Source organism: Strigops habroptila, chromosome 6 (genome assembly GCF_004027225.2).
Source record: "Strigops habroptila isolate Jane chromosome 6, bStrHab1.2.pri, whole genome shotgun sequence".
Classification (NCBI taxonomy): Eukaryota; Metazoa; Chordata; class Aves; order Psittaciformes; family Psittacidae; genus Strigops; species Strigops habroptila.
This window is the reverse complement of record NC_044282.2, coordinates 44,371,156-44,598,687: the sequence shown is the minus strand read 5'-3', so window position 1 is coordinate 44,598,687 and position 227,532 is coordinate 44,371,156. Positions and strand designations below refer to the sequence as shown.

At 39.9% G+C, this 227,532-nt stretch overlaps 4 protein-coding genes and 1 long non-coding RNA gene across 12 annotated transcripts in view; 4 read left to right on the top strand and 1 right to left on the bottom strand.

The window, feature by feature from the left end:
* Positions 1–5,127: 5,127 nt before the first annotated feature.
* Positions 5,128–13,010, top strand: RNASEH1 (ribonuclease H1). 3 transcript variants are annotated; one of them, XM_030490931.2, is made up of 8 exons: positions 5,128–5,365; positions 5,470–5,594; positions 6,744–6,938; positions 7,521–7,620; positions 8,115–8,169; positions 9,282–9,366; positions 10,402–10,526; positions 12,223–13,010. In XM_030490931.2, the coding sequence occupies exons 1-8, from the start codon at positions 5,262–5,264 to the stop codon at positions 12,307–12,309; spliced, it is 876 nt and encodes a 291-aa protein (XP_030346791.1). In that variant the 5' UTR covers positions 5,128–5,261; the 3' UTR covers positions 12,310–13,010. The 3 variants fall into 3 exon arrangements, with proteins under 3 accessions (XP_030346791.1, XP_030346792.1, XP_030346790.1); XM_030490930.1 differs by having other exon boundaries at positions 5,213–5,365; positions 6,741–6,938; XM_030490932.1 differs by lacking the exon at positions 6,744–6,938 and having other exon boundaries at positions 5,148–5,365.
* Positions 13,011–14,768: 1,758 nt separating this feature from the next.
* Positions 14,769–20,705, top strand: ADI1 (acireductone dioxygenase 1). The gene is made up of 4 exons (XM_030490933.1): positions 14,769–15,221; positions 15,610–15,729; positions 17,316–17,495; positions 19,215–20,705. The coding sequence occupies exons 1-4, from the start codon at positions 15,102–15,104 to the stop codon at positions 19,335–19,337; spliced, it is 543 nt and encodes a 180-aa protein (XP_030346793.1). The 5' UTR covers positions 14,769–15,101; the 3' UTR covers positions 19,338–20,705.
* Positions 20,706–29,617: 8,912 nt separating this feature from the next.
* On the bottom strand, positions 29,618–90,629 carry TRAPPC12 (trafficking protein particle complex 12). 2 transcript variants are annotated; one of them, XM_030490922.1, is made up of 12 exons: positions 90,501–90,605; positions 88,685–89,901; positions 84,404–84,520; positions 68,302–68,415; positions 67,351–67,489; positions 55,310–55,422; positions 48,647–48,719; positions 44,897–44,970; positions 37,445–37,543; positions 32,212–32,312; positions 31,330–31,417; positions 29,622–29,964 (listed from the first exon to the last, which is right to left on the bottom strand). In XM_030490922.1, the coding sequence occupies exons 2-12, from the start codon at positions 89,894–89,896 to the stop codon at positions 29,722–29,724; spliced, it is 2,373 nt and encodes a 790-aa protein (XP_030346782.1). In that variant the 5' UTR covers positions 89,897–89,901; positions 90,501–90,605; the 3' UTR covers positions 29,622–29,721. The 2 variants fall into 2 exon arrangements, with proteins under 2 accessions (XP_030346783.1, XP_030346782.1); XM_030490923.1 differs by lacking the exons at positions 44,897–44,970; positions 48,647–48,719 and having other exon boundaries at positions 29,618–29,964; positions 90,501–90,629.
* EIPR1 (EARP complex and GARP complex interacting protein 1) lies at positions 90,565–204,714 on the top strand. 5 transcript variants are annotated; one of them, XM_030490928.1, is made up of 11 exons: positions 90,565–90,695; positions 99,910–99,993; positions 105,851–105,983; positions 130,542–130,698; positions 145,405–145,504; positions 154,682–154,818; positions 157,696–157,863; positions 159,114–159,281; positions 159,367–159,390; positions 202,294–202,390; positions 204,268–204,714. In XM_030490928.1, the coding sequence occupies exons 1-10, from the start codon at positions 90,654–90,656 to the stop codon at positions 202,367–202,369; spliced, it is 1,089 nt and encodes a 362-aa protein (XP_030346788.1). In that variant the 5' UTR covers positions 90,565–90,653; the 3' UTR covers positions 202,370–202,390; positions 204,268–204,714. The 5 variants fall into 5 exon arrangements, with proteins under 5 accessions (XP_030346788.1, XP_030346789.1, XP_030346785.1 ...); XM_030490929.1 differs by lacking the exon at positions 159,367–159,390 and having other exon boundaries at positions 204,268–204,287; XM_030490925.1 differs by lacking the exons at positions 202,294–202,390; positions 204,268–204,714 and adding an exon at positions 170,001–172,446.
* A 20,198-nt stretch (positions 204,715–224,912) lies between these two features.
* Positions 224,913–227,532, top strand: part of LOC115610014 — a 13,093-nt gene continuing 10,473 nt past the window's right edge. Inside the window, exon 1 of the long non-coding RNA XR_003992076.1 lies at positions 224,913–224,923. This is a non-coding gene — a long non-coding RNA (uncharacterized LOC115610014). The remainder of the gene's footprint in view (positions 224,924–227,532) is intronic.

Sequence of the window (227,532 nt, the reverse complement as noted above, 5' to 3'; positions counted from 1 at the left end):
AGGATGTCGGGCTTGGCAGTGCGGCACAGCTCGGTTTGCTCCAGCGGCGGCAGGGCCAGTAGGCGCAGCGTCCGCCTGCCTCTTGCAAAGCCCCTTCACCCGCATCAAGTGCTGTGCAAAACAGCACCAGCCGCCAGCTGTAAAAGAAGTAGGATAGTGCGTGGTTTTTTTCTTCCCCTCCCTGTTTCTTCTCTCCGCATTAGTTGTGTTGTCCTGTTGTAAACAAAAAACTGACAAGGACGCTCCCCCTCCAACCTGAGCAACCTTAGCATCTGCTGAAGGCAGCCCATCATGTTTTCAAACATTTGTAGGCTTTTTGCTATATTTATGATAGTCAGAAAAGCAGATGTTTCAGTTCGCGTTTTTCTCCCAAGTCATTCTTCTTCCCTTGCGTGAATTAAACGAATGGGGAAAACTGCCCAGCTCATGCTGATGGCCAGGATTAGTATTTATAGAGATTTGAAATTACCTACACAACAGTGATGAGGATCTGATTGAAGAGTAAAGAAAGATGACACATAATCACCTCAGCGGTCCAGTAGTCCACATGCAGTTTCTATTGTGAAAGCATGCACGAGAAGGAGAAGGAGTAGGTGGTATGCAGATGGATCAAAATTGGACTGTTCAGAGTACTAATGAAGAAATAAAGATGCAGCGTGACTGTCTATAGCTGCCCATCTTCATGCTATTTGTACTGCTGAACAGATCAGGATGCTAAATCAGAGAAAAGAGAGGTGTAGAGAGATGTTTCCTTTCTGACACCAACTGTGTATTAGGGGAAGATGCTGTGTTGAGATCTATGTCGGTTTTACCCAATCAATAATGCCTGGTACCCAAAGCAGCTGACAGAGTTTCAAGAATCACTGTGGGCATGTGATCTTTAAAAGTTATGTCATTATAAAGCAGTATAATGAATAAGGTTCTTATGCTGCGCAGACTCGGAATGGATGGGGTGAAAAAGTGTAAAGAATTAGTCAGGTGTGTTACAAAAGTATCCCAAGAGCAGCAGCACAATGTCTCATGATGCTATGAATAACACCATTAAATATAATAAGTGGAAGAAACAGAGACAGAAGGCAAGACTTGTCAGGGTCAGAGCTACCTCTAGAACTGGCAGCTCACTTTGCTGAAAGACGCTTGGATAACCATACCAAAGTTTCAAAGCTCACGGGTGGGCTGTTCCACTAAGGGTCAGCTGAAGACTGCGATGATGCCAGGGGGTTGCTACTTTGCAGCTTCACTGACACATAGTTTTACGCTGAAGTACAAGCAGGTTTTTTGTTCTGCAAGATCTCAGTTGTGAGAAGGAAGATAAAACAGATCCTTTTCCTGTCTTACGTTTTCAATCAAGCTAATGCGATAGCAATATAACTTACACTTGCAGCGTATGCTAGATAAAATGACTACCTAGTGGCCTACCTACCTAAAAGCTCAGTTTTAAATAGGAAATGCTTGATTCAGGTCACATCAAATTTGGCTTTAAAAGCTTATGTGGGGAACCACATTGTGGTTAAACATATTACAAGCTAAAATATTTATCAAATAAGATTAAAATGCTTAGCTAATGTGTACAATACATGTATTAATGTGGGGCAAAGTAGTCAGATAATGTTTACAGTGAGTTTAAGTAAGAATGCCCTACAGACACATGCCCTTACTTAAGTGATGAGTGTATTTTGTGTACATATATTAAGTCCTGGGATTTTTTCTGCAGGCTGTCTGTTATAAATACAGAAATGGCTGCCAAGAATATATGTTAATAAATGAATAAACAAGTTTTGGTTGGGGGGGGGGGCAGGAACAGAGGACCTCTTATAAGCTGAATAAGGGGGACAGTAAAACACAGCTGAATTTATGGTGCAGTGTGGTGAGAGTAATGCTCACTACCAGGCCATGCATGGCTCAGCAACCACTCTCACTCAGCATGGTGTCACCATGTTTCCACCAAAACAGGGGGACTTAATCTCCTTTCTTTTCCCTTAGCCACTCATTTCAAATATCTCAGCACTCATGGAAGCTTTGATATGGCAAAAATTGGCTAGATTTGTATATCCCATCAGCCTATTCTACGGTGGCTACACAGAGTTGCCGTGTGTAACTGTGGCATTGATTATAAGTGCTAAATCATTTATGAAACCCATTTAAAGTCCTATCCATGCATATATTTACATTCTGTATTCAGATGAGGAGAGCTCATCTGGAGCCTTCCATCTTTGCAGGGAGGGACTAAAGGGTCACTTCTTGAGTCTTTGCACTCACTTCACAAAAATGTGAATTACAGAGCCTGAAACATCCTTTCTGCCCTGGGCTGACTGAATAACCCCACGAGTCCACTAGTGCTACAGCAACCAGACAACAAGCACCATGAAGCAAGCACAGGTATCGCTTAGCCTAGTGGTGCTAAATGCCACAGTAGTGAAAATGCCAGCTGTCATGTGAGAAAAGGGATCCACCTCTCTTGCCACTGCAACACAACAGCAAGGAAAAACCAGCAACAGAGGTGCAGCAGTAAAGGTAGGGTTGACTGGCTATATACAGCCTCAGTTTTACCAACCAAGAGAAAAAGCAATGAAAGTTATGTGTATGGTACTCAGTGGAATTAAAATTTTTTGGGTTTTTTTTTTTTTTTTTTTTTTTTTTTTTTTTTTTTGTTTTAATCTGAGCTCTGCATGTTGGTCATGACAGCAGGAGAGTTACTGTTCAGTCCTGGCATGTAAATTGGATGTCTGAATCTGTTCAACCAGAGAACTAATGAGTGTAACAGACGTTTTTTTCCTTCCCTATCACTTACTGCTCATTGGTCCATTCAGTATGTGTTGCCCAAAGACGACTAAGAGTAATATAAGCATGTAAACCTGTAAGGAATAAGAAATCCATCTGCTATAGAAAACCATAATTAAAAGAAAAGCTAACCAAGAGGAATAAAATAAAAATATCACAGGCAGTGAAAAGCCTGAAAGTCTCACTGGAAACCTTTACAGGGATAATTAATGTAAATAATCTTGATCTGAGAAAATCAGGTGTAAGCATTTTTTAAGTAAGAGCAATCTGAATTGTCATTAACATGTTGGAAGAAATAAGAAAAATGCAGTAATTGTATTCTGATACAATGCTAACCAAATTGTTTCTGTATTCCCCCAAGGCCTGTCACATGCATAAGCTCTTTGTTTTACTTTTGGGTTCATTTAAAGAGAGGTGTAATCCAGCTGATACGCACAGTGATGTTGAACCCATTTGCTGTTTTTGCAATGGAAGACAAAATTAATGTCAGTGTTTCACATTCTCGGCATTTTACTAGGCCACCCCTGTAAATCTGAATAGAAGGCTCTACAGCTCTGGCATCTTGAGGTTGGCTTTGTCTCAATACAACCATAGTAGAGTTACAAGAGAAATCCAGCAGTTGAAAATATCAGCATGTATGTGTTGGGCAGATTCTGAAGGCAGTTGTACCAGTGCCCCCATCTTTTGTTCTTTGATCTCAACAGCAGCTCAGCTGAGGCACTGGGTTTGGCACATACCTGGACCCCCCAGCTTTGGTCCCCAAGCACGACACTCCTGATACAAGGATGCGTGACAGCAGGTTGCAGCTGACAACAGTCTGAACTTCAATCTGCTTGGACAAGCTGGTTCTTGTTACTTCAGAGGCCACCATAGTACGGGGCTCTGCTGGAACACACTTACCAGGAACCCTTAATTTAAATAGTGGGATGAGAACTAGTTTAATGACCTTCATCAGCTCTAGACTTTTGAATGTACTAAATACGTTGACGCTCATGCCATCTTTCAGTGGCAGTCCTTCCTGGAGTGCTTGTCAAGCTGAGAAGGACAAGGGGGCCTGTGCAGCAGGTTGCAGGGTACATTCACTCCCAGGTGGTGCAGTCATCATTCTAATGACTCATTAGAGGCCACGAGGCCACAAGGCCACTGTAGCTGGTCACAGGATCGGGACCATTATTTGGGCTGGCACAGGAGAACTTCGGCTGAGGGCACCTGTGAGAATTTGTTTGTCTTTTAATAACGCGTGCTTTCAGAATGAGGAGTTTGTGTAAACTGCTATGATCTCATACATCTCATGTGTCCCCCCAAAAACCAAAAGCTGATTTAGATGGCTTTTAAAATACAATTATTACAGTGGTGGTGTCTCAGAATGAGGGTTCTTCACCCTGTGTGCAGAGAGCTGATTAATGCATATAGTCAAATACAAAGATTTTGTCACGTAGACAAAATATTTGTTTAATTCGTGTCTGTATAGAGATGGGTACTAGCTGGTAACTCCACAAAGCTAGCACACCCTCAGTCTGCCAGCTGTCCACTTTTTATACAGTTTTAACAGTGAAAGTCAGTTCTTTTTGTATGCGTTAACAGTCTGTATCTACAATCACTGGCTCTTACATTCTCCCATCTCTGTTTAAAGTCACAGTACGTATTTCACTACACATGTTCTATGAGTAAGGGTCTCTGTGGGCAAGGGTCTCTTATCTCCGGGAGTTTGATTTTTAGTATTGTAATGAAACAAGTTCCTTTAGGAACGCAGTTATCCTCTGTTTTGCTAGGCTTTTCAAAATTACTTCTGCCTTCCTAATCTTTCTGAAGTTAGTTGTTACTCTTAGATTTACTTGTGTCACTTAGATAGATGTTACTCTTAGGTAGATTTAGATTAGATATTAGAAAAAAATTCTTCACTGTGAAGGTGCTGAGGCACTGGCACAGGTTGCCCACAGGAGTTGTGGCTGCCCCATCCCTGGCAGTGTTCAAGGCCAGGTTGGACAGGGCTTAGACCAACCTGGCCTAGTGGAAGGTGTCCCTGCCCATGGCAGGGGGTTGGAACTGGGTGGTCTTTAAGTCCCTTTCCAAACCAAACCATTCTATGATTCTTCTTCTGATCCAGATGCTTCATTTATCAGACTTTCATCACTCCTCAAGGACTGTGAGCTTGTAAGGAAACACTGTTTTTCCTTGCTACATGCAATTCTAAACTCAAGATTTTCAAGCTTTCACACACATAGTCCTTTACAAAACCCTAACTTCCTCACTGCCGGGTAACAGTGGGAAGACAAACCCCAAGCGCAGGTGTTTGCCAATAGTTTTGGCCTCTCTCGCGGCTCGTAGGGAAGCCCTCCTCGTGGCCTCGCTCCCGTTACCCCAGCGGCCGCCACGCATGCGCAGGCAGAGGCGGGTGCGCGGTGGCAGCGCGGCGGGGAGTGGCGGTGTGTGGTGGCCGGGGGCGGGCCCAGGGGTCCGGATGGCGGCGGGGCCGCGCCATGTTGCGGTGGCTTGTGGCGGTGCTCAGTCACTCCTGTTTTGTTTCCAAGGACATGTTCTACGCGGTGCGCAAGGGCCGGCGGACGGGAGTCTACCGCACCTGGTAAGGGCCGCGGCAGCGCGGGGAGCCGCCGCTGGGCTGGCGTCACCCCCATCCCGCCCTCGCCCTCGGGCCGGCCTCAGCCCCATGCCCTCCCTGTGTTGCAGGGCGGAGTGTCAGGAGCAAGTGAACAAGTTCCCCTCCGCTAGTTTCAAGAAGTTCGCCACCGAGAAGGACGCCTGGGCCTTCGTGCGCTCCGGCCTCCCGGGGCACCAGCAGCCCGAGCCGGCAGGTAGCTCGGCCTCCCCTCGCGTCTCCTCCGTCCGCGGGGGAAGGGCGGCCCGGCGGGGGTGGAGGGAGGAAGGAGGGCGGGAGGAAGGCTGGCTCGACCTGTCTGGCTTGTGCATGGCATCGCTGTAAACAGTGCTACACGTGGGCAGCAGCTCCTGCTTATCTTCCGGTGGACGCCTGGTACCTGGTGGAGTGCCGTGGTGGCCCTGCCCTCTGGACACAGCGATGGATGTGTCTGTGCAGTGGAAGGAATTCTGTGGGTGCTTGTGTCTTCTGTAGGTGCTTGTACGTTGGTTGTGCTGTGTCTGTTTTAAGGGTGGCTATGTGTGTGTTTTCAGTTTGATCAAGGATCAAGAACGATGTATACTATAAAATGTTTTGCATAGTAGCTTGCGGTGGTGTAAATTAACAGGCTAGCATTACGTGATAGTGACTGTTGTTTTTAGAAGCAGGTTTTTCAAATAAGATTTGATATTGTAAGCATGCCCAGGCAGCCAAGAAGGCCAGTGGCATCCTGGCCTGTATCAGAAACAGTGTGGCCAGCAAGGCCAGGGTAGTGATTGCCGCCCCTGTACTGGACACTGGTGAGGCTGCACTTCAAATACTGTGTTCGGTTCTGGGCCCCTCACTGCAAGAAAGACATTGAGCTGTTGCAGTGGGTCCAGAGAAGGGCAATAAAGCTGGTGAAGGGCCTGGAGCACAAGTCTTATGAGGAACGGCTGAGGGACCTAGGGTTGTTTAGTCTGGAGAAGAGAAGACTCAGGGGGACCTTATTGCTCTCTACAACTATCTGAAAGGAGATTGTAGTGAGGTGGGGATCGGTCTCTTCTCCCAAGTAACAAGTGATAGGACAAGAGGTAACGGCCTCAAGCTGCACCGGGGGAGGTTTAAATTGGATATTAGGAAGAACTTCTTCACCAAAAGTCAGGTATTGGAACAGGCTGCCCAGGGAAGTGGTGGAATCACCGTCCCTGGAAGTGTTCAGAAACCATGTAGATGAGGCCCTCAGTGACATGGTTTAGTGATGACCTTGGCAGTCCTGGGGTAATGGTTGGACTTGATGATCTTAGAGGTCTTTTCCAACCTAGTTGATTCTATCTAGTTAAACTTCTTCTCTCTCATATTTTTTTTTTTTTTTTTTTTTTGGAAGGGGCACATGGTCCTCCAGCTGTAACATGGGAAAATGGTAGCCAGAGAGAGGAACCAGAAATAAATGCTTTGTGTTGCAATACGTGCAAAAGGCCGTATGAACAGTCTGCAGGTGAAGAACACATTGCAAAGCGTGTAAAACATGATGAAGTATACTCAGAACCAGCAGTCAGTGAAGATAAATTTTCATATATGGGTGAGGTCTTTCATTATTTCTGTAATTCTTTTCATTTCTTTGCCCTCTTTCATAAGTAACAGGTGTAGTTATTAGACAGCCTTTAGGAAGGTTTGTGTATGGCAGCATCAGGCCCAGCCTAACATTGTTTCTTTTTAAGATGGAAAATGTGAGCCATGATATATTTGTTCACGTTGTCTTTCACTGTAATTTTAACTGGCTTTAACTGGTATCAACATAGAGCTTAATGTGATCGTCATGTGTGTCTGGATTACAGATTGTGTTTAAATATAATGATGTAGCTGGGAAGTTTTAAAGTTGATTGGAGAAGACAGGAACTGTGATGAAAATATGGAAGTTGGGGCAGAAGTGCTTCTTGAGGCTGACTAATTTGACACCAGTCAAATTAGGGGTGTGAAGCTGTGGTGGGACTTCTGGTGCTCTGCATCGCTAACTTACATTGCTTCTGTAGTGAACCTTTTGAAGGGCTCTGTGGGAGGGAAGTTCTGGGGATTAACCTGCTGGCAGACATTTCTTTTTGCTTAAAGAGTCTGTGCCCTTGAAGGAGTTCTTGAGCTTCTGCTTTTGGTAATTACTTTGCAGGTGACTTTGCAGTCGTTTATACAGATGGTTGTTGCTCAGGTAATGGACGTAGCAGGGCACGTGCTGGAATAGGTGTCTACTGGGGGCCGGGCCACCCTTTGTAAGTAGCTGGATGGATTTATTCTTTTTTCTTTTGTTCTTTTTTCTTTTCTTTTTTTTTTTTTTTTAATATATTGCCGTTGGTTTGGATGTAATTTACAATACCAGCCTCCTTTTGAATATGAAACCCTGCTCTTGAGACTCATAATGACAGTGCTGTGAGACAAGTGAGTTACTGAGGGGAAAAGAGAAACCAGCTTCTTTGGGAGGTGAGAATGTAGGGAAAATCAACTTGAAAAAATATTTTTAGGAACTGGAGCTATAACTCACGTAATGCAGAAAGTTTTAAAATAGGTGTAGGTGTGCACAGAAGATGACAAATTTAGCTGCAGATTGGAAGTTAGAGCTAGGTGGAAGTTAGAGCTAGGATATCTATTCATCCTTCTTTATAAAATGAAAGGTAGCTGTCTTGTATAATGGGCACACATTATAAAAATAAATACACCATTCTGAAATTTGGGGGTAACTAATCTACTCTTCATTCCTTGGACACAGAAATACCAGTGAAAGACTTCCTGGACGGCAGACTAATCAAAGAGCAGAAATACATGTAAGTAGTAAATGTCCTAAAATGCTTCTGTGTGTTAGACCACAGTAGCACACTCGTGACTGTTTCAACTCTGGCCTTCAGAAACAGTTACGAAGCTATGAGGGAAGTACACAAAATATGAGGAGTTATGACTTGAAACAAATAATTCTTTTTGAGTTTTATTGATCTTCATTGTATTTTGAATGAGGTAATTCACCTTGAGAATCCCCAAACACCATCAGGACAAGCACAGCTATTTAAAACAGCCTGGCACTTGGAAAGCCTGGTTCTCAAATCTGTATTGTATCCTTTGCATTTTTAATCTCAGACCCTGGGGTGAGTAGTGGTTAAGAGTTGAATCTCTTCCCCTTCGTTGTCAGACCAGCCCCATCAGCATCCAGTAGACCTGGCTTCCCAATGAGAGTCCCATGGTCTAAATAACCAAACCCCTGTCTGTGGCACTGCCAATACAATAGTCTCAAGAGTATTGTATTCCTTAGACAAATATCACAAACAGTTCTAGGCTCTCAGGAGTAACTTTTGTTACTTATGAAGTAAACTTTGTTCGCAACGGCAGATTTAGTCTTCCCTTCTCGCCTCATCTTAATTCTGGTATTGGTGCTATCTCGCACTGTGTGTTTGGAGATGAACTGAAATGAAGAATTGATCTGCTTAAAAATGACAGGAAGTTCATTTTAGTGAGGGACAAGCAAAGGTGATGGTTGTGTGCCAGGGATCAAACTTGTCACTAAAGATCTTTTCAGCTCTACATCCAAACCCAGCCACTTTTCCCTCTTACTATATTTCAGAGCACCAAAAATACCCCTACCCAAAACCCACAAAACCCCCCAAAGCTTTTAGGGGTTCCAGTCTGTTGGAACTGGTATGAATCCTTCCTCCTTGCCAGTAAAGCTTCAGAGGATACCTGTTTGCCTGCTTCAGTAACTGGTCATCAGCATGCATAATTTTGGGAACCTCTGCTCTAAAGTTTGTTGATGCTCATTGATGGAGAGATTGCAGTAATATTCTTTGTAGTTCTGTGTTAGCGTCAGGTATTTTGCTGGTATTTTAATTTTAATTGCATGTGTTCAAAGTCCTGGTCTGAACTGTGATTCTGTTGAAATGTTCTTAAGGCAGCCTGCAAAGCAATAGAGCAAGCAAAGAGTCAAAACATCAAGAAACTAATTATCTACACTGATAGCAAGTTCACTATTAATGGTAAGTTAATGATGTTAGTTTTCCTGATTCTTGAAGATAGGCTGCATGCTGGTTTATTACATAAGGGCCACAGAATATGGGCCTGGGAAGAGGGATATAGGGAAGAGAATGTATAACTTATTTCAACACTGAGGACTGCTTGGGGAAAAAGTTCAGAATATTGCAGGCATCACCTGCTAACTGCATGAAATACAAGCAGAGGCGAAGTGCCTGTTACAGTAAAGACTGATAGAAGTAACTACAGGATTATTGTCTTGAGGCATTCAGTATGACACAAAGCCTGGAAGAAATGTCGTTCGTGTATACTCTATTAAGGATGTACTCGGGAAAGTACTTGGAAGTTGGTGTAGTAACCCTGTAGGTGTTTTGTTTTGCTTGGATTGGAGAGGCTGTGTTCATACACACTTGTGAAGTCCATTCAAGTTTCTTTGCTTTTTACATGTAGACTACACTTCCAGACTTTCAGGCTTTATCTATCTCCTTATTTAAGGAGTTATAGTAAATTTTCTGGCCAGCAAGGGAGAGCCAGAATGTTAAATATTGTTCTGTAGAAATCTGCTTGTATGGTCCTTCTCTGAAGGATTCTGTTTGGTGTGCAGAAGCCATAAGACAAGCGGCCATCTATTTTTCCTCTATGCATGTGTCTCCTCAATTTCTCAGAACAAATAAAACAATAGATTTGTTCTAGCTTACTGTACCATCAGGCAATCCTTAGCTTCAGTTTACTGAAGTTCATGTTGTAATTTTGTGTGTAATGCATACATAGGATTGTAGTGTTTAAATACCTGTTAGGGAAAACATGTTCTGGTAATTCATGTACTAATGGAAAAATGCAATCCTGAAAGACAATGGTAGAGAACCAGACAAAGAATATCTTCTATCTCCAGTGTCTTTGCATGAGACTTTGTACAGAGTTAAAAGGCTCTTTGCTCCAACTTAGAATCGTAGAATGGTTTGGGTTGGAAAAGACCTTTAAGATCATCATCATGCTGGCTTCTTTAATAGCATTTTCGTGGTAATGCCCCCTTTACATAGGTATTACGAGCTGGGTTGACAGCTGGAAAACAAATGGCTGGAGGACAAGTTCAGGAAGAAGTGTAATAAATAAAGAAGATTTTGAAAGACTTGCTAATTTATCAAAAGACATAGAAATTCAGTGGGTAAGCACCTGATTTCTTCTTATTAATGACATCTTAAACATGCTTCTTGTAAAAACTGACAAGTATGACTGTAAGAGTTTTATAGAGCATAATATTGTACATCCATAAAACCATAAATACAGAGAAGCTGCTGGTTTTATTTAAAGCAAATAAGCAAGATAACTAGGCTCTTGGAACCAGGATTTCATTTATTAAAATGCATGTTTGTATTTGTTTTCTGTCTCTTGTTGCTACTTAGATGCCTGCAATAATTACTTTTAGTTCATTAGTACTGTTAGTAGATGAGTTTTCTGTTCCTGGAAACCTAAGCTTAAAACACAACTGTCTTTGAGTCATAGCTGAATTTGTGGGTTTTCTTTTCAGCACTCTGAAGTTGCTGGTTCATTGGTGTAACTCAATCACATGGGTGTCTTTAAACTGAGAAAACTAAGAGATTATAATCCCAAGTAAACTAACTCTAGTTCTTTGTACCGTAACTGTGTTTTTTCCATGAAAACTGGGCATAGAAAGGTCTTTAAAATACCCATTGTTAAGTTTAAAATTGTTTTGCTTCCCAGTAAAGAAGTAAAAACAACAGGAATACAGGTATTCCTGATAAAACATTTTTCTGTGACCTCAGCACTAAACATTGTAGAGGATATCTACCCTCCCCTCCTTCTAAATTTTACTCTAATTCTGGTATAAGCCTACTGATTCTAGAACTAAATCTCTTTACCATTGACTTTTTGGCTGCTAATGGTATATTTATTGGGCTTCTGTCTTGACTCTGTAGAAAACAGGATGAATTAGATCTTTAATGTGCACTTTTCCTGTGAGAAATATGTTAGAGAGATTCTTTCACTCGTGTTGGTCTGTGTTCCAGAGCTGGTGACTCCAAGTAAAGGCTGACTAGAATTTTATATAATTACTCCTATTGTCTGTTGAGAAGAAAGTGTAAAAATTTAAAACTAAAAGCGAAGTTCAGCTGTCCTTCGAGTATTTTACATAAAAAAAAAAAAAGTAGTATTGCTTTGTGCACACTTCTAACAGCTGAGCCAAAACTTGGTAAGACTTCTGTTTTGGGAAGAGTAATGTATGTATATACTTTATCATGGTAACCCCCCTGCTCCAGCATGTGGTACTGCATGGGCTGCAGGTGGATATCTGCTCCATCATGGACCTCCATGGGCTCCACCCTTACCTCTGACAAGGATAGACTTAGGGTTGAAAGTGTTTTCAGTTCCTAATTGAAGGATGGGCAGTTACAACACCTGAAAATTGAGTGATTCTTTTCTGTTCCTGTATCTGAAGCAAGTGCCATAACCACCAAAGCTGCTAGTGGCATAGGGGTCTCTGGCTTTCTGGGAAAAGGTTAACATGGTTTAAGCACTGAATGCAGATAGGTTTTTCTCTCTTCTCTGGAAGTGGGAATTTTGAGTGGGAGCTGTTGTCTGCATTTCTTAAAGGCTAGGTAGTCCTTATAGGCAGTTCACTACTTCCCAGAAGGATGACTTTCACAGTTTGGCAAGACTTTCCTAGAGGAAGGGAGACTGTACATTCCTGAGGAGAACATGTCAGGACTAAATGTGAGGAGAGGGCCTCTATGGAGGTGCTGCTGAACTGTGAGTCGAAGTGTGTGGACTGATCAAATTCTATGTATGTACTTTTTTTCTTGCTTTCTTGCATATCTAACACTCCTGTACTTTTGTTCTAACAGATGCATATTCCTGGTCATGCTGGCTTCCAAGGAAATGAAGAAGCTGATAGACTAGCAAGAGAAGGAGCTAGTAAACAGTGGTCCTGATGTACAGAGACTAGAGACTGTCACAGTGGGAGGGAAAGGACCAGCATCACAGTGACTACTTGAATGGCTGCAGTTGTTTCAGAGTTGAACTTCAAAGTATACTTTCTGGCCTGAAGTATTAAACATGTACCAACTTCAGTGGAGAAAACCGTCACATTTTCTTTTATAGCATTTGTTTTACAATCAAGTTTTTGTATTTTTTTGTTTAATCTGATGATAAAAAGCACTTGCTTTTACCTCATCTTACTGAAGGGCCTCAGTCAGTAGTTTTAACTGTCTTGTAGATTTCTGAAGTCACCTTAAAGACAGACTTCAGAAGGAGTATTAAGTCTTTATCTTGTGTTCTGTATTTTTCCCTTAGCAAAATAAATTAATTTTTTGTACAGAGGTATATATTAACAACCCAAAATAGTTGGGGGAGGGGCACTTTGGTGAGAGGTCAGTGACCTAACACAGAGATCTCTGTTGATATGCTTTGAAATTCTGCCAGTAGCAGGTGGGCTTGTAACACTCACCTGTGCCACACAGCATCATCAGCTACAGCACCTGAGGTTTCTTTATAATGTTACTGACTCTGCAATGCAGCATGAACAAAGTAAAAAGCCAGGTCGTTAGAGAACTTGAATGGTGAATTTTTACAGTTCTCTCTTGCTGCTTAATGTCCAAGCTCTTTGTTTCTGACCTCCTATTTCCATTAAGTATTTTTTATGCATACTGGTTCACATTAGCATTGTTGGTTTCCTCTTCAATGTTGTCCCAAAGGTAATAAATAATTGGCCATTTTACCTGAGATGGAACTAGAAGATGATCAGCTTCTCCAGATCTTCCAGATGTCAGGTGTTTGACTTCATTTTTTCCAGTCAATGATGAGATTAATGGAATGGCTAATGTGCACTTGAATTAGAGAATAATTACCAGTGATCAACACAGTTTTATTTTCTATGCATATACATGGGAAGAGCAAGCAGGTTTGGTATGTTACCTTTGTCAACTTCTTTGTAAGGTACCTTTATACCATTGAACAATAGGGCTTCAGCTGGAGGTCACTGATTTTATTTTTGTATTTGTTGATACAGAATGGTGGAGCTGCTGAAACTTGATTTCTCAGTAGTTCTCATGCAGTATAATATCTTTACTGAGGCAAAGTATAAGCTCTTATGTATTTAGAGTCACGTGAATTGTGATAGAATGAAGAAACTGGCTGGCTAGTGGTTAATAGATGAGTGTGGGTTTTAGATTTATTTTCTCTCATCCAAAACTTCACAGTAAAGGTCATATAGGGCGAAGGTAGTCCACTGATTAGATCTTCCCCTCTGCCTCTTGTATATATGCATACAGTTTTCCATCTCTTCGTTTATTTTAGAAGTTTGGCTTGAAGGAAAACACACCATCAACCCTGATCAGATCTCTGGTTGAGAGATCACAGTGTGACCAACAACATACTGAAGGCATGACATCTAATCATCTGCCTATCAATACATCTCCAGTTAAACAGAGAGATCCTATTTACTGTGTGGAAATCTCTAGGTTTTGGAGCAGCAGCTTTGGAAAATAAGTACAGATAATGGTGGGTAAATCATAGCATCTGTGTAATACTGAATTTAAGCAACTTCATTACCTGAATCTAATAGGTAGATTATAATGGGAGATCTAATAGGAAAGAGTTTTAGGTTAATTTGATACCAATGTTCATTCTTGCTGTGGAAATGCAGGACAAAACAAAGGTAAGAAGAAAGTTACAGGATTAAGGCTGATAAAAGGATGGAAAGCAAATAATACTTCTCAGTGGGACTTAACTTGAGGATCTGCAGAGAATGGTGGCTGTTCAAGTCATTCAGGGCATTTAGTGCCATGACATCCAGTGGGTAAGCATTGAACTTCTGGCTAAATTTGTCTGTGCTTCTAAAAATATAGACAATACCAGCATTGGACCAGCTTACCTGTCATGTTACGGAGCTTAAATTTTATCCTGAATTGATAACCAGTAGTGCTTATACATGGATCCTGTACATTAAAGGAACCTGATACCAGTTCTAAGAATCTGAGAAATACTGGTTAAGATATTTTGGTAAGTATAAGTCTCTTTTTTATGAGGAAAAGTATTTAAGGAGGGATAGTTTCAGTTGTTTCTCATCCTTGCATCGTGTTTAGCTGGTGTTGGTTTATTTGCCAGGTAGAACTGCAGAACTATGCAGGCTGGAGGAGGCCAGAGAGCACTGCTGGAGTGTGTGTTGTCCAGCCCAGCTCTAGCAGCTCCACGCCGAGCAGCTCGCTCAGGATGTGAATATCTCCATGGATGGAGACATGAGCTTTCTGGGCAGAATGCATCTTACCACTGTTTCTCCCCTGCCGCTCCTCAGTTCATTTTTTACTTTTCCATACTGGGGGGTTGCAGTGCAGGTCCTCGTTGAGGCTGAGACCTATTGTTAAGCTCAGTCAGAATACTACTGCCAGGGCGGGCTGGATGTAAACAGAGTTGCTGATGAACCTGTGTTATAACCAGCATGTTACCCAGAGGGCTTGTGCGGGTGAGAAGCCCCGTACCCGGGCAGATCTCCCTCATGGAGGCCTCTCCTCACCTCTGCTGTTGAGCGTAGGGCCGTGCACTAAAATGAAAGCCGTGTCTGCCGCACAACGCTCTCGTTCGGCGTATTTGAGTTGCCCTTTACGGCAATGCCCATAGGCTGGCAGTGCGGGGCTGCTCCCGGACCCTGCGCCGGCCCAGCCGGGGCGGGCCGCTCGCGCCCAGCCCAGCTCGGCCCGGCGGAGCGGAGCGGAGCGCCGGCGGCGGGATGGTGGAGGCCTGGTACATGGACGAGTCCTCGGAGGACCAGCGGGCGCCCCACCGGCTGTGGCCCAACCGCGCCGTCAGCCTGGAGCAGCTGCGGCGCCTCGGCGTGGTCTACCGCAAAGTCAGTGAGGGCGTATGGCGGTGGCGGGGCCGCGCGGGCCTGGCAAGGCCCGGCGCTGGCGGGGCCTCGGGCGGCCTGGAGGAGGCGGTGCCTGAGGCTCGGCCACGGAGAGCGGCAGCCGGTACCGGCCGCATCCGTGCCTGCGGCGCTGCCGAGGCCGGGAAAGGGGGAGGCGGCAGGCGCTGCCCAGCAGTGTCTGTGGGGGGCTAGAGGGGGGACACTCGGTGCAGGTGCCTCTGCCGAAGCTGGCGCAGCCTGTGTACCCATGGCGGCCAACTCGGCTTCACCTGGCGCTCCTGGGGCTCGGGCTTTTCCACGTTAGTGCCCTGAATTGTGCTTTGTGTCTGAGTGCCCGCTCCCGCCGTTTTTTCCCTTGCCTGTTTTTTAGTTGGATGCTGATAACTATGAGACTGATCCACGTCTGAAGGAGATCCGGAGAGCAGAAAACTATTCTTGGATGGATATAATAACCATACACAAAGACAAGCTTCCAAACTATGAGGAAAAGGTACGCGAGTCTTTGCGTTCGGTGGGGATTTGCGCCCTGCCGCCGGCCGCTAGAGTGTGCAGCCGGCTTCTTCACACCTGCGCAGCCCCGGGCAGCGGCGCAGGGTGAGATCTCCAGTGTCAAACACATCCTGTGCTGAAGTCCTTCACGTTAAAATAGCAGCGCTGGTCTGATTTAAAAAATAGCAGATGAGTTTTGCTTCTGTAGATTGCCTTCAAAGATTTCAAGATAGTTTCCCTCACTGTGTCATTTTGAAACTAAGATTCCTACCTGCGGAGCCCTGCCAATGTTGGCCTATCCTCAGAGAGCCTCCCAGGATGAAGGCAGGTGGTTGCCAGCTGGGCATGGGCTTTGAAGGCTCACACATCCTAATGGCTGCTTGCAAAACATGTCTTTTCAAAATGAATGCTAACCATATGGAACCAGAGGGATGCATTCCCTGTACAAGAAGATTTTTTTACCTTGGGAAACTGGTACTTTGGCTGCTTCTCGACAGCTGAATGCCAATGGTGCCAGGCTCTTGTGTGAGCCTCCTAGAAGGAGCTTCCTCCTCCAAGCCTCTGGGTGTTGGTGTGCTGCTCTGACCTGAGGACGGCAACCCAGTGTCACTTCCATATTTTCATTATATTTCCATTTACCAGTCTGTTTTAAGTTTGGTTTTAAATTGATGACAAGATGATTAGGTAGTGACTTAGGTTGCCTGGACAGGCTCTAGCTGACACAAAATGGGCCATTACTGACAGGGCATATGGACTTTTGCTCCTCTTGCAGCGCTGGATTGGTACTGGCTCAGGGACACTGTCACTAGCATGGCTAAACAGCATCCAGACCGGAGCAGGTCATGGTATCTGGTGATCACACTGCTCTCCATGCACTAACCCGCTCAGGTCGCTGTTAATTGAACATTTAAAGCACGGTTTTGTTCAGTGCTGTGAAATGTACAAAGAATTCGCCACTCCAGATACAAAGAATTCATCATTCCAGAAACAAGCAGAATGTTGCTGCTGTTGCCTGAGGGGAGAGAGCCTGGAGCTGGGGCTCGCTGTGTGGGGCAGGCACAACATGCTGCTTACATCAGATTGCTGTATGTGGCCAAGTTTGGCAATAACTGCATTTTCACATACAGCTGTAGTAGCTTGTGGGGCTGATTCAGCCCTACAACAGTGTAAAAAAGGGGGGATAACCTGTAGCTCTATTTTATTTTTGCATGTTGGGAAAGAAAAAGCACAAAATGATCAAAATGAACAAGTGTGAGGACCAAATCCTGCAGTGGGAAATTTTACCCATCTCTCTCTCTCAAATGGGTGTGAGCTTTACTGTTATTCAGCGACTGGTTATGTGCAGCTATAGCTGCTGTTTCTTGTCAGAGAAATTCCTGTGTTGCAAAGGGAATGTAGCACCTTGCTTAGAAGTATCCTGAGACAGGGTCTAGCTGGCTGGATTCGCCCTTTTAACCACTACGGTCTCATCTGTTAATCACTGTGCAGTTACCCTTTGAAAGCCTTTGCTGCTTTGTTACATGTTTCTACTAGATTTCTTTACAGTTTTATTGTGTTCAGCAGTTTTAAGACACTTGCTATTCCTAGATAAAAACGTTTTATGAGGAACATTTACACCTAGACGATGAAATTCGCTACATCTTAGATGGATCTGGCTACTTTGATGTTCGAGACAAGGATGACAAATGGATCCGGATTTCCATGGAGAAAGGAGACATGATAACCCTCCCTGCTGGCATATATCACCGATTTACACTGGATGAGAATGTATGTTGTTACAGATTACTGTAAATTTTGATGACAAATCCATGTGAGTAGATACCACATTAGTAACTACATGCCCTGAGACTTGCAGTTCATTAGCAAAACATATTAAATATGAAGTAGGAATATGAAAAATACTAAATAATTCACAGCATCTGAACCTTTCATCTCCAGATCACAAATACAGCTTCCTCTCGTCAGCTGTAACTGCAAGTCATTGCCACGTGATATCCGTAGCATATCTTATGTGACAGCAGCGTAAGAGCCAAACCTGCGGCTGTCCCTCTCCCAGTCGCCCCTGCTATCAGTTGAGGTGGAGATGGTACAGATGGATCCTTCTGTGTTGCCTTGTGTATCTTCATGGGGATAGACAGAGCATATCTGTGTCCAGCAGTGGTGTTTTGATAAGTACTAAATTCACCTTCAGGGAAAGAAAGATTTAAGTGTCCACTACTCGCAGCTAGCGTGTGCTAGGCTGGATGCTGGCTTCACAGGAGGTGACCTGCTTTCAAAGGGTATTTTTGGCAATGGGACTGTGAGAGTGGCACATGGAGTCCTGATCTGTGTGTCTGCCCCTGCGGGCTTTTACAAATATGTTTGTAACTGCAGCTTTATCCCTGGAAAATGTGTGCTGTCTCCTGTGTGGCAAAATCCCATCTCTGGCGTAGTCTTGAGAGTGGTATAATTTTAAATCAGCCATCCAGACAGCAGTTATCATATATGTAAAGAAAGGAGAAGCTGCTTTGGTGAAAAAACTGGCTTTTCATGTCTGCATTTTCTGCTCCACAGTGAATCAGCTACAGCTGCTAGTTTAAGGCTTCTCCTTTATGTAGACAAAATGTCAGAGGTTATAGGTTGAATGCAGAAGTCTTAAATGTTTGTCCACTTCAGGAAATTCAGCCCAGAAGTGGCTTCAAAGTAAATTCTTTAGGTGCTGCTGGACCCTTGCATTTTGCAGCTAAGTTCTTTGGGTACCTAACTTTATTCTTGACATTGCTGAGCACCTGGGTGCAAGATAAGTGCTTAGCAGTGTTGACAAAGTAGGTAGGGTCTAAATCTACAGCGTAGTGAACAGGAGAGGAGAGTTCTCCATAAATCAGTGGTCGGAGCGCTTCTGTAGGACATAAAATCCCGTTTTCTGCTGCCACAGCTGTGCCTTGCACCTGGCGTATTTTTGGTTAGCTGGTGGCAGGGGCTGTTGCTTTTCCTATTGGAATCCGGAGACTTTTCACTTCCCGAAGCATTATTTTTCAGCTAGTTTATGCATTCCCCATTCAGCTTTTATGGCTCTCATTTTGAAGCTTCTGGTATTCCTCAAAAGCATTGAGTATCCATCTTGGGTATTCTGATCGCTGTTGTTTAACTAAGCAAGTAGGATTTAGATGCTGCATTGCTCAGTGTTGTGGATCCAGTGCAAAAGATTTGCATAAGACAGCAGGTTTAGGGTTGTTTTTGTTTTTTTTGAAACAGGGAGAAATAGCATCGCTGTCTGACCTGGAGGCACATGTGACACAGTGTATCACTGCATAGGTGCAAAATCTCCCAGGGCAGTAGCTGGGAGCAGAACAGCGCTGGAGTTGTATAGTTTTCTGGAACATGTGAAACTTTCAGTTCGTCTTGAGATGGTTTCAAAAATTTCTATAGAATTGCAAATGAAACATTAACTTCAGAACAAAGATCCCATGGAAAGGAGCTCTTAAATTACTTCTTGTTCTTTGACAGAACTACATCAAGGCAATGAGGTTGTTTGTTGGAGAACCCGTCTGGACACCATACAACAGGCCAGCTGATGATTTTCCTGCTCGGAAAGCATATATGAAGTTTTTGGCTGAAGAAGCACAGTAACAGTGTCCGAGACCTGACAGGGGAAGAGCCTGAAGCCCTGTCAGAATAAATGTGACCGGTGGCTCTTCACTGATTATACTTCTACTTACTTATACAATTGGAATCACACAATTATAGAAAAAAATCAGATTGAAAGGTCATTGGAGGTTATCAAGTCCAACCCCCTCAAAGTACCAGGCCGACTTTAAAGCTAGACCAAGCTCAAGACCATGAGGTTTGGAAACCTCCAGTGATGGAGGTTCCACAGCCTGTCTGGGCACCCATTCCAGTGCTTAGCTGCTGTTGTGGGCGAGCATTTGTTCTTTGTGGCCAACTCCCTGGTCGCCCTTTGCAACTGTTGTCTCTGGCTCTTTCATGGAATGCTTGAGAAGAGTCTGACTCTTGTCTTCTCCACAGTCCCTTCTCCAGTGGGAAACTAGTTAGGTTTCCTCTAAGCCTTCTCTTCTCCAGGCTTGACAAACCAGTGTCCTTAGCTGACCATTTTTCTGTCAAGGAAGATGTTCAACACATTCTGCCCTAGCTTTGACTACAGAGGAGTATCATTTGTAACCACCTGACAGTTAGGCTTGAACCACTGACCATTTTGATCCAGAATCTAATGGTCCAGAGTTTTTTCATCCGCCTTGTAGTTCATACCCTCAGTCTAGCTACAAGGCTACTGTGGGACATGCTGTGGAAAGCCTTGCTGTGGTCAATCTGAATGACATCTGCTGCTTCCCTTCTGCCATAGCACCAGCCGTTGCCTCTCAGGTGGCAGTCAGGATGGGCCACCAGAATGTGCCCTTGGTAAATGGGCGCTGGCTGGTTGCTCCCCATCACCTGCTGTTTCATGTACCTGGACCAGCTTCTGTAACAGCTTATACAGTAATTTTCCTGGGGACTGAAGTGAGGCTGTCCAGACTGTAGTTCCACAGATCTTTCTCCCCTTTTTGAAGATGGCTGTATCAGTTGCCTTCTTCCACTCAAAAAGGTTTTCCTGATCTCTGTGACCTTTCAAGGATGCAGTGGCCTCAGTGACCTTAGGTAGTTGCATTTACAATTGCTCAGGAATCCATTTTCTAACCTTTTCTTTTTTTTTTTTTTTTCCCTTGATATCTCTGCCAGGTAGAATTGGGAGAGGTGGGCTACATTAATATTCATTCTGCTCTGAATCCATGCTAATGAACTACATAGGATTCTGGTTTTAATTAAAGAAAATAAAGCCTGCTTCATTCTTGTCTAAAAATGCTCATAAGAGGCATTTGCATAATTGGCATTTTAGTATGCAGCTTCCCAAGTTCTGCCTTGGTACATAAAGCTGTGGCTTTCTCTCAGCACAATGTAGCAATTGGCTCTTGTGAGTGATTAATAAAATTACTTTGTCTTGGATATGGGGTTTTTTTGCTTGTATGGTTTTGGGTGTTTGTTTGGTTGGTTTTTTCTTGTGCTGACTTTAAGGACGCATTGAACAATGGTGGAACTGTAATTCCTAATCAGCTTTTATTCCTTGTGCTGCTATTGACTTGTTCTGTAACATGGGACACTGTGTGCCTCAGTTTCTTTAGCTGTAGGATGGAGAAGAGCAGACTTACACATGCTGGTCTGGTTCTCAGTAAATGCCGTGCCGTCACACAGGACGTGCAGCTCCTCAGCAATGGGCACTGAAGCATTTTGGTATGAATTTGCTCTTTACAGTGATGAATTACTTTATAATGACAAAGTACTGCTTGCACCAGCTCTCCATGGGTGACAGGAGCACAGGCTCTGTGCTGGCTGTAGACTGTGTGCCCATTTCAGCCAGATACAATACAAGCTCCTGCCTTGCAGTTTCCTGAATAAACATGATTCTAGAAAGAAGTTGAAACCTGGGCTTACATGAATTTTCCTAACGTAGCAGACATTAGGAAAGAAGGAAATTAGGTTGAAAGCTGAACTGTCCCAGTGTTCCTCCCTATGGGTGTGCACGCACCCGGTCTGCAGCAGGCAACAATGTTTTCTCACTCTGTGGCAGTGTTACTTTTAACCTTTTCTAGGTGCTGGAAGTGTTTCTGAAAACAAAGTTGCAATATTGAAGTGAAATTATACTAATTTTTATCTTTACAGTTGGAAAAGGTGGATAAAAAAGGCACATGTTTCCTGCCTGAGGGTCTCTGATTGCAACCCAGACAAGCTGCAGGGACACAGCTGCCCCTTCGTCCTGCCAGTGGAGGCTCAATCTGTGGGACAGGGGGCAGGCACAATCCACACTTGCAAAATGCAAGCCCTGTTCAACCTGTGCTGGGTTTCGTGCAGTGATAAGCCTGGCTGAAATATCAGTGTTGCTAGCAAATAGGACGTTTGACTGTAGTCAGCCACACATCAGGTGGGCTTGCACAGGCGCTGTGCTGTGTCATGTGCCTCATCGGTTCAGGGATTTGTGTGCCACTTGTCTGGAAGGAGCACTTGAGTGTCCTCTTGTGCAGCACACTGCGGCATCCTGGTCCCAGGATAAACTTTGGGGATTTTTCAAGGTACAGCTACAGGAATAAATGACAGTTACTGCCTGCAGCAAGTTTTATTCCTTTGACTTATATGCCACAGAAAATTGTGTTTTCGAATGTAAAGTACAATGACTGCTTCCTCCTGATGCTGCTATCAGTCCCTGGTATCCAATCTAATTCATCTTTCTCCTGCTTTTGGATGTTTAGGGTTCTTTTTAAACAGAAGTCAACATGAGACTGTTCATTCCTCCTGTGAGCCTTTCAATTTTGTTCTCTCTCTCTGCAAAAGGAGAATTGGAGGCAGTAGCGTGGGCTCTCAGGAGCCCCTGTTTACAGCACAGCCAGCCCATAACAGACTGGAGGGCGACTGGGATGAAAGAGCAGGTTACACACTCTCCTCAGGAGAGATTTGCAGTTTGGAGGCAGTGATGAGGGATGGACAGTAAAGTGGCTGCTCACAGCAATTGCTTTCGGCAGCTCGCTGATGTAGGATGTGACCTGGGAAGCAGGACTGAGCCACCTTGTTTTGTTGCTTCTCTGGAGGGATATATATGCCAGGTACAGCTCCCATCTCCTGGCTGTCAAGGATAACTCACGATCACCCTGCTGAAGATCGTTCATCATTTTCACAGCACAATGCATTCTGCTGCAAGGAGGTGGTGAGGGCTGTGGGGGTCTTGCTGTCAATGCTTTTGAGTCCATACCCTTTAGTGCTATAGGTGTCTTTGAAAGAGTAAAAGCTTTGCTCTCTGAAGGTGGGGGTTTTTTGTCAGCCAAGAAAAAAACAATTTGGGGCTGGTATAAAGATTCCACACCTGTGAAGAGATTACATGGGAGATTACACTGGGAGGAAACAGCTGGGCAGAGAAAAGCATTAATATTAATAGAAAATGCTCCAGAGAGTGGAGAGAAGGAAGAGAGAACATGCCGTTCCTGCAGATGAAAAACACAGTTTATTTTCATGGTGATTTTATGTGTTTGGGGTTTTCTTTTCTTTTTTTCCCCCACATATTGAAAAGTGCAAAGTGAAATGGATTTTTGGTCCAAACCCATGAGTGTTTTACTGCAGCTAGTGGAAAATCTTGGTGCATTGATGTAGTATGAAAATTTATGTAAGAGGTTCCAGCAATATCATGTTGGCAGCATTGACTCTGGCAAGTGGAATATTTCAACACCTCCAGGATTAGAGATTAAAAAAAAAATGGTAGGAAAAGTGGTACAGAATTGAGGGGTTTGAAGACAGCTTTTTTGGTACCTATGCATTATTTTCCACATTAATCCAAGCTTTTCCCATGTGGCGTATATCCCAATTTCTCAGAGCTTTTCTGTGAATGGACTCAAGGCAAACTGTGGATGGTCAGTGTGATTTTTAATAAATTAGGTGGGCAAACATGTAGCTGCAAGGTCTCTGATGCTGCCCTCCCTTCTTATATGTCCTGCTGTAAGTGTCTTTGGCTGGATATATTGATGCAAAGACATTTCACAGCCAGTTGGTAGTTAACTGGTAACATCCACACCAGGCACTTAGGGGTGCCTACAAAGGGGTGAAGGGAAATGCTGCTGTGAGGGGTGTCTAGCCACAGGCTGCCCAAAGCAGGGGCTGTGCTGCTTCCCAGCAGCTGCAGGAGCTGGCAGCTGCCTGCCCTGGTTGCTGAACTTGACAGATACAAGATCTTCATGCTCTCAGAGCATCGGGTCCCACTGGCAGAATAGGCACTCGCCTGCCTGGTTCCCGACCCCAGGATCTGGCTTGAACCTAGGAGCTTATGAGAAGTGACAGTTTTCTGACAAAGGCCATCATTTAATATCAGCTGGCAGACACCAAGGCACGTAAAGCCTGAGGTGGCAGCTGAGCACTGCTTTGAAGAGTATCCCTAGTAGCCAAATAATGGATTTAGATATTTGGCCAGGCAGAGGCTGTTGGCCTGACCTGTGCTATGCTCGATAATTACATCATCTGTCTAGGAGTCTTCCCTGTGAAAATGATAGAGATTCTCAGATTCTCTTCTCTCTTCCCAAAATGAGGTCACTGCCAGTTGTCTTCTATTTCTTGAAGCCAAATAAAGTTATCAACTCATTGTGGGATGAATTAGTGTTACAATTTAAATATTGCTGTCTCAGAGATCCAGACTTGATCTGATTTGCTGCATTCATTGTGACTTTACAGCCTGATTCCCAAAACATTTTGGGTGTTTGCAAAAAGATGCTCTGCTATACCTGCAATTTGAAAACCTACTTTTCATGCGACTGAGTCACTAGCTCACGTTTTCTAATAACTGTATAAATACCCAGATGAGACAGAGAAGCAACTCCAAACCCCCAAAATCCTGGGTGAAGATTCAGCAGTCAAAGGGCTGTGGATCTCTCTCAGTGCTGGCTTCCCTTGCTGCAGTTCTCTCTGGGATTCCTGTGCTAATTTTTAAAAGTGCCCCTTCATTGCTTCTGTGCTGCTTCTCAGGGTACGGATTAATCACTATTGTGCCTGTCAATGAGCTGCATTGGCTGGCAGAAAATTGGGCTAGGTATGCTCCAGGATTGCCTCTGGCCACAGACACAGCCTAGAGCAGCCAAACTGAGCTCTGGGCGCTGGTTTCCCCTGTGATCAGAAGCATTTGAGCCCGGAGACTGTGATTTGGGTCCACCCTCAGGCTGCTTTTCTTTTTTTCCCAAATGATTCAGGCAACTTAAAGCTGACCCGCTATTCATGGAAAGAGCCATGAAGCTGTTCTGGGTGATGCTGTGACAAGGGACACTGAGTGGTGTCTGGGTTATGCATGGGCAGCAGCTGGGGCTGGGGCTCAGTAGTTCTGCCGCCTGCCACTGGAGTGTGTGCCAGCACCTGAAGTAGTTGCTCACACCTTGCACTGGATTTTTTACTAAACAGCTCTAGTAATTCTATTCTGCATCCTTTCACTTCAATATTTTGAGTTTAGCACTGACAGTTTTGACATTTCTTCAAAGCCAAGAAGAAATGTATTTCTCTTTTCTCCCTCCTTCCTTCCTTCCCTCCCTGCGTCAAACAGGGAACATCCAATTTTTTCTCTCTTTGTGGGTTAATTATAAGCCATTGTTGCTGGCTTTCAGTTGGATTCATTTTAGTGACTCTCATACATAAAACACCTGCAAATGGGTGTCCAAATCTAGGACAGGATCAGGTGCTGACCCAGAACAGCTTGGAAAGGTGGCACCTGGGTCCTCCCTAAAGCCAGGATTGTGACCATCTCACACACCCCTTGAAGATGAGATTCTCCACATTTGTGATTCTGAAGCTGACTGAGAGAACTAAGTGGGAAAGCAGCTTCCCATTATCATTGCCTCCAAGTTAGTGTTGGAGCTCGTTTTCATTCTGTGCTACTGAGCTGCCGTTCAAATGCTAAAAACTGTGCAGGTTCCTACACTGTGAAGTACCTCACTGGTAAAACACTTTTTCCCCCAATGTTTGATTAAATGGGTAGAAAGCAGGGGTGGATGTCCAGGTTCCTTAGAACTTGTATTATAGGTATGGGCTGATGGATAAAATTCACCTCATACTAATAGCTCTAGTTCCCTTGGCCTCTGCCCAGGACAGCAGCAATGTAGGTTGCTAGCAGCTCTGGCTGCTGTGGTTCTACCTATCTGGAACACATTTAAACCTGTATTTGATGCTTCAGGCCTGTTTTCACACATTTCTTGATGGCAAGTTTAAGCAGAGAGGAAATGTATATTTCTCACCAGCTAAATACCATGGGAGATGGGAGTACCACACGTCTTGCAATCTCCATTTGGATGGCTGCAATGCATGTGGTGGATTTAGCGCATCACCTGGCACACAAGTAAGACAACGCAACCTAGCTATGGACGTGGACTGCATCCCTTACTCCCCTCTCCAATCTGACTTGCAAAACACCTGCAGCAAAGACTTTGGAGAAGGATTGCCTGCCTGCCTACCACCTCGCAGGCCACTGCAGTGCAGCAAACCTGGCAGCCTACCCAGACAGCGGGTAATTCTCAGCACATCCTTGGCTTGAAGACTTCATCCTCAGGATGAAGATGAATCTGAAGAGGGTGTGTGCTGGCTTGGCGAGTTTCTGCACCGGGTCAGTGAGCTCAGCCAGCTCTTGCTGACACAAAGGACAAGGTAGGTGGAGGAGCGATCGTTTCCAGGACACTAGCTGAAGGTCCAGTGTGGAGTCTCAGGCACGTCTGCACATGCCTCCTGGGGAACATTTAACGGGTCCAGTCCAGAAACTGAGGCGCTGGGAAAATGTAAATGACCAGCTGGTGAGGGGATGCCATTATCACCTGAACAGCAGTTGAGTGCTAGAAATGGCAGAGAGCTGCTGAAGTCCTTTTGAGGATCAGGGTCTCTGTGCATAATGTAATTATCCGAATGTCTGAAGTACAGCTTCTTTGCTCCTCTTTTAATAGAAGAGGAAATTTAAATGCAAAACTTCTGTTCAGGCACATTAAGCTTTAAGACTTGAATACAACAATCAGCTCATTCAGGCTATACTTCCACAGCTTTTCTCACTTAGCCAGACGACACATGCATGCTGTGTTTTAGAACTGAGCTCTGCCCTCATTTACACCAGGAACCCTCATTAAATTCAGCTGAATTCATTGAATTTAACGGGATTGCCTGGTGTAATTAATGTTTTGAGGACGAATTTTGTCCTTAGCTTTAATGCTAACACCATATACAGCATTCAGATGTGCAACTGGCTGAATATAGGAAAGTCAAACTCTTCACTTGTACGTATGTTAAATCCAAACCAGAAAGTGACACTGACACTTCTTTCTTGCATTTTATAAACAGTTAACAATTTGCATACATCCAGCAGTGATAATATGCCTTTGCATTTAAATTTTAATTATTCTGCAAGTCTACCAGGATGTCACTTGTTTAATGGCTCACTGAGCTTAGAGGTCACCCAGTCCAAGTCTCCTCTACGGGTGTTTTTATCCAAGTTAAAAGCTTCTACTAACAAGAGCACAGCAAACATACCGATGTGAGACCTATGCAGTAATACATATGAATTAGAATTTAGAGAAACTTGGAGAACAGGGGATTACGTTTTCAGAGTGTTTCTTTTTTAATGGTTATTTGACTGACTGGGATCATAAATTTTTATTCTCTGCTGCTCAGAACACAGGCTGCCATTTACACGTGCAGTGAGTATAAGGCACTACTGAACTAAAAAAGGAAGCATTTTACTCCTTGATTATAAAGCGGCAAGTGGCTTCAGCTTGAAGCTGGATGATGATGGATCATACTACTTCCATTCAGAATTGGAAAAGACAAATCAAGCTTCCTGAAAGTGTAGATGATAGTATAGCAATCTAACTCAAGACCCGACCTTCAGCTAACTGCATGGGAATCTCTGTTGTATTAATTTACATATCATTGTAAATTCTAACTGGAGTCACAGAATCACAGACTGGTTTGGGTTGTAAGGGACCTTAAAGATCATCTAGTTCCAAGCCCCTGCCACGGGCAGGGACACCTTCCACTAGACCAGGTTGCTCCAAGCCCCGTCCAACCTGGCCTTGAACACTGTCAGGGATGGGGCAGCCACAGCTTCTCTGGGCAATCTGTGCCAGCGCCTCACCACCCTCACAGTAAAGAATTTCTTTCTAGTATCTAATCTAAATTTCCCCTCTGCCAGTTTTAAAGCCATTCCCCTTTGCCCTGTCACTACATGCCCTGGTAAATTGTTCAATGCTCTCAAAATCTTTGAAAACAGTGGTGGTTACATACCAGGATTTCTTTCTATCTGTCTCCCCATGCCCAAGAACAGTGACCTTCAGATTACTTGTAATGAGAACAGCACGTAGCATACCAGATCAGATTAATAGTTGTGACAAACTGAAAACTACAGTGATTTCCACTCAGTTATAGCAATGTAAACTTGAGAATTTGTCCAATTACTGTTAAACCTTGTCATAGCAGTATTTAAAACAAATGTAAAACCTCATAAAGAGCAATGCAGAAGTAACCACTTTTATTTCACTGTATTTTAATACTCACTGAAGATATGTAAACAGTGTTTAAACCCAGCTGAAGTAGGTGCTCCAGAATTTACATTTTTGAGTTCAGTAGTGGTACCTTAGGACAAGCCTACCCAAGTTCTGCACAAGTTTAATTCAGATCTAGCTGTGGAATTAGAAGCCAAGCCAGTAACAGGAATACCAACTGGTTTGACTTTTTCCAGTTGATTGGTACATAACTAGCTGTTGCTTCAGTGTAAAAGCATGACCCGTAAACCATATATATCCTGTGAAAATGGGACAAACTCTGTGTGTGTATAAGCTGTAGGTTTATGTCTTTCGAGGTGACTGGTGGTTTTTAGGCATCCTAATTTTTTTGCATGTCCAGCTTGCACTAGTTTTCAAAGGACCTGGTTTTTTGAAGACAGCTGTTTGGCCCCTGTACAGTATCTCCAGTTGGACAAACATAAGACCAAGTTATTAGTTATTTAAAAATACAGGTGGGGGTATTTAAAGACAGTGAGAATTAACTGATGGATGTGGTATAAAAGATGTAATAACACAGTAACAGAATTGTCCCATGGCAGTGGTTTATGACAAGAAGCTACTCCAATTGTTAAACATTAAGTCTCAAGATAATAACCCCCCCCCAATGAACAGATGTATATATTCATGTACAAGGAATGGGAGTATCTGGATTGAATCTACAACACAGCTGAATGCAGAAATGTGGGCAGAGATGTGAAATTCACTGATACTGCAGCGGTACTGTGATTCCAAAAACCTGTGTTCCAAGGGATGCCAGAATCACTCTATGCTGGCACTGTCCTATCAGCGGTAACTTCCTTGTGTCCTGCTCTGCATCACCCCATTTGCTTCCACTCTGTGTGGCCTAACCCTTAGATACCTCTGCCTCAGCCTCTCCATCCTCTTCCCTGGGAAATACTTTCTGCACTGGGTTTTCACTTGGTAAGAGGAGAAATGGTAAGAACTTCTTTCTTGGTAAGAACCGAAACGGGCTGCATACCTGCTCCACCGAACTGGCAGTGCTCCTTTCCCTGCCCAGCAGGATGCCAGAGTGGAGCAGTTATGCCTGTCTGCACCAAGAGGAATCCGCAGCCTCTAGGGTAGGCAGGAGGAAGACAGTACAGTAAGAGCTGAAGTACACATGCACAAGTTACAGGGTCCTTAGTACAACCTTGTGGCATCTGCTGTTGAGAGTCAAGTGGAGATGTTGGACAGAGAGTGGGAGAGGAAAAAAGTACTGAAGCAAGCATTACTTTGGGATAGAAAAATCCCCCACTCCCACTCGCAGCTTTCCATAATGCTTTAATCTGAAAGATTTGAAAGCTCACAATACCGAGAAAGTACAGGGAGCCCACTTAGTATCATTCAGATGATACAGTCGCTCATATTGTGGGAAATTCATACTGTGGGGGACTGGGTGATTCCCTCACATGCCATCTGGACGTGGCGTGATGATTATCAGGAAACCTCTGCTAAGAGCAGTGGACATACAAAGGTGTAATACTCAACAGTCTGATGGGGCAAAATGAGACACATGCAGTAAGAGCAAGTGAAAAGAAGTGCAGTCAGAATTTCACTTCTATAATACACATACTGATACTCTGTCAGTAACTCTTAGCTAATGAAATTAGCTCATGTGATTTTCTAATTACTGAAAAACCTTAACAACCGCCAACACAATATAAGGTCAAACTCATTTTTTCTTATAAAAAGAATCTGAGTAGTTGACTTGTACATAAGACTTGTAGGGATGAAGCTGGCTCTGGGTCAGCACAGTCTTCACAATGACAGGACTGTCAGAGACAACAAACTCAGTAGTAATGCCACTGAATACTCATAATTGAATAGATTTTATTTCACATTTACACATTAGCAAGAGTATATACAATTTAAAAAATCAGCCTTGCTGGAAAAAATTAGTTGGAAATGATCTACCCTAACTTGAGACACTGAGTATTAAAGCTATCGCCCTCTTTGACAGCTACAGCCTCTAAAAGTGCCTGCTTCTTCTGCATACTGCGGGATGACTCCAGTTCATACATTGTTGTCAGGTTGAAGAGCACACTCTCGTGTAGGTAGTGTTTAGGGTCCTGCTGAACCATTCCTTCCAACTGCCGGAGAGAATCCTTCAGTTTTCCCAGATAAAGAAGACAAACGGCAGCATTGTTATTAGCCTAGAGAAAAAATACATTGTAAATAAATAAATAAGAGTGTGTGTGTGTGTGTGTATGTATGTATTTACAAATGATGAGAGAGAAGGAAAAAAAGAAGTCTAGTGTCTGGAGTTACAACAGATTTACTATGTGGTAAGAATTACTGTTTTGTGTGTGTGTGTGCAAAAGTAACTAAAATACATTATCAATCATACAATCCAATCCTTCTCTTCTGCTTGTTCTCAAGACTTATCCCATGCCAATAGGACCTGCTGACTTTTAAGAGTTCAAACTCTAAAAGACAGAGTCTAAAATGAAATATAAATAGGACAGGACATTAGTCAGTTAATTTTGAAAGTCAACTGAAATGGATTTCAGGAACTGCATGAGCCTCTGCACACTGTCATTTTCATACTTTTTTTTAATGACTTCACTATATCTTCACAAGTGTTTTTTTTTCTCTCTGGCTTACATATAGGAAGGAATTATCACAAAGGCATCTATAACTGATTTCAAGTAAATTCAGCAGATAGGGCAGTCTAAATACATCATAAATGACCAAGTCAGGCTCCACTTTCTTTAATATACAAAACATGTTTTATGAGTTACCAAAAGATTCCAACAATACAGTCATATAAGGTCTTTAGCAGCAGAAACATTGTCACTTTCTGGAAGCTGCAGATAAGGGAAGTACACAGCCTTTAAAAAAAATCACCTTTTTCTCTCCCTTTAGGAAACCTTAGTGCTCTTGTGCGAGTTACAATACGTACTATTTTACAGCCTGAGAAATGATGCAATTCATGTGCTGCCTAAACTCAGTCCCCTCAGCCCTTAAAGGGCCTTGGGCCAAGCTACTGGCGGTTAGCTGTCTCACTTAGGAACACTCTTACATGACCATGCACTGAAAGCTGCCGAATGTAGAAAACACAGAAGTAAATAAAGAGCCCTTCTTTGATCTCCTCTTGTGATGGGAATCCAAGGCTCTGATAAGCAACATGTTAAAAATGTCATGTTTAAAATTACAATATCCCTTCAATGTTGTGTGAAATCAAGTTAATCTGATATACGTTGGCAGCTGCCATTTCTTTTCCTGGCATGCATGTCTATGCTAAAAACAGTGAATGCAAAAAGAAGCGCTTTTACGAAGATCCCACTAAACCTAATGCCTCGTGATCTTTACATGCATGTCTAAGTATTCATGCCCTTCATATAGACTGGTTCTTCACTTCCCATCCCATTTTGTACCTTATGTATACTAAAAACCCTTCGGCACACATGCCACATCCAAAGCTCTGAGCATACTCCGGGTACTAATTAAATCCACACATAAAGCATTATGAGAATAATTGAGGTGTTCATTATAAATGTAACAATTTGGAGATTTACCACAGCATTTGATGAGTCGATCCTTAAAATCTCTGTGAAAAACCGATGAGCTTCTGCAAAATTATTCTGACCAAGGTGGAGAAACGCTCTGGAAAGTAAGTGACATATGAATGAGTTCTCCTCAAAAACCCAAGGTGATAATCTGTTTTAAAAAGAATGGACACCATTTTTTATTTTCCTTCTTATAGATGTGAGAGTTTCTGACATTTGCTCTTCACGGTATAATTACAACCAGCAAGGAGACACTGATTTACAGACAAATGGAATGACAACTTGGATCATTTGGCTATTATATATTCTGCCTACCAAAGCAACTGTCTTCACTGTGTTTTTGTTAATTTAAATGCAGATACTCTCTTCCTGGAATTATTTCTCTTCATGAAATTAGCCATGCTATGTAATTTTCAGAGCACTTTTGAATAGTATTTTCTAAATATATTAAGCCAGTGTGCTAACCATTACAAATTGGGTCCCCCATCATGCAGTTTGATTTACTACAATGTATTCCAGCATTTGAAACTACCAGGCAGTAACTTTACCATCAGATCTGATTGTAGGATAAGGGCTCAAAATAGCTTCTCCTCTCCTAAGAGTTATTTATGCAAATGTATATTGAAAAAGCAGAGTGAAAATATGCAATGCCTGGAAGAATGAGAAAAAGCTTTGTAAAATCAACTGAAGGATCACAATTTCAATCCAGGATAATATGTCTGTAGCAAGTGATACAGATCTCCTGGGCCTAAATGCCATTCAGTCTCACTTATGACAGATGTAGTTACATAAAAGAGAGAAAGAGAACAGGACTGTCTCAAGGGTAGTTTAATGTTCACAATGCATACTTTGCAAAACTGTATTTTAAATTTTCATTTAGCTATTATCTACCTGTTCATTAAAACCATAACTTGGCTCTGTAGTCCGTCCAATTTGTGAGTCACTTTCTCAACGTCTTGAAAATATTTTTCTGCAGCTTTTATGTCTCCAATCTAGACAGTAAAATCACAAGAAAGTTACCACAATCAGAAGAAAAGACATCCAGCCTGATTATATCTTTTACAAAATATAAGAATGAGAAAACATATCAAAGTCTATTATATAGTCGTATGGCACCAAGCTGATTGGGTAACGTCTGGTACCAAACAAGGCATTTGAAGAACCACATTAAGGTCATGAAAAAAGAACACCAGAAGTTTTATCTAAGGCAGTGTTTCCCAGCTGTGGGCTGTGGAGCATTCATGGACTGTATGGAAGGGGTGCCCCACTTCCTCATTTAGCTCTTTTGTTGTAATTGACTCCAGAGTTCCTAAAATTAGCTGAAAATGAGAAAAGGTCAGAATTACTTCCAGGGAGAATGGGTGTTACTCTGCAGGAAGCAAAGACAGACCCTGCCCACAGGCAGAAGCTGTCAAAAAGGCAAGAGAACTGGAATACAGCAGCCTGATACCTGGTGAAGGACCCGTACTCAGTTAAGCCACAGCTTATGGGTCATAGCCAGGGGCCACAGGATGACCTCAGAGCATCACACCAAAACATGCTGCAAAACAACCCCAGTGCAATGGGCCACTGAGGGTACTGGGAAGACAGTCCACTTGCAGATTAAAAAATACTGGAGCATGGATTATGCAGGCTGAAGGAATGAGGGATCTGAAAACTGGCATAAAGAGTAACAGATTTCATGGGGGACAGGGAAGGGGATTCCTAGAAAACAAGGGATATTTCACCTAAGTGTATGTCACATACATTGCTATTTGAGATGAAAAAGCCCTCAACACGAACATGTGAAGAAGGCCCTTTGGTAAATAAGTTAGCAATATATGTTCCATAAAAAGATATACTCCTACTTTTGGCATGGTTTCACAATGCACTGCCAAATTTTGGGCTGGAGAGATGGAAAGAGAAGAAAACTTACTACTGGGTAAAATACATCTATCAAAAGAAGTAAAACTAGTCTAGTTCAGGAGCATAAAGCCATGGAAACCAGGCAGCCCTCAGTGGGGAGATTCAAGGGGTTCTTAAGCGATCACCTATTTAAGAACAGGACATTACCAAAAACGTTTGTGACAAATGTGTTAAAAGTGTCCTTAAAGCTCTCAGACGGTGAATTCCAGCCTCCCTAGGAAACTTATTCCAGAGTTCTTAAGTTACCTTAGTATTGGAAAATACACCCTAAGTCTATCTTGTTGCACTAATTCTAGAATGAGAATCAATTTTCAATTTCTTACAGTTAATGCTTTCTGGATTCTCTCATCACTCTTGCTGTTCTCTGAACTCTTTCCTGTTACTTCACATCCTCCCAAGTGCCCGCATAAGAGGTCATGACACTCCAACTGATCTCTCGCCACCAGTGAGAATGGAAGAATTACTTCACATTTCACATTTGAATATGAAGTTTGCTTTTATGCCACAGTATTGTGGAGTCTGGTTTGTTTACTCATGTGTAGTTTGCTTACCCTTAGGCTGATTCCTTTCCACAGAACAGTGCCTTCTTGTTCTTTCTCATTTTGCATTTGTGTATTGCTCCCAGTCTTTGGTAGTATTTTGCCTTTTCTATTTGAATCACAGCCAATTTAACATTTCAGTTTCTCAACTTGTCAACATTATTTTGCATTCTGATCCCGCCCTTCATAGTGTCTGTACCACTTGTACATTTTACAAGCATGCTTCTAATTTCATCATATGAGCACCTAACCAAAAATACAAACACTGCAACCCCTAAAGAGAACCTTGTGGAAAAGATCATGCAGCAAGTCCTTCTAGTCTACCAGTAAATGACTTTCCAAGTACACTTTTCAGACTCAGCGAACATCCATCTTAAGGTTTCATCTAGATTTTTTCCCAATTTGCTTATGTATCATAGCAGCAGTGATTGCACTCAAAGATGCAACTGTCCATCTACCAAAGCATTTATGGAATACCCATTAATAATCTATCTAATGAAAGAGATGCATTTCTCCCAGATGTTACAAAAATGACTCAACCAAACCAAACATTATTAATTCTAAAAGCTTATACTGTTATATAGCTTATACTGTTATACAGTTATAATGACAAAGAATACAATTTCTCTATATAAATACCACTAATGGTGTAAGCCACCAAGATAATAAACTACATTTAACTAAAGGATAATGCTGGCACAAGTGTAACTGAATCTGACCTTGAATATTTTTAGCCTGGAAATTAGAAGGAAGCCCCTAACCATGAGATTAATCAATTTCTAAAGCCAGCTACCAGTTTGCTCCACTGGGAGCTTGATGAGTCCAAATCTAATACGCTTTGAGACTAATCACAACTTATTTGTGATCACGAAGGGTTCTAATTTCTTAGCAGTACCTTGTATCTTCTCAGCAAACATGCCAAACTTTCAATTCTCAGTTATCCCACTGAGAGGAAACAGTTTACTTTTTTTTTTTTTTGGGCGGGGACAGAATATTTAGAAGAAAGAATTTCTCTTAATTAGTCATTAAAATGTTAAAGTTTAAAGTGGTCTTCATCACTTAATTTTATTTAACTTAGTTCAGCAAACTTGACTTCAGTATCTAATAATAATTATTGCTTTGAATAAAAATGAAAATTCCTCTGTTAATCTCAAATAATCATAGCTTCCAACAAGGAACCTCCAAAATAGTATGCACTTAAGTTTGTTGTTTGTCTGGAAACCAAGATGATTCTTCTTAAGTACTGCTAGGATTTATCTATTGCTTTTAACTCTGTTTTGCAGCAGTCTATTGCAGAGGCTAAGGTCAGGCAGCTTTCCACTTTCTAAATTCTTTAATGTTGTTATTTAAATGGCAATTTTGGATAGGTCAGCCAGCAAGCAGAGTTTATTAGTAGCACACAACATAATCCTAGAGACTACAATGTGTTCACTGTTCCCCTATTTCATGTGAATTTCTGTTTTATAGGTCGGGTGATTGCTGACAGAATTACAGTGCTGCTGAGAATTTCTCTGCAATAGCCTCTGTGTTTTCCTGCATTCTCCACTTCTCTTATCCTCATTTCCCACGTACGTTAAGGCACCAGCTAAAGGCCATGCTTCAGATCTAGGCCTCTTTATGCCCCATTACATGTGAAGATGAAGACATGGTGCCTTAACCTAGTATGCTCAATTTAATGAAGAAAAAATAAACCACACAAAACAAGGTTTTGTATGTTGGAAAAAAGTTTACCTTTTTATTTCTATTAAACTTCTGACTTACTTACACTTCTACATTATTACTTTGTTTCATGTGTGATGTCTATTGTCAAACAGTATCTGTGACTGATAAGCAGCTATAGTCTGGCTCCCTTATTCGCCTCTTGGATAATGTTTAAAGTTAACAGAACAGTCTGAGCTTATTTGGGAATCACTACGTGGTTTTGAGAAGCTGTGACATTTGAATACCAGAACACTGCCTTCCCATTTACTTGAAAGACTTCCTTTTTTCCACAGAGTGCCTCGTCAACAATGCACACATATCACAGTGATCTTACCAAAATGATGGTGCCCAGGCCTGCAACACGTTTATCTTTCTTTAATTTGAACTTCCTGGTTTTGTTTACCTGCACACTGCTTATTTCTTTTATACATCAAACTCTTGCATCTGTTGCAACAGTACCCTCCAGACAGAGCTGAAGATTTTGTCACAAAAAGAAAACCAATGAGCCAAACAATAAAGATTTATCTCCTTAAGGTGCTAGAAGAAAGTAAACATTTGAATTGAAAAGTGATGCTTTTTATTAGCTACTATCTAGGATCAGATGAAAGTCTCAAGGGCTCCTCATACTCTCTTTTGCTATGTCCAGTTCTGACAGTAAAACCACTAAGTACGAAAGGCCGTTTCACAGCCAACACTGCAGACGTCAGCAACTCCAAATGACTGTACAGAGTCTGCAAATGCTGCTTTTGAAATTGGACAGACACAGTTAGTAGATGCTTTCCGCCTGAGAATGAACTTTATCCTATAGCAAACAGAGCTACTAACAGACGGGAGTGACAGGAGGGCAGACACTCTCATCAGCAACGCAGTACCAGTAACGTACCCAGTCATTTCCCAGTAAGACAAGACCTATTAATAACTTGTATTTCCAATAGTATTATGCATCTTTACAGTACCATTCTTTAATAAGCATAATTACTAGGTTGCCTATTTAGGTAATAATTAATGCACACAGCCAGTATCACAAAATTGCTCTATAGTGGTGGAGATCCACTTTAAACCAGAGACTTTTAATGACAAACATGTCTACCACACTGTGAAAACATGTTCCTGCTGAGAACCGAAAATCCATAACTGAGTTTTAATGACATTCTATGACTTCCAGCAAGCAATATTAATGATTGAATTATCTATCATGAATAAATTATTCTATTTCAATATGATTTTATAACACAAATGCCACAAATATGATTGTTTGTAAACTCAGATTTATAATAAATAGTAAGGCGAAGTAGATAAAAAAGGAAAAGTTTGAAATATCAATATGAGAAACATGAAAGAACTGAGAAGAACTCATGAAATACTACAAATTAAAACAATCAGATACTAATAATTTAGATGCATTGTATTCTGATAAAGAAGAAAGTACTGCTGTACTTACATCTTTTTTACTTATTACCATAAGTACATAGCTACATGGATATTTACTATACTTGTGCAGTCCTGTTTTTGCTTTTAATGTGCCCTCCCCTGTCTCCTCAGGGATATAACCTGGACAAAAGAAGGAAACTCTCAAATTTTTGCTAGATGATGACAGCAGTTACACAGTGTGACTGAGAGCTGCATGTAGTTTGAGGCAGTGAGAAACGAGATTTTTAGTGAAATTCTGGCTCACTGAAGTCAATGGGAGCTTTAACATTAGTTTCAGGGAAAGCAGAATGTTGCCCTTTGATTAAACTATTAGCATTATTTTCTACAGCACGTTCTTTGTCCACTAATGTACTTCTAATATTACAGGTGCTTTATATTTCCTAACTTTCTCTAGTATCACATGGTAGAAGTATTTTTTTTGTTCTGGCCACTGCCTCTACAATTTGATACATACCCTGTAAAACAGTTCTAGTTTTAAATGCAACACTTATTCACTACATAACTGTCAACAGCAATACTACCCAGCAGATTTAGAAAAAAATGCATACCTGAAGGAAAATCCTTCCAATTCCACTCAACAGCTGAGGCTCTTGCTGTGGGTAATATTTGATGACGGTGTGATAAGCATCTACAGCAAGCACATAGTCCTAAGGGGTGAAAAGAACAGGACCAGGTATTTAAGCTCAGCATTCTTCAGCCTTTATGCCTCCTTCTTTTTATAGACATATTCAAACAGAATTAAAGCAATTGCAACTTGTCAGTGGAATAGAATTTCTACTTATCATTGCAGGCGGTAGGAGCTGACTATATTGGCCTTTTCTCAGTTATACTAGAACTGCAAACACAGGGGATCTTTTTTTTTTTCCCCAACTGGATCATATTCTCTTTGTAGTTAAATGCCAAGAACAACAAATCTGAATATTTACTCTTCATCTTAGATTATGATGATTTAGGATGAAAGACTCTGACTTTCATCCTTACATTTAGGATGAAAGTCAAAAGCCTTCTGTGTGACTGGGGTCTCATGTTTCAAGTATATGTATAATTTACATGGTTTAGCAAACTATGTTCCAAAGCTTTGGGAACTGCTTGTGCACATGCTCTTAACTTCTGAAAAATATAATTGACACAAGCTGCAATTCATGCACATTTTCAGATGACAAACCAGCCACTACCGCCACGGGAAACGAGACCTTTTCTATCCTTTCACCCAAATCCTCTTCCCTTCTATCATACAGAGTAAAAGGAAAAGGAGTAGGTAATCTAAATAGAAAACTGATTTGGGCTGAAACTAAGTGAGGAGTGGGCTGGTTCTGAACTCCAGAAAGCTTTGCAAGTGACCCTTCCTCTGCCAATACCTGCATAAAAACCGTGCTGGCAAGTGGCTGTGCTGAGACCTGCCCGCTCCAGGTGCAGTGCAACAGCATCCTCCAGATAATGAGAAGTAACAGAAGATTAAACAAGCTCATGGCCCCAGTTCCCACATAAAAGAAATGTCCATGACACTGGTTACTGCAGTGCAGTTCTTTCATGGTTAAATCACAGTAATTCAATGATCTGGGCAGTAAATGACTCTAAGAGCTTAGATACATGGTCTTTGGCAGGCATACATGAAAAACTGTGCTGTACTAATTTGGTGCTTCCTGACAGTCCTGCCCTTCAACGTAATACAAGAATTTGTGGTGGGTGTCAAGAAGCAAAAGACAACAAAGAACAATTTTTCATAACTGCACAGACATCTTGGGGTACTCTCTATCCTACCATTTTTCTTGGTCAAATTATAGTACTCATTTAACTTGTCCCTGATGTGATCACAGCTACTGTAAAAGGTAAAGGTACTTTTTCTTCATCTCATGAAGTCTGAGGAGGCAATGTGCCCTAGGTGTAGCGAATTTCATTTCCTGAGGTCGCGCCTAAAACGGCTGAACCCTTTTTTAGCAGGGCCTGTTGCGATAGGAAAAGGGGTAATGGTTTTAAACTAAAAGAGGGTAGACTTAGAATAGATATAAGGAAGAAACTTTCTACAGTGACAGTGATGAAACACTGGCACAGGTTGCCCAGAGAGGTGGTAGATGCCCCACCGCTGGCAACATTCAAGGCCAGGCTGGATGTGGTTCTGAGCAACCTGATCTAGTTGAAGATGTCCCTGCTCACTGCAGGCAGGTTGGACTAGATGATCTTTGAAGGTCCCTTCCAACCCGAACCATTCTATGACTACTTGACCCATGCACCAGGGTCAACATACGAATTGTTTCATACACACAAAAAATCAAAAGAAGTCTTGGAGTCTAATCTGTATATGAGAGAAATTACATGTCGTATACTACTAGAGGCTGACTTAAACAGTCCAAGATGTACTCTGTGTGACCTTTACTTGCAAACATGTATACTGAGTGTTCACAGTTAACATTTCATTCCATTTCTAGTGTGCCATCCATGTTTGTGATTATTATTGCTAATGGAAAAAGTTCAGAGCAAAGACAAAAGGCCATATACTTAGATACTGATTTATTTAGCATCCAGAACTCAAAAGTGATGAAATTTGTTAATAAAGTTTTTCATAAATGTATGATTTATGAAAAGCTCAATTTTTACTGTAACAGCTCTCAGTAAAGGACTTCATTGATTATGGAGTCCCAAATGTCAGGTAGGCATAAAAACCTTAGAATACGGACCCTCTGATCTGGCTCCTTAAAGGAGCCATGCTTGTATTAGCTATTAATTTCTGCAAGAGCATCATTAATAAAATCTGAATGATTGTCCATGACTGAATTTCATCCCTTCCTATTATATAAAATTATAGCTTTTATGCTCAGTGTCTTCCATTCCCATGGATTCCCATGGCAGCATTAAAGCTGCCCCTCACCCAGTGCTCAGTCTCCTGCATGCTCTGAGGCTTAGGCTACACAACACAAGGGATGAGGACTTTACAATCACATCCCCAAACTGATGTAGAACAAATCCCAGGAGATCATGCGGTTAAGCTGATAGAAAAGCGCTTCTGTCAGCTTACAGTTTAGCATGAATTGACTGCAGAAAAGTTTCGGCCAGACGCAGCTGCACGAGTGGGCACTGTTTGCACAATTACACCACCACAGGCTCCCTAGGGTAGGTAGTAGCCAGCCTCGGCAGGAACAAGCACCCCAGTAATGTCCTAGGAGGCCCAAGCTGTGGGAGCTTCACGGACTTGGCCTTATCAGGCAAAGAAACCCTCCTCCCCTTTTGAATTCCCTGTCAAGTGATTGTACATCACCATGCATTATAACTAAGAATACAGGAACATTCACACCTCCTAAAATGTTACAGTAGAGGTGAAGCATTAAGAGTTCATGCACTGTATATAGTGTGGATACAGCATCCTGTTTCCATAGGACAGAACATAGTGTCTGTGCTTATCTACCTCATGCCTTGGAGCACCTATCACAGAAATGGAACTCATACGTTCCAGGATATGACAAGAGACTAAGTTACATCTGTCCAAAGCAACCCCTAAGCACAGGCAAGGATGGCCAGAGGATGAAACTGTAAAACATTATCGCAATATCCAGGCTCACTTCTAAATACAACCTCATTTTGCAGTTCCTCCAGGATCCTATGGTGAGTTTTATATGCATTTCCTCCTCCGCTCCACTATTACGGAAGCTATAGTACTTCTAGAGTATGTCATACAGAACGACACTATTCCATGGTAAGTTATAAAAGCATCTTATCTGAAAGTTCCTTCTGAAGGAGCATACTGTAAAGTACACGAGATTTGGTCTCAGTTACTAAAGACTGTTTTAATTTTCATCTTTGCTAATGTGACATGGAACAAGAACTGTCTGAGAGAATGATAAACAGGTGCCCTCCCAGAGGGGTAAAGTCTTGGTTGATCCAAGTTGTGGTTGTGAGGAGTAAGACATATTAAGCACTGCCAGTAAAAAAACCCAATGACTACAGTTTGTGATCTGAATACTTAAAGGTGGGGCTGATGCACTGTCATAGTCTTTCATTTCCAAAGATTATGAGCCTTCAGATTTTCCACACTTTCATGAAAAAATGACTGAAGTTACACAATTCAGTATATGAATGAGATTTGGCCTCTTTGTTATAGAATTGCTTTATAATTCAGTATCTGTATTATTATGAAATTTGGAGCTAACATTAAATATACTAATCCAAAGTAGTTCTAGTAAGCCATTGGATCTACTTGCACAAAAATGGTAAGTGGGGTTTGGTTTTCATTTAATGCACTGCAGTACAACTGTACTTCCCTTCATGCGTTATACATTTTCATGTTTCCCTTACTATCACCTTAAGTACTTAAAATATTAATTATGAGATATTTAGAAATAAGCATAAATGACCATCACGTGCAAATGCTAAGAGAAGGTTCAATAAACCCTAGAGTAAAAATCAGCTTTATTTATACCAAGTACATAGTTCACAGATACTATATTTTTGGAAGAGAGGACTGGGATAACTTATCCAACTTCTCTATCTAGTGCACTTGTGGAAGGGTTATGAAAGCAGATATTTACAGTGTTATGAATCCAAAGAGCAGTACTGCAGCACAGTTAGGCAAAAGACGTGATGATTCATGCAGTCTTTCTCCTTTAAATCACAGAAGTCCTTCATCATCAGTCCCTTGCGTCACTAATACAAGCTGTTACCTCCTTTGTGCAGTTTTAATTGTATTAGACCTAAATTAAAATAAATTCTAATTCTTTTGTTTTTATGAAAGGCAAGTTCTGAAAAAGTTAAGACAACACTGAAAAAAAAAATAAAAATCCAAAAAGTGCAAAATGTGCCTTTAATTAAGGTTAATTTAATTATAGTTAATTGGTTACCTCCAGAACAGTATACCCCTCCTTCTCAATAATTTAATGAGATGTTTGGCTATGAAGCTAATGAGGCCATATTTAAAAGACAAAAATCATTGTGGTACATAAACAGAATTCCTTGAGTCAGATAAGTAATGCAGAAGAGATATGACAGGAAATAAACCTAATTAGAGTTGAGGATGACTGAAGTAGATTTAAATAGTTATAGGCCCAACAGCTAATCAAAGTGTTTGGGTTTTATTTTTATTTTCAAGAGTCAATCCTAACAAGATTGCTCCCTATTAAATACTTCTGAAGTTTTCTGGCCGAAGAAAGAGGTTAGCAAAAGTAAGATAATAAGTTTTTCTTTTTTTATAATGATGTTACATAGTTTCAGTTTAATAATTGATTATTATTAATCTACTAATAGCACAAGCTATTTCATTCAACTAATAGTATTTGGGGTTCAAAGATGACCATATTGCAATATTGCAAAAGTTCACTAGATGGCAATAGATGGCGCTGACTTGCAGAATGAAACCCGTGGTGGTTTTTTTCCTTCTTCCTAAATTACATACACTTGAGATACTTGAATAAAAACAAATGCAGTTTTTAAAGTGTATTACACAATAGACAAAAAAAGTGGAACTGGCCAATTAATATAACTGTTCATTGGAGAATTAACAGAAGTGTGTTTAAAAATTATTTGCAGAAATAGTTTTACACTGAGTACTCTAGAAAGTGGAGAAGATGGTTATGGCATTGCTGCATGTTAGAATGGTCTTAAAAGTATTAAATCTATAAACAACCCATATAATTATCTCACAAAGGATCTGTCACATAAGTGGAAAAAGTAACTTCACATACTACTGTGATTTTAACTGCAACATGACTATGTGTCCTGACTTCAGCTGTAAGAGTTATTTTTTCTCCTTCTTAGTAGCTGATGCAGTGCTGTGTTCTTGACTTTAGTCTGAGAACAGTGCTGATAGCAACAACTAGAACATCGGTGTGTTAAGTAGTGCTTACTCCAATCAAGGACTTTTCAGTCTCTCATGCTCTGCCAGTGAGAAGGGGCACAAGAAGCCAGCAGGAAGCAGAGACAGGACACCTGACCCAAACTAGCCAAAGGGGTATTCCATACCACAGCACATCAGGCCAAGTGTGTAAACTGGGGGGAAGTCACCCGGAAGGGCAGATCACTGCTTGGGTCAGGCTGGGTATTGGTCAGTGGGCGGTGAGCAATTGTATTTTGTATCGTTCGTGTTTATTCATTTTTTCCCTTTCCCCTTTTACGTTTATATTCTCTCTCCTTGCTATTTCCCTCATCATTATTATTGGTGGTAGTAGTTGTATATAATACTTTAGTTATTGGATTGTTCTTAACCCATGGGGTTTACATTCTTTCGATTCTCCTCCCCATCCTGCCCAGAGAGGGGTGGAAGGTGGAGGGGGTGAACAAGCGGCTGCATAGTTCTGAGTTACCCGCTGGGCTTAAACCATGACACAATGTTTGGAAAATCTTTCTTAAAAACTTTACTACTCCAGATAGGGATATTTCTGAAAACTGAGACACTTGCAACTACCCCACAGCCAATGCACTGAAATACAAATTTCAGATGGAAGTAATCATGCTTTAATATGCAGTTGTGGGTCACCTGGAAGTTACTGTTTAACCATAAATTTCTAACTTAACAGCTGCTTGATAGGCCCTAAATACAACTGGCCTTAAGAAGTATCTGAGCTGCAGTATTTCTGGAGTACCATTTCCAAAACAGTGATAATCAGTATTCACAAATATTCTTCTATTACTAGGAGAAAATAGCACTAATGGGACCAAACCAGAAAAAGAGAACTGTGCATGCATGCGGATTTGTGTGTACACGAGAAGAAAAACACTGAAAGTGTTAAAAACAATTCAAAGCCAAAGGTAAAGTTCTTGGGGAAAAAAAAAAATTACCAGTATTTTCTTACTTCTATCTTCTATTTTGGGATGGAAACACATGCTTTTCTGCACTTGTTTTTTTGAAAAAGAAAGTTCCTTAAAAAATGAGCCTATGTCAAGTACCTACTTCAAAACATAAACGCTTACTAGTTCTTAAAAATAACTCCTGGTTTAATGGACAATTATTCCTATTCCAGACAGAAATGTTTTCATCACAATATCATTATGATGTTTTCTATAATTCATATAGAAATATTCACATATTTCTGTTTTCTATAATTCTTATAAAAAGGATATTCCATTTCATGCAAAGCAGTATTTGGGTAACTGGATCTCTTCTAAACAGTGCATGCTTTTTGAGGTATTGTATTAGTAAGAATGGAGCCACATTTGGGAAGAAGCTCAGTAAAAATCAGAGGGTCAGATCTGGCATGACCTTGGGCAATCAAAGAGCAAGGAGCAAGGACTGCAGATTTTGGCCTGTGAAGATTATACTGCTGACAGCTTTGCTCCGAGGCAGTTGCTGCTAATTGATTTGTGAAACACAGTTAAGCAGTTTACTGCAAGAATGGTGCTATCCCTGTTTCTCTGACCATGAGGTAAACAGCAGTTGTTTTATTTCTGCTTCCTGAATACAAGGAGAAGCTAAGAGTGTTGCACCAAATGCAGGACGATTGGTTGAAAAAGTAGGAAGGTATCAATGGAAAAAACCACAACAGTGGAAGCTAGTTACTTTTGCTTTTATTCCTTTCTCCTTCGCCTCTACCCTCTAGTGAGGATTTAAACTTGAAAGAAGGTACCTTACAATTGAGATAGGTTGACAAGGGAGGATGCATTTAGATGTTCTGGATCTTCATCATATACAAAGGCTACAGTATTATTAATCCTGAAAACAGAGCAACACTCCTAGTGCACAGTTTGAAAAAGACAGAGCACATAATTGCTTTTAATTACAGCATTTAGTTAAGTGTTTGAAAAATTCAATTTAAAAATGCAAATTCTGTATTGTTATTGCATGTTCTCTAGGATGATTTGGGGAGAAATAAGTACAGATATGTTCCCTAAGAACATTACTGCAAATAGTTATCTATTAAATAAGACATTATTAAGTCTAATTAATTCTTCACTAAGCAAAACCTTCACATACGGTCAGGTAGTCTTCCCTTACCTATGCACCAGTAATTTTCTTGCAGTTTCTCTGACAATCTATTCTGCAATATACGGTACCTCTGCAGTTGCTGCCACCCACGTACCTTCATCATTAGCAGACAGTTTGCCATGGAGTACATCACCCGGCCCAGACGTGACCTCCACAGCTGAACAGAGGCTGCAAAATAAGAGCAGCTTGTGAATTTGCACAAATAAATTAGAGGTTCTTTCTTGCCATCAATTATTGGTGCTATGAATTACAATTTCGAAAGATCCCCCTCGTTAACACCGCTGGGTTTTCGCCTTGGATTTGTAATTCTCGGTCACCCTGCACTATCAGATAGAAAATTCTTCATCTCTCCGAGGGAACTGCTCAAGCGGCCCTGAGTACCATACACAATGCAACAATGCAGAGCAATAGACAGCTCAGCTTTGAGCTCAGGCCAAATATTAAACACCAAAAGAAGCCACACATTTTCCAATATCAGAACAAAAGGTGCATGAAAAGATCCAAGTGATAATGAGCATCGGTTTAAAAACATGTAATCTACTGCATTAAATGTGGTAAAATCAAAAATCAAACACAGCTAAAATGCCATTTCAAAGCCAAACCATGCAGGGTGAGAACTGTCTGAGTCTGGGACTGTTTGTGCTTGCCTCTGGCTTACAGAAATGCTGGAAAAAATCTGCCAAGCCTGTCTGCTTTCCCCATGCTCCTGGAGCTTGCAGGCATTAAAAGCTGCAGCAGCAGATTTCCCTCTCCTGCTTTGCAGACAGACTCCTGAGGTTGGAAGAAAATGGTTCACACAGCCGCTTATTTTCTCTTGCTTTACAGTACCATAGATCAATGCTAGAAATATTCCTCTAATCCTCAAAAATAAACATCAGGGGTATTCATTTAGTTCATTTGGAAAATAAATGTATCTCAGTCAATCAGCTGTCAAGGTCACTGTAACGATTTGAAAGGAGGGGGGGAAGGGAGAAGAGACTATTTCAATGAGATTGTGATAACTGAGACCACTCATTTGTATCAATAATGTAGTCTCTGCTGAAAGCATGGCAGGTCACACAGATAATTCTTTCAGCACACATAAATGCCATTACAAATAATAGGAGAGCTTGGTGAAATGTCTTCCTAAAAACTCCTTCAATCCTCTTCAAAAACAAAACAAAAAAAACCCCATGAATACTCCAAAATTATCTTTACCAAATGAGGGGCACAATGTGGGGCCCAAGACTGGACCCAGTATTTCATCCACCGTATCTTAAAATCATTCATTACTCCTAGCTTCTGTTTTAGAAATTCCTCCTTGACCACATATCATTACTGCTATTAATGGAGAGGATGCTGTAAACCATGAGCAGATATTTTATGACTTATTTCTGTTTTTCTTTCCTTGTGTGCGTGTAAAACCAGGACGTAATTACTCTCCTTTATTATTTCACTTATATTAATACATCTCCTTTTGGCATGTCCTGATTGTGGTAACCATATTCAGCTTTTTAGGACTTAGGTGAAAACAAATTAGATGTGGATTCCTGCAGTGGAGACATTTCCCATCAACAATGGAATAGCATCGGCTATGGTTCTCAGAAAGGACTGCAAGGCATATGGACCAGATGCCTTCAGTCTGTGCAATGAACTAAACATGAACCTGGCCTGGAAATTCTGTACCCCTGTGGGATGAGGCTTCTCAGCACTGGCAGAAAAGCACTGGCAGAAAAGGGGTTAAAGAAAACCTGCAAAACAATAAACAAATCAAAAACTCAACAGCAGATCACTGTATGTTACTGAGATGCCTGAAACCCACTGCGCACGTCCAGGCAGCTGTGCTTCCACTCCAAGCGTTTGTTTTTCCTTGTTATATATCAAGGACTCCACATTGCCATTCATTTAAATAGGAGCTCCGGGCACAGGAAAGCTGCAAAACCAGCATCCTATAGAATGTGTTGCCAGGCAAGTGGTGCAATGCTAAATCTCTGCCCATTGAAAAACTGGCAAATGAGGTGCTCTGTTCCAGACTAGAGGAGATGTACATGGTAAGCCAATTGGTATGGCACCTTCTTACACTAGCAATAAGGAAATTACAGGCTAAGCATAATCTCCATAATGAATTAAGGCTGTCTTCACATAAAGTTAATACAGTTTCTTTCAGCTACTCTCACATGAAAAAAACCAAATCCATTATCAGCCTCCTGGAGCTTCAAATGCAGCAAAGAAGCGGACAGGGAGCAGACCTGGCTGACCTCCACAGACAACAGCAGTCAACAGTCTCTGCAAAGGTCCCATGGGCTTTTTGGCAGCCTTAAACCTACAGGCAGCTGCACAGTAGACATACAAAGATCCCTCCAAATTTTCAGCAGCACTGTCCCTTGGTAACTACTAGCTGCTGCTTTTCTAACTATGCCTCCTCCTGAGCTCATTGCAGCTCTAAAGCAGCAGCAGAGAGGAAAAGCAAGGAGCCAGAAACTCAGAAGCGAGGCAGACTGCAGGACACAGGATTATGACACAACTAGGAAAAAGTCCTTGGACCTTAAAGGGGGATCAGTGTCTTGGTTTTAAAGGAGCAAAAAGGAAAAGAATGTGGTGATAATAAGGAGAGAAGTAATAGAAAGGGGATAACAGGGAAAAGTAAGCAGGAGAACAGAGGCAAGAAGAATAGTAGATACAAAGCAAAAAGAACAGAAACTCCTGGAGCATGTAGATAAATCTTTAGTATCAGATTACTTCTCTTTTTCCTAACCCTTTTGAGAAGAGTAATAAATGTATTCATTTGACTATATTGCAAATTATGTCTTTGTGGTATACGCTGCTCACATGTGTGTTCATTTGGGGTTTTTTTTAGGACATATATAGATTAGTGTAGCAAGTCAAGTACAATAAGACATTAAAGCTGCTTTACATCCAGTCAGTTTGAAGACCAGGCAGGAAGAGTTCAGAGAGGCCTGCACCATTCCATATAGACACTGTTTTAGGGAATTGTTTGTTATTAATTTTTTAACTCTGCAAACAACTCTACTTGGCCTCTTGTTATCTCAGAGCCAGACTTTTGCTTCCCACAGGCTCTAGGTGAATGTTATCCTAGAAAGAAGTTGGTAATATTCCTTAGACTGTTAGCTGAAGCTGAAAGGGTTTTGTTTTCTTGGTGTGATGTTTTTAACTTGCTAGGTAGGCAGCATGAGTGGTTCATATAACCCAGAATGTCACTTCTTGTCCAATTTTTTATACAGGAATGTATTCGCTACTGTTGAAGCTAAATGCCTAAGAACAGAGAAAAAACATAGTTGCATGTAAAATAATGAAAACGACAACACAGATTTGTATCATCTCTTATTCTAAAAAGCGTCTTAGATGTTTCAAGGGTCTAAGTATCGTGCAGCTAGTGAGACTCAGCCATCTATGTAGCAGCATCCTAAGCCAGCGTAGCCCTTGTATAATGACAGTTCAATTTAAAAAAAAAAAACAACAAAAAAACAACCCAAAAATAAAACAGTGATTTCAGACATGAGGATCGAGAGGAGCCAGCCAGCCAAGGCTTACGATAAAACATCTATCTAACTGTGACATCAACACACTTATATATTCATCCCTAAAGGATAGCAGCCATGTTCTTTGTTTCTTCTAAGTTGAAAAAAAAGTTGATTTACTGCATCAGTTTGATGAAGGGCAAAATTGTGAAATTAATTCCAGCAAATAAAAGTACAAGGTGTATCATTTGAGAGGCTGAGTAGGCTATGAGATTCCAAAAATACTGTTTTAACAACTCTAGGTCAGTCTTGTGAAAACTTCTGGCATACTTAGGCAAGCAATAAAAACATATTGCCTGTGAAAAAAATGTTTTAAGGATACCTACCTTGTCTGTTCTCCTGTGTAATGTTAGTCATACTTCCATCTTCAGCTAAGCCTTGTTCCAAATTTTCTAGTATCTGCAGTAAATTTTTTTAAGTAACCAACATGAGTTTAAACAGCACTATACATTTAATGCAAATTATCTACAACTGACAGTCTATATCTAAACCAATTCAGGCAGGAATGCTTCACCTATGTACAGTTCAAAATTACTATTACGATAGCTAGATCAACTGCACAAAGTAAGAAAGCCATTGTACAGGAGAAGGATGTCAGAGTTCAGGTTTATGATACTCACAGAACATTGAATGTCAGCACACTCTAGGGACATGCACATTTTGTTAAGCAAAACATGAAACGTGCTTCACCAGAGAATGAATGTTAATGTCCACAAAGAAAGTCAATCTGATTTTTTATTAGAAAGCCACTGCTGCTTGATTCCCCCACCCTAAGCAGAGGCTCTAGTTTAATCCTTCTGTCCTTAATGAAGAACTCCTCTTAGTTCTTACTGCAATTTCCTTCTCAAAGCTTGGGTTTTATTGCTTCTTTTTATCTAGTATAGATTTTAAATCGTGCAAATTGTTGAGTGAACAAAACAGTTGTTTTATTGGAAAAATGAAAGTGTATACTTAATGAAGCTTGTGTCTTAAGCACTTTAAAATCTGTATGCAAGATTCCATTTGAAATGCAAGTTGACTTTCCTTTTTTTAATCCCATTACAATTTCTCCAAATTTGTTTTCTGATTCCCACAGATCACCCCAGTTTTCCTGTTACAGATTTATAACTTTGGTTGTAGAACAATGCTTGAGATATCCTTGAAAAAACATGTTAAGGCCACTTGCTCTTTCATCAGCCGCTGTGGTTAGCCGATGAGGGAAACAAAAGGCACTGCCTTTTCCGGGCACTGCGTACACTTCCAAATACAGAGCTCTCAGCTTCTGTCAGTATAAGAAGTAATTGTTTTTTCTTACACCAGCAAAGCATTCCAGTTGTGCTCAGTGCTTTGTAAGCAAACACTTAGAAACAACACAGGAAAACCTCCAAAGACAGGCAGAATTAATCTGGGCTCAGCCAGCCATGTTGGTGCCTTTTACAGCCAATGAAGAGCAATTGGTACCTCCAGGAAGCCAGTTCATGTCACCTATTTTAGACATCTTAAGGTGGAAGGAATTGCTCTACAAGATACCAAGCTCTTGTCACAGATGACAGTGAAAGCATGAAGTTAGGTGCCAGAAATTTAGCTACAAGGAACTTAAGAACAAGGAGAGACACATGATGAAATGACAGCAGTTACCACATGCCAGCTGAGCCAGGGTAATTTTCCCAGTAAGAATTGTTAGCCCATGGCAAATACAAGGCAATATGATTTAGTGTGAACCTTGCTCGCACAGGGCTAGGCTACGTTGCCTTACCTCAGATTTTTAGAGGCTATAAGTGTACACCAGTAGATAGTGCAGCTTAGTTGATAGGTGGCAATTTATAAGATCGCAGTGGCACACACCTGCAAGACTGAATCTCAGTCCCACTTTCAAAAGCAGTGTAGCCACTTTTAAATCACTTAGAAACCAAAGCACTACATTTCAGTGTTAAATGCTTAGTATACAATGAGTCACCTTGTCAGAGAAAAAAAAACATTCTGCTCTCCCACAAACCAAAACCACCTTATTGTCTGTTTCCTGTCCAGTCTAAAACCCATGATCTTCCCCTGGAAAACCATTTCTCTTCCACGGGAAAACATCTTGTGATCACTTCTCATTCTCAGTAAGGCTTGAAGCTCTTACTCTTGAAATGGTCTAAACGAATGAGGAACCTTCATCAAAAGACATGCTGTACTATTTAAAAAGACAATGTGTTTATCTGAAAACATGCTCACTAACATCAAAAAAGAAAGAATCAGATATTAGCATACAATTAGAGTATGTTAACCATTCTGTGACATTACTTGGATATATCTAGCCATCACCTCAAGCTCAACGTAATTAAAACAGAACTCGGTGCTGATTCAAGGCTAATTGTTCTATTCCCTAGGTTCATCTCCTCTTGCCCTTCCTAAGTATACAAACACCATCTACAGTTTTTCAGCATTTGGGCATTTCCCCAGTTTTCCAAGTATTGTTTAACAATAACATTAACGATTCAAGTAGCTCCTCAGTGTAAGCTATCTGGGTTAGTTGACACGAAATAAGTAATTTTAGCAAATTCCCTCATCCTACTTTTCTACAGATGGTAAACTCTTTATTCTAGCAATATCAAATGGGATAGCACTAAACATCCTTGTTTCAATTATAAAGAGAAATTATTGAACACTTCTACCATTTACTTTAAGCATTGGTTTAATGTGCAACCTAGGCTTTTTCTTGTTTTGAATATTGGAAGTACACACTCATTAGTTTCACCGGCTAGTATTACTTCACCGAGTCTTCTGTTTCATTCCCTATCAATCACCTGTATGCTGTAATTACTAACCTATGCATACCACCATTTTCTCTCCTAGTTTTCTATCCTTATGTATCTCTCTTCAATGCTTTACTTCTTCTTCCACAGCTTTTCACCAACATTAGCTTCTTACTCAAAACAACCCTTTCTGGTGCTTCTGGAATTGTGGCTTTTTGGGTACTAAGACTGGTGCAGGATCATCATTTCTACAAGCTCATCAAACAAGGCATCAGGACAAACACCCCCTAGACTGAAGTAATGTATAAGAAACAGAATACTTAAGTGACCTTAGTAACTGAGCCAGAACTGGAAGTTGAGTAAAAATTAAAACCCAAACGAATCAGTAGCTAAGACACTCAAAATTTCATCAATTTGTAAGTAAAACAGAACTCCAGGAGATATCAAGAGTGTCTATGGAAGGGCCAGGGAAGAACATAACTACTCACGAAGGAGAGTAGTGGAAATACACAGGGAATGGCTGATAGAGAAATGGCACAAAGTACTTTAGAAGTTTAGCAGAGGTAACTCTTGCAGAGGCTTTTTTAAGAAGCAAGAGTGTTAACCCACTTGCCACTGCATCACCCAGCTGATAAAATTGCCCAGTATGGCTCTGTCACTTGAAGGGTAAGGGTTAAAAAGGGCAATAGCTGCACTATGAGATATGTGAATTTCCAGGAGCTTTCCCTCACTCTAAGCATGAACAAGCAGGAGTTCAGATTAAGCCTGACTGTTGTTCTTTCCATATTTGGTCTCCAGGTAGGCATTTATTGGCATGTCCTCAGCATTATGAACACTAAAGTGATCATGGCTATGTTTTTAAATGAATACTATAAAAGAACAAACCATTTTGTGATTTAAATTACTATTGTTTACTCTTACTGATTGGCTGTTTGAAGACCATTTATTTCAAGGCAAACTTATATGGGCAACAATTCATGGTGGCAATTCATGTTGGGAAGACCAGCAATAACACAGAGAGAGTAACAATTTCACTGGATTCCTCCCCCAAGCTGTAATATGTATTTGGCACTACAGGTTTTTTCTTTCCCAAATGTTGTACCTATGGACAGAGATGTAAAATATCCAACCAGATCTTGATTACAAATTTGCAGGAATACTGAAAAAGGTAAAACTATTATTGCCTATACAGGAAAAAGGAAAATCATGTTTTTGCACTCAACCATCAATCCTGCTTCAGGTACCAGAAATATGTAAGTAGATGGAGGCTGAAGAGAATGAGTTGCCAAAATAGGGACAAAATAAATATGGTTAGATCTTTAAGTCAAATGGCTAATCCAAAGCTGACAAGTGTCTGTAGAATGCATACAACAAAAAGCGAGAGGGAAATTTACCAGGTTAAAAGGAAGTATCAGACAGGAGAAAAAAACCCCACAACAACATTGAGGAAGAGAAATGAAATAGAAAGACAAATTTTCTTACGATAAGAATGCATTAGCATTAGTCTCATACAGCCTCCCAGGGGACATGGCCTCAGCTCCATAGGCTGGCTCATTAAAAACTAGAAAACAACCTTGCGTTGCAGAGAGACAGACTAGGTGAGCTAATAGGTCTTTTCTCTCTTCCAGCTTCCATGACTCCAAGATCATCTCATTTACATAATGACTATTCCTATGTCCTTCTGTAAACACGGATGACCAAAGATTATTTTTCCACTTTTTAAAATAAGGAAGTAAAACACTAGAGGCTTCTGGTTGAAAGCTCCTTAATTAATTCTGTTATAACCCCAATGGTTCCCAAGTGTCATATACAAATATTAAGACTAATGAGTGTAGATCCTTTATGTTATTTTCTTGGTTATGCCATGGGTTTTCATAAGTATTCTAAACTTCATTCTTGAACATTCCAGGTGAAATTGAGATTATTAGACAAATAGCATTCTATACAAAAATCAAAACATAGCTAAACAATGTTTTTTGTCGGCCAACCCTAACCCCAAATGGTTAAATTATCACCAATTTACAACTGTCTTTTAAAACATATTTATCTTTACAGGCTGTCCTTTTTCACATTCTAGTTTCTACAGTTGTCTTTGAGTTGCTCCAAAAGACCATGTATTTAATTGAATGCAAAAAATGAAGTAATTTACAATGAGGTGTCTAGAATAACGGATCAGAAATATTCCTTTGAGAAGGATGGTATGTTTTATTTGTTCGCTTCTAGTTTTCTATGTACTGTACTTTAAAAAGGAGCATACATCAGCACAGACAATGGCTTGCCCTGGCTACTGGATCCTGGCTCTAGTGGAACCTGTCAGAAGCAAAGGGAGCTGGTTCTCTTTCTGACCACAACTGAACACACTAACCTAGGAGAAACTTTGTAAACTCAAACACAGGAAGGCAGAGAGAAAGAGACGGCATTCTGTGAACCGACAGCAAGTGCACAGAACAGGGCACTCCTGGGAAGAGCTAGTGGGAGACATTCAGCCAGCCTCAAAGAAGCTTTCCACAAGGGCACCAGGGATCACACAGATTTTGTAGCTACCCAGGCCACTAGCAGTTGATGGAGTGAGAACATGAGTAAACAGACCTGTTCAACAACTCACCAGGCAGGGAAATATGTATATATTAATTTGTAAATCTCCTTTTTTTCTATTTCATCCTCTCCAGTACATACAATTTCCCTTATTTCAACAAGTAATCAGCCTAGTTTGTGTTAAAAAAAAAAAATGAAATCTTGTATTATAGTTTAAAAACTTCCCTAGCGCACTGGGTATGTTCTAAGGTTATGCACTTAAGGAAAAGAGTGCAGACGCAGCCACCTCAAGGTTGCATACGACTTGAAGCTCTTGTAAAGGGGAATGGGGCAGTTAATTTCCTCTTTTTTCATTCCTTTATCTAAGTTCCAGTTAAGTTTATGTAATCTAGTGGCACGTGCATGACTAAAGGGAGACAATGCAGCACTTTTTAACAGACTGCATAAAACCAAGATATGAAACGGCTGATCTGCTGCAGACCAGGGCAGGCAAATGTCAATAGAAGCACTGTGAAACCCTGCAACAGAGGAGTATGGCATTTCCTAGAATTAAAAAGTTACTTCAAGTTGAGGCAAAAGAAGTTACGTCAATATGAAGGCAAAGGCTGGAGAGAACAATCTGCCAGTAATATTACTAGATGGTCATGAATAGGTAACGACATTCGTAAAATGCTAAGAAGTAGCACTTCTTGGCCAAATTAGATACATCTCTACTGTTTCCAAATCACTCCTTTCCAACTCTATGAAAAATGCCACGCTCATCTCTTATTACCTAAACCTTTAATCTTTTCCCCCTTATAATACGAAGAGCTGTTTTCTTTTCTTACTATAAACATTTGGTTATCCTAGTAACTACTGTGCTAGAAGCAAGTTGATTTTAGATATGTAAGGCCATTACAGCTATACAATTGTCAATTATCAAATCTCTTTACTTCTGTTATCCAAGTTACCTTCAGGAGCAAACACATGACAATTGCAAGGAATACTGAAAATAAAAATAAATCATGTATTTATCTTTCTGGTTTTGAACTTTCAAGTGTTACAGATAAAACAATAATGCTGCATTTCTTTTAGAATTTACCACATCGTAACACTCATAGCCACTGTTGCATTTGACAACTTGGGAAAGATTTCCGAAACAAACATTTAAGTGTGAATGCTTAACAGACAGGGTATTGGGTTTAGTGGATAAGATGAGTGATCATAACACCATCACTTCAATTTCAGCACCGACAAAGCCCATATTATAATTCACATCATAATTTTGTATTATAGCACTTGATAAAACAAAAAAAACCAAACCTGCAAAACAAACCTCAGCAGGTTGTATTTATATTTCCAAATGACTGCTGTTTCCAAACCCAGCTATTCAGGCTATTTCTGAAGATCAAGATCATTAACAACTGTGTTTTGAGCTAGCTGGATGCAACTAAGTGAGGAAATGAAGCTCTCTCACTTGCCCTTACACCACCTGCTTACTGTCCTCCATGCTTTGCCTGGCAAAAGCACGAAAGCAAGAGAACTGTGTTGTCCAATGTTCTACTCATTTTAGTCAGAGCTACCACAGAAAAGAGACTATATCCTAAAACTGAAGAGACAATTACTTCTATTAGTGAGCTCCTTATTTGTATCAAGATGGCATAAAAATGACATTGTTGAAAGTTAATGTTCTTTATCAGGACAAAAAAATATATTTCTTAAACATTAAGAAATGTTAGTGCATAGAGAAGCTGTTACCTTGGTGCAGATTATCTTCATACTATGCAGTCTGTCAAGTGATTCCTGAGGATTACCTAGGTACTGAGGAAGTTCGGCATGTAAAATTCGCAGGGAGAAAGGAACCATGGAACCTAGAAACATCATTAATTTTATTAAATGTGTTTGCTATAATGATCAATTTGTGATTTGCCTACATTACACAAGATATTTTGGTGTATATAACACAAAGTTCATTTAATCTTCATATCTTTTTATTCTCCTAATGAAAGATGTGGAAGATAAAAAAAGCAGCAAACCTTTTCTCAGGTATTATGTGACGTATTGTAAAATGTTTTCAACAGGTAGACACACATGTAACCACGACCAAGGCGGCAAGAAAAAGGTGCACCTAATTCAAATTTTCAAAACTAAGTTGTGCACAGAAGTACAATGTTTCATTAAAGATTTTTATAAACTAATTAAAATGAAGGATTAAAACAATGGAAGTTTACTCAGGTTGCATCTACATCACTCCTAACTTTTATAATTCTGCATATTTCACAAGCAATGCAGAAGAAATAAGATTAAATTACTGGCCTTAAAAGCATGCTTGCGAAAAAGTTATATAACCAGGGCATGTAAAACCACATCTACGTAACCCATTTCCATATAAAGCTGATATGAAGGGCCCCTCTACTACAAAAGAAAAAAAAAAACCAAAACAGAAACCAACATGAGTCAAAAGAAATAAAACATAAAAACAGTACAATGAAGGACAAATAATACTATTATAATAGACATACGAAATATAACAATATATCAAGTCCCCTGGGAACTTAAAACATATTACAAAATATTTTGTTTCTTTTTTCTACAAATGTCATAGGTTTGTGTAAAGGTCTGAGTCCGTTCTGCTGTGCAGAGACCATTCCATTGCTCTAACGATGACTTTTAGTCTGAGTTTTACTTCATTAATGTTAGCTCTTCCACAAAGAGTTACTAAATTACTCCATACTGTGAGACTTACTCTTCATAAAGATGATGTATTTTTTGTATCTTCTGGTTTATTGAAAACATCAAAGAACAGGTAAAGAATTTTAAGCAGTATTTGGGGAGAAAAAAATTTCTTCTTTTTCAAGTTAGTTTACTTCTATCTTTAGTACAGTATTTACCAAAGACCAAACCCTCTAAGTTTATGACCATCTGGGCTGACTTCAAGAGCAGTTTCAGGAGCTTTAGGGAATCCTAGTGTGTGCAACGCCTTGTTTTCAGATTAACTGCATATCTTGATAGACAGACAATACTACTGAATATAAAACTAAATGCTACTATCAAAAACAAATCAGAGGTAGCATAATGGGGAAATAGGCCTTGCTACAGTCTCAATATTTCAACATATTTGCTTACTTCAGACATATTCTAAGGGGATTTCCCTCTCAAGTCACGTCTTAGAATGGTTAGAATTGAAGAGACCTTAAAGATCATCTAGTTTCAATCCCCCTGCCACTGGCAGGGACACCTTCCACTAGACCAGGTTGCTCAAAACCCCATTCAACCTGGCCTCTTGCCTCATCTTTTCTCAAAAATAGGACTCAGAAGCTTTTTAGAAAGATTTCTGCACCTGTTTTTAACAGGCTTGCACATCAAAGACGTAAATGCTATATACAGTGAGTCACTGCTTCTAGACATTTTTTAAAGGTTGACAAAATTTTAATCACAGAACTCACTAATTAAGACCTACAGAGTAAGCCACTTATATCTACATAAATTCTCTTTTGCCACTGCAAACTGTTCCCCATGGCTTATATGACTGCTGTGCTCCTGTAACAGATGCACAGAAGGGTTTCATGCACCATCATATATGGAACAGGGATTAAGAAAACAAATCTGCCTTTGAAAATCTAATAAGAGAAGTATAAAAGGTTACTTGACCAGTAACAAAAGATGTAAAATGTTTTATGTATGTATCTTGACACATGTTAGGTATGTACCTAGTAGGACACAAGTGAAGATGCACGGTCAGATCATGGGGGGTGAACAACAATGAAAAGGAAGGTGCAAATAATATAAGCGTAATTCCATGTCACACCACCACAGAAAAATTGCTTTGTAGACACACTGCGAACTTGCATCTGGTTCCACCTCTATGACCCCTCTGGCGCCCAAGTTCTAACTCCACCTTCTATCGGTAATCTTGCGAAACAAATTAAGCAGTGCCTAAAATCAGACAGTTTAGTACTGTTCTTTTGAAGAACGTAGCCTTAATTTACTGCTAACACATGAACCACGCACCTACTGCTACACTCTACAGGATTTCTAAGACAAAGGTAAAAAAAGGAAAAGTTTTGTTCATAAGCAAAGCTTTGGAAAATCTGAAATATAGAACAAAAGTAATCTAAAGTTTTAGCAGCATTTTTGGTTAATGACTGTGTTGTAATATTTTCAACTCTGAACAAGCTTGTATCATCACATTCTCTTGTAAAATGCAGCAAAAGGTCAACTCAATAAATACTCATACCGAGAATCTGAACTGGTAACAGAACAGCTCAGTGTACAGATAGACGGGTATTTAATGGAGCACAGATGAAACGTCTTACATTATCAATTTTAATTAAATTGTTTTGTAAAACGCTTTTGGGGACTGCATATTTTGTAAAGTATTGATCTTACATATTGCTGAATGAAGCCACATTATTATGATCCATTTGAGGGGAAGGAATAACCCATTACCAATCTATATTGTCAGAAGCAGTATCAGAGGATGTCAGAATGATGAATGCAACTGAAGGCTAACTGAGGCTCCATCAGAATCTGATTTATTTGCTATCACAACTAAGACCTTACTTGTAAGACATTCAGAACTGTATTACTTCAAAAGGTACTTTATTAATGTATTATTTCTCAACCACTCAGTATTTCCTTCATACCATGTGACCAAAATGCATTCCAGTGTGATCCTGAGTAAGTACATCAAGTGTGATGGCAGATCTCTCACACAAAAACAGAAGAAAGCTGGCCCACGGTGTAAGGGTAGTCAGTGTAGTGACTTTTCAAACCAGATTTATATTACTGTTTCACACAGAAGGATCTAAAACTCCAGCATCTGTTTCCTCTCTTTCTTTTTGAAACTCATGACATAACTAGTATCCTGCAAGAAATTTTACTGTTAAGCATCCAGCATATCCATCCATTAAATCTCTGTTACTTGCTGCTTATTAAACAGGCTGCTAACTTTATTTAAAATCTCAGAAACACCAACTATTTCTGCCTTCTTCCTCAGTTTCCATGTAATCCTTCTGAATAGCAGAAGTTTTTTGTTAAGAAAGCACGAAATGGTACACATGCTCTCACACAAACGTGGTAACTGATGAAAATGGAAGAGAAAAGAAACAAGTTTTTACCACTGGTAAGGCTGTCTTACCACTCCATGTAAACAGTATTTTGTAACAAGTCAAATCAGATGAGCAAATTGCTCATAAGAAACCTGCAGCACTTATCCAAGCCACTCATCCAAACATATTCCTTAAATACTGGTTTTAAAAAAAAGAAAGAAACTTTGTGATTTTTGGTTAAGTACATTTTCCCAGAAGTAAACTTTTTAGTTAAGCGTTATGAGGTATGGATAATATATCTAATTCAGTTCCTACATTAATAAACTGATTTTCTGGTGCTACTTAAAGTGCTAATACAATTTACGTAACACTTCTCTGGAAAAAATACATGGTAGTAATAGAAAACACATGTAAAGATACCTGTTCACCAAAATATTAACCCCTGGTTAACAGTGTGTAAAAATTAACAACACCACACCCCCCACGCCCCCCAAGTTCTCTATTACTGTATTGTCTCCAGCATCCAAAATCCAAATCTATAATTTTCTCAATCTAAGAAAACGGAACAATGATCTTTGAATTTTTCTGACACACAATTTGTCAAGAAAGAGCCTGAGAGAAGCAAAAGCAAGTTACCAAAAATCTTTTCACAGGGTGGATGGTTATGAAACTTCTTTCTCAGAGGACTCAGCAAGGTGACCTGCGTACCATGGTGGAAGAGAACACTGTGAGCATAATGGGTTGGAAATGTGGCCCTGCAGAGAACTTCATGGGGTGAATGGGAGACGAAAAAGGCAAAGGCAAACCATAATATGAGTCTTGCGAGTCTTCAAAGCTACATCAATTCAGAGATAAAAAAGATAAAAATAAAGCGAATTACAGAAAGCGTTTGGAACAGTTAACTCTGAGCTCACAAAGAATTTTGCTCTGAAAAACAGGACATGCATTTGTTGTTCTGCGACATCACAGTATCACGTTGTATCAGAGGCACATCACTCAGCATTTTTCGGCCGAAAGAAGAACAGTGCAGAGGAGCCCATCCCTGTTGCTAAAAAATATATGACAGGAAAAGAAATAGCACACAAATTTACAAAAGCACAGCTTCCGCTCTGTCTTGCAAGACAGAAGTTTAGCCTTCTGATAAGTATTCCTTAGCGTTTTCACATGAAGATGGTGACAAATGAAAAGAGTTGAGATCTAAAAAAAGGTGTGTCTGAGATTTTAGAAAACTCTGTAATTTTCATTTTACACTGTCTAGGTTAAGAAGAAAACAATTGGGAAGAGGTAAACAACATTTGTTGATGACTCCAGTAAATCAATAATAATAGTGTTATGAAGGTCTGAAAGGCAGGTTGTAGAATTCACAGTACACGATTTCATTAAAAAGCAGATTAACAGCAGGAATAAAAAAACCTATACTTGCCTCAATAAACAGAGTTACGCTGGGGAGGGGGGGGGGGGGTAAACAACAAACTCCCCAAACCCAAGAAAATAAGACTGACTACATGAACACTAAGCTGTAACAGAGATATATGTGCTGCTGTTTAGACTGAGAATGACATTATATTGTCTGAAAGGTTTCACCTAATTTCTTATTATTAGGCCACATATTTAAGACACACAGTGTAACACACATTTCTTTGTAACAGGTTCCTACACAAGCAGGCATGTAAATTCCTGTGATATACCACTATATAAACACTGGATTTTGGCATGTGCTCTCCTTGGCAAAACTGTTTGGAATCAAACCTATGTCCTCCATTATATTTCACTCAGTACTGAATTTAACAAGGCAACACGTCAAGGAAATGTTTTAAACAAGCACCATATCCTGTAATTAAAATGTTTACTTAAAAGCACAGGAGAATGGATTTTGCTCTCTACCTCATATTTAGATTTCTAAAGATGCAATGCCCCCTGACACAGCAAACCCACGTCAACTAAGCTTAGATGATTTCAATAAAAGGCAGTACCCTACAATTACTGTTCTGTATTGAAATTTTAAGTTAAATAAGTCTTATGCTAGCTTGATATTTTACAGTTGACCTCTGTTGCTCCTCTTTAGAGGTTTCATAATAATGTTATTTATAAAAAAATCATAATGAAAAAATGTTTTAATTTTAAGACAATTCTTTTCTTAGCTATCACTTCTAAATACATGGAGAATTTTTTCCAAAGAATATGACTTCTGATTGTCACTTTGGCATGAATTAATCTCATTCATATATATATTATCAGCATACAAAAGACAAAACTAAAAGGTGAAAAAGGCTTGCTGAAAGGAAAATGCATCCTCTGAAAGCATGGGAACAGATGGAATAGATAGTAAGATCAGGTAGAATTTTCTAAGACCATAGATTTCAGTTTCTATATCTTTATGAACAGCTGCACATTTTCATAACTGTCATAACATAAACATCACCTCATGTCAATCAAATTCAAACTGCAGCCCTCATCTGCAGCCCTTTTAGAGCAGAAGAAAGAGAATTCCAATGGCCAGCCATTTTATCTTTGTATTTTCTTGTTGCAAAATCAGTAACCAGAAATGCTTTCTGATCTGCCTTCTAGAGCTTATTCAACAAATCTCAAATACCAAAAAGCAGCAGCAGGGCAAATTATTATTTACTGAAAATATAAAGTGGGATCTTATAGCAGTAAAAAAACCGAAGACAGAGAAACAAACCCTTCCTTCACTGGGTAAAAGAAAAATATAGAAAATCCAGTTTCAGAAAGATATTCTGCTCTATACATGCATATACACACAGGGATGTATATCCTTGCATTTATATGCACATACACACTCTTACATACTTCTGCAAAAGTGTACTTGTACAATTTATAAGGAGATTTTTAAAAGTGATGGTTCAGTAGTAGCTTTGATTCTGAATCTTGCTGTCAATTAAAAGTACACTTAAAAAAAATCCAGATTTGACAGACCAGTTTCCAAGCTTTTGTTTATTACTTTCATTCCAGAGAGACTGAAGAAGAGGTAGGAGCCTGAATGTTTGTAATCATTGAAAGAAAAGGTTTTGAAAATTTTACCTGAAATTGCATGTTTCTATATACTTCACAATTTAATTGCATGTGACCTAAGAACATAGATACTATGAATCAAGATCTGGTTTTGAAAGGTTTCAAAATTTCAGTAACCTGGAGTTACTTGCACTGAAGCAAGGAAAACATAAGAGAAAGAATACAGAAAAACCCTGCAACAACTGCCATACCATAAAGACATCACCCCAAATCTTACCTACTGGTAACTGTAGTTAGGCAGAATTTAGAAGTGAGCTACTTGCTCACGTTTAAGAAATACTACATAAAGCTGGTACTGTCTAGAGCAGACTACATAGCCTTGGGAAAGAAGGGACAATTAATTATTTTAGCAGCACTCTATCCCCTTAAAATTATACATACATTTCTTAAGACTAAAATATCTATATGAGTTAGGAAAAAATTGTATTTGCAAGTCTGACAACCCTGAGTAGCCAACTGGAACTGCAACACTTAACTGATATTTATTCAAGTCGTATTAGCTGATTCCATAGGTAGAAGGTAGCTCTGAAGCAACAGAACAGATAGCAAATTTAAAGAGACAACAGAGGTACAGAGTACTGTAAATAGTAATTAGCAAACCAGTTCCTCTAGAGGCTTTAATATCCTTTTTACTGTCCACATAAGCTTGAATGAAGAACTCTTCCAAGCAACTGTCAAGACTGAAGCAGTCTCATGTGGGGCTGTAAGTTCAGGCACAGCAGTATTTGTGCTAACATATGAGAAAACCAGTACCACATATTATAGAACCATAGAATGATTCAGGTTGGAAAGAAGACCATCTATTTTCATCCCCCTGCCACAGGCAGGGACACCTCCCACTAGACCAGGTTGCTCAAAGCCCCATCCAATCTGGCCTTGAGCACTTCCAGGGACGGGGCATCCATAACTTCTCTGGGCAACTGGTTCCAGTGCCTCACCACCCTCAAACAATGATTAGGATATAACAATGATTGAAGTCTTTGATTTTTTTTCTTCTGTTTTCCTGCAAAATTTATGAACAGATAGGAGCTCTCTATATGCTACAATTTCTTTAGTCTATGCATTTCTTCTTTCTGTTTTTACCTTGATTATTCCCTTTTGCCTCCCCCCACGCAACTATTTTTCTTTTTTCCCCACACCACTTCCCATCCTGCCACAGTTCTCCCACTAACCAAAAGTTGATGAGGATGAAAAAAACCAAAGGGCATTTCATTTATAGCATCATCCAAAATAACGCTGAGAAAACAGGAAAGGAAGGTTCAGCAAGGCTGCCTCCTACTAGCATAGACAAATAGAAGAAAAGAAAGGAATGGCCAAGCATAGCTGTAGAAGAACCACTATGTTTACTATGAAAGCATATAGGAGAATTTCCCCAATCCATGCCTGTCCTCCTTATGGCATAGGCTGATATTTAAAAGCAGGACCAAGCTTCAGTGAGCAGGTAGACCCTGGAGCTGTACCCAGTCCTCTGCACTACACACAGTCCAGATATGCCTTCTGTGGGTATTTGAGAAAAATTCTGGATGAGTGCTTTCACAGTAAGCACAGCGTCTCTGTGTCAGCAGACATATGACAAGTTTCCTATTACACCTTTTTGCTATTTTATAAGCTTATTCAATGTGACAATAGTAATAGTAATTTATTATATTTCACCTTAGACATCAGCACTGAAAGCCTGTTTACAACATGAGTTTCAATGACAGTAACAGACCACATAAGACAGGATTGCTTCAGGGGGATCTGAATTTCAAAACTGAATATATGAAATAAATTAAGAGCACCGCTTGAGTAAATAAGGGCACACAAAAAATAAAATCTCACACATCCGACTATTTTTTGTACCATTTTTTTCATGTATTTCTGCTAAAACTTCTAACTACAATGGATATTAACAAAGTCGTAAAAGTAATACAGACCTGGTGAAATATGCTAAAACAATAATTGTGATGTCTAGACTTGCACTACTTTGAGAGAAATAGATGGGTTTTATATATTTTATATATATATATTTAACTGTCACTATCCAACTGAAAGTGTCAGCCTATTGTAACACAGTAATGTATCCCTGGGGTCACAATAGAGCCACACTTTAAAAAACCCAACACTTGTGCTACTTGATGGGAAGGTGTACAGTATGAAATCAGTTTCTAGAGCACATACAACTAAATATTTAACAATATGTTCCTTATTTAGGCACTTGCCACCAGACAACAGAAGACTGATTTCATGGTAGAAAAATACAGATGACGCTGTATCACCATGAGGAAAATGAAAAGGGGAAAGGGAAAAAAAAAACCCCACCCCCTCCCTACACATATAAACCTCTGGTCAGGGGAATAAAAGTCCTATTTTCACTTGTACACAGTTTTGTTTTGGGTTTTTTTTCCCCTTTGTAATTCAAAATAAATTATTGTCAATTATTGCAGCTTTAGAACACTGATTTTGGTAGCATTAACTTTTCTATAACTTATTGGTCTATTAACCAGAAACAAGACCAAATTATCTCATAAAAGAATGAAATAGCATTTTAATGTTCCATTTTAATTGTTGGCTCTCACTCTTTCAGAAACACATCAGCATTACCAACAGAAAGGACACCTCAGGTTAGCCAATCTCTCACGAGAGAGTGTATGAAGCATCATGAGGAACACAGAAACAAAGAATATGAATAGAAGTGTAAATATACAGACAGAATCTCAAAAAAAAAAAAAAAAAAAATCCTGATATCCATTAGTCATGAGAATGATGACAAAAATCCAGACTTATATACCTCACAGTACAACGGAGATGTGCAGGAAGCAATTTCCTGACCTAAGTACAGACCTACCAGAAGACAAAAAATGGTATATAAAAATCAGACTTCGCTCGCAGATGAATTTAGAAAAAATAAATGTGTAACAATAATATAAAGATTTCACTAGAAAATGAGAATTGTATGCTGTGCCCCATATGAAACAGGAACGATCAAAGAGGAACTTACAGGCTGATAGAAGGATCCCAGCAGATTCCACCCCCCAGATAGTGCATACTACAAGCAATGGAGATGACTGAAGAAAGAGACCATAGAAATCAGGAAAGGAAGACTTCAGAAAGATTAGAACTTACAGCCATGAAGATGACAACACTAGTGGGACCCTTGCACAGCATGGCTGCAAACGCCATACAAAATCTTAGGATGAAACATTAGTAGCGTTGCTGGGAGAGAAACAGCCTTGGGAGAGCTTCAGACTAAAATTAAGATGACCGTGTTGGCCACGTTAAGATAAATTAATGGACAAACCATCTTCCACTCCTATACATTTACTTGGACTTTAAATTCTTTGAGGTATATTTGTCAAAGATTAATGGATGAGGGACTATCCTCACCGCTGCTCAGGTATATATGCTTTCCTTCAAGCATAAAAAACACAGAAAACTTTCTAATTCATTACATTTCTTATTATGAATATTTTGAATACAAAGAAATTATGCAAAATATTAGATGTTTTACAATTAATGTGTACATTACTTATATCTACACTGTCATTTATTAAATTGATTTTTAAGTGCTTACTCTGTTTATATACCACGGATCAAAATTAAAGTGTTGAAACAGAACTGTTCCTTTTATGCTTGTTACACCACAAAATGATATGTAAAATTACCAAACAGCAGTGGATTGTGCATTCATACTAATACAATCAAAATACATGAATGATTTATATCTATTTTATTATTAAAATTAGCTGGTTAAGGATGCATGTATACTAAATTCCTTTATCCATAATCCAGCACTGCGTAATTTAATGCTAGCCAGAAGAGAATTGCTTGTTCTTTCCCACATCCCTGCAAAGAAGCATATCTCTCTCTCCTTGAAACTACATAAGGTTTGATAGCTATTCCTACATCTTCATCACACTGTATTTCTATCAGATAAATACAACCAGCAGGTCAGCTCCATGCAACCTTGATCATATTTTCCTTACAGATCATCAGATTATGATTCCACTTGGTATGTTCAACAGTTAAAAACGAACTGAGGCATATAATGATGAAATAGAGTATTTTCCTTATGCTCACCTTTTTACCATAGATACCTTCATAATTTGTACGAAACAGCTGCACTGGTCAACTGGTTGCTACAAAGACAGTTTGGATCCAAAGCTCAGTCACAGGATGGGAGCCTGCAACAGCTGGCTTGACTGCCCAGAACCATTGCTACCTATATGCTCTGTGGCACGAGGAAATGCCTCAAACACTGACATGACCTGTGAGCATTTTTTTGCTTAGGCACAATAATTTGTTTTTAACACTGAAAAAGATGTGGAAATATGCATATGGCCTGGGGAAGACTACTTCTCCTGAGCAGCACTGTATCATGTGCACAGCTGCCGAAAGATAACCAGATCCAAAGAGCTGCCCAACCTGATGACCAAAACCTTTCTTGCTCTTAAAAATAACATAGTTCCTTCTCAGTGGATTGAATATATTCAAGACAAAACAGGAAATTTTTGCCTGTGATTGCCTGGAAGATGGCAAGTAAAGTCAGAAGGACTTGTTCTAGGCAGTTCATATTAGCCTTGTTGGCTATAACTGATCTCCATCACTAAACAGATGAAAGTGTCTTCTGCAAAAGATCCTGATCATTCTTGACACCAACTTCCTTTCCTCAGCAACCTCAAAATCTCAGTATCTTTCTAGGTTACTCCTCTGAGACTTCCAGCATCTTGTGTAACATAGACTGCATTTTTGCAGAGAGCAGCGCTGCCTATTACAACTGTTACAATTTTATTATACATTGTGGTTCAAATATGAAAGCCAAAGAACAGTACAATCACTCGATGATGTACTTGCATCAGAGTATTTTATTTCTATATAACAGATTTAGAAAAAATAGATTTTTAAAATAGCCTTAACAGGTGTGACACTGCTCTTAGAAAGAGCAACTTCTCAAATCCAGACTCCTGGAGGACTAGAATACCCTGGGTAGTGGAACTATGTGGTTAACCTATAGGCTATTTGGAGCAGTGGGAAGTAGTGCATTTGTAACTCAAGACAAACTGCTTATAAAGAATTGTGGCTGGTGGTATCTTTTTTTCCTCTTCAGCAATGGGATATATAGTAAATTACTGGTTTTTATTTAGTGTCAATTACTAAGCAAACAATATTACATTTAACCAGTAATTTTTATTAAGGAAAATTATTAAATTAGCTCTACTTTTTTGTACATCCTACAATCCAGGAAAGAAGAAAATAACACCTGCATTAGCATGTGCATGGACACATGAATGCTAAAAATAGCATACTGATAGTACCTGGATGAATATAAGAGGAAAAGCTTACATATTCTGTTTCCACAAACTCTCTCATCACCTTTCACAACTTGCTTCTGGCTAAAATGAACTATTCAAGTTTGGCTTTTTTTTTTTTAAATCACAATACCCTAAGAAACAAACTAGTTTATTATATTTATTTGTTAAAAACATTCCTCTTTCAAATCAATGCTGTATCAGCATCATGAAATACATTGCCTACCTATACTGTGATGGAATAATTTTACGCCTTATTGTTACTTCTTATCGCTACCTTCATAACACAAACAACACTTTAACATAGTAATCAATCATTTTCTTCTGGAGAACCAAAACTCACGAATGCTTTAGAATTAAAAAAAAACCTTAACCTATTATTTTATAATGACTGGCAGAAAGAAAAAGCAAAAATCAAGTATCTTACCTTTTCGTCCAGGGTATACATGAGGGTAATACTCATAATAAAGGTCAGGCTGGTCTAAATTTCCAAATGGTTCAAATTCCATTTCTGCATTTTGGAATAGATTCAGTTTTACCAGCAGTGCTAGTCTCACAAACCACAGCTAAAAATTAATACATATGAAAAGAAGGAAAAGACAAGTTCTGTTATTAGCTTCAACAACAAGCTAATCAAATACAACTTCAACTTTCTAATTTTTTCTGATAAAGTTGAGTAAAGAGTGTCTGTGTCACTAACTGATAAGAATCAGGAGCATATTTACATGCTGTCATTGAATGCTTTTCATAAGATTATTAAAACAAAACACAGAGGACTGATACTTTAATTGTTTGTAAAGGTATTGAGATTTTGAAGTTTAAAAACTAGCTTACTTCAAAATTAGAACATCTAAGTTGAATTAGCATGTACGAATTATCAAACCGGTTTTTAATCGTTTTTCCAATTTTATGCAATTCTTAAAATCTGTTATGATTTTGGTGGAATTCCATGAGCTTCATACTTACTAGGGCCAGAACCAAGCACTGTCATCGGGCCACATTTTGTTCAGTAAAACGCTTGCACGCTTTCACGAACCTTTACTAATTTATTATTTTCTTATCATCACAAAACATACTTCTAACATTTGAAATCTTACTACAATGTTCACAGTCTAGATAGTGTCCATGAACTTTAGCACGAGTCTTCCAAAATAGCAAAGCATATTTCTCTTTTCTAGTGTGACTACCTTTAAAAAGTGTCTACTTTTTTATGTGAAGACCTACTTTATATAAGCAAACAGAAATAGTGACTTATTAAAATACTTTAATAAGCTCAGGTTTTGGGTAAAAATTACAAAAAGAAGTTTGATCATGTTAAAAAAATATGTTAATGTGAATATTGATGAAAAAAATGACAAGGGTGTATCTTTAAACGTACCTGTAAAGAATCTGTTGTATGGTTAGTAGGCAGTCCACTTTTTTTATAGCCTTGACCATGGGCAGTTAGAAGCCTCCCACACAAGTCAACTGCTGCCCTCCAGTTTTTACTGCTCTGGGAAGAAGAAAAGTGTAAGTAGCAAAATCATAAAGTCCCTAAAATGCACAACTGCTTATTTTGCCCAAAGCAACTACATGTTCCCATCAGTAATAACAACAAGGTCAGGAGAACTGGCCGGTGAGAAGCAGAATGTCATTTGTCAAAGCTGCACATCTAATTAGGCAGAAAGGGAAATCGAGCATTAATATTATCAGATCGCTAAAACAAAAGGATATGCACAACACCATATGGAATTCTAAACTTAAAGCTACATCATGTTTGCTAATATACTTGAGTACACTGTAATATTCAAAATTTTGTTTTCTCCTCAAAACAATAAAAATTGCTGGCCATATTTCAATAATCACATCCAAGTTCTTCTACTGTTATAAAGTATTTAATGCCTATTCCTACCTCACTGACTTCAGTATTTCAGATTATAACCCCTAGTACAGTTTATTTAATGAAAATAGACTTTGCTAACATTGCCCAGAACACAGAATTCCTACTAATTAAGATCAAAGAACAAGAAACAATATAATGCAGCAACCAATAAAAACAGAACAACAGCAATTGTTTTACCTATAAAATGTACTGAATTTCCATTGCATGGCTAACTTCAAATATTCTTTAACACATTTTTTTAATTCATTAAAAAACCCCAACATTCCTAGTTAAACAAGTCAAACTACCTTGTCATATTGTCATTCTACTAATGTTTCTGCCTTGAATACGCTAATACAGCCACGTATATAGCTAACACTACCAAAAACTTCAAACACAGACTGATGTTTCTCAGGTTTTAAGCCATCATACTTCTCTATCTCACAGAAGAGTTTTTCAAGAGACATGTATGCAGCCGGTCATTACAAAACAAATGTATCTTTTTCCTGAAAGTAATATTTTTTCATACAGTTTCTTAAATACATTTTAAAAAATGATAAACGTTATGATAAAAGAAAACTGTCATGTTGTCTGGCAAAACGTAAAGGAATAGAATGTATTTGTATATGCCTGCAAAGTTCAGGTACTCATCTTGAACTGGCATTTTATTAAATTCCCTCCAGTGTTTAGAGTTTAGAAAACTTGTCAATGCAGCAACCAACTACATAAAAAAAAACCCCAGTGGTAACAGCTGAAGTTTTCATACTCTTTAGCCCCCATTTTGAGATCACCATGCACTACCTACCTCATCTCTCTCCCCTGCATTGTCAAATCCCAGATAAAAATTTAAGATTCACCTGGAAATGCAGAAGTCAGCTGCCAGCAAGTCCACAAAGCAGCATAGCAGCTTCTGAGATGTCTATGCTCTTATGGAAGAGCAGGAATTGATAATGCATTTATAACATCCTTCAACATATAGCTGCATCAACTTAGAAAAGCAGAAAGACACTGACATGGTTTATGTGAAATTTATTCCTCTTCTGCAGTGACAAATTAATTTCTTATTATCCTTACTACAGAAGCGTACATGGACTCTAAGACCAACTTTTCCTCCCAAGTGAGAGTTAGGATCCAGAAATAATAATGGAACATTTGTGACAAACTTAGATGCTACAGTTTTTTAAATTCCCTTTCAGTCATGGACAGAAAATATTTTTCCTTTATAGAACAAGACTGGCAGGAGAAGCAAGTCTGATAGTCATCGTAAAAACAGTCTTTGCTGGAAAATGAAACATAGTATTCATCATTATTTCAAAATTAGAGATGCCTGCTGGTCACTGAGCATAATTCTCTGTGGAAACTTAATAGAAGGCTGCTGGCAGTATAACTTAATTTGAAATTAGCAGGACACATTACTGTCTCTGGCAAATTGTACCAGACTTACAGTTGCCAGAGTTGCCAGCCCACCAGAAATCTTTACCCCGTTATCTCAAACACTCCACAAATCCTTGCAGGTCAGTCACGTTCACAATTCCTGTGGTCTACAGCTGCACAGTCTAAACAACCCAGGCCCCTTGTTCCTGAAAGTAATAGGGATGAATTTTGTTTGTAAGTCGTAAGTAGAGGTTCAAAGTAAATATGGATACTGCAGCTTCAGATATAGCATCAAAAATACTGAAGAATATTCTCAAAGAATAAAATAATTCTGTGATGATCAGGACATGGTCATCCAGCTGCAATTGTGTGAAACATTATTTTTTCCTAAAGAAAATAGTCTCAAGGAAATATTAGTGCCAAAAAGCTCACTAATACCATATCAGCCTGGCAGAAGAGAACTTCTCTCCACACATGACATTGGCAAGTTTTTTTTTTCCACGGAAAGTAGAAAGCTGTTCTTTTAATGAAGCCACCAGCTTGTGCGACTTCTGTGGTTTTTGCACACTACTAGCCCAGATGATTAACTTGTGAAGGGATTTTTTTTTTTTAGTCCATATAACATAACTCAAAATTAAAAAACCAAAACCCAAAGAAAAAACCCCAAACGTTTCAGGACACACACTAAAGCTAGGACAAGCAGATAAGCCGATGTGTTGCACTCAATAGACGATGTGTTGCATTATTCCTTGCAGAACTACTCTGTTTTTCACAAAATCAGAAGAGGTCCCACGGGAGTTTTACATACAGATGGGGAAACTGCATAGTAAACCAGGTTTCAAGTAAAAAGGATTTCTGGTTTTCTTTAAGAACGACAGAACCAGCCCAATATATTTTCATCTTTTGATTGAACTTCTTCAGCTGAGATTTGAATACAATGACTCTAGGTTTAAATCAGAAATGTAGACAGTATTTCCAGGATTTTGTCAGACTATTATCCCATAGAAGCAGGAACTAAAATTTAACGTAGCTTGAGGTGATAAGACTTGTGTGACACAAAGTACAAAGCCCCTCCCCTCCTTTATTTTTCCTCTTTCTAGTGACAGCTTACCTTGCATGCAAATCTGACATGCCTTTTTTGAAACAACTATAGTACATTTACTGTCTTACTGCTGCTTTTGATTTGACCTCCAACCTAATCAAATACTGTATCTGCAGCTTTAAGAGCCAAAAATTACAGCATAAGGTGATCAACTCTCAACTCCTCATTTTACTGACTTACATTCCACCATTTTCAAAAGAAGAACCTGAATAAGGCTATTGTGATCTCCTTTTATTAAAAGCAATAAAAGAAAACAGCCTAAAATCATCTGAAATTGAGTTAACAATTAGTTACAAATTCTGATAAGTTCACATTTAAAGATCTGGCAATGCTTCTAGTCCATTTGGTCAAAGTAAGTAACTGAGATATTCAGTACATCCCAATGCCTTCAAGTAAGCTTATTTTCTACAAAAAGAGATGAATGGAAGGAATGGGAGGTAGTAGAAAAGAATTCTAGTGACTAAAAATAGAATGGTATTAGTTCAACTACAAGAACAGCACTGAAGATGTTGTATTGTTTAGATTCAGAAATGAAGTGTCGTGGTTTGAGCCCAGCTGGTAACTCAGAACCACACAGCCGCTCGCTCACTCCCCCCCCCCCCTTCTTCCTCCCCCCCGCTCCCGGAGGGATGGGGAGGAGAATGGGAAGAATGCAACTCCCACGGGTTGAGATAAGAGCAGTCCCGCAACTAAGGTATAACACAAAACCACTACTGCTACCACCAATGATAATAACGATTAGTGAAATAACAAGGGGAGAGGATACAATTGCTCACCACCCGCCGACCGATACCCAGCCCGACCCGAGCAGTGATCTGGGCCTTCCGGGTAACTCCCCCCGGTTTATATACTGGGCATGACGTGCTGTGGTATGGAATACCCCTTTGGCTAGTTTGGGTCAGGTGTCCTGTCTCTGCTTCCTCCCGGCTTCCCCTCCTCCCTGGCAAAGCATGAGACTGAGAAAGTCCTTGGTTGGAATAAACATTACTTAGCAACAACTAAAAACATCGGTGTTATCAGCGTTGTTCCCAGGCTGAAAGTTAAAAAACACAGCACTGCACCAGCTACTAAGAAGGAGAAAAATGACTGCTGCAGCTGAACCCAGGACAGTATCCACCCCTTATTCCATACCATTCACGTCATGCTCAGATCCCACATCTCTCAGCACACCATCACCCCTGTCCCATATATACACATATATATATACACCCACACCCACACACAGAGAAAGATATCGTTCCCTAGTCCATGGACCAATCCCTGTAAAATTGCTGAACTCATCCAGTCCATGATGTCAGGTTCCATCTCTTGTAATAGTCTTTCAGGGCAGGAGGGACGGTACATAGTGTTGGGTTGTTGCCTGCTGATGATACCGCCAAACTCATCTGGTCACTGCTGAGCTTGTCTGGTTTCCTCAAAATTCATTCTTTGTTGAGGTGATGATCGGAGGGAAGTCAGGGTCAATGGCTGGTGACCTGAAGATATCTAGCTGGTGGGCTATAAAAGTGTTATAGAGCAGGCAACAGCGTACAATTGAGTTCATTGGCTGTTTTCCCCCAAAATCAAATCCCCTTGAGGTACACATCGGACTTCCCCATCTTCCCGCATTACCCACCAAGTATATCCAGGTCCCTGAGCAAAAGCAACCCCACGAGTGGGTTTGCCTTTACCTGAAGCAGGAATAACCCAGACTGTCTTCCCCAACAAATTCTTTATGTGCACCACAGGAACTTTATCCCCCTCTACAGTACGTAAAAGTTCTGATTGGGCTGGGCCAGCCCTGTTGGCAGATCCCCTACTGTTGACCAACCAGGTGGCTTTTGGTAAATGTGTATCCCAGTGTTTGAAAGTCCCACCACCCATTGCTCTCAGTGTAGTTTTTAACAGCCCATTGTACCGTTCGATTTTCCCAGAGGCTGGTGCATGGTAGGGGATGTGGTATACCCACTCAATGCCATGCTCTTTGGCCCAAGTGTCTATGAGGTTGTTCCGGAAATGAGTCCCATTGTCTGACTCAATTCTCTCTGGGGTGCCGTGTCGCCACAAGACTTGTTTCTCAAGGCCCAGGATAGTGTTCCGGGCAGTGGCATGGGACACAGCGTATGTTTCCAGCCAGCCGGTGGTTGCTTCCACCATGGTAAGCACATAGCGCTTGCCCTGGCGGGTTGGTGGGAGTGTGATATAGTCAATCTGCCAGGCCTCCCCATATTTGTACTTCAGCCATCGTCCTCCATACCAGAGAGGCTTTAACCGCTTGGCTTGCTTAATTGCAGCACATGTTTCACATTCGTGAATAACCTGGGCAATAGTGTCCATCGTTAAGTCCACCCCTCGATCACGAGCCCATCTATATGTTGCATCTCTGCCTTGATGGCCTGAGGTGTCATGGGCCCACCGGGCTAAAAATAATTCACCCTTATGTTGCCAATCCAAGTCCATCTGAGCCACTTTAATCTTAGCAGCTTTATCCACTTGCTGGTTATTCTGGTGTTCCTCAGTGGCCCGACTCTTGGGTACATGAGCATCTACGTGGCGTACCTTCACCACCAGGTTCTGCACCCGAGCAGCGATATCTTGCCACAATGCAGCAGCCCAGATGGGTTTACTTCTGCGTTGCCAGTTGCTCTGCTTCCATTGCTGCAACCACCCCCACAGGGCATTTGCCACCATCCATGAGTCAGTATAGAGATAAAGTACTGGCCATTTTTCTCGTTCAGCAATGTCCAAGGCCAGCTGGATGGCTTTCACCTCTGCAAACTGACTCGATTCACCCTCTCCCTCAGCAGTTTCTGCAACTTGTCTCAGGGGACTCCACACAGCTGCCTTCCATCTCCGATGCTTTCCCACAATACGGCAGGACCCATCAGTAAACAAGGCATATTGCTTTTCACTCTCTGACAGTTCATTATATGGTGGGGCCTCTTCAGCACGCATCACCTCCTCTTCTGGTGACATCCCAAAATCTTTGCCCTCTGGCCAGTCCGTGATGACTTCTAGAATTCCTGGACGACTGGGATTTCCTATTCGAGCTCGTTGTGTAATTAGTGCGGCCCACTTACTCCATGTAGCATCAGTTGCATGATGTGTAGAGGAGACCCTGCCTTTGAACATCCAGCCCAGCACAGGCAACCGGGGTGCCAGGAGGAGCTGCGCTTCAGTTCCAATCACTTCTGAGGCAGCTCGAACCCCTTCATAGGCTGCCAGTATCTCTTTTTCAGTGGGAGTGTAGCTGGCCTCGGATCCTTTATATCCCCGACTCCAAAAGCCAAGGGGTCGACCTCGAGTCTCCCCTGGAGCTTTCTGCCAGAGGCTCCAGGTAGGACCATTCTCCCCAGCTGCGGTATAGAGCACATTTTTCACATCTGGCCCGGCCCGGACTGGTCCAAGGGCTACTGCATGAACTATTTCTCGTTTACTTTGTTCAAAGGCTTGTTGTTGCTCAGGGCCCCATTTGAAATCATTCTTCTTCCGGGTCACGTGGTAGAGAGGGCTTACAATCAGACTGTAATTTGGGATGTGCATTCTCCAGAACCCCACAACACCTAAGAAAGCTTGTGTTTCTTTCTTGTTAGTTGGTGGAGACATTGCTGTTATCTTGTTGATCACATCTGTGGGGATCTGGCGGCGTCCATCTTGCCATTTTATTCCCAAAAATTGAATCTCCTGTGCAGGTCCCTTGACCTTATTCCGTTTTATGGCAAAACCGGCCTTCAGCAGGATTTGGATTATTTTCCTCCCTTTCTCAAAAACTTCTTCCGCTGTATCACCCCACACGATGATGTCATCAATGTATTGCAGGTGTTCTGGAGCTTGCCCCTGTTCCAGTGCAGTCTGGATCAATCCATGGCAGATGGTAGGGCTGTGTTTCCACCCCTGGGGCAGTCGGTTCCAAGTGTACTGGACGCCCCTCCAAGTGAAAGCAAACTGTGGCCTGCATTCTGCTGCCAAAGGGATTGAGAAAAATGCATTGGCAATGTCAATTGTGGCATACCACTTGGCTGCCTTTGACTCCAGTTCATACTGAAGTTCTAACATGTCCGGTACGGCAGCACTCAATGGTGGTGTGACTTCGTTCAGGCCACGATAGTCTACTGTTAATCTCCACCCTCCATTAGACTTTTGCACTGGCCATATGGGGCTATTAAAGGGTGAGCGGGTCCTGCTGATCACTCCTTGGCTCTCCAGTCTGCGGATCAGCTTATGGATGGGAATCAAGGAGTCTCGGTTGGTGCGATATTGCCGCCGGTGCACTGTTGTGGTCGCAATTGGCACTTGTTGTTCTTCGACCTTCAGCAACCCCACAACAGAAGGATCCTCTGAGAGACCGGGTAAGGTGGACAGCTGCTTAATTTCCTCTGTCTCCAAGGCAGCGATACCAAAAGCCCATCTATACCCTTTTGGGTCTTTGAAATACCCTCTCCTGAGATAGTCTATACCAAGGATGCACGGAGCCCCTGGACCAGTTACAATGGGGTGCTTTTGCCACTTCCTCCCAGTCAGGCTGATTTCAGCTTCCAGCATAGTTAACGCTTGGGATCCTCCTGTCACTCCAGAAATAGAAATGGGTTTCACCCCTTGATACCTTGATGGCATCAGAGTACACTGTGCACCGGTATCTACTAGAGCCTTATACTTCTGTGGGACTGATGTGCCAGGCCATCTGATCCACACAGTCCAGTAAACCCGATTATCCCTCTCCTCCACCTGGCTGGAGGCAGGGCCCCTCTAATAGTGATCACAAAATTCTCCACTTCTGTCTTGTAGAAAGGGATTAGTATTCCTTATCACAGGAGCTGGAGTAAAATCAGCTCTTTCGCTCCATCTGGGAAACTGCTCGCCAGAGACTGGAGCAGCAGCTTTCCTGGGAGGATCATCCTTGACCATTGTTCTCCTCTTCAGTTCACGCACCCGTTGCTCCAGAGCTGAAGTAGGTTTTCCATCCCACTTTCTCATGTCTTCTCCATGATCCCGCAGGTAAAACCATAGGGTGGCCCGTGGCGTGTACCTCGTATATTTTCTTTCTCGAGCAGTAGGGCGCCTTCTGTTGATAGCTGAGACATGGGTTGGTACGCGTGGGGAGCTGGATAGATCGGATAAATCGTCTCTCCATTGTTTGAACTCCTGGGACAGTTTTTCCACAGCTGAAATGATGGAAGGGGTGAGATTGTCTTCGAACTCTCGGAGTTGACGAATCAGGCAATCCACTGTTGGTGATACTCCGTCATTCCAGGTCATCGATGCCAATGTGTGGGCATATGATGATGGCGCACTCCGTGTAAGTTTCCGCCACATGGGTCGTGTACATTCGACTTCATCTGGGTCTACGGATGTGTTCCTGGAATCCGGCCTACGATAGATCATCTCTATAATGGCTGATTCCCTCAGGGACTGGATGCCTTTCTCTATCGTGGTCCAGTTGGCTGAGCGATTCGTAATATCGTCTTTGTAGGGAAACCTTTCCTTCACAGCTGCCAGGAGCCGCCTCCAAAGACTGAGGGCTCGCTTCTCTCTTGCAATCGCTTTGTCAATTCCTCCTTCCTTAGCAAGTGATCCCAGCTGCTTGGCTTCCCTACCTTCTAGTTCATGACCGTCGGCCCCATTGTCCCAGCACCGGAGCAACCAGGTGACAATGTGCTCCCCTGGAAGACGGGTGAAATCTTTTCGCATATTCCGTAGTTCGGTTGAGGTCCGGGGTCGAGAAGTGACCTCTTCTTCTTCTTCCTCTTCCTCTGACCCATGTAGTAGTAACTCTTGTTCAGGTGCTGTTGCATATAGTAATGGCACTGGGTCTTCATCTTTCTTCGCTTCGCGGGTTGCTCTTTGTGCCTTTCGTTTGCTTTTGCTTACAGGGGCAACAGACATTGTCACGAACTGGCCATTTGGTTTAGCTGCAGTGTTTGTCACTGTGGTTGGAGTGGCTGCAGTGTCTGCCACTAGGATTGGAGTGGTTGCAATGTCTATTGCTGGGGTTGGTGCAGCTGTTGTGCTTGGGAGTTGAGTAACACCAACAGCTGCATTATCTGTTGCTGTCGGGGTTTGAGTAGCTACTGTGCTTGTCACTGGGGTTGGTGTAGCTGCAGTGCTTGGAGTAGCCATATTGTCTGTTGCTGTCGGGGTTTGAATAGCTACTGTGCATGTCACTGGGGTTGGTGTAGCTGTGGTGCTTGGAGTAGCTATATTGTCTGTTGCTGTCGGGGTTTGAGTAGCTACTGTGCTTGTCACTGGGGTTGGTGTGGCTGCGGTGCTTGGAGTAGCCACATTGTCTGTTGCTGTCGGGGTTTGAGTAGCTGTTGTGCTTGTCACTGGGGTTGGTGTAACTGCTGTATTTGAAGTTGGAGTAGTTGCGTTGTCTGTTGTGGTCAGGGTTTGAGTAGCTGTTGTGCTTGTCACTGGGGTTGATGTAGCTGCTGTACTTGGAGTAGCTGTGTTGACTGTTGTGGTCAGGGTCTGAGTAGCTGCTGTGCTTGTAGTTGGCATAGCTGCGTTGTCTGTTGCTTTGCCATCAGATCCAGAGACATTTTTTTCCCTTTGAAGGTGCTGGATAGTGTTGAGCAGGGCTCTGTAGGCATAGGCCAAGCCCCAGCACGTTGCCAAAATTTGTCCCTCTCTGGTATAACCAGGACGACAGCACACCTCGTTTAAGTGTTTTACTAGTTTTTCCGGATGTTGCACTTGTTCAGTGGTGAAGTTCCAAAGCACTGGAGGGGCCCACTGGCCTAGGTACTTGCCCATACTATCCCACACACCCTGCCACTCATAACTGTCCAGCCTCAGGGAAAATCTCCTGGTGGTCCTCCTATATCGTCGTCTAACCCTAGACCAGATTCGAACCTGATACTGCTGAATTTTTGACATTAAACGAAATAGGATGTTCCTACGACGGGATGGCCGTGGGTAAAACACACTCCGTATGTTTGCCAACATGCTGATCCCCAGCACAATCAGCAGGCAGGTTTCAAGGGTACTCAAAGGCCATCTAAAACCTTCAGAACTCTCAATTGCTGTTGCAAATAGGCTGGTGGGGGAACGGGGGGTGAAAGAGAATGCTTCCTTCGTAAGTTTACCCCCCGAGGAGAAAAAAAAAGATATGCAATTGCTAAAATATTTCATTATATACCTCCCAATGTATAGTGGTGATGGCCACGCTGGAAGCACAAACCAGACCAGTTTCATGATCAATGAGTCTATTGTATTACAAGTCATTACCATGAAGTACAGTGAAACAAGAACCTTAGCCCAGGCCCCCCAGCCGATAAACGCTAAAACAGCAAATAGTGGCTGTAAGTAAGGTACAACATGCTGAAACTCTGAGATCAAGCGCAACACGTCTGAGAGCCAAATAATCACCATTGTGACGAGTAGTAACAATGAATGCTTATCACAAATATGATTAAACACACTCTGGTCAGATCTGTCGTTATCTCAACCTTTCGTGCCCCACGTTGGGCGCCAAAAAGAACTGTCGTGGTTTGAGCCCAGCTGGTAACTCAGAACCACACAGCCGCTCGCTCACTCCCCCCCCCCCTTCTTCCTCCCCCCCGCTCCCGGAGGGATGGGGAGGAGAATGGGAAGAATGCAACTCCCACGGGTTGAGATAAGAGCAGTCCCGCAACTAAGGTATAACACAAAACCACTACTGCTACCACCAATGATAATAACGATTAGTGAAATAACAAGGGGAGAGGATACAATTGCTCACCACCCGCCGACCGATACCCAGCCCGACCCGAGCAGTGATCTGGGCCTTCCGGGTAACTCCCCCCGGTTTATATACTGGGCATGACGTGCTGTGGTATGGAATACCCCTTTGGCTAGTTTGGGTCAGGTGTCCTGTCTCTGCTTCCTCCCGGCTTCCCCTCCTCCCTGGCAAAGCATGAGACTGAGAAAGTCCTTGGTCGGAATAAACATTACTTAGCAACAACTAAAAACATCAGTGTTATCAGCGTTGTTCCCAGGCTGAAAGTTAAAAAACACAGCACTGCACCAGCTACTAAGCAGGAGAAAAATGACTGCTATAGCTGAACCCAGGACATGAAGAAAAGTTCCAACTGAGTAAAATGACCCAATACAAGCTAAATTGTAGCTGGCTGGAAAAACATATTTTACATTTCTTCCTTTTCTAATAAAGTGTCATAAGAACTTTGATTATCACAGTTTGCAATATATCTGAAAGACTGCGTTATTGTTCTATTGTGAAGATACTCACTGATTTGGACTGAAAAAAATATTACCGAATAGCTGAACACCAGTGTCTCACACACATAACTGTTTCTTGGAAGCCTCCTTATGCTCCAATTTTGCTTGTTTTTTGGGTTTTTTTTAGAATCATAAAATTGGATCTTAGACATGTGATTGCAGAAATGTTCGTATTTATCTTTTGTGTAAAATACTGCATGTTGTTTTCCCGAATGGAAGCAGTGAAACTCAGGTGATGCAACAAATATGGCTAACACCCAGGTGGAATTCTTCTATCAAGCAAAGAGAGTCATGCAGACTGGATGTCTACAGAAAACATGTTTAGTGAAAAGGGAACTCACCTGATACATGGAGACAATTTATAACTTTATTCAGTCTCTCAGAAAAACAATTTTGACTCAGAGGTAAGCTGCTGCAATTTTACCCAATAAATTGATGCTTTTTAGTGTAGAAATGCAACCTCTCCCGCAAGCCCTCAGTTACTGTTTGTGCTACATATGTCTCCCATCTCCTCTCAGATCGGCTTCAAAAATGTTGAAAATTACTCACTGATTTAGAAATAAAGCCCCCTTCCCCAGTTTTTAAGAATAATTTTGTAACACTAAAGTGAATATATATGCCCTACCACTGCATCCAAGTTTGTTGTATTTGAAAATATATGTAACAGCACAGCATTAATCATGTGCAAAAGTAACAGTATATGATTTTTTTTTTTTTAAATAGACTTAAAGGGAGTCATTAACTCTACATGTAACACCATTAAAGTGATTAAAATGTCCTCCTCCACTAGCTATGACATTTTTCTCCCCTGTAAATTACATTGGTAGAGCACTTCTACATCAGTTAAGAAAATGTAGTTAGTAACCCTTTCCTGGTCTAGTAGCTTGATGAAATGATTGCGTACTTAGGGCAAACACTGTGTATTTATAGTGGCAAGATCCAGTAGTCTTTTTTTAGGTATGGTATTATCAAAGACATAATTTTCCCATAGCTGCAAACACCTTATGAGTCAAAATATCAGAAATGCCTCTAGTGAGAAATACTGTGCTATTTGTTCAAATTAAAAACCATTAACCTAAAATATGGAATAATTGGAACCAACTTAATTGCAGCTCGCACCTTGTATGTATAATTTTTATTTGCTGCTGTAAAACAAAGCAACGCTGTGAAGACAAGCTCTTGCTTACATTTATTTGCTCTAGAGGTAGATGCATGTTCCTATACTAGACTAATAAAATTTTTCAGAAACTGACAACTCAGATTTTCTGTTTTCAGTTGAAAAAAAGTAAGCATTTAGCTTCTACAGATGTGTAACTCTATTTACAAGTTATCATCTCTATGATAAGCACACAGATTTATAGAATTACTTTGCTGGACCACTCTAGCACTCCCATATTCTTTAAAAGCCTCAAAGTTGTAAAACTAGTTCTACTGCACAATCTCTGCACCACTACCCTACCAGTACAGCATTTACAATTCACTGTTACCCATTCCACAGCAGAAACTTACAATGTGAAAACACAGATGTTCAATAAACCATCTAGCTATCCTCGGGTTACTGCTACAAACCTCACTCAAATCAACTAGCCCAAATTCATGCTGAACAAACAATTTTGTTAGCCAAGTTTAACACAGAGTTCAGTTCCTGGTGAATAACTATTTGTCTTAGAAATGATGCTGCTGTTGGTTGTCTCATCAGAAAAGCTGCACATTTGGAAGTTCAGCTTATTACCGTCCTGATACCATTTGGTTTTTGACAACTAATTGTGATTAAGGAAACTTTTGCAGACTGTTTGCACTACAATCCCCCAAAAAGGACTTCTGTCTCCAACATTCTTTGCTTAAAGCACTAACTTCATCTTATCCACTGTCAGTTAAACCACAGCACGCACAGAATTGTTTTTTAATTTGTACAAGTAAATGTTTTTTACTGGAACTTTTATAAGGAAGATGAGAAGTTACTACTCAAGGATGTACACTGGAATAAATTTAAGATATTATTTTGCGACCCTGGTGAACTAGTATCTGCGTTTTTAGTTTTAATCTAGGAAGTATTGTCAATATATGTAAGGATCACATCACCAAACAGGGATCAGATGACTTATAATATCAGAATAATAGAAAAGGTAAACCACACTCATTAACAGGGTAAGCCATGTAACTTACAACAGAATGTGTTGAGTTCTGGACAGTAATAATACAAAAGATGTTAGCTTCCATTGGAAGAGATTCTGAGAAGAGCTCTTAGGATGATTATGAAGACATCCATGATGAGATGACTAGAGAAGAGTTATTTTTGCCTTTAAAAACAAAATCTGAAAAGTGGAAATGTCTCTGCTGTCTACCCACACAAAGTACGAGCAGAGAGGAAGCAAATACTAAGAAAAGAAAATGACTTAAAAAGCAACATGAGATCAAAACGCTTAAACGGTTGTAAACAACTTTATCTTTGATTAGAAAAAAGATTTTGAGAGAGGACTGATGAGAATTTCTCTGATTAACCACCAAAGGAATGAAGTTCTGGAATAGCCTTTGAAAGTAGTAGCAATGTAACTGTATTTGTTAAAACAGCCAAATAAAGTAACAGATGCTATTACACAATAGAATAGAGAAGCTCCAGAGTTGCAGCTGAAGAGCTGTGGCATGAAGATTTGGGATACTGATGAGTGACTGAGCATACTTTTCCTATTCACATAGGATTAAACCAGTAACTAGATATAAATGTAGCAGTTTTCTCTGGACTAGAAAGGCTTGGAATACCTTTTGTTGGGGTTTTTTACGTTTCAGCTGTCACTGGTGTCTTCCAACAGCATATGATAGTTCTTGAGACTTTCAGATGGGATCTCAGATTTACACATCTAATTTAGATCTGATTGGTAACTGTACTGATTAGGTCTTCTTTGCCTTAACAGTTCAGACATCACCTCACATGCAAACACCTAAATAATAGGTATCAATCTGAAGCCTATCCTAGTTCTATGCATTTCTCTTCTGTGCTGTGGACCTATTTGAAACAGACTCTTAAGTTGCTGTCCATCACTGCAAGGGATTGAATTGGGTGACTGAAATTCTCTCCTTAATACTCATGTTCATGTGTAGTTCACATGGGTACCAAACAGCTAAGGAAAAAAAATAAAATTTTAGCTTAATGGAAATTGCACAGCAATATTGCTAACTTTCACCAGTTTTTATTTTACCAGATGTTAATATTGCCTATAAATGGTCCTCTGCATGAAAAGACACATTCACTGAACATATTTGGTCAGGAATTCACTCATAAAGAAAGTAAAATCAGTGGCTGCTAGCAGAGCACTTACTATATGTCATTCTGGCCTACTGTGTATGTAAAAAGCACACATCTTTTTAATTAATATCATCTAGCATTGGATTTTAATATTTCTAAGTCTGAAATACCTTTTAAGACTTTTGCCCATCAGAAATAAATTTTCCACATTAAGGATTTCACAAAAAAACAGCAATGTCTGCAAAGGAAAAAATACTCCAAAACTTATTCTAATAATAAAAAGAAATAGTTCTGCAAACCCCCTGAGATATAGTTATATTGCATACTCAAGAATAACCAGCAGCTAATGACTAGAAGCCTTGAAAACTGACAAACATCCTGACATCTAGCTGAGTGGCTGCAATTTTATAAAAAACCCAAACCGCTTCTAATAAGACAAATTAAAAAAAAAAAAAAATAAAAATCTGCTACATGCTACAGGTAGCAAAAAAAATTTGACAGCTGCAGATTGCCTTCTATCTTTGCTTTGATTCTAGAAGCCTTAACATTGCTCCTCTGGAGCTTAAGAGCACACTCAAAGCTAAAACAGCATCAGTGGTAGCGCTGTATTTAAGATGATCTGTAGCGTAGAAGAACATTTGGCATGGACACAGCTACAAGGCTGAACAGAAAAACATTTTCCATACATCAAAACTCCTCTTCTGGAAGAGAGAAATGAAGTGCAGCAAAAGGCTTTTCCTACTTTGACACTGATAGAGACAAGACTTCTTTCTTATCAAGATTTTTTTCCCCTCCAAACTCTCAAAGTAAGCAAAACATTGAGATGAATAGAAAGATATCTATCCTCACAATGGAGATCACAAGCTGTTCTTTCAGGTTTGTTTTCTAAAATTACCTCTGAATTTCTTTAACAGCGCTTAGGGACCACCTAGAGTTTTTGTAACATGACAAAAAAGTCTCCTTTGGAGCTTGTTATATAACACGAATTAAAAAGATGTTAAATACACAATACGGACTGTCATCTATTTTTTCAAAAACAAGATGAGCCTAAAATATTTAGACATTTCAACAGGTTAAGTAAGGCTCAGTCATGTAATAGTTGTTCCAAACAGGAACACAATGGTTGAAATAACACGACAAGGTTCACAAGGCTGCTACATGCAATGATTTCCAGGTCCGAAATATTTACATTAAGGATAGGTTTTTACCTTAGAGAAAATTAAATTTTCATTTGGAAGTAATTTAGTTTAGTTTTCCTGTACTAAAGTGAAAAATTAAGGCTGCTGAAATTGTCACATCAGCTTTGCTTGCCATTTACAATGACTGGTATGTCTTATCTTTTGTAAAACACTAAGGTGAAAACATATGCAGATAAATAAAAAAGTGATTAAAATCTGTTTTGCAACCATTTACATTACATAAAAATTAACAGCTGATAAAATTCACAGTAACTCAAAATTACTTTTTCCTCTAACTTCTGCATATGAAGAAAAAAATATTTACTATGGCATTTAAAACCAAATATTTAAATCCCAGTGTCATTTCCACTAAAAACTGCTGTACTTTGGCTAGTACTTTTGCAGGATCATGAATAGACTGATATGTAGGGCTTTTTCAGTTTCCTCTCACAGTCAGTAGGTCCCAATTACCTTGAGGGAAGCTGGGTATTTAACAGATATTGAATTATGAAGACTGTTACTTACAATTAGCTGTTTCAAGCCTACAAATGACTGTTCTACGGAGTTGGCATTTAAAACTTGTCTCTTCACTGCAGCTTGCTCCCCCAAGAAGCGAAGCATTAAGTCTTTTACCGCATCTCCCTTGGTGTTCATGGAACAGAAAAAGGAGAAACATAACAAGACACTTTTAAACATTATTTTAGCAAAATAAAATGTTGAATTAAAGCTGAGCAATATAGTTCTTTCCCCTTGAGAAATGCTTATTTTCCAGTACTTTTAGTGTGAAATGAATATAAATGTGTATATGTTTACAGCATTTTAACGAAAACTTTTAGATTTACTCCACATTATTTGCTATATTCTTTTTTTCAATGTTTAGATTTCTGTTAGCATAGCAACATTCAGGCTTATTTGCTTCTCATTATTATCCTTCAAAGATCTGACAAAATACTCCTCAAAGATGTAAAAATCAGTAAGTTTTATGTGTTTTCAAATGGATATTAATGTTGAAAGGTGTAACCTACTGATGGAAGATAAGCGCGCATATGATCAGCCTTAAGTAGCCACAGAAAAACTTTAAGAGACCATAAACCCAGGAGAACAGCAACCCTTTAACAAATATGCTTAATTTCAAAAGAATTAACTGCAGGAATCATCGGAGATTGTAACCTCAGAGAAATCGGGTTATCTGAGCTCAGTAACTTCAGACTTGAGACTAGTTGAGACAGATGTTTGAACAGATTTCTAAAGATAGACAAGATTAATTCTAGATTTTATGATATGAAGCAGCTAAGAGGAAGAGCATCCAAATCCAGGTTCTATTTCCAGCTTTGCTAGCAACAAACTGAGTAACTGATATGACACCCCCTGTGCCTCAATTTCCCTTTCTAATCTTTGTTCAATCATTATCTTCTGTGCCTTCCCATCTGTTGGCTGACATCCTTATAGTTCTGTGTACTAGAGATTTTCAACAGATAATAAAGAAATTCAAGCTGAATGTCAAGCAGCTACTGAAAAACTGTGGACAACACACTGAAAATCATGCTACTGTCTGCACACTCTTCAGGCACCATATCTGCCAATACAGAGTGTAGGACAGGGTAAGGGGGTGTGTGTCCCCTGTTCTTGCTGGGACTGTACACGTTACCATATACAAGAGAATCCCTTATGGTGTTAGAAGTTACCACATGCCAAAAGCAGGTAACAGAAATTACTTCTCCAAGATTTTTCCCAATCTTATGTTTTTATGCATTTTTAATTTAGAAAATAAATAGGAAAATGTATTATTAAAAATATTAACATTAATAGACAAACTTTAGATCATTATTACTTTTGTAAGCCAAAAGGTCCTCTTCCTTTTAGCTACCACTCACCAGAGAGAACCTCTGCACTCCTCACCATTCCTCCTCTCTGCAATTTGTTTTAATTCCATGATGTCTTTTCAGACCAGTGGTAACTAGAACAGCATGCAACATTTAACATGGTAAAGCAGAAAGTGAGTATGCAAAAATATAAGCATATAATGGAATATTTGCAAAGATCCCTCTAAAGAAACACAAAAACATTCACATGAAGAACTGAGGTAGGAAGCTGTTAGCACAGAGAGCAGGAAGCAAGCCACACAGCCTTTTGCCTAAAACAAGGTGAGCTACATAAAATACAGTACAGCTTAGCAATGATAAAGATAATTGATATTAAATGTTCGTACTTTCTCCAGGGACAGTGTTGGGAAATATGTTTGTATTTTCTGTCTGGTTTCTTGAGGAATGCGACTGCACCTACTGTTTCATTACATTGAAAATTTTTACCTCTACTGCTGTCACTTATTCTATGAATAAAAAAAATTTCCATCTTTTGAACAGAAGAGTCTGAAGGATTAAGAAAAGACAGCATGTGCAAAATGACATGAATACAAAAGAATTTTTAATTCCCTCCCCCCCAGTACTTTGGAGGAGGAAACATTACAAATGAATGCAATGAAACAAAGGACATAATGACAGCAGACAGTAACTGATGAAGAAAGGCATAATGGAAAGAGCATAGAAAGCAGTACTCCAACTTGTTTCCACGCTCAGGGAGCATAGGTAGAGATAAGCTGTACCATATGCAATTCAAGATAGTTTAAAAAAGAATGTTTCTTGAATGATCAGCAAAAGGTAGCACACAGCTGAAACCGAGTACATTTAGTATTTTTCTTAGTGTGATTTATTCACTTTTAAGACAAGACACTTGTAATAGGAACAAACACTTTCTGAGTGAGCAGGGGAATAAAAACCACTGAGCTCTTCAACATGTCACACAAAATTTCAATCCTTCCCTGAAGCATGCTTAGAGTTCACATGAAATGCACTTTTCAACTAACGTCTTTGTCTACCCCATGCCACCTGGTTTAACATCCTGCATTAACGTTTGGCATTAGCAAACCATTCAGACCATTGTTGGAAGCTGATTTAACATTGAAAACAAGCCTCCCACAATGTTTTAGTTGACACTTCAAGTACTCTACAATTATAGTTTCACTTAAATACACAATTTGCAGTACTAGAAGCATAATGAACAATGAACTAAAGCACAATGATACCAAACCAGGGGTTGTCAGGTCAGTCAAGGCATGTACTCAGGCCACTGAAAAGCAGTAACTGGAAGTGAGTAAAGTTGGATAAACATAAAGCACTTCAAAACTTGTCCCTGCTGACATGCCTACGGGACTGCTTATAAATTATAATCAACGAAGAAGGCAGCAGGAATGCCCTTTAATTCCACTGATGGTTTTACATCAGGTCTTACTGCAGAAATATGGCAATGTCCATCACATGGACATTGCCATAATGTCTTCTTTTCAATTAGGTACTAAATGGTAGATTTGCATATATGCACATGCCCAGATTCAGGGAAATCATCAGCATAACCAAGTCTTTAATCCTTGACTGGACTGAGGAAGGTGGGAAAGAACTACTGTAAAAAAACGAGGCCTGCAATAGGAGGCCCTCATCCTTGGGGCCTGGCAGAAGGAATCCTTCCTGCTGTCCATCCCATTAGCTGTCAGGAGAGATAAGCTACACACTCTTGAACTACTCCTCAAGGTCCAAGGGAATTTTGGGGAAGGTGGGAAGGAGTGGAGGAAGAATAGATTCCTATTACAATGTTTTCTTTCACTGGGCTAATTATTCGGCTCTGTGACGACAAAGAAATTTTTTAAGATCACGCTAACCCAAGAAGTAGCAGCAGCATGGCATATGTCTAAAACTGGTATCATTTATTGCTTGTGACAGAAGCCTAAGATTTGTCAGATAACTCAGCTACAAATCTGGACCTGATTCACTTCAGAAACTTTCCTGATAGTTCCTGCAGATGGGGAAATTACTGCAGACTGCTCTCTGCTTGTATTTGACTATTGACTGATAATCTTTGCTATGCTACAATTAAGGATTAAAGCATGCAACCCATCAACACCACCTCTTCAGACAACAACTGTATTATCCAGAGACATAAGACATGAAGGAATAGGATTAGCCTATTTCACAAAGAAAATTCCATTACGATACTTAGCCTTGGCTGAGCAGCCAGGATGAAATAGCTTCAAGAGAAATACTGAATAGATCCAACTGAAATTTCTCAAAATTCTGGAAAAAAAACCACCCCACTTTATGCCTTCTCACCAGTTGGGAACTCTGACAGAAGAGAAAGAAATGAGTTTCCACTACTATGTTTTTTTCCTTCGTGATGTCATCTGGAGTTTTCCCTTTACTTGGGGGTTATCCTTTCCCAGTAGCTTGCTCCAGCACTTAATCTTTCTTACAGCTTACACCTTTCCACTGCTTAGGGAAGATACAAGTGATGTAATTTCAGTCAGTGTTAACATTATAGAGAGCACTTGGAACATCAGTGAAAAATGTTATTTCCCACTTGGTTGCAACAGCGAATTCCACAAGCAAACAAAGCTGCCTGCTTTCAGACTTTGTAGTACTGCATACTGATTTTATATATATTCCAAATTTGAACATTATCTTACTAATTAGGAGGACCAGAAAAAAACTATTTAAAAATACAACCAGCTTTGGATGCTACGGAAACTGTCAACACTGGTTTTCAATGCATCCAACAAATTTCACTATGAATAAATCAGATCCGGTTTTAGCCCCTTCATGTATGAGTAGGCAGCAACATTGAATTTTCTAATAAGGACTGAAGCAATACACACAAGGTTACCATCAGTAACAATATGAAGCCCTGATATACAGATTATTGGATAGTTCTTATATTTCTAAAATACAATAATACACTAAGATATCGTAACAATCTTACCTGAATATTATCAAATTTTAATCCAGGCATGGTGAGATTTTCTTTGTCTATGAACACGGTGCTGTACTGTTGTGTGGCAACTGAAATTAGAACATTTCTGGTTTCCTCACTAGGAAGCCAAGCATCATTTCTTCTATCTAGTTCACTCATATTTAACGCTGTGGCAAACGGGTCATCACTGCCAGCAAAAACAGCTTGGATTTGTGAGAATGGCTTGGGGGACTGAGCGGTTTCTAGAGATGACAGAGGACCACCTGCTTCGGGTCTCCTGTTTCGCACAGAGAAAGTAGGGTTAGATGAAGCACAGGTACTGTCTCCACCATTAGAAAGAGAGGATATTTGATCTGGAACTGAAGAGTTTGCATTGGGATTACTAACAGAAATAAAATTGGATGTGGTAAATGAATCAAAAAAATCAGAAGCTAACGTATTAGTGTTAACAGTATCGCCAAAAAACTTGCTTAGACTAGGACTTGGTTGAACCACCTGTGGATTAGACTTCACTGGAGTCTCAATTATGCTGCTAAAACTGGGAGATTTTACCATCTGAGGCTCAAAGCCGTCAGGTAGGAACAACTGTGGCTGGTTATTAACATTGTTTGCTTGGCTGAAGATGGTACACACAGGGATAGGCTCAGCCTCAGAAGATGGTTTGCTGCTACTGGGTGATGATATCTGGTCCTCAGGTTTGCTTTCATCAGTATTATTTGGTTTTGTTTCAACAGGAACATTGTTTTCCAACTTTGGTTCCTCCTTCACTGCTTCCTGAATTGATTCTTCCTTTAAAGAGGCCTGATCATCTGTTCCAATCTCAGAGATGTCTTTGGGGGTTTCTTCATGTTCAGTTTCACTCTCATTACTTAAAAACTCTTCTTTATCCACTTCTGCTTGAGTTTTTTGATTATCTTTAGCTTCCATTTGTTCTACAATCTCCTGGAGACAACCAAGTTCACCTGTGTCATCTTCACTGTTGTTTGGAGAATCTGAAATAATGACACTCTCCATCATCTGTTCATTAAGTTTATCCACAAAATTATTTGAGTCTTCTGACACAGTTTCATTCCCTTCAGACTCAAATTCATCCCCACCAAGATCAATTGTTTCCTCGTGAAAGAGAATTTCTTCCTGAGTTTTCTGTTGAACTATGTTTCTGCTGTCATCTTGATCTGGGGTGCTCTTTGCATCCTTAGGATCACTCTCTTTATTCTCCATGGTAGCTGAAGAGGGGGAAATGCCCACCAAAACACAGGTTAGTTTTACTACTCGGGTCTTGCTCACGTGCCACCTGAAACTCCAAAGTATCATGCAAATACTTAAATTCCTACTTTAAAAATACAGTAATTTCACTAATTGACATCTACCTACAGAATAAATTAATTCTGAAACAGGCTTCCTCTTTATCCTTTCTGCAAGTCGCACAGATATTGCGATTGAAGCTCAAATGCCTCCCACAAAACGGAATCTGCTTTTCCGCTGGCACAGACTGGCTCGGTGCCCATGCACGAAGAGGAAAGGGGGGGCTTACGGCTGTCACCAGGGCAGGTGCCGAGCCCGGGCCAGCCGCGCAGGACGCGGAGCAGGAGCAGCACCGCTGCCTCTGCCCGCCCCGCAGCCCCAGCTCCCGGAGCCCAACCCCGACACCGCGGGCCCCCGGCCCCGACCGCCCCGCGCTGGGGTGGACGCGGCCTCCACCGCAGCCTCCGTCCACGTAGGCCCCGCCGCCCTCCCTTGGGGCTGGGGTGCCAAGGCTACCTCAGCGCCCGCCCGTCCCTCCGCCACCCCTAGGCCCGCATAGGCGCCCCGGGCCTCCCCTCACCTCCGCGCCGCGGCGGCAACACCCCCGCTCCGCCGCCGCGCCTGAGCCGCGGGCCGCAGTGCGCCTGCGCCACAGCACCTCCCGGAAGCGGCGGGCAGCGCCGAGGGTCATAAAGCCTGTGGGCAGCAGGGTGTGCCGCGCCGTTGGGCCGTGATGGAGGACGATGCGCCCGTGATCTACGGACTGGAGTTCCAGGTGGGTGCGGGGGGAGACTGAAGGAGGGGGGCAGGTGTCGGTCCTACCTCTGGTAAGGCGGTGGCTGCAGGCTGGGTGTGTGCAGCGGGGCGGGGGAGTGCCGGGGCGGGCGGTGGGGCCCGCCTAGGGGGATGACCGGCGTCCCCTCGCCCCCCCTGAGGCGGTGCCGGTGGCATCTCTGGCTTTTGGTGGTTCTTAGAACCTGCCCGTCGCGTTGGGGGTTTTAAAGGTGGCAGAGCAGCGGACAGGAGTTGGTCCCTACTCCAAAACTTGCTGTTTCTAGGGCGAGGGCGCCAGTGTGGGTGCAGGGGCTGAGGGCCAGGGGGCTTCCTTCACAGCCGTGTCCAGCCTGGCTGGGGGGCTCCTGCTCTGTCACCAGCCCCTGGTCTGCCTCTGGAGGAGTGTTTGGCTCTGGGTTGTAGGAAAATAGCAGTAGTCTCAATGACGTTCTTGTACTTGTTTATTCCTTTTCAGAAATACTAATAATAACAACAAAATGCTGTTGTGAGGCAAGGGCATGAAACTGTTTCTGATAAGTTGCCAGTTTTGGTTGGTTATACTCAACTGTAACGCTACTTGATGTCTGTGGGATCTCTTGCTGTGTGTTCCATTTCTGTGCATGTGTCCCATTGGACAAATTTGTCCATCATGTTGCTGTTCATGGTTATAAGCAAAGGGGACTGTCAAACTTAAGAACTTACTGATCATCTTCACGGAGGAACACAGGTCTGATGTTTAATGAAGTTTCTACAAGTTCTGGGAAAACAAACAGCTTGGTAGCTGGGGGGTTGAGAGGAACCCTAATTTATGATTCCCACAATAAGGGTTTTACTTAGCTGTTACATGTTCTCTTTGGCAACAGCTGGCTTATCATTGTTGTCGTTATAGCAGAATAGGAGGCGCTGTGTTTCTTCTGCAGCTCACAGAGCCATGTTGTCATTCTGCAGTAGATGTACTAATAAAAATATATACATATGCACTTATTTTTTTGTTAGGCACCTTTACCAAAGTGCTCGTAGAAAGTAATACATGGAGGTTCTTTGTACCAGGTTTGTGTGTCCTTGCTACTGAGTTGTGTGCTTTGTAATCCTGACTGTACCAATAGATCGCCTTAGAAAATAGTATATTTGTTTGGATTTCCTGTTGTATAGGAGCTAGTGTGTAATTTTCACTTGTATTAAATGTTGAAGCTACTGAAGTCTGATAATATGCTATTGTTTTGTGATTGGCTAGAGATGGCTGTAACTCAGACTTCAAACTTAAAATATCTTTTGCAGAATAGAATATATATCTTGTACTTAATAAAACTCATAGCTTCCTTCTAGTAGGTCATATATAATAAGTCTTCCAGAAATTTTGGAAAGCTAGCCTATGTGTTGTCTGGGACCTTCATTGACCTGTGTCCCCCACCACCTCAAATCATACATCTCCTTCAGACCTCTTTTTGCAAAGCAACTGGGCTGTCTGGTGGGAGGATAAAGCAAAAGGACTCAGAAAGTGGGTTTAATCAGAAGGAATTGCAGTTAATACAGATCACTTAGAGAGAAAGTAGGGAAAGAAAAGGTGGTTTACGCCTAATTCGGAAAAGAAGCATTGTGGTGAAGATTCTATTCTTGATCTCCATTAACTGCCAGCGTGGCTTTCAACCAAATTGCATGTCGGTGCTTTCTGAAAAAGGCTCTGATGGAAAGACTTAATCCTAAAACTGGTCTGGCTTTTCCAGCTTGAATCTCCAGGCCTAATAAGAAAATTAATTTTTTTTAGGCCTGGTTTCTTCTCTGTTGCTAGACCATAATGGCTAGCTGCATCAGCACAACTACTGCTTCTTTCCAGTGTGTGTCAGAAGTACTGTGACTGAAAGCATCTCTTCAGATGAATTTTTCAGCCCAGTTTGAAGAATTTTGTTATGTTTTTTTCTTTATTTTTTTGGTTTGTTTTGTCATTATTTCCAAACTTTACTTCAGCTCTATGATGAGTTTATTCAAAGTTGAGATTTATAAAGTATTTAAAAGGAATGATCTTCTTGCTCTTGTTATAAATAAAAATTGCATGTCACAAAACCATGGCATCTAGAAGCTGCATGAGGGATTGCAGACTAAGAAGTTACATGATGGGACAACTGGCTGGATAGATGAGGGGAGAACAGTGGGTGTTGTCTACCTGGACTTCAGCAAGGCTTTGGACACTGTCTCCCATGACATCCTCATGGGCAAGCTCAGGAAGTGCAGAGTCCTGCACCTGGTGGGGAATAACCGCCTGCGCCTGTGTAGGCTGGGACCAACCTTCTGGAAAGTAGCTCTGCGGAGAGGGACCTGGGGGTCTTGGTGGGCAACAAGTTGTCCATGAGCTAGCAATGTGCCCTTGTGGCCAAGAAGGCCAATGGTATCCTTGGCTGTGTTAGGAAGAGTGTTGCCAACAGGTGGAGGAGGTGATCCTCTCTCTCTACTCAGCCCTGGTGAGGCCTCAGCTGGAGTACTGTATCCAGTTCTGGGCTCCCCAGTATAACAGGAGTAAGTCCAGCAAAGGGCTAGAATGGTTAAGGTCTGGAGCATCTCTCTTGTGAGGAAAGGCTGAGGGAGCTGCTCCTGTTCAGCCTAGAAAAGAGAAGGCTTGGGGGGAATCTGGTCAATGGGTAGAAGTATCTGAAGGGAGGGTGTCAAAAGGATTGGGGCCAGGCTCTTCTCGGTGGTGCCAGGCAGTAGGATGAGAAGCAATGGGTATAAACTAAAACAAAGGAAGTTCCACCTGAACATGAGGAAGAACTTCCTTACTGTGAGGGTGACTAAGCATTAGAATAAGTTGCTCAGAGACATTGTGGAGTCTCCTTCCCTGGAGATATTCAAGACCCGTCTGGACCCAATCCTAAGTAATGTGCTCAAGGTGACTCTGCTTGAGCAGGGATGTTGGATTAGATGATCTCCAGTGGTCCCTTCCAGCCTCAACCATTCTGTGATTTGGCCACTGCTGGAGAAAATGAAAGGCATATCTGCACAACCACATCTCATCCAATGCGGCCAAGTTTATAAGGACATAAAGCTGATTCCTCCTAGGGTCCTATCCACCAATTAACTTTAAATTGTTTCTGCACAATTTCTATTCATTTTTATATGCAAAATGTGCTTTGATGTATCCAGATAATTAAGATAACTTAGAATAATTAACAAATACACATTTCTCTCTCTTTTTTTTTTTTTTTTTTTTTAAATCCAGTTTTCATCAAAAAAGGCTTAGTGGATCAGGGTTGTCTTGCATAGAACCACCACATCACTCACAGTTCTGGCATGTGAGAATGGAAATGAAAGATACAAATCGTGAGCCCTTCTACAACTGTGTATAATTACTTAGCATGTGTAACTGCTGTGCAAGGAGTTTTACAAGTAACAGTGAGAAACAGTTTTGTTTTTCAAGGGTGCAGCCGAACATCTTAACAGCAAAACAAGATTAAAACTAGGGATGAATTCAGTTTTCTGTATGATTAGTTAAATTTTTGACCTGATTAGTTCCTCCTGTTTTGCTAGATGGCTGCAGCTTTTTCTTTTTGTGCTGTTTAGAACATTTGTATAACCCCAAGAATGCCATTTTTGGGAATAGTTCTTTGTTTTGGTTTGGTTTTTGTTTTGTAGGGTTTTTTTGTTTTTTTTTTCTTGTCTCTTGAATTTGTGAGTTATATGAACATTGTACAGACATAAAAAATATGTGTGAATTTTAGGGGGGATAATTCTTTTTGTGACTTTTTAATTTTAAAAGACAATAACCCACCATAATTGTTCTGATCATCCAACTGTAGTGAAAATGAGAAAATTGCAGAGGGGTGGTGAGTGAAAATGTGAGATGCTGCTTGAACTTAGGAGTGAGTGATGTGACTGTGGCTCGTGATGGTGAATATGGGGCAACAGCAGTAGCTGCAGAACATTTCAATACTGAAAGGTTATTCTTTTAAAAGGAATCTTGGTAGACTTCACCAATATCCTGAATTATGGAATGTGGTAAATGGGGTTCCAGGGGTATTGCTAAGTGCCATTTTTTGTCAGTGAAGTTATGTGCTTCTTACTTGTCCAATGTAGAGCTGACCTATGTTTATTATCTAACCCGGACTACCAGGTATGTTTACCCTGCGTTGAATAGGCTTTCATTTTCAGTGATTTGCAGTTTTCCCCATCCTATTCTTTGAGTGTTTAAATAGTGATGTTTTGGGTAGGTGAATAAGCACTACTGAATGTCTCAAAATTCCTTAGTTTAAGGTTGACTGGGTGATGCTGATATACCTGGAAACGAGCTGTGTGGAGGGGTGCTTTCTGGAACAGGTATTTGGCTCAGTTGCAATGCCAACTGTGATTCTTTTGGGGACAGCCTATATCTTGCTTGTTTAAAAGCCTGCAGAAGCTAGCCAGCATCATGCAGGGAGGGAGGAGTAACATTGCTTGTGCCAGAGGGTGGTAATTATGGAGCATATGTTTGGCACCTTTGATGGGTTTTAGGGATACCACAGTACTGAGCTGAATTTCAGCATGCTGGATATTCCTACTGCATGTTACATGTCAAAAGTATGTAGACTTGCAAGGGAGACCCATAATGAGGCGGAGGGAAGGACAGTAGAAGGCCTGCTGCTGACAGCAGGGCCCTACTACATGAGGGCAACTCCAGCTGCACCCTGAGATGGGGTATAGCTGAAGCAGTCTTAAGAAAAGTGCTCTAATGCTTTATCAGAGTTCTTGTACTGTGGTGTGGTCCTGTTGTGTTTCTTGGATAAGCAATACTTGGCCCATATTGTATTGTCAGTTAGTTAACAGGTTTTATGAGTCTGAACAGAGACTATTGATTTTTAGGACTTTCTTGCCCCTTTTCAAGAGTAAGGTGAAACTTTATTTCCGTAAAGCCAAATGTGACTTCTTAGTATGAGATTCTTAAAGCAGTACAAAATACCAACTGAAATAGATTGGTCAGAGGTCTTATACAATGTGTGTATATGTATAATGTGAGTGTGTATTGAGAATAACTCAATTGACCTGCCTTTTATGGAGCAGAAGGTAGGCGTAGATTTATTAGGAGTATAAAAAGGGGACTTTTTAGGGAGATGTATGTCAGTTGACAGTACCCAGGGAAATGTGTGTTGCCTTTCAGGCTCAGCTGTGTTCCCAATATGGGAGTAGAGCAGGAGGTTAGCTTATAACTTCTGTTGGCAGCGCTGTTCTCTTCTCTGGGAGAGCTTTTGTGGTCTCTCGTGGGATGAGAGGGAATGTGGGACTGAACAGAATGTAGATAATTTTGATACAGCTGTAGAGATTTATTGATACAGCTTCAGAGGATTTCTTCTTAAAATTGAATCAGTTCAAGAAACTGCATGGTAGTGTCTTAGTGAAATTCCTAGTTTTTGTCACAGTCCTCTTTCTTTTCAAAGATTACTAGACTCATGAGTGCCAATCCTGTATATTTTAATCCAGGCCGAGCGTCTATTCTCTCACTTGTTTTCCTATCTTCCTCTCTCTTCAGCACCCTTTTTGAGGGTGGGATTTCAGTTGGGATGACTTCTTTTGGAATTTCAGTCTAACATACTGTTAGGTTTAAAGTTTTATTAGGAGAACAGGAGTAGATAAGTGGCAAAACTCTCTTACGTAATCCCCCAAAGATCTTCAAATGCATGAAGTGCATTAGGTGAAAACTGTATCTTTTAGGACCCTAAAGCAATTAGCAAGATATTACTAATATTAGGTATGGTATAGACTAATGACAATATAAAGATACAGTTATGTGAACTCAAAGGAACTATTAAAAGATGATTGTTTACCGTTGCAGTTTGTGATAAATGAATGGGATTTCTAAGGATAATTGTGCTATGTAAGGCTTTGTGCGAGTGTTCCTTTTGTTGCTGGGGGGGTTTATGGTATCTGTCAGTCTTTGGGATAGGGTCAGAGCACTAAATACATCAGTGGTGGGAATTCTTGTGCTGTGAAAGACTTGGAGAAAACATCTGTCTGAGAGCACCGAAGGTCACCTGGGCATGTGTGCTGCCAGCCTCTTCACTGGTAGAGTCACTGCAGCTTATTACAGTCAATGACAGGTGGTCTCCTACTGTGGTGGGAGAAGCAAGGCTGTCCTACCTAAGTAAAATCAAAGTGTACCTACTTGAAAATTGAAACTATGCCAGAAGGCAAAAATAGTATTCATGACATGAGCACTCTGGGCCTTCTCTGGGCTGGGGGAGAACTTGTATTTTGCCTCCAGAATGAGGCATCACCAAAGTAGCAGTATACTATTTCTGGTTTTCAGCATAAGCAGATGGTCAGATAACTTTAAATTCAGATCTGGGGACTGCAAGGCAAATACTGCATCCTTCACATTTTGTATTGTAAGTTCACTGCTTGTTACTACAAATTGATTGTATGAATTTCAAATGATACATGGGTTGCAGAAATTCTTTGGATTGTGTTAAATGTAGTACAAATATTCAGATGCTAGGGTCAGCGTATGGTTTTTTGTTCTTTTTTTTTTTTTTTTTTAATCATGCTTTTTGAAAGCAGCATGATAAGACCTACTCAAAAGGTTTTAAAAGGGGTGAACTCCCCATTTATTTCTTTATTTTATTGAAAAGCCTGGAGGTCTCTTCTGTTTGACTTCAACAAAAGCAGCTTGCCTGATTGAAAGATAAGCAGCTGTTTGTTTATGTCTAGTGTTTTCTTCAAAATAATTGAAAGCAGATCTGAAATGAAAAGGAGCTCTTGCCAAAGATCTGTAAATTCTGTTCAAGACAAAATAAAAGCTTTTTGCAGTCGTCTTGGTGGACTTCAGTTGTTTCTGTCAGTCGGAAACACTGTCTAGACTTGATGAAGGTAAGTGCTGCATAAATAGGACAGTACAAACAAATCCGAACGGATTCACGCTCATCTCTGATCTTCATTTGGGTATGTTTTGAACTAAATCATGTTCTCTAGTCCCTTTTTTTCTATATAAATGTTATCCTATTAGCCTATATTTAATAAGCTCATTTTGTTTTTTAACTTTACGTATACTCAATCTTAAGTAAAATATTAGATTGTCTAAATCACGCATTTCAAAAGCAACATAAGAAATATCCACTCTATAGGAGTTCAGGTCTTATTCTGAAAAATGAATTGGTTCTTATTGTTACTGCCAGGAAAAGGCTTAGATTGCTTTGCCTTATTTAAGAAAAATCAAATCTCTTCAAGCTGCTATTCTAGAATTAACTGTTCCAAATCTATGTATTGTGATACATTGTATTTCAAATATTCCCTTCCAAGCTTCTAGGCATCTTTCTGATATTAATATAAAAATAAGTTTCAAACGGGACTATATTGAAGCTAAATGTTCCTGAATCCAGAATGTAATCATTAGCTGGCTGCACAATGGGATGGCAGTAAGAAACGCCATTCAACAGACCTGAATCCTTCTGAAGTATTTGCTTGCAATACAGGCTTTAGTGCCTGAAGAGATGTGAACTACTTTATGTCAAATAGGATGTGAATTGCAAAGTCTTGTTTTCTCTGTTTTGACAAAAAATTCACATTGAACAATAACATCAGGGCATCTTTTGCATGGGGAAGTGGTGGATATTCCTCACAGTTTAGTTATGGTTACTAAGAGTGCCTTTGAGTGTTAAGTTACCTCCCAATTACTCAAAATTAGCTAAAAGAATCCCTACTAATGACTAGTGCAAACTAGCAATTGTGGTTTTAGTTCAAGCTATACTTTATTTCTCAATGTCTTCTATGGCCCTTAACTGTTATATTTTTTTTCTTCCAAGACTGGTTGGTACAAGTTGAAAAAGCAAGGTAAAGAGTCTAGTGTTCTCATTAGCATCATATGACATCATAATAAGATTATGATAAAATTTTCATAGGTAAATAATAGATTATTTCTCCTGTCATTCAGACAGTTCTTATATCCAGTGGTCTGCAGAGGCAAGGAAGGGGTTTGCTTTTTAACTTCCTTCTAAACTTGGTGGTTAGTGGTGAGAAAAAGAATTAATTTTTATGCAGGCATCTTTAGTCTGAATGGTGTGAAAACTTCTGTGAGAACAGCCTCTTTCTTGGGTACTGCAGCAAACATATTTAAGAACTGTCCACTGTTCTGTGGAGTTTTTTCAGTTGATAAAGGAGAATTAGTTTGGAAGTACTACTATAATATGGCAATAATTAAACTGGAGGGAAGGAATGCCATCCAGTGGGACCCTGACAGGCTTGAGAGGTGGGCCTGTGCTAAGCTCATGAAGTTCAACAAGGCTAAGTGCAAGGTCCTACACGCGGGTCAGGGCAATCCCAAGCACAGCTACAGGCTGGGCAGAGGATGGATTGAGACCAGGTCTGAGGTGTTACTTGATGAAAAGTTCAACCAGCCAGCGGTGTGCATTTGCAGCCCAGAAAGCCAACCGCGTAGTGGGCTGCATCAAAAGGAGTGTGGTCAGCAGATCGAGGGAGGTGATTCTCCCCCTCTACTCTTGTGAGATCCAACCTGGAGTACTTTGTTCAGCTCTGGGGCCTACAACATAAGAAGAATGTGGACCTTCTTGAGTGAGTCCAGAGGAGGGCCTGAAATTGCTCAGAGGGCTGGAGCACCTCTCCTATGAAGACAGGTTGAGAGAATTGGGCTTGTTCAGCCTGGAGAAGGGAAGGCTTTAGCAGCCTTCTAGTACCTACAGGGGGCCTACAAGAAAGCTGGAGAGGGACTTTGTAGAAGGGCATGTAGTGACAGGACAAAGGGGAATGGCTTTAAACTGACACTGGGTAGATTTAGATTAGACATTAGGAAGAAATTCTTTTCTATGAGGGTGGTGAGGTGCTGGCACAGATTGCCCAGAGAAGCTGTGGCTGCCGCATCCCTGGCAGTGTTCCAGGCCAGGTTGGATGTGGCTTTGGGCAACTTGGTGTAGTGTGAGGTGTCCCTGCTCATGGTAGGGGGTTTGGAACTAGATGATCTTTAAGGTTCCTTCCAACCCAAACAGTTCTATGAATGTTGAATATTACCACTGTTATAATGAAGGCTAGTAGTGCATTTAGCACCTGTATGTTCCATGCACCTCACAAATGTGAGAAACTGCACAAAAAACGTATTAACCAAAATAGATGTAAAGGGCAGGAAGGTCTGCAGATTGTAAGAATGTAATGTTTTGCATGATGATTGATATATAAGCTTCAAGATTTTTTCTGAAATTAATGGATTGTATTAATTGGACTTTTCTAATGGCTTTCTTCTTCCCTAGGCACGAGCTTTAACACCTCAGACAGCAGAAACGGATGCAATAAGATTTTTGGTTGGAACACAGTCTCTTAGATATGATAACCAGGTAATTTTTCTGTCAAATGTCAGTTGTAATGTTTTTTCTTCCCTTTTTTTTTTTTTGACATAGTTCTAATATCATTCCTCTTTCTTCCCCCTCTCACCTTCCCCATTGAATTTCAATGTTAAGTTATAGTCAAGTTGAGACTTCTATAAATAAAATATGAAGATATTGGTAAGAAATATAAGTGAATGAAATATGTGTGTATTTTTCTGAAAATTAAATGACTCTTCTAAATTGTCTGACTAAATCAGATTGGTTTAGTAAAGAAACTGCCATATTTTTGTTAATTTAAATCTGTAGATTCTCTGGAGCTATCTTTATATCACGGAAGAGATACAAAGTAAAACAAAAGTCTGTAAGCCTTGATTGCCTGTAATGGGACCCCTGGTATGTGCACAGTTCTGTGTATGTGAAGCTTCATAAACTGTATTTTTCATTATTAATTACGGGCAATCAACTATGTCCTTTCTGATCATAAGTTTAACAATAAGATAAAATATGAGTGACTTTTGTGGCACAGTTTCTGTTAGGCTGTTTGCTCTGCAGTTAAGAGTACAATACTTCTAATTGTACAGCAATTTTAATTTTTGTGACTAAATTTCAGTAAATGCCTTCATACAGAAGGAAGATCTTGAGGCCACAAGAATTAGAAAGCTGTATTGAGTGCAGGTGACAAGGCTTTGGTAGCAGGTGTGCTGCAGTGGTGGCCTCTATGAGAAGAGGCCAGGGACTGCCCATGCCAAACATGGCTGGTTCTGGGGAACCTGCTGTAGAACACAGCTGAGCCAGTCAGCCTGGTGGCACCTTTGTGAAAACAAAAAAGGAAGAAATGCTGGAAGGAAAGAGGAGGAGGGAACAAAGACTGAAAACAGCAGAAGGACTATACGGTGGAGCAGGTATCCACTGCAGCCTGTGGAACACCTGCGTCAGAGCAGGTAGGTGTTCCTGAAGGAACTTACTGACCATAACCACCCCACACTCTTCTGCACTGCTTTCAGGGGGTTGGAGCAGTCTGGAGTGAAGTCGAACCTGGGAAAGGCAGGAAAGAAGGTGTTGGTTTAAGGGTTTTCTGTCCCACTACCAAATTAGTAATTACATTTTCATTTTAATTGGCAATAAATTAATTAATTTACCTAAATCAAGTCTGGTTTGTGTACAACAGTAATTGGTAAGCGATCTCCCTGGTTTTAGCTTGGCTCATGTGCTTTCTCCTTCCTGTTCTTTTTCTCCCCCGTCCTGCTTATGGGGAGCAAGTGGCTGGGCGGGAGCCAAGGCTAACACCCACCACAGAAGCCTCTAGAATGGATACAGTCACCTACTCTTCTGAAGCTGTCAGTAATGGACTGCACAAAACAAATTTGGAACTATATGTATCTCTGCAAGATGTGACCTGTCAATTCCCAATGAGGTTTTGAGTTTGTTGCTCGATGATACCAGATGAGGCTCAAGGAAAAAGTATTCAGAGGCCTAAGGGGATGGAGTATTCAGTTTCTTTACATTTCGGGTAGTACTTGTAAGACCAGTAACAAAAGAAGAGGCAGACAAACTTAGCTACAAATAAATATACACAATTACATTTGTACTGTGTCAGATGTTCTTCAGACATTTGGTTATAAGGTGGTTTCTACTGTGATTTCTATGTGTGTGGTTTTTGGGTTTTTTTTTTTATTTGTTTACTTCTTGGTTCGGCTAATTAAATCTTGATACAAACTTATATTTGGAGAATGAGTCTCACTTACTAGTTGATATCCAGCAGATCTTCAATAATTTAAGTGTTCTGATTTAGGTAAGTTGATTGGACATATACTAAGTATTTTGAAAATATTTACACATATTTTAACTTTGAGTATGGTTTGCTTTTTCTAATGAATAACGTTAATAGAAATGCAGGACACTTCCAGGTGTATTAACAAATGTTTAGAGGTTATTGGCCTTTAGCTGTGCCTCAGGCCATCAGCTCCTCTCAGCTAGCTGATAATCCCCAGGAAGTGCTCTAGGCCTCAAGTCATTGTTGCTTAATTCAGCACTAAGTTCTCTAGATTTGCTCAAAAACTTTTTTAGTTACCTGACCTAACTTATGAGCTGGCTCGTAACTTCTAGTGCTTGACCAAGTGTACTGTGAGAGTTTTCTTATGCAGTGCCATCATGTGCAGAATATTTCTTCCCTTCCAGTCACAGACAAGTGTAGTGCAGTAGTAGAGCAGTAGTTGTACATGGTAACTTCTGTACATGGTAGCTGGCATGGTAACTTCTGCCTCACTGAGGTTTATTGCTGTATGAAGCAATTTAGGCATTTGCAAGAGATCTGGTGAAAATATTTTCCTATTAACACTGGTATTTCAAAAGAAAGGAAAATGTTTATACAATTTTATATTTTGTCAATATTTGAGATACTGAAAGTGTGTAGTACTTGTCACTTGGTCCTCATAACTCCCTGGAAATTGCTTAAGTAGTTTCTGTTTGCACGGTGTTCTACACAGTGCCTTTTTGGAACTTTTGTCCTCAGTCCTTTTATTGTTAAACTATGGCTTTTTATACTGTTCTTAGTTTGATGCATTTACTGAATGCTTTGGAAACATAAAGGCAGTATATGTCACTTACTGTTTTCCCACCTCTCATTCTCAGATGTCTCCAAGTTATTTTCAGTCTTGTGTTTTAGAACCTAACATAGTTATTTTCATGGTTTACCTTAATGCACAGGCACAAATTTACATTTACCTTAATATAGATACAGAACAGGGCATTGGCCACACTAAAACAATTCCTCAGTCTCTGCTGCCCATGAATGCTTGCTGAAAGAAAATAATTTATGGAGACTGCATAAGTGAAGAAAAAGGAACACTTTGTGTTGAAATCGGTTAGTTTTAGTCTCTCTTTCTTAGCAGTTCGTAATTCCTCCAGATTTTGAGGAGAGCTAAATAGGCTTTCCTCAATACTTAGACTTATGTTCAGTGGAAATCTTCCCCAGTGTAATTAGATCGGATTGTTAACTCATTTGTTTATTTACTGGTGATAAAACCAGTCACTTCAAAGAGGTGTTTCCACAAGATTCATGTATCATTAACTATTATACTACAGTCACGTTGAGAAAGTTCTCACACTTACTGTTTCTTATATCCACACCCATGGCATCCATATGCTGTACCAACTAATCCATGGTAAAGCTAATTTTTACACTCCATCAGGAAAAGTTAGAAAGATCATGATTCAAGAACTGAAGGAGAACATAGTGCAGAACTGAAGTTTATCCAGTTCTGTCAGGCAGTTATTACAGGTGAATATTCCTTTCTGCAAGTATTTGTCTTCATGGTATCACACCAGTAGAGTATTTAGTACTAGTATATTTTCTGTGAAAATTCTTTTGTCTTTAGTATTTAGCGAAGTCACTGTTCCATTTGATAAATACAATTTATTATGTATTCAAATGGACATGATGAAGATCCTTAGTAGAAAAACATCGGGGAACTTTTGCAGTTCTTTGTGTTAAGCTGGTCAGCTTTTTTCCAGTAGGCTGTGTTTGGCATAGCTGTGAAGAATGTAATTTTTCAACTCAAAAGGGTATAAACAATACCAAGCATAAGAATTAAATTTCAAATTTCCTGCAAGTCTCAATTTGGACATCTGATTGGTTAACTGTGCGTTGCAGTACCTATCCGTGATGTCAACTGAAGCAGAAATGTAACAGCAGGGGAGTAATTGGTTATCTGTGCCTTCGTGGCGCTTTAGATGGGGTAGTAAGAGTACTCCCTTAGCTTATGTCCTGAGCGACTCTCTTAACCTGGTTAGTGTAGGTGGAGAATGTGTGTGACTTGTAAATGTGACTTAGATTTGTGATTCACCTTCAGGGGCTTAAGCTGAGCTGCTACAGGACACTTTGTTCACTCCAGCAGAAGGTTGCCTTTCTCCCCCCTTTTCCCTGACATATCTTTGCCTAGTTCGCACTGTTTCTCTGTTAAATACCTGCTTCAGTAAATTGAGATATCCCCTCCTCTCTGTTATGCGAAAGCCAATTATTACTATTTTGCTGTGTAAAAATAACAGCAGGAGTTACTCTTCTTGCTGTCTGTTAAAATTGTTTTATCTTAGAATTGTGAATATGTTGCTATTGTTTGCCTTCCAGTTCATGCTTGTAAAGTAGCTGTTTGACTTGCCAACTGTTTGAGTTGCAAGTTTGTTCGCAACATCAAAATGTATCTGATAAGAGCAGCATAGAAAGTTGAATAGATGGTGTCTTTCAGTTTTTATAAAAAGAACCCCAAAACCCTAAAACCAAAAACCAGGGATGAGGTTAAACTGATCTCTAATGAAAGGAGTAAGAGCTTTTTGTATAGACAAACTCTTGAATTGTGATACAGGGAATAGATCAGAGAGGGGATGTACAGAATACCAAAATAAAGTGAAATAGTAGATAAATCTAGGTGATGTTACTCCGGAGAGGTTTGAAACACAGGAGGGTCAGTCTTTGAGTTGGACAGGAAGATTGATAGGCAGCTGTTGGGGTTTATGGATAGTGTCCTGATTCCTGGGTGGATTTCTAGTTCAGGGCAACAAATGAAGTCTGGAAAGAAAGCTTGCTAATCACATACAGAAGTGCTTATATGCCTTTGATTACAGAATGGAAGAACAATATAAGGTGATGAGGATCTAGCATTATATTTCAAGGATGAGGTCCTGGGTTCAGCTGTAGGAGCTACTGATGACAGTGTTTGGATGAGAAAGAAAAGGTAACATGTAAGCTCAGTCCTTAAAAAAAAAAAAAAACCAAACAAACAACCCAACAAAGTAGTATGTAATATTACCAATTTAGGCTTAAGTTGAGACCTGTTTAGCAGCTTTTGTATTTTAAGAATATTTTATATATTATTATTTAGCTAAGATTTTTGCAGTGATTCAGTAGGCTTAGTTCAGTCATTAAGATAGGATGTCTCATTTTTTTATTTTCTTTTCATTATTCACCCAACTTTGCTGATGAATTTTTAATGAGGATACAGTTCTCTAAAAACCATGAGTCTTCTAGAATTTATTTGTCCACTGTTGAGCTTGGTGGAATTAGTCCCATGGGTAAAGTTACTTGTGTATGTTGTGCTAGGCTGGAATCTTTCTCAATTTCTTCTGTTTCTGAGGCAACTATAGAAAAACAACTAAGTAAAAATCAGGAGGAAAAATGAAAATAATGTAGACCTATTAAAGAAACAAAACAAAAACCCAAACAAAAATCAAAATCACAAAAAGCAAACCTAGCTGTATGTCTCTTAAAACCCATACCTATATATTTAAACATTATTGGTTTTCTTCATCTTTCAGTTCAATGTTTCTATTTTTCCATATAGTACAAAAAGTATTACATATTTATATGTTGGTACAGATATGTGATTGCTGAAGTGAACTCTCAAAAAGTTTCTTGCTGAGTTGACAGTGTTTGTTTCAAGTGAGAGTTCTTTCCCTCTCTCCTTTCTTCATAGGTTGTTAGAATTTGATGATTTGGGTATAGAATTGGTGAAGACATTTAGACTAAGGATTGCAATGTTGTTATTTCTCTTTATTGCTGTAAGTGTTGAATTGCAATACAAGTGGCTTATTTACTATTAGCCATAAAATGAGAAATCACCTTCGAGCTTTAAGTTGCAAAATTGAGAACAAACACAGTATTTCCTTGAAACAGGGAAATTGCTTGTGTTTTTTCTAGAGAAGTTAATCCTGCATGAAATCAATGATATACGAAATTGTTAGTATAACAATTAATTAAAGTAGATATCTGTTATAAAATTCTCATTAAATTGTTCTGTGCAGTCATCGTGTATAATTAAGACCCACAGGAAAACATTTGAAACCCTAATGTTCTCTTTTATTGTATTTGCAGATTCACATCATAGATTTTGATGATGAAAATAACATTATAAACAAAAATGTTCTCCTTCATCAAGTGGGTGAAATTTGGCACATTAGTACCAGTCCTGCAGATAAAGGTGTACTAGCAACCTGCTACAATAAAAGTAAGTCCTCTCTAACTGTATATAACTCATTTAAGTATTTTGATATTTTTGAATGTGCAAAGTTTGACTATCTAGCTGTGTATAAACACTTTAACTTGGAATTATCAACACAGGCATTTTTCAAAAGATCTGCTGTACCTTCGCTTATACCTCTTTTGTCTCGTATCCTGAGGGTCATCTTGGTTAGAAGTCTACTTTGGCGTTCATGTCAAGCAAAGCAGCAAAACCAAAAAGTGTGGCTTGTCTGATTATGTGAAGAATGGCAAATAAAATATATTTCTGTTATTTTAGGCATCATTCTTTTTATTGTTTTATATGCTTTGCTTTTGAAAGTGGAAGTAAATGTCTTTCAAAACAACATCATGCCAACATAGAATCATAGAATAGTAAGGGTTGGAAAGGACCTTGGGATCATCTAGTTCCAACCCCCCTGCCATGGGCAGGGACAACACGCACTAGACCATGTCACCCAAGACTGTCCAGCCTGGCTTTGAACACCGCCAGGGATCAAGCTCTGTTTAAAATGGCGGGTGAAGTTTGTGTATAATGTCATTTGTCATATGTTAAATGTAGATATGCCCATAGAGAACTATAAATTCTTATCTATATATCTCACCAAAACCAGTAGGAATGCTGCTTCTGTAACCTAATGCTAAGTGCACAGCTGTTGAGATTAAGGATTGCTCTGCGTTTCCTGGGTGAAGATTTTCTGTCATGAGGCTTGGAAAATCCGCTTGCATCGTTTGATAAAGGAAGTCTTTTTCTCTCTGGTGAGCAAGAAATCTGTGCTTTCAATTGGAGTAAATACTATTTCTTCTAGTAAATATTAGTCCATTCTTTCATGGAAATACAGTCCAAGAATATAAGAATTGAGGTAGAGAGTTTCAGGCTTTGTGCATCTGCGGGCAGCTGTAGAGATGTCAATTCCCGCTGCTCAACCTTGTGGCTATGTTAGAAGGTTCCAGGATTGCTTGGTTCTCCTAGTTCTTTTTGATTGAAATAAAAGTGCTAGAATGCGAATTTCACAAATCTTACGTGACTCTTCTAAGGACAGTTATAGAAGATAAGTAAAGTAATAAAGAGGTCTTTCTGTTTTCTAAACTGAGAACGATTGCAGGCATTTTGACTAAGAGCACTGACATGGTATTAGCCTGTTTTATTACTTGTTGATCTCTGGTTGACTTACTGGACATAACTTCCTCCCCTTGCCAATGATCCACAGAGAAAATGTGAAAGCAGTTATCAGGCCTGAAATTCTGAAGTTGTCTTTGATTTTTCTGGCTAGTTTCAGAGGAGAATCTGAGAAAGTTGTCTGAAGCCTCCTTTGGAGAAAACCAGAACAAGTTTCTAAGTTTCTTTCTCGAGTGTTTCTTAGTTAATCACATTTTTTTCTTAAAGAATGTTATGCTGCACAGAATAGTGTGAAATATTTTTAAAAATGTATGTATCTCTCTTTCCCTATGTAACTGAATGGCAAGATGATATGAAATAGCTTATCAAGTCTACTATTTCATGTAATGTACCGTTTAATGTTAATCAGTCTTACTTTATTCTACTTGTATCTATTTTAGAGTTCAAGTATTGTTCTAGAAAGTATGGTGGAAACAAAACTTAAATACAGGCCTTTTTGAGAAAAGAGTATAAAATTATGTTCTTTATAGCACGTTATAGCAATTTCTTATAGCAATATGCATATTAATTGAAAATCCTCTTTGGGAGAGAGCTTATTGAGATTGCTAGAATTGAGCTTCTATCCAAACACTCTAAATTTCTGTGAGATTTCTGACTTCCATTATTGGACCTATTAATTCATATGCATGTTTCCTATTCTAGCTGCTTTGTGTTCTAGATTTAGTTTACCTAGTTTCTGAACATTAAGCTTTATTGTTTATACTTCATGCATCTTCATTTAGAAACATCATCCATAAACTTGCTGCGGAAAACAAGATCTGGTTCTTAAATGATTATTGATGACTCTAATTAGAAATGTATAGAACAGAAAGCACACAGCATGGAGTTCTAATAATAAGGTATACTGAGTTTAGCAGACAACTTATTTCAAGTAGTAATGCAACTGAATTAAGCAATCGAAACCTTTAAAATGCCTTTTTATGTATTGTATTTGTGTTATTTTAAAGACTCTTAACTATTTTCCTCATTGAAGTACTAGTCAAATGAGATGATGCTGTCAGGAAGAGTCATAGGTACTGTCAACAGCTTTCGTGTCTGAGCGCTGTACTTCTGGCAGAGGGCTGAAGCACCTCTCCTATGAAGACAGGTTGAGAGAGTTCTCAGCCTGGAGAACAGAAAGCTTCAGGGAGATCTTCTAGCAGCCTTCCAGTACCTGAATGGGGCTACAAGAAAGCTGGAGAGGGACAAGGGCGTGTAGTGATAGGAAAAGGGCAAATGGATTTAAACTGTCAAAGGGGAGATTAAGATTAGATGTTAGGAAGAAACTTTCATTGTGAAGGTGATGAAACACTGGCACAGGTTGCCCCAAGAAGTTGTGGCGGCCCCATCCGTGGCAGTGTTCAAGGTTGGATGGAGCTGTGAGTGATCTGGTCTAGTGGAAGGTGTCCCTGCCCATTGGCAGGGGGGTTAGAACTAGACGATCTTTAAGGTCTCTTCCACTGATATATGTATATACAGTAGCTGCTTCCAAAGTCATAGTTATGAGGCTTTTTTCCCCCTCGAATCTTGCAGGTAGGAAACCTCCTTCAACAGAAGTGATGCTAACATAGAAACAATCTGTCCTTGTCACCCTCTGGGGGATTTACAGTTGGTTTTTTTTATTTTTGCAGGTCAAATAAGAGTTAGTTCCATTTTACATATAGCCTGTTGGAATATCTACTATTTACTGGTATATTGATTCTTCAATCTCTTTTAAATTTTTATGCTTTCAGGAAAAGTAACTTCCTTAAAAAGTAAGATAAGGTGGCTTAGATAACTTTCTTGATCTCAAGAAGTCACAGAGAAATTTAAATCCTTGCTGAATATGCAGATTGAGAACTATATTCTCTGAACAATTAATAAAGTTAATTTAAATGCTGCTCTGTATTCTTTTGTTCAAGATATTTTACCAGGGTATCGTTATATAAGTTGGTTTTAAAAAGGAAGAAGCTTCTTTTCTCTCAAGTCAAACCCAAGGAGAACTCCTTTTCTTGTTAGCATCAGTATTTACTACTTTGATTTCTAATTTTGACATTGCGTCATTAATAAAGCCTTGTATCTTTTAATTCTGAATGATGATATTGACTAGAATCATACTTGTTCTAATAGCATTGGAACAAATACATCTTTGGATATCAACCAGAAATTCCATTTTGCAGGCCATTTTGTCTTTATAGTAAGACAAAAGTGTACAACTATCTTTCCCCCCTTCCCCATACGTACACATTGATAATACTGTTTTAGAAAAATCACATAATTGCAATGAGAGAAATTATTCTACTCAGTTCCTGTCTCAGTTACAGTGGTCTCTCCTCCCACCAATGATGGATATATCTCTCAGAGAATTTTATTCTGTTCATCCTGATGTTATAGGAAAATGATTTTATTATCAAGTGGTAGGCTTACTCATTATGTGTAATCTTGCCTAACTTCTAGCAAAGATCAGAAATCTGTTACGCTGGAGACACACTGCTTGCCTATACTATGCATTTCTAACATACTCAGTGATACTGTATGCTAGAAATGTAATAAGAACATTCCTGTGTAACTTTCATTGCTAATAGACAAGATGTGTAGTTGGTAGATCCAGTAATTTATTAGAGGTGGTGTTTTTCTGCTTTTTTGTTATTTGCCACCTTTGCCATTAAAAATTGCTTGTCTTGTATTCAAATAGTAGTCAGGCTGTAGCCAAAGAATAAGGTTGCTACTGACAGCTTTAAAGTAGGTAAAAAAAAGAGGAAAAAATTAGTTTGGTAGTCTTCTAACTGTAGATTGTTAAAGTTCAGTATGGTACAGATTAGGTTTAAAAGATAAAGCTGAAAGGATGGATTGCTGAGAGAAGAGTACAAGGTGCAGAGTTTCTGATGATGATAAAAGTGGCAATAAACTAGAGTGCTACGGTTGCATTTTGATTGGTTAATGTTTACTTTGCATCCACTTATTTGACTCTGATACTTATCAATATCTTAAAGTTATGTTCAGCAAAGCAGAAATCAAATCATTTGCTTCACAGGGGCCCAGAATTAAAATGAAGCATGCTGGATTTAGTGGAAAATCCCTGTCAGAATAATTCTAGGAGTTTTGTACCATCCTTCTTTTTTTGCTATTCTGACTATCTGTAGTCAGTTAACTATTCATTTTTTACCTTTTTTTTTTTTTAATTAAAAGGTGAAAGGAGTGACACTTTTTTAAAAAAGTGAGTAAGAAAGGTGACAAAGTAATTAAGGAGATTATAGTGTCTTAGTAGAAATGTACTTTTAAATATCAGAGAAAAATAATGATGGGGTGAGGGTCAAGAATGTACCCTTCAAATAATGATACAAACCAATGAGAATAATGGTACACTAAATATAATAATAAGTTTATAAATGAAGATAAATGGGTGCTCAAATGTGCAAGAAGTTGGTAGCCATCCAAGAACTCTGTTCCCTCACTAAGGGGAAAATCATTTCACATGTGTATTACTGCTTAAAGTTTGAAAGAAGTCTTCCTTTGCTATTCAAAAGAGCATCCTAGCCTATGCTAGGATAAATTTTTCATGTGATAAGATGAAATGTCAAAACCCTGTAGATCATGCTAGAGCAGAGTCACTTGAGAACTAAAGCCCTAAACCCTGTTGGAATATGATCTGTATACAATCACAGCTGAAGTTTCAGGCTGCAAGAGGAGAAATAGGAAAGCCATTTGAATGGACTTCTGATAGTGTTCTGAGGCAGGGAGAAATAGTAACACTCAACAGACTAGAGTGTGTCTAATACAGTTCTTGTATGTAAAGTAGGTGATGAAAGTCTCAGCTGTAGGGCTGTCTGAAAAATGTGGGATCCCTGGGTTAACATGAACTTGGAGAATGATGAATTTCCCTCTTTGTCAGTCCAGTTTATAACACACTCTTGTCAGGTGTTTGAAAGATTTACCAGTTAGGTGGATGCATAGTGACAGGTAAAGATTGTATGTATGTTTTGAGAGTGTGTGTGTGCCTAGCCATATGCTTTGTTTCTCACAGAATTTCATTTTAATCTGCTCTTCTGCTTATACACCTCTCCCCTTCTTTCATCCACCATTTTAGGATACTGTTAAAATGGAGGTGGACTATTTTCTAAGGGGATAGTAAATTTCATTAAAAGAATACGGGCTGCAGAGGGATTTTTCTGTAGGCCATTTGAAGAGTTTTGCAGCCGTGCCAGTTTGCCAGCAATGGATGGCTTCTTCCTAAAGGACTTGGGTCTGGTCTCTGCACAGTAGAATATTCAGTAAAGAGTGAATGTTCATGGTGATGTTTGGAAAAAAACTATCATTCTAAAATATTTTTTCTGTAAATATAAAGGGAACTCTTAATCTGATAGTTTGTACTTTATTCTTGACAGAACCTGAATATAGCTTTCATTATATCCTATAAGCTAGAGCAAAACCTAAGATTTATGCATTGCTCTGAGATCCTGATGAATGTCAGTGAGAAACTAGTGGTTTGTTTAAATTTGAATACTATATAATAGCTAGTTACTTGTCTAGTTACTGCATTTTGGTAGATGTTTTACAGATGCTTAGAAGAGATGGCAAAATTGTTTGAGAAGTCAAGGGGTAAGGCAAACTGGTGGGTTTAGATGGAGTGATGAGGAGATACAGGGGAGGAAATAGAGAAATGATTCAACTTGAAAATTCTGCATTAGTAGAAAATAGTTTGCTTGCTGAACCTCTAATTTGATCTAGTACCTATCTTCATTACTGTAAAGGTGAGGTTTTGGGAAGTGATTTGTAAGCAGCTGCTTAGCTGTGTCTCCTCCGAGCAGGGGAAGGATGTGCTGGGGGAAGGCAAAAGTAAATGACTGTATCTCAAGAGCATAATTGCAGGCAATGCGAGTGTACAATGTGTACTGCAATGGCAGTGTACATTAACTAATGTTAATGGGGAAAATGCTTTCTGAAAAGCAAAGTGAAGAAATGAAGGAAATAGTATAATTGGAAAAATGAGGAGATCCTGAAGGAAGGAGATCTCAAAACCAAATAAGGGATATGTCACTTAAAGGACATGCATATTGCTGCAACCACTTGTGAGAAAGCAAGAAGGTATAAGGTGGTATGTAGCCTTTGGGTAATCAGTTCTGTGGAAGGCTGTAGAAAAGTTAGTGGTAAGCCATGGCTCTGAGGTGTTAGCATTTTGTACGTGTTTTCTGTAGTGTCTGTCAATAGAAAAAAATATTGTGATTAAATGTCTGTCTGTTCTGGTTTTTGATCAGTGCTTTCTGTTTTGCATTTTGTTTCTTCATCTGTGGCAACTTCCCCTACTTCCCGGAGGCCTTATGTTCTTCCTTTCCATGCCATTTACTGAAATGATCAGTGAAATAATTAGTTAATTCTTAACTTGTTTCTACCTTTAATTTTGATGCTGCTATAAGATGAACAGTAGTCTGGAGACTTAAACTTCTCTTTTATTGTTTTGAACTATGCTGGCAAACTAAACAAAATGTTTATGCTGATTGTTTATGCAATTGTGAATTGGGTTGCAAGGGTATTCTCACAGCCATGAGAGTACCTTTATGTAATTGAAAACTTGAAAATCAGAATGTGACATAGTGGGCCACAAAAAGTAACAGCATTAAAGTCTGATGTTTGGGATGATTTACTTTAATGATGTCAAGCAGGGTAGGAGTAGGTGTAGAAATTGTCTGTGTGTGAGCTATATCAACACTGAAAATGATTTAAGAAGAGAACAACCCATACCTGCTAGCTTGTGGGGGATAAAACCTGCTGACTGTGGGGGATAAAACCTGCTGACTGTAAAAATCTTAATATTAAATAATCAAGTTATGGTATTAGACAACTGGCTGCTCTTCTTTTTTTATAATGGTATTTTTTTGCTGGAAATTGTAACCCATAAAATAAAATAAATAGTCTTGGGATATTATCTCTCTACAACTACCTGAAAGGAGGTTGTAGTGAAGTGGGGGTCGGTCTCTTCTCCCAAGTAACAAATGAAAAGACAAGAGGTAATGGCCTTAAGCTGTGCCAGGAGAGGCGTAGATTGGATATTAGGAAAAATTTCATCATACGAGGGGGTGATCAGGTATTGGAACAGGCTGCCCAGGGAAGTGGTGGAATCACCGTCCCTGGAAGTGTTCAAAAACTGTTTAGATGAGGCCCTCAGTGACAGGGTTTAGTGGTGGCCTTGGCAGTCCTGGGGTAATGGTTGGACTTGATGATTTTGAAGGTCTTTTCCAACCTAGCTGATTCTATGATTCTGCGATTAGACTAATATTTTAAGGTTATATATATATTCCAGTAATGTGAACAGGGCCACAGCATTCACCTAGGGACTGACTTTCAGTAATGTCTACTATTAAAGCGTTCAGATGCTCTGTGAGCAGTTTTGGTGTGGGCCACCTAGCACTTTCAGGCAATGATGCCCAAGATAGTCCAAGAACATTGTGAGTAGTTGGAGTGCAGTCTCCTCCTTTCAGCTTACCCTGTAAAAAAAAAAAAAAAAATCGAGCTTAGCTGTGCTCGTGGCCTCAGAGCTGTGGAAATGTACCTGACTTTGAGTTGCCAAAAAATAAAATCTCTGTCATGGTTCTCCATTACAGATTGTTATACAATACACAGGTTGCTCATTTTGGAGAATGTATTGCAGGGGAACATGCAAGTACTTGAGAAATTAGAGAAAAGGCATGGTATAGATACATATGAAACAAATTAAGATGTGAAGAATATGGTCAAGAATTTCTGTTCTGCTGATCTCCATAGTCTGGTGGTTCTGTTGTGCAGCTTATTCTACAAAATTAAGATAATTTAGAGATAATTTGGTCCTTCTAGAGAAGAGGATGTTTTGGAACAGTTACCCTTTTTGTATAGCATTTATACAGTGTCTAGTTCCATAGGATGGTTGTGTTGTGATTAGGATTGCTAGGTATTGGGCAGGTGTGTCTTAAGGAATGCTGATGAATTAAAAAGAAAGCTTCACACTTGTCAATTTGAAGTGAATGTTTAGTTACTGGGTATTAGATGCACACATTCATTGAGGCAAAAATCTGTGTCTAACGATGGTAATAGTCTAATTTATCCCAGCTCTTGCTTCCGAAGAGGGTACTTCCCACCCCCCCCCTTTCCCCCCCAACTGTTTTCAAATACTAAACCCTCAATTAGATTTGGGACCAAAGGTCTCTGCCAGTAGCGTAATTTCTGAGTTTATAGAGAGGTTCTGAGTAATCTGAGGTTTAACAAATGTTCATGCTTTGACTAATTAAAAGGGCATAAGTAAAACTCTTAAATAATGTCAGTAAATTTTATAGAATGTACTGAAGAATTGTTTTAGGACTTGCTTGTGATTCTTTCACCTGTACTTGAATGATGCTCAGCAGAACTTTTTGTTTTTAAAAAACAGCTGGCATCTTCTCTTGTTCTTGATGACATTGGGAACCATAGGCAGTCCTGAGCAAAGATGCTGGTGTCACGTGCTGTCTGATTCTTCTGTCATCCTTGAAATGTGTGAATTCAGTCTCACTGAGAACAATCAAAAAATGGCAACTGTTTTGAAGGAAGGCAGTTTTTCACAGAATACTTTATCCTGTACTGCTTGGAGAAGAACACTCATCAGCTTTTTCTCTTAGGGTTTTCTTCTTTAAAATTCCTGCAGGATCAGAGGGCGAAAGGCAGGTTATGTGCAACAATACATGGAAATGCAAGGTCAAAAAGAAAGAAGTGAATATGCATTTGCCATAGTTGTGGGTTTTTGTTGGTGGTTTTTTTTTTTTTTTTTTTTTAAGATGGCAGTCACAGATCCTAAAATCATTTGGAAGAATACTTACCACCTTGTTCTAAGGGTGTCTTGTTCACGAAGGAAATACTTAAACAATGTACAAAGAAATGTATTAGTAGGAAATGCAGCCCTAAAATGTTTGAATGTCCATTGATATCTGGTTAACCTTAACTGCTGGTGGAAATGCACCATCAGGTGAAGGCAAAATGAACATTTAAATAGTTTAATTTGTATGCTTTAGCTGAAACTGCATTTACTGCTGTACTAACATGACTAACAGAACCATCTTACCAAGCATTCAACTTAAGGCTTTTATTCCTAGCTTTCCCCACGTTGCATTTGTAATATGTGTTCTAGCTGTATTTGTTACAATTTACTGATAGAATGTGATACCTTTGACAGTTAGATGAATTCTTACTAATGAAAGGAAAATGAAATTTAAGAGCAAGATCTCTATCAAGTGTAATAATCTTGAGATTTTTATATTTTTTAATTTAATTCAGGTTGTTAGCACTGCAATAAAAATAGCCTAGCTGTGAAGTGACTGCCTAATGACAGCAGCGCTCTTAAAGTTGGTTAGAAACCTTTCCCAGACCACTTTGAAATTAAATATTAACAAATAATTTTCTAGGTTGCTGTCATCTCTGTGTGCTTGCCCCTGCTTCTCTGAGGAATTCAATTTCTTGTTCAAATCCATTGGAATATATGTGGAAACAGATTTATTTTCCCAGTGCAAATGTGGTTCACAACTCCTACAAAAATAGGTTCTGCACTTCCATTACATGTAGGGACAAACAAAGCCACCAGAGGGCGAAAGAAAGTGCGAATGGAGAAAGCTGTTACCCGCAGCTTCACACATGCAGACAGGCAAGTGTGCGAGCACACATCTTGGTTTTCTGTTTTCTCTATCAAACAGGACAGATGCCACTGTGCAGTAGATATGAAGACTCGGTATAATTAGATTGGGTTTGTATATCCAAAACAGAGGCATACAAACACAAATCTGATGTTTAATTTTGAAAAGGAAAATAAAGTTTACATTTAAAATCTGTTAATTTAAAACATTAATTCTGCTGTGAGTTATGGCTGTCTGGTGCACTGCATTTATCGCACAGTAAACTTGTGTATTAAAAAAAACTTCCTGCAGAGAAAATTCATCAGTAAGAGTATCGGAAATAATGCTGCTGGTGATGCTTTCAATTGCTTAGTATTGAAGCCAGCAGATGACACTGACTTCACTGGTTTCACTTTCCTTTTCTGTAGTGAAAACATCCATGTAGGGAAATCATTGGTACAGCCATGTGACATGGTACAATCATTAAATCAGGGAAGGAATTTGAATGCATCTCTAAATCTTCTCCAGTGTTCTTCTCAGCAGTAGTGGTGAGATGTACAGAAGAAAGTTTATTCCCATAGTTCGAGTGGAGAAATAAATGTGCTTGGTGTTCTCCTTATGTTCTTCGTAGCTTATACCTGTTATTTTTCTAGGAATTCTAGCTGAAATGATTGATGATCTGATCTATATGGTGGAAAACCACTACAGAAGTGGTGAATGGCTTGAGAAATTGGCCCATGTTAACTGCTGTTCAAGTCTGTGCTATAAGCTTATATGTAAGACTGCTGTAGGAGTCAGCCAGTGTGTAAAAGCAGACACACAGGGAAAAATGTAAGAACTGGGGGAGCATACATAATATAATTAACTTGAAGCGCAGATGCTTGTTATCCCTTGATTTAGGATTTCATCTTTATTCGACAGCCGTTACCCTGATAATTGTAACGTTTGTGCTGTGAAACAAAATAGAACTACTGTCAGAAAGAAGAGGGAGGAGAGAAAATGACTGAAATTGAAGTATTACAGGATGGTCATGATATTGAAAAGAGTGCTTCTAAAATACAGAAAGTGGATAAAATGCTTCTGAATTAGAACTGTCACTGGGAGAGGATCTTGAATTACCAGGCTGCTCTGTCCTTCGGCATTAGGAGGTTTCTTTCTCCTCCCCCACTTTTTTTTTCCTTTTAGCTCAGAACAAGATAAAAGGTTTTCCTTCTTCAAATTCAAATAGCTTTTTAACTCAAAATTTTCAAATATTGAACTGAACTAGTATAATAAACTGAAAGAAAATGTTTCTTTCTCCATCTCCAGTCAATGCTATTGTTTCAGTAAATAACGTTTTTCAGATACACATAAGCTCTTTCTAGTATGTGTTTAGGCATTCTTGTCCAGCTAGCTTGTTAAATAAGTTAAACTTAGGAGCTTGCTTTTCTCTGGTTTGTATTAGACTTCAGAGGTATTCCCAAATCATGCAAGCGAAATCAAGTATACTATACAAGTTCCTTCCAGTAAACATTAAGACATCTTGTGATCTCATCCTTCATGCATTCCATTTTCTGTGCCTGATTTAGGCAGAAAATAATAGCAGAAAGATAGCCTGATTTAGCTTCCCCTTATCCCATCTTCCTTGAAAAGCTGGAGAGACTGAAGGAGTGTCACTTACTTGGCAGACTCTTAAGAGAACTTTACTGGATCCCCTTTCTCTCCAGGACCATCTTCCATGGTATTCTTCCAGCGCTGTTCCCTGATCAGACCAAAGTCTGATCCCCTGAAGCCCAGGGTGATGTGTGATTCTGCTATCTGCCTTGTTCCTTCATGTCAGGGATCAAGATGAACTCCTCCATCTCATGATCTTTGTAGCCTAGGCTTCCCCTCAGTCTTTGTATCTCTGACCAGTTCTTTGATATTTGTAACTCTGAGGTACAGCAGAACACCTTCCCATTGTCTCATTGATCGCTGGTGTTGGCAGTCATTAATGTACTTGGAAATCGCCTGTATCCTGCTGCATTTCCTCTCCAGTAGACACTGAGGTGGTTAAAGTCTTACATGAGGACTGACACCTATGAATATGAAGCTCCTTCTTCTTGTCTGAAGGTTGTATTATCCTTTGCTTCATCCTTCCCGTAGCAGACACCAACTTCAATGTTGCCACATTGCTCTACCTTCTAATCTTAAACCATAAGCTCTCAGCTGGCCCTCATCCCTCCACAGAGCTCCATGCACTCTAGTTGCTGTCGTTCATTAAGTTCAATTCTCCCTTCTCACCTTCTTGATCTGTCCCTCTTAAAAAGCCATGCCTCTTTAATTCCAATCAGATTGCACACCCCAATAGATTCTGCATTTGGAATAAACATAAAATGTATTTGTTCAGTACTAGGAAAGAAATTGTATCCCTTCCTGAGCTGAAGATTTGACTGTGGAATAGCTTAGGGCTTAAAAAAAGCCCAGCAAGTCTTTTGGGGCTTTGTTTTTATTTGGTTATATTTTAACTTTTTCTTCTTAGATTACAAGCTTTTTAGGGAGGAGTTATGTGTCTTGTCTTTCTCCACTTGAGTTTGATTACGAAAAACCCTATGGGTTTATCTCCTATGAGGACTTCTGAGCTGTAAACAGATGAGGAGAACTGCATAGTCATTAGCAAATGACTAGCAACACCATGTATTGTTTGAATGCTCCAAGTTGAGAAAACTGCTATTTAGCATAGGGCAATATTCTTTTTCTTTCTGTGGACTTCCTGGATGTGCTAGCTGAGATGTCAGGTAGGTGGATTTCAGCTAAAAAAAACCCAACCCAAACACATAAGTAATGTATTTTTCTTGTATTATTAAAACTAGGTTTCTTATTGTAGCATTTGTAACTGACTTCATGAATAGAAAATCAAATGATACTGTATCTAACTACTAATTGTTTATAATTATTTTCGTCCATTAATTACTCGTGCTTGATGTGTGAGCACATCTGAAAGTTAGCTACCCAAATTGGGTAGGTATTGTAAAAATACAAACAGATTATGCCTCTGAGATCTAAGCTCTGAATCACAAGTTATTGCTGGAAGAAAGCTTGTGTGTTTCTATAGTGGCCACCCATCTGGCTTTCTATTGAGGGAAAGTGTGAAGTGGAGACTCTGAAAGGTCGGTATAAGGGGTGGTGAACCTACCTGTTCCAATCAAGGTAGTGGCTAGAGCTTGGTCCAGCAAGCTTGAGGCAGCTACACAGACTGCTTGTGTTGGATATAGTGATATCTGTCCTGTTTGAAGTAGATTTCCATGAACTGTGAAGTTGTTGTATTTGTCTTTGGAACTCCTGTGGAGTAGAATGGGGATGTTAAAGGTTATTAAGATAGACCACTGAATGTGCAACTGTCTACTAAGGTGCCTGATTTAATAGGGGGGATAAGTGGATTGCAGTTCCCATTAACTTGCTAGAGAATAGTGTTTTAGTACCTTATGAAACATTTGGTGGGAACCTTAGTGTATTGCTGTCATCTAACCCTGCTTAACTGACAGCTGCCATGGCTCTGTTGGTGTGTGCCTCCATGTGACTCCTGCTTTCTCTTTGCCCTTTTTTGCGTGTGTAAAAGTATCAGTGTTCATACAATCATGGAATAGTTTGGGTTGGAGGAAATCTTAAAGATCATCTAATTCCAACACCTTCCATTAAACCAGATTGTTCAAAGCTCCATCCAACCTTGCCTTGAGCATTTCCAGGGCTGGGACATCTCAAGGCAACCTGCGCCAGAGTCTCACCACCCTCACAGGGAATACTTTCTTTCTAGTATCTGATCTAAATCTACCCTCTTGCAGTTTAAAGCCATTCCTCCTTGTCCTGTCACTACATGCCCTGGTAAAAAGTCCCTCTCCAGCTTTCTTGCAGGCCCCCTTTAGGTACTGGAAGGCTGCTAGAAGGTCTCTCCTCTCTCTCATTCAGGCTGAAGAAGCCAAATTCTCTCCAGCCCTCATGAGGACCAGGGCTTGTGAACATGAGGCCATTCCTATCTGTATAGAGGGCCTCATCCACCTACTCTTCCAGGCCAGGTGGCTTGTACCAGACCCCCACTATAATGTCACATGTCCCTGACCTCCCTTTAATCCTGACCCCTAAGCTCTTGGTCAGCTCCTCATCCATCCGCAACCAGAGTGCTACGCACTGCAGCTGGTCATCAACATAGAGGGTGATATCCCCATCCTCGTCTCCCCTTTGTGTCCTTCCCGAAGAGCCTGTATCCTTCCATTCCAACACTCCAGTCATAGGAGCCATCCCACCACATCTCTTGTGATGCCAGTTAGGTCATAGCTCCGCAGGTGTATGCATGTCTGTAACTTGTTTATTCCCCAACATTGATAATGGTGTTCAGCTTCGCTGGCCTTAGTGATGATGGAAGCTACCATGTAAATATGGTTCATTAACTTTTATTGGTGTGTTGTGCAGTTCTCCTCAGCACAGGGTTAAATCTCACAATGCTTTTTATATGACCAGCTGATACCTAGTTGATTTTATGGCTCCCACTCTTGCAGATACAGTGTGCTGGTGGTGACAATAGCAGGAAGATTATCACAAACAAAGGAAAGCATGTAGTTAGTCCTAGTTTCTCTATTCTTCCCTACGTTGTTGAAATACCTAGAGAGATATATCTGAGGTATCAAACAAGCCGTAAGTCATCGTTGTGACTTATGAGATTTGGTCATGTGAAGTGTCAGAAAGAAAGCATGCCTATTTGTGCTGCTGAGCAGCTTTTACAGTGTTGCAGCCAGGTTCTGCCTGAAGAGCAAAGTTCAGCTCATCAATATAGCGATGGCTGCAATTCTTCACTTGGGCTGTCCTCATACGGCAGAGTTCCAGAAATGCAGTCAGTAAATTTTGAGCTCCCTCAAATAGATGTATATCTGCAGAGCATACCCCCCCCCCCCCCCCCCCCAAAAAAGAAAGGTATGTGCTGGAACATTGTCTCAAGTCACCTGTGGATAGCATAAGAAACATCAGACCATTAAAAAAAAAAAAGTGCAATTTATGCCTTCTCCAATATTCCAGCCTGCTGACTGCCTGCTCTCTGTGGGTTCTGTGTCCTGTTTCCATACAACGCGATGGGTTTACCTCTCTTTCCATGTCATACCCCACACCTTCGCGCATGCTTAAATCGTTCTCTCTGCATTACTGTCCAGTATGTGAGATTTTTAAAACCTCCTTAGACATCTGTTTACACAATGCAAACATGGGAGCCTGTTGTCTAGAGACCTAAGTCCCTCTCCGCAGTGTACTGGTGTGCAGTAAACGTAAACTTACCATCACCTGTGGTCTACATGGTAATGAGAAGGCTGTGATTTATGCAGTGTTTTCCACAGGTTGGAATAATGGGACAACAGCAAAGTATGGCAGATGTCCTGTGTATGAATGTCTGGACTGTTGCATGTTACTGTTTTTCTAATAATTATTTCTACTTTCAGCTCCACTTGAAAACATACTTCTATTAGGCTACAGAGTGAGCTGCTGTGTTATGTTCCGCCCTGTTTCCATGTTTGTATTTTTCAAAAATCAAAGGCTGTCTTTTGGTAGCTAAAATGTGCATCTAAGTGATGGAAAGAAAAATTAAACTGCCTCCAACTCTTTATTCCTACATATATCTCACCCCATGTATTTCAGAAAAATGTAAAATCAAAGACTTCAGAGGCTTTTAGCACAAAAGATGAAATTCTTAACCCAGAAAAAGAATGGTGTGTTATTCTCCCTCCTTCCCCCCCTCTTTTGCTGTGAAGGACATATTGTCGATTAAGTAGAATATGGTTTGTCTTTTTATGAATTGACTAAAAAGGCTACAAGGTTGTTATTTTTTGGAAAGATAAAAGATGGACACTTGAATCATTTGGTTTTTATTTCTTCATTTTATTAAACTAGGAGAGGATGTTTACATTGATTAATAAGGAAGAGCGATAACTCTGTTTGTCAATGGAAAGAAAGAGGCTTCTGAACGCTAGCTGCTTGTTCCTGTCATACTGAGAGCATTAATGGGCACCAGCTGGGCTGTAGCTATAGCAGCTTCACCACTTCAGCCTTGCACAGCAAGAGCTGCTGTGGCAGTGCTGCAGAAGGGCCTCCTGTGCAGATTTAGGAAGTATACACTTCAGTTGTTGTTCCCTGGGCAACAGAATAGCTGCAGCCAGCTGGCTTTGCACCACCTGAGCTGATCAAAGAGCAAAACCTGTCAGGCACTGATACTTCAGCTCCTTCAGCTTCGGTGTGAATGTCTGCAGGCAGTGATGTAGGAAGCATTGTCATTCAGGTTTCAAGGTTAAATACAGGGGAATGAAGTAGAATGACAGCAGAAAGTAAAATGAAAACATGGTTCCTGTAGATACCACCATATGATGTGTATAGCTATTGATTTAAGAAAATAAATTTGAAAATACTGAATTACTAATGTACATACAAAATGTGTTTAGAAATTATTCGAAAAGCAAATAGGAGACAAGCAATAACCGGCTGGAATTTTGGGAGAAGGAAAAACAATCAAGGGGGATTTATCACACGTGTTTAGTTCAGAAAAATCATAATGAAAGACTGAACAGAACAATTAATGCTTTGTAAAATTATATAATTAGGGAGAGCTGGGCAGAGCAGGATCTGGTCTGCCTTGGGCGACTGCTGTAAGCTTCTGACAGCACAAGACTGCAGTTGCTCTGTATGTCAGAGCATGCTTCAGTGGTGTGATAGGTTTTATTCAGCAAGTGGCGCCAGAAGAATGAAAGGTGGATGATTGAACAGCAGTGAGCTGTAATGCTGGCTGATGTGGACCTGTTTAATTGGGATCAAAATCCACTTGAGTCTGCTGGATGGGGGTGGGAGGAGCAGGTGGTAGTATTTCTTATGTGTCCATTTAACTCTGTTCTTACACTTTTCTCTTTATGGCAACACCTACTAAAAACTTAGCTTAAGAGAAGGGTTAACTTCTTAAGATCCTGTTTTAAACTTTGTTATCAAATAATAAAGATTGACTTGTTTTTAATCACTCATCATTTTCCTTTATTTTTTCTAACATGTCTGTTTGCTGCCTGTAAAAGATACTAACTTCACTTTTGAAGAAATGACTCCAGTGGGTGAACTGGTAGCAGGCAGCACGGATAAGTGATAGTACTTACTGACTTCTGCCGATTTCTGGGTGTGCCTCAATCCACACCTGAAAGAGGAAGGCAAATGGAGCCAATGGGTGGGTTTCTGTGTGTACTCAGACCTCTTCTTTGTTGAAACTGCGGAGTATTGATTAGCATCTGTACTTCCGGTGAGGATTTGTTTTTTATACTCCATATATATCTTTTGGGTTTTCTATTTAATATTTTAGTAACACATGTCTCCACTTTCAGGTGGGCTGTTTTTTTTTTGCCTTTTTTTCTTTTGTGTATGTTAAGACTCAAACCATGAAGCCGTTAAGTAGGATAGTTTCTTTCTGCAGCTTCCTTTAAAAAAACATATTTGGGGAGGGAGAATTTTCTTAAAGGGATTCAGTGTAAGAAAACGATGAAATTACTGGGTTCTCTTCAATTAGAAAATCACTTATAGCTCCAACATAGCAAATATGGCTTTTTGTTCTCAAGAATATAAAACCAAATAGAGGTCTAAGTGAGAACAGTTAGTCACTACAATGACAAACTAGACTGCATCTTTCTCATGCATCTGTTCTGATTTATTGCACCAGTTTTCCAGATTTCAATTGGTTTCTTAGTATGTTTACTGGGATTGCATGTAATGTCCTTTTTAAAGCTATTACAGTTTATTTTCTTTAATAAGTATCGTTCAAAGAGTTTGTATAAATATGATTGCTCAGTTGAGTTCTTTGTAGTTTTGCAGTCTGTGGCATTTTCTTAAGGAATCTTTGCGATAACTCTGAATGACTTAAAAGTTTAGGTTCTTCTCCCTAAATCCGGAAATGTGATGGAGCTCACTTCTCTCATTATGTGAGTCTCTAACTGTAGGAATTGCTGCAGCAAAATCAAGGGTTGTGTGAAGTGCATAGACAATCCCTTCTACCTTAAAAATCTTCAAATTCATAAACAAACAAAAAGTAACTTACCAGAAGGGCAGGAGTGACTTTTTGTCCGGAGCAAATGCATTCCATCTGGAATCAGCAGTCTGTGTTCTTATAGCCACGTTTTTCTTTTTGCACCTAATCCCAAAATGATTGTGTAGTTGTTAAGGAATGTGTGCTGGCTACTGCGTTCCACCAGCAACAGTACAGTGAATTGATCTATTGTGTGTGACGTAACTCTATAAAGGAGTAACGAGTACTTGTAGTTAATGTTATGTATGTGTTTCTTTTCAAACTCTCATTAATAACTTCCTGTTAATGTTTACTTTTTGAGCAGGTTTTTTTTTTCCAGGCTTATTCCTTTCTCAGAGGTGACTAAGTTGGAGCAGCTCTCCAAGGGGTACAGTGTTTGGAGGAAGATAAACGGGATGCTTCACTTGTCTGCAACTTTTACTTTTTTTCAGTGTTGGAACAGCTGGTAGTAGAAAGCTGAAAATTGTCATGGAAATAGCCCTCATTGAGAAGCTCTTTTGAGTGCTGCAGTGAAAATTGGTATTGATTTGACCAAGTTGTGACCCTTTGCAAATTGCACGCTCTTCATGCAGAGAGTTTTCTCACTTGCTTGACTTGTAAAGTAGGCGTCTAAAGACAGCCTCATGCTCTGTAGCCATGGTTATCTCTCTTAGGCTTTGTCTGAACTCACCAAAGTTTGTTTCCTGTGGTTGGTTACTGCACCCTCATTCCTGCCAGCATCATGTGTAGTTCCCTCCTAACTTTGTGCTGTCAAAATGTGGGGTTATTTGCTTATTTCTTGAATTCTGGTTTGCTTGTTTGTAAACCTGGATCATTTCAACAGAACCAGGTAGATGAAACTGTACAATCATTGTAGCAGATGGTATTCTCTATCCAGGAGACAGTATTGATGAACTTGGGAAACGGTGCTTAAAAGGGAGTTGTTGCAGTTGGAATAGTACATCTAGCTCTCTACATCTAGATGTGATTTTGTATGTATATGTGCAGTAGAGTGATGTGAAGAGAGTAAAAGATGGGAAAATCTGGAGTTTCTCTTTGCCTGTAGCTATTCTAGGTAAGCAATGGCACTACAGAGGTGGTAGTGAAATTACTTAGTAATACTGGATTTTAAAATTGTGATATCACTGGGGAAATAAGGCTATACAGGTAACTCCAGAAATACCATACACTGCTAGCGAGCTTGTCATATAGCCATGAGCAGCTTGTTGTGGGATTTGGATTTCTATGCAGTGAGAGTTATCTTGTGTCTATGGATACGTGTAGATTCATTGTTAGTGGTTACTTGATTAAGAAGAATTGTGACACGCAGAAAAGCTCTACTTCACAAGTCTAAGAGTGACACATTCACTCAGCAGTAGCATTTGCTTTCTCTTTTACCAGGGAGAAAATGGTATATTTTAAAAAAATCGTTATATAAAGGGAAATTAAGCCTTCCTTAAGGCTAGCCATATCTAAAATTACTTCTATGGGAGGCCACGGCAATTCCACTTTGATTTCACACATCGGGGAATTAATAAAGTGTCAGAACTTTAGATAACTACATAAAAAGTGAAAGAAGAAATTAATACCGCTCTGAATCAAGTCTCTGTTTTACAGATTTCAGCCATGTATCTAATTCTGGAATTCATCCAAAAATTAAAATTAGAATCTGAACATTTGTGATGCACGTACAGTTGTTCATGATGGATGGTCATTCAGCTGCTGGAAAGCAGTCTGTCATTTTCTGTGAGCATCTTCAAAACCAGCTGAAAGCAGAGAATAATGTCTGTGCTGAGTGTTAAGGAGTTGTATGTGTTGGCTTTTAGTATTGTCCCTTTCTGATGCCCAGTGAATTTTATCCTTCACCACTAGTCTTGATGAAGTGAAACAGGCATGGACTGGCACAAAATTCTGCATGTGAATTTCTGTGCCAGCCTGTACGTCAGACCTCACTGAGCATTTCTGAATTAAAAATAGGTAGGTATTTTTTAATTTCTGTATCTGTAAATGTGGGCAGAAGAAAGTAACTAATTCCACAATTTGAGAAAGAATGACTACTGTGCTGTTGGGATCCCTAGTAAGTTTGATAGGTATCCTTAGTTTTAGAATTGTATTTTAAAGATATGTTCTAATATACAAGACTTAGAGCAATCTTTCTAGTGATAAAAATTTAATATAAAAAAATGATTGCTTACCATACTACATAATAACAGCCATTAATACAGAAATCTGTGGTCAAATTACGTTTGAAAAAGCTAAGCTTCTCTTGCATTCTCGAAGAGCAAATGGCATCAGATACACATCATATCAGAGCAGCTGAACAGCTTTCCAGAGAGGACACAATATGTTGAACTCTAAGAAATGGCACAGATAGGTCTGCAAAATCTGGAAATCTGATAACTTGTTTTCACTACTGCAGCAAATCTCATCTGCCTGGAGTATCAAGGTACATTTCAATCTTGCTCCTTAGGAGCATCTGTAGTAATAATTTGAAAACAAATGCAGAACCTATGTAGAATTGCTGTTCACATTAAAAATTCAAGCAGATTCATTTCATTGCTGGCTTTTGACGATTTTCAAAATGCCTAAGTATTATAGGAGCCTCAGTGACATCAAGTTTCAGGGGGATTTCAATGTGAATATATGATATAAAAGGGCTATAATCTTACTGGCATCATGGAGATATGGGATGGCTCCTGTGACTGGAGTATTGGAATGGAAGGATACAGGCTCTTCAGGAAGGAACACAGGGGAGTTGAGGATGCGGTGTCACCTTCCGTGTTAATGACAAGCTGGAGTGGATGGGGGTGGATGAGGAGCTGACCCAAGAGTCAGGATCTACCAGCCTGATATCTGTTAGAGAAAAAACACAGCAGGGTGTAAGCTATACATGAGGTTTTGGGAATGCATGGATGATAAATTCCTTCGAGTGTTTGAAGATCCAGTGAGGAGAAGTGCTTGTTCTCACCAGCAAGGAGCGGCTGGTGGGGAATGTGAAGCTCAAGGGTAGCCTTGGCTGCAATGATCATGAAATGGTGAAGTTCAAGATCCTTAGGGTGGTGAGGAGGATGCACAGGAAGCTCACTACCCTGGACTTCGGGAGAGCAGACTTTGGCCTCTTCAGGGATCTGCTTGATAGAGTACCATGGGATAAAGCCCTGGAGGGAAGAGGGAAACAGTCTGGTGGAAGTTGTCCCTACCTATTGCAGGGGGATTTGAACTAGGTGATCTTTAGGGTCCTTTCCAACTCAGACTGTTCTAAGATTCTGACATACGCATTTGTTTTTTCCCTTTGGCCTCGCTCAATCTTCAAGCCAGTGCTTGTTTAATTGTTTTAGGGTCTTCAATCTGGAAAACTGATCGTGCAAGAAACTGAACTTTTTTAAAAAGTTACGTCATAGGAACACACCAGCAGAATTTCAAAATGTTGCAGTTTTACAAAGTTAAAATGGCGTTTCTAGGCAGTATTAAGACACGTGCTTCTCTGCTGAGAGAAAAGATGGCTTGAGCATGTGTTTCTCTTCACCTGCCCCCATCTAAAACCTTTGTTGCACAAAGGTATAATCCTTAGCATTTCAATCTTTTTATGGAATATAAATTTGCTGTTGCACTTCAGTCTTTGTTTTTCAGTCTTCACTCAACTGATTTGGCATAAGCACAAGTAATTTATTGTTTGTTAAGGGTAAGAATCCATCGTAATATATGTAATACGATGTGTTACATATATTAATATGTAATAATTCTTCTTCTGTGTAACTATTCTTCTTCTGTTGCCTAAGAACAGACAAGGAGAGCTGCAGTCATGCAGAGGGTATTGCAGAGGGTATTACAGAGGTTTGTTTCCCTTTCCTTTCTGTTACTTGAAAGAAAGTTAAACTTGCCCATTGTGTATTTGCAAGTTCTTTGCATTGTGGGTATGTATATGATAGCTTCCCACTGCTTCCTGAGTAGATGCAGGGCAAAGAAGTGTTCATACACTCAGTCCATATTTTAGCAACTGCAGTATTTGATATAATTTTGGGAGCATGTGAACATCTTCCACTGGCAGCAAAAGTTGAAACTGCATGAATATGCTGTAGTCCAAGGAATGTCAGTTTGTCAAAAAGAATATGGAGTGGGAGGTGATCATGCAAGTTGTAGTGCCCCTTTCACAATTATCAGAGAATTTTAAGGGAAAAAACCAACCAATGAACCAAAAAAAAACCCGTGGAGCAACACAGCAGATTTTTGTAACTGAAATGTTACAACTCTGAACTGAATCCGAACAAAGATAATGCAACATCAGTGTCAGATATTGCTGTTAGTGTCTCACGTAAGAGTGGAAAGGGCCTCTTGGTTTCTGTGTTCAGATACCTGCTGTGTAAGGTATCCGTCATAATCTCATTATACTTAAATATATTCTAGTAAGAGTAACTTTAACTATTGTTCCCTTTTGATATAATTTAAAATCAGTCTAATTTCTTTTTTAAAATCTCTCCGCATAAAAATTTCTATTCATTAGCCAGCTAGTAAATGAAAAAGTAGACTTTACAAGTAATAGTTAATTCAGTTGATTTTTAAATTGTCATGCATTGTACTGTAAGTTTTCAGCATCTATTTCTAGCTACCGATTTCTAGCTAGTTTGCACCTTGTAGATTAAATTTCAACTTAAAAAAAAAAGTAATCAGGAGGTCATATTTATTAGGCAGTTCTTGGACAAGATTACATGTATCGGTGTATTCAAAAGTGTGGTGTGGGAGCTACTTCTCCTAAAATCTCAGCTTTCTGAACGTTGAACTTCATGACATTTCAAGGCTGTCTTAAGACTTGTGGTGCTGTGCTGAGAGGAAGGATGGCTTGAGAAACATGTAGTTTGTTTTCCACTATTTGCTTTTGTGATTCTCCACATAGATCTTGTTATTAGTAGAAAAGCTAATGCTTTATATGTATGATACAGACCTTTTGGTAATCATAATCTACCAGAAACTTCCCTGTGGTGTTCTTTAATGTTCTGTCACATACTGAGTATTGAGGCAGAACACTGGATAGATCTTACCTTCTTTAACTATATTGCACTTTCATTTTAGTTTATTTATTATTTGTATGGTGTATAAAGCATGCTGCACATTGCTTTGCCCTTCGCTAAAGAAAGGCAGCCATTTGGTGTTGCTTCCTTCTCTTTGTTCAGTGGCATATAGATTTAATGTAAAGGATTTGCCTCAAATGATTTGGAAATAGCTGTTTAGTTAGCATGCACTACAATTAGTAAAAGTTCAGTTAAATGTTAAGAAGTGAGGGACTATCCATCATCTTTAGATGCATGGTCTCCTGATACTGTAGTCAAGTTGTATATGGCAAATTACTGTAGAACAGTTATGTGCATCATACATATATTTTACATTTAACACAGTCTACCAAATACCCAGTGCTTTTGTGTTCTGAATTCTGTGCTTGAATTTGAAGTCCACCTCCTACCCCTGTTTCTTTCTCACAGAAATGGCCTTTATCTCTTACTGGTTTGACCTAACTACCTATGATTTTTATTTCATTTGGCTACTTTTTAAACATGTGTACATTCTTGCATTTTGGGGTTATTTACTACCCATCAGTTGCTTTTTGTCCTATTCTCTATTGTTTGGGTGCTTTTTTTGCATATAGAATATCCAGATTGACAACCTTTATGATAAAGACGTTTTTAGCCCTGTTAATATCATTTTAGCCAAAGGCGGCCTTTTTCAGAGTTACTGTCCTTCCTCTTAAAAACACTCTCATTAAAATTGTTCCTGTTTCCTTTCAACTGATGTAAGTTGGTCATGTCTGCTCATGGCTCTGTAATCAGCCACTCGGCACTAAAATCAGCTAAAATGTACTTGGAGACAGAGCTGTGAGAGAAAGGCATGTGAAATGACCTAAGAACAGAAAACATGCCGTTCATTGCTGCTTGTCCTCTGGACTTCGTGTTTAACACATCCTCCAGCAGGTAGTTGCTCCCCCTGCTTTTGCTTAGCGTAGCTGTGGCTGGTTTCTTTGTTCCTGCTGTAGTGGGTAGTACTGACCTATTCATCTTCTGCAAACCCTGGACCAGCGGCTGGAACAACATGAACATATGCAGTGCTGCTCTGGTCTCCTCCCATTTTGCACTGCTACAAATTGCTATACTGGGTGATGGGCAATGCCATATGTGCATAGACCATATGGTATTTTCTTCTCAATCTACAGTTGGCTTGTTCATCATACATTGTAAAATTTTGCTATATGTGTGTAAGTTCAGTTTTTCTTTTGGAAGCTGCTTTTATGCACTAGCATTAGAGATGTGTACTTACATGGAAAACTTAATTTTGCGCTAAACAATTATTGGTAGTAAAGGATATGACATAATGCTGTAGATTCAATTGAAGATAGCTGTGAAAAGATAAAAATGAAAATGATGTCTAAATCCTTATTGTTAACGAATCAAGCAATGTAACTTGTTAGTCATTTCTAGTAACGTCAATATGGGAAATGACGCTTGGAAAACTTGCCTCCCAAAAAATTACGTTTTCATGAGCACTGAATTTTGCCTTTAAACAGGGAAAGCACACTAAATGTGTGCTAATTATGAGTTTTGCAGTGAGTTGACTAACCTGAGGTCTGTGTCCGTATCCACATTCTACATTCTTTGAATTCATCTGAGTATAATATTTTTAAATGTTTTAAACAGCAGATGTGCATTGCTTATAGATTTGTGTAAATGTTGATGCACTGTATACAAAATATGTCTCCCATACAATGATCTGTTGACATTATTCTCTGTTGCTTAGCTTCAGACAGTAAAGTCATGACATGTGCTGCTGTTTGGAGGATGCCGAAGGAATTGGAATCAGGCAGTCATGAATCCCCTGATGATTCATCAAGCAACACTCAAACCCTGGAGCTACTCTGTCACCTTGACAACACAGCCCATGGCAATATGGCCTGGTAGGATTCTGCATATTTTATACTCCTAGAAAAAGCCTAAAGGATAGACCTGTACTGTTAGTTTTGCACAGATTTGTATTGTAAAAGCTATGCTACACACTTTAAAACCATTCCATTAAAAAAAAAGGTACAAATTGGATTTTTAGCCCCAGATGTTTCATAGATTAAAAACATTTATTATAGTCCTGCAAACACATATGGAGTAACAGCCTGCATACTGTTTTAATGTCTTTCTCTCCACCTGCCCCCATCTAAAACCTTTGTTGCACAAAGGTATAATCCTTAGCATTTCAATCTTTTTATGGAATATAAATTTGATGTTACACTTCAGTCTTTGTTTTTCAGTCTTCACTCAACTGATTTGGCATAAGCACAAGTAATTTATTGTTTGTTAAGGGTAAGAATCCATCGTATTATATGGTGCCTGTTTAACTACTCTTTTCTGTTGCCTAAGAACAGATGAGGAGAGCTGCAGTCATGCAGAGGGTATTACAGAGGTTTGTTTCCCTTTCCTTTCTGTTACTTGAAAGAAAGTTAAACTTGTCCATTGTGTATTTGCAAGTTCTTTGCATTATGAGAATGAACATGACAGCTTCCCACTGCTTCCTGAACAGGTGCAGGGCATACCGTAAGTTTGAAGCATCTATTTCTAGCCACCATTTCTAGTTTGAGCCTTGCAGATTAAACTTCAACTGAAAACAAAAGTAAATAAAAGGTCGTATTTATTAGGCAGTTCTTGGGCATGATTGGAGAGATCAATGTACTCGGAAGTGTGTTGTCAGGGCTACTTTTTTTCTAAAATCTCAGCTTCCAGAATGTTGCATTTCTTCATGGTAGTATCTTTTAATTCTTTTAATTCATATGAATACTTCTCTTTATTAGTCTTGGTTATTTCAAAAAAATTCCCTTTTTATTGTTAAAATATTTTGATACTTAGTTTCCAAAATAGTTGGGAATATTATTTTTTGTTTTAGTCTTCACTGCTTACCCCTTAAGATTTGTGCTTTTTATCATTTAATTTTCCATAATCTGTTTCTGTCTGATGCTGGGATGCCAGAACTCTGTGTGGTAGCCTGATCACCAGAGGAGAAATGGGGGTATATCACTGCTTTGTATCAGGATGTGAATGCCAAAATTTTTTTTTGTTTTCTTCAATACAGCTTTCAGCAAGTTCATGTGCAGTTTTCTGTTTCCTATTGTCTGACTTTGTTCCGTAATAGTGCTCACAAATATCTTCTATCATTTAGTATCCATTATCTGTATATGTGTGTATATATACACATAAAGATCTGCAAATGTCCTGTGTCATAGAAAGTATAAACAGAACACTTGGCATTAGTACCCCTCACATGATCTCAAGCAAGCACAGCTGAGTTAGAGGATCTTGTTTTAGAGCAGGCTTTTCCATTCCTGCCTGAATCATAGTGGAAACAGTTCACATAAATGAGTAAAACAAACATTTTGTGCCAAATGTGTATCACTTGTAGGCCATGTCCCACTGAGTGGTGTGTTGACTATGAATAGCAACTTAAATATTCTTTTCTATTACACATTTTAGATGTTTAGAAAAAATATGAGACTGCTTTATACACTTACGGTACAACTGTTGTTACATCCAACCATAAATCAGAAAAGCAATTTTCCTCAATGCAAAGTGTAAATACTTTTGAAACTTGAATGTAAGACCAGCATTCTGGTGTACACAATCGCTTTGTCTGAGATCAGCAGTGGTCTGGCATCATGCACTTGCAGTAAGAAGGGTAACACTTATTCTGGCTCTGTTATTTGCCTTACTGTTAGAGCATTCTCTTGTACATTTTACTCACAAAACACAGGCTGAACACTGAACCCTGGGGTTCAATGTGACCACAGGCACTTTAAGGAGGTTGTCTAATCTGCAGAGTGCAGTAGAGTGATGTACCACAACTGCTACCCTGGTTAAGGATGGAAAAGTTTAGAAGTGATTCATCAGAAAGCATGCTTAAAAAAAGAAAAGAAAAAAATGTGATAAAAGCCCAGTGTATGTTTTTACTCCATCTTTATATGCTGGGCAGGGCAGAGTAATGTAGCTGACAGTACAGTTTAGAGATGCAGGGCGTAATGTTGATCTCAGCCTTTGTGGCACCTAGTGTGAATTTCTGTGATTTCAGACAGTAGCTCATGGGAAGGTATTTTGTGTGTCTCAGCATCTATGCACAGTTGCTTTACAATATTCATGGATCTGGGTTGTGGATCTTAAGTAATTGAGATTTGACTATAATTAAAAGGAAAAAGCAAAACTATTGAAAATACAATTGGTTGTACACTCTGACTGTCTCAGGGCTTTTGTTCATGTTTCCCCTGCTCTGCTATATTTCCTAACTTCCTCTTTTCTTTAAGGCTTATCTTGCATTGTTTTTCTCTTTTGTTAAGAAAGCCTGATAGTTGAAAAATTACCTCACGTTTTTCTATTTCTGGTATTAGGGAACACAAGGGGGAATTTTTTCCACATCTGGAGTGTCAGGTATTGGTTTTGCTCAACTGTTTACTAATGCCAAGAAGAAATGATCCTGTGTTTCTTTACCTTTATCTCATCTCCTTTATGGAAAACTGTGCTCTAATGTCTCTAAAATTTGTTACTAACTACTAGCAGGGCCATATTTAATACGAGTTCTCTTCTGTGGACCAGGACCAGAATAGCATTTCTATTGATTGTGACTAAAATCCTGAATTTTCCTTGCGTATGTCCAAACACTATGCCCCTCCTGCTCAAGATCTTTTGAAACAATTTTCTAGTCTTGACAAAACCTGTGACAAAAATCTGATCTCTGAGACATTACAGGCAAGTGAAAAGAAATGTGCTTTTGTACAGTTCTATTTTATCTGGATTGCATGAGATACTATGTTTAAAAATTAAGCATAACTCTTTGCTTTCAGTTACTGAGATTGTTTACTACCTCTAGGCTTTGAATCTGGAACCCACCAGAATTTTTAGTCAAACTCTTGTATGGCATAGAGAGTTCAGAAGATTAATCAGATGCTTAAATTAAGCAAATAAATAGGCCTGTTAATTGCTCTGTGTGGTTCAAGCCTGAGACTTTTTGCATCCCCTATCTACTGTTCCTCATGTGAACCAAAATGCAAAGATTTTGAGTACAAAATTCCCATGTGAATTACTTCCAGCATGAAGAACTACAGAGATACATGGGCATTTTTGTGCTTAAAAAAACCCCAAAACAAAGAGTTATTACTATACATTAATTTTGTTGATAGATGTATGTATTCACAGTGTTACACATATATAACCATAGGTATGTTGCTTTATGCAGTGTTTTAAGTTTCAGTGATTATAGAAACTTGCCATTGGGTATCTTGCAAGAAGCAATCCAAGGTACAGTCTGTATGGGAGAGGCCAAGGAAACGTGACAGCAATTAAAGAGATTTTGATGCTCCTCTGAGTGCAGCATGGAGCAATTCCTAAAATGATGCCTGCTAAAATCCTGAAGTCTTAGTTTTAGCAGTAACCTACTGTCTACTTCTTCCTCAGTTTTCCTACAGACTTTTTTGATAGTAGACTTGGTAGAATAGTACTCAGCGAAGGAGGGTACTACAGGCCATGAGAGAATGTAATCTGTGAGATCTTGAATTTGGAACTCAGCAGGGACTACTTCTTTTGTCAGAAGTAAAGGTACAAAGCAGGAGGTTCTCCTCCTGCAATGTGCTGGAAGCAGGCATGCCTATATCTGCTTAACATCCTACTTGCTTTCCAAGTTTGGCAGGCATAATATACGGTTGATGCTGCTCAGTGGCAAGGTGTGTGCTTCAAAAGAGAGGAGAAACAAGTGAATTAAGTTGGTTGGTGGTTCATGGAGTAAATTTGGAATAAAATAAAAGCAAAATAAATAAGGGAGGCCTGAAAGGTGCGTAATGAAGGATTCACGTTTTATATAGAAAACGATAGTCAGCTGCTAAAAAAAGTTGGAAAGGGATGAATATGTTAGGAATAAAGGTAGATCACTTCATTAAGCTCCTCTACTTGCTGAAGTTGACTTTTTTGTTTGTATCCCACTCAATCAATCCTGAGTATGGACTTGCAGATATTACCACATCTAAGAGAAGTTAGAGAGGAAGATAAATTACCTTTTTTTTTTTTTTCTTTTTGCAGTCGCAGATGTTTCAAGAACTCCAGGTTGTTTACCACTAGAATATTAAACTGAAATTTTGAATTCACAAAGGAGAAAGTTACTATAAATGAGCTATTCCCACAGATTTTGTATGTACTTACATATATCCATATATATTTCACCTAAGGTCTCCAAACAGAGAAGTACTGAGAAGTACCTTGGCTGTGTGGCTGCACAGTATGGAGCAACCTCTTTAAGGTCAGCTTTCTACCAAAGCACAAATTTTCTATAACAGTCCCTTCAGCTTGAATGGAAGATTACTTTATTTAAGATACAAAACATACTGTGCGTAACATATTATTGCTTCAGTTTCATCATGTTCATTCCACTGATGAACATGATGAACATGCTTAACTTTCACCTGATGAAAGTTAAGCACATCTGTAATTGATGCCCTGAAGACAGGTGAGTAAATGCATTCCAGAACTGAGATCCAGAAGCATTTTACTTCTTCTTTTTGGCCTTTACAGTATTTAAAACAAACGAAGCAAGCAAGCCACCACAAACACATCCCAAAACATTGCTGGAAGTAAAAAGCCAAAAAGTAAGAATCCAAAAATCAAAAGAAAAGTGAAAGTGGTGGTTTTAATAGTTCTTAACACTTCCACACTGCATTCAGATAACACTTTCATTTCCTGTCATGATGTTGGTAACATTAATTCTTCTATAGTACCCCTCTGTTAGGCATCAGAATATGTTTAAAATTCTACCTTAGTGTTTCATAAAGAAAAAAAAAAAAACAAACAATGAAACAACTTAATGGTTTACATCTAATGAATTTAAACCTGAAAGTAACACTTCTTTTTAGGAGGATCATATGGTCTTGAGTATATGGTATATTAATTGTTATATATATAATATTATATATATAAGCAATATATATATAATATTGCTTTGTTATAGCAAAGGCATGTAATAAATGTAATCATAATTTTTTTTTTTTTTTTTTGTATGAAATCCTTATCCTAACACTTCATACCTCCCAGTACCAGAAACACAGTTGTGAGGAAAGGGATATCTTTGGTATTTGTATATGGATGTTTCTTTGAGAGCACCAGAAGTGCCAGTTGCGTGGCCTGGGTATAAACCAAAGTCCAGGGGGGTTTAGGGTTTTTGTAACAGCTGCCCGGCTCTGATATTGTGTTGTAGGCCTTTCAGTTTCTTCACATAATGCACAAAATTTCAGAGTTTTCAGGAGAAACATATTGGTGAAGCCAGTTAACTACAGATTCAAAACACTGTCGACATTTAAGAATAATTCTTCCACACCTCGTTCATTCCATGCATTTACATTCTCCATCAGTCATCTCTGATATTATAAAGATGAAGTAGAGAGAAAAGTTTTTTGGAAAAACTTACTACATGATAAGTGTTTTCACTTATGTAACTGTGTAAGTGTTTTCATTGGGCTGCTGTCATGGTTTAAGCTTATCAGTCACTCTCCACTCTATATTCTGATTCTTTCTAAAATGGTAAAAATTTTAGCTGTATCTTATGTTCTTCTACTTTCACCTCTCCCTTCTTAATCCTGTGTTATCTTCAGTTCTTTACAGGATTTTGCTCTTTTGAATCTTTGATTATCCTTTATTGTAAATAAATCCATGTATTACATATAAATCCATATGTTCAACCATTTGTTGTCTCTTTCTCACATTTTCTTTTCCATTTTCCCCTTTTATTTCCCCTCTAAAATGTGTCTGGAACCAGTAGAGTAATTTGTAACATTCATGTCTTTCACTCCCTTGAATGTTTTTGGTAGTTTGGAGTAGTTAGTAGAGTGTAAGCTTAAAATGTTAAGCTGTTCAATGTAATCGCATATACTAGGGAATAATTGTGATTCATTAATTGGATAGTAAAACAGTAAAACTTTGTGTTATGTGCCAACTTTATTTTGTTAAATTTTCATCAGAATTTGACTCTAGTCTTGTAAAGCAAAATCTGACATAGAAGGAAGTACTAAGGGAAATGTATTTAATGTGTTTAATGTATGTGAACTTGCTCTATGTATTCAGTTAACTTATGACCACTTCTGATAATTTCAATAGATTTCATACACTTAAAATGAAAATTAGTTTGGTTGAAGTCTTTGTAATTGTTTGTGTTGACCTTGGATTTGTAAATCATCATACAGAAAACAGTACAGAAACTGTGTTACTCTACAAATAAAGAATGAGTTTGCAGAGTAGGATTTCACTTCTTCCCAACTTAAAAGTAATTTTTCACTTCAGTTTTCACCACGCTGTCATATTCCCTAGTTTTACAGCGAAATTAGTTGAGATTTTTCCCTACCAAAAGAAAACTCAGCTATTTTTGAAAGGTGGTTTTTTTTTTTTTTCCCCATATGTAATGCCACTCTAGCCATTCTTAGCACTGAAAAAATTAGTTACAGTCTGCCTCAACTGATTTTGCAGGTTAAATAGGTACCAGCTGATTTTATTTTCAATTTTTATTGAATTGCTTAAAAGGTTAGTGGGAAATGTAAATAAATAAATAAATTAAAAATGATGTTGCAGAACTGTGGAAAAAATTAGTTGTGCAGGTGGATTTTAAATGTTCATGAGGAACTAGCTTTGAACAGGTGTCCCTGTTTTTTTGGTCTCAGGCTCCAGTTTGCTCTCCAAAATGCCATTAAGCATTTATTATTTAGAATATTTATTCCTCAGAGTAGAATTCTTCCCTTGAAGAACTGTGCTTCCCTAGCATAACGTTCTGGGATGATTGGAGATGAAGTAATACTGCTGACGCATGCTTACACGGTACTTAAAAATTCAGGGCTTTGAAATGTCTTTTTGATGTCTGTTGGGTGGAAAAAAAAGATCCTGTACATTTGTAATGAAGTGCATTTATTTGGTAAAATGTATGTGAGAATTTAAGGGGTGCACTGCAGCCTCAAGCAGTGCATCCAGACTGGTGTTCGGTCTTGGGCAATGGTGATGGAGAGCTTGTTTAGTGAGGCCACACTAGCTAGAGTGTCTGCTACTTCTTGCAGTCTGTTTATCTGAAATACCCTCAGTATCCACAGTCACTGGATTAGGATTGTTAAGAGGGTACCTCTGTGCCAGGTCTGTGTAAGCGTTTATTGGTTTTGCTGTTCTTTTGAATAGAAGGAGTGGTGATTTTCCCCAACTATAAATGCAGATCCTAGGCAATCGTAATTTTCTTCTTCTCACATGTTTCAATTCATTGGCAAAATGTACTCAGAGGAATATTCTGTTTCCCCCCGCACCCTGTCCAAGTGTGCAGATGTCCTGTTTGTTACAAACAGCAATAAATTAGCAAGAATTTGCTATATCCGTGTTGCCATCTTTTGAAAAATCCCGTGGGAAAAAACCCAAATTGTCCCCCCAAAAGTAGATATGTATTTCCTCTAAAATGAGTCTGCAGAGACTCCAGCTGTTTCACAAATAAGCTTGTTTCAGCCCTTAATCTTCACATTAGTACATGGAAAGAGCTATTGGCATCATGTGGCCTCCAGAGACTGAGTAGGACTTCTACCTGACAGCTCCCTGTGTGCTTTCCTGCCAGACATTCATACTATTAAAAAGTTTTTCCTAGGTTTACCATCTTGCTGATCTTTGTCAGACAAGCCAGTTGCATGTTTCTCTTATGACATGTCACATATCCATAATATCCACTTTGGGTTTTTTTTTAAGCCCTGTTCAAGCAACAGAATGGAAGCGGTGTCTGTGGCAGCAGCTGCTCTATGAGCAGTATGTTGTAGAATGATAGAGATTATGTGACTTCTGTCCATCTGCTTTGGAAATGAATCCTAGCTTTACACACAGTTTTCCCACCCCCCTCAAGTTTCATTGAAGAAACTCAGATATGTGCTGGGGAGTTACATTCTTCTGTATATGCTGTTCATTGTATATAGCAGTTAACTTTGGATGACAGTAGTCTATCGTCAGTGTCTGCTTATGTGAAATGTGTAACTCCTTACTTTGAAGCTTTTTTCCTATTGGTGTTAAGAAAGGTGGTGAAAACAACTTATTCCTGTAGCTCTTTAAACTGTACATACTTTCCCAAACAGTTCTTATTTCGCTCTTTGGATATATTTCTTGTCCGAAGCATGTTGTCAATTGATTCTTTTTCATACCAGTGAGAAGGTTTCAGCTCCTCAGTGAGTTGTTCCTAAAACTGTTAAAAAGATTTGTCTGTATAATAGTATCTGCAAATCCTCCAAGCAGATACATGGCCTTACGCTTAGTAAAATGTTTTTGGGTTATAGAGTTCAACAGGTGCCATAAACTGTGCTGCCAAAACACTGCATTCCTAAAGTAATTTAACTGCATATACTTTAGACCTTTTGTTATTGTAAATATGTCACCAAAAAAACCCTACAGCTATAGTGCGTTTTGCTGTCTCAGCACACATCTCGCATGGACTTGGTCTAAAACACGTGCAAAAGGCAAAAAGAACTTTCAAAATGTTTTAAATACCCATTGAGTCCTCAGATATTTCAGCCATGAGTAACAGTAGGATAATTAAAGAATAATTAAAATACTACTGTAAAATATGCATCATGGTAACGTGACAGAAACTTTAATGAAACTTATGCAAGAGCTGTTGTGTACATAGACATGTATTTAGCACTTGACCAATATGGGATGAAACATAATGAAATTAAAAGAGTTTTTGCCTTGGAGTATTATTTTTGAGTTTCTGCCATAATATTTAAGTATTCTTGTTGTAAATAATCCAGTATTCATGTCTTGGCAGCAATGACCATGAGGTGGTGGAGTTTAAGATCCTGAGAAGAGGGCGCAGGGCAAAAACCAAGCTCACAATCCTTGGGCAGACTTTGGCCTCTTCAGGGATCAGCTTGAGTAAGTCCCATGTGACAAGGTCCTAGAGCGAAGAGGGGTCCAAGAAAGCAGTTTAATATTCAAGGATTGCCTCCTCCAAGCTCAAGAACAGTCTATCCCAACAAGCATGAAGTTGAGCAAAAGTCTAATAAATATGCTGGATATGGCAGTAAGAGGCAGACCTTAGAGGAGAGGGCAGTGTTCTAAAAATATCTAGTGTACTTTTTTGTATCTTTGAAAGCAGAACTTTTTCTGGAAAGATGAATTAATGTTCCTCATCTGTCTGGAATAAATACATGTGACAACAAACAGGCAAAGTAAGCCTCATAATATCGTTAATCAACTCTGAGGACTTGTCTGCAATACCAAATGAACATGGAGAACCCCCATGACCTTGCTAAGGCCATGCTGCAAAACTCCTCTATAGTATGGATTCCAATTAGTGCTACCCATGGGTTTCGTACTCTGTGGGGTTTTCATATGGGCTGTCTCTCTGAACACAGCAGAAATAATTGGCTTCACCTGCAAATCAGTGGGAAGGAATTAAAGATTTCTTAGGTTATTGCAATTTGAAGAACTGTAGGTTGCACATGTAAGAGCTCTCACTGCACACTTTACAAGAACTGTCCATGTATAGAACTTGTGTATTTTATTGCTTCAGAAATAAACACGGAAACATGGCTGACTGATGTCTTAAGTCGAAAATGGTTAGTTACAGCTTGCTTTCTATAAAGTAAGTCTTGCTATTTAGCGTTTTACCCATTTGGTTGCATAGGTTGGTTGTGCTTTGCATCTACCAGTAATTACTGTGCTGCAAGTATGTACAGAATGTAGGTAACTTGGTTATACTGCAGACTAGAGGTGTTAATTCCCATCTATAATGTTTCATGACTTGAAATGTTACCAAAGACAGTTTTATTTTCAGTTCAGCTCATATGTAGAGTCTGTATAATACATTTGCATGATTTTGCTTTGCTGTTCTAAGCATTATTATGTAAAGCCATGGCCAGCCAGCCAGAAGTCTGAGATTGTTATGAACTATGGAGGTGTTCACCTGTTGATCAACACTTTAAATCATGAATAGCTCAACAGGAATTTAATAGTTGTTTCTACAAAATGGATATTTGGGAGCTCCTACTTAAAATCAGTGACTCCTATATTTGCTTTCTTGGAACAAATACACTACCATGCTTTCTGTTATATTGTGAACTCCTGTGATTCAGGCTGTCTATATAATGTTTATGTGTACATAAATACCTTTTCAATGCTGACATTAATTGGGCCCGTAAAGCAAGGATCACAGCTCCTTTTCTTACTATAAATGTGTTTAATCCCAACTGCAGCAGGCAAGGAGATTCAGTGAAGTAAATACAAATATTAAGGATGATCCTTTATTATTTTGCATTCTGCTTTACGATTTTTTTCAACAAGACTTTGGGAGGTTGCTAAGACTGTAGTATGATAATTTAAGGAAAAAAATTAAAAACATTTTAGAGGCAAGTGCTTTCTCTGAGTTGCCTCCTTGTTGGATACTCTTTGTATTTCTGAATGTAAAAATAATTTAAAAGTCAGAATAAAGCCCTGTGTCTTCAGGCTTCTTGTCCAAAATAATCTGTAACTTCATTTTTCATTCTTCTTAGCAGCCTCTTAACTAAAAAGGCACCTAAAATAAATTCACCTTGTCTTTCAGGTTTTTTTAGGAAGCTGCGTTTTCTTGTTTTACTGTGTCTTGAGGAGTTGGACACCAAATTATATCTCAGTGGCTGAGAATTTTGAGAAAAAGCATAACTTAGAAGTGCTTCCTGCAGCATGGACTTAAATACATTGCAAAATAACTCAAACTCTTTTCATTTAGAAATGTGGTGCCTCTGTAGAGTATTTGTGGCAAGGATAAGAATTGTGTGTTCCAGTTTGTCCTCAGTCTAATCTCCTTCCTCTTAGAATACATGTTCTAATCATGTGATTAGCAGAGTCACCTTTACATTTGAATCATTGTGCTGCAAAGAAGGCAGAATATTTGAGTCCATAACAGGTGGATTTTTCTGATGGGCTGCATTGAGGCTGCAGGACGTTCTGCTGGGTTACCAGCCGTTTGGGTATATTTTCCATTTTGCAGTGCCTTAGGGTTTTCAGTCTAGCAGAATTTTTGCACTTCTAGAAATAAATGGCTGTCACTTCTGTAATTATGGTTAAGCAGTAGTTAATGCTTGCTTTATCCAACACATTCTGGCTGACTGCAGTTCACATCTATGAAAGTGTTTGCATGTTGCTTTATTCTTTAGTCTATAATAGAGAACTTTGAATTGTGCATTTCTAAAAGCTCAGTATGTTAATAAATGATGGTGTTAACTATCTTTTCGCATAAAACACAGATAATAGAGTCCTTTCATGTGCACATTTGAGTGAATATTTTAAATTCTCTTTTTTCTTTTCTAGGAAAACATTCTTTGTAGGATTTAATTTTTTTTTTACCAAGAACTACTAGCTAGAAGCTAATTTGAAGCATCAGGAGTCAGATGATAACAAAATAGGGTAAAAGGCAACAAATATAATTGCTTGTCTGCTGTTTGTAGATTATCTAAAGAGCAGCCGTGAAGTTGACACTCAGTTTCTGAGTGGCAGCTGTGAATTTGACAATTATCTTGTCCATTTCCACAAACCGTAAGCATCAGCAACTGTTGGCACACTCAGGAAAATGGTATTGCCTGGTTTATCTGTTTTCCTTTTTTAAAGATTATCACCACCTCTGCTGTGTTGAAAATTGTTCTAAATGAAAACTTTAGGTTTTCTAAAATTTATATCTTGCTTTGAAAGCCACGGTTTTTTTTCTCTCACCCGTGTTCTGTGAGGTTCTTTTCCTCTTCTCCATGATATTTCATGTTTAACATTCAGTCATGACTACAAAATACAGCAGAATGTGTTATGAAGAGTGATTTGAATAACCTTCACTTAGATTATAAAATGTGAATGATCAGCCACACCTGTAAAACAATGAACTTTCATAAAAGACAAATTAAATAGAAGAAAAATGAGCATCTGGGAAGGACAGAGGGAATGTGAAGAGACCTTTTCCTTCCAACGTATGTCAGCTGGGTTATAATTGGCTCTAATTAGCACACTGTATTCAGCTATAATAATTCTTTACCTTGAAGCTTACACTTGAAGCTTAAGTGACACTTAAAGATATGAAATTGCTTCCCATCTTTGAAAACATCAAAGAAAGTGCTTCCAACCTAGATTTTACAACTGGATGTTCAGTGATCAGTGCAGAAAAGGTGAAAATACATCAACAGGCATAAAGAATATTGAACTCTGACTGGAAGAACTCTTAAGAGTTAATTGGTCAAACCAGATTTCATTGTCTGTAATTAAAAATCTATCTCGTAAATCAACACCAAATGCTAGTTATACTTTCAGCAACATGTGGGAAAAATGATGGACTTAAATAAATCAACTTGAAGATTTCTTAGTTACCCATTCAGTTATGTGATGATCCTGAAGTATTTTAATTTTGCTTTGGAAAACTGGATTGTGGAAAGGTAGTTGTGATCACATACAGTTGGTTTTTTTTATCCTGTTGCATGTGTTCACAAAACATTTTCATGCCTTTGAAGGATCTAGTTGATGTATCTGTGCAGCAGAATTATGTGAAATTCTGGAATATGCATGCCAGGGCCAGTTGGTCACTTATTATTATGGGCAAAATGATGGTTGAATGTTTAATTGAAACTGCTTCTTCATTTCTATTATCAATGCTCACTTTCAGTTGCTTATAACATGTGGGGTTTTTTTCTCCAAGTTGTACCATACAACTTTAACAAGAAACACTTTTAAAAAGAAGATGGGCAATGCTACAGGCAAACCAGCCCAATTTAAAGCAAATCATAAAATCATTCTAGTTCCATGTCCTTGTTAAAACACATTTAAAAACATGGTGGTAGGTTAATGGCTAAATGAAGTGATTTTGTCCTAACTCAGGAGAGCTTGTTACAAATGAACTTTTATAAGTAGTTCATTTCCATGGATTGATAACATAGTAAAGATGCAGGTCATGGTTCCAGCAGAAGAAAGGTGCAGAAGCTAATCCTTTCTTTGATCTGCTCTGTTATGTTAGGAAAAAGTTTGGTGGGTGAGGGGTCAGCCAGCACACCCTTTTAGTTATAGTTCAAGCTTTTTCATCTACTTGGTTTTAATTTTTTTTAGCATAGTTCTATTTTCTCTGCATACTCTGGCTTCTCTGTGACAGCAAACAGGTGCAGTCTTCTGCCTGTGTATCTCATGCTTGTCTTACTGAAAGTGCAAGTTAAAAAGTAATTAAACTGTTCACGGAAGAACCTGTCTTAGGGGAGGGTAGGAGTAATGCAAAATTTGGGGTAAAACAGGACCAGACATAGTGTGCAGCACAAAGTTAGGAAAGTAGCTAGCAGCTGCCTCATGTTGGGCTCACTTGCCCAAGGCTGCATCTACTCATGCAACTTTCATCTCTTCAGATACTGAATTGATTCATGCAAAATGCTAAACAGACTAGAGAACTTATATCTAGTGATGGACTCTTGATAAACATCAAGGGGTGGTACTTCATATGTGTACTGAGGATGACAACAGCATGTCAAATGCCTTTGAATAGCTTAAGTTTTTGTCTGGAGATGGTAAGAAGTTTCTCCATGTAGCTATTGATGCTAAAGTTGTGATCTCTGCCCTCAGCTATTTTGCGTCACTCACTATAAGATGATTAGGAGGTTGCACAACTTACTTTTAGAAGTGTTGCATATTCTCATCAAATGACAGGTATTCTTCTTTTAACCTTACTGTTATCTTCAGTGAATTTATTAGCATTATAGTGCATATCTTTTGCTGTGCTGCCCATACTGACTGGCTTGAATATGCTGCTTCTCATAGGCAGAACTAGAGATGAGGACTTATTTCTTGCATTTGTTCATGTATAGCACAAAACTGGTGAATCACAGGTAAAACGCATATGTTGACTGAGTCATGATGACAGCTGCTGAAGTGGAAGAGGGTTGTATCAAAGCTCTGAGGCTTATGATTTTTGGTGCATCTTCAAAAAGAATGCACAACATTACATGTGAAGAACTTTGAGGTTTCAAGCTAAAGCACTTGAAAATGAATGTACGTTAAGGTCTTATGTTTTTTGCTACGTATGTGTGCAGAATGATTGCTACAATCATAGAATCGTAGAATAGTTAGGATTGGAAAGGACCTGAAGATCATCTAATTCCAAGCACCTGCAATGGCATAATCTCTATTTGTTTTGCATGATTACTGATTCAATATGCAGAATGGACTACAAGTAGAATAAGGATTTCGAGAAGCTCTCTTTTTACCATTACACCATCTAGGGAAGCTGGGTAGCATTACTTTCTTTCTGATGGATTTGGACAGGGTGTCAGAGGGTACTCAAAGGGATATGTACGTTAGCACTGACTAAAAGATTTGATAAGCAAGTGTAAGTTTGGTATCACATAGCTTTCAAGTAATGGATGCTGCAGTAATGTTCATCTAGTATGTGTAAAAATTGCTAGATTGCTAGTTAATAACAGATTTTGCACTTAAAATATGGGTCAGATTTCAGCTGATGATATATTGTTTAATGTTATAATGTACTTTGGAGTAGATTAGATCCACAGTGTTAAAATGGCTTTCTAGTGCAAATTCTGATTGGTTTTAATGTTAGGGTGTGGATTTTTTTTTTTTTTTGTTTTCTCTTTGTTTTACAGTGTTATGTGGGAACCAATGGGAGACGGTAAAAAGGTTATTTCGCTGGCTGATAATAACATATTATTGTGGGATTTGCAGGAAAGTTCAGCCAAAGCTGTGGTAAGAATTTAAGAATTTTTAATTTTATTTTTTTTTTAACAAAACATGATATACTTGAATATAGTACAAACCATAGCTTTCACTAGCTTATAATTTGCTAATATTTTAACTATTCCTTAGAAATATCTTGTTGCTTTTAATGTGGGTGGGGCAAATGAATATTCTATCAGTTGTCTTGAATATGAGTGTTTGAATGGTATTTTGTATCTATTGCTAGTGGTTAAACATTTTCCTTTTTCTAGATTTCCTTACTTTCCTACTGGTTTTACAATGAACAATCTAAAATAAAACAATGCTAATTTGATAAATGTGTAAAAGGGAAAAATTGGTGATCAGTAAAGCCAAAAGTTATTGAATTCAGATAATAGTATATTAACTCATGTTGGTTAATATCATGCAGCCCTCTGTTTAATTTACAATCCTTGTTGTATACATAGGCATAATATGAATTTATCTATTTACTATTCACTGCATTGAGTTCTCAGTATTAATTTAATTTAGTACTATACTACCTATTCAGATTATTTCACTCACTGTTAAAGATTTCTTATTCAGGAGCATGTATGAAAAGGTGTCATTGGCATAGTTTTCTGTCTAATTATGCCACCTCTTATAGATAAACAAAAATGTTTGCTTATTTATGTATAATGACATAGATCATATATAGAAAACTTTGAATGTTTCTGTACAGACCCATTTAGGTCAGTGTCTGTCCTTAAAAATGAAAACTGATTATGTCAAGGACATTATTATTCAGTTGATCTGTTGTTGCTTCTTGAATTAACTCTTCAGTTCAGGGTTAGTTTCTTTTCTTGGATGCTGCTGAATCAGTTTCTTCACTTAGCAGTTGCTTGAAGAGTCAAGACACTGTGTCCATAAACTCTTCACTGTTGTACTGTCTGACTGTGTACAAATAGATGAAGGCTTGAGTTGTTATTATTTTGCTAGATTTTACATTGTATCAGTGTAACATAATGTAGTTCAATCCTTTGTGTTTATAATTAAGCCCTTTGGGTTCCTTCACTAGATGAGAAAACTTCAAGTTTGTCTTTTTCACCTGGAACTTCAGTCAGTGTTATGTTACCTGCCAGGGCTTCCTCCAAGTACTGTCTGTTGTCGAACTGATGTTTAGGGTTTCTGAAGGCTGGCCTCTTTCTGTGGTGGTGTATCCACTGGATTTGTATTACTCCTAAATTTGTCAGTATTCCTTTCCTAATGCCTGTATAACACACAGACTTTTTTTGGAATGCCTTCTTTAAACTGTTGAATAACTGCTTTTGCGCGTAGTGCTGCTTCCATGCTATAGCTCTTAATGTCTTTTTCAAGTCCTGGGACCACTAGACTATGCAATGTTCTCCCTTTCTCCTCCTTTCTCTTTCCAGGCAGCTCTGTCCTCTCTTGTTAAAGTTCTTTTGAATGTTAACTAGTTTTTTTCACTGTTCCAAACGCTTTCTCATAACTGTCTCAAATTTCTTCATAATCCTAATCTCTCCAAAGTATGATCTCCTTTGGGATGTTGTCTAGTGAGTGTGTTACCAGTCTCTCTATGTGTGGGAGTCTTGTCATGAATACCAATTTTTTTTTTCTCATTTTATTTTGCTTGAGATTAATTTACTAAAATTTTGCATGTTACATCTTCCTTTTACTATTCCTTTCCTCAAAATTAACTCCTCACTCTGTCACACAAATGTTTGTGAATTATTTCACTTTTCCTTCTATTGCTAGAATTGGGATCTACATAATTTTGGAGAGGACTAGACTCTTCAGCAATTTAACCTCCACATGAATTTGGAAATCAATATTTCTGTCGTCAAAGAAATAGTCAGTTTGCTGATCCCCTCAGAATTTCAATTAGTGTTCCTTACCTAGAATATATTTTATTCTCTTAATTTTAAAGTATGCCTATACTGCATCAAATACTGATAGCAAAAAAAGAATCTAGAAGGCAAAGTAAATGATAAAGGAGCTAAGGGGATTTAAGCTGTAACATTTGTTATATGCTTATATTTGATAAAAAGAAACAAAAAAAAAGTGAGATTCTGCATCAAAAAACCTGTTTTGTCTCATGAAGCTAAGACTATGAAAGTAGATCTGTCAACCCTTGACTGACATCTTCAGATAGGATCATTTTGAAATGTTTGATAAATGTTTGCCCCCTCAGCCTTCAGGCAGCTCCTTACAAATGCTGAAGCAGCAAGCATCTTATGATTCTGAATTTAAGGAGTCTCTCTACATGATAAGGCCCTACCACCACACATTCAAAGAACTGAAGGTCTCTCTTTCAAGAAAGAGAGAGGCAGGCTGCTGCACTTCTGTCTGGCTTTGAATCCTCCTCAGGACCGCACTCATCCAAAGAGCAGTAATTCTACCTTCTCTGGGTAATGAGATTCAAATTCCCAACTCTTATGCCTCAGTACAGTGTCCTAAAGATACAGCTCTACTACAGTAGCAGTGCTCCACCTACCACACTAGGAGTGCTCCTCCCCTTCCGTAGAGAAACATGCCACAACGCCAAAAACAAATTCAAGATTCAGTACATCAGAGAGGGGACAGAACGATGCTGACCTTCCTAACAGGCTTCCACCAAGAGCTGGTGTTACAACAGTGTTAAAACAAACTTGAATTTCTCACTTATCTCAAAATGGCCTTTTATGTCTGCTTGCATTTTAGTGTCAGTGTTGTGAAATGTCCTTTTCCACCTCCCACAGTAGATCAGACTACAGGTTGAAGATGAAATGAAGGATGACAGTTATAAACTATCTTACTTCATGGCAACATAACATTATAAGTGGTTTATTCCTTGTTTTCCCTTAAAAGAACTTCTGGCATGCTGAATATATCATTAAATGTATATTTAATACCAAGAGAGATGAACTTAGCTTTAAAGCCTTCAAACCCAGCCAGATGAAATAGCTTCCTCAATCGAGAATGGTGCATCTGCCTAACGGACAGGTATGGCCTCACCAGAAGATGGTTTTTTTGCCGACAACACCAAGCTGTGTGGTTCAGTTGATACGCTGGAGGGAGGGGATGCCATCCAGAGGGACCTTGACACACTTGTGAGGTGGGCTGATGGCAACCTTATGAAGTTTAACCAAGCCAAGTGTAAGGTCCTACACCTGGGTAGGGGCAATCCCAGGCACTGCTACAGGTTGGGCAGAGAAGAGATTCAGAGCAGCCCTGCAGAGAAGGACTTGGGGGTGTTGGTTGACGAGAAGCTTAACATGAGCCGGCTTCAGTGTGCGCTTGCAGCCCAGAAAGCCAACCGTATCCTGGGCTGCATCAAAAGAAGCGTGACCAGCAGGTCGAAGGAGGTGATCCTGCCCCTCTACTCTGCTCTTGTGAGACCTCACTTGGAGTACTGCGTACAGTTCTGGTGTCCTCAAAATAAAAAGGACATGGAGCTGTTGGAGCGAGTCCAGAGGAGGGCCACGAGGATGATAAGAGGGCTGGAGCACCTCCCGTATGAAGACAGGCTGAGAGAGTTGGGGCTGTTCAGCCTGGAGAAGAGAAGGCTGCGTGGAGACCTCATAGCAGCCTTCCAGTATCTGAAGGGGGTCTATAAGGATGCTGGGGAGGGACTCTTCCTTAGGGACTGTAGCGGTAGGACAAGGGGTAATGGGTTCAAACTTAAACAGGGGAAGTTTAGATTAGATATAAGGAAGAAGTTCTTTACAGTGAGGGTGGTGAAGCACTGGAATGGGTTGCCCAGGGAGGTTGTGGATGCTCCATCCCTGGCGGTGTTCAAGGCCAGGTTGGACAGAGCCTTGGACCACATGGTTTAGTGCAAGGTGTCCCTGCCCATGGCAGGGGGGTTGGAACTAGATGATCTTAAGGTCTTTTCCAACCCTTACTATTCTATGATTCTATGATAAAACCTTAGTTTGCAGAAGTTAGGAGTGTCATTTAGATTTTGCAGTTGGGGTCTCAGGAGACCTGATGTAGAATTTGACTGATTCTCTATATTTCTGTCTAAAATAATCTAGTATCTCATGTGAGTGAACTATAAATTAGAATTGCTTGTGATTAAAATTTTACCTGGAAATAAGTGTTTACCATTATCACTTTTCTGCTCCAGCAAATTGGAGTTACTCTTTAATATCTGCTTTATCACTGAGTCTGTGACCGTTTTTAAAATGAAGTTTAATAGTGAAAGTCCGTAGAAACTTCACTCTTGGAAGTTGAGTCAAGAGGCAAATCTCCAGGTATCTAGATCTTAAGCCAGATGAATTTCTTCTAAAATGACTGATATTGTTGCATTCCTGATGAATTTTTGTCTGTGAAAAATTTGTCTCAAACATGTGTGTTGGTTCTTGAGTTAACCAGTGTCTAGTTGAACAAGACTGAGGAAAGCATGAGCATCTCTTTAAAATGCCTACCATAAACTTTCCACTAGTTAAAATGATGACAACTGAAGTCCAGTATCATAAGCTTTTTCAGGCCTAGAATCAACTGCTGTGTATTTCTGAAATCTTTGAAGATTACTTCCTTCCTAAGAAATTACCTCCCTGTTAGACACCGTAGAAGGCTGAAAAACAGTAACTGTTATTGCGAAGCAATTTTATATTTGAAAAAAATTATGTAGAACTGACAGTTACAGGGAGTGATGAGGACAAATATGAAATGTTTCATTACTGAGATAGCTTTCTGTTAAAAAAAACCCAACCCCCCCACCTCCCAAAAAACAACAATAACAAAACAAACAAACAAACCAACCACCAACAACAAAAACAAAAAAACCAAACAAACAAAATAAAACAAAATTAACCCTGTACCCTGTCCTTTGCTGCTATTGTGTTTAGAATGTTGGAGAGAAATCTGTGAGAACAGAAGACAGCACTGGGGTGGGGGTAAGCAATAAAGATACTTTGCAGTTGGTTATCACCATGTACAAGGAGTGTTTGTAGGCCAATCAACTGTTGGTGAAATAGTGATTTCTTTCTGTGTATATCCTGTTTATTCAGGATTGTTGGATGCAAAATATGTCATAACCCTAAAAAACACCTTTTTTTTTTTTTTTAATGCCTCTTTGGTCAGTGTAAAAGCATACTTCTCTGGGATATTAATAAAAAGAATTTTTTTGGCCTAGAAAACAAGTGTAGAAAAGCCTACAGAAAAAAAATCAACTCTCACCAGCATTAAAAAGGGGGCATGTATTTAAAAAAGAAAAAAAAAAAGAAAAAAAAGAAAAGAGACATTTTCAGAAGAGAATCCATGGAAACCGTTAGAAGTTCTTTACTGTGAGGGTGGTGAGGCACTGGAACAGGTTGCCCAAAGAAGTGGTAAATGCTCCATCCCTGGCAGTGTTCAAGGCCAGGTTGGGCAGAGCCTTGGGCAACATGATCTAGGGTGAGGTCTAGTGTGAGGGGGATTGGATCTAGATGATCTTAAGGTCCTTTCCAACTCAAACCATTCTATGATTCTATATATGATTATAGGTGTCAGTGCTATATAGAAATTCTTGCCAGGAAGTCCACATTTGCTTTTTCTATGCAGATACAGAAGGAGATTATTTAAATAAGAAACCTTATGTTTATTCATTAGGATAAAGGGTTGTCCATTTTTGGCATGTCTTAGCCACATGATGTCTTGCCACATGATGTCTTACCACCTAATGTGCTGTTTGGTTCTAGCAGACAGTGACAAAGCAGTAAGTAGCTAATAAACTTACATATTCTGTAGGGACTGTTGAGGGGAAGAAAGTCTTTACAAAATATTCATGTTGTTTTAGTCTTATTAGTGAAATAGTCATATACCTGTCCTGGGTTCAGCTGTAGCAATCATTTTTTCTCCTTAGTAGCTGGTGCAGTGCTGTGTTTTTGACTTTCAGCCTGGGAACTGTGCTGGTAACACATCGATGTTTTTAGTTCTTGCGAAGGAATGTTTACTCCGACCAAGGACTTTCTCAGTCTCATGCTCTGCCAGGGAGGAGGGGAAGCCAGAAGGAAGCAGAGACAGGACACCTGACCCAAACTAGCCAAAGGGTATTCCATACCACAGCATGTCATGCCCAGTACAGAAACTGGGGAGACTTACCTGGAAGGCCCAGATCGCTGCTCGGGTCGGGCTGGGTATCGGTCGGCAGGTGGTGAGCAATTCTGTCCTCTCCCCTTGTTATTTCCCTTATCATTATTGTTATTGGTGTTAGCAGGAGTAGTTTTGTGTTATACCCTAGTTACTGGACTGTTCTTATCTCAACCCATGGGAGCCACATTCTTTTAATTCTCCTCCCCACCCCTCCAGGAGCGGGGAGAGGAAGAAGGGGTTGGAGTGAGCAAGCGGCTGCGTGGTTCTGAGTTACCGGCTGGGCTTAGACCATGACAGTACCTCTGTGTGTGTGTACATTATTTGTACACACACACTATTGAATAAATCAATAGCCTAGGATTAAAATAATAAAAATATTAGTGTGCTTGAATTTTTTCCCTTTTTATCAAAAACATGACAGTGTTCAAGTTGAAAGGCATCATCATCATTAATAGTAGGATCTGGTCTGCTGTAGCTGTATCAAGTAGTAGGAGTAAGGAGGTATTCATTACACTGGTGCAGCACTGCTCTTGTTTCATGAACACATTTCAAGTGCTTACTCTTTGGTTAGGTATGTATTCTAGCCAATATTAATTTCAATGGCAAGAGGTAAACCCTTTTTATGGACTTTTCATGTTTGTGAAAAAGTTCATCTATAATCCTGGTGTAGTACTGGTGAAGAATTGGTCTGATGTTTGCCTTAAAATTTTGCATAGGCCAAAATTTCTGCTTGTCTACACTGATCAAAACTTCAGAGTCTTTTACTGGGTACATCTCTTCTATCTGCCTGGGAGTTACAAGATGCATGTTTAATTAGAATTAGTATGAAGAATTTTAGGGTTCCTGATATTTTCAGAGCTTTTTTGTAATAAAATTACTGATGTGTTCATTCTCTGAATTACCTGGTCAATCTGTCATAGGAAACATTTACGAACCATAAGTTACGGTTTTGTGGGTTGGTTGGGTTTTGTTCTCCTCCTCCCCACCCCCCGCCCCCCCCCCAGCGTTTTTTGCTAAGTTGTTTCTTCATTACAGTATTTAATACAGGAGTATTTGCCTGTATTTACATTAAGACAAGCCTCTCCTGTCCTTTTGATCACCACCTTTACCTTCTGGGGTGAAATTAATCTTATGCTCACTGCATCATTACCTTTTGCGATTAAATTAGCTATTCTTTGTCATTTATAATCATTAGCTGAACCCAAGAGAAGCCCAACTAATCCACAAGGTCTGGGTAGATTTTGCTGAAAGATGACAGTTAATATTTCTGTATGCGGACTTTAGGTCAGATGTCACCAAATCACTAGAACTCCTCCTTGGGTAAATGCAGTGGGTTTGGAATGGCAGATGAATGTTACAGAATGAAACAGAGATGTTAAAATATAAATATTTTTCTCTTTGTCTTATGTTTTCACAAAGGGGAGAAGCAGAGGTGTGGATTTGATAATTTTTATCCAAAAGATTAATTAGATTCCTTTTAGATTTCTTGTCCCTTCTGGATTCTATAGTAGCATTTAATCTATGGGTGATCTTAATTCAGTATCTGTAAGGGGGCCTACAAGGATGCTGGAGAGGTACTCTTCATTAGGGACTGTAGTGATAGGACAAGAGGTAACGGGTTCAAACTTAAACAGGGGAAGCTTAGGTTAGGTATAAGGAAGAAGTTCTTTACTATGAGGGTGGTGAGGCACTGGAACACGTTGCCCAAAGAAGTGGTAAATGCTTTGGCCTTGGCAGTGTTCAAGGCCAGGTTGGACAGAGCCTTGGACGACACGGTTTAGTGCAACGTGTCCCTCCCCATGGCAGTGGGGTTGGAGCTAGATGATCTTAAGGTCCTTTCCAACCCTAACTATTCTATGATTCTATTCTATGACAACAGGAAATATCTGGCAGTGGCATTCCAGGCAAGATGGAAGGTCTCGTGGGGAAGATTTCATAGTCTATCTGAATAAAAGTAATTTATCCAAATATAGGAGGATGTTAGGAATAAGCATGAGATGCTTCCTTGGCAAGATGGCTTCTGTTCCTCAAGGCAGGAAATATCTTATGAACTTTAGTGGAGAACTTCATAGAGTGCCCCATAATTACTGCAACTAGAATAAACATAGATCAGTTAAAGGAGGGCAAAAAATGTCTGAAGAAACGTGAAAGAGAAACTACTAGATCAAAAAGAGGGTAGAAAACCAGTTCTTAAAGAGTTAGTGTTGGGATTAATTTTGTTGAATGGTTTCCTTAATGATAGTATAGATTTAGGAGTGAAATGATGAAAATTGTTGATGACAGAAACTTGGAACGCATCATCAGTATATAGAAGCAACAATAGATTTCAGAGGATGAACTTGATGTTTAGTTTTTGTAGTATAAAGCAGAAAACTTGTATTTAAGGAATAAAAATATTTTCTTGCTGTGATGTAGAAACTCAGCGTTTAAAAATATGTGGATTCTGAGAATGACTCTGCCAGTACGATGAGGCTATTTGAAAATGCAGATGATTGTAAGATGGTTCAGGAGACAAGAACAGGTATGAAAGGTCTACGTGGTTGCCTCAACTGGAGGAATTGAACTGGATGAATTCAGAGTCACATAATCAAGAATGGTTTGAGTTGGAAAGGACCTTAAAGATCATCTAGTTTCAATTCCCCTGACCTGGGCAGGGACACTTTCCACTAGACCAGGTTGCTTAAAGCCTCATCCAGCCAGCCCTTAAACATGTCCAGGGATGGGGCACCCAGAACTTCTCTGGGCAACCTGTGCCAGTGACTCACTACCCTCATAGTGAAGATTATTATTTTTTTTATAATATCTAAATCTCTCCTCTTATCAGCACGAATTTGTGCGGTGTGCCCATATTGTGTATGTCCTGTTTCAACAAATGATCTGAAACTGTTTATTTTAGTTTATAAAGTAATACAGTACTTCTAATATTTCTGAATACATTACACTGCATAAGTCTTTGTAAAAATTACTTAGTGAGATACAAAATCAGCTCTAGATTTTCATCTGTTCTGTTTTTTTTTTTTTATTCCTAGGATTCTGGTAGTCTGTTACACTTGGAACAATAGGCTATTGTGCACTTTTTGTCTTCAGTGGAACTAATTTCATTTTAGCATTACATTTAGAAACATTGCCAGCTTTGTTTCATTATTTTAGCTCTCTAGTTCTGCAGCCTTGGAAGGGAAAGGACAATTAAAATTTACTTCTGGAAGATGGAGTCCACACCACAATTGCACACAGATTGCAACAGCCAATGATACCACTGTTCGAGGATGGGATACACGAAGCATGAGGTAATGAGAACTCACAGTCTCTTTCTTTAAGAAAGACAATCTCCTTTGGAGATAGATTTTTTTCATTGCTCCTAACTGTTTTGGTTTTTTTTTTCCTTAGGATTAGTAATGTGGCAAAGCTATCACTTTTAAAAGGAATGGTTGAGCTTGCATAGCTGACATATTTAGTAAAGGGTTTTCTCTATTTCCCCCTTTCAGCTTCAATTCTAAGTTGTATATTGAGTTTTAATGAACTATGCAGTAGTCTCATGGTAATTTTTTCAATACATAGGCATTACCTGAATGAAGCTGTTCTGTAACTCAACCTGAAAATGATTTAACAGCAGTTCTGACTATGCTATGAACTGTCTTGGTAGCATATTATTTAAAGATAACTTTAATTTCTGAAAGTAATTCGTAAGTTAAGTTCACTCTTCAACTTTCTTATTTTAACAAATAGCATACTATGCTGTATTAAAGATTGTAGCATGCTAGTCATATGAAACTACTGAATCTATCAAAATCATGACTAAATCAAAGCTTTGAATATACCTAATAAGGTGTTTTCCCCCCTGCTCAGTTGTGATTTTGATAAGCAAAGGAGTGATGTTGTGCACATCTGTTGCCATGACTACTAAAGCCTGTGCAAGCTTTTTTAAGATACGCTTTATCCCCTTAGCACATAGTAATTTATCACTAAACCAAGAAGGCTGATGTCTTGTAATAACTTTTGTTGCCTTAAAGGGGGATGACTTTAAATTTAATTCTGTGGTTCCTGCCAGCTTAGGGGTGTAGCAATAAATCCCCATGCTTGCCAGCCTTGTATGTTTTTGCCAAAAAGGTTTATTTAATTTAAGAAACAAAATCTAAAAATACAAATGTAATAATTAAAAGTCAGTTCCTGTAAGCTTGTCATCAGGTTTGAAAGTCCTGTTCTTTGCCTTGTAAAAGATATATAAAAATCTAACTTCATATATATGTGTATACTTTCATTCATGAAGGTGCTTTTAAATGAAACGTACAATAAAGGAAAGAAGGGTCAAAGAAGAAAGGGTTGGGGTTTTTTTAAGTTGCTTTTTTGTGATGTTTCTGTAATAATTCTATTTTTAACACATAGCAGGCAGACCTTAAGATTAAAGCCTATGTTTCTAAGTAGAAAATGTTAACTATTGCAAAGTCTGCTTCATGATTTGTCTCATTAGAAAAAGCATCTCTATCTTGCATTAAGTGAATACTCTGAGTAACTTGAAAAATATGTGCAAAAATCTCTTCTGCAATTACACTGTAATGTGTCTAGAATGACGTGAATATTGAATAATGACTAGTAGGCTAGAAGTATAAACTGTGGCAGTAAAAGATGCAAAAAATTGAGGGGAGGGGGAAATCAAGGACAGAAAACTGGTATACCAACAAAGAATAAGAGAGATACTAAAGAAGTAGCTAGAATAGCTACTTCCACAGAATGTGATTACGATAGCTGTAAGATAGAGGGAGTAAATTATTTTGGACATAGGAAACAAGGGGAGGAAAAAAAGAGGTTGTTAGGAAGACTCCAAGATTAGACTAGGGAAACAGTCTTAGAATAGGGCTTATGAAGCAGAGGAGACAGACACTAGACTGAATGGATTTAGAGGGAGAATTGTATTGGGAAAATTCAGACTCCAAGAACAGATTCTAAAAAAAATGGAAGAAGAATATAAAAGAGGAGCCAGAAGCTGGAGAAAATGTTTGTGCGGTCTGGCCTTAATCATATGATGTAAGAGGGAAATTCAGTGTAGGTATTATTGCTGTAGGTAGGATGATAGAGTGAAAGAAAAGATGATTCATATTTGGAAAGGTAAGAGAACAAGCGGCCAGAATAATAGTTAAGGTGGGATAAAGGCCTTCATGGTAAGCACTGCTGAATATATGGGGGACAGTGGTATTTCTTTTTAAGCCCTTGCACACATCTCCATGAGCAGTGCAAGAAAGAAGTTGCAATAAAGGAGAAGTGTTTTATTGCTGGAAGCATGGTTGAGATTTAAAAAAATTCCTATAAAGATATTTCAAGAAATTAAGAGGAAACGTTGAATACAGCTCTCAGAGTACCTGGTAGAAAAGCCTGAGTTACATCCTTAACCTCTCAAGCTCTGAATGTTGACATGGGGTACCTAAGTAGTATCTTCTATCCCGAGTGACTGCCATAACAGAACTTTGGTAGCTGGTGACTTTCAGAAAACTGGTAGTGCAATAGTGGAAACAAAAATAAAAACCCACAACCCACGTTTAAGAGACTGGGTAGGGACACAAACTGGTGGAACATGGTGTTTCAAATAAGGGTGCTAGGTTGTTATCAGTACTATAAATGTTTTCTGAAGTAGTCCAGTTGGATGAGTATGTGCATGGCTGAGTTTAGGGGCCAAAGGTAAATTAATGATAAATGCCAAAGCTCAAGAAGGTAAGTACAAAATTGAGCAATAATAAAAAGCTATTGTTCGTATCTGTTGCATCCCTTGCATCTTGTTTTTTCATATAGGGAGAAGATGTCATAAATACAGAATTAGTAAAACTACTTCGGGGTGGAGAAGCTCTTATCTGAAAATATTGTGGTTTAATAGCAGACATTTCATAACAGTTGTTAGAAAGCTGTGCTAGAATCATCTGGAACTACTGTTTCCTTTTAGCTCCAGATTATCCTAATGCAAACAAGAAAAGAGCAAAGCTTTGAAGCAAGCTGAGAAATCTATACAAGTCACTGTTGTTAACAGCTGGGATTTCCCTAAACTATGCACTAGCAATGGGAACTCTAGGTCTGCGGGTGCTGAGGGGATTATGCGGGTTTCCAGGGAAACAGATTCCTGTCAGTGGAGTGCAGTTAGCTTTTTATAGACCATTTAATTTTTTTAATGTGTTTTACAGACAGATATATTGCATAGAAAATGCACATGGACAGCTGGTACGAGACCTAGACTTTAATCCCAATAAACAGTACTACCTGGCTAGCTGCGGAGATGACTGCAAGGTGAAATTCTGGGACACGAGAAATGTCACTGAACCAGTGAAGACACTAGAGGAGCATTCCCACTGGTAGAACAAATTATCTGCATGCTGTTTTGCGGGTGGATGGCTTTATGTAATTTATTCAGCTAATTATTTTACTGTTTAGGAACAATGAAGCTAACTATGTTTGTGCTATTGTGAATAATCATTTTTCTGCACAGAGGAAAGGTTTCAACATGTGAACATTCCTTGTGTGATTGTAAATTAGGAGTTTAGATGATATTAGTCTAATTGGCAAGAAACTGTTGTTAACACTGTTGAGAGATAGGATACTCCTTTGAGAAGCACAGAACAAAACTTGGCTTGTAGGGGCCAGCTGGGACACAGGTGTGCCTTCCCAAATCAAGCCTGATCTGCTGCACCTGATGTGCAGAAAAGCAGCTGCCATCTATCCTTCTGTTGTTGAATGGTTGAAATGCTCAATAATTCAGCCCCACGTTTTTCATGCTGTTCACAGCCCTTAAGCCAGAATATGCAAAGGAGTAATTTTATTCTCTGAGATAATACTTAGAGCCTGTATCTACTGCTCTGGCCTGTGGCTGGAGTAAGGATAGAATCTTGTCTGACGTTTCCAGACTTCAGTGGTTAAGAGGAGCAGTTCATATTTTATAGAATTTGGGTTGGAGTAATTCTTGCAAAATAAATCTGGACCCTGAAGCTAGTTTGAGGGGAATGAAGATGTGAATTAACGAAAGCAGCATTTATACTTTTTTTTTCCAGAAGATTAGAGGAAGAAGAATAGAACAAGAACCGTAAGACATTTGGTATTAACTTAATACGTAAAATCTGAAAATCGTAGAGAAATATAATCCTACTTTTGTTTTAGGGCCTATTTTAAACTTTACTGCAAGAACGTTGTGAGATTTTTGTTTAACAAGTTATTTCTAATCCATATTTTGCCTTGAGGAAATTTTTATATTTAGAACTTAAATATTTATCTGTCATACTAAACAATGAATTGGCATCTACCTTCAAGGAATGATACCACTGAATAGTCTGTTTTGTTCTTTGATGTTTGGGTTTTTTCCCTCAAAACTTTTTTGTTGAATTTTAAAGACACCTCATAGAAAACAGATGATATGGAAGCTTAAAAGGCAAATGAAGATGGCAAAAACAGTCTTTGGAATAAGGCACGTCACTTCTAAGGGTACTTAAAACATTTAAGTCAAAGATCAATTTTTAGTGCTGTTTAAAAAAAAATAAATAAATAAATCATTTAATGTAGATGCATGACCTGCCAAGAATAGCCTCTTGTTCTTTCTGATTTTATCTTGTAGGGTCTGGAATGTCAGATACAATCATTCTCATGATCAGCTGATCCTTACAGGAAGCAGTGATAGCAGAGTTATCCTGTCTAATATGGTATCAATTTCTTCTGAACCATTTGGGCATATGGTAGATGATGATGAGCTAAGTGACCAAGAGGACCAGCATCAAGAAGAGAAGTAAGAAGTTTCCTGAGTTTTATGAAGATGATTATAGATTGTTTTTTAATTGTAATGGTTAACATGCTATTTTTTTGCTGACTAGGATTTTTGTATACAGGCCTTTCAGGTAAGTAGTTCTAATTCCTACTTCTTTACTCAAGAGTCTCGAGTGGGATATGCTCTTTAAATCTGATTGGCGTGGTCACTGTATGTTCACTGGTAGGAAGGGGATGGTGATGCTGAGGGCCAGTACTAAACTCCACTGGATCAGTGAAAAGATTCACTTTAAGGGAGCTATGGACCAAGTCAAGAACGTACAATACTCTGGGTTAAGTGAGAGTTGAAAATCTGCTTTTTGCGTTTTCTGTGTATGTGTTGTAACCTTTAGGAAATGTTACCAGTCTAATGATGAGCTTCTGCACAGGTGGAAAAAAGTATGTGTAAACACATAAATTTTTGTAAATTTTGCTCTTAATATTGCTGACTGTTCTAGAAACCGGTAACTCATGAGACTTACTTCAAGCAAACCAGATGTTTGTTTTTGACACTCCTGGTAGAAAGTAATGCATGTTACTGCAAGCATTTCTAAAAACACCATCCACTTGGGTGTGAGAGGAATCACATATATTGCATGTGAATTTTGGAGGGATGGGATTTTTAGAGTTAACTGAAATGCTGAAATAATAATTTTTCGTCCTCCATTTTTGTCTGCTTTCAGCTTTTTCGTTGTGTGATAGATGATGCTTGTCGTCCTCTCTGTACTTCTTTATAAATATATGTATGTGTATAGGGAGTTCTAGAGTGGGCTGAGGCTTCCTAATTCTGCAACTAGCTTACATGAAATAGCCTGATGGGATGAGGAACAAGAAAATTACAAAAAAGATCCCCAGTAATTCAGCTGTGTCTGCTAGATGCTTCAGTTACAATTCTAAATGAAGTTAAGGTTAGTTCTGTAGTTGCATTTTTAAGGTTGGTCTTGCACTTTTCCTTTATTAATAAAGATGTAGTTTTGCTCCAAATAGTTTTGACATTTTGGTTTCACATAATGGACCTGGAAACCATTTTTTAAATATTAAATAAGGAAGCTATTCCATATATAGAAATGGTTAATTTTAAATGTGCAAGATGTCTCTAGAAGCAATAGGTGATGTAAGTGCCTTGAAAATCAAGGCGTATCAAATTAAGTACCTAGAAAGCTGCTCACATCAACAGTACATACTTTCTGTAATGTAACTAAATTACAGCATTTTAAATATTATATATGATGTACCTTTGGGTTCCTTACCTTTGTCTGGGGATTACGACTTGTGCTGTTCTGGATGGAAGATAAATAGCCGTAATGGAAGAGAGAAAGAGACTAGGTTGTTTGGTTTGATTTATATATATATATATATATATATATGAAAGGAATGTAGTAATATAACATTGCAGCTGAATAGTGTTCTGACAGATGTTGTGTAGCAGGTTATCTGGTGCTCTGAATTTCTGTTGATTGTAGACTCTGTAGCTTGCATCATTAAAACACAAGTGATTGTTTCTAGAATAGGAATTTTTGAAACCAAGAATATGCAAAGCAGTACAAGTATAGTGCATCTTTTACTTTGGCTACGGGATGGGTGTAAAACCACATAATGAATGATTTGTATAGTAATGATGTAGGGCCTTTGCCTGTTCCCAGAGACTACAAGAGTATCAACACCATGTTTGCTTTTCAGCTGCTAATCTGTTCTCCATAAAACCTGGGAAAGAACATTGGCTTTTCTAATATTTGTTTGGTACTGTCAAAGTCTTCTTTTGTTGTTTCCCCCATGCACCCCTCCCCCCCCTTGTTATGAATTGAGCTAGAAGGATGTTTGCAAGGTGCTCACCAGCCTTGAACTGTTGCCAGGTGAATGTCTGTTTAGTTCTGACTGCACTAATGAAGCAGGGCATAACAGCTGTTGGAAATACTTCTTGTTAGTCAACCCCTAGTGCCAAATATTTAGGCTTTAGTACCCCTTTTGCCTTCTGTAGACCTCTTTGAAGAGTCTGTAGCGCTGTTGCATAGGTATACTGTTCTGTAAAACACATGTTTTCACTGTATGGTTTGGTGGAGGGCGGGTGTTTGTTTTTTCACTTGGGTATGTTCTAGACTTTAAAAAAAGTGTTACATTCTCATAGGGTCCATTTTTATCTTGTTTTGGAGGACATTTTGTTTGCTATTAAATAGCACACAAATCTTGAAAAAGAAAATGTCTTTTTTGGGTGTACCTTGAAATACACTAGGAAGAGCAGATGTCTGTACAGCTAATATCTGTAGCCAGTCACCTTCAGACTGAGTGATGAAATCTCTTGCAAGAGAAGGTTTAAATATCAACTGGAAAGAAGGAAGAAGACTCTTTTCCTCATGTGCTGCCTATTTGTCATGTTCTGAATACAATAACTTGTGAAAAATACTCCATGGACTAAATATAAAAATGTAGAGTGTGTGCCAGTTGTATCTTCAAAGTTTTTGGTGTTTTGTGGTTTGTGTTTTGTTGGTTTTTTGGGGTGGTTTTTTGTTTTTTGTTGGGTTTTTTTTGGTTGTGTTTTGGTTGTTTTGGGTTTTTTTTTCTTCAACTTTAGCAAAAATCCCCATATTTTAACAAACATTGATTGTAATACTACTGTACACAGCTGAGACTTCTGGGATCTTAGACTCATGTTAATATTTATCATAGAATCATAGAATACCAGTTTGGAAGGGACCTCAAGGGTCATCTGGTCCAACCTTTCTAGGCAAAGCATGACCTAGGCTAGATGTCCCAGCACTTTGTCCAGCTGAATCTTAGAAGTGTCCAACACTGAGGAATCCCCCACTTCCCTGGGGAGATTATTCCCATGACTAATTGTTCTCCTGAAAAATTTCCTTTTTGTGTCCAGTCACAATCTCCCCAGGAGTAACTTGTGCCCATTACCCCTTCTTTTTTTATTTTTAATATATTTTGGAGTGAGCTTTTGGTTTTTAGTGACCTTCAGTTCCTCTTAACTGCTGATTTGGATCATAGCAACTAGTTTGCAGTCTCTTCCCTCCTTTTTAGCTGCTACTGTTTCTCTCATCAATCATAAAAATGTAAGAGCAGCCTCCTATATCACATCAAAGGTCTCCCTAACCTGCATCATGTCTCTGATAGTGGCCAAGAGGAAAGATTATAAAAACAGGAAAAAGAGATGATACTTCCCCTGGGTATGCTTCTAGCCCCTGACTGTTTGCAGCTCAGGGACCTTTACTAGCTTCTGAATCATCTTTGGAGACTTCTGGTTCTTCCCTTTAGGGTTTTGTATTTCCATGAGGCATATTTTTGAGTTTATCTCTTATCACTAACTGTGGTTTTGTTTGTTCCAAAATATGTTAGCTGTGCATGCACTGGCTTCGTGAAGTGTGTCTAAGAGAAATATGTCAACTGCATTTGTTTGCTTGCTCTGAATAAGGAGAGGCTTCAATGCTTTCTGTCTTGGAAGCCCGAAGCCTCTGTTGAAAGTAGGTAGTCTAAAAAAGGATCAAGCTATCCACAGAGAGAAGGTATAGGTATGTGGCTGGAGGACAGCTATGGTATATTTTGATCAAGTTCCTAGTCTGCATAACTTAATGCATGGTTCAAATATGGAAAAAAAATAGCTGAGAAATGGGGAATGAAATGCTGTACTTCTAGGCTAATTTGTAGCACTTTGATCCAGAGGTAGAAAAAACTGTACAAAACAAATGAAAATAGAACAGATGAGGTGTGTATTTCAGGTGCATTTAGCTTTCATCCCCAAAACAAGCTGGCGTGCCTGGATGGGAACACAGGGAATGCTTTTCAATGCCTCAGTTAGAACAAAATGTTTAAATCATGGGTCATTCCACATCTATGGATGCAACTGATTAAGGCAGGCTTCTCCTTGGCCTCTCTTTCTTTAATGGCTTTGCACTCTGGTGTTGCAAGGATTTCCTCCTTGCAACACTGAATTTGCCTTAATTCCAAAGCTCCTGAAGGTGTCTGTCAGTTCCCTTTAGACATCTGCAGAGCAGTGAGAACTGTCCTCCTCAAGGGAGGTGGTGACTGTCTTACATCCTTTCTTCATTCTTTGGTCATCCAAAATCCTCATGTTAGTGAGTCTGTATTGGTTGTATTAAACTAGTCTGATAGTAATTTTAATTCTATATTGCTATTTCTGTCAATAAACAAAACATACTAGGTTCTTGCAGTTTAGTGCGATTATCTTTACTCACCAATCAGGATTCCTTTTCTTTAGTATTGCAATATATTTATTTGCCTTATAGGTTTGAATTTTAAACTGTATAGGTCTCTGGTATGCTGATGGTACGCAGCATGAAAAGACCATTTGCTACCTTAGATCACCAGCAGCAAGCTACATGCTGCATTTACAGCAGTGTTTTTATTCTTCATTACTTCTATGGCCATAACTTCATGGCAAGGCTCAATTGATAATGGAGGACTTGGTTTTTAAGAGAAAAAGCCTTTTCTATACCCATACCAATGAAAAGATTTATATGGTCAATAGCATTTTGAGCCTACACGTCAGTCCTGAAAAGGAAGCCACCCTTAAACTTTTAATTTTACAGAATGAGCTGCCAACCCCCCTAGTTCTCTTTGGGGTTTCCAGGCTTAAGATGTCTGCTGTGTTTTCAGTGGCAAAACTGATTACTAATGTCATGCTGCCTTCCCTCTTATGCTGCATTTTTTGACAATATGTTCTAAGCTTATCCTTATCTTTGTTATCTATTGAAGATTGTACCAGCAATTCACATTAGGAAATATATTCATTTAGTCTTTTCCTCAAGTCTTGGGTTTCCGTCTTTGCCGATATGGATGTTAGCCACACTGTTCTTTGATACAAACAGAATAAGATCTGACATAAGCACTTCTCACCATTTTGCATTTGAGGCTGAGAGATGTAAAGGACTGGTCCTTCGAGTACAGAGTATCTCATTGAGATAGTGAAGTTTCTAATGAGATTTTAAGTGTAGGAATGTCTTCAGCAATTGTAGTGGACCAGAGATAAAATGATGGCTGGCCTCTCTGTAGAAAGAAATTTCCTTTAAAATTTCATCTAAAGGAGGTGATGGTTTCTACTTTTTGTGGTAAAAATGTGGTTTGGAGCCTTTTGAATAGTAAATCATATGGTTTCATGATAATATCATACGAACTGTATGATCTAACATAACACCTTTGTATACACATCCATGACTTCAGGAGGGTGATTGTCAGCATTGATATTTTGAAAAGTATTTGCCAAACAGTCATGGTGAGGCAGGCTTCCAGGGTGTTTTCATACAGCTGCCAATAGTGTTAACTTTATTGATATTTTTCTTATGGTATTTATGTCTCAGAGAAATCTAGAAATCATAAGATTATGCTATGGAATCAACCAAGAGACTCAATTAAAATAGCTTAAATAGCTTTTGTTTTGGGGAATGCTGGTATTCAGGACTTTAATTGGTTAAATATGTAAGAAGCTGGGTCAAATCTAGTGCAGTAGCACTTTCCAATTCCCAGACTGTTTTGCTTTAAAAACTATGCTATTTCTTTCTTTAACCCTCATCAGATATACACTCCTTAATTTCTGTGTGTATGAAACCAATTATATTAAAATATGCATTTTCTGGTTTTAAAGATGGCATTTTCCTGTAGAAGCAGTTCAGAAGGTTGGTTTTGAGTAAAAAAAAAATAATTATTACAATAATGTGAATGGTCAGTTCTTATATATAAAAATTATGTTCCAGTGTAAACATCCTTCAATTCTGTTTTTCTTAAGAGAGTGAAAAAGGAAGTAGTGTTTTGTCTAAGCTTACCGGAAACAAAATTGTATAGTTGCTAAGTTTTCTCCTGCAGTTAAAGGGAAAGGGCATCTGTGGGGCTTATTCTGGAGTCCAGTGGCATGCTTTTCAGGATTCTTTCTTGGACACTGCAGCACATGTTGCTGCTCTATTGAATCACATCTATTTCATAGTATTTTTAGATTAAAGAGGATTTATTTTGACTGTGATAAGGAATTAATGATTTTTGGTGACTCCAAAAAACATATTTTATTGAACATTGTGGTGACAAAACAGAACTGCAAGCACTGCAAACTTAAGTGGTTGTTAGCATGAGAAGTAATTGGAAATAACAGCTCTCTACATGAAAACAATTATCCGAGGCTTAAGAGGCTTCTTTCTCAAGTCTGTAACACAATTAACCTCAGAGTTATCTAGTAAAATGAAAGCTCTTTTCTTTCATAAGAGAAGCTGCTAAGGGTCATGCTATGTGAATCATAGAATCATAGAATCGTAAGGGTTGGAAAAGACCTTAAGATCATCTAGTTCCAACCCCCCTGCCATGGGCAGGGACACCTTGCCCTAAACCACGTGGTTCAAGGCTCTGTCCAACCTGGCCTTGAACACCGCCAGGGATGGAGCATCCACAACCTCCCTGGGCAACCCATTCCAGTGCTTCACCACCCTCACTGTAAAGAACTTCTTCCTTATATCTAGTCTAAACTTCCCCTGTTTAAGTTTGAACCCATTACCCCTTGTCCTACCGCTACAGTCCCTAAGGAAGAGTCCCTCCCCAGCATCCTTGTAGACCCCCTTCAGATACTGGAAGGCTGCTATGAGGTCTCCACGCAGCCTTCTCTTCTCCAGGCTGAACAGCCCCAACTCTCTCAGCCTGTCTTCATACGGGAGGTGCTCCAGCCCTCTTATGATCCTCGTGGCCCTCCTCTGGACTCGCTCCAACAGCTCCATGTCCTTTTTATGTTGAGGACACCAGAACTGTACACAGTACTCCAAGTGAGGTCTCACAAGAGCAGAGTAGAGGGGCAGGATCACCTCCTTCGACCTGCTGGTCACGCTTCTTTTGATGCAGCCCAGGATACGGTAGAGAAAGAGAATGAAAAATAAGAAAGAGAAATAAGAATGAGAAAGCAGTCCAGTTTCAGCTCTGTGTGGCACAGGTCTGAAACTTAAGCAGGATGTAGATAGAGATTACACATCTCTTACTATGAGTTCTTGATGACATAAGAGTTTGATGCCTTGTCAGTTGATGCAATGCAAGAACATATAAGGAGAGAAAAAAGATGTTTTAGTCTGGCCAGAAAAAGTCTTTAAAATAGTACAGGAAAACAAGAAACTAAAGAAACTTTATAAGGGGCAGGTAGATTTAGGGCAAGAAAGAATATAACTCGCAAAGCTTGATTGGCATTAACAAGTGATTACAAATTATGCTTATCAAATATAGTCTTGTCAGACTGCTCTATGTGGGCCAAGCACCTATGCCTGTGGTACACTAAAATAGTTACAGCATACCAATTACATTTTTACACCCATAACCTTCAGCTTTTATGTAAAACCAGAAGTATCTGTGTTTTGGCAACAACCTGAATTGTACATATTAAAGTAGCATAGAGGGAAGTTTACTTCATATCTACCTCTGTATAGGTACTCTTCCTATGTTTGAACTTCTGTAACTGGGAAGAAATTTAAGGTCCTGAACTCTCCTTCCTGTTCCAAAACCTGCCAAAGATCTGCTGACTATCCCAGTATCCAGTCCGCTTTGAACACTCACCTCTTCTCTGTCTGGTGTTATGCGTCTAACCTAAGAAGGCAAATAACCTGGGCATTGTCATCAGGAATTGGTAGCTACAAAATTGAAAGGTTCTGATATAAGAAATGTGAAAGTGTTCTTGTATAGCAGTATTCTTTTCAGCATTGTAACATTATGAAGAGTGCTATGACAAGTTAGGCTCTGAAATTACCTACTGTGTGTTAAGGAGAAATAAAATTGTAGCAACGGATAAAAATGGAATTAAAATATCTAAATAGACAAAAACATCTTGAGATAAATACAAGTTGGTTTATATGTATTCCACTAATATGTGCTGTGACCAAAATTATCTTTTTTCATAACTCTATATTTAAAAGGTATTTGTTATCTCAAATAAATGTCAGTGTCATAGCTGTTAAGTCTATAACTTCTTGCATTAATCAGATTATATTTAATATCTGGGGAGTTAGAGTCTCAGCTGGTTCTTTAATAAATAAAAATATGTAAAAGCTGTGTAAAATTTCATTGAGATTAAATAGTTGTGGGACTTGGAAACTGAACAATTTTAAATATTCTAAATTCATATAGATTCAAAAATAGTACCCTCAGCCTGTTCTTGGATTACCAAAAAAAGCATGCACATAGCCAAAATGTGGATAAATCTGGGGTATTTTCTTGGAATCTCTTACAATGGGGTAAGGTAGTCTGTCTCCCTGTTGCAAGACTCCTGTTGTGAGGAAAAACCCCACCACAAACAACCTTGCTCTTCCTGGTTTTTTTAAACCATTTTGAACAGTCTTTCACATACATGAAATAAATTCTGCTCTTTATACTGATAGCAGAATCTTTCTGGGCTCATTATCGATTACATAATTTAAAGGGTAATATGTTTTCATAGTGTTTGTAAAGGATGTTCATGTTTTGGATCTTCTGTATTGTTCCTGACACACATGTCATTCTGAGATGATTTTTTTCCATCCTGATTATCTTGTGTAGTATCTAGCTCTTTTATACCAAGTGATCACTTCCATAAGGGTTTTCTCATATTCTCAATAACTGTCTCAAGGCTGTGCCATTTTTATGCACAAGTAGTCTATACATAATATTATCGTAGATCTATGCTATTTAAAACAACAACAAAAAAACCCTTCGAACCCTGAACTCACTTGGCCTTGAAGAACCACATGGAATAGCATGCTTTCTTTTTCTGGAAGGTGCAACACTATTTTCATACTCAAGAAGAAATTCAGTGTATAGACAATAATAAAGAACAATTAAAAATTGTCATTATAAATGGAAATGCCAAATAGAAGTTCATCTACAGGCTACTTTCCTGAACACTCATTCCCCTATGACTTCTGGAAATTAAATTAGATGAATTGTGTTATTTAAATGAAACACTGAAACAACTCTGAGCATACAGAAAATACTGTAATCTAGAAGCGTATTTGTCCTTATTTATACAGCCTTTGGTTAACTGAGACTCCTGGCTAACTGAAAGTTGGTCGTGTCCCCTGACAGCCATACGCACTGTGTATTACTCCCCTGCTTATCCAGAGAGACATCTGAAACCTTCAGAATAATGGAGTTGTGGGTAAGTGGGTGAGCGCTGCTGGAGCACATTGCTGTCTGGGGACATGACCAACTTTCACTTAACCAGGCATGTCAGTTAGCAGGAAGTTAGAAAAACACATTGCAGGAGATGGGGGGGTGGTGTGTGTGTGTGTTTATTAGCTCTCTGCTGTTAGATGGTTTGTATCAAAGTACATATTCAGGAAAACTGCAAAACAAGGCTGCTCTTTGCAATTAACCAGGGGCTGCATGTCGTTTGTGCCATGACCTTTTTTTTTGTTAGTTGACCTTAAACGTAGCATAAGTAAATGATAAAAGTCCTTGAAACTAAACATCTGAAGCTATTCTGCAGTATCAGGGTGCTTTTGGTTTATTCATTAAATTCAATTGAATTTTAATTGCGATGTTAGATTCACAGCTGGTTAGGCTGGCTAGGTGGAGCAGCAATATCCCGCAAGCAATTCAAATGTGATAGCGTATACGCTTTGTGATCGCAGAGACGCGTGCTCTCAGAGAGCAGCGGTAAAGGGCAAAGACGGCCAATAACAGCACTTCATTTCTGTAGTAGCAGCATCTGTTTAAATGATTGAGTGGCATTCACAAGGCTCTTTGGCTTTGCGTTCTGTTAGGAGGATTGCAGCTGTAATACAAGGCTGTTTCTGGGAGGCAGGCGGATGCTTCTGAAAGGCTGACTGATTCCTGTCAGCAGAGGTGATCCTCTGTGGATGAAGGAGCTCTAAGGTCATCCTCTGAAAACTCAGCTACCCTGTAGCTACAGAATAATGTGCTGCGGTGTTGCTCTGAGGGGAGGGACTGGCTCTGTGAGTGCAGGGAAGAAGGGCTATTCTCAGCTAGCAGAGCACAATCAATCAGTGACTCCTGGGTGGTTTGGATGTCAGAGAATGCCTGAATCTATTGTTAAATATTTGCAATGCAAAAGAGAATCTGTGTCTTGAGGTAGGTGACCAGGAGCTTGGATGTTGTAGTGAAAGGTGAGGTATACAATAATAGATGAGAATCCAGTGTTGTTATAACTCTAGCAATGGGAGATAAAAATTAAAGTGTTTGGAGTGGTGCCTCTATCTGCATTCTGTTAATCTGGACAGAATGGGTCCAGGATAGCAGCACAGGAGAGACTGTGATGTTAAGGACTGCAACTTCTTACCTCTTTACACATCTCTAATGAGAATATATATTAAGAATTCAGTTAACAACAAAGGGGAAAACAAAGGGATGGAGCATGGCGAGAGAAACGATGTTGATAAAAATGTGTGTTTAAGTGCATTTAGATCATACGCTGTAGTTTTGCTTGCTTTAGAGTGATGCTTAGTGTAGATTCGGAGAGACTTGGAAATGCAGAGAAGTTGACAATAGGAGATACTTTGTCCTTGCAAATGGGGTCTTTAGCACAGATGAGTCAAGCCGAGTCAAGCCACCACTAAAACATAGGCACATGCAGAGATGTGATATAAAATTATTCCTTAGAGCCTACTACTGCATTCTTGGACTTCACATGGGAGGTTGCATATCTAGATGTTAGTGACACTTAATACTAACTTTTAAATCAAGTGTGTTCATAGATCCTTACTTTTTTTTTTTTTTTCCTCCCTTATTTTAGGATTAAAGAGCCCCTTCAGGACAGTGTAATAGCCACGTATGAAGAACATGAAGATAGTGTATATGCAGTTGAATGGTCCTCAGCAGACCCATGGCTATTTGCCTCTTTAAGTTATGATGGGAGACTTGTTATTAACAGGGTTCCCAGAGCTCTTAAGTATCACATACTGTTATGACTTGTTTGAATCATGGTGGAGGTGTCATCTTGGTGTACACAATTGGTAGGTATTGTTTAGGGGTTGGTTTGGGGTTTTTTTCAGGATCTGTTTTTACTAAGTATAAATTTTGTTGAAATTTTGTTAATATATGTGCTAATGTAGACACTTCTGTCTTCTGTATTTGCCTTGGAAAACTATGATGCATTTTCTGAAGGCTGTTCTAGTTAGATGTTTTTTGTTTTGTTGAGGTTTTGGGTTTGTTTTGTTTTAGGGGCTAATCACTTCATCAACTACAAAGTTTCTGGAGATAATGGGTACTTCCCATACTATCACTTTATTTCTTCAGCTTTATGCAAATATTGTGGATTACAGGGGTATTATTATGCTGATATAAAACTGGGACAATGTTGGGTGCATGTAGCAAAAGTGATCTACTCATTTACAAGAATAATATTTTATCTTTCTGATGTAAGCAGCTTTCTGCTCTTAGCTAGGGCCACATTCTGCTAACTATTCTGGTCATTCTTCAGTGTTTATAAATACAGTTTGGAATGGTCTTTTAAGGCTTTCTTAATTCAGTCTAATATTTTAAACACTTTTTCTCCTATTTTGCATATCCTAAAAAGAAATGCTGATTGTGAAGGGGAAACCATCAAAATATATTTTTCATTTAAGCCTTATGGCTGTATCAACAAAGTACCATCCTGTAATTTGCAAACTAAATGCAATTTTGAGCTGTTTGTTGTTATTGGAAACAACATTAGTCTTTACGGAAATCTCTTGTATACTCATGTAATGCATTATCCCACATATATAAAACTTGTTTGTGCTGTAATATATTTTGAGGGACTCTGGAGCTATGCCATTGTTAACCTGAAAAATCTCTTTAATATTTGTAAGTAGTCTCTCTTTCTTACCCTTTTGGCTCTGTGCCATTCTGTAGTACACTGACATGATGTAGCAGGCTTTTTAACTAAGCACAAAATAACCTTTGCTATATCCTACTCTTTGCAATACCTGCCCTTAGGCATTGGTGACTGTCTTGTTACAAATGGTGAGAACAGGCAGATGCTGCTCTGTAGGAGAATACACAGAAAACTTGAAATACAGATTGAAGGCATGGTGAAACATGCCTGTACGTACTGATACCCTCCCTTCTCTTTGCAGAGCTTTCATTAAGATGAAAATTCTGCTGCTTGTTCTTTGTGTATTCAGACTAACGACAGCAGTAATTTATTCCCTGTCACCTTTTCATCACTATTATTTCCCATTAACTTCAGAACCCGGGTATGTGCAGTGGTGTTGGTTGTGGTAGCATTGTGTAAGACCACTCTGAAGAAATGGCAATGAATATGGGATGGAAAGATCAATCCCAGCCTCTTCCAGTGATTCCTCCTGTTGCTACGGCAACTGTTGGTGTTAGGGTTGAGGGACAGCCTGCTGCTCACCTCTGTTTGTCCTTACCCACTCTTCGATCGAAACATGTCCAAATGTGATTTGTGGTGTGTACACAGCTGCTTCAGTGAGATCACACTTCGAGAGCATGACTGACTGCTGTAAGCCAAAACATCCAGAAAAGATGGAAGTTGAGTTCTATTTCTGGCTTGCTTAAAGAGCTTGTTTGGAAGAATTCATAGGAGTGAAGTAATCCAATTAAATCATCTGTATTATTGTTTGTATTTGTGTTACAATGCTGCCTGTCTGCTCCAGAATGAATGCTTCATTGGAAATTCTGATGGTCTGATTTTCTGCATTAAGATTTTAAACTTGTGCTATTTAAAATGGTCTCAATCTGTAATTAGGCATGAGCTATTCACCTGTACACTGGGAGAAAAATTACATTTCCAAATCAGTAGTGCTTCAGTTGTCTGACTATCAAAATCCTTGGCTGGGCTGCACCTGTATATGTGGAGCTTTCAGTCTTCAAACACAGAACCTTGTTGGGTCATCATGTCGTGTTGTTGTCTTCCCTGCTCTTTCCTCCTCCTCCCCTCCCGCCCCCCAACCCCCAAACCCTCCCCAAACAACAAAACCAACCAACCAATAAAAAAAAAAAAAGAGCAACTAAAACCCCCAACAAAACCCAAAACAAACAAACCCCACCAAAACAAGCAACCACCCTGCAGCAGGACTCTTTAAAACTTTCTTCTTATTAGCAATAAGGGTCTAATGAAACTTTATTGTTTGTTAATGTATAAGGCTTCCAGTGTGAAGGTGATGGGAAACTACATACGAGTATGTGGGATTTGATTTTTAACATATAATAAATGTGGGACAGATTTCACACTGTTTTTTATGTGGCTGTATTTCCTTTAATATTGTAAACTTACAAAAGCTGGAAAGCTCTGTAAACAAGTAATACCAAGAAATGATTTGTTTTAGCTTTGTAAAATGTGTGTATCAATAGGGAAGAAGAGAAAGGATGAGCACTGGAAAGGAAGGCGGTAGCAGGTTGAATTTGAATGAAATGCATTACAGTAGAATCGAGAGCAGGAAGGGTCAAGTTTTAATCATTTTCAGCCGTTTGTAAAACAGGATCTGAGCTATTGTACAGCACCAACAGCAATATGGAAATGACCTTCAGAAAGGGAAGACTTTTGACAAGGCTTCATCCCAGGCTGTTAGAGAAAGCAAGCTGCCGTAGGATAAGAGGAAGGGTTCAAAGATGGTTAAATAACTGATTAAAAGATAAGAAATAGGAAGTGGGAATAAATCATCACATTTCACAGCAAAAAGAAATTACCAAGGAAGTCTGCAAGGATCTGTGCCTAGGCCTGTGCTTCACAGTCTGCTCATGACCTTTTTGGAAAAAAGGCTGCATAAAAATGTGGCAAAGTTTGCAGGTACTGTTCAGAGTAGTAAAGATGACTGAAGAATTATGGAAGGGCCTTACCTCATGGAGTGGCTGGATGATAAAACAGTAGATGAAATTCAGTGCAGGGAATGTGAAGTAACAGATATGGCAGAAAATAGTAATTTTCTACCAATATATAGCTATGACTTGGAAGTAAGGTTAGGGTTTTCATAGATTTTTAAAGGCATCAGCTTAATAGAGGTTAAAATTTTAATTCGGATGTTGGGAATTAATAGAAGGCAAACAGAGAAGAAAATAAAGCATTGCTGATCTATTAAAATATATTTATAAAATCTGTGGTGTATGTGCATCTTGAATACTGCGTGTGGTTCTGGTTTCTTCCATCTCAAACCCAATGTAGTAAAACTGGGAAAGATTTTAGAGGAGGGTGACAGGAATGATGAATGGCATATAACACCTGTAAGAGGATAACTAAATAGACTAAAAGGCAGATGGTTGAGAGGAAATGATAAAAGTCCATAAAATCACAAGTGACAGAGGGAGAGGATGAATAGGGAGTGATTGTTCACTGTGTCTCCTGATACCAGAACTGGAGGTTATTAAATGGAATCTGCATGTGGTGGCTCCAGGCATACAAAATGAGGTGATCTCCACAGGCATGAAGGTGAGCTATGGAACTCCTCTTTAATAACCCCTTATCCCTGAAAAAAAAAAAAAAAAAACCAAGCAAAACCAAAACAGAAAACCAACAACCAAAAAAACCCCCCAAAACAAAACACCCAAAGAAACAACAAAATCTCATTAACATTAAAGTTTACATGACCTGAAAGTAACTGAACTGGTACTTGAAAGATGAATCCATTAAGGGCTGCTGAATATAAAGGCAGCATCTCTGGCTTAGAAAATCCTTTTGAACCATGAATCGCTGGACACTACTAAGAGCACTGGCAGAGAATCCCTGTGTGCTTGTCCAGTCCTGTCTTACCTCCCTGGACTTCTTATAAGTCAATCTGAGTAAAAGGGGAGAAATCTGGTGGATTTGTTATTATTGGAAAGTCTGATAGGAAAAGCACAAATGAAAGCTTCGTGATGATGGGAGCTGTTTAATCCTTCACAAAGCAAATACCAGAGAGTTTCAACAACTGTTCTGACCATCCTGTCAGTTGTGAGTGACAGTTACTTGGATTTGGTTTCTTAGATAAATGCATATTTCTGATCTGTGTTTCAATCATCCATTTTCAGTGTTAATACTATTTGAATATCTTCAACCTATTGTTTGAATGACTTGGATAAATGCTGTACAGTTTTCTATTGCAGTTCACAGGCGCTTCTTATAAGACAAAGGGAAAAGGTGCTTTTGTTTTTAAGTCTTCATGCTGCTGTATTGGTAGGTATTCTGGTTTCTGTTCCTGTGTCCTATACCTCAAGGCTCAAATCGCAATTTAAATTCTACAGGTTTTGGACTGGTCATTGCTGAGGGCTGAGAAGAGTTATGGATGAAGGCTGAGCATGACTGACATGTTCATATTCATCAGAAGACAGTCTGCTGGAGAGAATGAGGGAGTAATTGTTGCAGTGCTCCCTCCCTCGCTGCTTGTGCAAAAAGACATAGGCTGCAGCGAGGAAGCTACCTGAGGTTATTAAGATTAATACTGCTAGAAATTCCAATCAACTCACACAAGGCTGCTCCTCAAGGCTGTCAGATGCCTACTGCCTTCTCTGATTCAGGTGGGGCCACATCAATTTTGAATTTCCCAACAGAGGTTGCTATGATTTATGAGTTTAGGAGGCTGATAAATGTGGTTAGTTGAAGTGTTCATGAAATAATTGAATCAGAATAATTTCAGTCAGCTGTGCTCAATTTATTTTCTCCGAAAACCACAGGAGGGTGCACTTTTGGATTGGGAGCTTCATCTCAAGGATTCCTGTCACAGGAAAGACATTGTGGAACCTGGAATAAGAGCAACTTGATTTTGCTGCCAGGCCTGTATGACAGCCTTATGAGCTGACTTAAGACCCATCAGAACTGGAGAGTAAGTACCTTGAGCATTTCTGGTATTGCCCATGACAGAGACTGACTCAGTTCTGGTTTATGCATTATGGGATAATGTCTGCTGGGAAGAATAATGAGAGTTTTACTATTAGTGTTTTAAAAACACTTTACTGTTTAGTTGGAAGGTTGTTGGTTTTTTACACTTGCTTGTAGCAAATTATTTTTATAAGACGAGTTTTATGTATGTTTCACTTTTGGGTCGTGAATTTTTCTGGGGCTGTGATCAGTATCAGTTCTGCCCTTACAGTGAAGGGGGCATCCCTGAAGAGTCTTATGTGAAACTTTTAAAAAAAGATTTCTCCCTATAAGTTTATCATTTGTCTGCTGTAACTTTCCTATATAGCTGAACAAGAATGACATTTTGGATGGATTGTCCTAGAAAGAATACCAAATGTAAAGGGCCCTGTAAAACAGGAAGGTGAACAGATTACAGTGTTGTGATGGCTGGTGGAGGTCAGTAGAGAATGGGAAAGCCTAGCAAGCAGAGCTAGGGAGGAAGGAGAGCAAGTATATTGCAGACAAATATCTTTGTCATGAACAAGATATTTATAATAATCAGAGCTGCAAGCAGGGGGAGGATATGTGGGAAAAGGCAGTGGTTTGGGTGTCCTCCTGTGTTAGTCAGTTCAGGTATCTTTTGAAATACGCAAACAGGATAAAGGCAAAAAATGAACAGGCTACTAGGCCTAGCACTAGTGTATTCCCATTCTGTTAAGTGAATTTTGCTGGTCAGTCAGTAGACTGGGGAAGGGTTATCCTCTGTGCTGCTTGGAACAGAGTTGTACAGTTGCCATCTTCCAGATTCATTTATCCCATTAGGATTTTATACCTTTGCATTTGGTGTCTTTTCCCTATTGAATTCCTTCAGCTGCTAATGTTTCACGCTGCAACAGTATTACCTCTCTGCAATTTTATGTTTATCATAGAATCATAGAATCATATAATCGTAAGGGTTGGAAAAGACCTTAAGATCATCTAGTTCCAACCCCCCTGCCATGGGCAGGGACACCTTGCCCTAAACCACGTAGTCCAAGGCTCTGTCCAACCTGGCCTTGAACACCGCCAGGGATGGAGCATCCACAACCTCCCTGGGCAACCCATTCCAGTGCTTCACCACCCTCACTGCAAAGAACATTTTCCTTATATCTAATCTAAACTTCTCCTAAGTTTGAACCCATTACCCCTTGTCCTACCACTACAGTCCCTAAGGAAGAGTCCTTCCCCAGCATCCTTATAGACCCCCTTCAGGTACTGGAAGGCTGCTATGAGGTCTCCACGCAGCCTTCTCTTCTCCAGGCTGAACAGCCCCAACTCTCTCAGCCTGTCTTCATACGGGAGGTGCTCCAGCCCTCTTATCATCCTCGTGGCCCTCCTCTGGACTCGCTCCAACAGCTCCATGTCCTTTTTATGTTGAGGACACCAGAACTGTATGCAGTACTCCAAGTGAGGTCTCACAAGAGCAGAGTAGAGGGGCAGGATCACCTCCTTCGACCTGCTGGTCACGCTTCTTTTGATGCAGCCCAGGATGCGGTTGGCTTTCTGGGCTGCAAGCGCACACTGCCGGCTCATGTTAAGCTTCTCATCAACCAACACCCCCAAGTCCTTCTCTGCAGGGCTGCTCTGAGTCTCTTCTCCACTCAACCTGTAGCAGTGCCTGGGATTGCCCCTACCCAGGTGTAGGACCTTACACTTGGCTTGGTTAAACTTCATAAGGTTGCCATCAGCCCACCTCACAAGTGTGTCAAGGTCCCTCTGGATGGCATCCCTTCCCTCCAGCGTATCAACCGAACCACACAGCTTGGTGTCATCGGCAAACTTGCTGAGGGCGCACTCAATCCCGCTGTCCATGTCACCGACAAAGATGTTGAACAGGACCGGTCCCAACACCGATCCCTGAGGGACGACACCACTCGTTACAGGTTTCCAACTGGACACCGAGCCATTTACCACAACTTTTTGCGTGCGGCCATCGAGCCAGTTTTTTTATCCACTGAGTGGTCCATCTATCAAATTGATGTCTCTCCAATTTAGAGACAAGGATGTCGTGCGGGACAGTGTCGAACGCTTTGCACAAGTCCAGGTAGATGATGTCAACTGTTCTGCCCCTGTCCATCAGTTCCGTGGCTCCATCATAGAAGGCCACCAAACTGGTCAGGCAGGATTTCCCCTTAGTGAAGCCATGTTGGCTGTCACCAACCACCTCGTTGTTTTTTCATGTGCCTTAGCATGTTTTCCAGGAGAAACTGTTCCAAGATTTTGCCAGGCACAGAGGTGAGGCTGACTGGTCTGTAGTTCCCTGGGTCTTCCACCTTCCCCTTCTTGAAAATGGGGGTTATATTACCCTTCTTACAGTCATCGGGAATTTCACCTGACTGCCAGGATTTTTCAAATATGATGGACAGTGGTTTAGCAACTTCATTCGCCAGCTCCTTCAGGACCCGTGGATGGATTTCATCAGGTCCCATGGACTTGTGCACGTTCAGGTTCTTAAGATGGTCTCGAACCTGATCCTCTCCTACAGTGGGCCTACGGTCTTCATTTTCACAGTCCCTGCATTTGCTTTCCAAGACTTTCGTGGTGTGGTCAGAGCATTTGCTGGTGAAGACTGAGGCAAAGAAGTCATTAAAAACCTCAGCCTTCTCCAAATCCATGGTAGCCAGTTCTCCTGATAGCTTCCGGAGAAGGCCCACATTGTCCCTCTTCTGTCTTTTATTTGCTACGTATCTATAGCATCCTTTCCTGTTATCTTTTACATCCCTTGCCAAACTTAATTCTAGCTGGGCCTTAGCTTTCCTAACCTGGTCCCTAGCTTCCCGGGCAATGTTCCTATATTCTTCCCAGGCCGCCTGTCCTCGCTTACAACTTCTATAAGCTGCTTTTCTCCTTCCAAGTTTTCTCAGCAGCTCCTTGTCCATCCATGGAGGTCTCCTGGCCCTCCTGCTGCACTTTCTCCTAGTCAGGATGCAACACTCTTGAGCACGTAGCAGGTGATCCTTGAATATCAACCAGCAGTCTTGGGCCCCCCTGCCCTCTAGGACTGTATCCCATGAAACCTTACTAAGGAGGTTCCTGAAGAGGCCAAAATCTGCTTTCTTGAAGTCCAGGGCAGTGAGCTTGCTGCATGCTCTTCTCACTGTCCTGAGGATCTCAGACTCAACCATCTTGTGATCACTAGAGCCAAGGCTGCCCTGGAGCGTCACATTTCCAACCAGTCCCTCCCTGTTGGTGAGCATGAGGTCAAGCATGGCACCTCTCGTTGTCGGCTCCTCTATTGCTTGAAAGAGGAAGTTGTCTTCCACACAATCGAGGAACCTCCTGGATTGCTTGTGCCGGGCCGTACCGTCCCTCCAACAGATGTCAGGATGGTTGAAGTCCCCCATGAGGACAAGGGCCTGTGAGCGTGAGGCTGCTCCTATCTGTCTGTAGAGCGCTTCATCCACCGAGTCCTCTTGATCAGGCGGCCTGTAACAGATCCCCACCGTAATGTCCCCCGTTGCTGTTTTCCCTTTGATCCTGACCCACAAACACTCTGTTACCTCATCACCCGTCCCCAGACAGAGTTCCATACTCTCTAGCCTATCACTGACATAGATAGCAATGCCCCCTCCCCATCTGCCTGGCTGTCTTTTCTAAACAGCCTGTAACCTTCCATTCCGACATTCCAGTCATAGGAGCCATCCCACCATGTTTCTGTGATACCAATGACATCATATTCCCATAGCCTTGCACACATCTCTAATTCCTCTTGCTTGTTCCCCATACTACGGGTGTTTGTATAGAGGCGCCTTAGCTGAGCTCCAAATGCAGCCGACTCAATGGCTGGGGCATCTGGAACATCTCTACATCGCTCCAAGCACTTATTACAGGTGCTGGCAACTGACCAGGAGTGTTGGGATGGATCAGTGCTCCCCTCCCCCAACACATCTAGTTTAAAGCTTTCCTGACCAGCCTGGCAAGCCTCCTACCAAAACAGCTCTTCCCCTTCTTTGTCAGACCAGCTCCACCAGCCTCCAGTAGACCTGACTTCCCAAATGGAGCCCCATGTTCTAAATAGCCAAACCTCTGACTATGGCACCACCATTCTAACCATTTATTAACCTGCCAAACGCGCCTAGCTTTTTTAAGGTCCTCCCCTTTGTCCTGGAGAATCGATGAAAAAACTACCTGAGCTCCAGAGCCCCTAACCACCTCTCCCAGGGCTCTGTAGTCCGTCTTGATGTTCTCCAGGCTACTGCTATCTACATCTCTAGCACCCACATGGACCACTAGAAGGGGGTAATAGTCAGCAGGACTTACTAGAGCAGGCAGCCTCTCAGCAACATCCCTGATCCGAGCCCCTGGCAGGCAACACACCTCCCTCGAGACTGGATCAGGCCTGCAGATGAGTGCCTCTGTGCCTTTCAAAGTAGAGTCCCCTACTACTATGACTCTCCACTTTTTCCTGGAGGCACCAGTAGTGATCCTCTTTATTGGTGCATCAGCAGGATGCTCATTAGGTGTGGTGGGTGCTTTCTCATTAGCCCCCTGCAGAACTGCGAAGCAGTTCTGGGTGGGGACATCAGATTTAGGAGGAAGCCCCTTGTCGTTAATTGCTCTCTTCCTCCTTTTTCTGTTAGTTTTTCTCGTAACTAATTCCCAGCTTCCTGAGTTGCTGCCCTCCTTCTTTCCTATATGAGCAGTGCTGGACGTTTGTGGCCCCTGTGCAGTTTGGGCCTGGAGCAAGCAGCCCAGCTTCCTCTCAGCTTCCCTGGCATCTTTTAGCTCACCAGCAGCCTCCCGCAGCTCAGCCCCTGCTGCAGGAGGACCTCCACCAGGGCGCACCGAGTGCAGCCCTGTCCATTGTGCACCCTCGCCTCAAGAGACCAGTCGAGGCACTTTCTACACTCCGAGGTCTGCGCCGCAGCCTCCCCTCTCACCGGCTCTGTCTGGGTGCCTACGCTGGCCACCGCCGGGGCAGAGCTGCCAGAGCGGGCCCTGGTCCTGAGGCGAGTGCTCACCATCCCGCCCGCTGCCCACTCGCCCTGCCTGCGCCAACTGCCGCGCCACGCCCTGTTCCCCGTGCTCCCTGGGATGTGTTTTTCTCCACTGAGCGCTGGTGCCGTCACTCCTGGCGCCGCCCCCTGTGAGGCAGCTGCTCGCGCCAGCTGAGCTGCCGGCTCCTGGGCAAGTCCTGCCGAGGACTTGAGGCTCCCTCGGTCGCTCTTGGCGCTCCGAACTGAGGCTCCTGGACGCTGTGCTTCCCCCCGCTCCGGTGTTAAAGGCGTCCTCTCTGGAGATACTCACCTCGGCAATCATGTGTGGCTTGTCCCCATAGACTTTCTTACAACCTTTTCTCGCAACTCGTCAGCTTTTTCAGAAGTCATAAAGTCATAACTATAGCTGGACAGCATGCCATAGATGACAAAGGGTTGCTGAGAGAGCAGCTTTCCCAGGAGTCCTGCGCTGTGTAAGGTTGAAATGTGCAGGTTTATTCTGTGGTGAGCCAGATATGTAGGTTGCCAGTAGAGATATGTGTTACTGTAGATGGTTTGTATCAGCATAGGTATACTGATAATCATATGACATTACCTGGCCTGCATGTGAACTGTTCTCGAGGCACCCATGGCTGAAGAGCTATGGGGGAGGTCATTTTACCATGCGATGAAGAACAGCCCTACATATGCACAGGAAGAAATACATCTCTCTGAGCTGTTATTTTCAGAGTTCCCTTGCCTGGGAACTCAAACATTCTAGGATTTTTCATTAACTTAAAGTTTATTTTCTTTTTTATTATTGTTTTTTATTCTGTCCATGATCTTCATTTTGGGTAAGGGGGTGGCAGAATATGGGGGAAACATTAGGATTTGGGAATAAGGTATTCTGACTGCATAGAAAGATTTGTGACCCTAATGTAAAGTGGTACGTGCTTTAGAGCCCATTACAGCAATCTGTGTGGTGGAGGCAGATCAGACTTCGGTGTTTCAGACACATTAAGCAGCAGTATTGAAGAAACAGCTGATGCACTCAGTTTGTATTGGAAAATTAGTGGTATATTGAATAACAGTGTCCTGTTGAAAAGCTACCCAAGTTTGGCGACTTTTGTGTGAGTACATGTTAATTCCAGGAACTAATTCATGATGGTTCTTTTTTCTTTAATGGTGGTTCCTTTTGCTTCCAGATAATTTGGTACCATCTCAACATACTGTATCTTATTTCTGTAAATTGTATAAATGCTTGTTTTGTATAGTTTAAAGAATGTCCTATGGGGTGCAGGATCTCTCAGTGACATGTGCTTAGTATTGTGGCAGCATTATCCTGTCCAGGTGTACAGGATTAAGTAAGTTAACTTAAGAGAAAAATGTTGGCTAAGGCTTTACCTTCTTCCCTTTTTCAGTGTCAGCAGTTAGGAAGATGCTTCAATGAATAACTCTTATTGAATCTCCTTGCTGAGGTCTTCTTGCCATGAAATGCATGCTGTGTCAGACAAGGGTGAGGAGGACATCGTGGAAAATCTGCTGCTTAGTCAGGATGTGCGTATAAACTACAGAGCATTTTCCAAACCAGATTTGGATTTGGGACTTAGCATAAAATCAGCACAAAATAACTACAGTTTTTGAGAAAATCTTAATAGAGAAAGTCCAGATTATGGTAATGCATTCTCTGTGGCCTTTGGTGAGTAGAAAACAGTAGAAGGGCATGTGGCAGGACTGTCTCACTTGTGTTTTCGCTTCTACTGCTGTGAAAAGCATTTTCAATACTTGCATAATTTAGAGCATGACATTATGATTTTCAAAGCTTCAAATTGGAGTAAATCATTTACATAATCTAATTAAATCATATAAATGTTTTATGATAATATTCAAGTAAGTGCAAAACTTGTTCTGCAGATGCATCCCATTCTTAGGCCATTGGGGAAACCCAGTTTATGCATGCAGATGTATGTTTCAAGCCCTGCATGCTCCGGGAGGTCAACAGGGTACTTACCGAATGCTCTGTTCTTTGCATAACCTCCAAAGCCTCCTTCGCAGAGCATCATCTTTCCAAGAAGCTAGAAGGTAAGCTGGTACCGGAGGGAAAGGCAAAGCAGATTTAAAAGGCTACTTGCAACCTCTTATAATTTGAATGAAAGCGATGCTACTGCAATGTGTAATAAATTGCTTCCATTTCAGTGAACATTAAAATAATCCCATGGTGACCTTCTTAGCAGCAGCCCTGCCACATGTAGTATCAGATCTCACAAAGCATGCATCGTACTTTGATGGGAAGCTACCAGGGGAAGCCCCACAAATCCTCCTGGTGACTGTTGGGTTTGTTTTTGCCTCTGGCTGCACTAACTCACAAAATATTGGAAGCACTTGGCCAGCATCCATGATGAGAGATGCTGTCTTGTAGTGAGATTATTTAAATAATATTTTTTACCAGCACATTCTCACTAAGCTGTTTTAAACGGTAGTACTTAGTGAATCCTGTCTTTGCTAGGCCATACTACTGCAATAAGCAAGTGAATTTAATCCTAATTTTCCAAATGCAGCCAAGCTACTGCTAAGCTAATGAGATTCTTTTAGAAAGTAAAGCACTGCTTTGCTAAAATGAATTCATATAATTGGCAGAGGTAGGTTCTTCAAGACTGGGTCCCTATCTGTTTTAAATAAGCTCATTGCCATTGACTTTTATCAGTGCCGTACTGATTTATTCTAACTGATGACAGAAATGTGTGTGTATACACTGCCAGATGTTCTGTGCTTTCACAGTAATTATAATGGTTAGGAAGCACTTGGATGTTATCTGTGCCAGGATGTTGATGAAGCCCATGTACTGTTAGAAACATAGGACTGACTGCACACACGATGTTGACCTGGTTTGTTCATACACTCTGACTCTGGTGAGCAGCAGCTCTGATTTTTATCTGAAAATGTGGGTATTTTAAGGAAAGCCTGGATCTAACATACGTATCAATCTGGGGATTTTATTATTTACTGTCACAGTACATAATATTCCAAAGTTTGTAAATTAGTTAGGAGCTCAGCAGCATGGAAAGCTCTGAATATGTGAAAGTCATTGCTGAAGTAGCTCACAGAAAGGTGAAATATATCGGTAGTGAATTAAGTCTTTGCTAATTAGACGTAGAAATCTAATTACTTCACAAATTTTTTGTCTGCTTTTTAAGAGAGGGAAGCAAGTGTAAATTTAAAATGGAAGCTGAGATGCTCAGCGTGTAGTGTTAACTGCCAAGGAGAAAAACACGATGACCTTATTTGCAGCTGCACATGCATCATGTGTAGGAATGCCTGTCATAGCCATAATGATTTAACATCAGGGCAGGCCAATATTTCTTGGTTCTTCCTCCGCAGTGTAGGCAGTTTCCTTTATAGGTGGAATGGGAAGCTGTAGGTGTTTCTGGTGAAAAATGGTTAATGCTAGAGAGGTGCCCTTTACACAAATCCAGCACCGTTTGCTTTAGTTCACCTCCTGAAAGAGAATTTGCAAAGTCACAGCCTGGGAATGAAGTCACAGGTGGATGAAGTTTAAGTTTTGTCATGGCTGGATTCTGTTTTTTTGGGTTGCTCAGCTGTTGGTTATACGATGTTTAAGCTCAGTAGGTGATATTGGGGAAGTTAAAAGCTGCTAATTATCTTTTTTTTTTTTTTAAGGTGCCAAGACTATTTTATTGCAAAAAGGAATGCTTTTAGTTTAAAACCTGTAATATTATGGTTTATTATATAGTAGATGCTTTAAATTTAGACATGGAAGCGCGTAGAGCTAAGTTTAACTCCAAACACTAAGACATTTACCTTAGTACAGCTTTTCATATTTAAGGCATTTTGTAAGAGTACAAGTATTAACTGCCACTAAATAGCCTGTGTGAATTGCTGTTAATAGTTCCATAGTCAAATCCATTTCAATTACCTTTCAATACTAGATTGACCTTGAGCCTGTTGTATCACCTATTTAAACTCTACTAAAGGATCTGGGGTAGCAATCTTTAAAAATTTGTGGGCATTTACTCATCAGGCTTTGTAAGCACCTGATCCACAAGCATCTGTGGTCACAGGATCACTTCCGAAGGACCACAGCTGCTCTGTTAAACTCTTCATGGTTCGTGTTCCTATCACTGCCCACCTGAGGCACTCACACTTCAACAGGAGGCAGAGCATTTAAAACAGATTTTTTAATTGCTAAAACTTGTAACTTAGGTTGCAGATTGGTGGTATTTGTAAATTCTTGTTTCCAAATTATTGTAATTTTTGAGAAGAATTTGATCTGAAAAGTTTGGGAAAAAGTACATAAATGGAGCAGCTAAGACAAACTTTAATCCTCTCTACACCCATACAGAAAACTTTTTCAACCTTAGCAATATCCCCGGATGTATATTAACTATCTCTGCAACTATGAAAGGCAGCTCATAAAATAGAATTATTTTAAGAGAAATAAAATGCTGAGGAGTAAAATGAATAGTGAGATTCCATTACTCTTGAATTCAAAACCAGCTCAACCAAGGTTGTTCACTCTTGAGGTGGGGGAAGGAAAAAGCTTTTTTTACTAAGCAGCAAAAGCATTATTAATGTTATTTTATTATATTATATTATTGATCCTGTTGGGTTGTGGGGGTTTTTTGTGGAGTTTTTTTTTTGTGTTTGTTGGTTGGGTTTTTTTGTTGGGGTTTTTTTTTGGGGGGGGGTGGGCTTTGTTGTTTGTTTTTTTTCCACTAGATTATGTGGGCTGTAGTTGAAGGTTTTGGACACTGAACATTTTCTGTGTTCAAACAGGAAGGACTCTGACAATCAAGTATAAAAGATGAAAGGTCTGACAGTTTTCAGATCAACTTTAAAAGGATAATAAATTAATTTTTAGAAAATACATGCTAACCCAGACTCAATGGCCCCATCTGATTAAACCTATATAGATTCAATGACTGTGAGTTGCTCTGTTTCTTTTAATCCTTTTTCTTGTTTTCCCCTCTATCTGCTCCGGTCCACCACTGCAGATAACGTGTACTTTTCCTAAGAATATGCCCCCTATTGCAAGGGAACAAATTCGGGGTTTAATTTAATTTTCTAGTCTTTAATTTTTTTAATGCATAATCTTGCAAATGAGACCAACATTTCCACGGGGGAAAAAAAATTCAGTTGAGTCTTACCCAAAAAAATGATAGCGAACTCAACATTAGTGTCTGGCTGTGTACCTGCAATAACTTAAAATGAGGAAGCCACATGGAAATATTGCAAGACAGTTGAATATCATAGCAGTACTTGATAACTCTCAAAAAAATTATGGAGGGAAGCATAAATTGATTTCTGTTAAAAAATTCTGTTAAAAAATTCTTCAGCTATGGTTTGTTGCCACCACTCATTTTTAACCATGATAATTCAAAACGTAAAAAGAACTAACTCAATCACATTATTCATATTTTCCTTTGTACATTTTTCCCAGCATAGACTCATAGAATCATAGAATAGTTACGGTTGGAAAGGACCTTAAGATCATCTAGTTCCAACCCCCTGCCATGGGCAGGGACACCTCACACTAAACCATGTTGCCCAAGGCTCTGTCCAGCCTGGCCTTGAACACCGCCAGGGATGGAGCATTCACAACTTCCTTGGGCAACCCATTCCAGTGCCTCACCACCCTCACTGTAAAGAACTTCTTCCTTATATCTAACCTGAACTTCCCCTGTTGAAGTTTGAACCCGTTACCCCTTGTCCTGTCAATACAATTCCTAGATCCTGGGGACTAGTATGCTAGTCCCCTAGCATAAGACAGTCTGGTTACAAAGGGAAAAATAGTTCTGTCTTGCTAGAGACAGGTTCGTTCAGTATTTTTTCTGAAGTTTTAGATACGTTTGTGAATGCAACCTTAGCATGTTCACTACAGCTTTTTAGCATGTTCACTACTTTTCCTTTTGCTCCTATGTTTTAAGGTGGTTTTACAAGTACCATAGTTGGTGTCACTGACAGCATACTTAACATGAATAAAACAAGAGGGCGTGGTCTAATCTTCAATAAACCCTGAGTCTAACATGACTCCTCTTGTGTCATTCATCAGTCTGATTGGCATGTTATTCTAGCTGGCTGTAGCTTAAAATGATAACTGTATATTTTTCTTGTGTCTTGGGAATGCTCTGGGTCCTGTTAATCTTGGTATTCTGAATGTAGAATTCATTTTGTCCTCTACAACTACAATGTCTGTACACATAACACGATTAATTTTGTTTGCATAACATCCAACTGTAACAGAGACAAAGAATGATCCCCGCTATAATAACAGAAAACAAAGGCACAAAATAATTAAAGTGATTTACTCAGGTAAAGTTAGCAGAATATGTCTGTGGATGTTCCTGAAAATGTACCCCAGGGTGCTGAGGTTCTGTCCAGAAACTCAGTTTTTAGGTCGTCCTTTTTAGTATTATAGAAGCATTACATTTTGTTGATGTTTATTAATGGTATCATGATTCAGGGAAACACCTGTCGATACAGTTTTATGGTAGATAAATGTATAAGTGGAAGAGAGTAGTTAGACGGCTAGTGCCCAGATGTTACCTTTAAATGTCTGAATCGGTTCAGCAGCCAAGATCATGTCTGCAAGAACATCCTTACCAAAGCACAGTGTCTATTTAGAAATAGAAGCAAGCTGTCTTGTGTGCTCCATAGCTGGTTGTAGGTCATGAAGCTGTTTGCCATGCTCTGTGATCACAGTCCCATCAGTTTTTCTTTCATCCTTGGAGAACAGAAAGATCAGGTGAAATGAACAGAAGAACAGCAATGCATTGTAAGAATAAAACCTCTGCATTGTAATTTAGAATTAAGTAGTCTTTCATGATCTACTTCTGCAAAGTACGGTCAGTTACTGCTCTGCTATGATGGTATGTGATTTCAAGTGTTGGGAAGGGAGTTTAATTAAAAAAAAAAAAAGACAGTGCATCTGGCAATGGAAAAAAATTAATTTTGTTTAGTTTTTAATCAGACAGCCTGAGACGACCACTGAGCGCTACTTGACAATTAGAATACTAATGAACTGCACACTGGGTTAGCCTGGTTTTAAAGGACAGCAAACAACGCAGTTAGAGTTGAGGGATTCTATTTCGTTCCAGTCAAGTCTTCGCATATTTACCTTTTCACTTTGTAAGAATTCAGGAAATGTTTGCCTTGTTGTCTTCTTTAAAAAGCTCACCCCATGGTTAATTATTTTCAAATGCAAAAAGCACAGAAAGAGCTAAGTGCCTTTCTTGAAAGCATTCTTGAAAATATATAAACAATATAAAACATTAATCTTCACTCTTTGGGGCACCTTCAGTGCCTTGAGAGTTTTCTTTTTGTTCTGTTTGTTTGTTTTCATTCTTCCTCTAACATATTTGCAGCTCTCTGCCATTCTGCAACAGTTTGAAGTCTTTGGTTTTCATGCTTTCTATAAATTAGATATTGTAGTTACTGGCCTATACCATGCAATTTCACAAAAGATAGCCAGGTTGAAGGAAGAAATAAATTGCCCATGCCTAAAGTGTTTATTTCTTATAACCTTTATAAGCAGCTATCTATAGCAAGGCTGAATGTAGTAGGAAATGCTTAATGAATCCAGATGAGTTCTGAAGCATAAATTAAGTAGCCTAACCATCCATAGTAGCCATGTCATACCGGCCTCACTGTGAAATGGATATTGCATTGCCCCCTCTATGTCACATTGTCAAGCAGAATGATATAATCATACCCTAGCTGGGATAAATGATTCACACTAGCTCACATTAGTCTCTCTCTTCCAGTTCCAGCTTCAAAAGTTTGTGGAGGCCGTAGCTGGCTGTTCTAGGATGTAATGTTTGGATACAATACTCTAATTTGCTCTTCCAGCATGTGGCTGCTGAAGTTTGAACTGTGGTGCTTCCCTGAGGCCCTGACCCAAGGCTCGGCTCCACAGTCATTGGGTGTTGAGGCAATGTTTGGGGTAGATATTTGCTGAAGGTGGCAAAACATCTTAAGGAGGCTCACAGCTGTGTGTAGTCCAGGGCTCCAAAAAGCCAGGCTTGCTGCACCTCTTCTTGGTAGCAGAAGCTGAGTTGAGGCAAGGCTGTTAGCACTAAGAGGAGGGAGGCCAATGTTACCCAAAGTAGTCATTGGCCTGCGCCCCTCGTGCTTCCAGCGGGGAGCAGAGCAACGAGCCTGACTCTAAGACTTTGGGTCCTCTTTTCAATTAGCTCTTTTTGTCCTCTCCATTTCTGTCAGTAAACCAGTACCTCAGGCTTGGGAGGCAAAACTCAGTTCACCACTGATTATTCCTGATGCACATACTCACTGTCCTGCATCTGCAGAATCAGTTTGGTCCTATTGTAGCCTATTCTATTTCAGTTCTGAAGGCATTGCTGTGAGAGGCAAAGCCAAGCCTACAGCAGGGAATGCCATTTTCCTAACTGGTTCAAAAGGACACCAGCTAGGAATGGAAATATATCTAAGGTGGTACATGTCAGCTTGTTTTGTGACTTATACTATATCTGTTGATAAAGAGGCATGCCTGAACTTCTAATGGTGTGAGTAAACTTTTGTCCCAATACCTAGCAAACAAGTTGAAGCCCAAATCATCCAGGTCGATCTGGGATATGCCAAGCCAGCAGTTGTTGCTCTTAAAGGAGAGGTTTGCTCACCAGTTGTGAATTTGCTTATAAGACAATGCATAGGGAAGTTTGCTGTTGAAAAAGTGCTCCTTAAATTTGAATTCTTTGTAAAATTTTTTCAGTTTTGCCTCTACTTTGCTAAAAGAGCATGTGGGAAAATTCTGATCCGTATTAGCATTCTGATATTTTTTTCCATTAAAAAAATATAGTAAATAAAAGCAACAAGTTTTATTTTTATCAGGTTTTCTATAAAACCTAAAGTTTAGAACTTTCAAAATTGAATGAAAGAGTTGAAATCAAACCTCAGAATTATATATATTAAAACAACACACATCTATTTCTATCATGCCAGTATGTAAAAACAATCTGGCTTGTATTTTTCTGCATATTCTACCTCCATTAAAAAAAAACCCAAACAACAGAACAACCTTCATTTAAGAGCTTACAATGTCTTGTATATGCATTCTGTTAGAATTTCTCCTTGCACAATTCCCAGTTCTGGAGTCTATCATTGTTTTTCCTTTTTCTTTGGTATGCACAAAAAAGTCTGTGGAATGGGAGAATTAGTAGGGAGAACTTTTGCTGTATATGGTAGTTTTATACTTAAAGAGAAGATGCATTTTTAACAGTTGGTTTCAAGTGGATTCCAGGCTGTGTGGTAAAGTAGGGATGTATCAGCAGAAGCCCTTTTTCCTTGGATGCCCATAAAAACTTTCTTTGATTAGATGTTACCACTCTATTTTAATATTCTTTTAAAAAAAAAAACCTATTTTTTTTTTTTCCTCAGCTGACATTCCTTCAGGAATAGAAAGTTATATGAGCAGTCACTTTACAGTAAGAGTGTTATGTGCAGCTAGGTAAATTCTCATGCAATGAGGAATAGCCATCATTTTCTTTAGTTGTATATACTAAACAATTAAAAGAAAAAAAAAATAGTGACACAGGAAAGACAGAGTATTACCTAAATATAAGCACCCTTTGGGAGGTAGAAGTGCTTGGCCAAACGTTGGAAATAAAACTCTGCCCGACTTGAAATGCCAGCACCAGTAAATGAAGGCCATTGTGTTGGAAGAAGTATTTAATATGTAACAAAGATGAAACACGAAACTAAGATATTTAAGTGAGGAACTTTTCTAAGATATTGCCTGGGATGTCAACAATCCAATGGTGAAAGTGGGAGATAGATAGAGTATGGAAGAAGAAATTCTGAGAAGAATCTGGAGAATACCTATAAGGTGTGGTTGTCCATGGAAGATTGTAGAGGTTTTCATTGTGAACTGGGGGCAGATGAGCAGGAAGCCATGCATTTTAAATAATAAAAGTTTATAAATAGGAACTGAGCGGAATGAGAATAAGAACTGCATATTTTGTTCAGTAAGAACAAAGTTCTTCATATGTTTTCAGTATCTTGGTTTTGTCAGTGTGATCTATTATGTGATAAAGGTGGAACCAGTGCAGAAGAGGTGGAAAAGGGAAGAGGTGTGGTGCCACGTTGAGGAGTTACTTTCTCATGTAAAGGCAGTGTTCCAGCTCGCTCCTGTGTGAGGTGGCTGCTTCTCCTGGGCAGGGACGTGAGGTGGGAACTGCTGTTCTTAGGAAAATCAGATGAGCAGCTAGGTCTTGCCTTTGTGTGAGGCAGCAGCTCCTGCTAGTGGTAAAGTGCAACTGTTTGCCAGAGACAATGAAAGAACATTGGTAGTAAAGAATAGATCATATGGCATATTGGCACATGCTGCATTACTGGGATGCACAGAGCTCCCTGCCTATTAGACAGTACTCAGGCTTGCTTCAGAGCACTGGTTGCTTGTTTGTTAATACGTAGTTCTCAGCAGTAAATGCCTGGATACTGAATTTACATTAGAAAGTGTGGGAATTAGGAATGATTTCCCTTGATGCTAGTAGTCTGAGCAGGCACTCTGGCTTCACTTGTTTGGGGTTTTTTTTAGAAAGGTGTAATAATTATATTGAGGTACCACACTGGGCAAAGCAAGATAAAGAATTAACATTTCCTTGTTCAGCAAGCTGAAGCTAAATAGAGACTTTTGCCCTTTTCCTTCCTCAACCTCTGCTCTCTGGGCCATCAGAGTTACAGTGAAGGCAACTGCATGTTTATTACTGCTCTGACCACTGTGCTGCTCTGTGGTGATTTGTACTACTCTGTCACCATAATCTATTTTTCAGCCTTGCTGCAGTATAGGTACATGAAAGCTACCTGGCATGTCTTGACAGTGCAGGAGAAACCAAAGGTCTTACAGTTTACTGGTGGAATTTTTTATGGCTTTTGTATAGTGAGTTTAGTGCCTGTACTTAATGATTTGAGGCATGTTAAACCAGGAGTATTGGTGAGGCATTCTTTTTTATTATTATTCTAAATGTCTTGAAATTAATTAAAAAAACATTTTAACTTTTGTTATAAATCGGATAAATCATTCTTGATGCTAAGATGAGTTGTTTAATATAGAAGCATCAGGTTTAGATAGGAAAGCAAGGCACTGGTCAATGTTCACAATTCTTTGTTAATGCATCCAGATCTCTTAGCAAGCAGTACATTTTGCTAAAGACTACAGCTTTTCATAGGAAGGTACATATCTGAAGTGCTCATCAGAAGACACTAAAAAAGGAGAACTTTTTATTTCTTAAAATGTACTAATCAGAAAACAAAATGGTACAGCTCAGTGTTTTGTACTAACAGTGAGTAGTGTTAATCAAAAGTCGAATTCAGCTGCCTGACTAGTTATCAGGCAGTCCTCTGAATGTGATCCCCTTTCTTGGGAAAAATGGATTTTAGTTACTTGTACGTGAATAGTTCTTGGCTGATGTCTTACAGAAATCTGCAGTATTCACAACTAACAACATTAAAACAGTATACTTGAATTCCTGTCTTCCTGCTTTGAAGATAGTCAGCAGTTTTAAATGTCTCAGCTTATTCATTTTTTTTCTGACATAAATTCTGTTGTGTTTAGCCATTGGAAATGCTTTTAGAAATCCATCCAAAAAGAATTTGGTAGATTCCTATTTTTACAACACAGGAAAGGTTTTAATAATGTACTCACATACAAAGTCAACTATTTAAGTTGCTAGTTATCTTCATGTTAGTGATACCTTTCCTCATAGAGGTTCTTAAAGTACCCTGTACAGTAATTTCATCACCTCCTGAAGGGTTATCTATTACTTGTGGTCTCCTTTTTATGTTTATGGTCTCAAATATATTAAAATTTGCCTATGAGGCAACGCCCTTTGTCAGTTGAAATACAGTTCTCTCAAGGAGATAATATGTGGTAAGAATTTAACTGTAGAAAAAGTGAACCCATTATCTATTGTCAAAATTATGCAAGCTTCTTTTGCTTAGCAAATCTGTGTTGTTTATAAGGACAAGCTGAAGTGAATCACGTCTATACATGGGAGTAAAGGTTTCTCCAGAAATCCTGAGCAGACCTTGATTTTATCCAAGAGAAAATGAGCAAAATGAGAGGGAGACTCTTTATAACCAGGTCTCTCTAATACCCACCTTAAGGCATCAATCAGATTATCTTCTAAACTGAATAAACAAGCTTGCTCTACTGAGTGGAGTGGCACAATATAATCAAAAGTTCATCCAGATACATCCAACTAAGAAAGAGAGAGGAGTTATACCACCATATAAATATGATATAAATTATATAAACATAAGCATAATATCACATCTGTAAATGTGATGTTGAGTGAGGTTATAGACAGTAGTTTGAAGACCTATCTATTATTCTTTTGATATTGTGTTGATTGAAGTTTGCTTATTCCACATATATGTTTTAACATGCAGATTAGGAGTGACTGTTTTAGGAGAATGATAGATGTGTAAATAACTAACATTTGGAAAATGCACTTAGATGCCTCTGTCATGTGCGCATAAAAGTATCTGGCTAGACACAAAAGACCTGATTAGCAAACTCAAAACATCCACTGGCTTCTTTTAAGAAAGCTCCATGATGCTACTGGAAAAAGAGAGAGGGTGATTCTTCATTGTTTGGGAAAATGAGCCAAATCTGTTCATTGAAGAGAGTGAAACTGCAAGTTTCAGGCAAGTCAAGCACATTTTCAATGCAATCAGGTCTTGCATCCACAGATACATGCACAGAAATGTAGCCACTATCTTTCCAGTGACTGAGGCAACAATGTTAATAGGTTCCAAGCACAGACAAGCACTATCTGTTTCCAGAGAAAAAGCATGGTAATTGGAAATAATTAGGAGAGTGTACACTGAATACAAAACAAGTTGAATAGTTAGACTCCTTGTGCTGTTTGATCAGGTTAATATTGCTGTGAGACCTGGAGAGAGCGTATTCAGCCCAGCAAAATTCTCCTTGGGTGCTTGGGAGTTAGAATTACATTGCTCGACATCTTTAGTTCGCTTCCTCCTTCTGATCCTAAGTACAGCCAGAAGGAATAAATGTGGGGAGATTTGCAAGCTAACTTCTTTCCTATTATCCCAGTGTAAATATATAATATCTTTCCCTCTAGACAATATTTTTCACTAGACATAGGATGGTTGAGGAACTGAGATTACCTCTGTCCTGTGATCAGAATCCAGTAAATGAACTGAACTTAAAGACATCCATTCTTTTGTCTCAGAGGGAAGCTCAGAAAAGAGCTCCACTGATTTCAGTATTAGGAATTTTAATTAACAGCATTTAAGTCCAAAAATAGATTAAAATAGCAGACAGGGATTTAAAAGAAAATCTGTAGTTCTGTAAACAGGCATACTTAATAAACAAAAATTGCTATGGAAAAAGCTGTATAGCTACATTTCGGAATTACTCAACATTTTAGAGTACGTCTTGTGTTCAAAAAGGCATCATATGGCACTGTTTCTAGACTTGTTCCTTGTTTAGCTCAGTAGGTATTTTATTGTATTTTTTTTTTAATTTTTATTTTGTTTTATTTTTTTCCATTTTCAATTGTGCCAGATTTCTGTAGCTATGGGGAAGAGCTGGACTCTTTCTAGTGTATGCTTTTGTTTTATTAGAATTATAGTAGCAGTTAAATGGCAATTTTACTCTGGAAAATGACTAGGAGAAATTATTCTGGTCATTTATTAACTATTTATAAAGCACTTTATGATCACATCATCTTCGTTATTCCTAACGCATCTGTACTAAAGGCTGATTTCCAGATTACTTTGTGGGGCTAGGAATAATTGAGAAAGAAACCTTGCAGTATGAAAACATAGCCTTTTGGATCGGGGTGGGGGAGAAGGGTGGATTTTTTTGTAGTCATTTGCTGGAACAAAACTGTATCTTAAGAGTTTTCAGGATTGTCAATAATAGAAATGTTCACTGAAGTTGGCAGTTACTATGAATGAAATTCTTTTGTGGACCAAATGTGTCTTATAACCAGTTCTCTATTTAAATAAATTGAATAAGTGAGAAGGACTTGGGGGTGTTAGTTGATGAGAAACTGAACATGAGCCGGCTTCAGTGTGCGCTTGCAGCCCGGAAAGCCAACCGTATCCTGGGCTGCACCAAAAGAAGCATGACCAGCAGGTCGAAGGAGGGTGATCCTGCCCCTCTACTCTGCTCTCGTGAAACCCTGCTTGGAGTACTGCATACAGTTCTGGTGTCCTCAACATAAAAATGACATGGGGCTGTTGGAGCAAGTCCAGAGGAGGGCCACGAGGATGATAAGAGGGCTGGAGCACCTCCCATATGAAGACAGGCTGAGAGAGCTGGGGCTGTTCAGCCTGGAGAAGAGAAGGCTGCGTGGAGACCTCATAGCAGCCTTCCATTATCTGAAGGGGGCCTGCAAGGATGCTGGGGAGGGACTTTTCATCAGGGACTGCAGTGATACGACAAGGGGTAATGGCTTCAGACTTATATAGGGGAATGTCAGGTTAGATATAAGGAAGAAGTTCTTTATTGTGAGGGTGGTGAGGCACTGGAACAGGTTGCCCAAAGAAGTGGCAAATGCTCCATCCCTGGCAGTGTTCAAGGCCAGGTTGGATGGGGCCTTGAGCAACCTGGTCTAGTGGGAGGCATCCCTGACCATGGCAGGTGGTTGGAACTAGATAATCTTATGGCCCTTTCCAACCCTAACGATTCTATGATTATATACAAAATCCCAGTTGTCCTCTGTTTTAAACCAAAATGGAGGATAACCAGAGAGAATTCAGTTGTCATCAGAAAAACATAAAGCAAAAAACTTGGTGCCTAATGATACAGTTTTCAGATGGCAGCTTGCCACTCAGACCAGCAGTGGGAGAAAAAAACAGTATGAGAATATCTGTGAATATTTGTGACAGAGTGTGTTCTAGTCTGATACATAAGGAAAATGTTGAGTAGCAATTCTTTTTCCTTAGGACTCTCATGCTCTTCAGCAGGCACTTCTGCTGATGGGTGAATAATTGAGTGTAATTATTTTGGAAATCTCTGTCTGAAGGTTAGGCTCCACCTGTCATGTCTTCTCTGTAACTAATTTCCCCCTTCCTTTCTATTCTTACCTCATGTTATTTTGAGCTGCCATGATACTGCTTGCTCGTGATGTACCTGGTATAGATACCACAATACAGAATAGTGTGCCAAACCTCAACCAAATTAACTTAGTTGGATATCTGTCAGGATTTTCTGGGGAGAGAAGTCTTGAGGCTTAACAAGGAATGGTATTGTATCTTCCTGATACTTGGAAATTACTTCGGAACAATTTTAATGAAATAATGAAGCTTTGCTGGAGCATCTTATCTTTGTCTACAAATTCTTTGATGCATTCCATGGATTGAAGTTGAGTCTGATCAGTTCTTAGTTTGTGTTTTCACTTGTAAAATGAATAAAGCATCTATATTTTTATAAGCTATGCTACCATGGCCTTCAGCAAACATTGCAGTTGATTAAAACATTGGGCAGAGCGAGTTTATCTGACTCAATTCATCGGCACCCGGAAGTTATGAACCTCAGCTTATTAGGGCTGTATTAATGATGTGATTAATGGTATAGTACTACTTCTTTCCAGTTTTGCTCTGGAGGTTGACTTCTACAGCAACAGGTCATCATCAGGGAAAATCCTGGGGTAAAGTCTATTAATGATTCCTGTCTTACAGCTGGAAATTAAATCATATTGGAGAGTCATACTTAGCAGTTAGAACCAAACCCTTACTAGAAAACACATTAGTAGAAAGGGTAAAATGATTGGGGAATAGGTTTCATTCGCTAAATGAGCAAAACTGAAATGTGTGTCTCATCTATATATTTTTTGGCAGGATGGGACTTTTTTTCTTACTTTTGGTTTCAAAGATGCAAACAGTGTTTGCCTGTGTTTGGAACTACCACATCCATAAACCCAGTCTTTTAGAATGAAAACTGTTGAATCAATGTCCATTGTACAACAGATGGTGTTTATAAGAAGGAAATGTACATGTGTGACAGGATGCCCTTAAGACAGGAGACAGTAGTTTACTGTTTTGGAAAACTGCCTTGGAAGAGACTTGGAGAAGCCATTCTTGAACCCCAAGTAGGATCAGATTGTCATTACTTTTTTGTAGATCATCAGTAAGGGAAACCCCATAGCTTCCATTGACAATCTATTCCAGTGTCTCATTGTTATTCTTCTTGGAATGGGTTTCCTAAAATCTCTATCCTGAATCTTGCTGGTTGGCATTTGAGCCCATTACTACTTGTTCTGTCCATCACTGGTATGGAGAACAGATTATTTTTTTTCCTTTTTTCCTATTTTGTGGCTCAGGTTTTCCAGCTCTGATAGTTCTTGTTGCTCTTTCTTTTCACTGTCTTTTGTTCACATCTTCCTTCAATATCCAAAACCATTGGATAGTGTTATGCTTGCGATTCATAGATTGGGAATAGTGCCTAGTTGACAACAGTCCCTCCATTTTCTTAAAAGTTTTTTTTAAACAGAACAGTTACTAACTAGCTTTTCCATATCTTATATTTGTAGATTGAGTAATTGCTGTTTCTCCAGCTTGTTAAAACCTATTTGAATCCTTCTCCAGTCCTCCAACTTGCAATCCCTCTTAAACTGTCAAGAATATTTTTTCTAGCTATCATCTAGGTTGTTAAGAGAAACACTAAAAAAGACTGGACGCTGGACAGACCCTTTGAAGCACCACTCACTACGTCTTTCTATTTGACAGTGAAACATTGGTCCTCTGTGGGTACAGTTATCTAATTTCTGTTTTCAGATTTCATCATAACTTACTGAAGTCAAGATGTATGACAATTACTCCTTTTCTACTAAAAAGGCCTATTAGCCACACACAGGAGGATTGGATGGTTCTGTCAGCTTGTTCTTAACAAATCTGTATTGATTGCTGCTTATGTCTGTGTTCTCATATAGCTGCACACAGTGGTTTGCTTCATCCAGAAATGTTCTTGAATCCAAAGTTCTGCTTGAGTCGTCTGTGGTTTCTCAGCTTCTCTTTCCTCCTCTTCTAAGTATGGCCAATACACTTGCCCTTTCACCTGTCTTCTATGAGACATCACAGAGCTGCTGTCAGTTTTCATGTCAGTTCAACTTTTTTTTTTTTTATATCTCTTAGATGATATTTGTCAGGTCAACTAAATTTGAAAAATGTAATTATCTCTGTTCTCAGTTGAGCTCTGACTGTTGTTCCTATTAATTCTGCTTAACACTAGTAGGTCTCCTTCATGAAGACTAATGCACAAAGTCATTAAACCCTCTGGTTTTCTCTGCATCATCTCTTTGTTCTCTCTGACTAGTTGGCTAATGTAGCCTTTCTAGTTGAAAAGGCTGATATCTGCTTTATTTATTTGTTTACAGCTTACCACACAGATATTTTATGTTGTGTTTAATAGTGTGCATAGTTCCCTTCTTGTGGCTGCTTGAATTTGGAATTGTATGGAAATCTCTGGAGAAGGAGATTGCTCCTTTCTTGAGAACATGCTCAAAAGGGACACATATCTGGAAGGTAGACTCTGGCAGATAGGTTTAAAAACAGAACAAATGAGGAGAGTGGGAGACAGGCAGGTAACAGGCACACAGGGGCCAGGAGAAGGCTGAAGTACTTATACACCTGGAAAGGGCTTTGTGGCTGCTGAATTACAACAAGGCTGAAGAGGAAATCCTTAGTCTGTAAGGATGTGATATGGAGAAAAGAGCTTTGTTATCAAAGCTTTTTATATCTTTATTATTTAACCAGTCTGAGACTTTCCCATTAAAAAAAAAAACCAAAACATTGTACTACTTCATGTTTAGATATTTAATGAAAGCACTTCGGTGTACTGGAGCACTTACTTTAAGGGCAGGTTATGGGCAGATCCATTTCAGAAGTGAGCCTGACCTGGTCTCTGCTCAACTGTGATCATAGGGTTCCTTTGTTTCTTATGGTCATGTTTTGTGTCTTGACCTTTTTTCTTGTGCTCCAGCTGCTTGTGCCATTCTTTTATGCTCTTCTTTGGTGATCTGACCTGGTTGGTAAACTCCTTTCCTGTGTTTGAGGTCAATGAGGAAGTCACGATTTAGCAAGGCTAGTCTCCTACAACACTTCTGTCCGTCTACATGGAGATAGGCAGAATTTGTGTCCTCAGTTATTAGTTCTCTCCCATGCTGACAACTCTATTTTAATATTCTTTTATGTGCATTGAGAATGGCAGTTAATGCCTAATTTCAAGGATGAAAGGTCAGATATGCCCATAGGTTTCAGTCCCAAGGTAAAGTACTTGTTCTTAAACTCCTGGCTTCTGTTTGTAACAGTCTCTGGCCTTTAGATGATACTATTAACCCTGTGCAATCGCTAGGTTATTTTATACATGACTCCTGTTCTGTACAGCTGAGCGGTTTGTTATAGTGGCCTTTGTATCCTTTGGCATCCTCCTGATCACAAATATATATCTGACCATATTCGTTAGCTTTCCTTCTCGTTTCCTTCTTGCTAAAAATTTATACTGACAGGTCTCATTGAATCAGACATCTCCTTCACAGCCTTCACTGGAACACAGGTACTGGTGTCTCTTCATTCAAGTATGGTGCAGGACTATGGCCAAGGTATTGAGATTCCTAACTGGGCATGGCTCACAGCTGCAGATAGACACAGAACAAGCAGATGGCTGTGGTGGTACTGTTTGTCATCATTGGTCTTCTGAGTATTATGACATTTATTGACCGTTCTTTATATCCCTTCAGGAATTTCTTCCATTTTTTACCCAAACACGTCAGGCCATGGAAAGTATTAGTAAATTAGTGGTAGTTGCAAACTAATGAATTTCCTGTCTTTTCCACCTCTGAACACACAGCCCTGTTATACTGAACCCTAATTGCTTGTAATTTCCAAGAAGAAAGAAACTGGAGCAGAAGATAGGATGTGACCGTATCAGTGATGAAGGACACAGAAGACATATATTTAAAATTATGTATAATTAGACTATTATGTTCTGAATGTTCAAATATAATCTTGGAAGAGAACTGTCAGGCATAGAAGAACATACTTAGACCTAGAACTGGATTATGTGATAAGGAACTTCAATTATTACAAGACACTCAAACAACACTTAAAAGGCTTTTACGGTGCAAACACATTTCTTGTGGAAAATAGTTTGGCTTCACTGTTGCAATGAAGTGCAAGATTATTCGGTAAATTTCCAAGGATTTAAAAAGTACTCCAGATAATGAGGCAAATTTGGAAAAATAAGGTAAAATTTTCTACTGTTGTGATGTTTTTTAAAAGATATGTTTATATTAGTCGTATAGCTCATTGCAGGAAGATGCTGAAGCAGGGGTCAAAAGTGTATTACATTGTTGTAGGAATAATGGGAATATTTGCATTAGATAAATTCCTTTTCTTGTGTCAGGACACAAACAACTAAAACATACATTTACAATGTATAGGTTTGCTGTGTCCCTCTCTGAATATCTGATGCTAGCTCATGTCCAAGACGGTTATTTAATTAGGTGAACGTTACTTGTCACCTGGAATGTCTGTATGTTTTTGTTGCTACGTCCACAAACATGTAGAGGAATTGGAAATTACAGAAGTTTTGCCCCACTCTAAAATTTTATACAAATTTGGTTTTCTGGCTTTTTTTTTTTTTTCCCTTCATAAAAGATAGCAGTTCATACAAAATCCAAAGGAAAAAAATAGCAGGAGTGAGCAGAAGTTGGTGAAGCTGAACATTTTCATGGTAAATTTTTATGTGGCTATGAAAATGATGGATTTCATGGCTTATTTTCTTTAGTGTAGGAACAGTACTAATTGTAGTTTGCCATCAATGTTAAACTAGGATTTTGAGTTTAGCCCATGACAGTATAACAAGAACTTATGCCAACTTGCAGCGCTGTGCAGCTGCTGAAAACCCACGCTCTAGCAAGAGCCTTGAAAATGTATGAATGCAGAGCTTCAGCTATGTCGATCTTTGAAAAACATTGGAGCAAATTCTACTCTAATTTGTGCCTGTATATAAAATACATATAGTATAAACCTAGAATTACTTCTGTGATGACTGTTAAACAGTTTTCATCAATGCAGCTGAAATAGTGGGTTTGTTCATTGAAACAGACGCGGATTTACAGGGAAGGGAAGGACTAAGAAGGCTAAGCTGTCCAATTAGCATCAGACAGCCTGGCATACTCCTTTTAAGTTGGGGCTGTATCTGTCCCTGAGTGGCAAGACTGTAGTAAAGCAGAGGATATATCTACATCAAAATAAAAGGGTCTTCACTTATGTTAGATGCAGACATTTGTGCAACATCTGCACTGCCTTTGTTGTTTTTTCAGAAGCACCAAAGTAAATTGAAAAACAAACCTAACTAAAATATTGGGGGTTTTTTGTTTGGTTTTTTTGGGCTTTGGGTTGTTGGGTTTTTTTTCCTGGAGCTTCACCCTATAAATTGCTTAGGAACATTTGCAAAGTCCATTCTAAGTCACTATAATTCAGTTTTCCAACAAATTATTAAGATAAAACATTTCAGTGGTAATATATTTAACAAACATAATGCACCAAGCATATCCCTGCTGTAGTTCTGCTGAAGAAAACTGCAATAAAGTAATAACAATGACTAATAGTCTAAGGAGATTTTAAGGGTATGCTTGGCGTTGCCTCTAGTTGTAGCATTGGTACACGAAAATTATTTTCAGGGCCCACAGGAAAATATGCATCTTTTAGTTATGAAAAGTTTGGCCTTAAAATGTACACTTCAGAAATTAAATCCACAACAGCCATGTTTCTTTCTACTTCTGAATAACGAAGAGGCTAGATATCCCTCTTAAGTGAGGCTTATGTTTCTCTGCCAGCTTCAGAGCTGTGTAAATGGAAGGGATGGAGAACCTTATTGCAGGGACGACTTACTGGTTCTTCCCTGGCCTTGCTGATTGCAGATTCCCAAAGGATATAATTCCAGTAGTCTAATCAGGTGCATCTTTGGGGCATCATTGTAGCAGGGCTTGAGGGATGCCCTCCAAAGGAACTGCCAGCAAAGTATGTTTTGCTTTCTTAGGAAAGAATGCTTTTCATTATCTTTTTAATTTCATTTTGAATTTAAACATTTCTGAAATATGTATAAAGATGCAGAGCAGAGCTGTAGGTTTTCTCTGCTTAGTTTCTGTTTCCAAGCAAGGTGGTTATCTTGGAGACCAATGACAAGGCATTTGGAAAAAGCCAAAAGCAGTATTTTATATGTGGCCATTGGAGAAGAGATGGAAATATCAGAGAACTTAGATTTTCAATGTATTCCTTAAACATATTTTATTTTAGTCTTTAAAAGGCAATAATGTAGCTTCAGCTACTTAACTAAATCTGGGGAGATATTATACTTGTTACAAAGCTGAGAAAATACACGTTCAGTCAGTTCTTTATCATTTCCAGGTGAAAGAGAAAGGTTTCTTGCTCTGCAGTCCTATAGTTTTCAGGTACTACTTTTGAGTATCTTGGTGGCGTTCTGTGATTTAGCTTGCAATTTCAGCAAATTTGATTCAAGTAGACTTTGTCATTTGAGCTTTAGTTAGTTCGAAAACCAAACTCCAGATTTTTTGATAGTAGAATTCCTGACTTTCAATATGGTTTTGAGAACTGCTGATTCTTGGAGATTCTTACAGGCTCTTGTGAGAGTCCCAAGAACTCAACGTTTCTCAGGATTAAATTTTGCAAAGGTGTCTACTGTGATGATTTCCCCCCCCCTTGATATTAAGGCTACCCTATTCTGCTTCTGCTGCAGCACATTATAAATTGCTTTCATATAACCTGTTTCCCACTGAGTTGCAGATACTTTGGATTCAAGAACAGCCCTGTAGAGATTAAACTTTCCTAGGAATTTTTATTTCTATCAAAGCTTACAGTGTTAATATTTTTGGTAAGGCTTTTCAACTTCTGTTACAGAAGGTATGCTTTCCTAAGTAGATGAGGCATGTTATCTCTCTGTGGGAATCCTTCTCATGTCACAGCCAAAAAATGGCAATTTAAAATCTTCTATTTGGACTTCATTACATTAGGCAGAACCTTGCAGTGCAAAAACCCAGATGTTTTAATGCATAAAAATTCTACTCTGTTGCGTACACTTAGCCAAGTTAATTATTAGATAAAATGTTTGTGGTGAAGCAGCAGCTAATAGAAGAGTGGCAGATGTCATACACAGAAGTGTCCATTTCGCTGTGGTGCTCTATGGTCTGTTGTGACAGCTAAATGAAGCAGCTCAACAGCTGACAGCATGTTAGTGTTTTGGATTAAATAAACACACTTGGAAGAACTTTCCTCTGATTTTTCAGATGTAATGACTTTGAAGGCAGCCGTGCTTCTTTGCAGATGAAGTTCGACGTGTTCTGTGAGGCCCAGATGAAATGAGGAATAACACTGGACTCTAAGGTAGATGAGTATGTTTTAGTTTCTTTGGAGCTGTGTAACTCTGAACCTCAGTGAGGCTTAGAAATTCCTACTCAGTCTAAACACCCAATTTAAAGAAGTGCTAGAGTGTGGTAGATGCTCTTTTTCCTTTGCTTTATAGTCATTAGTAAGCATAGAGAAATAAATATAAGAAAATAAAAGCTTTTAACTTGTGAAAAGTGAGGAGACCAATCAAAAAAGCTGGACAAATAAATAAAACTTCTGTTCACTTTTGTTAAATTCAATCCAGAAGACTCAGGGCTGAATGTGTGATCATTTAAAAATACTTCTGGTTTGTTTTTTTGTTGGTTGGTGTTTGCTTTATAATGTAGTCAACTGATTCTCCAAGAAATCTTCTGTTTTGCCCAAGGGTTTTCTTGATTGCCTTCCTGACCTCAACTGTTTTGGAGTTGCAGTGTCTGATGTGGGTGTAATATATGGACAGATTCTACTGTGTCTAGCTGGCCAGTCCTTGTTCATTTTCAAATAGCTAATGCATTTCATAGGATCTGAGAGTGCATCCTTCATTGTTATGAAAAATACGGCTGGTGGAATTCTCTTTGGCATGATGCTTTTCATGCTTGGCTGTCAAATTAAGTAGGGGCATATCTTTCAGCATCAAGGCTGCTGGGGAACAATGAGATAAATTATCATCATAGTTTTTTCCTTTCCACCTCGAATTCCTGTTGCTGTTTTTTTTTCTCTGACTGTCTTCTTCTGGCTGTGGCTGGCTGGCTTATGTCACAAAAGAAGAAACACATGGGACACCCAAGGTCTAGACCATTCACCCAGGCTTACAGGAATGAGTAAAGATTTATTACCATCAGAGCATCTTAAAAGCTGGAAAGAAGCATTTGTGATGGCATCTGAGGAACCACAAGGGAGCGAGCTGCATCTTTAGCTGCATCTGTGGATGGAACAATGGCCACTTATTTCCTGGCACTCCCTACCATTCCCAATATCTAATTTTAAAGGAGTGCAAGGATGAGCAACTACTGAATGTCTTAGCATCCTGCTCTGTCCCCATTTGTTCAGCAAAGAAAGTGGAAGCTTAGGGAGCTCTTGGAGAGCTTCTCACCTCTCCTGGTGAGAAATGCACTAGGACCATGGAAGTCTGGAGAAGGGTTTTGCTTGGGAACTCTACCACAAAAGTAATTTTTATGACTTTTTCTATATTAATCCTGGGAGCTTTATTTCATAGCCTTCTTTAAGGAAGATAAACCCAGCAACAGACAGATAAACTCACTCTTTTAATATTCGGGGGTTTTCGTTGTGATTGTTTTGGGGTTTTTGGTGGGGTTTTTTTGGTGTTTGGTTTGGTTTGGTTTTTTTTAATGCAAATGCATGCATGACAAGCAATGACATAAATATTACAAACATTTCTATGAAGTAAGTGGAAGCAAAGTATAATACTGGTGGAAAATGAGGGTTGCTGCAACTTAGGCATAGAAACTTGCAGACTTTTGTTGCTTGCATTTTTCATTTGGTCACTATTTCAGCAATCTGGCATCAAAATTGTGTGGCACCCACCCCACATTTAGTCCAGAGAGATCCAGGAGAGCTCTTAATAGCCATTGCTTCAGAGCCCGGTGGGAACAAGTCTGGCAGATGTTTTTTCTGGTCTGCTGAGGCCATTGGACAATGGTAGTATACCAATGAAGCAAAAATGTCTTTGCATTTCTCTTCAATCACTTCTTTTGACTCCTGAATTATTGCAGTACTCTCATCAATTAGCAGGCAGGCCATGCAGCCTTGCTCAGTGAACTTTCAGCATGCCTCCCTCTTCTCTCCTGTTTCTCAGACCAGAGATGCCCCTTCTAGTTCTCACACATCTGTCCGTCCTTCGTTGGTCTGACCAGATATGGCTGTTCTTAAATAATAAAAAGCACTATTGAATGGTATGGAGAAGATGGAAAAGAAGGTCATCAAAATCCAAGGTGGTTACCCTGATTGCAGGTAAGTCAAATATGTAGCTTTCAGAACAGCGCAGGGTCAACAGGGCTAGAAAACTGTATAGGTTCACTGCAGAATATTCTCAGTTTTGTCATGGGCTGCTCATTTCAGAAGAGTTTAAGGCAGCCTGTTCAGCCCTATTCATCTGCAAGTAGTTGAAATTCCAACTGGAGTTACATGGTAAAGGTACATTAGCTTGAAGTTTAGTAATCTAGCACTCAGGGATACCATTATGCTACAGAGTATGTGTTACCTTCTTCTGTAATAAGAATAGAGTCAGAATAACTCAGCTGAATAGCTAGATAACAGGGCAGTTTGTTTTTTGGTTTGCTTTTTTTGGGGGTGGGGGGTGGGAAGAGCGTGTTTTGGTTGTGGTTGGTTTGTGGGTTTTATTACATTTTCTTAGCAAGTTTGGACATTCACAGATGTAAGTGAAGTTGGTAAAATATGTGGACTGCAACATCTAAAAATGGGATCCTTAGTGTGTTGTCATGACTGTCAAGGCTTCTGCACTGGTTTTGATGCCACACTAGAGTAACAAGTACATGGCCATTAGTTACTTTTGGGCTTGAACGCAGCTCTGATCACAATAGTTTTTCACTAGCTTCTCTTTCATGCTTACCCTTAAATTCTTATCTAAGCAAGAGCCTAGCATGTAGATACTTTATATTTTTGAAACCTCCAAAAATCTGTTGCTAACAGCTGCTTTTTTTCATCTCAGTAAGCAGATTTCTCCTGAAAAGTACTTTGTTGCCCTTACTTTTCACCTGTATGACAAATAAATGAGCCTTAATTACTGGCTTTGTAGGCATTGAGTCTCTTTCAGGTTTTGATTTCTAACTTGAAATTAGGTAAATAAATGCTATCTCTATGTCAATAGAAGGCAATGAAGATTAAAAAGTAAGGTGCTACTTCTGTAGCTTTGCAACAATAGAATAGAAAGTAGAACAATGAACTGTAAATGTATCTAATTACATAAATAATGCATTTGTGTAATTGTCTAGTAAGGGTGTGCTAATGAATCAATTATTTTTAATTGTAGGATGTTTGATTGTTTCAGAAATATAATTCACTGTAATCAAGAATCAATTAAATTTTGTTAGTAATTGTATTTATTAAATTTTATAAATCATTACGTTACAGAAATATTTTCAAAAAATGAAGTATTAAGGGACTTTACTAGTATTATGTGTTTATACCTTTGGGCTGGTAGGATGGTGCTTACTGTAATAGGGCATGATAAAAAAGAAACATTTATTTTCTTCTCACCTTTGTTTCTGATCTCATCTAATCTGTGAGGATAAACAAGGGTTTAGACTTGCTAAGTACTCATAACTCTTAGCTTGCTCTATGAAGAAGGCTTTGATAGAAACCAAGTGTCCTCGTGTGAGGCTCCTTGAAAGCTATAAAACATGTAGTCCTGACTACATTGTAAAAAGAGTGCTCTGCACAGCGGGGTGCTGTGATATGAGGAATTCTTGCCTGCCTTCCCCAAATGCCCTGGCAAGCCATAAGCCCTAGATATGCTTTCTCTTCTGAACTATTTTTGGGTTGTAGTGCGTCATGTGGAATTGTTAGCTTTTACCCAACACTAGTTATCGTTCTTCTTGCAAACAAAGCTTTAATAACTTTAATTTGAAGGAACTTAATGTACATGCTGTGCATGGATGAGCGTTCAGTCTGCCTTCCCGTGACTCTGGCTATACAAATATGAAGGACAAACACCTAAATGAAGTCGATATGACTCTAAATGGATGGTGAGCTGACTAGGTAAATGAAGAGAGCTCTATTTTAATATAGACCTCTTTTTGGTATCATTTGCAGATGTTTTCTTAATGCTGAACCCTTTTTGGCCTTTGTAGAAAGGGACAGTTTTGAGGCTTTTTACACTGTGGATGGGAGAGTGGATTAACTGCATAAAGTACAGACCGGTTGGTGTTTCCATGGGTTTACAGACCATGATCAACATACTTGACCAGCTTGTGTGCCCAGGCAAAACTGAAATCTGCACTAAATAGTAGCTAATGCACACAGCTCCCCACTAAGGGAAGCTGTTTATGGACCTGTGATCTACTACTACAGTTCCATGAGAAGAAGCATTTTTATTTTTTTTTTTTTTGGCAAGTGTGCAAAATATGTAGATAGTAAATATAAAGAGTGCCATCTACTGACATGTAAGGGGAGAATATATATGTGGCATTGTCCAGAAGTGTGCCAAGTCAATAAAGTTGTTGTTATGCTCCAAATGGCTTCCTGACTGTAGGTGCAAGCATTGAGTCTAGTCTGGGCTTGTCTTTGCCCCGTAGTGCCATAAAGGGATCAGTCATGTTGCCTGATGTAATCTTGGTATTTCTAAAAACTTGTCCTTGTAACCAAAAGCCTGAGATTGATGTGCAAAATTTCAATGGGAAGGCGTGTTGGGTTTTAATTACAATTTTTTAAATCAGGTTGGGAAACATCTAAACTCTTTATTTTCTGAAGCTCTTTGGCCTGGTGTCACTGGAAACCTGGCATAACCCCTCCCTTGTCCTTAGGTCTTTTGCTGGATGGGCTGTGGAGGAGCTGCAGAAGAAGTGAGAAACTGGGTCATCTTCCCCTTGTTGGTTTTTTGGTTTGGTTTTTTGTGTGTGTGTGTGTGGTTTGGGGGTGGGTTTTTTTTTGTTTGTTTATTTTTGTTTGGTTTTGGTGGGATTTTTGTTTTGTTTTTTTTTTTTTTTTGGAGGAGGGTTATTTTTTGGGGTGGTCTTTTTGTTTTTTGGTGGTTTTTTTTTTTTTTTTGGGGGGTGGGGGGTTGTTTGTGTTTTTGTGGGGGTTTTTCCCTCCTCAGGAAATTGAGTGCTGAATTCTTATTTTACTGCAGAAAAGTGCTCTATCAGAAAATATCTATCACTACAAATTGCTCCTTACTTTGACAAAAAGAAGTTACCAGAATGACTTGCTTTCCTGTCTATGGGGGCTAATTATTTGAGTAGTGAATTTCTGAAGTTGAGGATGAAGAGAATAATTGACCTTTTGTTCGTATGTTTGTTTGTCTCTTTTCTAGTACTGATTTCTGAATGTAAATAGTGTGAGTGGAAAAGAGCACAGTAAAGAAAAAGGAAATTTTAGGCTTCCCCCCCACCCCAAGCACACCAACTTACTGCTCAGAAAAGGTTAAAAAGATAAGTCAAATGTTAGGAAATACTAGGCTAGGAGTGAAGAGCAAAACAAAGACAAGGAACACAGAAGGGAGGAAATGGCTATTCTCTACTACTTGCACTGGAGAAATTGGGAGGCAACCAAATTTTTAAAAACATTAGTGTGCATAGATGGAATTGTGGAACTTGGTGCCACAGTATGATCTGAGAGCCAAAATAATGGGATTGTGAAGAGCTCATGAAGAGTACTTTGACTGTTAAAAGTTGCCACAATTGCAACCTTTGACTTGGAAAGCCTTTTCTCTTCTAACTTGCGGCAATCAGCATTGCATATCCAGGATCGCTGTATTCTCATCCCATTTCTTGTATTTTCCTCTAATTATGGCCTGCTGGCCCTAGCAGGAAATAGGTTATTAAACCAGGTGGGGTTTTAGTCTAACCCAAAGCAGCAGGAGCCAGAAGAGGACCTTGCCTCTTACTGTGTGCCTGCAGATTCATGCCCTGTTTTCTGTTTGCACTGTTTGTGGCCCAAAGAGCTGAATAATTTTTGCACAGGTACAACTGGGTGTCATTTGGGATGACTGGTAGGCTCCGCTCAGGGTATCCTTCAGGAAGGGAGGGAGGCATGCCCAGAACAGGATTCCTGACTCTACTTTGTAGTACAGGTGCCTAAAGTAACTGGGGATTGTGGTGCCAATCTTACAGATTCCCAAGGCATTTATTGGCTCTATCCCTTAATTATGAACCAAAGACAGTATTCTTCAGTTCATCTGTAAATATCTCTTGAGGCTACTTGTCAAGAGAATTTCTTCTGGCTTTTCAAACTCAAATGAACTATTTTGATTATAAGATAATGTAACATAAACATGTCACTAATCATGTGAATGTAAGTATGCTACATGATTTGCATTAGATGTTTCAAGTGGAAAATAATGTACAAAAATTGCAAACTTCTGCAGCTGGAACTCCTGTAGGTGGCCTCAGTTTCTTCCCACATACCTGCCTACCTTTCAGACATGGTATGCCACCTACCAGTTTTCCATGAAAGCTTTGATTGTCAAAGCAATTTTACTTGTTTATCATGTTAACCATACAATTTGCCTCACATTGGAAGTAACCATTGGCCCACAACAACAAATAACCTTCAAAAGATGAAGTAACTCTTTCCTTCTGTCTCCTTTGTTGCTTGCTTCACTTCAGTAATTCTTTTCCATTGAGGTGATGCCAAAGGGCCTTGATTGAGGAAGAATACATATGTGCCATCTTCATGAATACAAAGGAAAAAAAAAACAAGGAGAAAGGTCTTCCAGTCAGTTAGCAAACCTAGCAGTCATGCCAGCTTCTGAAACTGGTTACCAGTTACGTTCGGTAATCTCTTCTTATAAAACTTCTTGTCACTAACCTTGTTAGTAGGGTTCCTCCTGTGGTGTTAACACTCACATTTAATTTCTGGGATCATTCTTTAGACTTTTTACTGTGCTTGCATGCAAGCTAGTGTCACTATGTCTGTTGAGGATGGTTTCACTGAAGGAGGCTGTCTGGAAGGGTAATAATGTCCTGATGCAGCTGAGTCTTGTGAGTTTGCACCTGGAGATGGACATGTTGCCCTGACATCCTTTTGAGTTTTTTGTTTGTTAAGTGATGGTGTATGTCTAGTGTGAAGACATGTTCTTAAGCAAAGTTAGTTCTGTGTGATTGAAATAATTTGCTTGAGAATGTCAGTTGGATTGGAAATCTCAGTCCTTGCAGTGCTACGGTGCTACACCAGTAGTCCAGGAGGTCACACTTTGGCAAACACAGAGCTCATGCATTTCTTGCAGTGATAATACTGTCAACTCCAATTTACAGCAGTCTGGTTTAATGCAGAGCTTACCAATAATTTGTAGTGATCAGAAGATCAATGAGATTTAGTGTTCGCATTCTGAATGAACAAGTAAGGGTTAGGTGGCCTCCTGGGGGCTCCTTTCTCGTCTTTGACAGCTCAGAATCCTCCAAGTTGAAGCTGTAATTCATTGATGTAATTTTAATTTTAGGATGTAAAAACCCAAACACTTGATGTTTTTAAAGTCAGCTACTCATGAAAGTTAAATCAGAGATCTGTGTCAGTGATGGAATTTTATCCCTTTGGTTTTTAGCCATACAAATGTAAGCAAACCCTGGCTAATGGCCTCTTGTTAGCAGCAGCATGCTCTGACACAGCGGTGTGGTTGTGTAGCAGTCTGTCTTAAGGGCTTTCTATTCCCCATGGGGTGACCTCTTTCCTGGCTCATTGAGATAAATTCTCTGAGATTCTTGACCTGATCTGATGGAGGTGGAACTGAACGGCAGTTTTAAAATCAGCAGTCTCTACATGAGCACCGTGTCTAGCACATATTGTGCCTTTCAAAATTAAATTAAAAAATGCCCTTCCTGCACCCAAAACCCAGCCATGGCTTTAGCATCTTCTGGCACAGAGGCGTTTCCTGTAACTTGTTGAATTAAAGGGAATTTTTCCCCTCCTCTCCCCATATCTGATTTTTATGTGTACAACTCTAAACTTGTCCAAAAAAACCCCTACTGAAAGCAGCAAGGCATTAAGAATAAATTGCTGAGAGCACTAGTGAGAAATGTGTCATGTGAAATCATGAAGGAAAAAGAGCCAGCAGCTGTTACTGTGTTAGTAGGAGAAAGACTCTTTCACAATGAAACACAAGGATAAGACAGAGGAAAACATATTTTAACTCTCTTAAGCACTAGAGTTCCTTTTTATTTTTTCTTTTTAATAAATCTGAAATCTGTTCTCTTATGTTGTCATCTACTGCAGCCCTCTCCGAAGGGAATGACTGAGGTCTGAGATTGCACACCTGATGTGAAGCAACTTCTGATTTAGAGGGGGAAAAAGAAGGGTGTTAGAGAGAAAATAAGGTTTATCTGACAAGAAATGCAAATTAGCTGTAATACTTCTTGCTAATTGTAGTCCTGTAGTTTGGTCAGTGTATGTAAAATTCCTTCACTAAATTACAAGATCAATCTGGATTTTGGCATATTTGGAAATATTTATTGTATTTATTTTTCACACACATCAAATACGTGTATGTTAATGTATGTGTTTTTAAAAGAAGTCATACATAAACTGCAATTTGTGGTATAAGGGTGATATGAAGACATTCTTATTCTGAAGTTTTGGTACTCAAGGGTATTTAAGAAAGCCAAAACAACTTCTCAGTTACAAAATAGAAAATTTCTAAGATTTAGGGAGGGTTGTCAAGAATTGACAAGTTATTTTTGCCCCACACAAATGACGCTAGGTACCAAGTAGTTATGGTAAATTTGGGAGGTTATTGCTCAGGATCTAGTATCTCCTAAACTCTAATGAGTACAGACTCTGGATGTGTGGATTTTATTAATATTCCTGAACTGAGTCATATAGGCATGAGTTATTTGAGGTGGCATTGCAATTTTTCCCAAGCTACTTAATACTTTCTCTGGAAAACCTATTTAGATTCTGCTCTTGCTGCTGGAGGAAGCTGGCACATTAATCCACTTTGCTTACTTTGCAGTTATTTAATTTTTCAGGAAACTTGGCCTCAAATTGCCAAAAGTGCTCCTCCGAAGGAGCTTTTATCATTGTTTTATCTGTATAAGAAGTGATAGTATAAAGGATTCTTCTCTTCTGCTGCCACATTGTATTTTAAGATTCAGATAGCAAATGGTCTGAGCAGATGTTATGGTTTAACCCTACTGGCAGCTCAGCACCACACAGTCACTTGTGCACTCCTTCCTGGTAGGATGGGAGGAGAATCAGAAGAGTAAAAGTGAGAAAACTTGTGGGTTGTGATAACAACAGTTTAATAGGTAAAGCAAAACCTGCACATGCAAGCAAAGCAGAACAAGGAATTAACTCACTACTGCGCATCAGCAGGCAGGTGTTCAGCCATCTCCAGGAAAGCAGGGCTCCATCACAGGTAACGGTGACTTAGGAAAACAAATGCCATCACTCCAAACATCCCTCTCTTCCTTCTTCTTCCCCCTTCTTTATGCACTGAGCACGATGCCATATGGTCTGGGATATCCCTTGGGTCAGTTGGGGTCAGCTGTCCTGGTTGTGTCCCCTCCCAACTCCTTGTGCACCCCAGCCCTCACTGGTGGGGTGGGATGAGGAGCAGAAAAGACCTTGACTTCGTGTAAATGCTGCTCAGCGATAACTAAACCATCCCTGTATGATCAACACTGTTTCCAGCCCATAGTAGCTACTGTGAAGAAAATTAACCCTACCCCAGCCAAAACCAGCACAGCAGAGCAGTCTTGTCTCAGGCAGTGTGGCCAGGATACATAGCTTGCTTACTGAGGGCTTTCTGCGTTCGGTATTTCTAAGTCTTTTCCTGTCCCTGCCATTTGTTGTGTTGACTGTTTTCAAGTGTGTAACTGCTCCCAGGAGCCTGTAATTGCAAGGTCAGTCTAGGTGAAGCTGTGCCTTGTTTAGGGAAAGACATAAACAGTCTGCTTAGGCCGTATGTTGTTGCCTTGTCCTTTTCTTGAAACCTTTGGGTAGCTCAGCATGTTATATACAATTGATTAGGAGCACCAAAATCTCTCAGAGTATCCGACTGAGGCCAGCTTAGCTTCAGTATAATTGGCAGCTTTGTGGAGTCTCTGCTTGAGTCTTAGGTGGGCATAGTAAGAAAGCTATTCTGATCTGATATTTGATTTTGAGGGTGAACTACTCCATATTCCCTGATTTTTCTTGCCATCTTCTGCACTTTCATTGCAGACAATGAAACACAGCAGGTATTTACTCTTCCCATTTGTTTACAAAAGCATTGCTTTTCCCATAGCCATGGATATGACTGCTCTGTATCACCCAGCAGCTAGTGTCTGGAGGAAACTTTTTAAAAAGAATTTTATTAGTTTTCTAAGACTTGAGACTTTCTTTGCCATGAATGCAAAAATGAGGAAAGGGTCAAACTATGTAAGGGTGCTGCTTTGCCAAGCAGCTTGCTTACGGCTTTTCATTGATGTTCAGTCTAGATGTCTGCTCTAGCCATTAGTTTGGTTAGAAACACCTATGGACAGGGATCTATCATTTCCTTACTGAGAAAAAGCACATGCTAAAGCTTTGTTTTAAAACAGATTATAATTGCTAAGTAACAGTCTTCCGTAAAATGAGTCTCTTCCTCAAGAACTAATCCTAAAGTCTTAGAAAGTGAGAAATTAAAGACCTGATAGACCTTGTGCTGTCCATATGATTAACAGACGTTTTGAGTTAAACCTTGGTCCTACTGTTGTCAGTGGACAAAGCTTCCACTGGCTCAATGACATTATTTCTCTGCTGATTCTATTCGAGAGTAGAGAAATTTGTAGTATAACATACCTATTTGGCAAATTCTGTTCTTTTTAATTAATTACTAGAATTTTTCAAGTTTCTTCCACCTTTTCACATCTGCAGTGGTTTTTTGCTTTGTTTCTGAGGCAGATGAACACAGAAATGAGATTGGATATTGACATTAAATCAAAAGGAGAACGTTTCAGGCTTAGCTACCCGTTGATCAGCTAGCGACACCTGCTTCCACCAGTGCACATGTGCTTCCCAGTGGGTTTTATTAGTTACATGGGTGTAACGCAGCTCTGCTTTTTCTTGCAGCACTCACAAAAGGACAAGAAAGCAGACTTAGGTTTTAAGTTGAGGACTAGAAGCACATCCTTCTCCTTCACAGCCGGTGCTTAATACTGTAAGTCACAGCACCTCTTGGCCAAGTCAATAAATCTCTTGCAGTGCAGAGATGCCCAGGGTAACCCAGTGTCTGGGTTAGTAGCAGGAATGGAAGTGGAACAGGCATGTCAATATGGCTCTGCACCTGAGCTGCTGAGCTCTGCTGGAGGAGGTTTATTAGCTCCAGTGAAGTGCTGCACTAAGGCATTTGGACCAGGGTTAGCTCACCTGTGTAATGCTGTGCTGAACAAAGTAAGCAAATGAGTGTTGTCAGGCACTCGCTTGGAAGTTTAAGCACTATCCACCCACATTGTAAACATGTCTTCCAGTAATTTTATTGGTGAACTTCCTGGTTATGCCATATGGTTTTTATCTCTTTCTTTCTCATTTGAAGGTTTCAAAGCTGTTGACAGCTTACAGAAGTTGGTAAATATTACTGCAGTTGAAACTACTTTTATGTTTTTTCTGGAAAAGTTTGGGGACATAATTAGACCTTGCAAACTGCCTTAGAATGTGGGTTTCTCACTCAAATATGTAGGAAGCCAGTTTCTCAAGTCTCTCAAAATGGTTACATTTCTTCTCTGATTTTCAAATATAATTTTAAGGACAGTACTGATGCCGGCATTAACACAAGATTATTATTTTGTGTCTTTGCAATTAAGTGGACAATACAGCAATGTTAGTATTTTAAGCATACCATTTCCCAGCCACTTGGTATTTCTGGCATCTGGGCCTAGTGCACTGAGGGGTTTTTTGCCTCTGACATGAGCTTTTGTGTTTGGCCTTCATACATTGTCCATCCTGTCCTCACTGTGATGTGCTTTTAGTGGTACTCGGCTCTTTTGCACTCATGCTTGAACTGCTCTGAACTCCCTTCTCAGGCTGGAGACTGGCTAGTTAGAGCATGTCTCATTGAATGGGAAGCCTGTGCAGAGCTGTGCTCTCAGCTGAATAGCTCCTGGTTCTTCTGCAGTTGCCAAAAATATGGGAATAGGTAACCCATGTTCTAGTGGAAAGTTTAGCTCTAAGCAGGAGAATGCCCCTCAATCTCCCCCCCCCTGCCAAAAAGGCATATTACCCAGAACATCACCAGACTCAGGAATAAGGGAAGCTTATGCAACTGTATTGTGAAACAGGAACTATTAAGTTATCTTCCTCTCCCTTCAGATTTAAGTCACTGAAGGTTGTTTTGTCCTTGTTTTGTCCTTGTCTGTCTAAATGCAATCTCCTTACAGGCAGCTTGTTTTTTAAAATGAGGCAAAACCCCTGTAAACTCACATCCTCTCTGCCCTCTGCTCAATAAGAATACTGAACTGAGAAAATCCCACCTGGTAAGTGTAACCTGTATCCCTTCACAGAGGTAATTATTTTGGTGTGTGTTAGGATCTATTTAAAGCGTTTTCGTGATTGCGTCCATTTAGCCAAGTGATTCAGATTGTTTGTAGCAGTAACCAGCTCCCTTATTACTCACTGCTCCATGACTCTTTGTCAACTAAAGCACTTAACCACCAAAGATTTTCTATTCTCATTCATCAAAAATATCCTCAGATCATCAATTAAAAATATTGATGAGAATTAAACCAAAAATGATCTTGGAGGAACCTTACTGTTTAGTTGCCCAATTCATTGATATTTTCGCAGTGACTTTATTTTCAGATGTGCTGCTAAAGTTGTTTTTAATACCCTTAGTGGATGTTGCTATTTCTGTATACTGTCATTTTTAAACCAGTAAGATTTTTAAATCGAGATGTCATGTAGTGCTAAGTAATTTATTTTTTTTAATTCAAGTACTTAATCAACAGAAATGTTTTTAATGTCCAACCTCATATCCTGTCAAAAAAGGTTAGTGATTCATTTGACAAGACCCAGTTACTGTGGAACTTGTTGACTGCAATTGTTTCTTTGTTGATAGTCTCTATTTTCGAATGGTCCATTTAGATCTCTTAGGAGCCATATCAGGTTACTTACTTAGACTTGAAATCCTTATCAGCTTATCAGCACCACCTCCCCTCCCTTTTTTTTGTTGTGGTTTTTTTTCCACTTTTTAAAGAACTCCTAACTATGGAACAAAATTTACATTTTTGTAATCATAAAATCATTTGCCTTTTTCAAGAGATTTCACAATAATTAACATTTGGGAAAGTCTTGTATCCTTTAAAAAATAATAAATTGTATTGCCATTATCTTTTATTATTTCTGTATTTCTGACTTTCATCAGTCCTTTCAAAGCAATTTTAAAAATTGTTATTTTGTTGTTGGTGGTTTTAACTATCATGATCTTAATCACGTCCGAAGCATTACCTCTTTCAATTCAACTAGTAATGTATGTGTAATTTGTTCCCAATTTTTACTAGTACTTCTCTAATATTCTGTGGTCCCAAAATACAGTTATGGCGATAGCTGCTTAAAGTTTTGGGAAACTGGCCCTTGTAAAAGTTCATATTGTATTCTTTAGTGTTTGGTGTACCAGGTGCTGCTTGACAGAATTAAATGCAACATAATAACAGTTGCATTTAACTGTTTTTCAATTCATCAGCTAACTTTTAAAGTCAGTTTTTAACTCCTTTGTCAGTGAAACTCAGTATTGCATTACCTCTGTTGGGTGCTGAGCATGGTCAGTAAATAAATTATTGTGCACTATTTCAAAAATCTATAAATATAAAATGTTTACCGGACTGTTATTCAATATAAGACTATCCCCCTGCCCTTGACATCATGGACTGCTATTGAAGTAAAATTTTGTCTGTTTTCTAGTGATACTTGCTATTTGGAAGGAATTGAGTGGATGACCTCCAGTATCCCATCTTTGGGTCAGAGTTCTCAAATTCTACATTATCTGCTGGAAAGATGATGTAGACACAGTGACATACCATGCCACTGGTAAACTTCAATTTCAGTGTCTTAGTATTACGATGCATTCTACTGGGTTTCAGTTTTATTTTCAATACTTTGTTTTTTCCTCTATACTGTGTCCAGTTCTGGGCTCCTCGGTACAAGACAGACAAGGAGCTACTGGAGAAGGTCCAGTGGAGGGCCACAATGATGATCAGGGGGCTAGAGCATCTTTCTTATAAGGAGAGATTGCAGGAGCTGGGCCTGTTTAGTCTAGAGAGAAGACTGAGAGGGGATCTCATTAACACGTATAAATATCTCAAAGGTGGGTGCCAGGAGGATGGTGCCAGACTCTTTTCAGTGGTGCCCAGTGACAGGATGAGGAGCAATGCCCACAAACTAAACCAGCAAGTTTCACCTCAACATGAGGAGGAACTTCTTTACGTTCAAGGTGGCAGAGCACTGAACAGGCTGCCCAGGGAGGTTGTGGAGTCTCCCTCTCTGGAGATGTTCAAAACTTGCCTGGACATGTTCCTGTGTAACCTGCTTTAGGTGGCCCTGCCTTGGCAGGGGGGTTGGACTGGATGATCTCCAGAGACCCCTTCCAACCCTAATGATTCTGTGATTCTGTGATCTTAAATTCCTTTTGCCTCTTACTTAGGCAGCTAGTATTCATTGATGGGCAGCTGGGCTATTTTTAGTTTTTGTTTGGTCTGTCTGTTTGTTTTAAAGTACCTTTAAAAGGTTCAGTGTGATTGGATATATATTGTGAGACTCGCTTATAGAGTGTTTCTGCCTGAATTATTCTACTGAATCAAAAACTTCCTGGCTACCCACTCAGGCTTACTTTAGAGACTGAGATTTTACAAAGATGGGACCAACTGAAGCATAAAACTCCCTCTATCGTGATAGACTTTTCAGGACTTCACAAACCAAAACCTACCTCTCAGTCCCCTGCCAACATTTTAGCTCACCCACAGCTAGCCTTACAGATTTAGCAAATTCCTTGTTCTTGAGGGAAAAGAGACATTTATGGCCTAACTTTCCAGATATTCCTCTCCTTCAACAGCCTAAAGTCTTCCAGGATCAGTGGAACACAGGTTGGTAAGGCAACAGAGGTACCAAAGGAGGTTACTGCCAGAGGAATCGCTATCATCTTTACTCTCTCACTTCTGGAAGGAGGAAAACTGTCCTTGTAAAATGTCCTGATCATTCAGACGCTCCACAGGCTGCCCTTCGAAACATTGTGGGAAGTCTGTGCGCTTTGAGCTGCATGGTAGTTCAGTTCTTTCCTCCAGCTGTTTATTTTCTTCTCTTCAGACGCCTCATTCAGCATTTTGACATACCTTAGGTCCATCTGTGAAGATCTACTTTCAGCCAGACAGCTTGCAAATTGCAAATTGACATTGCAACTGGGTATTTATGTATTAATGAAATACGTAACTTTAAGATGCATATTCAGTCTTTTACAGACTACGGTTGCAACACTGGCTACCAGTTTAGATTGTCACCAACAACATGGACATCAGAACACCTTGACCAATTTTAAAAATTATGGAAGTAATAAATACCTTCATTATTCTTCCCAAACTCATTTCTCACAAATGAATGATTTGTCTTTAGAAGTAAAATTGCACTTGTTTCTGCATGATTTCCAGAATTACCCTGAGAACGTATAATTTTATTAAATAGACAAGAAGACAGAAACTTTACAAGAAAGAAACAGTCCATCACATACCAATTATATTGTGTCCTATTACCTTAGACTTGCTATTTAGATATCTGGTGAATTTAGAACAAACTGCTAAGTAATTTCAGTAGGGGTTTTGCCATTATTTTCTCATATTTGTGCTTTCCTTTCTTTTCTACTGTCACTTACCTTTAAACATCCACTTTTTATGTTTTGATCAAAGCCAGAAAGATCATTGGTTTTATTTGAAAAGGACTAGTACAACATGAATCTCTCTTCTCTTTTTATGATATGCTGATCCGTGATCTACTATAATAATTTACAAAGATGCTTATGAAAACCTGTACTCGTGGTCATAAAACTGGATAAACAGAAAATCCTGGATATGTGAGAAAAGAACTTTCTTCATTTAAGTGCAATGTTGAAATGAAACATTAGTACAAAGAAATTTGAAGGTATTGTATTTTAGAGATCAAATTATCATGGTGTTATGATAATAATATAACATTTTCATAGATCATCAAACTGCTAAAGAAGAGGATTGATTAAGTTAGGGAACCAATACAGAAAATTAAGGCTATTTAAAGTATTCCTGGCAGACCCTTGAAAATAACAAGAGCCTTGTTAAGAAGAAGTTCTGTTGCTAGGAGACAGTAACCACAGTGTCAGAATAATACGTTTTTATTTCAAATAAGAAATGCTGGTTAATGCATCTAGTTAGATAATGAGGAAGGGTAGACGTGATGAAAAAGATTGGGTGAAATGCTTAATTTGTGAGTTGGGAAGCCAATAAAAAGTGCAGGTCTTTAAAGTCTAGTAGTATGCCACAAGAACAGACTGGTAACCAAGATCCACTTGATGCTAGAAGTAGGTAGATACTCTGCTCCAAAGTACTCAGATGAAGTAATTCCAGTTCATAAATCAAGTAAGTATAAATAAAGATAATTAACAGCTTTAAAAAAGAGGTGTTTATAAAGCTGTCTAATATTGCTGATACAGCATCAAGTTCAGCATAAGAAAGAAAGGCATGGTTCATAATGCCACATAAACTGTTTAAAAGCCAAGTTTCTAAAAGCATCAGGACTTTGGAGAGACAAGGAGGATCTGTGTTACCAGGAAGAATGCAGTACTTTATTGTAGGAGGTGCCAGGAAAGCTTTGGGAAAACCACAGCTAAAAAATATCAAAATAGATTCTTTGTAGAAATAATTTCATTATTAATATCCGCTAGGGAAATTCTGAAGTGCCTAAACACATGGATTGAAAGAATTTGATCTGGGAAGCATTCCTGTATTCTTCCCAGGCTGCCTGTCCTCGCTTCCACCTTTTATAAGCTTCTTTTTTCCTCCTTTAAGTTTCCTCAGCAGCTACTTGTCCATCCGTGGAGGTCTCCTGGCCCTCCTGCTGCATTTCCTTCTAGTCAGGACACAACACTCTTGAGTTTGTAGCAGGTGATCCTTGAATATCAACCAGCAGTCTTGGGACCCCCTGCCCTCTAGGGCTTTATCCCATGGAACCTTACTGAGCAGGTTCCCGAAGAGGCCGAAGTCTGCTTTCTTGAAGTCCAGGGCAGTGAGCTTGCTGCATGCTCTTCTCACTGTCCTGAGATCTCGAACTCGACCATCTCGTGATAACTACAGTCAAGGCTGCCCTGGAGCGTCACATTTCCAACCAGTCCCTCCCTGTTGGTGAGCACGAGGTCAAGCATGGCACCCCTCCTTGTCGGCTCCTCTATTACTTGCAAGAGGAAGTTGTCTTCACACAATCGAGGAACCTCCTGGATTGCTTGTGCCGGGCCGTACCGTCCCTCCAACAGATGTCAGGATGGTTGAAGTCCCCCATGAGGACAAGGGCCTGCGAGCGTGAGGCTGCTCCTATCTGTCTGTAGAGCGCTTCATCCACAGAGTCCTCTTGATCAGGCGGCCTGTAACAGATCCCCACCGTAATGTCCCCATTGCTGTTTTCCCTTTGATCCTGACCCACAAACACTCTGTTAACTCATCACCCGTCCCCAGACAGAGTTCCATACTCTCCAGCCTATCACTGACATAAATAGCAACACCCCCTCCCCGTCTGCCTGGCCTGTCTTTTCTAAACAGCCTGTAACCTTCCATCCTGACACTGCAGTCATAGGAGCCATCCCACCATGTTTCTGTTATGCCAACAATATCATATACCTGTAGCCATGTACACATTTCTAATTCCTCTTGTTTATTCCCCGTACTACAGGTATTTGTATAGAGGCATCTGAGCCGAGCTCCAAATGAAGCCAACCCAATGGCTGGAGCAGCTGAAATATCTCTACATCACTCCAAGCCTGTATTACAGGTCCTGGCAACTGACCGGGAGTGTTGGGATGGATCGATGCCCCCCTCCCCCATACATCTAGTTTAAAGCTGCCTTGACCAGCCTGGCAAGCCTCCTACCAAAACAGCTCTTCCCCCTCTTTGTTGGACCAGCTCCACCAGCCTCCAGTAGACCTGGCCTCCCAAATTGAGTCCCATGTTCTAAATAGCCAAACCCCTGACTATGGCACCACCGTTCTAACCATTTATTAACCTGCCAAATTCCCCTGGCCTTTTCAAGGTCCTCCCCTTTGACCTGGAGGATCAAAGAAAAAACTGTCTGAGCCCCCAGCCACCTCTCCCAGGGCTCTGGAGTCCTTCTTAACGGTTCCCTGGTTACTGCTGTCAGTATCACTGGCACCCACAAGGACCACTAGAAGGCGGTAATAGTCGGCAGGACTTAGTCCAGGCAGCGCCTCTGCAACACCCCAGATCCGAGCCCTTGGCTGGCAACACACATCCCTCGAGGCTGGGTCAGGCTGACAGATGGGTGCCTCTGTGCTCTTCAAAGTAGAGTCACCTACTGCTATGACCCATCGCTTTTTCCTGGAGGCACCAGTAATGAGCCTCTTTACTGGTGCATCAGCAGGATGCTCATCTGGTGCGGTGGGTGTTTCCTTGTTAGCCCCCTGCAGAACTGCGAAGCGGTTCTGCGTGGGGATGTCAGAATTTGGAGGAAGCCCCTTGCTGTTAATTGTCCTCTTCCTCCTTTTTTTGTTGTTTGTTTTTGTTACTAGCTCCCTCAGCTTCCCTGACATCTTTTAGCTGCTGACAGTGTCCCGCAGCTCAGCCCCTGCTGCAGGAGGACCTCCACCAGGCCGCACCGAGCGCAGCCCTGCCCATTGCGCACCCTCGCCCCAAGAGACCAGCGGAGGCACTTTGTGCACCCCGAGCTCTGCGCCGCAGCCTCCCCTCCCCTCGGCTCTGTCCGGTGCCGCCACTGCCGCCGCCGGAGCAGCGCTCCCGGAGCGGGCCCTACCCCGAGCCGCGCGCTCCCCGCCCGCTGCCCGCCCTCGCTGCCGGCGCCACCTGTCGCGCCCTGCGCTGCTCCCGCGCTCCCCGGGGCGGGTTCTCCCCGCTCGGGCGGTGCCGCCCTCCCGGCGCCGCCCCCGGTGAGTCCCTGCGCGCGACAGCGGGGCTGCGGCTCCTGGGCGAGGCCTGGCGGGGGCTCGAGGCTCCCGCGGGGCTCTCGGCGGTCAGAGCTGAGCCTGCGGGACGCGGGGTTTACCTCGCTCCGGGGTTGAAGCGTCCTCTCTGGGGATACTCGCCTCGGCACCGCTGTGCCTGGCAAAATCTTGGAGCAGGTTCTCCTGGAAAGCATGCTGAGGCACATGAAAAACAACGAGGTGGTTGGTGACAGCCACCATGGCTTCACTGAGAGGAAGTCCTGCCTGACCAATCTAGTGGCCTTCTGTGATGGGGCTATAGATTATGCGAGCAGAGCTGCAGTTTGGGTTTTCAGTTAGTTTCCGTTATTTGATTTATTGACATAAACAGATATATACCTGTGAAACTAGAAAAGAGATTTTTCTGTAAAGGACCATGGGTACAGGGCTGACATTGGGGCCCATGAATAGATGTGCCAGCCTGTGCTGAAGGACACCAGTCCTTTGCCCAGGAGAACAAAACTCATCAGTAATTCCCTTTACTGAGCATGCAGTGTGTTTTATTAAAACACAGAAGAGATTTCGGTCCATCGCCTCCTTTCCTCCATGGTCCTGCTCTTCTCCCACTTAGGGAGGTCAGTTGCTTGATCCATTCCTTCTAGAGCCCACCCTTCCCTTTTGGTACCAACTCAGGACACCATGTGAACTGGCATTAAGCTGTCCTTTCACAGCTTCTCCTGTTTCCTTCACTTCCCAAAAGCCTTCACTTATGAAAGCTTTTACAACAGCACTGCGGCTGCAGTTTCCTCCAGCTTGTCTCCCTTTGCCTTTGCTGCAGCTCTGGTGTTTCAAACTGGTGTCCTCAGCACACACCCACCATTGCACTTACCAGTACTGCTGTGATGTGAGGATTTATTTGCACTAACCCAGGAGATAGGGAGAGAGAGCAGAGATGTAGATACAGATGTAGAGATATAGAGATGATATAGCTATAAAGAAGGGTGTGTTTCTGTTTGTGTATAGTGTTCGTTCCTTGTTGTATCCAAGAGGTGATTATGCTCACTTTCTACCAGAACTGGGCAGAAGCAGTAGCATTTTCTACTATTGTATGTGAAAAAAAACGGAGGTGTTTTGCCTAAAAGAACAGTTTGTTCAGACAGACGCAAAAATTCTCTCATTTCAGATAGGAACCCAGCTGAGGCTGTCTTCTGCAGCCTACACCAACATCTCCAGTAACAAACTCAGTGACTTTCCCTTTTCCCTCCTGATAGACCACTCAAGAAATAAGCCTATGGGAGAGAGACCAGCGGTCATTCTGCATGTCAAGGATTTGGACAACTGCGCTGAGGGGATTTGTTTCCAATCTCTCAATCTCTGCCCTCTATACAGTACCCTCACGTGATACTTAGCTGAGAGTTTTAAAACTGTTCTACACAACTGAGTCAGTTACTTGTTTTTCCTGAGCGTTGCAGGGAAAAGCTGCTCAGTCCACGCAGTTTAAACCGAATTGGGATCAAAACACTTTATTGAGCTATCAAGAACATGGAATTAGGCAGCAGTCAGTGAAGTGTTGCATTCAAGTAGTAATACAAGAGGTAAACCCCCAGACTAGATGCATGAATATTAATAAACACAAGCAGATGTCTAAACACCCAGTGTAACAAATGCAGAAGAGATTTCTTAAATTCTTCTTCCTTCCAAGAAGAAGACCTCACCATAAGCAGCGTAGTAGCAAATGCTACTTGGTGTATTGATAAGGAATGGTGAGGAAATCCTGTATGCTCTCTACGTTTCTACAAAGTTCATGCAGAGGGAACCAAAACCCCTTTCTTTCACCTCTGAGATCGCCACAGTCAAATGACTGTATGTGGTTAAAAGCCTTTATTGATACAGTCTGAACATACAGATTCATTTACAGGGACACCCTGCAGTGGTGCCCAGTGTGTGGCCGCCATGGGCAGGGACATCCCCTTGGGCCTCCTGGGCACAGGCACTGCCTCAGGGCCAGTACCCCAAAGGTCTTTCTCCAAGGGATGCTGGGCGAAGGGGCAGCAGCAGGGCTGCGCTGGGCAGGGCTGCGGGGGCCCCATCACCCTGTGTCATAGTGCCACCACCCACCAACACAGCAGCACGGTGCTCTGGGGCAGTATAAGGCAGCATCCTCCTGTGTCCCACTGCCAGAGTGCTTGGCGCTGCCACCAGGACAGAGCTGGCAGCCTGATGGCATCCGAGAGAAATTCTTTGAGGCACCAGTGGAATTACTTGGAGGGACTGAGAGGGGGACACTTGAAGCTGCAGGAAGCTGCTGGAGGTTCTCTGCTGCAATTCCAGCTCCTGAAGGGGCCATGCTGAGCTTATCTGATGGATGGAAATCCTGCTTCAGTCTTTGGGGATCTCGCCATCCTCATCTTCTGGGGAGATAGTGGAAGTAGCCATAAGAAATAGGATCCATAGATGGCCCAGTGACCTCCCCCAGTGCTCTGGAGCTCCAGTGCCAGGCACAGGAAGGATTCTTGGCCCAGGGTTGATCAGGCCAGTGGCATTTTGCTGCTGTTGGAAGCCCCAGAGATGGCTCCAGGTGGAGGCAGAAAAGTCAGTGCCAGTGTCCCCTTAGAGGCGTAACCAGCCCGTGGACCAGGAGCAGGTGTTGCTCACATGCTCAGGGGGTAGCCAATCGCCAATGCTGGGGTCAGGAAGGAATTTTCCCCCAAGGCAGATTGGCATTGGTCACCTGGGGTTTTTTAACTTCCTCTGAGCACTGACACGACCACTTGTCAGGGCTCCTCTGGTCCTGGTGCTCTGGGTTATCGCATGGTGCTCATGTACCACGAAGGTGGCCCCTTGTGTCCTGCAGCTGGGGGGGGAAGGGCTTTTCTCCCCCCAGGGTGGACTAGCAAGTGCCCCCGGGGTTTTTTGCCTCCTCCGCAGCCAAGCAGAGCCTCTGGATGGGGCTGCTTGTGCTCCACGCAGGTGGCCCTTGTGCCCCACATCTGGGAGGAGGCAGATTCTGGACTCCCAGGGTGGCCCTGGCATGGTCCCGGGACTTGCTGCTTGTCCTCTGTAGCACTGAGCACCCCCCCTTGTCAGGTCTTCAGCGGCCCATTCTGGCTGGGTTCTTGCACTGCTCTCGCACGACCACGGCACCGCTCCTGCCTGGCTTTCCTTTGTCAGGCTGCAAGGGACGTTTTTTCAAGCTAAACTGAAGGATATGTCAGCCTGCTGCTGCTGGCTACGCGTGTGCATTGTGTTAGTGCTTGTGAGCATCAGCTCTGATTTAGAAAAAGAAAATAGAATCTAAACTAAACTAGACTAAAATTAATTAAACTAAACTAAGATAAAATAAGTTTATTTATAAATAAATAAAATACTCTTTCCACCTGTAACCTTTCTGATTTGTGTCTTTGAGTGGTTTTGGTGCTGAAAACCCCTTGGCATTTCAGGTAAATAATGGTCTCATTATTATACAACTCATAGTGAGTGCAGGGAATGGAATGGAATAGAACAGAACGGAATGGAATGGAACGGAATGGAATAGAACAGAACAGCTATGATAGCACATAGTTCTGCATGACAAGCTCTGACATAGGTCTGAGGGGCTATCTGCAGTGCAGGCCCCAAGGGAGGCCGGTCCCAGGCACTGAGGCTTATAAACCTGGACCCTGACAGAAGCAGACCTGCACTCCTCATGTACTCTCCTTTAGGCATGTACGGGGTGCCACTGGAGAGGGGGAGAGTACTGGGCCAGATGGACTCCTGATGGAGTGGTGGTGTTGTCAGGCTCTTGTGTTTTGTTACCTTTCTCCAAAAGAAACAACTCGGGCATTTTTAAAAACTAGTATTTGGGGGAGGGTTGGGGTTGGGAATGGGGGGAAATCACAAGGAAATGAGCAGGTATTGCCCACATACAAAAGATTTGCAACCATTTAGTTCATGATCACATCCTGCTTCAGGCTGAGAGCTTGATCTTTGAGCCTCACTGGTGTCAGAGATGTGGTCTTTTGCTATCCTGTGGAAACCCAAATAACCTGGATGAACGCAGAAGACTTTCAAAAACCAGTTCACATGTTTTTTGCAAATCTGTTCAGATGCTCAAATTATCCAGAGACAATCTACATCTCTCACCCCCATCAGAAGGCACAGGCCTCATTCCCGCAAAGTGACAGAGCCAATGCCTGTGATGGGACATGATACCCATCCAATCCCTTCCACTAGTGCAGGGCTGGGAAGAAATGTCATCCAGTATTTCCTCAGCATGTACTGTTAGGGAAAGAAGTAGGGAGAAAAAAATTGGAAGTTGGAAGAGACCTACAATGATCACGAAGTCCAACTGCTCGACCACTTCAGGGCTGGCCAAAAGTTAAAGCATGTTATTAAGGGTGTTCTCCAAAAGCCTCTGAAACACTGATGGGCATAGGGCATTGGTCACATCTCTAGGAAGCCTGTTCCAGTGTTTAATCACCCTCTAGGTAAAGAAATGCTTCCTAATGTCTACTCTAAACTGCCCCTGGCGCAGCTCTGAACCATTCCCGCTCCTCACAGGACATGCCTGCCAGCCCTGTCACCAGCTTTGTTGCCCTTCTCTGGACGCATTCAGGGACCTTCATGTTCTTCTTAAACGGTGGGGCCCAGAACTGCACCCAGTGCTCAAGGTGAGCCTGCACCAGTGCTGATTACAGCAGGACAATCACCTCTTCCTCCTTTTTTTGTTTTTTTGTTACTAGCTCCCAGCTCCCTGGATTACTGCCCTCCTCCTTTCCCGTATACGCTATGGTAGACGCTTGTGGCCCCTGCACAGTTCGGGCCTGGAGCAAGCAGTGCAGCTCGCTCTCAGCTTCCCTGACATCTTTTAGCTGCTGACAGTGTCCCGCAGCTCAGCCCCTGCTGCAGGAGGACCTCCACCAGGCCGCACCGAGCGCAGCCCTGCCCATTGTGCACCCTCGCCCCAAGAGACCAATGGCCGCACCCGGTGAGTCCCTGCGCGCGGCAGCGGGGCTGCGGCTCCTGGGCAGGGCCTGGCAGGGGCTCGAGGCTCCCGCGGGGCTCCCGGCGCTCAGAGCTGAGCCTGCGGGACGCGGGGTTTGCCTCGCTCCGGGGTTGAAGCGTCCTCTCTGGGGATACTCGCCTCGGCAAAATCAATATTGTATCACAAGTTACCAGGACATCTGTACAAGTTGTGCTTGATGGCTATCCTTGGCTGACACAAGGGCTTCTTCCCTTCAAAATAAGGGAATGTGGGTGAATAGCATGAAAATACTTTCAGATGTTTACTCACATTCAAAGTTTGTATGTCCTCCCCTCCTCCATCTGCTTTGGACACCTTTTTGTGAAAAGCTTTGCTGGCAGAATTTGTCATAGAAACAGTTCATGTTAAACACATGTAAGTTTTTTGTGAAAATCAGGTTTTTATCTCTTTCAAATGTAAAATTATCCTATTAACCATCCAGGCAACAGGGGAAAAAAAAAAAAAATAGACCCTGATATTTGCAGCCAATGAAAATTAATAAAAATGGACATTTTGAATGTAAACAATTTTTTTGAACTTGCTCAGGATCAGACTATACAGGGCCAGGTCTGATTTACAGAAATTGCTCAATGAATAATGAATACATTTGAGATTTATATGAAAACATAAAAATTGTAAGCTGCTCCTGGTTAATTCACAGAGGGGGGAAACAACAAAATATAAAGCTTAATTAATTTGAATAATTTATTCCTCTATAAAGTCAGCCATTCAACTTGAAATGTATTTCCAGCTCACTCCCCAGAGGCTATCGCCCAAATTAAGGAGTAGCCGGAGGGGGACACACACGTTTTGCACATGATCGCAACATCTCTAGAAAATAGACTTGGGACAAATTCTAGCTTGACTGGATTCCCACCTGAGGGCTACATTGAGCACACTTTTTCTCTGGTAGTAGCAAAAACTGAGGAGCTTGCCTCTTGTTTGGTGAAGCCTTTGAAAGCCTTTCTTACGATTTCAGTGTGTTTCGGATGATGCCTCAGAATGGGCTTTTGCTAGCATAATGTACGTATTATTGAATATATATGTTTTTAAAAAAAATCCAGCTTCTGGCTTAAGTTGCATTAATCTCTAGAGCTGTTCATAGGCCCAGCAGTAACAGATAACTAACAGATAAGAAAAATACCTTTCGCTTTTATACGTGTTCTACATGTCCACCTAGAAGCAAATCACAGATTGGGATCCTTCATAAAATTCAAATATGTATATAATTCTTACTGAAACAAGGAAATAATTGCAAGTTGAAAATTGAGATGTGTGCTTGCATAGGTCTGAAATCATGCCACTATACTGTTGCCTTGGCCTCTTCCCATTAAGGGTTATCTTATGTACAAAGTCTATGTCTTTTCAGTA

What these genes read in the sequence shown, in the direction of transcription:
- RNASEH1 (XM_030490930.1), top strand. Translation starts at nt 5,262, where the DNA reads ATGTTGCGGTGGCTTGTGGCGGTGCTCAGTCACTCCTGTTTTGTTTCC. An exon ending in ATCAAAGAGCAGAAATACAT is followed by an intron (nt 8,170 to 9,281) that starts GTAAGTAGTAAA and finishes AATGTTCTTAAG; the next exon opens with GCAGCCTGCAAAGCAATAGA. An exon ending in AAGACATAGAAATTCAGTGG is followed by an intron (nt 10,527 to 12,222) that starts GTAAGCACCTGA and finishes TTGTTCTAACAG; the next exon opens with ATGCATATTCCTGGTCATGC.
- ADI1 (XM_030490933.1), top strand. Translation starts at nt 15,102, where the DNA reads ATGGTGGAGGCCTGGTACATGGACGAGTCCTCGGAGGACCAGCGGGCG. An exon ending in TCGGCGTGGTCTACCGCAAA is followed by an intron (nt 15,222 to 15,609) that starts GTCAGTGAGGGC and finishes CCTGTTTTTTAG; the next exon opens with TTGGATGCTGATAACTATGA. An exon ending in GATTTACACTGGATGAGAAT is followed by an intron (nt 17,496 to 19,214) that starts GTATGTTGTTAC and finishes GTTCTTTGACAG; the next exon opens with AACTACATCAAGGCAATGAG.
- TRAPPC12 (XM_030490922.1), bottom strand. Translation starts at nt 89,896, where the DNA reads ATGGAGAATAAAGAGAGTGATCCTAAGGATGCAAAGAGCACCCCAGAT. An exon ending in ATACAACAGATTCTTTACAG is followed by an intron (nt 67,490 to 68,301) that starts GTACGTTTAAAG and finishes ATTAATTTTTAG; the next exon opens with CTGTGGTTTGTGAGACTAGC. An exon ending in TTGGAAGGATTTTCCTTCAG is followed by an intron (nt 32,313 to 37,444) that starts GTATGCATTTTT and finishes TTTACTGTCTAG; the next exon opens with ATTGGAGACATAAAAGCTGC.
- EIPR1 (XM_030490925.1), top strand. Translation starts at nt 90,654, where the DNA reads ATGGAGGACGATGCGCCCGTGATCTACGGACTGGAGTTCCAG. An exon ending in TCTACGGACTGGAGTTCCAG is followed by an intron (nt 90,696 to 99,909) that starts GTGGGTGCGGGG and finishes CTTCTTCCCTAG; the next exon opens with GCACGAGCTTTAACACCTCA. An exon ending in TTTGTATACAGGCCTTTCAG is followed by an intron (nt 159,391 to 170,000) that starts GTAAGTAGTTCT and finishes CCCTTATTTTAG; the next exon opens with GATTAAAGAGCCCCTTCAGG.